Raw genomic sequence first — 288,358 nt, forward strand, 5'->3', positions numbered from 1 at the left:
CTGTAAGCGGGTAGTTCAGAGTCTGAGTGACAGGCAACACGGCTGTGGAAGGGTGTGGAAGACAAGAGATGTTAAAGTAGATCCCCTTCTTCATCATCAGAGCCCTAATTTTCTTCAGTTCAGTTTTCTAAAGAAGCCAATACATCCTTCCAGAGCCCTACAGCAACTAAAGACAAAATTATTTAGAGTTCATCAAAAAGTGTTATTTCTGTCTCTTTTCCTCACAGAAAACATAATTACTCCTAAAGTTTTGTCCGCCTAATTTACAGTAAAAATATAATCTTCCGAATTTAGTCCTCCTGGATGCTTTTGTGTTACTTGCGCTAAGGACATCACCAGCATCAGACAGAGCTTCTGATTAGGAGTCATCATCCATAAAATACATGCTAAGTTAGAATAGGAATTCACAGTTATTTTAAAAGTGTTTATATATTTCCATGCTCCTTGGCTTTCCTCTGCTCCAATGATAACCTATGGATTTTACATCGGTGAAGGAGCAGAGAGATGTGTTTGATGTTGCTGTACACCTGGAGCAGTGAGAAAGCTGAGGGCAAAGTCTTGCCTCCAGATGAGCACTGATGGCCAAAAAAACCTGAAGCTGATCATATAGGCCTCACGTATAAACAGTGAGCAAAGCGTCACTGGAGACCACACTTTACCGCAAGGCAAATAACAATTTGTTCACCTGTGTGCCAATCTCCTGTCCTAACATCAAGATCCTCCTCCCAATTCTTCCCATCTTCTGTTACATTCTCCACTGACATTCCAATAGTGAGAGCAAATAGGGCAGCAGTCCTGAAAATAGTCTCACATATAGCACAAAAGTGCAAAAAGTGCCTTTTCCCAAAGAAAAAAAATATTTTGCCTTTGTGGAAGTATTTTCTTCCTCCTAAATGAAAAGACCCCAAGCTACTCATAAAAATCTCTTCTGAGATCCGGACCATGTGCAGTGCATAGGCTATTATCAGGGGAGTATGGTTTGAATTTCTTCAAAATAAGGGTGCTTTGGACTTAGTATGAAAACAATGTTGATAACACACAGATGTTTTGGTTGTTGCTGGGTAGTGCTTGTACTAGTCAAGGACTTTTCCAGCTTCCCATGCTCTGCTGGGTGCACAAGAAGCCAGGAGGGGAGGGGGCACAGCTAAGAAAGCGGGTTCAAACTGGCCAAAGGGATATTCCATATCATGTAACGTCATGCCCAGTATGTAACTGGGAGGAGCTGGACGGGGGAGGGAAGCAGCAATTGCGGCTCAGGGATGGGCAGCGTCAGTCAGCAGGTGGTGAGCAGTTGTATCGTTTCTGTTTCTGTTTTTTTTTTCCCTTTTTCCCCTTTTCCTTTTTATTATAATATTGCTATTGTTATTACTATAATAATAATTATTATCATTATTATATTATTTTAATTATTAAACTGCTCTTATCTCAACCCACAAGGTTTTTTTTTTGCTTTTGCTCTTCCGATTCTCTCCCCCATCCCAGAGGGGTGGGGGGAGTGAGAGAGCGGCTGCGTGGCGTTTAGTTGCCGACTGAGGCTGAACCATGACAGCTGGGTTTTGAGAGAACTATTAGAGCGTGGTTTTGTTTTTTCTCTCTCTGCTGTCTCCAAACTTCACTTTCACATCAGCTTTTTAGCTACAGCCAGAATGTCAGGCTCCCAGCACAATGCTGTGTGCAGTGGACACTGCCTGGGATGAGAACGCCCACGGCCAGTCGCCTTGGATGGCTGCCAGAGTGCTGCTGCCAACATAAGCCATAGGAAAAAAACATATTTTTCTCCCAGTTTCTGCTTCTGTCAGACCCAAACAGAATTTCATGGGACACAGAAAAGCATACAACTTTGCCCTCTAGGACTTTTTCCCTGCTAAATTTGAAAGATCTGTTGCAAACAATCTATGAATTGGATTTCTGCAGGCAAAAGATTTACAAGAAGCTTTCTCAATGGTAACTTGGCCAGTCCGAATCAGGAAGTCGATACTGACTCCTTCCTTTGCAGGTGGTTTTGCTCTCCAAGGATAAAAGAGCCTCAAAGTTTGGGTGTGAATAATCATGCAGTGTCAGCATAACACTTCAGAAAGGGAAAGTGTAAGGAAGAGGGAGGAGGAAGTGGGAAGTAACTCAGTGGCCAGGCAGAGTGGTGTTTACTTTCTTCTGTGAAGTTAAACCCTGTCTGAAAAAAAATGAGGCTGAGAAAACCAGGAGGAAATGAAAAAAAGCTGGGTGACAAGGAGGAAGACAGAATACTTGGCAAATAATTATTGACAGAATTAGTATTCTCTTTGAAAGTTATAAAACATGGTAAGCTTGGCTTACCCTAAGGCTATAGGATAAGTGGTAAAGCCATAGCTGCATCTTAGAAGTCTTTGACTATTACCCTTGTCAGCTTTTCAGTTGTATTACTGCACATTAATAGCAGAAGTGATCTGGGAAATGCAGTAAGAAAAAAATAGGTATCTTAAACCTCATAAATAGAGTTTGGAAAATAAATTGTTGGCAGAATGAGGACAAAATAAAGGACAAAGTTGGGAATGAAAAATTAAACATAGGATGAAACTAGAAGGCTGAGAACATAAGAAATGCCCTAATGGATCCTACTTACCCGACAGGGGATAGACCGAGATCAATAACGTGCCTTTCTTGGTAAGGTTATTCTTTGCATTCCAGGTATGCTGACTTTTGTGATTTCCCCGAATGCGGAGAAGCTGATGGCATAATTTGCAGTGAAAGACTGGATTTACACCTTTAAAAATGAAAATGGAGCAGTGGAAGTAGGAGATAGTTTAGAAAGTGCATGAAAGCCTAGCCACTATCTGCAGTCAGTTCCCCTTCCTCTTCCCCAGCATCTACATTTGTTGTACTAGGATGCTCCATGGCACACCCCTGCCTATTCCTTCCAGCGTCTGTTTATAGTCAAGTGTAATTCCTCAAATGGCTGAATTCCTTTTTGAACCTGCTGATACTATTGGTGTCAGCAGCCTCCTGTGGCAGCAAGTTCTCAATGTTCACTATCCTCTGTGTGTGTATATTTTTTTAAAAAATCACTTTCATGTATCTGTCTTGAACTACCTTCCTACTTGTTTTACTGAGCACCCCTTAGGTTTAGTATTGCAGGATTAGGTGAACAGCAGTTCTGCTTTCACCTTATCTACCACCTTCATGGTTTTGTAAACCTCGACTATATCCTACCTCAGTTGTCTCCTCTGCAAATTGACAAGTCCCAGCCTTTTGCCCTCTCCTGGCAAGGCAGATGGCTCATCCTTGGTTTCTTTTCGTTGCTGTTATCTCTCTCTTCCTTTGCAAACTCCGTTGTGTTCTTTGGGAGATGGGGAGTCCTGAAATGTCCCAGCCCTCCAGCTGTGGGTGCATCAGAGCTTTGTATGGAGGCAAAATGACACATTTTGCCCTGTTTTCATGCCTGTCCTAATATGGCCAATATTTTATTGGCCTTTTTTGACTGTCACTGCACCCTGCAGCAATGGTTTCAGTGAAATGCCAGGGTGAGTCTGAAGGCACTTGCAAGAGCTGCAGCTGCCAGTTCTGAGTTCAGCATTACACAGGGGTGGTGCAGAAGAGGATTTCCTCTAGGTGCAGTATTCCTTGCCATTTGTCTACACCAAATCTCCTCTGGGCACTTGCTCTGCTTTGCAAGGCCCTTCTGGAGTTCCTAACTATTAGGGTGGCACCTGTCTACTCAAAAGAGCTTAATATATTTCCATAAAAGATAGTAGGAGGGCAAGAAATGCAAGAAGAAAAGAAAGATATGAAATGAAAATATAAGGGGGTTTTGGTGTATTTTTTTTTATTTCAGTGCTAGTACGTGGCATTTCAATATGATCCTTATGATGTGATTTTTAATTATTTTTTCTGTATATAGCTGCATGTCCGTAGCATATGGTTACAAATTTGTGTTTGGGATAATGATGAAAAGATAACCAGAATTTTGAGTTGTTTTTATTACCCCATTTCATACCCTGCACATCTTGTAAGACCTTTTTAATTTAAAAAAGTTTCAATAAAAGCATCATGGAGAGATTTCCTCCATAATTCTTATTATTTAATCCATAACCCTCAGTGAGGAAAGGCTGCAACTGGGGAGAAAAGAAATAAGCACATCCAGTCAGGGTTGTTCACAGGTACACAGTACACGAGGAAGGGAAAAATAACCACAATGGCAAGGAATAGCTGAAAAAGAAACTCCATTAAGTAGGGGTTTGCATAATTTTTAAATGTTCCCGTCTCTTTTGATGTTGCCAGCTGTTCCTACCTGGGACTGTTTCACTTCTGGAAATCAATTTTGAAGGGTGACTGTGAGCTGCTTTGGCAGATTCAGATAGGCTCAGCTTTGGTTTAGCTTACTACCTATCTCCAGTAGTATTCCTGTAATTTATGTTTAATTATGACTACAGGCTAATTACAGGTGAGGAACGTGACATTTTCCCTTACCATTCCTTGACCAAGACCTGGCTGATTACTTGAGCTGGCACTCTCTCCCAGCTGGGTGGCTGGGTCAGTATGAGCCGAGTGTCTGGCAAAGGTGTGTGGTCACCATGTCTGAAGGGCAGTGAAAAAGAATTTCTCATTCAAAAGAGGCAGGTCTTCACCAGTTGCCTGAGGAAATGACCTTTATGCTTTGCCATGTTCACGTATACATACAAGCCTGCATCTTTCCCAGGAACTTTTGAACCTGGGGGTCAATTTCAACAGAATTAGGTGGGGGCAATACACAGATCCCAGAGATAAGCTCCAACTTCCCTCTGAAGATAGGGGTCTGCAGAAAAGAGACCTGGTAGTGTCTTCGGTGAGGAAGGGTGGCAGTGAAAGTCCACTTCTCATTGAACAATGGAGAATCGACACCATGAAGGAACTCACAAAAAAAGAACTCCACTAGGGAGAAAAATGCAGTTGGAGATTTATCTTCCTAGACAAACATCATTCACCTGTTAAGACATGCATTCGTGGGAAACCCGGCCTCCTTAATTACGGTGTGGCACGATATGTGCACTGTGCTACACCTGAGCTCTGCAGCTGCAGACTGCCCTGCCACACAGTAGATTTCCAAGTTGATTTAATTATATACTTTTGTAATAAGTTATCCAGGCTTCTTCAGGGCTGATGACTTTTTTGAGTTCTTTTGACTGACATTTTTTTAACAAAGATTGAAAATGTCTGTGCCTGTCGTGATCAAAACATTGTCTCTTTTCATTGCAACCAAAATACATTTCTAGTGCCCAAAATATGAACTATTTTCAGTTCATAGAATTCATACTCCTAAACAATACAGCAGTTTGTCAAAATCTGGTAGGCCTACAATATTCTCTCTTATGAAGTAGTAACAGTTCATACTCATCTTCAGCGTCAGTATCATCCTCAAGCTTTGCAAGAGGGAGTGAATCAATACCTGGGTTACAGAAGCAAGTACCTGGGGCCCTGTTATACTTGGAACCTGAGGCACAGAATTTAGTGCTTCCTACATCTTTTGGACTACAGACCACTGTCAAACCCTTAAAATTTCTTATTTGTCATCACGTACCTTATATCACATTTTTAAATGAAAACAATATAAAGGCTGTTTGGAGGTAACCGATAATTATGGTTCCATAAACTACCTTTGAACAACTTACCTGCCCTGTGGCTCACCAACAGCGTGCAGAGCATGTGTCCACACCCTGCGAAGAACACAGCCAAATAAAACTTGAGAACCCCGTAAAATTTTAAGAAATGGCTTTTCTAGTGCCCAAGCACACACTCAGCTATTTCTTAGGCCTTTAAAATAATATTTTGAATAAAACATCAACAGTGGCATGCCTAAAAATACACCAACTTAACCCGGCAGTTATGAACCTGACAGACAGGCAGCTCAAACACATGCTGCAGTGGTTTGGGGAAGGCTACTAGGGATTGTAAAGCATTTCTTTCCTGTGCATAGTCGGTGTCCTTTTCTTGCTATTTCCTCATGAAGAAGTCCCTCTCCCAGCCCCGAAAGGACTGATGCCCTGAACTGTGTTCAGACCAACCATTACCCTTGCCAGTAAATCATTCCAGGTCTCAGGTGTGAAGTTTCGTCTGCTTGTAAGTCAAACATTATTGTTACCTACTTTTTAATAAGATGTTAGATGTGCGCATTTCAGAATTTAACCTTAAACTTTTAAATTAAACCCAGAATCTATAAGGAGATGTATTGGATACATGGGTGAAAATCAAGAATGCCTGCCTGTGAAAGGGAATTACTACTTTCAAACTTGTGGCTGAAGTTAATGATCACAAACATATCTGTATATGCATTGCTTGGATGGTCATGCTATTGGGTATTGGCTGCTGGAAAACTTGGCCAACTAACACTCCTATTTTCTTCAGCCCATTCAATCTGAAACGGAGTTACAGCACAGTTCTCATTTGTTCTGTAATTGCTGATGTAGTGGTATCCTTGTTGCTTTTGCTGGTTCAGTATGCAACATTTTATGACACAGATCTGCACACAAATCCTAGTTCATACAGATTCTTCTCACGCAACTGAAATGGTAGGTAGCTCCTGTTTTCACTCTCCCCCTGCACTGGATGTGGACAGCTGACAGGTTTGTAGGCTTTGATGGATTTGCCTTGCTTCTTGCCAGCCTAAGCAATGAATGCTACAGCTGCTCTAATAAGCATGTCTTCTTTGCTCCTGAATGGAAAACAAAAATAAATAAATAAATAAATAAAATAGGAAGCTCAGCTCTTCACATGAAAAAAGAAGCCGCTACCCTCCTTACTGGAAGGTAGTAAGACCCTTCAAGTAGGCTAGATGCCAGGGAATGAACCACCTCTCTTAGGGAAAGCCCATTTTGTTCAGTGTCTCCCATGAAACTACCTTCCCACAACAACTCTAACTCGCTAGCCTCTGCTGAGACCCCGTCCGTTAGCAGAAGAAGCATGTTTTATGTGCTGTGTCACATCAAAATGGAGCCAACTGTCCTCCAAAGCTCTTAAAGGGTTTCTTCTATTACAACAGTTTGGCCCAAAGCCTCCCATGTATTACATTTCATATTCCTTGTTTTCAGTTTTATCTGTCACACCTGGGTGATGTGGCCTGGTGTGACTCTTAGCGCCTGACATCCAGAAAATGAGGCCTCTGTGAAGTGACACTGCTGGAGCAGTAGAAGCACTTGCCTCGGCTTGGGAAGGGATGTGTTATGAACATTTTCTTTCCATGCGTGTTTTTTTTTTCTTGTTATCTTCTAATAATGGCTCTGCATATAGTCAGATGACAATTTCTGCTCAAAATATAAGTGAGAGCTCACCCATATTCTAAAGCTTATGACTGTCAGGACTATGTGGTACAAAAGGTACAACAGTTGTCCACATGTTCAGCTGTGTGAAATTTAGGGAACAATCTAAATATATTGGCTTCTTGTCTGCATTCCAAATAACAGATAGTATTTAAATATTTTTTTAAAGGTTTGTATGGCATAGAGCACAGCCTCATGGGAACATCTCTCACCTTATTTGCTACCATCGTGGAGAAGATAGATGTCATTATTTTCACGGCTTTTTCCAAATTATTTTTCCCTTTTGAATTTGTCTGGAGACAGGTTCAAGGTGTTCTTGGTGAAGTATCATCAGCTCTGCATTTTAAAGCTAACCTTTAAACCATTTCATAAGATAATTCTGCTTTGACAGGTTTTTTCTGGGGAACAACTGTATAATTTACCTTTGTTAATGAGTTTTTAAGGAGTTGCATATGTGCTGAAGTACTTTGGCAAAAATAAATACTCTGTAAAATGCATCAGCTCCTGACTAATCCCTTCAAAAGAGCTTTGATTTCTCCTACAAACCACCCAATTCAAGACTTGGAAAAGCACACACCTGCAGCTTACACAGAAAACTATTTACAAAAGATAGGTGTAACGTGTTAAAAATCATGGAACACAATGTATCAGGTAAGTACTTAGTGCTTTAAAATTCGCCGGATGCCTCAGACTTGGCTTTTAAGTAGCTTTTAAGAGAAACGACCGCCGCCAGTTACTTGCCCAACTGGAAGAGTGTATCTAAGAACACTCCTAAAACGTTCCTTTCATCCACCGCTTTCGGGGGCTAATAAGATGACGACTGTTTTCCGAATAACAAAGAGGGTCCAAATTATGCTCCGGAACGTATATATATCTCCTCTTCGGGAAGAAAGTAAAACAAAAAAGGCGCACTTTAACGGCCCCCGGACAAAGCTCTCCAAGCCCAGTTTTGCACAGAGGTTCTTTATTAAGCCGAGCTCGTGAGTACAAGGGCCGCCCGTCACGACAGACCACGCGTGCGTGCGCGCGCGGCCGAAGCGCCGTACCCTTTACCGAAGCAGCGGCCATCGGGACCCGCCAAGCGAGCGGCGAAGCTCCAGTCGCCCCTTCCCGCCCACGCCCCGCCGCCGGCTCTCCGGCCCCAGGGCCGCGCTACCCCCCGCCGCACCCCCCGGGGCGGCGGCGAGCCGGCGGGGAGAGAAGGAAAGCCGGTGCCCGCCTCCCGCTCGCCACCTCTCCCGCCCCCAGCCCAGCCGAGGCGGGGCGCGCCCCCTGCCAGCACCGCCGGCCGCCCCGCCGAGCCCCCTCCCTGCGCCATGACGTCATCCCAGCCTGCGCCTGCGCAGCCCGCCCGGGACCGACCCGCCCCCCACCCCCCGCAACGGGTGGTGGGCGTGGTCCCGCGCACGATTCTGGTGGGGCGGGAGGGGTGGGGGTGGGGAGAATGGGAGCGGAAGCGAACGCAGCCCCCCGCCCCCCTCCCGCCTGCCGCGCCTGCTCGGCCTGCCGGCGCGCGCGCCACCCCCCCCTACCGGCTCCCGCCTCCGCGCGCGCGCGCCGTGACGATTTTGCGTGACGGCGGCTGGGCGCGCGCCCGCCCGCCCTCCAGTACAGCGAGCGCCTATCGCGGCCGCTACCGCCGTTGCTGTTGCTTCTGCTGCTTCTCCTCCTCGCGCCTGGGAGCGTAATCAACGGCCGCGCCCGCAGCTCCCCGCCCCTCTCCCTCCCACTATTATCCTCCCTCCCGGCGCGCGCCCTCCCCCCCTACCCCTCCGCCCGGGAGCGCGCGGCCGCCCGCCCGCTCGGCGAGGGAGCGAGACGGCGCTGCCGCCTGCTGCCGGCCCCGCTCCCCGTCGCGCCGATCCCCTCCATGGACCCCGCGCCGCCCCGCTAGCCGGAGCCGCCCGCCCGGTGCCGCTGCCGCCGCCGCCGGGGAGTAGCCGGCTGAGAAGAGGAGGGGAGGGGGCGGGAGGGGGGTGGGGGGCGGAGGAAGGTGGGGTCGCGGAGTGTGTGACACGCGCGGGGAGCGGCGGCCGGCTGCGGCCCGCGGGAGGAGGAGGAGGAGGAGGAGCGGGGAGTCCCGACGCGGCCGCGGGAGCCCCCGGGCGGGCGGGCGGCGGCGGCGCCCCCGGAAGGTGGCGGCGGCGGCGGCGGGAGCTGCGGTAGCGGTTGGGATTTACCGCGGTGGTGGCGGTTGGCGCTGACCGGCAGGGGAGCGCGCCGCGCGGCGGGGACCGTGCCCGCGGCGCCCCCTCCCCCTCCCTCCCCGGGGCCGCCGCCTCTCGGGTTGATCCCCCCCCTTGCCCCCCCCCGCCCGGACCATGGCCGACGACGACGTGCTGTTCGAGGACGTGTACGAGCTCTGCGAGGTGATCGGCAAGTGAGTCCCGCGGGGAGCGAGCGGGCGGCGGGCAGGGCCGGGCACGGTGTGCGCCACCGGGCAGGGCGGGGGGGTGGGAGGCGGCGGTGCCCCCCTTCCCGCCGGGCGCGGGGGGAGAGGGGGATGCTCTGCTCGGCACCCACCTGAGTCGCCGCGGCCAGCGGGTCCCCGTGCGAGCGGTGCGGGGTCCGCGTCCCCCCGTGGCTGGTGGCGGTGACAGGGCGGGCGTCTCCGCCGCGCTGCCCACCGTCCTCATTGCAGGGGAGGCGGAAGGGGGGAGAAGTGACCCGATGTTTCCTCAGCCACCATGATTAACCGCCTAACCATCACTCAGGCTGGCTGCAGCAAGCGGCAACCACTTCCCACCCCTTTTCTTCTCCTCCCCCCTATATCCCATTCCTGGCACACCCATCAAGGATTACCTATTGGGGAAGGGAAAGGGAAGATATCTCTCTCTAGATCCACCTATTCACTGGGTGCCTGCATATTTGTGCGCCAGGTGTTGGTTTTTCCTCCTCTTTGCTGCATAATAACCAGCTTGGTAGTGGCGGTAGTAGTGACGCTCGGGTAGTGCTCGGTTTTCGTCCAGATCTTTCCCTCCACTCTCCTTCGCGTGGAAATAGAGATGGGTAAGGCGGTAGGAGTGCTTGGCCTTTTGAATCTTATTATGCAACTGCTATTAAACCTGTGTTCGAGGCTTGTATCAAACCTAGGAGTTGAGGTAGTTGCTAGCGTTCCCCAGCTGCCTGTTTCGGGTAACCACTGTTGCAGGGTGGATGAAGACGACAGTTCAAGTCTCAGTCTGTGTAATCGCACCAAGTAAATGCACAGAATCCCCCAGATCAGATGCTGTTAAAGAATAAAGGCTGACCTCTGTTTCCCGCCTCCTACACTCCCCCTCCCCCCCAATATTTTTGTGACTGCCCTGTTTCGAAATCCAGTTTTTATTTATTTGTCGTCTTTCACATATTTTCTGTACTTGTGTCTGTGTTGCAAAACGGACCTGAAAGATGTAGCAATATTGTGACTAACTAAATTTTCTGTATGTTTCTGATTCGGAAGCTGAGATTGCTGTTAGTAGTGACGCGGTTCAGTGTGCTCGCAGCTTTTTTTTTTTTCCCCTGACAGTGAATTTTACAAAAATAATTGTTCACCGTGTTTTGATTATAAACTAATAATTTTTTCTGCATGTGTTGTCTTGTCCGATCTCCACCAGGATGCTTTCCAGTTTCTATCAAGTGCTGTCTACTTTCAGAGCTGGGGCTAAAAATACTCTAGAATTAATCTTTCCTTGGGATTATACTAAAATGCTAGTCTCGGACTTAGCAGGTGACTTAGTTGTCAGCAGAAGTTTCAGCACTCATTTCTGTCATTTCACAAGTTATTAGTACCTTTCTTTTAACACAAGCAACTTTTAAAAATATTAAGCATAAAGGGCCTTATTTATTGTCATAAATGGTAAACGATCGCATTACCTTAATGCTGATTGTTGGTGAGGAGCTTCTGTAGCTGAGAAACAGAATTCTGTTATTAAACATATTTTGAAGACAATTTTTGGCACACTCCTTTCACAAGTGGTTTTATGCTAACCACTGCAGTTCACACACTATTTTATTTGTACCTGATTACCGTTAGAAAGAAGGCGTAGTGATTATGCATGACCACACACCCTTTTAGAGAATCGATGATTCACGGGGGTCCAGATGTTCACACATCTTGAATGACTTTTTGTTTTGTGGTCTGTGAATTTTGGTGAGAGAGCTCAAAAACTGTGGATTAGGTATTAGCTACAGAAGTTTCGCATGAGATTCAGGTAGTATAGATAGTGTTATGATGTAACTAGATCTAGCTGATAAATATTGAATCACAGTAGCATAATGATGCCAAGAGCGCTGTAGCAAAAACAGGGTGGATCACTGAAAATAGCAGCAGTGATGGTGTGAAGGGTTGGTAGCTGGTTGTGATTGCTCAGGCTTTTCCACACAGATGTCATGCTAGTCCTCTAAGAAACATTTCAAATAAATACACAGTTTCATGTATAGTTGTATAAGCAGTATTCCTGTTTCTTTGCAATACTATGCAGGTGACTTCCAGGGAACCAGGGATGCAGCATCTTTTTTAGCTTACAGATTTTGGGTACCACCTCGCTTGTCTTTAAGCAACTTGAGGGAAGCTGCTGTAAATCTGCTTTGAATTGATACATATGCATCTTGCTAAACATCTTTCAGTGAAACATCCACTAATGTCTGCACGTTCCAATGATTTATTATTGATTGATACAGTAATTTAGTTCTTGTAAATAGCACATCTGGCCCTGATTTGCGTTTCAGACACATGAAATATTAAAACATGTAATTTATCTTTCCTAAATAGGTAGTTACCACTGTCATTTAAGGTAGTAAAATGTATTTTCACAAAGGGTGTGGGAAAGAGATCTTTGCCTGTAAAATGTCTCAATATTTAGTCTAAGAGAAGTCCCAAAGTTCCCATGCAATTTACTAGAGAAATAAGGAGACTGCTTCTTAGCTGACAGTATGCTGTCCAATTTGTTGAGGTGTATTCTGATCTTTAGGATAAACTTTAAACACTTTTAAACGCAATAAACTGATCGTACTTACTTTGTGTAAACACAGGGATAATAACTTTTGGTGTGCTGGAGTGTGGAACAATTACAATGCAGTAGTGTAGGAATTAATTGATTGGAATGACAGTGACAAACTGTGTATTGTGTGGCATTTAATATGTTTAAGTTCTGCAAGCATGCATGTTTCATTTTGAATGGGTGCAGGAGAAAAGAAAGGCCAGGACGGATAGAGAAAAATTCTAGTTCTTGTTTCCTTTAGAAAAAAATTAAGGGAAATCTTAATTTGCATATCTTTCCGGTATACCTTTCCATTGCTGAAAGCTGTATAGAGATAAAAGTTGGAATAATAATCCAAATTTCTTGTTGAACTTTTTTAAGTGGCATTTATGACACTAACGTTAGTCGTGTGGTTTTACTTTGCCAGATGTGTGATGTTCTAGGTTACCGTCCTGTCTTCAGACTTGGCTGAGACAAACATACTTCAAGCAGGGAATAAATTGGGGATTTCTGTATTAGCCTTCAAAAATGTATTAGCGTTATCTCGGGATAACTGGCAGTGATGAAATCCCCAGCTGTGCCATTTTTTTCCAAATTTGCTTCTAGGTAACTTTGAAGAGATTCTCCCCGTACATTGTATTTCACTGACAGTTCGCAGATAATAGTGCTAAGTGTACTTCTTTATTTTCTATTAAAATTTTCATTCAGAATGCATTGAGTAGTTTATAAAAAGTAGGAGGCATAGAGTTGAAACATCTTGGGTATTTACCTGAGGTGAAAACTGTTCTGAGTTTGTCATAGGGAGTTCCACAAACATGTATGTAGCAGTAGTTTTCTTTATGTCAAAGAGAGAATACCTGTCTTTAGCTAGTATTGAATCTAGAAGACCGAAGCATGACTTTTATGATCGACAGAATCCTTGTTCTGCAGTGACTCTATTTTACATTATCTGCATTTGACTTTCCGTACCTCTTAAGATTCATGTCAGTTTATGTTAGCATTAGAGGAGTACCATAAAGATTGTCTGATCTTTCTAACAATAGGATTGCAGATTGCTTAAAAATTTCTCCGGATTTTTAATTTGCAAATACTATGTAGTAAAGTTGATAAAAGTTTATTTGTGTTAAAAAGGTTACAATTGAAATCATTAGTCTTCATATCAATAGTGACTTAAACTGTACATTTTTGTAATTTTTTCTTCCATTTGTGGACCATATATGTGTACAATTGTTGTGCATAGTAGTAGTACAGTCATTGGTATTTTGAGTACCAAAGTATAATGTGATGGTTGGTGCTAATGCTATTGTAGCTTTCAGGATGTTCTCTGCAATATGACTGGGTTTGGTCTGGTCCTTTTCTACACTGCACGCTGAGGGTTTTAGTTTGTTTTCATCCCTCCTTCCCCTGTGATGGGACAATTCTCTCTGCTTGGGCTCTTCCATCTAGTAAAGAGGAGTTAAGGTGCCTAGAGCCTGCAGGGCTGCTTCTCTTCTGCAGCCTACCAGCATTGCTGGAACACTGTAGGAGATGCAAGGGGAAGATGCAAGGTCTTGGGGTGGGAGATGGGACAGGGCAGTTTTTTGCATTCAGGTATGAACGCTTTTATCCCATTGAAGTCAGACAAGAAGATCATGGCTGCATTTTCCATCGCTCCACTTGAGATGGAGATGCTGCTTTAGATTTATGCCGCAGTCTGTGAGTGTTAAGGAAAGGGATGAGAGAGCCCACGGATTTCTTGTCCAAGAAATATTTCAATAATTTTAAGTATGGTGATAACAAAACTATCTAGAAATATTTTGATGGTTTCAGTGATACTGTTTTTCATTATTGCCTCCATTTTCTCTGCACAGGAGTGAGAATACTGTTGAGTCTCAATTGTACTTTTTCTCTAGTATACAAGTGAAATTTTGTACCTCCAGTAAAGCCAGTGCAAATAACTGATGGGTATAATTTTGACAAACCAAATGAAAATGTGAAAAATCTGTATTATGTACTCACTGTTTGGAAAGGAGGGAGAGGGAAGGGAACTTCTCTGGGATATGGAAAGAGTTTTGTCTACTTTAGCTTTTGAGTTTCTTAGTACTGTTTGAAACACTAGTGTACAAATAAAACATTCTCAGCTGTTTTCTGTGTTAGTGTTTCAGGTGAACAGATTACAATGAATATTTGATATAAGCATGAGGTCATAATGTGAATTGCTTCAGGAAAATAACAGTAGATAATTTGAAGTGTATAGTTGCTAGAGTATCTCCGTAGCCAAGTTATCCTGCTGTGGATTTTAGCTGTAACAGTGACCCGTTTCTACTCAAGAGGCTCTATCTACTTAAGAGGTTCAACTGTAGCTGAACACAGAGTAGAATTAATACACCTAGTTGAAGAGTACAACATTTTAATCAGTACTCTCCATTTGTGTGGCTTTCTCTAGTGTTGGTTTGGTAAGCAGTTGCATTCTTGCATGCATCCTTATGATGTGAACAAGATGTCTGTAGTAATTGGGAAATAGAGGCTTGCTTAAGAGGGAAGTTTGAAGGAACTTCATCTAGGAAAATGCAAACTGAGAAAGATTGTGTAAGGGCTTTGCAAATATGTTTTTGTGCTTAAACACCCAAGAGAAGGAAGCCCTTGAAGGTAAGAGCAGATGAGCAAATGTATGCAGACCGGTCCCAAGTAATTTGAGGCTGAAAATAGAAGATTTTAGACCAATTTAATACTGAGATTCTGTAGCAGCTGTATGTAAGAAGTTGTGGGACAACAAAAACTACCTTGTCTTGAAGATTTGCTAAGTTAAGAGCTTGATGTTTTTATTAAAATAGTATGAAAGTTTGTTGCCTTCGAGAATGAGGGCTAAGCTTTAGGACCCAAGTGATCCCTGATAATCGTTTCAGTTCAAGCACAATGCTTGACATAAAATGCTCCAGGATAAAGAAATACTGTATTTTATATCAGTGCCCACTCACCTACTTAACCCTCTGTATGATACACTGGCCTTCTTATCTTTTATACAGATGTCATGACAATGCAAGGTAATTGATCAGTATTAACCCTAATATGATGTTTCCAAAGATCACTTTTCAGAAACCTGTCATCATACTAAATGTACCATCTAAAAAATGGTGACTTCAGAATTGACAGTGGTTATTCTTAAAAGTAGGGGGTTTTACGACAAATTATGGAGTTAATAATAAAAAAACCCAAACCTGTTCCGAATTTTCCTTTTTTCCAGGAGTGAGTACTTTTTTTAATATACAGTGGGAAAATGTGTATACACAATATATTATATGAATATCCAGAATTATCATCCCTCGTTGTTTAAAAGTTAGATATCTTAAGACAGTGTACTAATCAGCTAATATGCTCACTGAAAGAACCCCAAGAAACCCTTTTCTTTTTCTTTGCATATATCAGATAAGCATGTAAGAGGATACCTAGGTAAGGCACCCGAAGCATGGGAAGAGAGAGCCTTCACTTCAACATAGCTGTAAACTGAACTGTATTTGAACTGTATTTTAGAGTGTCAGGTTAGTAACTTCTTTTAAAAAACTTCTGCTGTAGTCAGAGTGAGTTAACAATGTTTCGTGGGACATGTCTATTGGTAAAAGCAATGCCTCCTGTGTCAGAAACAGAAGTGGACAGCAAGCTTTGGTGTTTCAGTTACAATAGGGTTGTTAGTGTTCAAGCCCCATTCTTACCAGAATCTTTGTTTTTCTGAAAAGAAAACAGCTAAATAAGGTTTGGAATAATTTTTGGAGCTTGACCATAAAAGACCTTTGCATTATAATAAGGGTTTAATTTTTCACTTCAGTTCGTAGGAGAAGCAAAGTTTCTTTTCAGAGCAACAACTAGAAAACTGTTACAGGATACATTTAGGACTAAAAGGACCAAGGGCTATTTCCTAATGTATTCTCAAATGACAGAAGTGACCCTCCATTGGTTAACAAGTGTCTTGCTCTTGTACTTTCATAGCTTTTTGCTGTATTAGGGTAAGAAGGGGTATCCAGAAAGTTACAACATACCTTCTGCCTTTTATTTCAATATTCAATGTACAGTGGGGCTGTACTTTCCTTTCAGGCTTAGGATTTGTCAGAATTTTTATATCGTCTATATTTTGTCAATTGCTATATTGACAGGTTTTTCAGAAACCAATAGGTAAAACGTCTTCACCATGTGAACACACCTGTAATTGATGCATAGTTTTACACACTTACAAAGTTAATTGTGTGCCCCTTAAGTTCTGTATATTTTCCTTCCTCCAGAGGTTTCTAAATACCATTTGGTTAAAGAGATCTTCACTTGGCTCCTTCACCTGTTTCTTTGGCTACCCAATGCCCTGTGTAACTGCTTGCAGGCACTCCAATTTCATTTTTGACTAACAAACATCCCCATTTTCTTTTCTGGATATTGTGGATATGAGCAGTTACTCCTAGCATTTAATATTAAGCAAACTTCCTAGGATAGGTGAATTAAGAAAGCTGTAAAGAACTTGTCTCTGAACAAAATTTTTCGAAGTAAGAGCTGGGTTATAAGTCCTATGGCGGAATTTAAACTGGTATAAAATGTGTTCTGTTTCAGTTGTTTAGGAAGCACTTTCAGCTAAGTTGAAAAACTAGTTTTATCTCATCAAAGTGTCAGTTCTGCTGTAGTTGAGACTTGAGAAACCCTTACAGTTTTAAAGTGTGCGTTTTCTAGGGAACACATGATTCTTGGGTAACTCATGACTTCATTTAAACTCACTGTTACCAGGGTTTGGAAGGTAGTCCACATTTGGAAATTTTTGATCCAAAGAGGTCTAGGGGTAAAGGAAAAAAGTCTTAGCTGTAGTGAGGCTGAGGCTTCTCAGGTACGGTGGCCTCTAAGGCACTTAGAACTTTATGAAGTCTGTCTCTAGATGTTGTCTTGTGTGGATGCATAAAGTATCCATTTTTCTTTTGTGACTTCAGGATTCATTATGGACTTTGCCAGTATCAGAGCTGTTGTCTTGGGGAGGGGGAATAAATAATAACAACAAAAAATACAAACAAACAAAACCCCCAAAACCAAACCCACACTCACTCAACACCACCCCCACCCCCCCCAACCACAATGGAAAAACACAAACAAAATGAAAAAAGTTCTTACTGTTTCTCCTACAGGGAAGTTTAACTTGTCCTAACAAGATCTTCAGACATGTTCCTCTGTTGTCTTTATTCTCCCAATTTTGTTTTGAGGAGAGGGTCTACGAGTAAAACCTTTGGCTGCATTCCTGGTGTTCTAGCTCAGAGAAGTCAGCCGAGAATCTCCTATTACTTTACTCCCACCCTGCTCCTGGGAAATCCTGCAGCTGTTGCTGCAAATAGAGTTGTTAGCTGCCCACTTTTCTCCTTTTTTTTTGGCTCCAGGTGTTGTTCACAATACTTGAACAGAGGGGAACAGTTTTGAACAGTGGGAAAGCACTAATTTACACTGTATTTGAGGGATCTATACACCTGTAAATGGAAGGGACAGAGAAGAAGCAAGTAAGGCAGTCTTATCTCCCTTTGCCAAACCACCCCCTTACCTACCTCTTACCAGTTAGCAAAAGATAATGTAGAAGGTGGGGGTGAGGGTAGTCTGGGAAGATTACAAAAAAAACCTGGGGAATGGTGTATTTCAGTGATAGGATCTTTCCTGCATCAACAGTGATCTGACCTAGTAACTTTTCCTGGAACAGAGCAGATCTTTGTGGAGCTCTTTAGGTTTGCCAGGGTTGAACTTGAATCCAGCAGGACTGGATACACTGGGTTCAGATGGGTTTAGAGAAAACATATGTCTGGTCAGCGCTGGTCTAGCTATACAGAGCAGCTAATCAGGGTGGGAACTGAGGTGAAATCCTGCATCTCTGTAATACTGCAGCCTTTTAAAGTGTATCATGATTCCTGAAGGAGAGCTGTATCAAGTTGTAGCTAGTCTGTAGATTCTGTAAACAAGGTGGTAGTAGCCTTTTTCCTCTCTTTGTCCCTGTGTGAGGCACTGTAGGAGTATATGAGTACAACTTTGCGATGAGCTGAATTAAATTTGCTGCTGCTGGAAGAGGGAGGTCTTGCTCTCTTTATGTGCTTCCATGCCCTGCGTGATCCACCCTTCCTCTGCCAGCTTTAGCATTCATCTGGTCTGTATCAGCCAGGTGCGCTACAAAAATACTCACTTGTTGGATGGGTTATTCTGCTGTTTTCACTGGCTTGACTAGACCTGCAGTGCAGTCAGGGCTAGCACAAGTTAGAAGACTTCAGGATAGAGAGAGATAAGGTGTGCAGGACCCGTCCCTTCTCCCCACCTTTGACAACAATGAACTATTAAGTTAGGCCATATCATAAAATGCATTGTTGTCTTTTAAAGCATGTTTGGCTTTTTTGCAAAATAAGGAGGAAGATAGCCTCCAAACTCTTCCCTGCAACGGTAAGGAAAGGGGTGGAAAAAAGGGATTTTTTTTTTTAAAGGAAAAAGTAAGTTGCAAATTAAGAAACAATTACTAACACACACAAAAAATCACTTAGCTTTATGTTCTTAATTTGCTTCTTCCTTCTTTCTGTACATGTAGACGTTCCCCATAATTAAAACCAAGCACTAACTTAGTCAGGACCTCGCCTCATTCAGGATTTAAATTGGATACACGATAGAGTCAAATTAAAGTTAAGGAGGCAACTGTAAATCTGGGATTTTAATATTTTGAATATTTGAATTAAGTCTTTGAAGCATGTTAGCTTACAACATAGTTAGATGCTTTTCAAGTGTGCATGTATTTTGTTAGGTCCTTCAGGACTTAAATATCAGCAGTTGGATGTACTCTGAACTGCAAGCATGCTTAATGTTTGTGAAAGCTTCTATTATAGAAACCAAATCTAAGTCTGTTGCTTCTGGTTCTGATGTGATTATGTGCAAAAGTACTGATAGCATATTTAGGAAAATTCAAGAAATCAAAACCAAAGTTTGCCTGAGCTGCCTTTTTTTTCAGATTTTGTTTTGTTCTAGACCTAAATGTAAAATGTATTGCATTGACCGAGAATGTTTCAATAAAAAAAAAAATATAAAAAAGGCAAATATTTTAACAGTTAGTTCTGTGTTAGTTTAGATTGAAAAGTGCCAACTTCTGCTTCCAGAGAACCCTGTTTTCCTTTCTACAGCCCCCAAACTAGAGGTAATCTCTTCGTTAGTGTGTTCCTGCAAGCGTCTTAACTCCAGAGCTTCAGCACTAAAGACATGAAAGCAAAAAAAGGGGCTTTCAAAACTGAAGGGCACACAGAACTGTTTTGCTCAGTTACAGGTATTAGATTAAGATTTGATTTGTTTTTACTTTTTCCTCTGTGGTAAAAATGGTTACCTGTTGGCTGGGTTTCTCGGATATTCAGCCCTTAAGGTTCAATTATCTTTAAAAGCATAAAGTAAACAGGCTGCTTAAAATATCAGGAGCTCTTTCTCTAATCTTAGATCTCAAGTGTGTCAAATTTTTTTATCAGCTGCAGGCACTTCCAATTGGAAAGTATTCAATACTTCATAGCTGCCATTGAGACCGGATACTTTCTGAACTCCTGCAGATATATCGTCTTTCTTGGACTCTTAGCTTCTTAGCTGTTTGAAGTTTTCAAAAGTTAGAATTGTCTGTTTGGTCTGCTGGTTAGGGATGTTTTCGAATAGATTGCTGGCTGTAGAGCTGGTTCCCTTGTGTTGTGTGTATCAAATACTTACAACTCTTTCAGAACAGAGCTGGGAATCGGAATTTTTTTCTTTTTTGCTTAGTGAGTATGATCATCATGGATGCTTCTTTTCCCTTCTTTGTGATCTGGTGAATATTAAATGATGCCATCAAACATCAGCTGGGAGTGCTGAGAATACCTTTGCTTCCCATTTCGTCTAGCCGGGTGAATGTTTTTTTCATGTACCATGTGCTAGGGGAGGACATGAATATGTGCCTCTCAATTTCAAAGTGAATGTTCCAAGCACTGATGAGGTGAGTAGCGGCTGCTGCTCCACTGGGCATGGACCAGCAAGCTGGGTTTGAGAATGTGTCCCAGTTAGTAGTTAGGCAAAATACGTGCCAGAGCTGTTGGTTCGGGTGTTCTGCTTAGTTGTGAGATACTGAGCTATTCATTGCTGTTGGGCAACGCCTTTCAATATGCTAGGATCCTTTAATTTTAGAATTCCACAGCAAACTCAGAAGTGTAGAATGTTAGAGTATTCTCAGGGGTGCAGTTTAGCAGAAAGTTGAGATCACTTTGTGAAACTTTTGTGGTTTTTTCCCTGAATATTTGTAATTTTTCAGAATAGGGCTTAGTTTCCTATATAGCTAATGTATGTTTTAAACATGTAAAGTGTTGCAGAAAACTAAGAGTTGAAAATTCTCTTCCTGAAACTGAGCCTATAACCAATTTTCAGTATTTGTTACAGTTGCCAAGCCAAGGAAAAGCATGACAGTAAGACCTTCCTGAAATGTGGTTTCAGATACGTGGCTGAAACCGTCCAAAACCAGCGGTGACTGCTTAGAATATTGATACATGGTAGATGTAAACATGCATATTTTGTTGAAAGCTATTTTAAAATGCTTTTTCTGATATGTGCTAAAAACTGGTCTGTGAAGTCATTGCATTTCAAAATAAAACCTTACTGTACTTTATACCTGCTCTTTCTACCGGGTTTCTAATTTTTTGTCACGGTTTAAAAATGGGAAAAAAAGAAAAAAAACTTGAGATGTTTACTGTTTGAACAAAGCTGTAAGAATTATTCAGAACTTTCCTTTTCATTTAACTTTTTCTCTTACTCTCATCTGATAGCTTGAGACTTTGCTGCCATCTCTAGTTTCTTGATGAAATTTATCTTGAGCTGCTATTTGGTCCTACATTTTCATCTGTACTCTTAAAAAGACAAATTTTGGCCAGATTTCATGACTGACAGCTGCTATGAGAGTTTGTTTGGTAAAGCCTGTATCAGTGAAGAAGATAGCTCTGTCCTGTCTTTATTTCCTTTAGAAAACATTGGGGAGTTTCTCTAAAGAGAAATATCTTATATGCTGTCTTGCCTCATCTTCAGATACAGCTGTAGTTAATAAGCAAACTTTTAGCACTTTTTGCTCTCATTTTGACTGTTAAACAGACTGTTAACAAAATAACACTCCTGTTACTGTTCTTACTGATACAAAACCATAAGTTTCTAATCTTAGTTTATTTCCTGTAATTTTAAGAGATATTTCAGAAAACCATACTTTGGTTTTAGAGACTAATATACTCTCTTACATGACTTTTATGCATATTTATATCTTTCGTATAGTTTTTTCTCATCTTCCTCCTTCCTACACTTTTGAGTGCTTTCAGAATATCTTGAAGAAAAGATTATATGGGCTTTGACTCTGCTTCCTCTGTTGGTTGGTGAATGAATATGGAACAATTTTATTTTTTGCTGGTCTCTTCAGTACCAACATTTTACTTCCAATTTGAGTGTCAGTATATCTTAATGGTTTTTTTTTTTAAGAGTTCCTCTGCCGGTTTTCATTCTTTCAGCGTTTCTTTTATAATATAAAGCTCCTTGGTAGCTCTGCCAAATCTTCTTTCTGGCCTTTTTTCCCCACTTTGCCTTCCATTTCTTTTTCATATCTATACTTCCATACATTGTTTCACACTCTATGTGCTGGCATACACTGAGATCTTGTTTAGTTTTCTTCAGAATCACTGGCATCCCAGCAGACTGTAGGATGTCTGTCAGTCAGAATTTTGCTCCCATGGAAACTGTCTTGCTGCAGAATTGAACTACGTTTTCAGTTTCTGAAATCAAAACTAACAAGAAGTTTCTCTAGACTTTTGAAAAAACGTCATTATTATAGTTTTATCTTTGAATCTGCAGGCAACTGCAGACCATACTGTTGCAACCTGGATTATTTTCCTTAGAGGGAGTGGTACACAGTAACCTGTTCTGTTATTGTCTCCTGAAAGTCCTGATGACAATTCAGGTATTTAATATGTGATGGTTTGGGGTTTTTTTTCCCCTTCTTTTTCTTTTTTCCTCCCCCGTAATATTTGTAAAAGCTGTAGGGGAAAGAGCTTTTCTTTTAGCAGGTTGACTTTGCCTCTGCAGTATGAAAAAAAGTAGTTTTGTGGCTTCACTGTGTCTGCCTAGAATTCAAGGAAGAGAGGTAGTTCTCTGCGCTCTGCATCCTTGTGAGCATGTGCAGAAGAAGGAAGTTTACCTAATCTTTCTCATTGGGATAGTAAGGTCTCGGCCTTCTTGTTTGAGCAACCGTGCTTCCCTACCCTATCAGTTTGGGGGTTAAGAAGGGTTTTTCAGCACACAAGCATGTTTTATACCTAATTAGTACAAACCTGTTCTAATCTTTCCTGTATACTGTAACTAGCAGAAAATATTTTTTATATTTTTCACATTTTTCTTTTATCTAATCCCTGTGGCTTTGTGGGCATTAGGGGATCATCCTCAAAGAATGCTTAAAAAATGCTTTTTTTCTCCCTGCTACTTTTGTTAAGCTGCTGCTGTTTTATGGGGTAACTCTTGAAACCTCAGGAAATTGAAAGTTTTATGCCTACTGCCCATGTTTGAGGTCCTGTTACTTCCAGAAATATAAGCCTCCAAGGGAAAGGAGAAAGTCACATCTCCCAAGCCTGAAACTGTCATGTCTTCTGCAGGAGCGTATGTGTTCTGTGGAAAATGTTACTCCAGTAAGCTCCTTTGAAGGGGTGTGATCCTGCCCTGTTAGTAAATGAGAGATATCATCAGTGCTGTACTACTACTATTTTTTTTTTTTTAACTTTACAACTTTACCCACGTGTAAATGGGCTGGTGGTAAAGGTTTTTGGTGTGTCTCATCCCCTCCCCCCACACCCCTTCTTCACTTCCAGTAAACATAAATATGATCTTCCATCCTATCAGCTTAAATGCTATTTGGAAATTTGTTGCTTATAAACCTTCAGAAAGTATGCTGTTCATTAATGACATGCAAAAAATCTTTTAATCAGCATTCTTTGGAGCGGCTCAAGTGCACAGAGGTGTGCTAAGTCCAAATTCACATTTGACAAAGTGCTAATCAAGTGCTTTTTTTTGTTTGGGGTTAAGACCCTGTGAAACATACAAGAGCCCTGTATTCTTGTCTGCTTTACTGGATATGAGCTGAGTTGTTATGGTCTGTATCTTGCTAAGGAGCAAATTTTTGACCCTGGCATACTTAATGCATACAGTAGGAATGAGAAAGTGGATGGTATTAATCTAATGTGAAATATCCTTTATTTTTTGGTGTTTTTCTTAGGGGGGGGGGGGGGTGATGGGTGGAGTGTTACTTGTTTCAGATGTTCTCTATATGCTTCCTAGCCTTGTTCTCAGTAAAGCATGTGTAATCTGTTACCTCCTCCTTGCTAACAGGTAGGCTGGGAAAGGCTACTGCTCAGTATTAGCAAGCTGGTAGTCAGCAATGTTAATATGCTGATATGGCTCGGAATGATCCAATATTCAAAACTGTCAGTGTATTTATGAATGTTTGGTGCCATTCAGAGTGGACCAAAAAAATCACGTTCAGTCTCTCAGTATTATGTTGGGGGTGACTTGCTAAGTAAAAATGGCTAACATATGCTCTTTCATCAGTTAAAATGGTTTCTCAATTTACATTCTTGAGAAAATCTGTCTACTAGTAGAAGATGCTAACTGTAGTCAGCCAGTTGTCATAAAAATAGTTTATTTAAATTATAGTCCATGTTGGTCTATGTAAACAGTTTGTAACGTTTATGTAGTACATGAAAATCTTAGATTTACATAGATGATTTTGTAAAATAGGAATTATTTCCTAGTGAGGATATTGGGAGCAAATAGTAGAAAATGTTCACAATATTAATATTACAGATCAAATTCATCTTCATCTTATACAGAAAAGAGTTTCTGTGCAAACGGTCACTTAAGAAGATTTTTATGTTTCATAGCAAAATGTATATAATGAAGTTCTAAAAAATATTTGTCAAGCAGTGTTACTTCAGATTTGTTACCCCCCTCCTTGTCATTCCTGTTCATGTTCTTACTGTTTTGGGGCCTAAAGTAGACAGAAAAAAATAATCAGGATTAAAGAGAGTGTCTCTCTCCCCCTGCCCCTTTTATAAGTTTCCCACTGAGTCATTCTCTTCAGAGATTTTGGCCAGTTTTGCAACTACAGACCAGTTACTCTTAAAACCTTCCATTTTTACCTGGATAGGAATCAGGGAACACTGGAAAAAAAAATTGCTGTATGAACAGCCGTGTGTCTTCACGAAAACAGTTAAGGCAGGGAACTAGTTTATTGGAAAGAAGATTACATGTCTTTGTTTTTAGAAGGAAAGGACAAATGATAGTTTGTTGGTTTTTCTTTTACCTCTCAGGCAAGTATTTTCTGCTTCTCAGTGGATTATGTGTGATTGTCATGGGACATGCTTTGGAGCTGGAAAACATTAGTAAGGAAAGGGGCTTTTAGTGTTGGTTCCCTTTCAGCGGTGCTGCCTTCGTGATGAGTCAAATGTGTGATATTTGGAATCTAGTTTGTCACAGAGGAAGTTCATACAGTAAACAGATTTGTCTGTCCCATGACTGTCCCATGTGTAGAAATTATTTTTTTAAGAAGCAGGCCTGCACCTTCCTTGAATGTTCAAAAAAAGCCCAGGAAGAGGAAGAGAAGCTAAAACACCAGGTCATTAGCAGTTTTGAATATAGATATTTTTAAAAAACTTGTTTTAGTTTGTCATAATCTTCTCCAGCTTGTATTTGAAGCCATATTCAGACTAGATACTCAATAATAAAGTAATGGTTTTAAGCTTTGTTTGGGGCAGATTCTTACAGAAAGGACAAGACTGTAAACGTGGAGTTTTCTAGCCTTTTGAAGGGAGTCCTTTCTCCTGAAGGTAAGGAAATAAGTAGTCAACTGGAAATAATAAATTTTGAAAGTGTGTATCAACCACTAAAAAAAAATATGCTGCTACCCTAGACAACTGGTTGAACTATGACATCCGTGACCAATGTAAAATGATTTCTAGATATCTTAGAGCACTCTTTTCATGGCTTATTTATTCTGGTTTTGGCCATAGTAGGATCTGGTTTTGGCTGTGTGGTTGGTGTTGAGTAAGATTCCCATAACAAATGGAGGGATACCTTCTTCGTATTCAGCAGGAAAATAGCCTAGGTATAGAGGAGACCATGTTTATTCTGCGTTCAGAGTCTGCACAGAGAGGGAAGAAAAGAAGCAAGATTTGAATATCAAGAGGTGAGCAGGGAGTTGCTTTATTTTTTTCAGTTGCGCTTTAACCTAAAAATGAGGAAGGGGCCTTTGATTCAATTTGTAGTATGTTTGCTTTGAGAATCAGGAAATGGGCTCTCCATTAGTTTTGTTTGTAGGGGCTAGTGAAGGTGGCAGTTCTAGACCTGTTCAGCTGCTTCTCAATTGAATGTGGAGAGAAAAAGCAGATAATAGCAGTGACCATTGTTCTGCCTAGTTCCTACTAACATATCAGTGGGTCTTCAGGTAGAAGTAAATGAGACTTGGTTTTTGCAAGGTAGGATAGATTTGAAATGTATGCTTGGGCAAACCGATTAAAGAGAACTTTACCTAGCTGCTGCAAGTCCTTATTTTAATTAGTACATTAACTTCTGAAATATGGCCTAAACTTACCCAAGAGAGTTTTAGAATAAGCTGATAGTCTGTGGGGGGGGAAAAAGGGTGTGTTAATTTGTTTATTTTTAAGGCATATGCATGGCATAATTTTTGGCATGTTGGGGGAAAAAAAAAAAGTTTTGTACAACCTGCTTGGCAGTAAATCCTTCCTTTCAGCATTCGACCTTATTCCAGCTGTGAAGGTTCACGCAGTACAGCCTTGGAAGTTTTTTTCTACTTGTTGCAGCTGTACTCTCTGTCAGATTTATCATCTGCTACAATGTCTACAGCAGGCTTTCACCACCAGTCAGGATACATGCTTCACTTCTCTTTTGGCAGCCACTCATTGCCAAGACTTGTCCGCACCCAAACTTGAGGCAGGTAGATGCACTTACTGTAGTATCTGCAAACCTTTCCACCCCTTGCTAAAATGTAACTGGAGAGAGAAAACTACCTGCTGGAAAACTTTCATGCTGTTCCATCCAGTCAAAGGATGTAATTTTTGCTATTTTGTATCTATCACTCATGCTGAGCTGCTGAGTTTTCTCTTATTTAGTATTTTGCCATTGCTGCTTTAAGGTGACTGAAATGATTATGTTTTTCCAAATATCCTCAGTGCAGATGTTTTTGAAATATATTCGCATCTCTTATGGGTTATAAGGTATAAAAGCAAATTAAAAGTTTGAGCCTTTATATTATGACAAACTCTGAAGGGTTTATTATCTGTGGTTGAATGACATCGAGTTCATCATTGGGCTTTTTGACCTGATACAGTAACTGTACATTTTCTAGGGATGAAGTTCTACATTTGAAAAAAAATACTGCTTAGTATTTCTAAAGCATCATTTAATTTTTTCCCCACAGAATCGGCTTTAGTCATATAATGTACTTTCTAAAACTATTGGTCAGTTCCAGTCATTGCTTGAATAGACCTGTCCAGGAAAAATATACATGGAATTGATTCATGGCTACATTTATATCACGGATTTTCCCCAAATTCTGCTTTCAGAGCCTCAGTTGTAGGCTGTGTTTCACTTTTACTTTTTTGTTATTTATTTATTTAAAGCTTCATATGTACCTTAATTTCACATGGTGTTGAAAATAATTAGTACTTTCTTTTGGAGCAATAAATTAGTGATGTGCTTCAGCAAAGTCTGGAAACTCATGCTCAGGTCTCCTGATCTGCCCAGATGGTTGCTTAGGGTTGGTTTGAGCTCTGTTGTGTTGCAGCAGTGAAGGGAACAGTGCAAAACTTCTCCTCAACCCTTGAATGTTTTTACACAAGCTTTCTCAGGTCATGCCTGGCTGTTTTAGAGTACCTTGAATTCAGTGCAGAGCTCATCAAGCATGGTTACTTTTGATGAAAACTAGGGGGAGGGGGGACAGGGAGGGGGAATTGAAAGCAACTTCCTTCTATCCAGTGCATGGTTAGTGCATCAGCCCTGGCTGTTAGAGACCTGAATTTGACTGGGTGCCCCAAGTACTATGTCAGAAGTCAGACTTAGCTGTGGAGCTCTACAATCCTGCTGTTCTAGCTGGATGACTCTGCACCCAAAAATACACTATTACAGGAGTACAGGTAGTGGGGAGTTTAGATTGTGTTCTTGCCTGTGAAGGCAACTGCATTGTACAGGTTGGAGCTTCTAATGCTGTTTATGCATCTTATTCAGTGCTGCTGTAATGAAGAGAACATAAGTCTTTGGAGCAGAAGTGTTACAGCCATCTAGGATTTCAGTATATCCATAAAAGTATGATCTGTTCCTTCTGGCTGTTTGTCTACAGTTCAGCTCATGAATGCTGTTTTTTGGTTGTTGGATTTTTGTTTGGGGTTTTGTGGTGTGGTTATGTTGTTTTGTTTTTTTTTTTTTTTGGTGGGATTGTTTTTTCTCCCCTTCAGAGACTCAGGTTGGTTTAATCAGTTTTTCAGGTGAACTGTCTTATATGCAATAGTATAAAACACTACTTCTAGCTCTTATAAAAAGACACAAGGTATACCATAATGAAAGTAGTAAAGGTAAAAATTGAAGAATTTCATTAATTGTCTTAAAGCTTTAGCAACTTCAGAAGAAATCTTAGGAAAAGGAAGATACAGAATAGATGTTGATATTTAAATGACATGAACTTCTTAAGTTCTTCGAATACTGTGAAATTGGTTGTAGTTGCATTCTAGATTTAACATACAAAATTTCTGTAAGGAAGATAAATATGAAGAAATGAAGACAGTAGAAAAGAACAAGCAAATATGTTCTAGAGAGCAAATATGTTCTAGAGAATACAAGGTAATTTAAAATGTAAAAAACCCCTCATTTTCTCATTAAGAATTAGTGTTATAACATTTTATGGGAAAAGTATGGTATTGGTACATATAAGGTTAATACATCAGAAAAATAAGAATTCTAAGAGTTCTAGCAACTTTTAAGTACAAGACTGATTTGTTATTTTTGTGTTTGATAAGCAAAAAACTTCAAATAGGCTGTGAAAATGTATATGTTTTGTTTAAAAACTAAATCCTAGTTTAAAATTATTTAAAAATATTGAAAACCCGGCTGAATGGATTTTGGAAGCTCAGTTGTTAGGTGGAGCATGTTCCAGCCCAGCTCTGCTCAGGAGTGTTTACAGTTGCTGCAGGATGAGAAAGGGGGGGAACAGAAGTTGGAATTGCAAGCTGCTGAGGGAGAGATTTCTACCAGGTTGAATGTGGGAGGAAGAGGGAGGGAAAAGGATGAGCAGAGTAGGTTGATAGGAAGGAAGAAATAAGGAACTGTGTTTGAAAAATAAAATTGAATAACCAACCGGAGGAGGAGGAAGATTGGTGATTGCCAGCCCGTAAGGATGGAGAAAATGGGTTGAGGGAGGGACAAGGAGCAGCAGGTAGAAATTAATTTACAGGTTAATAACAGAGGTTATTAGTATGTTAAAGTAAGCTGTGCACAAAAATGTTGACTTCAGAAACTGTACTGAGCTGAATCACAGGGGATAATCATGGGTGGTAACAGTTGACTTCTGTCAGCCATCTAACTGATTAAATTACTCCTTCTGAATCTTCATTCTTGCTCTACCTTCCCCCTTGTCCCCAGTGCTTACGGCATAGCTACTTTCATTCAAAGTGAATTGGGTTAATTTAAATGTTTGAAATATCATATCTTGCTAACCTAGTCCATTCAGGCTAAAGCAGATTAGGGAACAATTGCATGGACAGCCAAGGTGAGGGATGAAATCATGCTTCAACTCTGACAGAGGAAGCAACAGTTGGTTATAGCTAGGTTTGACTGCTCTGTTCCAGCTTGCATTCTGTGATCCTGTATGCATGCACCTTGCTGCAGCTATTTGTAAATATATATACACATTCATAATTTAGTAAAAGTTTTAAAGTTTTTTTTTTAAAATACAAACGCCGTAATGTTATGCTAAGGTTATGCAGTTTTTTAATATCTTTAAAATATTGTTAATATATTTATCTGTTGGTACAACCTAGATTGAAGAGGTTTTCTGGTCAAAATTTGGTGATTCACTCCCTGTTGACAGAACTAGTCTTTTCAGACAGCACAGAAAATAGAAGACTTTTTACCTTTTGATAGTCAGACTTTTTTAAATCTTGAGGTCACAGCAGACACTTTGGTTTTTGTTTGTCTGTTTTGGTTTTATGGTGTTTTGTTTTCGGGTTTTTTGTGTTGCTTTTTTTAGTCTTCTAAAGCTGAGTGCTCAATACATTCTGTGTTAACATTATGATTCTGAGTCCTGTGGATTCCTTTTAGCTACTTACGGGTACTTCTGTTGGTTTTCTTCTGAAAGAATTAAGTTTTTCCACTTGAGATTCTCTGTATTTTTTTCTTTGTTAACATTTCCAGCTGATGTGTGTAAGTCATTGGTTTAAGGAAAAAACAAAATAGAACAAAACAAACCCAAACATCCTGTTAGTATTGCAAACTTAAAATTAGTCAGGCCGAATTAGTGTGAGTCTTAAAATTAGCAAGTGTGACTCTTTCCACCTTTCCTGTGATGTACAGTGTGAATACTATGACCAGAACAGATTTTTAAATTTACCATCTAGACTTGAATGAGTTGCGTAGAACTCAGCATATGATTGTTAAACTGTCAATGATTTCCTATATCATATCCTCACAGTCTCCTTGAGTTAAGGTAAGATTGTATAGGGTTACCACAGATAGAATTCAGCTTCCAGCACTGCTGTTGTGGATGGCACATTACAAAGAAAGAACACTTGATTAAACATTATTGGAAGGATGTTGCCATATAGAAATACTCATTTTGCAAATATAAATCTGGAAATTACCTACTACTTAAGCGCTGCTTTTCTGTAAAAGATCCTTCTGTATAGATATAATAAAAAATTTAGCCATTACTCCTATAGTATTTTTGTATACTGGCTTAGCAGAAATCAAGCATTGTGATTTTTACATTTCCTTCTTAAGAATGTGCAAGATACTGTGATTCCACTCAGCTTTCCATGTCTCTCTAGAATTTTGTGATGGTCTTAATTGTCACTGAAAAAGAAGATTCCAGTGTACAGATGTAGTCAGAGGATGGTTTTTTTTGTGTCAATCCAACAGTTGTTTATATGCAGTCACCAACAGGAAATGGTGCTTTGTTCCTCCTCCCCATGGGTTTTTTTCCTGTCTTTTATGCTGCTGGAAAGAAGCAGGTGGTTGTCAACTCTCTGCCTCAGACTAATGAGACTGGAGATGCTTCATGTATTATATAGTATGAATGCAATATAAACTCTCTTGCTGCTGGCCTGTTCGAATGACTGAAAATTTATAGGTGAGAAAATGAAGAATATCCCTTTAAGCCTTTGTTGTGGACATTTCTTTCCTGTATGGTGACCCATCAGTCCAGGGACAGCTGGATGGATAAATAAGATCTGTATTGCATTTTATCTTCGGCAAAACAAACAAAAACCCCTGAAGACTCAGATAAGTGAATGAGATTTTGGCAATGAATGAGTTATGCTGTGTATGCTTACTACATGTATGCTGTTAGGCCACTAGAAACATAAGGTAAAATTGATTTCATGGATTCTTTCAGATTAAAGGGCCCTTGAGAGGTCTTCAGTCTGATCTGCTTGAAGCAGATGCTCAAGGCTTTGTCCAGTTGGGTCTAGAAAAGGATGGAGAGCCATAATTTCTCTGGCTGGCCCATTACAGCATTTAATTATTTCCCTAGGCAAAAATGTATCCAGATGGATCCATATCCATCTAATATCCAGAGGGAACCTTCACTGTTTCTCTTTGACTGTTGTGGTACATTCTTCCACTGTATACCTGAGCAAAGACCATGGTTCTATCTTCTTGATAACCTCTTAGGTGTTGAAAGACTAGTCCTAAGTTCCCATGGTAAGGTTTCTCTTCCCTAGGCTATAAAAGCTCACTTTCCTCAGCTTATCCTCATAGGCCAAATCTTCAAAATGTACTCAGATGCTGGATTTGTCAGGTTTTTTTCAAGGATCTTTGGTCCCTACCAAAGATCTCCATTTTTTTCTTGTTGTGTTCCCCCCCGCCAAAAAAAAAAAAAAAAAAACCAAACAGAGAGAGAAAGAAAACATGGTAGATCAAGGGACAGCAAGGGATATTGTCTACCTAGACTTCAGGAAGGCCTTTGACGCTCTCTCCTTAAAGGTCCTCATAGAGAAGCTGAAGGAGTACAGGCTGGTTGAGTGGACAGTGAGGTGGACTGAAAACTGGCTGAATGGCCAGGCCCAGAGGGTGGTGATCAGTGGCACAAAGTCTAGCTGGAGGCCAGTTTACCCCAGGGGTCCAATGCTGGGTCCAGTCATCTTCCACATCTTCACTAATGATCTGGGCGATGGGGCAGAGTGTACCCTCAGCAAAGTTGCAGATGACACCAGCTTGGGAGGAGTGGCTGATACACCAAGGGGTCATGCTGCCATCCAGACACTCCCCAACAGGCTGGAGAAATGGTTTGACAGGAACCTCATGAAGTTCAACAAGGGGAAGCGTAGAAAGTCCTGCGCATGGGGAGAAACAATCCCAGGCACCAGTACATACTGGGGGCTGAGCAGTTGGAAAGCATCTTTGCAGGAAGGGCCTTATGGTCATTCTGGTGGACACCAAGTTGAACATGAGCCAGCAGCGTGCCCCTGCGGCAAAGAAAGGGTTAAAGGTATCCTGGGCTGCATTAGGAGGAGAGTTGCAATTGCAGAGACATGGTGGGATAGCTTGCATGACTGGAATGGTGTCATGGATGGCTATATACCTTTTAGGAAAGACAGGCCAGCAAGGTGAGGTGGGGGAGTTGCTCTTTATGTGGGGGAGCAACTGGAGTGTATTAAGCTCTGACTAGGGGTGGAGGAGGAACGAGTCAAGAGCTTTTGCATAAAAATTAAGGGGTAGACAAATATGTGTTACGCTGTTGTGTGTGTTTGCTACAGGACACCTGATCAGGAGGAGGAAGTTGGTGAGGCCTTCTACAGACAGCTGGAAGTAGCCTCACAATCACAGGCCCTGGTTCTTATGGGGGACACAAACCACCCTGACATTTGCTGAAAAAGTAACGCAGTGAGGCATGCACAATCCAGGAGGTTCCTGCAGATCATCAAGGATAACTTTTTGACACAGGTTGTGGAGGAGCCAATGAGGCAAGATGTGATGCTGCACCTTATCCTAACAAACAACAAAGGTCTGGTTGAGCATGTGAAGGTTGGGCACAGTCTTGGCTGCAGTGACCATGAGATGGTGGAGTTCAGGATCCTATGTGGTAGAAGCAGGGCAACAAGTAGTATTACAACCCTGGAATTCAAGAGAGTCAACTTTGGCCTCTTCAAAGACCTGCTTGGAGGAATCCTGTGGGCTAGGGCTCTAGAAGGTAGGGGTGTCCAGAAGAGCTAGTCAATATTCAAAGTCCACTGCCTCCAAGCTCAAGATAGATGCCACATGCATGAGCAAAGAGCTTCTAGAGAAACTCACATGGAAGGAGGTTTTACAGTATGTGGAAAAAGGGACTGGCCACTTGGGAGGAATATAGGAACGATGTCTGGCTATGCACAGATGCAATGAGGAAGGCCAAGGCCCACTTGGAACAAAATCTGGTGATGGATGTCAAAGATAAGAAGGATTTCTTTAAATGCATCAGCAGTAAAAGGAAGACTGGGGAAACTGTGGGCCCACTGCTGAACAAGGAAGGGTCACTGGTGACGCAGGATGCAGAGAAGGCAGAGTTATTGAATGTCTTCTTTGCTTCAGTCTTTACTGCTAAGGCTGGGCCTCAGGGATCTCAGCCCCCAGAGGAGAAAGAAAGAATCTGGAAAAAGGAGGACTTTCCCTTGGTTGAGGAGGATTGGGTTAGAGATCTTTTATGCAAACTGGATCCTCACAAATCCATGGGCCCTGATGGGATACAACCATGAATGCTGAAGGAGCTGGCGGTTGTTCTTGCTGAGCCACTCTCCATCATCTTTGAAAGGTCGTGGAGGACAGGAGAGGGGCCCTAGGACTGGAGGGTAGCCAGTGTCATTCCAAGTCTTCTGAAAGGGCAAGGAGGACCTGGGAAACTATAGGCCTGTCAGCCTCACCTCCATCCCTGGAAAGGTGATGGAGCAGTTCATTCTGGAGGTCATCTCCAGGCATGCAGAGGAAGGGAAGGTTATCAGAACAGTCAATATGGATTCACCAAGGGGAGATCATGCTTGACCAACCTGATAGACTTCTATGATGGTGTGACTGGCTGGGTAGATGAAGGGAGAGCAGTGGATGTTGTTTACCTCACCTTCAGCAAGGCATTCGACACTGTCACGCATAATATCCTCACAGGCAAGCTTAGGAAGTGTGGGTTAGATGAGTGGACGGCGAGGTGGATTAAGAACTGGCTCAACGACAGAACTCAGAGGGTCGTGATCAATGGCACAGAGTCTGGATGGAGGCCTGTAACTGGCAGTGTTCCCCAGGAGTCTCTGCTGGTTCCAGTCCTGTTCAACATATTCATCAATGACCTGGACGAAGGGACAGAGTGTAACCTCAGCAAGTTCGCTGGTGATACCAAGCTGGGAGGAGTGGCTGATACACCAGAAGGCTGTGCTGCCATCCAGCCAAGACCTGGACAGGCTGGAGAGATGGGCCGAGGGGAACCTCATGAAGTTCAACCAAAGCAAGTATAAGATCCTGCACCTGGGGAGGAACAACCCCATGCACCAGTACAGGTTGGGGCTGACCTGCTGGAAAGCAGCTCTGTTGAGAAGGGCCTGGGAGTGCTGGTGGACAGCAAGCTGACCCTGAGCCAGCACTGTGCCCTTGTGGCCAAGAAGGCCAACGGTATCCTGGGCTGCATTAAAAGGAATGTGGCCAGCAGGTTGAGGGAGGTTATCCCGCCCCCTCTACACTGCCCTAGTGAGACCACATCTGGAGTACTGTGTCCAGTTTTGGGCCCCCCAGTTTAATAAGGACGTGGAACTGCTTGAGCAAGTCCAGCGGAGAGCTACCAAGATGATCAGGGGACTGGGGCATCTCCCTTATGAGGAAGGGCTGAGAGACCTGGCTTTGACCAGCCTGGAGAAGAGAAGACTGAGGGGGGATTTCATCAATACCTATAAATATCTAAAGGGTGGGTGTCAAGAAGATGGGACTGGACTCTTTTCAATAGCGCCCAATGACAGGACAAGGGGCAATGGGCACAAGTTGAAACACAGGAAGTTCCACCTGAATCTCAGGAAAAACTTCTTTCCTTTGAGGGTGGCAGAGCAGTGGCACAGGCTGCCCAGGGAGGTTGTGGAGTCTCCTTCCCTGGAGACATTCAAAACCCGCCCAGATGCAGTCCTGTGCCCCCTGCTCTGGGTGTGCCTGCTCAATCAAGCAGGAGGGTTGGACGAGATGATCTCCAGAGGTCCCTTCCAACCCTTACCATTCTGTGATTCTGAGTGTTGCCAGGAGGTTGCCAGAGGTGAGAGAGTCAGTGGGTACAGACTGAAACACAGGAGGCTCTTTCTGAATGATAGGAAACAGTTTTTTTTACTGTGCGATGACTGAGCATTGGCACAGCTTACTCAGGTGGCAGAGTCTATATCCTTGGAGATATTTAAAAGCTGATGGTCCTCACTTTAGCTGGTCCTGCTTGAGCAGGAGGGGTGGACCAGAGGACTTCCAAAGATCCTTTCCAATCTCAACCATTCTCCGATTGTGTGTACATGATTTAGAAAAATAGATGGTATATCTCATGTTTGTTATAAGCTCTGTAGCCAGTTTTCTCAGCACTAGGCTGAAGGCTTGAGTTTTTAATTGGACCCAACCCAGGTCTGCATGTGGCAGCTGCTTTTGATGTTTGAGAGTGGAATGGCGTTTGAATCTATATTCAATATCTTGCAGTATAGAAATAGTGGGAATGGTATGCACAGGTCTATGTGCTCAGGTTTACCCTCATCAGAAATACGTTGAAAATCTGGCTGTAATATACCTTTAAGTTTGTCATCTTAAGTTGGTTGGATCTTTCATTTAGTACTGGAAGTTATCAGACAGCATTCCAGATCTGGTATCCTACCAAACCTGGGGGGCACAGGCAACTTCCAGAACATTTGGAAACTTTTCTTATGATGCCTCAGTGCATAATCACTGCCTCATTCACTAAGTATGTTTTACGATGCTTTCTCCCACAGCGTGGTGCTATTGTGTTTAGTTCTGTAAAGCTAGTAACAGAACGGAAATAAATCATTCTTTAAACAGTTATGAGGCAACAGTGCTACAGCTAAGAAGGATCCTAATACTTTTCCACCTTCTGAACAGCATACTCCAGTTAGGTTTGTTACAATAGAAGCTGTGATCATGTGCAAAGTTTGCATGGGGTTAGGTGCTAGTAAACCTAGTCGTTGTTAAAATTGTTGTGGCTTCACAGCCTCTTATCATTTTGCATTGTAAACAGAAGCAAGAAGTGGAATGTTTTTCAATGGCAGTCTTTCACTGCATCTGTCACAGAAACATGAATGAACATGCATGCTCTTCATAGGTTTTCCATGTGGACTTACGTAGAGAAGGGAGATAATAGCAGTAGGTGAAACACATGGATACAAGGGAGGTCTTTTTTCCACTTCAGTCTCTGCTAAATTAACGTAACGTTGGACTAGGTCATTGGACCACCTTTTCTAAAGCAGAAGTGAATATCCTTTTGCACAGGAGTGGAAAAAACTGAGCTTAACCTAAACTCATTATTTAATTTTGTTTAATTATGAATTTGATTTCCCCTTCAAATGATAGTGGAATTTAAATAGAAATGCTAAATCAGTGGGATGTTATATTAAGATACACCTCACACTGAAAGAGAGACATAGTAAACTCAGGTAATCATTAATTGTTTTGTTTCCTGTAATAAAACATGCCCAGCTGCTTGCAGTTCATAAATAGTTGTTAGTTTTGCTTGTTCTTTTTTTCCCCACTTTTCTTAATTATGAATCAAGAACTTGTATTTCTGAAGGCTTTGATTTACACTAATGTGGCCATGAGTGACTCTAATAGAGCTTTCTTTGGATTTTTTGGCATGCTATTCAAGCATATTCCTTTTCACCCCATTGCGTACACTGAGTTCAGATTCTTTTTTATTTTAAGTCTTTTCATCACATTCTTCTCTTCTTTTTCAGAGTTGCATCTTTCTGCCTGCAATGACATCTGTGCAGCAATGTTTACTCTTCTCTGTTTTAGCCATGTGGGTCTGTGATTTTAAGCCTCTCTCCTGTTACTGAGACCCAGAGCCAAAATACCAAAATTAGCTTACTTAAATCCAGTTACAAAAAGGTTCCTCAATTTGTCTTGCTGATTTAGTATGCATATACAGGCTTTTACTTGAAGGTAATGTATTGAATGGCTTGTTTGCTGTGATTGTTCAGTTTGTTTGAATTCATGACATCCTTTAATGTAATATACTCTGTAGTTATTAAAGGTGTGAAGGGCTTCAAGATTAGTGTTGGCAACAGACTTAATAGGGTGTTGCTTAAGCTTTAAAATGTTTTGAAGAAACTGAGGGTCATGCAGTCATTTTTAAGCTATTGCATCTTAAATAAACAAATCTTCAAATAACTGTTAAATAGGCTAATAAGGCTTATCTGGCCTTCACCATGTTTATGCTATAAATAGATCTAAAGCCAGTCCTTGGCAGCAGGCCGCTTAACAGGCTTCTGTGTGGCTTTACAGCTAGAGCTGTGCATGTCTGGGAGACCCACCTGGTGAGTAATCTCACTTCTTAAACAGACCTTTTTTCAATGGTGAAAGTAAATAAGAAAAGAAGTAAAATTTACAGACATGAGAAAAGAGGGAGGGGGCTGGATCCATCTAGTGATTTTAGCTCTTCTAAAATCTTCAAGACTTAACAGCATGCCTGTGCTACCTCAGGAATGAGATGAATAAGTTCATCACCAAATATCCAAGAAGTATTCTGCTCTAAGTATACCACACTTAAAACATCACAATTTATATAATTTGTAATTTCAAAAAGACATAAGTAAAAACTTGGTATATAAAGAGGATCACCTGCTCCAAGCTTGTTACTCAGGGAGAGTAAACATAAAATAGCCTTCCCATAATTAAATTATACTTGAGCATGCGTCCCAATTTAGGGCACAAATAAGATAATTGGAAAGGATGTCCTCAAAATCTGCTACACTAGAATGGGAGACCAGATTTCACCTGGGCAGTTTTAGATACATACTGTAATATTGAGGTTATGGGGAGTCAGACTGAAATAATTTTCTTACTGAGATACTGAATTTAAAAATCTTTTTCAGGAGAGCATGATGCTATTTCTCTCATTTAAATGATCTTGTAGACATTTGATGAATAATTAGGTCTTTAAAGAACGTAGGCTTAGATTAGTTTTTGAATCTGCTTAAAATTAGTATACATACATATATAGAAGTGGCTGAAGTGCATCAAAATTGTTCTCTATTATGCATGATCTATAAAAAACCCAAAAAACCCAAGATATGTATTTGAGATTATATACTGTATACTGTAATTGTTATATGCAAAGCAGCATGTCTTGTTTTCTGCACACCATAGTGACAAAGCTGCTTCTTGATTAACAGTGCTTAGATTTCTGTTTAACTGCCAGTAGTATTGAAACGTGTCAGTTATATGCTGTCTGTAAGCTGGTTTTGCTTTTATACCTAACACTGGCCTTAGTTTTAGTAGCCACTTGCTTAGAAGTATTGATGTCACAGGACATTAAGCAAGTTTGATTTCCAACCCAGACACGCAGAACTTTATTTTTAAAACAAAATTACTGAAACTAACAGCTGGGAAACTAATACTGTCTTGTTTGTGAGCTGAAAAATGATGAGTATGGCACAAATAACAATTTGGGAGAAGCTCGGGGTTTTTAATCTGTGTACCATTGTGCAGAGTGTGTTATTAATGCATAAATGCATTTCCTCTGAACATAATTTTTGGGGGTTTAAGGGGATGGCTATAGCCTTAATGTCAGCCATGATCTAGAAAATTCTATTCTATAACAAAATTGTTTTGTAACATAATTGTGGCAAAGACTTTTAGTACTGGTACATAAAGACAATTGATTTCATGAGCATGTTCCTCCCCCCAATCCTGAAAAGTACTGCTTTTGCAAATACAGAGTGAAATCAAGAAATTAGTTTCACTAATAACAGGAGAGTGTATTATTTGGGCATTTTACATAGAACTTTAATTTTCTTTTAGTGTTAGATAAGAGAGAAATTAAAAAGGTAAAAATTTCTCAGGCTTGGCCCTACATTGATATCACCATGCACAGTATTCTAGAGTTGTGTTCTGTAGTATGTAGTCTGTATGCATGTAAATATAACTTACAGGGTACCTAATAGTGTCTCTTTGTCAAATACAAATTTGTTGGAAGGTTCATCTTGGAGCATTATGGAGGAAGATTAGCTTTTGTCATTGCTTTCTTGCATTGTCTTGGGAACTCCATGTACTTAAAGTTGAACCATATCAGATATTTCATGAGGCTTGAACTTTTCCAACAAAGAACTGATGTATTTTACCATGTACACAGATGATATTGATGATATAAAGTATAAAATATACATGAAAGAGATATTAATGACAGGAGCATCACTAGCACAGGCAAACGAGTATTATAATTAATCAGGTTCTATTGTTTTGGAAATGGTGTAACTTATTAATATGGGCAATGTTTAAGTGAATGTATCCTGCATGCAGTATTGCTTTATAGCACAGTGCTTAAACAGTAATTTTAGTGGTTTCATTTCTTTTGTTTAAGGTTCTGTAAACCCAAGGTTGTGGTCTGAGCAGATGCTATTTATGAATGACCAGACCATTTTCAGTTAAGTAAAACCAGAAATGAAATAGTTTCCAATTCAGCTACCAGTGAGCAGTGATTCTTTAATCTAAAACAAGAGTGCTAATGTTTTTGATTGCAAGCACAACAGTGTAAGTTAGACACAACGACAACGTTCTTGATAGCTTTCTTAACTCTGAGTTTTTCTTCTTCATAACTTTACTTGTAACTGCTTTACTTATTCCTTATGGATCTGTTAATCTTGCTGTTCAAAACCAAAGAATAATTTGAGGTATTGCATAAAAGTTGATGCAAATATGTACCAAACAGCTAACAATCATTAAAGTGCCCGTGGAATTCCTGTGCATTTTCCAGGTAACTTTCGTTATTGCATGCTGTAAAAAATTGCAGTACTACTATTGTAAATGATAATAAACTGATCTCCATACATCTTTTCCAACAGCTAAAATACATCTCTAAGTAATACTAAAATGCTTTTCTGAAAGCACGATTAGAAGTGGTTTTTCTAATATTCCTGTGCATGAACCGTGACCTAAATTTTAGTCTGTTTAAAAACAATTAAACAAAACTAACAAAAAAATCCACAACAAAGTAAAACAAAAAAACTCCCACCCCCCTCCTGACAAAACCAAACCAAACAAACCCCACAACAAAACAAAATCCCACAAACACACAGAGCGTACAGGTCATCCCCCCCATCCCCCCATTTAATACGCATTTTGTTTTGAAGAACCACCAGCCATGGAAGTTCTACAGTGGTTCAAGTAATGAAGTAACATTAAATGGATATGATGACTATAAGGAAAGGAATATATGCAAACTTAGTTCTATGTATTTAGTTTCAAATGTGTCTCAAGTTAAACTGCTTTGCTCTGCAAGGGGCTTTATTTTGTTGTGGTTGTTAAGGGTAGCATCTTATTTTCTGTGTTAGATATGCAGACTAAACTCCTCTTTTGTAACTGTGTGTAGGTTTTCTAGCATGTCCATGTCACTGGCAGGTGGTTAAAACTGGACCAGAGGAGAGAGTGCCCCACTTTGTGTCATTTCATGTAATCATTCCTGTCTATGAAATTTTGGGAGTTAATGAGAGCTACTTAATTCTGTTTCTGAGACAAAACTATTGACTACCTAGAATATTTACTAGTTACAAGAAATGTTTTGGCCTTATACTTTGTGTGTTTTGGGAATTTAGTATTGTTAGAATAACTGCTTGTTCATGCTAAAATATTCGAACAAAATTGGAATGCAATCAGTAAAATGGATGTTGTTATGGGATTAGAGTTACATTAAACTCTACTGTTCAAACTCATTAGAGGAAGTATTGTCTTGTCTGAATGCTTGTTTAAAACCTGTATGAGTAGGACTTGTGTAACTTCTTCCTGCAAACACTATTCTTTCATTGCTGTTATGGTCTAAACATAATATACTAGAAGTATTTGCTTAATTTCTTTAATATTGGTAACAGTAAGGCTATCATTCAGATATAGAGCATTTAGTAGATTTCACCATCTCTGGATTATGGTGTACTTTACTCCTGCAGTTAAAATACTTTGGGTAAATTGTGTTGCCCCTTGTTCAAACAGAATTCTGTATTGTATTTTCTAAATACACAGAAGTAAATATAATGTATCTCAGGGTTATTTGGAGATAACTTAGGGTTGATATTTTCGCTATAAAAATTCTTTCAATGAGTTGCATTGTTTTTATTAAAAACTGTGCCCTGCTGGTACTTGTGCTTATGGGTAAGTTGAGAAATGTTATATCTAGTGAATTTGGCTTATTGCTTTTACTAACAAAACAAGACTCTTAAATTTCCATCATTCTAATATTACTGTGTTACTAGTCTTATCTGTACATATCTATTCAGTTTAAAGCTGATCAAGCATTCAATACAATACTTTGGTTCTGTTCTGAGCACAGGTAACAGTGGCTTGCTGTTTGCTTTGGAGTGTGACCTTTCAAATTGAAGAACAGAATGAGTTGTATGCTGATTTCATTGGTTTTGCGGAATGTATTTAAGTTGCATCCTGGCATCTACTCTGCTGGTAGTAGATTCTTAAAAATCCTGATGTGGACTGGAGAAAAAACAAAAGCAGATTAGTATGTAACTTGAGCAGCAATGTCTGGGACCAAAACTTCTACAAAAATTGTAGTGTACAGTTAAACAAATTTCACTAACCTTTTAAAGTGTCATTTTTTTGGAAACAACTTCTGTATTGGTTGCCAGCATAGTAACATTACTAAGTAACAGTGAGAATGTGAGCCAGTAAAAGAAATGGTCTTAATATATCTACTTTTTTAACACTGATACAGTGAATGCGGATAGATTCCATACAGCCTGCATGCATCTTGCCCTCTAGATGGTCCAACTGTATATATTATGCTTTAGGGCATATACCTGTGATCTTAAAAAATAGCCACTAAATCAGGTCAAATATAAAATCCAAATATTTAAATTGTACAGTTGGTAGCTCTCTCTGTGGCTTAGTTTTGATTGTTCTCACCGCCTCTCAAAAAACCTCCAACTTCTGTGGAGCTGGCCAGTTGTAAACGATGTACATATGAGCCAGGTGGTGTTGCTTGACCTAGAGTCCAGGAATGGGTCTTTAGTTGTCTCTTATTTGGCTGTTCAACAGTTCAGAGGTCAATCTCTAACTTCTTACATCTGAATATACAAAGTTATTAGCTGAAATAAACACTTTAATTATTGCTTGCAATTACAAGTGTAGTGTTCCCAACTGTATAGCAGATTATCTGTATCAAGTACAGTATGGGGAAGTATTTTAAATATTGTTTTTCCAAATAATCTAAACTGTGGGTTGGTGTGCTTACAGAGGAAGAAGGTGGAGAGCCCGTCAAAATTAATTTTGTTTTTTTTAAAAAAGCAGCATAAATTACCAAAAATTAACTACATGTACAAAAGTCAGAGTACAGAAAACCAGATTTGATCTCTTAAGGTCTAAAAACAGTGGAGATGTGAAAGAGTGTAACAGTATTTCTGCCCATAGATTACATGGTGCATCTGTTGATAGAGTATCTTTGGAAGATTGCTGCAAAAGCACTTAAACATTAAAGTTAATTTAGTGTTCCCCTTGTGAATTCTGTAGGAAAAAAAGGAAAACCAAGAGACGAATTAGGCAATGTAAATAAATGTGAGATGGAGCATACTGAACTCTCCAGTCACTTCCTATATTAATTTTTCAAAGGGAAACAATTGAATTTTAATTATTTTCTTAAAATTTTTAATTTGTCTGATATTTTTTTTTTCCATTTTTTTCCCACATGTCTGCCTCACAGTAGTATGACTTAGTGTTTCCAAGTCACGTCAATATATATCATATTATAACTTTTAATGGTGTTTGAGAGAAGAGGATGGCTCTTAAAATGGGGCTTTATCAGAAATGTGTAAGCCATACTACTTCTCTGGACTATGTCAACACATTTTTAAAAAATGCTTCAGAATTTACCAGTCTAGTGCATGAAGACTAGCATACACTTTCCCCAAGAACAAACGTGCAAGGAAGATACAATACTGTAAATCCCTTTCTGCTTGCACTGTAGGTTGTTTTTAAGTATGTGATGTATTTTTTCGTACTTGCACTGCGAGTTTTAGTTTTCTTTGTAACAGAAAAATATTTTTTTTAAATCATCAGACCTGCAATATGGGTGTGTCTCTATTGGTATTTTATTTCAGGTTATGAATGCTCTTTTGAATTTAGTCTCTTGATCATCCAACCATAAAGTCCTTTGCTGTCTTTCATACGGTAGAGTGACCTCAGAGTGTGTGAACTGAATTCTTTTTGAATTAAACTAAACTGAATAATGTGCTCTGAAGGTGAACGTAATGCTCTCCAGCTACTAATGGGTATTTAGTCCGTGGGACCAGGCTAGAGCTAGTTCAGAACAAAACTTCTGAAAACTATTTCAGTGTGAACGTTTGGATTCTCAATATTCTTTCACTCTACCAATCCATTCCTATTCCACTGCACCTTTTGATAATGTAGACTTGTGCTCCAGTACATAATTTGAAATGATTTTTTGACAGGGGAGGTGTTGCAGAATATTAATCTTTAGCTGTTCTGGTGAATTTGACAAATGGTTTTATCTCTTAGGTTGTCTCTCTTTTTGGATATATATGGTACCAAAGTTTTGATACAAATTGATTTACTGGAACATTTTAGAGTGTGTGACTGCAGCGGTAATAAAGTATGAGGGATGTCAGGCTGGGTAGTGGCTGTATTGCTTTAGGTATCTGACTACTACCATTTAAAGATGGGGAGCTATTGCTACTCTGAAGTGGGTGGGAAAGGGCAGGGATAACCACCTTCTTCCAGTATTACCTTCACCGTAGCTCTGCTTTCCAAAGACTCAAAGCACAGGGGGTTGACCAGGTTAGCTTGGACTAATTTAAACCTCATCACATGTTGGTCATATCTCAAATCAAAAGGACAAAGGTGAAAGTTTCATTATTAATGCTCTATTCATATAGAGCTTGCCCTTCACTTAGATAAACCTGTGCATTGTCTTGCATTACCAGACTGGTTTCTTATTGAAGTGAGACTGCTGCGTGAGGTGTGTTTTTGCTTTGGGGAGGCCTTCAGCATATAGCAGGCTTGGACAAAGGCAGTACACTTACGCTCGGGGTCCTCTGTGCGGCAGTGGGCAGGATGAAGGCCTGTGCTCCTCTGTTGGTTAGCTGCTTCTAGCTTCTGAAATGTACTGTGGAGGAAAGTGAGGCAGTGACTGACCGCTTTTAAGCCAAAGTAAACTGGGATAGCCAGTTGGTGTGCAGAAGGCCAGATCCTATGGCTAAGACAGCTTTATTTGGCCCTGGGAAACACTGACGAAGTTCAACTCAAAGTCAGGGATGTTGCCTGTGGTTCGCAGGTGGGTCTAGTGGTAGTTATTGGCTCAGCTGCAGTGTCTTGTACCTTTGGTTTATTAGTTGCAACCTGGGATGGGTTTCTCACACCCAACTGGGAATGCAAGTGACACCTGAGAATGCAGGAATTTGTCACTTATTATGTAAACACATTTGAAATTACTCTTGTCTGCTTTTATAGTTTTAAGGAAGAACTTTCAAACTGACCCTCTCCTTTTCCTGCTATTTTGGGTTTCATGTAGCTCAGTGTACCCTCTACCCTAGCTGCTGTATAGGCAGCTCTATTTGTTTTCATAGCTTCCAACATAACTTTTGCAAGCAGTAGAAGAGTAGATTGCTCTGAGAAGAGGACCATTGTCCATTTGTATCTTCTCTTTATTGGTAGATTTGTGATATCCGTATTTCTCAGTGTACATGAAAGGGCAGGGGCTAGCTTTTTCTCTGTTGGTATCACAGGACTGCTTAAATTCTGAATGAAAAACTCCATAAACTGCTGTTTTCTTCCCCCAAAGTAGTCTTACTTGCTCTCTGTAGACTGATTAGAAACTTAATTTGGGCAGGTTATGATGTAGCTTTTAACGTTTGGGGGCTTAAGAGAAATTTCAAAGAAATATGGGAATTCTCCTGCAAAATATTGGTAGATGGCAAACTTCTATAGCTACATTTCACTTATGCCTCCTGAAGAATTGACAGGTGAAGGAGCAACACCCCCTGTGATTTTCTTCTGTAACTGATATCAAGGGTTTACCTGGGGAGAGGGAACATGAATACCAGATATTGCATAATTACAGTGTGCTCTTGTGAATATGTATGCATATCAACATAGAAACAGAACTAATTTTCAAAGCCTTTAGCATTCCTTTTCTGTGAGAACACCAGAAATGACACTTCTGCGGTACTCAGATAATTTTTTTTTAAACTTGTCTATGGATTTAAATAACTATCAGCTGTTGAAAATAGTCTGTATCCTAAATGTATTCTGCTGTTTCATTTCTGCTGTCTGTAGAGGAATTTTTTTTAAACTTAAATTCAGTGCCTGGTGTTCCTAGATAAAGACCTGATGCACAACATAAAAATATTGATTAAAATATTTGCGTAGGATTGTCTTTTGTAAGATTGTGATCTGAAGCTAAGCCTTTTTCAATAGATGGAAAAGACAGATAGGGAGACAGAGGAGATGGGATGTAACTGCATTCTAACCAAAAATCCAAACCTGCGCTTGACGAATATACAATAATGAAAGTGTTTATTATAAACCATGAATACAGGCTTTGCAAAACTGGAATGGGCTCCTTGTGTTGCTGTTTAGCTTGCAATTTGTAGAAGTGGAGTTTTCTGTGCGCTAAAGACAGTTATTCTTGAGAATTACAGAGCAGTAATTGCCAAGAGGACTGGTAAATTTCAGTAATGTTCTAGGTTTACAGTTCTGTTGGGACTTAATTTTTTTAACTTTCCTGAAGAAACAGGAAAATGTCTAGCCTTGTTTTTCTATTTGTACTAATGCACAGATTTTATCTAATGGGTAAAAAGAGTAATGAACATAGGAGAGCTAGTGAAAGAGGTTCTGTCAGTTGACAGGAGATATCAAGGTCAGTCCTGCTGAACTGTGTTTTGCTGTTCTGCGAAGCTAAATCATGAGGTGCTTCATAGACATGAGCACTTTTCTGTCTTTTAGCAAACTAAGATCTGTGGCTGAAGAATTTTGCTCAGCTATAACTTTTACAGGATGGATTAAATTGTTGTCTGATCAGAACGACATTGTTGATAAATGCTACTGAATGCCATAAAATTTAATATCAGGTCTTAAATTATTGGGGTTTTGCTTCATTGTCAGTCCATTAAACAGGATCTTTTTGTGCCAGTGTGCTACAATAATAAGAATATGTAACTTTAAGGTAGTGAAAATTTATACCTCAGACATCTGCATTTTATGCAAGAGTGGATGGAACTGAAAGCTTAGAACTTATAATGATGCTTTTATTGGGCTTTTTTTTTTTTTAGAATGAAATACCTTTATCTGGTAACTTTCTGCAAGTTAGCTTGCATATTTGTACTTTACAGAACTCCAGTAGAATTAAATTTAGAAGAACAATCTGAGCTATTTAATGATGGCTCAGTAATTCAGCTCAAATTAAGTATTTTCAGAGAAAAAAACTAAATTTCAAAAGTGTTTTCAAAAGATTTGATTTGAACTTACATTGAAATTTCTTTGGCATACCACATTTTAACTCTGTGTGTGTGTGTACACATATGGGGGTGGGGAAGGTTTGTGTGTGTATACCTGCATCATGTATATCTATGCCAATTTCTATTATTAATAATGTACACATTCAACTACCTCAGCTGAAACTCCATGGAAAGGCTAGATGCAGCTTGGATATCCCCTTGAAGTTGCTGTTGTTTTGAGTGAGTGCTTTGAATATTATAGCAGTTTTGCCAGGGAATTGGGTATAGGAATTCCTCATGGTATGCAAGATTCACTGCTCTAAATATGTTGCCACATGTTCATTTTAATGTGAAATTTAGTTTAGTACTATCAGCCAATAAAGTTTCCAACTGCAAGGGCATTGCTGAGCTTCTAATGAAGCCATAATTCATTATAAGACTTTATCTGGGGATGCCACAGACACTAAAGTAGGTTGAAAACTACAGTATACAGCTGAGTTAGGAGCAAAACTCTTATCCTGACAGTTACCTGAACAAGCAGATTTTGTATCTAAATGACTAAATACAAAACAGCCTGATTAAAATGCTCTTTTAATTCTGGGATTGCAAGATGTCAAAGCTACTTTCTGACATCAGGGGATTTTTTGTTGCTCTTTATTTTCCATCATTCTTTGATTTACTTTTTTTAATGCCTAGCCAGGTGTGCTAGTAAGCTACTAAAGTATCTCCTGCGTTCATTTCTGTGCTAAAGTCTAGGGTTGCGATACTGCATTTTGCCTTGCTCTTTCCTCTTGGGATTCTAAACTCCACCAACTCATTGTCCTGCAGCAAAGCCTGCCCTGGGTCTTTATAAGTACTTTCTTGTTTGTAAGTGTGAGGTTTCAACAGGCCATTGGTTCCTCAATCATTTGTGTCGGGAAGTTACCATCAATATACTCCAGAAACCCCCTGGACTGCGTGCACCCTGCTGCTTTATCCCTCTAGCATTTATCACGATGTTTAAAGTCCACCATGAGGACCAGGGCCTCTGAACATGAGGCTTCTTCCAGTCCTCTGATAAAAGACCTCATCTGCTACATTAAATAGAACCTCTTGGAAGATATGTCACAGAATCACAGAATGGTAAGGGTTGGAAGGGACCTCTGGAGATCATCTCGTCCAACCCTCCTGCTTGAGCAGGCACACCCAGAGCAGGGGGCACAGGACTGCATCTGGGCGGGTTTTGAATGTCTCCAGGGAAGGAGACTCCACAGCCTCCCTGGGCAGCCTGTGCCACTGCTCTGCCACCCTCACAGGAAAGAAGTTTTTCCTGAGATTCAGGTGGAACTTCCTATGTTCCAACTTGTGCCCATTGCCCCTTGTCCTGTCATTGGGCGCTATTGAAAAGAGTCCAGTCCCATCTTCTTGACACCCACCCTTTAGATATTTATAGGTATTGATGAAATCCCCCCTCAGTCTTCTCTTCTCCAGGCTGGTCAAAGCCAGGTCTCTCAGCCCTTCCTCATAAGGGAGATGCCCCAGTCCCCTGATCATCTTGGTAGCTCTCCGCTGGACTTGCTCAAGCAGTTCCACGTCCTTATTAAACTGAGGGGCCCAGAACTGGACACAGTACTCCAGATGTGGTCTCACTAGGGCAGTGTAGAGGGGGCGGGATAACCTCCCTCAACCTGCTGGCCACATTCCTTTTAATGCAGCCCAGGATACCGTTGGCCTTCTTGGCCACAAGGGCACAGTGCTGGCTCAGGGTCAGCTTGCTGTCCACCAGCACTCCCAGGCCCTTCTCAACAGAGCTGCTTTCCAGCAGGTCAGCCCCCAACCTGTACTGGTGCATGGGGTTGTTCCTCCCCAGGTGCAGGATCTTATACTTGCTTTGGTTGAACTTCATGAGGTTCCCCTCGGCCCATCTCTCCAGCCTGTCCAGGTCTCGGCTGGATGGCAGCACAGCCTTCTGGTGTATCAGCCACTCCTCCCAGCTTGGTATCACCAGCGAACTTGCTGAGGTTACACTCTGTCCCTTCGTCCAGGTCATTGATGAATATGTTGAACAGGACTGGAACCAGCAGAGACTCCTGGGGAACACTGCCAGTTACAGGCCTCCATCCAGACTCTGTGCCATTGATCACTATCCCCTTTGGGGGGATATGCCCGTGGCAAGGGGCTTGGACTAGATGACCTTTAAATGCCCCTTCCAACCCAAACCATTCTGTGATTCTGCATTTTCCTGATCAGGCAGTCTGTAGCAGATACCCACTACAGTGTCTTCCATGTTGGTTGTATGCGAATCCTGACCCACAGTCTGTCACCTGGCTCCTCATCAGTCCCAAGGAAGAGCTCCATACATAAAGCTGTTCTCTTACATAAAGAGCCACTCCCCCTCCTTACTGTTCCAGCCTGTCCTTTCTAAAGCCTTGTACCCACCCCTTGCAGCAATCAGTTGTGTGAGCCAGCCCACCATGTTTTTTGTAAAACAGATGAGACTGTAGCCCTGCACCTGCATGCAGACCTCTGACTCTACATGTTAATTCCCCATGTGGTGTGAGTTACTGTACGGGCACTTCAGAAAGGCATCTAGTTGCGGTAATTTCCAAGAAGAGATATGAGGACTGTCCCTCTGCTGTCCTGTAGCTGCTTCCTTACTTACTAAGCTTGAAATTGGTCATTACAGGGTCTCTGCTGTTCATATCACCCTGGTGTTTATTTCCCTCCCCTGTCATTCCTAGTGTAAAACTCTCCTTTACCAGGACGACCACCCTATTGGCAAAAATGCTTTTTGCCCTACTTGGGTGGAAACTGTCACTTCCTAGAAGTTCGTGATCCTCAAAGTGGATCCCATCTTCCTAAAAGCTAGATAAATTCTTGTTGCCAACTTCAGCTGCACAATCAGTTGCCCAGTTAGTATGACATAAAAACTGCTGGACAGGTGTTTGAATGGAATAAATACCATCATAAGCTTTCATTGAAGTTTAGGGGGTTGTTTTGGGTTGGGTTTTGGTTTTCACTTGGACATGTTTGACCCAAAGTATTGAGTGTCAGGTATTTATGTTTTTATATCTTTACAAATAGTGTTGTACCATTATTTTAAACCTTGTTGCTTTCTGTGGTTGAGCAATACTCTACGTATTCTTCGTGACCTATAGCACTTATCTTTCTCTTTTTCTCTCTTTAAATTATTTTGACTAGAGAAGCATAATTAAGAAAAATAGTAGCATAATTTGACTACTTCTTTCCATTTTCGTCTCCCCCATCCTCAACTGCCAGCACCTTTCTCCTAATTCACTTTTTCATAGATGTTGCCTCTCTCAGCTGTTTACTTCTGGTTCTGCTTTGTATAGCCGTAATTCATCTAAAAATATGGTTAGACTTAAATTTACAATGACATTTCTAGTATAAAGCAGGAGGGTGTTATGGTAGGGTTCTGTAACACATGTTCATATGTTTAATCCAAAACCAATTGGCAGCTTTAAATCATAGTTTTGTTCAAATTTGTAACCTCACTGTTTGAATACTCGGGGATTCTTCATAGCTCAGAGAATGTGCCATCATTCAAACCACAGTACTAGCTAAATTACATTTTTCTGCTTTCTTTTAAAAAGACAGGGAAGTACGTGTGGATATGTGCTTACTCTTCATGTATATATAGCCTAGAACAAAGTTGGAAGCTGCATTTCTACTGCTGGGCTCCTTTCTGGTGACTGCAGTAGCAGCTGCCACCAGCTACTTGTGGCAGCCAAGCAAGGTAAGCTTGTGAATGCCTCAAATAGGCAGCAGGAAGTTTCTTCCTAAACAGCTTCCTAATTCTCTTTTTAGGACTCCTACCAATGTCACTAGATTGGTTATTTATTTAAGAACCTTGGTACACACAGGTGATTTGGTGCTTTGAGACAGTAATTTAGGGAGTGACTTTGATTCTGTGTTCCAAATCAGGGACCACAGCATTTATTGCTGCAGTTGAAATCACTTTTAGTTTGATTTGAATTTAGAGTGATATAACTTGAAAGAGTACTTTGACATTTTGCTTGTTGGTGTGAGAATCTGTAAGGAAACAAGCTGAAATCTGCTCTTCGACCCAAGGTGTTGTTCGTCTGCCTCATTTCACTATTCAGTCCTTGAATAAAATAAAGGGCAGCTAAAAAGTGGTAAAATGTCAGATGCTGTTCCTGTCCTGGACCATGAATCCAACTTCCTATTTTTGTCAATGTCCCAAAGGTTAAATAATCACTTGCAGGAGTTGGGGATCTTTCAGTGTCTGCACCATACACAGTCATGCAGAGATGTAGTCAATGCTCTGATTCCTCCTGATTTCAAAGTTCAAAAAATAATTTGTTGTTTGGTCTTTTTAAAACAAGCAGTACTAAAAATCTTGTCCTCTCCTGGCAGGCTGCTAGCGTCCCTGTGCTATCTTCATATTAGTACTGGCACAAACTTCAGTACAACTGTGTCTCAGACCTGAATGGGAAATAGATCCAGGCAGTTTTTCCTTTTTCAGAATCAGAATCATTTAGGTTGGAAAAAGACCTCTAAGATCATCAGGTCCAACTGCTAACTTAGTACTGTCAAGTCTACTACTAAACCATGTCCCTAAGCACCACATGTATATGTCTTTCAAATACCTCCAGGGACGGTGGCTCAACCACTTCCCTGGGCAGCCTGTTCCAGTCCCTGACAACCTTTTCAGTGAAGTCATATTTCCTAATATCCAGTCTAAACCTCCCCTGCTGCAGCCTGAGGCCATTTCCTCTCATCCTAACTCTCCTTACTTGGGAGAAGAACTGACCCCCACCTCACTACAATCTCCTTTCAGGTAGCTGAGGAGAGTAATGAGGTCTCCCCTCAGCCTCCTCTTCTCCAGACTAAACAATCCCAGCTCCCTCAGCTGCTCCTCATAAGACTTGTTCTCCAGACCCTTCAGCAGCTTTGTTGCTCTTCTCTGGACACTCTTGTGTCTCAAGCAACTCAATGTCTTGTACTGATGGACCCAAAACTGAACACAGTATTCGATGTGCAGCCTCACCAGTGCCAAGTACAGGGGCACGATCACCTCCCTACTCCTGCTGGCTACACTATTCCTGATACAAGCCAGGATGCCATTGACCTTCTTGGCCACCTGGGCACGCTGCTGGCTCATGTTCAGGAGGCTGTCAGTCAGCAGCCCCAGCCCCTTTTATGCCTGGCATCTTTCCAGCCACTCTTCCCCAAGCCTGTAGTGTTGCATGGGGTTGTTGTGACCCAAGTGCAGGACCAGGCACTGAGCCATGTTTGAACCGCACACAGTTGGCCTCAGCCCATCAATCCAGCCTATCCAGATACCTCTGCAGAGCCTTCCTACCTCCAGCAGATCAACACTCCCGCCCAACTTGGTGTCATCTGCAAACTTACTGAGGGTGCACTTGATCCCCTTGTTCAGATCATTGATAAAGATATTAAACAAGACTGACCCCAGTACTGAGCCCAGGGAAACACTGCTTGTGACCAGCTGCCAACTTGAGTTTTGTAACAACAACAAAAAAAACCCAAAAACAACAACAAAAAAAAGGAAAAATAGCAAATGTGGCTTTTATGTAAAGGCTTTACATTTAGTTTCAGGTTTTTAACAGTTGTATTAAATGTTTTGCAATTAGAAAAATAATGTGGGTTTTTCAATAAAGAAATTGTGAAATAATATAATAGATTATGCTGTATGTGTATTAATAATTGTCTTGTAGATTATTATAGTTCATATAGGAATAACTGTCCTGTACTTAATATGAGGTATTTTGTACGGTAGAGTCTTTTTAATTACTAAGGAGAGACCTTTAAATTAGCATGTCAAGAGAAGAGTTGAAATCATTAACGTTTCTTTTACAGGAAGCTGGTATCTCATGTTTAAATATCTAGGGTATTTGTTACTTCTGCATACAACAGTGGGTAAGTTTCCTGCTATATTTATATAACAATACACCTTCCAAATATTTAGTGAAGTGAATAGCTCTATTTAGTTTTAAAGGTTTTTCTTGTAGCTGTGCTAGCTCTTTCCAAGACATCTTTCATTTTTGAAGTTAGTGAGAGAGATTACTTTTCTAAATAAACTACTAAAAAGTAACTTGTTTAATGTTTAGAAAAAGGCTGAACTAGTACAAATGGTATAGACTATGGTTTTTTTTAAAGAAAGATATCTAGGCTGTTGAAATGCAATCTGTACTTAAAAAATAACAATGAAAAAAAAAACCAACCCTGACTTTGAACAGTAGTTTATATGCATTAAATTTATAAAAATACAAGGAACTACTGTTCAGAAACCGAACAGATCCAGGTGGAAGAGAGAAACTAAATTTTCTTGTCTTCTCTGCGTCAGATTTTTCATTCCAGTACATTGTTGAAAGCTTCAGAATTCAAGAGGTCAGAATTCATTCATTTCTCCCCTGGAGAGAGAATTCAACAACCTTCTATAAATATCATAACCAGGAATTCTTTTCCCAATATTCAGCTTACTGTTCTTAATAAATCCCATAATCCTTCCATAATTTAAAATGTTATGAATGATCCTAAAGGCTGATGATTTGAGTAATACATTCAATATCTGAAATTTCAGAAGTCTTCCAACATCTTTTAAAGAAAAACTCAAGTATTTATATTTTCCTTCACTTCATATATGATCTTGATGACAACTTATGAAATTTAATACTAATCTGCATAGTTTTGAGACACACAAGACACTTTCTTTTCAGGATCCTTTTCTTTTTGTTCTCCTAACACATGAAGGTGTTTGGCAGTTCAGAGGTCAAACTGCTATAAGAATTACAGGAAGCTGCCTGTCTGGATCAAGATTCTTTGGATAATTTATCTTTAACTGAACAGTGCCCTACCAGAGAACTTTCTCACTTAGAAACTTGGTCTCTTTTGCTGACCGCAGTAATTTCTATTTATTGGTTCCGAAGGGTCTTGTGAATTCCGGTGCACACAGAAATAACCTTGAGGCTATGATTCTAAATGACAGTTAAACTGAACTCAGATTTTTTTTTTTTTAAATGCAATATTTAAATATTGAGCTATACAGGAAGCAATTTTCATTGACCTGATTACCATAATAAATACTGTTTAGATTCAGGTATTGCTTTTGTGGGAGATACTGATTTCTAGTATATGTATGTGTTTTAAAAACATTGTTTTGTTTGACCATTGCTGTCTTTCAAATTTTAGACTTTACTGTTGTGTAGTGGTAACAGATTAAATGGGAGTTTTGTTGTTAGTCAGATATAGGAAAGAGAGAGGCCCTCAAAGAATTTCTGAACCTTTTGCACATACTATGATACAAAGGTGACACATGTTTAATTTTGAGGAACTTTCATATGTTAACACAGACATAACAACAGTATTTAAAGGAGGTTGTTTCCAACAAAAATGTTAAGTTTCTTCTCTACTACTGTAGTGGCCCATACAAGTTAGCTGTACCCTTCTCCATTCTCATGTACACATGGAAAATTTCTGATTTTTGTACTGCAGCAGTGTTGAGGCAGCTGAATTGTGGTGGTGTATTCCAAGCAATGAGATAACCCCTTCTATCTAGTGTCGCTTCCCTCTTGTAGTTCGGGATGCCGGTTTCTTTAAAACAAAAAGTTTACAATATGATAAACGTGAAGTATTCCATAATGGACTAAAGAAAAAATGAAAACAGGGCATTAAAAGAGGAAATAGTGAAAAAAGTGAAGTTTGCTTACTGGTCAGTTTTGGATTCTGTCAGGTTATTCTAAAAGAAAAAAAACACTAATTTGAACTGTACTGATTAAACCATGCTTTTTTTGCTGCAACATCTGAGGATAATTGCTACAAAGGAGGATCTGGACATTATGCAGAAAGGAAAAAACCCGAAGATTATAGTAGTGGAAATTATGAACCCCTAAATACAGGATCCACTTGAGAATGGAAAAACTAATAACAGGCTTTGGGGTAGGCTAAGGCTGGTTGGTTGGAAACAGCTGAGGAGAAGAAAGCAGCTATACTAGGTGGCCATGTGATGTAGGTGTGGAGAAGGTGAGTACGGGATTGTACCAGGCACAGTATTTCTAGCAGAGAAGAAAGCATCATTAACGTTGTGCAAACTTTTGCAAAGACCTCACCTGGAGTACTGCTCACGGTTCTGGTTGCTTTTGTTAAAAAAAGTTAAAGCTGGAACAGATGCAGGGAAGAGATTCTGAAATGAGAGAGCCTGTCATTAAAAAGTGCATTTTGTTAGGCTTGGCAAAATCTGTGAGAGAAAGAGAGGAGGTGGTAGTAAGCGAGCTCAGTTTTGTTAGCAGGACTAATAGATATAAAGTGGCCATTAATAGTCTTAAAGTGGAAATTTAATGTAGAACCACAATGCAGGAGGGAGAGATGGTAAGTCTTTTTCCTTTTGGGTGTAGGGAGCAATTCATGTGTGTAAATTCACTTGAGGGTGTAATCTTATCAAGGAATTTTTGGCAACAGTGGTGGCTGACATATTCCCATCCTTCTTTCTCATCTTGTTCTGTGTGCTATGTGTTGTCAAAAGCACTTGTAGTTGCAAAACAAAATATGCACAGTGGAGCCAGCTATATGTGGATTTACCTACGGCTTCCTTGGTTACATGAATTCCTTTGCGTCATTGCATGTATATTGGTGCAGGTCCTACAGGTGGCTGTAGGACAGTACGAAAAATCATTGTGGTCTGAGACTTGATTCACTTTCAGCAGCAGCACTGCTTAAGCACCCCCTGCATCCTAGCCATTTGTTCCTGGTTTTGACTGTCTTGACACAGCTCATTGTGCAGCCATGCTTTAAGTTAAATCATGCAACTGCTCTGGATGAAAAGTAATGCAGTAAAAAAGAAAAGAAAAAAAAAAAAGATAAGTGGTTTGTGTAGGATATTTGGGTGGTTTTTGTTTCTTTTTGATTTGGTTCAGCGTAAGCATGCCAAAACTGTTTCAGGATGACAGAGTAGCTAGAAGTGTTGCCGGATTGGCCAGTACTGCTGCAGAAGAAATGCTGGTGAAGCCACAGCCTGAGGTGGAACAAGGCTGTGTTAATACATGAATGGGATAAAAAGGTTCTCTGAATGGGAAAAGAGAGAAGTAATGATCATTGTCTCTAGCTGATGAGTCTGAAGTTACTCCACAATCTTTCTCTATTCTTTTGGAGGTAAAGCTATTATTTTTAATATATTCCCTTTTGTTCCTGGGATGGAAGTGCTCTTTTTAACATATTTCTTCATTCTTGCTGCTTTTCTTCTCACTGTTGAATGATTTCATATCTGATGTAGTTTTATAATTTTTTTTCCAGATTTCCTTCACTGCCTCCTGATCTTGTGCACTAGGTCTTTCCTCACAAAGAAGAGAAAGGGGCAAAAGATTTGGTCAGATATTAAAGGAGTCTCTTAGGAGAACAGCATCAGTTTTTCTGAACACTTTTGAACTGATGCTCTTGATTGAGCTGCTGGTGTGTTGTATTTTTCTGTGAAGTGTTACAGAATGTTAAGGCATAAAATAAAATTTTGGGGATTTTGATTCCATGCTTTTATTGCAGTATTTCCAGTGGGAATTTATCAGTGAGCAAACCTCTCCTTATTTCTCCCCTCTCCTGTTGAAGTAGATTTTGTGCTTTAATTACCACTCTCCACCTGCCCTAAATAATTTCTTGCATGAGATGTAGATTTCTACCTACCCTAAGGTGAATGAGAGAGAAAAGTCATATTTGTCATCAGTTTCTCAAGTTCATTACTGCTGAGGGGACAGGATGTTTCATCTCAGTTCAACAAACCGATTTTCATTCTTCTTTCTCACCAACAGTTAAAAAACAGCACCATTTTCTGAGACCCTTATTTATATCTCAGTAAAGAGAGTGTATCATAATTTATCTGTGTATGCTTAGTACCTACATGCCTTTGAAAGAAGGAACAAAACCTTATTTCTTCCATCTGGAAACAGGACACATAATCAGCTACTTTCTTGAAGTCTGAGGCTGCTAGCATAGCATTTTAGACCTATGTACTGATTTAAGAAAGTGAAAATAGTGTCCAATGTCTAATCTTGCAGCAAAAGCAAACTAGTAGTGAATCACTGGAACAGATTATCAAAGAAGAAATGAGCTAAAAATGGAATCCACAGAGCCAAGAGCCTAAATTCTTTAAGGAGGCTATTTAGGAGTTACTTGAATTTGAGGTCTTGACCCTTCTCTTGCAAATGACTGTTAATGAGTTGAAAAATAGGACATAAAATGAGGTCTGAGGATAGTCTCTTGAAAGAGCTGTTCTATGTCAATAGCTATTGCGTCTGTTTAAAACAGTCATCATACTTAAGTATCATCTGAACATGAACTTGAAATGGTATGCAGTAATCTTGCTCTAAAAACCTTTCAATCTTCTGTATGTATCATGTGGCCCTTCATGTGGAAGCATGCCCCTCAGAAAGCCTCCCAGCAGCTAATGTCTGATCTTGGTCCAAAAATCTTATATGTCTTAACAAAGTGCACTTACTGTTCCTGCTACAGCTGCATCTTTCAGACCACCTCTTTTATGACCATACACCTATTACTACAATAATTATCGAAAGCCAAATCTGCTTCTCTGTATGATGAGGTTAATAATTATTTGTAAATGGTTGTTTTCAGGGTGTGAGGTAGTTTCTGCTGTTTTCTTTTTTTTTTTTTTTTTAAAAAGTAACATAGTAGTATTGTTTTTGGTAGCAACAAGTAGATGTTCTGACAAAATTTATTAAGCATGTCCCTTCAGAGGTACCCTGCAGTGTAAATTCTTCTGTGGAGTTGCTTCTGATGGTAGAAAAACTTCAGTGATAAGGTCATTCTGAGTGTCTAGTTAGCTCTTATAGTGCACTGCATTGATATGACTATTCTTTTTTTAGCATGTTTCCCCACCCTCACCTCCGCATCAGGTATTTCTACGTCAAGTAACCAAAGTTTAAGTTACTCCAGCTTTTTTTTTTTTATACACAAGTGTTTCCCCTGAAGTTTTTGTTCCTATGTATAAAAGCTTCCTTAAGCCTTTAAAATAGGCAGTAGTTGAATATTTTTAAGCTGTAACAATAATTTCTTGTAACTCATGTTTTATCACTTAGCTAATATTTTTAAAATTTTTTTCAAATGCTATTATTTAAAGAAATGCCTGCTGTTTCCAAATCTTTTCTTGACTTCAGTTTCACTGTTTTTAAATTACCTGTTTCAAACCCTACCACTTTACTCAGTAGCCATTCTCCACCTATTTAATTATTTACAAAAACATTAAAAAATAAAATCTACATTGTACTCAAATATTATGTAAGCACTATGATTGAGTAATTTCAAAGGTGTTTCACAGAATCACAGGTTGGAAGGGACCTCAGGGATCGTCTAGTCCAAACTTTTTAGGAAGAGCACAGTCTAGACAAGATGGCCCAGCACCCTGTCCGGATGACTAATGAAGGTGTCCAACGTGGCCGAGTTTAAGTGATAATGTCTCGCAAAAATTTTCATGAAGGCAAAGGAAGACTTGTGAGTTGTGTTTTTTGGTTTTGAGTTTTGTGGGTTTTTTTCCCTACCATCGCTTTGGTGGTCTGTATATTCTTCTTTCTGTTGGATTAATATTAGAAAGTATGTATTGATATTGGGCTGAGATCCAACGAACTGCTGTCTTTTACTTTGTTCTTTGTATGTTTTATCCTAGAGTTGAGTTAAAACACAGACTTGGTTTTGAGGATGTGAACTGTTGAAGCATACCTGTGATAGAAATGTTGCTGCTTGTGAACTCAGTTTTGTGACTTGTACTGGGATATCTAATTTTCTAAAGAAGTATCAGATCTTCAACCGATATTGAACCCAAATGTTCTTCTGTGCCACAGTCATAATAATGCAGTATTTTAAATTTTCCTTTGAGAATGAAACAAAGAATGTCTACCCAACATTGCCAGTAATGGTTTTTTAAATATGGATGTCCTCTAATGTGCTAATTGACACAGAGGTTCAATCACTATTTTAAGCTGCAGTTCTGTGTGCAAATGAGCTGATATAGTGACTAACTGCAGATTTAGTTAATATTGGAAATACTTAATTTTCAAAAGAGGTTCACTTCAATCAAAAGGAAAATTAAAGAACAAGTATATATTTCTTAATAGTTAAGCCCTGTTAAATCAGGAAAAGGAATCCAAGGCCTTTTACTTCTAAATGGAAGCTGATTTTTAAAGGAGTGCTCTGTTCATTTGAAGAGATGTCATTCACTATTTTTTGTTTTACTGACAAAATGTTCAACTTGTGTTTCTTACCTTTTTTTTTAACTTAATGAAACTGAATTTGAGAGTCAAAATGTATTGTTTTATGTTAGGTTCCTCAAAAACTTGTGACTCACTTGGGAGAGATGTTGAGCCCATTCCTGGTGATCTGATATGTAAATGACTTAAAATCTCAAGTTTTGGGGTACTGAAGCATAGGTGTTCAGAAAGTGTCTTTATAGCATCCATCAGTAGGAACTCCATTCCCTCAAGTCAGCTCAGTTCATTCAGGGCATGGAAAGGGAACAGGCTGTAGTTACTGGTTGCAAGTATTTGTGCTTGTTAGGAGGCAACAAGGTGTATTTTAATCACAACCAGTTCTCATTCTTGCACACCAGCATGGATTGGAGGGAAGGGGAGAGGAAGCAGAACAGACAGATAAAACAACAAGACTCGAGTATAAAAAAATAAAGTTTGCAAAATAGTGGTTTAAGATCTTTTTCCTTGAAGTCGTAGTGACATACGCTAAGTAAAATACTTTAAAGATTATAAAAAAGGCTTTGATGGTGTGAAATTTTTAGGATTTTATTCTAATTCAGGTGCTGTACTCCTGAAGGAGAGAGTAATTAAAAAATTATTTTCTTCACGTTTCTGTCTAGCTGTTATAAAATTAACTGTTCTGTGCTAGCCAGTAAAGCTATTCAGGAGAAATTAGTTTCACTAGGGTTAAGGTTACATCAGGACCTGCCCTGCTTACTCAAAATTTTGGAAGCATGAAAGGAACTGGTTATAAGGCACCTCACCAGCATTCCTATCCACTTTTTTATGGCCTACATGTAATCATCAACCTCCTTAATAATATATTGTAATACATCGATTTCCATCTTCAGTAGACAGCAAAAATCAGCCTGCATTCCAACTTCAGTTTAAGAAAATACATTTTGCTTTTTGGTGTATATTGGAGGTGGGACTCCAAGTGTTGAAATGTGTTGCTGCCAATGCTGACAAAATATCAGTGAAAAATAGAATCTGTCCTTACTACTTGTGTATTTTAATGACTTTCACACTTCGAGCTAGTGTAGTCTGTTGTGTGCATGCTAACTGCAGTAAAAGATTTTGAAAGCTTGGGGGGAGGCGGGAGGGTGGGTCTGAAACCATAGATTTGCATATCTCAGCAGGCATATCTGTTCACGATAGCCAGAGAGAAATGAAATGTAAGACATGTTACCTGATAATTTTAGTTTGCATGACTGTTAAAAGATTAAGTCTGTAACTTCATCTTTAATTTAGTAATTACTTTAATTAAGTAATGCAACTTAACTCAGTTCCTCTGTTTTAATAAATAAAAAGATAAGGAGTCTGATCTATTTATAACAGTTTTGATGATTCCTTCTCCTATCTGCATCACCTGTGTATTTTAAATCTGTATAATCTGAGCTGCGGGGTTAGTAAAATGAGCTACAGAAATTGTCATTTAGTGAGGATGTGATATATGTTTCCCCAGTGGCAGATACAACTGTTGAATAGCAGCTTGTCTCATTTGAAAGATGAAATATTATACTCCTTATTCTGTCTGAGAAGAGTGTGATTTTTCATGATGAGACAGGATGGCCAGAAAGACTTTTCACAGAATCACAGAACGGTAGGGGTTGGAAGGGATCTCTGCAGATCGTCACGCTTGAGCAGGCACACCCAGAGCAGGGGGCACAGGACTGCATCTGGGCGGGTTTTGAATGTCTCCAGGGAAGGAGACTCCACAACCTCCCTGGGCAGCCTGTGCCACTGCTCTGGCACCCTCAAAGGAAAGAAGTTTTTCCTGAGATTCAGGTGGAACTTCCTGTGTTTCAACTTGTGCCCATTGCCCCTTGTCCTGTCATTGGGCGCTATTGAAAAGAGTCCAGTCCCATCTTCTTGACACCCACCCTTTAGATATTTATAGGTATTGATGAAATCCCCCCTCAGTCTTCTCTTCTCCAGGCTGGTCAAAGCCAGGTCTCTCAGCCCTTCCTCATAAGGGAGATGCCCCAGTCCCCTGATCATCTTTAATTTATGATTCCTCCAACTATCTCTCCTTGTCTGCTCAAAGTTAAGTACACACATTCAGGTGGCTGGGCAAGCTCTCCAGCCCAGACTTGAGGAAACGAGGAAATCTAAAAGTAACTTGGTCAACAGCAAGGGATATTTTTATTCATAGAGTTTATGTGAATGAACAGAAGTCAGGAGTCTATGTATAAGTAAGGATATAGTCTTGTCAGGCATCTATACCCTCTAGTGATTTACCATTCTGATCAGATTATGTTAAGAACATTATTTAATGTCATCAGAAAGGCTTTGTACGGGGAAAAAACCAATGAGAATGAAAAGAAAAAGGATCATTTTAATGAAATACATTTAGTTTCTAGTAATTTTTGGCAATTATGAATGAAAACAAGAGTTGCCAATGTTATTCTAAAGCTGTGGTTTAGGGTTTGAAATGTTTTTAAATTGCTATAGTTTAAATGTGTTTATACTATTTTTACTTTGACAGATGCTAAACGAGTAAGCAGAGACTTGAGATGAGAAATTGGTACTGATCTTTATAAAATGGGACTTTTAATAAAAGATTACTTTTTGAAATGTGGATGGAGGATTCCAAGTCAATAGTTGTAGTCCTTCCAATGCCAAATGAAGTCAGTTGAGCCTTTTGTGTTTACAGATGTAAGTGGGTTTCTATGTATTAGAGTCTTAATTGAACATCTTTTTAAAAATACCTGTGGAAACTATTGGTAAAAGACCAGATAATAGTGGGGTGTGGATTCAGAGGAGAAAATAGGTATCAGTAGGGGGGATTTCATTGTATGTTAGGAGCAAGGAAAGAGTTAAAAACCCATGTGTTTTCTTGTATAGTTAGTTCTGTTTGAGCACATCAGCATAATTCACATGTATATAGTTGTGCTTATATTTTTTTTCTTTGCTTGTGAACATTAGATTGTGATTCATTGACTGTTCTGGTATTCATGTTCTGGGTCAGAAATGATCCTATTTCAAGAAAATATTTGCAAGTGTGTTTAAAGAATACAAAACCAGTATTTTAGCTATGGGAGTACAAACTAGGTAGTCTGATGAATCACATACTTTGAATCATCTGGTATGCAAAGCAATACCAAAAGCCAGTTATCAAGGTCTGTAAGTGCCCTCAGAGGGACATGTCTCCCTTTTCAGGGAACCTTTTATTTTGACAATTGTGTTGCTTTGCTCTGTGATTGCTCAGAAACCTGTAAACTAACTTGCAGTTCGCTACTTTAATGGAAGAATTTGTCTTTTAAGCTATATTTAAGCATTTCTTTCACTCAGCAGGTGAATGTTCACTCAATAGATGAACTTCTGAACAAAGGCTCTTTCCAACCTCAAATTTTCCCTTACATCTTTTTGAGAAGACTTTAGAATGGATTTCTTTAGAACTATCATGTCAGTCATTAAATAAGTAGCAGTAAAAAAGAAATTATTTGCCACAACTCTTGCGGTCTTGAAACAATCCTACTCTGTTTCATAACCTATTAATTTTTTATGTTTGAAAGCTTGACCTACTGTAATTATCTGATTGTATTGTTTGTTGTTAACAATGGATGGAAGATTCTATATTTAAGTCAAGGAACCAAGAACATAAATCATCTAATAAAAGAAACTTCAAAAACTGTGTATTGGTGGTGATGGTTTTTAAAAGGTTGCCTTTGTTCTAACTTGTGTTTTGGCAAATGTAACTTCAATTTTGAAAAAATAACTAGCTTTTTATTAGTTGAGTGCAATACTAACATCTGTTTGTACTGATTTTATTAAATCTTTTTGTCTGTAACTTTTGTGGGGGTCTCTAAAGTGCCATAGATGAGAGGAAAGTATAAGCTTTTGCAGAATTTTGAGGTATTGTAATGGGAGGCTGTCTATATCTAGTGATGTCAAATAATCTCAAAATAAACCTAGTTTGTGTAAAACAATCAGACAAATAAAACCAAACAGCATGACTTAACAATTCTGTTACTCTTACCATTGTTTTGAAGGAATAAACTTTCAGTTGCTTCACATAATAATTTCTAAACTCTAGCCTAGGACTGAAAGCAAGAATGTGTTTGTCACCTCTGTTTCCCCCCCTCCCCCCTTATTTGGATTATGCATCCAAATAAAGTCCACTTAAAATCTAATAACAACGTCAGTATGTTACACAAGGTTTCTAGAGTATAGCCTTTCTAAAGGGACAGGGTAAGAGAATATGTCTTTAATATAGGAAAATACTCGTTTGGTGTTCTTTACACTAGTCTGTAGTTAAAATTATTAATTTTACATTTAATTGGCAGCAAGGATGAGAGGTATAAGCTTCTGTGTAAATACTACACTTGAATTTTGGAATCAAAACTTTATTTAGAAATAATAGAATTGTAGCTCAACACATAGAAGAGAATGGTTTATTCATTGCTGTTTCGTGTGTGTGTGTTTCAGGGGTCCATTCAGCGTTGTGCGGCGATGTATCAACAGGGAAACAGGACAACAGTTTGCTGTAAAGATTGTCGATGTAGCAAAATTTACTTCAAGTCCTGGATTAAGCACAGAAGGTAAGAATGAACAATTAATAGAATTCTAAGCAGACAGGTTTTCTTTAATCGGTCAACCTTTTCTGTGTTTGTTAGCTTTTTAAGATCCTTTCTGGTTAATATTTTGTAGTTTTAAAGCAAGGTCTTATATCTCACATTTAACCTGATTTAACTTAGTGCATACATTTCTAATCTTTAGTAGTTCCTACAGCTATCCAGTTGTGATAATACATACAAGAAAAAATAGTAGGTCTATACTAACTCTAAGCCATTGCTATTTCTGTTTGGATTATTTTAAAAGTGAATTTCTTAAAAATTAATTAAGAATCAAAAAAACATACAAAGAAAGTAAAGTAAGAACACATGAGTTTTGCTTTTCCTAGTCTATATTTAGCAAGTAATTTGCTATAAAATGGGTGAAAACTTGAGATAAGTGTGTGAAATTATATAACTGCGTACATTTTTCATATAATCAGGATTTTAAAACAATGCTGCAGAACTTCGACAGTGTAAATAAAAGGCTGTAACTCTTATTATTTTACCCTAAATAGGAAATGTTATATCTTTTCTAAGTTGATTTTGCAACTTGTGTGTAAAGTGCTGCTTTTATGCTATAAGAAAATGAGCATAGTAACTGAATGACAATCACTGTGTATTCCATGTCCAGTGTATTTTTGCTGGAGATTATGTTCTTTTATATGGTAATGTTTGGAGATTCCACTTGTGCCATCTAAGTCCTTATGAACCCAAGTTCAGCAGCAAAAAGGTTCAATGGCTTTTTTTAGTAATTATAGCAAACGGTGTTAAGCCTTAATGGGTAGTTTGATTGGGGAAAAATCTCAGATCTTGCTTCAGACTTTACTAAAGATTTTCATTTAAATCTGGTAATTGCTTACTTAAATTGCTAGTTTCTTTTTCCTAGCCCTCCAACAAAAGACATGCTTTTCACAATATTCAGCTTGTAGATAGCCACATGATGGTTTCAGTAGGTTATACCTAAAGCATCATATTTTGAGCTAGTGTATTTTTAGCAAAATTATTTGGTATCTGCTAAAGAAGTTCTGTCTGTATTCTAGTCTTTTTCTGAGCCTCATCTTAACTACTGATGCTAGGACACATTTCCACCTTTAGTGGAGTGCTGCTTTCCTCACTCCATGACAGTAAAATTCAACCTTTTGGGGCCACGAAGGAATAATTGCTGAAAGGGAGAAATAGTAGGCAAAGGAGTAGGACTCATCAGGAGGGAAAGAGAAGCCAACAGAAATTATATGTTCACTTGGAAAAAAAATGGAGGATAGCTGTTGACGGTTTGCATTTGCTACCTGGGAATAATGAAAAGACTTGGGAGTATACTAAGAATTTTCGGGTTTCTGATTCCACTTGTGTTATATTGATATATCTAGAATTCAAGCTGGCAGATTATTGAGTTAACAGATCATAAACACTTTCTGGGTTTAGTGGGTTTTTTGGTTTTGTTTTGTGGATTTGGTTGTGGGGTGGGGGGTTGTTCTTTGTTGGTATTGGGGTTTTTTTAAAGGTTTTGTACTTCTGTGCATTAGATTTGTAATATTAAGACACATAAGCCGTACAAGTGAATGTGCAGCAAGTCTGTCATTCTACATAAGAATCTGAGCCTGTTTTTCACAAACTCTTTCCAAATTGTTTACGCTTTATTTTGTTCTGCGTTGGTTTTTATTTTTTTTTCCTTTGGTTGGGTGTTTGTTGTTTTTTATTTTTTTCCTGACCTCTCCTCTATCCAGATTTTAGCTTTTTTTTTTTCCCCTCCCCCTAAAGTTTTTATTTTTGGCTTGTTTCTGATACAGCATTCATTACACACATTAGTGGGGAGCCATGATGGTGGGACTCGCATAAGATAAATATTAGATAACTTACCTGGGAGGAAGCTGTATTTGTAAATTGTGTTTCAGTGTAAGCTGGAATGAAATGCAAGATTTATCCTTAGGAACATTCTTTACCTCAAATTTTTGCCCTCTTCAGGACTGTTTTGGTCCTGAAAGTTATCTTTGTACAACAGCCTTTCCCTGAGGCACAGGAGAGGGAGAGCAGGACATTCTGTAAATGAGGGAGCTGACGACAGTTTCGTCCATTAATTTCACATACATGTAGAGTGCTGAGAGGGAAAGGGCCCAATATGCCTCCACGCTTATGATTTTGTTCTTGAATGCTTTTGCATAAGTACCCATGTGGGATGAAATGTGTTTACAGGTAAGAACTTCGTCTTTACATTTGTCAGCAGTGTATTCTTGTGGCAAAGGCAGCCAACTGCATAGTAGACTGTTGCAAAAGTGTAGCCAGCAGTGATTATTCTCTCTATTCATCCCTAGTGAGACCACATCTGCAGTTTTGGTTTCCCCAGTACAAGAAAAATAATGATGTACTGGCATGAGCCCAACAGAGATGGACTGAGAGAACTGGGTTTATCTAGCCTTAGGAAGAGAAGCAAAGGTGAGATTTTAGTGCTGTCTTCAAGTACTTCAAGTAATAGAAGGGTACAGAGCAGATGGAGCCACACTCTGCATATAGGCACACAGTGAAAAGACAAGAGGCCATGCAGAAAAGTTGGAACATAGAAAATTCCAAATAGAGACAAACAGACAAAAAAAATCACCCTGTGAGTCATAAAACTCTGCTACAGGTTGCACAGACAGATTATGGAGAGCATCCTCAGAGATGCTCAGAACTGGGCTACACAAGGCCCAGTTGCCTGATCTACTTTGACCTGCTCTGAGCAAGAGTTTGGACAAGGTGACCTCCAGAGGCTCTTCCCCACCTACATGATTCTGTGATTCTGTTGTATTAGCATCAACAGCCTACCTGTAATCTGTGGGGCAATATAGCTTTAATACTCTTTAGGGACAAAATTTAGACTTAATAGCACTGTGCTTAAAAGAGTTAATTTAAACCTGATTTTGAAGCAGCATTTCAATTTAAAAAGAATATCTCAAGTGATTTTTGTCTGTGTGCATCTCTGCAGTGGTTTGGTAATAGGAGAAAAAATTAATGCTATGTAACGATGCCTGACAGCTAACAAATCTAATTTAGGCTACATTCTATTGGATTTAAGTATTAGTATTCATGGTCCTGCATACTGTGTGTCATCAGTCTCTGTAGTGTTGTAATTCAACCATCTTAATGAAGTATATTGACACCTTGTCACTGTTCAAGTGGCCGCATGATCTACTGGATTAATGCTGGCTATTTTACATGATGACAAATTCTACTACAGTTCACTATGTTTTCATATCGCAGAGATAAAAAAAATTCAAAAGATACATAAGAAAATGTGAAGCTTGATTATGTTTAGGTATAAAAGAGACTATTTTGTACAGTTCAACTAGGGGATTCATGTGGAAGAGTCCTTGATGCTCTCAGAAGCTAGTTTACTCATTAAGGTCTAATAAAAAATCAGTATAAATAGACTTATTTTCAAATACAGTTCTTAGTTGCTGAACTTAGAACTTTTGGTATAGAGAAGTGTTAAAAGCATTTTCCTTATTTTAATTTGTTACAGCTCACACCATAGTTACTTCTTAGGTTTCTTCTGCTGCTCTCTTCACATCCCATGCATTTTCTTTTCCTTTTATTTTCCTCTGCATGGCTTTCAGTTAGCTGATCTAACACCAAATATCTATAAGTGCAAACACTATTTCTCAGGAAGAGAATGGTGACTGGCTCCTTACTACGTAGTAAAAACCAATATATGTTATTTGTCTGCCTTTTCTTAATGTCAGATTGCTCCCTTGTAAAATGCTGAGTTTTTTAACGCAATTTAAAGGGCAGTGCCCCATGCTTACAGTGCACATCTTTTGAAGTTGCTTTTCAAGATTAAATTAATTGTATTTTAGATTCAGTTATCTGTAATTCATTTTGAAAGAAATGCCCTCAAAAAGAAAGTGATTACCATTACTTCCACAACCTTCTAAATAGGCTAGGCCTATTTGTTAGGCTGATATATGGATCTGCACAGGTTTGTATGCATGCAAGCCACTGTGAAGCTGAATAGATGAGATGTTCAGGAAAGATTCAGGTTTCCTTTAGATCCCCAACTGGTTCTACTGTGTCATGATTTAGCACCAGTCAGCAGCTAAACACCACACAGCTGCTTGCTCACTCCCCCCGCTCCTGTGGGATGGGGGAGAGAATCGGAAGGGCCAAAGTAAGAAAACTTGTGGGCTGAGGTAAGAACAGTTTAATAATTAAAATAAAACAATAATAATGATGAAAAGGAAAATAATGAGAGAAAGAAAGAGGTGAAACCTTAGGAGGGGAAAAAAACCCAAGAATTGATGCAACAGCTCACCACCCGCTGACTGACAATGCTGGTCCCTGAGCCGCTATGGCTGCTTCCCCCAGCCAACTCCCCCCAGATAATATACTGGGCATGACGTCATATGATATGGAATATCCCTTTGGTCAGTTTGGATCAGCTATCTTGGCTGTGCCCCCTCCCCTCCTGGCTTCTTGTGTACCCGGCAGAGCATGGGAACCTAGAAAAGTCCTTGACTAGTACAAGCACTGCCCAGCAACAACTAAAACATCAGTGTGTTATCAGTATTATTCTCATACTAAGTCCAAAACACAGCCCCATACCAGCTACAGTGAAGAAAATTAACACTACCCCAGCTAAAACCATGACATACTGGAAGCAGGCTGTGCAGGCAGTCTCTGCAAAATGTTTTGGTTGTGACAAAGGACAAAATTGTAGCCAAGAAAGAATTGTTTTGAATATAATTCCTGGACTACTAGTACTGAAAAGGGCAAGATAATGGAATCAAAACTGGTATTGCTATGGATCATTCAAGAATTTCAACATTATTTCATTGGGGGAGAAAAATGTGAAAGTTGGCATCAGTTTTGTTCTTTCCACAAAGGGCCTACAGATCTTTTCTGTGACATATTTTCAGGTTGTGAGTGATTTTCTTACAGTTGAGACCTTACCCCTGTCGGTTCTTTTAATTCTTTTTTTTAGACTTGCATTTTTTAAAGTTACTTTGTTAATGCAGTTCATTTGAAAGGCTTTTTAAAATTCTGAGTAAAGATGCACAACAGACTATCTTAACCTTTTGATATTGGAAGGCTGTGGTGAATCATGAGTTATTTTTTGCAAAAGTGTGTGTGTAAGGTTCTGTTCTTCCCTCCCTCTTTTTTCAAGGGTTTAAGCAAAAATGCAGTGTTAGTGTTGAGCTCAAGTTTTTTAGTACAAAATACTACAAATCTGTATGTCATTGAATTTTATGATACTATATCATACGTAGGCTTGATTTGAAGAAAGAGCAAGTGACTCTGCTTTTGATTTGGAAACACCAACTTATTTGGTATTTCTGGTAGTTGTCAGTTCTGTGTTGTACATTATTTCATAGATCACAGGAGTTACTTCCTTCTGTGTGGCATTATTGGGCCCACACCTGAGCTGCTGTGTCCAGTTTGGGCCTTCACAATTTGTGGGATGCTAAAGAACTGAAAAGGTCCCAGCAAAGGACTATCAAGATAGTCAGGACCCTACAGCACATAATGGATAAAGAGAGGTTGAGGGAACTGGGTTTGTTTAGTGTGGTGAAGAGGAGGCTAAGAGGGTGATGTAATAGTAGTCTACAATTACTTGAAGAGTTAAAAAAATGGTAGAGCCAAGCTTTTTTTTAACAGCGACAGCTATTAAAACAAAGAGTAATGGCCAGACATTGCTCCTTGGAAGGTTCAGGTTGAACATGAGGAAAAACTTGTCCACTGGGAGGGTGGTGCAGCAGATACAGGTAGCCCAGAGAGATTATAGGACCTCTGTCCCTGGAGGTTTTCAATACTCTACTAGATGAAGGCACAGCTGTCCTGATCTAATGTTAGCACTAACCTTACTTTGAGTTGAGGTCAGATGGGATGACCATCAGAGGTAATTTCCCACCAGCGTTTGTGTGATTTAGTGAAAATATGAGGAAAGCACCATTATAGGTTTCCTTTCTTGAAGGTAGAAAATATGAGGGTATTTCAGAGAACGAAAATCTGCATCAACTTGACTTTGATTTCTCTTTTATTACTGTCTTAACCCTATGAGAAATCTTAAAGTATTTAGTGATAGTAGTGTTGCAGATATACAGGAGCTTTCTTGAACATTCATTGAGTTCGTATGTCTCTGTACTTGAAGAGGTTGAGGCATCTGTTTATAGAATGTATAAATCACATGGTATTAGTGACACCTCTGTTAAGAATATGCACAAATATGGAATTTTGAAGTGAAGGTGTTTAAAATGTTGGTAGCTGCCTGTCATGGAGTTTATGTTGCTGGTCTTTTAAATACTACTCTAGTTTCTGTGTATGCTGTACTACTAATACAGCAGGTTGGTGTAAAAAGGTGGGAAGGATTTGAGTTTACTGTTTAGCTATGGTAATACAAAATCAAGTATAAAAAGAATGCTTTTCTTCTTCTACTTCTTTCATACATGGGTAGAACTGTTCCTGTTTTGGTACAGGAAATGTTACTTAAGCCTTTCTGAGGGGTTTGCTTGTTTTAAGTTAATGAAGGATTTGAGTTTTCTTCTTTTCTTCTTTTCTTCTTCTGGAGAAGCTGATTTGGTTATAAATTCGACTAATTTGTATGTATAAATTTCATATATGTCTAATTGTTTTATAATTCTGCTGTAACTTTCACAAACAAAGTGCCATTAGAATTAAATACTTCTGTGCAGAAATACAACATCAGAGATGGAACCAAACATTTTTTCCCAGAAGAGATTTCTGTCAGTGTTGAAGCATGTTAACTGTATAATAGATACAATGAATCACATAAATGCATGAAAACATAACAAGGATTTCCTTTTCAGAACTCCTTTTTTTCTTGCTACTGGAAGTCAGTTCACTGCAGAAATGGTGCACATGTTTTTTTGGTTAGAAACATAGGATTCAGTCTTGGGCAACACTTCATTTTTTTTTTTTAAGTGTAAAATACAGCCTTATGAATTAGGAGCCTTTTTTGGTGCTGTTTCTAGCATGTGCCTAGACACAGGCTTCCAGGAGTGGGAGTCCAGGTGTCACTGGTCAAATAAATCATCGTTTTGACCTCTTTTGGAGTCCCATGTACAAATCTGATTGGTCCAGGGACGCAAATATGAAGTTCTAGAAGGAAATATGGCCTTTCATCCAGATCATAAGCAGAGTAGCAAAAAGATGACTGCCAGGTATTTGGGACATCCTGTGGTGTCTTGAATACCTTACAAAAGTTTTGGAAATACCTGTTCTAGATTTGTTTTGTGTTTTTTTTGCTGGTGATAGGCCTGTCATTGAAACGTCCATCCCAGTCAGCTACAGTTGCATCCTCAGTCAGTCACTCTGAACCTGATACTGCTTTCCAAACCATATCTCCCAAACTGTAATGAGAAAGATTGTAGTTGAGCAGAGTTCTAAAAGACCTTCTATACCCCCAGAAAGCCAAAGAAAATAAAATATCACAGACACACTTTGCTGTTATTCAAAAATAGTCTTTAAAATCTCATACTATTTCAATCTCGCCTGTCCCTTTAATAAATATTTAGTTGCATATGGTAGTTTAAGAGTATGATGACATATGTGATTATGTTTGGTAGCTAAATATGTGAAGTATTTGGTAAAGGAGATGCCTAAGAACTCCCTGCTTTGTGTCAATCAGAAACAGGCCTGAAGAACCTAAGAGGATAACATATTGTTGAAGTTTCATTGCCTCTAAGTGCATTTACACAGATGTGGGCCCATTCCGTCAGGGCCCAAAGGTGCTGAAGGAGCTGAGAGGTATCATTGTGAGGCCACTCAGGATAATCTTTGAATGATCTCGGTGACTGGGAGAGGTGCCTAAGGACTGGAGGAGAGCAAATGTCACTCTGATCTTCAAAAAGGGCAAGAAGGGGGACCCAGGAAACTACACGTCTGTCAGCTTCACTTCCATCCCTGGGAAGGTGATAGAACAACAACAACAATCCTGGAAACCATTTCCAGGCACATGTAGGACAAGGAAGTCAGCATAGATTTGCCAAGGGGAAGGCATGGTTGACCAACTTGAGAACCTTCCAAGACGAAATGACTGGCCTGGTAGATGAAGGAGAGCAAGGGATTTTGTCTGCCTAGACTTCAGGAGGGCCTTTGACACTGTCTCCTTAAAGATCCTCATTGAGAAGCTGAAGAAGTACAGGCTGGTTGAGTGGACAGTGAGGTGGATTGAAAACTGGCTGAATGGCCAGGCCCAGAGGGTGGTGATCAGTGGCACAAAGTCTAGCTGGAGGCCAGTAACTACCAGCGTACCCCAGGGGTCCAATGCTGGGTCCAGTCATCTTCCACATCTTCACATCTTCACTAATGATCTGGGCGATGGGGCAGAGTGTACCCTCAGCAAGTTTACAGATGACACCAAACTGGGAAAAGTGGCTGATATACCAGAGGGCCATGCTGCCATCCAGAAGGACCTCAGCTGGCTGGAAAAATGGATTGACAGGAACCTCATGAGTTCAACAAGGGGAAGTGTACAAAGTCCTGTGCATGTGGAGAAACAACCCCAGGCTCCAGTACATACTGGGGGATAACGAGTAGGAAAGCATCTTTGCAGGAAGGGCCTTATGGTGGTTCTGGTGGACACCAAGTTGAACATGAGCCAGCAGCGTGCCCCTGCGGCAAAGAAAGGGTTAAAGGTATCCTGGGCTGCATTAGGAGGAGTGTTACCAGCAGGTGGAGGGAGGTGATCCTTCCCATCTACTCAGCCCTGTAGTGTCCTGGAGTGCTGTGTCCAGTTCTGGGCTCCCCAGTACAAAAGAGACATGGACATACTGAAGAGAGTCCAGCAGGGGGCCATGACTAAGATGATGAAGGCACTGGAGCACCTCTCATCTGAGGAAAGGCTGAGAGAGCTGGGACTGTTTAGCTTGGAGAAGGGAAGGATCAGGGGGCATGTGTACAAATACCTGAAGGGAAGGTGCAAAGAAAATGGAGCCAGGCTCTTTTCAGTGGTGCCCAGTGACAGGACCAGAGGTGGGGCACAAATGGGAACACAGAAGGCTCTGCCTGAACATAAGAAAATATTATTTTGTGTGTGTGTGTGTGTTTACCCTTTTACCCTGAGCATGCATTAGTCATCAGGACATGTTCCTGGGCAACTAGCCTTAGGTGGCCCTGCTTGAGCAGGGGTGTTGGACCAGATGACCTCCAGAGGTCCCTTCCAATCTCAAACTAATCTGTGATTCTACAAGTGCAGCTTCATAACTTCTTTGATGGGTGGATGGCTGTCTTATGATGGGCCTGGGAACAACGGCGCAGGGTATTAATTTGGCTCTCCCCTGTCCCACACACCATAGTCTCTCTGTGCTCCTTTGTTGGGTGAGCAGATGAGGTTTTATGACATAACCTAACAATGTTCCTTTTCTAAAACCCCAGTTGAATTATAGCTGCCTTCTTGCTTAAGAAAACAAACTGTTTGAGAAGGAGTTTGAGACAAGTAAGTTTGTTTGAAAAAGAAATCTAGGTTGGAGGAGGAAGCAAGGATGTTCCTGAAGTAGTAAGCAATGCCTGGAGATTTTATCAGTGCAGTAAGCCAAATGACAAAGGTGCGTTTCTTAGCTCTCTTTGTAAAGCGAAGTCATAATTAAATTTATGCAAAGAAATCTGGAAATACGCTTTTAAAAATATTTATTTTGAGGACGCTCTCAAGCCTTCATTCTTAAACCTTCTTGTCTTTAATTTCTCTACAAATTGCATGAGGTATATCCAACTTCTGTTCTGAAGAATGAAAACGCTTTCCAAAACACTTCTGTCTTTGTACACAGTCTGCACTCGTCTAACAAATCCTGATTCTTGCCAATAGTCCAGAAATAGGCTTCTAACTGTGCTTGCCATAATTCAGGCTAGTTACAAACATAGGGAAGATAATAAGCGTCAGCTGTATTTTCAAATATTTTCTGTTTGTATGTGAGCATGTATTCTGTTCTGGTTTGTGCAATCAACAAAACTCAAGATTAATTGCAGCTGAGCTGCAATTTCTGTTAATTTGTTGATCCAAAGAGAACTTCCTTTGACTCTTAAATGTTGGGTTTTGGTTTTCTGTGAATCTAAAAATATATGTCACTGTGATATAATAAATAATGATCTTTATGCAATATCAGTCTTCTAGAACTGCTTTCATGTTAGAATGACAAACCTGATCTTCATGAAAACTTTCATTCTAACATCTGCATCAGCAAATATTTGACTAATACATGTAGTATATAGAAGTTGAGAAATCTCCATAGTATGTCATTGTGTGGGAGAATGGAAAAACTCTGAGAAGAAAGTTCAAAATGTATGGGGTTCAGGAAGTTGTCACTATGTCATTTGCTTGTGAGAATTAGATACTGTAGGTCACATTAGCAGATACTAACTTGTACAAATGCAAAGGTATCCACCTTTCTTGGGTGCAAGTCAATGGGTTTAGTCCAGTTGTAAACAATGCCAAATGATGGCTGTGTCTTCCAGGGTAAGAGTTGCCTCAGTAAGGGGAAAAAAAAAATCTTGTAATCTTTTTAAGTAAAGAAAATGTTTGGATTAAAAAAAAAGGTTAAAAAACCCAATTAAGTCTACCTGATATGAAGGCAGACAGAAATATTTGTTGCTTGGAAGCTATATTGTAAAACAGTTTAAAGAAAAAATCTTGGCTAACATATAGAGCAGAATATTGGACATTTGTAGCTTCCCAGCAAATAGAAGCATTTTGATTTAAATATATCAAAGACCTGGAGGTCTTGAGGAGACCTATGAACTTAATTCTGTTTCTTAAAATCTTTCTACATTTTATCTGCTATGCTAGTTCTACCACATAAAATATTATCGTGTCTGTTGTGTTCCAGTATATTAATTATTTTAATAGAATGAAAGAAGTTAGGTACAAACAGTAAGTGGTTGTCTATACAGTTAAATTTAAGATAAAAATCCACTTTAAAAAAACTTGAATGAACATGTTATATGAATTCAGTTTTATCTTTAATACTGCATTTTCTATGTTTTTAAACTATTACATGTATAACCAGTAACTTCAAGAATTGGAGACAACTGTCATTTTTCTTGCTGTAGAGTATTAGAAATTGAAGACGTATGGTTTTAAAACACTTCAATCATGTAACTACCTGAAGACAGAAGGATGAGAATATTATATCTAACTAAGCACTGCAAGATACTTGCATTTTCTTAGGGTTATAGCCTAGCAATGTTGGGTTTTTTAAGTGCCAAAGGCTTGAAGGGAGAGACCTGTTTAGCTCTGTGTATTACTGCAGTCTGAGCACTCTGAAACAGCACTTACAGGCATGGCATTTTCCAACTACAAGTCATGTATTTTAGTGAAGGCACTTGCCATGGACACCTGGATAACCTACTCACGCTGAATGTATTGTATGTATTTGATTTCCTGGTATGAATCCAACCAACAAATATACACAGTGTAAGTAAGTAAATTGTCAGTGTAAATAAAAATACTGTGATCTATAGTTTGTTTACTTAAAATCTATGACAGAGATTTTTCTTGGGGGTTGTTTTTTAAGATCAACTCATACACAAGTAAGACTTACGGTGAGTTTCTTTGCTGGGGCAGGGGACTGATCTATGTATGTATTTTGCCTAAAATATTCAGTGGTCAAATTCTTTCTTTTTTGGAAGTTGCTGTAGAAGAAAAAGCCTGATTGCAAATGAGACTGGTGCTAAGAAGTAATGCTTTATTCTCTCAGAATGCCTTAGCATTTGTTAAGGCTCTTAAATGAGGATTTATTTTTAATACTTTACAGAACTGAGAAATTACTTTAAAGATACATTCCAAGTTCCACAGAAGGTTATTAGCAGAGTCAGCAATATAAAATCCAAGCTTCTTGATTTCCTCTTGTTTCCCAGAAAACTAACTAAAGTTAGGTTAAAAAATATATTGTTTGATCTACTGTGACAGAACCAACTATTGTAGGTTTCTTAATATCTGTCATTTTTAACGTTGCCTGTGCTATAGTGACAATTAACAATTGCAGGTCCTCGTAAAAATATTGCCTTAGTTTATAGCATCATAAATAGAAGTACTGTTTTGCCTGAGTAAGGTAGATTTTTTTCCTTAGCCAAATCAACTAAGTATTTGAATCCAGGATGCCACCACATAAATGGTTATTACAGTGTGTGTGTGTTACACATCAGTGTTTTCAGGTCTGTACAGGTTACCATCGCTGTATTCTCTTTTGTCCTCGTAGTTTCTTTTGAAAAGCAGTGCAAAACTGGAGCCTGTGTTTCCAGGACAGGGCTGGATGAATGGGATTGATATGTTTGGAAAGAAGCTTTTCAGCTCTAATGTTGTAGTTTTACAAGAACCTCTGTTCTGCTGCTGCTGCAGAGTGATAGGGCACCTGTCATCTCTGTCTCTCAAAACCTTATCTGTTTGAGGGGAAAACCAGTAAAGAAACTAGTATGCCCTGCAAATGTAAGATGCTAACCTCTGGGATTATTAGATGCCACATACCATCCCTGCAGTGTGTGAGTGAGTCTCACTGTTTTGCATCTCCTCCCCTTCCCCCTCAATAAGATGGGCTGAACTGATTTAACATTTCCTGTCTGCTGAAGGGGGAGGGAAAGCCCTGTTTCTTCAACCCAGGTTCCTTACTATGCAGTCCTGTTGCTTCATTTGCATTGGCTTTGGTGCTTTATTGACCTTTGGACTGACTGATTTATTTTAACTCAAGCTGGGGGAAAAAGTGAACCGACGACTTGCACCCTAAGTCTCCTAGTCTTTACTTTCTTGTTGATTGGCTTGCTTCCTTTTTTAAAATGTGCCTTATTTAGAAACCTGTTAGGGTCAAAGAAGAATTACCTTGTTAAGGGGAAAGAAAAAGTGAACGCAGTTTGAATTTATTCAGCTGGGTATTTTGATATTCTCTTTAGAGAAAAATGTTTCTGTATATGTGTCTTAGTCTAGAATCTGAGATAATAAACCAGTGTGGGATGCTTTGAAAACAGAAGAGAGGTTCACTACTTTTAAGGGCTTCCAGTGACTCTCTTTAACACGAGTGCGAGCTGGGATTGGAGTAGGAACTGTAGGAGCATGTCCTGTAAATAAGTGTGGTTGCTACCTCCATTCCTTCCTAAATAGCTGGTAAGCATTGTTTGTTTTTTCTTTTTGCCTTAAATGACAAGCAAAGAGGCTAGCTGGAGAAAGTGCATACACAAGGTAACATTAACAAGGGGGGTGAGAGGAAAAAGCCTCACATTTTATCAAGCTGCTATCCTTATCTGTGCTACTGTCTATCTGGTAGGACTGGTCAGCAACTAAATATCAATTAAAGAACTGAAGATACATATTCTGTTCTAGAAATTTCCTGGACTACCAGTCTTCTCCCCCCAGTCTCCTATTTGTGTCATGTCCTGTTCTGTTTGTGAGTGTGGAGCTGTCTGTGTGATTGGCCCTTCTTCAAGGGAACTGCCTGGTTTACTGAAGGCACGCGTTCAGTTGGGATTTACTGCTTTTGTCTCATCATCCCCTCCCTCCCCCATCACATATCCAAAAGAAGAGTTTACTAATTTGGGGGAATTTCAATAAATTCAATTTATTGTCAATTAACAAACTTTTGATTACTGAGTCTGGTATTGAAGCACACACACACACACTTAGGCACAACATCCCTTGCTTCCCTGTTCCTGGCCTCCATTCCCCTGGCCACACGTAGTCTTCAGTCGATTTGGAGAGGCAGCAGGCAGGTGGGAGATGGGGTCAGCGCATGCTGGTTCCTGCAGCGGTGGCAGCCTCTCTGGCGCCATACCTCTTGGCCCTGCTCAGGTTGTTGCTCTGCTCCAACCCCTGCTCTTCTCCCCTGCTCCAGCCTGCTCCTGTTCTCTTCTGGCTCCTCACTCCTCCCACTCTGGCCTTGCTGTTCCTTATTTTGTTTGGTTTTGTTTTTTTTTTCTCTCTCTTGGTTTTTTTTGGCGTTTACTGCCCTGTCTTAAACATGTTTTCACAGAGACTCTATGAAGTCCTCTGGATCAGAAGCGCCACACGTGGCTGATAGGATTTAGCTGTGCCCTGTGGTGGGTCCATTGCAGAGCCAGCTGTGTCCAGCATGGGGCACCCCTGCAGCCTCTCCTCTCATCTTTTTGCCCTGAGGGCACCCCTGCAGCCCCCTGCTACCAACACCTCACCAGTTATGCCAAAAACACACCCCACACCACCAGTCTTTTATTAATTTGTATGAATTTGCTCTTCTTTTTCTCTTTCTGCTCTTTGCCAGTCTTGCTTTTTCACTGCCCTATTTGAAGATATTTGCTGTTGTCAAGTAATGTTGGGGTAAATTGATTAGAGGGGAAACACAGCTGGAGTTCAGTGCAGGCTACTGTTTTGTTCCTTCCTTATGCCTTCGCATGTTACAACACCAGAGAAATTTCTGCCTTGGTTCTGTTGTATTTAATAACTTCACTCTGTAGAGTGTAGTTTGTCACAAGTTTTGAGGAATTATGGGATGTACCCAACTAACAGTCACAGCTATTTACAGCTTCAGGGCATGGTAATCTGAGTTGCAAATGCTGGTCTGTGGACTGAGGGCACAATCATGTGCCAAGGAATGCAGCAGTCTCCAGAAGAAAAAAAAATCTTTTACTATCTATTCTGGATTTTTATAAAGATAATTTACATCTTGAAAACTTTTTCTTTTTAGGTCTTCCATGTAGTACCAACTACTGCAAAAAAAATTGGTTTCTTCAGCGAGATAAAAACTGATGGAGAGAGATAGTTTCTTTATAAAATTTGTATCTTTTGGGTTAGTATTTAGAAGTGTGGACTAGATTCTGGTTTAGTATTCCTACAGATTGAATTTTCCACTGCAGTTGTCTGCGGCTGTGAGAGTTTAAGGAATCTTGTTTCTTTCATAGTTGGATGGAGTCTGTCTGGCAGCAGCTCTTGTCATGTGTTAATAGGAAGTTGACTGGTGTTCACTTGGACGTTTGCATATAGAAAAGTTGAACCTATTGAAGAAGGACCCAGTTCCCAACAGAGTTTAGAGGTTTGGAGGACTGCAGTGGGGCAACACTTGAATTTTTTTGCAATGTGATATGTGTTATTACTTGTTTGTGTAAGTGGTGGTCTGGGTAGCTGTCTGAAGTGGTACAGGGAAGACAAACTTCCCTACAGTTAATTCTCCTCATGCTGTTCTTTAAAGGTACAGTGCTTCCTCAAGTATTCTTCCAAAGATTAATTCCCCCTAAAACAAGATGTTAGCTTTTGCCACAGAAGTACAGTGTTTTGGGAGTGCAAAGAGTAGTTATGTTTTACATCACAGACCTGCAGAGGAATCTTTTGAATAATAAGACGACCAGATTCTTAGGGCAGGCCCAGTGCTCTTTGCACTGATGTATATATATAGGAATATTCATTCCTGTGTACTGACTTAAGAGGAATAATGGCTGCAATAAAGGTCTACTGTAACACTGTCAAGGTGGACCACTTTTCAATTGTAAGAAAACACTCTAAGTGCAGAAATATGTTGACTAACATCTGCAGCCTTAGTATTTGCTAAACAGCCAGCTGGAGCTCCATTCACATTTTAAACAAGTGATATACTGTGGTATATTTCTTTCAGCAGTGAAGGCTACATGTACATTCACTTCTGCTCTCTTCACCCTCCAACTGCTCTGAAATTCCTTCAGCATCTGGTTGGGCTCAAAAGGGGACAAAAAGAACTGTCTTTGCAATGTTTCTTTTGCTGTAACTGTAGGGCACGCATTCTGGTAGCGCTGACTGGCAGAGAGTTAAAGCTGGGCAACTGTCCCTTCACATTTACTAGCACAATCTAGATAGGCATGCTTTCCCTGTTTGCTCTTTGGACTTGTGGCCATTGGGTAATTTACATGTTGCATTTTGATGTGATGCCATAAGATGGCAGCCATTGTAACAGTGTGCTAAAACAGGAAAAGGAACAGTTTTGTTTGTGTAGAGTAACTTATGTTGTTCCTCTAGTTTTGAGATGTAAATTATAATTTTCATTTGGTATACAGGCTTTTGCACAAAGGCTAACCCAGAAGAGTGTTCTTGAGGTCAGGTGGTTTGCTTTGGTTGTTACAGCAATGGAGTTTAGTCTATCCACCTGAAGTTTCCGAAAAGGATGGCTTGTTTCACGTATTGAGACTTCAAGAAAGAGCTTTTAAGAACAAGCAAGCTCTGTTCTAGGCATGTCCGACTCCATTCTTCAACAGATTTTAACCACTCAGAGTGGCCAAAGTCCAACTCAAATATCAGTATTAGGTGCTTATACTGAAAATGTGTTATAGCAATGAGGGATATGTGTATACAAGAAGCAGAAGACAATTTTTGAACTTTTAAAATTAGAAAATGGAAGTTTTAGTACATTTTCGTACAAACTTTTTGTGCTTACAGATTACATTATGTGTAAACGATAGATGTATATACTGAAATTCCTTTCCAAAATAGAGATGATAAATCAGATTTCATTGCTATTAGCAGGCAACTGGTTTTACATAATTTTTATCATGTGAATTTTGTCAGTATTTTGGGAACTTGAAGATAAATTTGCAGTTAAAAGGCAGGAAAACAAAGAAAATTGTAAGAGAAATGGTTCTTACTTTTGTGCAGTATTTACATTTATACTTACATACAGGAAGTTAAGGTTCTGTCAATGTTTTCATTAAAATCCATGGGCCATTGTAACAGTCCTCAAAGTTCAATTTGGCATATAACTTCATAGATACTTGGTACATGTATTTTTGCAAAAACTCTTAAAAATGGGTTATGACAGATACATTGTTTTCTGCTTTCTCCGTTCTTTGATTCCAGTATTCATTGCTGGCAACACATTGTACTTTTGTGTCTGTTATTGTTCTAAAGTCAACACTAACATCACTTGAATAATATTGCTTGTGGTAACAAAAGGTTAAAATGGATTCCAGTTTCATGTCTTTGTGGCATTTGGAAAACAAAAGATGAAAGATGATTTAATTTAATAAAGCACATCTCAAGAATGATGAGAAGTTCAAAGCTTTAGGCTCAGGTCCAATGCTAAAGGTTCAAAGGTTTAAAAAACTGTGTTGAGAGCTTTAATTTTTTTTTCAGCTTAAGAATGTTATGATAGAATTTATTGTGTTTTAAAATCTACTTACCTAGAAATTACAAATAGGCTTTCCAAACTGACTGTAGTATGGGGAAAACATAGGACATATTTATGAACTGTATGAATTTTTCTGTGCTCCGAGGCCATTTTGTTTCCCTAATTAGTTGTTCATGGATGAAGATTTATGCAACAGGATGTTTTAAGCCACCAAATCTTACTTCTCTATGGTAAATGGAGACTGAAGTACTGTAGCTATTAAGAAAAAAGTAGTGCAATAATACAGGTACAGTGTGATGTGCTAGAAGGCGCATGGATGTACAAAACATTTACAGTGTGCTTGTGTCTGTGAAGATGTGTGAGGTCTAGCTCAGCACCAGTCCAGAACTGACCATTTGGAGGGTATCAGCCCCATTTTCTTGGCACTCCATTTCTGGGAGTGTTTGTTAGCATATCCACAGTTTGTGTGTAGCTGAGCTAATAAATCATCAAGAATCAAGGTCACTGTGACTTTCAAGTGACCTTACGTGGAGCTAGCTCAAGCCCATCATGGTGTATTAATTCAGGTATTGACTAGGAGACACTATACTGTATCATCATGCCCTGAAGCAGCATAGCTGTTTTGCATATACTGCATTTTAAGCTAATAAACTCTGCTAGACCTGAGCTGGCTTTTAATGTTGTTGCAGATGCATATACAATCTGCACGAACAGCTCACGGATTTGCAAATTTGACTTTTTATGTCGAAGTTGCAGATGCATAACTCATCTCCTTCCTATACTGGTGGATACACCCCTCCCTGCCTCAGTTTCTTGTCGTCTTCTGCCTACTGCAGTACTCTGGAAAAATGAGAACCTGGTTGTGCAGCATGAAACACACTGAACAGGTTGTTTCACCAGAAGAGGTCTGTGAGGGAAGGGAGGTCAGGCTTGAACTAGTATTTGCTTCCTCCTTCAAGGAAGGGGTGGGGAGCACATCTTGTGCAACTAGCCGTGCATCACATTATTTTCAGGATCTGGACAATGCTGTATTCAACCTGAGAGTCATGTTGTCATGTTAAGACATGGTTTTGGTTTAGTTGTGCCGACAGGAAAGGTGGTCTAAAGAATCTGTGGAATGGGTCAGGGCTCTAAATTCAGCTGACCTGTGAGTGTTGTGTTTTACATTTCCAAATACCCCATCATGTCAATGAAAGTCTTTATCATTGTGGTATTTAATGTAGACAGATACTTAATCTTTTTTTTTTTTAACTTGTGAGGAAAGGAAATTTGATTCTTTTGAACAAAAGAATCCTGTTAACTGTTTCTTCCAGTGCTCTTATAAAGCTGTTTTGCAGAGGATACAGATGATTATCAGTTATTCTAGTTCTGTGGACTTCTAAGATACAATAGCAGACACATGAATTGACCTTTTAATATATATGCAAGCTTATTGTTGCCTCGCACTTTAGTGCAAGAAAAATAGACAGAATTTATAAGGTTCTGTTCTTACTCTAATTGGTCATCATTTAATATTTGGATACCAAAGAAAGAAAATGGATCTCATGCTGAGTGTGCAGGTGTGACATAATACAGGTTAGTTGCTGGAACAGATCTGAGTCAAGCCTTTTAACACCTGAAGAAGGTTTATTCAGTTCTGAGGGTGTTTTATATGCAAGTACTGAGTGTAAGTACTTAAATAATCTTTGCTCTGTCAAGCAGGAGGAGCAATCCATTATCCCCAGCTGGTTACTGCAAGGCTTTATAGATCGATGCCAGTCCCTAGGAATGCATTGTAACAGCGAAGGAAATTTTTGTATATTACTATGCAGTTCTTGCCGTTGGCATCACCTGGAATTTCAGAGGCAGTGGGAAACTCAGAAATTATTTAAAAAGCCCTGCAGTGTACTGTTTTCAAGTCTGTATCTCCTGCTTTCTGATATAATTTCTAAGTTCACAGATTGGATTAGGTGACCAAACCATTTCTAACTCAGTTTTTGCTAAGTATGAATTTTAGGTATTTTTTTTGTTCCTCACTCATCACCAGAAAATAGAGGGGAAATGAAATGCTGTTTTCTTAATGCTTGGGTGAGATTAAAGAAGTAAACTCTTCATGTCTGTACTGGTGAAGAGGAATTGTCCTTTAAATATCATGACAAGTGTGTGAATATTATGAAAGAAAATATTTCTCAGATAACCTTTAATTGCAAAAGGTTTCAAATCAGTTCATAGGCAAAACTGGCATTGGATAGGTTCTTTGTGGAGATATGTTACTTCTGCCAGTTTTGGCAAGTTTACAGAGAAAAGCATAAGTGACTACTTGTAAAATGTTGCAGTATTTTTTGGCCTGTTGTACAATCCAAGACAAGTTAAGCAAGTTAAAACCTTATTCCTAGAGCTGTGACTTGAATGTTGCTAGAAACAAGTTTGAGATGAGTTGCACTGGTTTCATCACTAACATTTGATTTCTGTGGAATGAAAGGGGGGATATATTCTAAAGGCATTGGTTTCAGAGGCTTGGAGGAGTATTGCAACTGCAGAAGCAGAAAAGGGAAAATGTGCTCTTTAAAACGCTGCAACCTTAATAGTATTTTATGAATATGTGGAAGTAACTAGAAGGCTAATTAAAACTTTTTGGTTCTTAGCATGAAATCCTGAAAGTGCTGGTAAAGAATGCATTCTGTAATGGGTTTTTTGTTACTGAAGAAAGACATGCACACCTGTTTTACAAAACTTGCTTTATAATGTGTCAGTTAACAAAGAAAAGAAAGAAAAATCTATGGCTTTTGGTAATAATTGCAAAGAGAAGCATGTGCAGAAGGGGAGCAAACCAAAACTAACTTTTTTCTTATCCTCATGTACTACTGCTTGGAAAGAGTTTTCTGGTTCCTGGCATTGTTCTGTCACTCAATCAAAAACAAGTTTTGATATGGTAATTGTTTTCCAGCATGCAGACATCACTCTGCTACAGGATTTCCTAGTTAGACAGAATTGGTATAATCCTTAAAAGTTGCCAGATAGTTATCTATTTATTACTCAGCATGCATCTCCACAGTACACTGTAGATGCTGTTCTACAGTGCAGTGTGCTGTGGGCAGCTTTTGGTACTCAGGCTGTCTCAGGACAGCAGTGTATAAAGCAACTTGCACTCTTTTACCTAACTGAGGAAAAGCTGTAAAGTAACCTGTGCTGCATGCCGCAGGTACCACAACTAAAATGGTGTCACTCACTGAGCTATGTGACATTGTAGAATTAATTTCATCAGAGTAGACTGATATTTTAGATGCTGGGTTTGTCTGGGTTGTCTAGACTTGATATAGGCAAAATAGACTATTTCCTTTCTGGCATTAGTGAGCAACTGGTTTCATATTGGGTATGCAGAGCCCAGCAGTTCAAGGCCAAAGAAACTTTGATCAAAGCAAACAAACAAGTAAATTTTTTCTGTATGAGAAGCATCTTAATCAGTCAATGCCTTCTCCCGAGTGCCTTTGGGCACTCTGTTTCCGCCTGTTAGTGTTCGACAGCAGCAGTGTAATGGTTTATTTAACCCTTCTAGAACAGGAGTTAGGGACGTTTTGTCTAGACTAGCTGAATCTGGTGAGAATAGATTTCCTCTGTGGCTTTCAAATTCCAGACTTCTTCCTGTAAAATTGAGATTCTTTGTTAATATCAGAAAGTAAATTCCCCTGCCATTATGTTCAGAAAAAGGCTAGGCCACAGAAGAAAAGACATTTCAAACCAAAAGAAAACTGCAAATATTATAATGATAAGGAGCAGAAATAACTTTTAATTTTTAAGGATCAAGTAACATTCTTTCCCTGAAAATGTTCTGTTGCCTTCAAAGGTACCTACCTGATGTAATGTCATTACACTTTAGTACATGAGTACTAAAAAGGACTGTAAAGGCTAACCTCTGGTTAACATGAATTTTGGCCAAAATATTAAAGAGATGTCAAAGTTTGGTTTTAAAATTTTTCTGGCAATTGGAATTTAACTTGGATAGTGATGCTTTTAGCTCATTCTGAGATATACATTACCCGCATTGCCTTGCCTGAAGGCTTAAGAGAAAACCTAAACACACGCATACATGCACACACACACCACCCCTGCAGCAAAAATAAAACCCAAAACCAAACCAAAGAAAACAAAACAAAAACCTCACCCACTGTGATTTACCTTTAAAAAAAAAAGATAAATTCCAGTTATTTAAACTGAATTATTTGCAAGTTCTAGCTTTCTAAAGCTTTTTGCTGGACTTCAGAGCAATAAACACACTGCTCTGTTATAGCTTTGTGGATTAAACAAGGAACTTCTGGCTCACAGTAGCAAACTGTGCTTAAATGTGTTCTAGTTGTGTAATACAAGTATCGATGTGTGCAGCATAGTAGATCACTGGTGTAGTCATCAGCTCTGGGTGGCTTGTGAGGCGTAGTGGAGAGAATGGTCTTCCACAGAATCTGGATACTTTTTTTGTTGTTGTTCTTAGGTCTGAACTGTAATCATCCTTAATCAGATCAATGGTATGAAACTGGACGAAGCTCTCTGCAGCTAAGTAAATGCAGCTACCTTTCGTATTCAGTTGCTGACTACGTTCCAGTTCAAAGTAGGAGCTGTGTTGCCACCTAGTGAGAAATCTGTAGGTACGCATGTTGACTTGGAGTTGCATAAACATAGGAACTTACAGAGAGGAAAGAGAAATAGGACCTGACTTATGAGTTCATTTTTCAACTTTAATTTGAGTTTCAGTTAAATAAATGAAAGTATAAAGATACTGCAAGTTAGCATTTCCTGATAATACTGTGAAATCTAGTGTTCTTAGCTTTCTGACTTATTTTGTCTTTGGGAGGAGGACAGCAATGTTACAGACGGGTGTGATTTGACGTACTGTCAAAGATTTTAAGCCAGTGCTGCTGTTGAGATGAGTAATGCTGCTGTAATCTGGCCATTTGTTTCTATTGCTGTGCTATTAACACTATTGTGTTCGTGTTTGCACAGATAGACAGAACTAGTCTGGTTGAAAGATAGCTCTGAGGGGAGGGGAAAAAAATTGTTTGCAGTTGGACCGATTCCTTGGTCCTGTCTATTATGCAGTTGCACAAGCAGTTGCACTAGCATGAAGGGGAGAGGTGGTACAGGAGGGGAGAACGAGTTAACAGAAGAGGGAACAATTGTTGCTTTTAATGAGGGTGCTAGTTTTAAGTGTTTATCCATTACTTTTCACTACAAGAAAAAACAATCTGTGTAACTTAATGAAATTATGACCTTCCAGTCATTTCAATAGAGACCACTGTGACCTTACAGCGGAGCATTTTGCCAGTTCAGCGCTCCAGCCAGTGTGTAGCATTCTCTTGCCAAAAACAAATTGCATCAAATAGGTTTTCTATTTTTTTGTTTTATTTTTAAAAGAAGTTTCACAGCATACTCTGACAGATCAGCTTCTGCGCATACCCTTCCACTTCCCTCTGTTAAAGAATTCATTGTATCACAAAATGCTTAAAATTGTGGTTTGTAGTGTAACGACATGTGGTCTATGGTAATTGGGAAGGTGTTGGGTTTCAGACTATGATGCAGTGCTGCATAACAGGTGGGAACATGGGATTTAATATAATACGGTTATCAGTAGTGAACCCACTTTCATAATTTGATTGATCATGGCTTGAGAGTCAGTGACCATTTTCGATTTCCTTTCATTACTTATTGAAAGCAGAGCAATGTTGGGAGATAGGGAACATGTTTCAGATTTTACAGCAGAGGTTCCAAAATATCTTCAGCAGGAACTCCGTTTCTGTTTGGAAGTCCAAACTTGTGACAGAGAGAACCCTCCTTATTCCTTTTTTAAATCAGTTTATGGAGTCTATAAAAATACTTCTGATTAATGTGTCCCCTTGAGTTTGTGAAACACTTTTGAAACTGCTACTTTGCATCAGGGAGAACTACTAACAGTGTTTTGAAGTACAGATTGTGCATCTAAAGGAAAAAAAAATCTAGGAAGTGTCCGTTTCACTTTGCTGTGTTTCCCCTCTTCTTCCTCTGTTCCCCTACCTCACTAAACCTGCTGTTGAGCATAAACCAAGAGGAGGTAGAATGCAGAAAATCATAGAGGAGAGATATGGGCTTATCCAATCTTTGTTCCCGCCTGAGAAAGATTAGATTAGATTTTTTTTTTTCATTGTGGTTGGTGCTTTGTAAAAAGTTGCTAAGAATTATCATTTAATTAAATAAAATTAAATTATTTGCTTTTCATTATCTGTAATAGGCAGCTAGTAATATTCTTTCAGACATTCTTAAACACTTTTATTAGTTCAGAGTTGATTCATTACCCAAAATACACCATCTTATTTATGAACCATTGCTTATTTGTATGCCAATAAAAATGAGGAAATGAGTAAAAGGAAGGAGGGTTTGCTTTCATGCACACAACCATGCAAACCAATTTACCATATCTGTCAGATATGTGTTTCTGGACAAGTCTGGTGGATGTATCAGAAGTTGTGAAAGGAAAGTGTTTTTTTACACCCACTTTCATGTTCTTCATAGCTAATGGAGTATGAACTGAGGAAGGAAAATTGCCTTTTAAGTGTCCCAAGACACCCAGCTCCAGCTAAAAAACGATTAACATGTTTATATTTATGTCTAAAAACTGAGAAAGAATAGAGTAGAAAATGGAAGTTATTCAGAATTTGCTGAGTGTCTATGAAGTCTGATTCTACAAAATTGAGATTTCCATAGGTTTCTGCATGGGGGGTGGGGCTCAGAAATGGATTCTGATTATTGAGCATTAGCTGTAACTGCATTTTGTTTGTCTTTCTTCATGTCATCAGTTTGATTCCAAATGCTACAGTAGCATTAAAATAAAAGATACTGACTGGAGATGGATTAACTCACATTGTCATTGTAAGTGTTCATTACCATGGTGTTTTTATCAAGGGCCATTCACAAGCTATATGCATTTGTTTCTGTTTGGTATATGTATTAGGTATGTTTGTTAAGGTACAGATTGATTATACAATAAAATGCTTGGTGACAATGGAGACACTTTGCCAGGAAAGGTGTATGCTTGTAGTTGTACTTGTGTTTTGCAACATCCAAAGCAGCTCCAAGTGCTGGCTTTCCTAGTCTTATTTGCTTTCTCCTTCCATATTCCTTTCTTGTCTTTCAAGCCAGCTTCTATACTTGATATTGCTCACCAAGCCATTTCACACACTAAGACTGCGTGACATCGAGCCAGTGGGGAAAAAAATGAATTGTTTTTTTACTGAGTTACTACTGAAATGGTTTGGTGTATGGTGTGACAAGCTCCAGGCTGCTGCACAGTGGAGCAGAGGGCAAGATATGTGTGGGATGAAGGGAGAAACAGCCAGCAGTTAAATCAGCTTGGCTACTGCGGAGCTTTAGCCACCCCAAAGTGTGTGGGAGGGCAGGCAGGAAAGCTTTTACTGCTTATTGAGACAAGGAGCCAATAAGTGGTCAGATGTATCTGTGTGATGAGGAGTTGGTCACATACACCAGGAAGGTAGAAAGTGCGGTTTCAATTAAGAGAAAGAGGAATACTCTCTTGTGAAAGAAAAAAAAAAACCCCAAACCCCTTTGGGGCAGAAACATCACCATGGTTCTGTAGTATAGGAGTTTCATTGCCAATGTCCGTATAGGATGTGCCAACCTCCAGCTGTTCATTCCTGTTGCAGTATGTTGGCTGTGCTGAGAGCTTTTATGACTTCCTTGCTATATTATTAGAATATCAAAGCCTAAAAGTAATTTTCACAGAAGAGCAAGAGAGTGAGCAGAGAGGGGATAGGGAAACTTTTTAAGCTAGTATTGCCCTGAAAGCTTACCTGGTTTTGGAAGTGTGACCTCAGGTACAGTATGATTGATTAAACTAGAGTTTGCTGTTGTGCAGGGTGTTGTGTGCTTGTTACATGCTGTCTTGAGACAGAGGTGTAATGTGGTGTGCTCATCTTGGGGGTAGTCAACTCTTCTGGAACCCCTTGAAGCGCGGTGTCTAGTGCAGTCTTGGCTACTAGGAAATGGAGCAGACCTGTATTAAATGTAAGTGGCAAGTTTTTGGTAATGGGAGGCTGCAGGGTTGGCTTCCATGGGAAGAAGCTCAGGGCTGCCCTGCACTGGTCACGGCTGGTTCCATACAGCTCCAGCAGACCAAAGCTGGAAACCATCAGCCATGAGTGTGGTGCTTCTGTGAAAATATATTTAAGGAAGGGTAGGAAACACTGGAGCAAGGCCTGGGGAGCATGGAACAAAAATAGGGAATGCCAAGGTCAGGGAAGGAGGAGGTTCACCATGGCAGAGCAGATATCCCCTGTAGCCGGTGGAGGACCCATGCTGGAGCAGCAGAAAGGTGTGAAAAGGAAAGTGCATCAGAGAGGAGCCACTGTGTACTGAGCATGACCCCCACCCCGCTGCACCACTCAGAGTTGGGGGGTAGAGGAGTCTGGAGTGAAGTTGAGGTTGGTAAAGGGGGGAAGACATTTGTTGGTTTAACGTTTATCTTTTTTATTCCCTCCACCTTGATCAATGTCTTTTGATTGGCAGTAAATTAACTTTGTCAAGTAAAACTATTTTGCTCACAATAGTAACTTTTAAACAAGAAACCTCCCTGTCTTTATCTCAACCCATGAGCTCTTTTGTTCCTGTTCTTTGTATTTTCTACTCCCTGCCCTGCTGAGAGCAGAGAGCCTGGGTGGGAGTTCAGCAGCTAGCCAAGGCTAATCCACAAGACAAAACACCAGTGCATTTGTAGACTGAAACAGTTGGTGCTGAGGTCTCAGTGTCAGCCTTATATGTGCTTCAGGGTGTTACTTTAAACTAGAACTAGTCTGGCCTTGTGGCCTGTTCAAGACTGGAGTGCATCAGGCACATTTCTGAAGCACATCATTCAGTTTAGTTATATCTGGAAGAATTCCCGTTGGAGTCATCAGCAGCTTCTCCATGATGCGCACCCAGGGATGGTAGGTGAGAATGACAGAACGAAATGAAAAAAGCATATTGATTTCCTTTTAAAACTTAGTACGACCACATCTATTTGAATTACATATAATCATATTCTCACTGTACAAAATATATAGGAGCATTTTAAGCAAGTAGTTTACTACTGATGTAGATACTTTCTTTCAAAATACTGTCATACCGAAGCTGTGGCTGGAAAACTAATCTTTTAAAGGACTGAGCCTGGAAAATCAGAATGCTGTACGTTTAAAAATGGAGTATGTCTTCCATCCTGCTAAGAAACTTGATGCTGTCCTTCACCAAAAAACATGTGGCTGCTACAGTCTGCTTGTCACTTTTAAGATGTTAAAATGGTGCTATAATCTAGGCTGCTAGTGAGCATCTAATTTTTCCATGCTACAGGATACCACGAGCATATTTTCAAAATACGTTCCGTATGCATTAGATGTTTTAAAACCTTGGGTGTCAGATTTTGAAAGGAAAGTAGGTGTTTGCCAGAATTGTCAGAGATGCGTAGGATATTAGGGTAGCTAACATCCATGGAAATTTTAAGTGATGCTCATGTTCTGTATTTCCTATCAAAGACTGACATAGCTTTCTTTAAGGTTATTTAGAGCAGTTATTTGTTTAGTGCTTCCAGTAATTAATTTTCAGTGTTGTTATCCAAAAACAAGGCTGCATTTTCTCTCTGTGGTGGTTGTAACTGGGAATTCCCTTTTCCATCTTAGAAGCCTGAACTTTCATGCCATTTTAACATTTCAGTGTCTCTCCCTAAATAATTAGCCATTTATAAAATGGAGACTTCAACACATCTTCAGTTGCTTAAAAAACCCTCAAAGTTTTGTAAACAGAGTGTGAAATTCTGGAACGTTTACTGGTAACAGTAGTTTAATGCTTTTAAATGCTTTTCAAATTATGATGTAAAGTATCAGACTGTGTGCTAAACAAGTTAGATGAAACATCGCTTCTTTCTCCCTATTGTGGAACAACAACTTTCATGCAGTTGGCAGACAAACTTTTAACACTTGCGCTTTTAAACCTTGCTCTTCTATTTATTATCTCTGTTGTCATTAATGTTTAATTTTGAAAGAAGTGCTGACAGAGAAGGCTTAAACAACAGAACAGAAAGTCATTTCTTCAGCCATACCAAGAAAAGAATAGATAAAAATGTTCAAAAAGGCTTCAAATATAAAGTAAAATAGTCCAGCAATTAAAAGATGACAATTTGTTTTAGATTCTAAGACCTTGTCTTGCCTTAAGGTATGTTCTTTTAGCTAAGTGTGGTTTACCAGATAAGGAGACTGTTCTAAATATGAGATGCATAACTATTAGTAAACGGTACATGTCACCTCTTGCTGCTTAAAGCCAACTTAGTCCGTTGGCAGATTCTAGAGTTGTTGTGAAGCTCTTTTAGGTGTTTAGAATATGAAAGGCTTATTTTGATATGGGATGTGTGGGACCTTTATTACTATGTGACATGGCTAAAATAGCAAGAGGTTTAGAAAACTTCACAGGAGGTAGTAAATAGTTCCTATGATGTTATATTCAGAGTGATAAGTTACAGATAATACAGTGGCTCACAAGATAATGGGATTTTTCTTGGGAAATCTTCAGTTACCTGCTCGCAGCCAAACATCTGCTTGGTTTTATGTTCATAACTGGAACAGTATATGTAGGCACTTGGGATTTTAATTACCTCTTGAGGAACATGCGGAGATGAAATTTAATCCAGTCTGGTAAAAGCATTTGATAAGGGATTGAGTAGGCAATGATGTAATTTTTTTAAGTGAAAACAATGAAATATATGTGCCATCTCTGCCTTTTCTCCTCCCTCTCCTTTCCTTTTTAATGGTCTTAAACATGGCATATTTTGACAGTTGGATCACAGTCCAAATAGCCTGCAGAGTCTCTCACCTCTTTTCTGCCCTGTAGCTTTGCTGAATCAATGTAGTATGTACTTGTCTGTCTCTATATACCTAGTTTTCTTCTTCGTCCTTAATAGGTCTACTGTTGAATAAGTCCCTGCTGGGGACTTTGTAGTAGGACTGCTGTAGGGCTTTTTTTTGCTTTTAGCTCCAAAACCCCTTAGTCACACAAAGCCTTGTTCTGTGACTTCTGTTCATTTGTTTTCCTGTTTAGAAATTTTATTTTCCACTTTCTCCTTCCTCTGCTGCCTCAGTCTGTGAGCAATTGTTTCACTCATGCAATATTACGGAAAGGAACAAGGTAAATGGCAGCATGTATTTTCTTCCTCACAGTTCTACTTCTCTTCAAAATATAAATAAAGCCTACAAGAAACTAATAAAGTAAACAGCCAAAATAAACTATTTTGAACACATTTTTTTACCTGTAAATAAAGCAGAACTTTTCTGTAGTTTCCTGTTGGATTTTCACTTTGCTTTCCGTCTAAAATAGGTATCAGATACCATGGTGAATTGTGGTAGCATTAAAGTCATTGTGAGACAAAATAGAAGTGCCATACTTTCTGGAGATCATAGTCATCCACAGAATCACATAGTTTTTCTATTCTTTTATGCTATCTGCTGATATGCTTACCTGTGATCTTATTTCCGAAAGACAGGATGTGTACTTCAGTGAAACACAAGGAGAGCCTCAGTGTCTAGAAAAGAGGTGGTAATCACTTAGTGTCAAATCAATGCCTAAGCATGATGGAAGGGAATGTTACAATATGGTTTTAGTAGTTCCTCTGCATGAAGGTGATGTAAAGGCTGATATGCAAGTATTTTCAACAATGAAAGACATACTGCTGTTTTCTTACTTGATAGAAACTCTGTATAAAGGACAAATTTTACATTAGTTTCTTTATCTGAATTTCTTCTGTATCAGTGAGAGAAAGCTATTTGCTTCTTTTTGCTGCTCTCTTTGAACTTCCTAAGATGACATTACATAATGGTTTCTAAGGGGTTGCTCTGCTCATTTTGCTTTTAGATTATATTTGCAAGAAGGGAGGAAGCACATGATGCAAGTGTAATATGTAAGTTCTAGGAAGAAAATTTTTACTCTGTGAATATGAACAGTTTTCCTGGGTTAAAATTCAGTCATTTCCAAATTCTGAGCATTTTTCTGAATTTATAGATTACTAAAAGATTGAAAGTCTAGCATAAATCTGAGTAACCTGTTAAATGCTTCACCTGAAAGAATGTTAATCTCGTTGCTTGTATTTTTGAATATTATTGATTCATTTTAGAAGTGCAAGAAGGCACATATGAAAATGGTGCATTTTAAATTTCTTTCTACTACTGTAGCACAACAATATGGTAAACATTCTCAAACCCAAAAAACGTATTTATATTTTCCCATAAATACATACGTAGGACATTCTTGAACAATGAACAATTGTATGGAAAGAGAATAGAAAAGTAAAACTTCTACTTCAGAATACGAAGTAGTATTTTCCTCTCTTCTCAAATTACCATCAAGGTTATTCTTTCAGGATCTTGATATTTTTCTGGAATACTAGTCATAAGTTAAAAAAAGTTTCAGGATGATTAAGTAACAAAAATACTGAATTGTTTCAACAAAGCAGCAAAAAAACTCCGCACTAAATTAATTTTCTTTCATTTTTTTACTAGCAGAAGGATTGACTTGTGATCAGAAAAAGTAAAACTGTTTGATTAAAAACAAAATCTCTCAAGCTTTGAGAGATGCCACAGTGGTTTCTGCTCTTTCTTTATTCACTTTTTCTTCTTTTTTCTCTCTTCTCTAGAACAGAGATGTGAGCTAATATATGCTGGTTAATTTATGCAGGTGTCATTTCATATATTGTGATTTAAAAAAAATATCCATATATAAGAAGTAAACGGCAAGAATTTTGAACATAAGAAAAAAACTTCTTTACTTACGAGGGTGATCAGATATAAGTTTCCTAGACAGGTTGTAGAGTCTTCGTTCTTGAAGATGTTCAAAACCCAGCTGGGATGTGGTCCTGGGCAGCCTGCTTTAGTTGACCTTGCTTTGAGCAGAGGGATCAGACTAGAGACCTCCAGGTTTTAATAGTTACGTAGTGTGGTAAAAGAGCCTGTTTTCTATATTTGGAGATAATTTCGCAGTGCTACTGGATATTTAGGATTAAAATCTTGGTATAGTCTGCATATGTATGGAGACCTCTAGGTCAAACCAAGAAAGCCTATTAAGTTTTATGTGTTTATATTTTCAGATCTATGTGAGTTTTTTAATTTAATTTCGCACTTAAGTTATGAAGGAGAATAATCAAATATCATCTCATCAGTGTTCTTTATAAAGGTGAAAGAATTTAATAGAAATTTCAGATGTGTACGTGTTTCCAAATGTTGTGTTCTAATCGTTTTCAATGCTTTTTTTAATTTAATAGCTTGGTTATGTAGCTAATACACTACCTTATTATCTTCCACAGATCTGAAGAGGGAAGCCAGTATTTGTCACATGCTGAAGCATCCTCATATTGTTGAACTACTGGAGACATACAGCTCAGATGGAATGCTTTATATGGTCTTTGAGTTGTAAGTTTCTCTCTTCCATTTTACCTCTCTCTTGCATTTGCTAAATAAAATCCTAAAAGTATGTCTGCTTCCACCTGCTTGTTTTGTAGCTCAGAAGTCTTGAGTGCTATGGAAATATTTTTTTCTGGCAAGTACATATTGTCCCAAGTGAAAAAAATTGTCACACTGGCTAAGTGGCTAACATCAGGCTGATTCGTTATAGCATGCTTCCTAAGGGCAGACATACTGTTTCATTGATGGCTGCCATGTCCCTAATAGAATACATGAGAATGAGTTAAAAATCTGCTCATAGTCATCATCTTTGGGAAATTGATGATATTCTAGTCCAGGTGTGAAGTTTTGTTTGTTTGTTTTTTTTTTTCCAGACTATTGTTTCTTTAACACTGCTTTTCCTTTACTTGACAAGAAAGTAAAGCTTGTTGGAGTATTTAAGTATTCCTGTAAATCGCTATACCTGTTCACATCACTTGAAAAGAGGCATTTGTCTAAAAGCTTTGTTTTGGAAGTTCAAATCTAAGAGTTCGGTTACCATTGGCATATGGAAGGTGAACAAAACATGACTTTTCAGCAGTGTAAAGTGGGTATTTTTAATCAACAATGAGAAACAAGAAGGGGGGCAGCCCCTAAATTGGCACATTCCTTCTTTGGGGGAAAATTATTAGCCCTTCCTGAGTTTGTTTTTGTCCTACCCGGTTAGCTAAAACCTGACATGCAGAATGCTAACTGCGTCTTCTGTATTCAATCTTCCTTCTCTTCTCTGTACCTACCAGCTCTTCTTTTTATGTTCCCCACACATGCATTCCTAGTGTGTCTGGGCATATACCTCTTTAATTTCTCTGATCTTCCTGCATTTTGTTTTCTGATGCATTTAGCCTGCTTACATTGGAGCAAGACACATCATGCCGGTGTGTTAGGTCAAATTGGTATGCCCCCTAAAGCCAAATATTTGATGCAAGATATGCACTTAAAAAATAATTCTCACATATTAGCTTTACGATTGAGGTAGAGAAAAAGTTAGGTTGCAAGAGCAAAACAAATTGTTGAAAGCTGAAAGTTGTTGCTTGAAAGTCTTCTGCTTTTTTTTTATTTTAGGTGAGTTTATAAACCTATGATTGGGTGAAATAATTGTTTTATGCTTTCCTTGCTGTAATTTATCATTCAATACTGACTTGGTTTTTTATTTCGTATATCCCAAAGCGTGGACCCAGGGACTTTAATTACCCTATTATGAAATAATTAGGTACACCTCGGGGAGACATACTATGATAATTAACAAGATTTTGAAATGGCAAAAAGGTTTTACTTCTATTTTTACCATGCCAGTAGCTCAGAAATATGATACAAAAGCAGTAAGTATTTTTTAATAATAAGCCTAGTATAATTTATGTTTGTATACATAGAAAGTAGTAAGATTACTATGTAAATACTCTACCTGACTCCGGGCCACATGAAAGAGGGAAATATGAGGCTAAATTATTTGAAGGATAATAATTCTTGACCATCTCATATGTCCTTGTCTCCCTTGAACAATATAACACATCACTCTCTTGTAACAAACAGCGATAGAAAATGAGACACTTGGAATACCTGTGCTCAAAATGTAGCAGGGAATGGAACAGTTGTGGGCACAATGAGTTATGCTTTAGGGGGTGCTTTGGTAAAGTGATTCAACAGAAGACTGATGTTTGCTGTGAAGTAAGACTGCATTGTCTGAGCTTGATTGGTTTAGTAGCATACTATATAATTGTGCCCATAAGAAGAAACTTCTGGTTAGTACAAAAGCATCTATGTATTTGTAGGTAACTTATTTTCCCTCATACTGCTTTCTATTCAATATGCTATTATTATAACAAACTTAACTGCTTTGCAACTAAGTTCTGTCTAGAGTGATAAAATATATTTTATTAGGGTCTAGTTAATCTGAAATGACAGAAAAGGGAAATGTGACACAGATCTTAAGAGGAGATATAAGCCCAGCTGCTGATGGGCTATTTGTGGACTGGCAGGTGCCTTGCATGAAAATTAATTCACGGCCAGCACATGAAATGCACACAATAACCAAATCAAAAACTTTGTACCATCAGTTGTGCCTAAATGAGACATAGGTCGACTACTGTTTCATAACAAGTGAGCTACATGGAGCAGCTGCTTAAATGACCCTGAGTATCTTGCCAAAGCTATTGTAACAAAAATGTACAAGTTAAATAAGTAAACGCAGCATGTATCTGTTAAAAAGAGATTGTACAACTCAGGAATAAATACAATCTGTGCCCAATTTTGACAACTTTTGTTACAATAAACATTAAAAAAATCAAGTCACAATTTGTAGAAGCACTGATGAACATGAACAGTAGCGATGATGTTTAACACCAAAAAATTAGCTATGTTTTTAACCATTATTTATACACAAATTCAAGCACTCTTTAGAATGGGGTGACCATGTCAAGTTACCCGTAGGTTGCCATTAGCCATGAGGTACTGCTGTAATAAACTGCACAGAAGCAGTTGGCCGTAATAGATTAAGTGCGTGCATAGAGTACAAAGCAGGTCGTGTCCCAGACAGTCTTAGTCTTAATGTAAAATTGTTATTTTAAAAGAATTTAGATATTATTATATCATAAATAAAGTATGTGCCCGTGCCAAGTGATTTTCCACACATACCCCCGAGCTGCTCCCCAGAAGGGTGAGGGACTCTTTCTACTGATGGAAGAGATCCACTGCAGCCTCTAGAGAGACCTTGCAGCTGAGACAGGGTCAGTGATAGCCTTTATCATACAGGCACAGTTTTCTTTCCCATTCTGTGGTGTTATTTGCTAACAGCTTTATATCAAATGGATTTATCATTAGTCCTGAGTTGACTATGACCTTTTACCTAATCCAAGCATGTAGTCAATAAGAGCACATCAAATAGACACATTTTACAGTGTCAAACTGGATGAGAGCAATCTTTTTATTTTTTTAAGGCTGTGCCTTGCAAAGAACAAAATAATATATGAAACTTTCCTGCTATTTTAAAAAATTACATTTGGGGGGGGGGCAATCTTGTTTATTTCTTTATTTGTTCAATATTGTGCTATTCTAGACAGTGCTGACCCTGTCACATGATGTTTGCTTGGTAGTTCCATGCATGTGGTGGGGAGGAACACTATTTTTACATAGAATGCTGTTTTCTGTGTTGTATATAACTATCGCTTTTGCTTTTATATTCTATTGCTTATTACTTTTTTTTTTCCTAATGACTGTTGGTCTTTATCAATAAGAACACTTTGAGAAGGGTCAGCTACCTGCAATTTTTCTAAAACAAAGTAAATTCCATTTGAAGTATCTGAAAGCCATGTTTTAGACTTAAAGTATGTTATATGCTGTTTATCCTCAGTATACTCAAAGTACGTGGACTGAGAATACTTACCTTTCATGCTGAAGAGCTCGGATATATAAGTAGTGGGTGAATTGCAAATATCTTAATATCTGGTCATTTGCAGAATATTGTCTCGCCACTATATGTAGGTCGTTTTGCTTTACTTAGAGCATTCTAAGAGAGATTTTTCACATGGGATATTAGAAGTACTGATCTTACTTATATTTACCAGTTATATGTATATAACTATACAGCCTAACTTTGCCATTTAACCTAGCTAGCATGTAAAAATGCTTTAGTCTTAAAGTCTCAGATTCATAAAAGCAGTACTTTAAAATGATTGCAGTTACTTAGGTTTACATTAAGCACAAGCTGGTGAGCATTTAAATGACGGTACATTAAATCCTGCTGCTTTGTTGAAGTGCTTAGAGGAAAAAAATGGAGAAAATGAATGCTATCTCTTTATTCTGCTTTGTTACAATACTGCAAAATAGCACAGCTTCTTAATTTATGGAGTGAAAACTTTTTTCATTATTTTACTTAATCATGTCAGGATTTTAGTTATGGTTTTATTTTTAAATGCAGTCTCACCTGTATTCCTTCACCTTTTATATGGCTTTACTGTACTTCTTTCATACTTGCATAATGCAGTATCTAGGATAAAAATAAGTCTTAATTGTTAACTTCTAAAAGTAAAATCAAAAGAAACTAAAATCTGTATTTTTCACACCGAAACAGGTTGCTGTGATTACTGAAAGAAGACAGTTTCAGATGCTTCTAGGTTTAATGTTTGGGCCAGATTTTCAAAATATCCAACAAAAGGAAAAACTTTCAAATTCATTTTTAAAAGTTACAATACACTTAGAGAAGTCATTAAATTAGAGCTTCTGTCTGTCTTAACTTCAGATGTTTAAAAATTCCTCTGAGCCATCTCTGTATGTGCTGTTTTTTCCCGTGTACTGAAAGGGAACCTAAAGTGACTAATTCTAATTTTAAATGCTTTAAGAAAACCAAATTCCACCAAGTATTAAATATTCTGACGTCAAACTCTGACATAAAGACAGATTTTTTTTACTTGATAAAACTCATGTTTACACTGTGTTTGTATTGGGGATTTTTTTGTTGTTCTTTTAACATGTTACGCATATTCAGTACATTGTAGCCTCAATACTTGTGGAGACAAAGTGTAGGCAATTATCTGGTCTGGGTATGGTGTTTCTCTTTTTTCCCTGATAGCCTGTAAACTATTGCCTGATTAGAGTCAAATGAAGCAATAGAGAATTTAAAGCTAACTTACGTTTCAGGAGAGAGAGATCAGGTTTTCATCTTACGTTTGCTTAGTATTTATTGATTTCATTAATTTGATGGACAGGAATTAATGGGAAAACAGACTTCATTAGTTTTAATGCTTAACAAGCAGTCTTTGGGGGTTTCCTGTTGACAAGGCCAGACATAGAAATCAAGATTTTTATCTTGGATGAGATTTTGGCTCTTTTAAAATAAGTGGCAAAATTTGGCAGAGCAACTGAGAATTCAGAGCATTGAGACATTCATGCACTGAAATCTTGGCATTATTATAACTTTAATTATCACAGGCTATTAAGTTGTGTTATTTTAGTAAAGCTTCGGAAGACCCACTTTTACGCAAAATTAATTGGTAGAAGTCAATATAAAATACCTATGCATACTTGTATTTTCAAGAGTTTGTATAAATATGAACTAATTCACACAGCATTACTGTAAAGTGAGTATTTTTGTATGGCCTCATGATACTTGCTGACATATGGAGGTTTTAACATTAAATTGGAGTATGGAGTAAAGATTTCAGGTTAGGTACAGTCCTACTGTTACTGCCAAAACCAGTGCTTTTTAAGTATGCATATGTTCTTTCTTTCATGCTATTTAGTAGGTTTGACTATCGCTATGAAAATGCTAGTAAAATATTGTTTCCAAGCATACCTATTTAGAATTACTTACGTCTCCTAAGATCATCTTCTACACTGTGATTTAGGAATTAAGTATTACTCGGTAAAGTTTGTCCATTGTTTGTAACTAAATGGAATGAGTAAGTTTATGAGAAGTACTGAAACTCATCTCTTGGCTGTCATCAAAATGGTAAAAATACCTCAATCTAAAGTACTGAAAAAGCCTCTAAACAGATGCTGAGAAGGTAAACTCAAGAAGATCATTTAATTATCTGGAACGAGCTAAACCCTGGATGCATGGACAATATATAGGAAATAAGAGTTTCTGTACTTTTTGGTCTTAATTTTCAGAGGTTGCTACAGAAGGCTTCAAGAAAACGTTAATACTATATTTTTAACGTTAATTTATGGCAGTTTATTTGTATTCAGTGAAGATGGCAAGTATATAAAAACTGTCCAACTGAAGGAATAAATGCCATTGTGCACAGACCTTTAACATACATGGTACAAAACTCAGCACACTCAGAAGCAATATGCCAAGTCTTTTTTTTTTTTTTCTTCCTTAAAGTAATAATTCAATTTCCTAAAGCAGTGTTTCTCAAACTTTCTGATTCTTCATCAATATATTAAGTTGTAGGCCACATCTTATTAGGCCGTCTGCAATTTCAAAGTTATCATACCCCAGTATTAAAATGTGGATCTCTTCTGGAGTATACTCTCTATTCTTCAGAGTGACCCTTAGCCTCAGAATGTATTTCTGCATTAAATATGACTGAGGACTAAACTTTCTGGGCAGGTTGCAACTTATCACCAGCTTTGTGCAGAACAGTAGAAAGATTTTCAAGGTACAGAGTAGCACTGATCAGAGCTACGGAAAGAAACATTTTTCCAAAGGGCTGAGATCCAGGCACAGTTCTGCTAAAAATATGAAAAAATCAATAGTAGAATATGGGAAATTGGGGGATATAGTTTGGATAGATACCCAAACAATTCAGACGTAGTGGTAACTCCCTGTTCAGAGTTTCTTTAGCTGGCACTTTTCAGTGTAAATACCATAAACTGTCCCAGTCAGTTTATGTAGCTTCCGTGAGTGCCCTCCACTGGTATCAGACGTTTCCCTCTCAGATTATGAGTGAGGTGTAATTTTACCAACCTCTTTGCATCATGCACCTGTGTCTTCAGCATGTGTATGTCTCTGTGTGTTTATCTGAGTGGATTTAAACTAACTTATTTGTTTTATTTTTATGGTTTTCACATGTCTAATGCCGATACTCCTTACAAAACCTTGAGACTTCCTTAACTTCCATTTCATTGGTATCTCAAAACTTACTGCTCTTGCATCACATAAGCCTTTCAGTTTCTGCAAAGTCATCTTTTCATTGTGATATTTCTGAGATTTTAGTCTGTTAGTGCACTGAATTTTCTGGGGTTCCTTATAACTGAGTCTGACTCTTGCTTTTGCAGCCTCAGATAGATAAAAGTCTCAAATTCAAACTGCCACTTACTGTTACAAAATTTAAATGAAAAATGCTGGTACGTATAAGTGGGAGGTGGAAAAACATGTTAAAGACTATTCTGATTAGAAACACCTTGTTTAATAGAAAAGTTAGTGTAAAGGAATGACATTTGGCTCAGTGTCTCAGCAACTACTGACACTGCCAAAAATCTTGAGCGCCTCTAGATCTTTATTTTTCTGTAGTTTCTAACAAGTCAGAGTGTAATTAGTCTTCTAAAGGGTTCTGCTGCTTCATGGGAATGACATCTCCTAATTCTTGGTAGTTAATCATATATTTTTTGTGTTCTGCAGTGCTTGGTGATGCTCGGGTTTCAGGTTTTGTTTCCCATCTAACTGAAATAAATTGTTGGGAGGAAGCATTGAAAGGAAGATTGACATGAGGGCTTTTTTCCAGCAAGCTAGCTAAATCCAGATTTATGCTGTTCTCATTGAACGTGACCCTGTTGCCACTATACAGTACTATGTATAGTGCAGCACAGTATATTCTCGCTCTGAGTGATATTTAGCTCTGTAACAGACTAGCTGTATGAAACTGAGCAAGACAGAAAAATTACTAGGAAAACCCCCAGAGCAATATATTGATGCAGTGATAAGCAGTCATGGTTTGGCAATATGGATTTCCAATTTGAGGGGCTTGTTAAATCGGTACCAGGTGCCAAAATAACTGGCCAGGAAATTTTTTATCCACCTACTTAGATGAATGCACATTTCTTTTGGTCACCAGTCTTTCTTATAGTTGTCAGTGCTCTATCCACATGATAGTGTACTTTGCATGGGGATACCTTTTGGATTTGTTTGGGAATTAAAGCTTCTGCATGTTGCTTGTGACTCTTAAGCAGAAGTTTTGCATTGCAGCTCTGTAACAAAGCAAAAGTGATTGCACGCTGACATTCTGGGTAGCTTACCAAAATGGCTCTGATAATGTTGGCTTTCTAGACACCTTGCAAAATTTTTTTTTCCTTCCCCTTGAGTCTGGTGGAGAGGAAAAAGAAAAGGTGTGAAGGCTGAAAATGACATTAAAATCGATATTTCTGTAAGTGCCATGTTAAGCATGTATTATAATATATGATTTTTATTGTTCCTGTTAACTCTTGTTACTCGCTCCTTCTCCATCAAGCAGTGAACATTTTTAGATATAAATCTGTCTTGGATTACTTTCAGGAGGATGAAAAGGAGGGCAGTTATGCCACGCCAGGTTGCTTTGGTTTTAGAGAAATGGTAGTCTAATTTTAGCCTAAGGACTATTAATATGCATACATCTAAAGGTGTTATACTACTCATTGTGGGAAGGTAGGTTATTGGAAAGACTACTGACAATTAGGAGGGAAAAGAAGAAAGTATCAAATATCAGAGCTAGTGATACGGTATGTGCGCTGTCGCTGTTTTCTGGTGCCTTCAGTGAAGCTGTGAGGTGTGAAATATCGTCTTGGCTCCTTAATTATGCCTTTGAGACTGCTAACTGGAAAGACTATACTACATTTCTAGAGCATTTTTTAAATTCTTCATTTAAAATTCAGTTTAAGTAATATTTTTGTATAACTACAGTCTTTATTACAGAGTTGCACTTGTAATGCCTTTAAGAACACACTTAACATTATATTGTGCATTAACTGTTAACTTGCAGAGCCTTCTTACACAGGGCATTGACTTTCTGCTGTCTTGCTCGTGTTGCTCAATGAGCGGTTTAAGCAATAAAAGAAATGTTGGGTTTTGCTGATGTTTCGAGAACTGTTATATGACCTGAGAGCATGAAACAGTTAACCTGTGGCAAGACACTTCTATTAGATTACCTATTAAATGCTGGTTTAGTTAGTGATGCATTGTACATGTATCCAGAGTATTTTACGTAAGTGAAATAAGCAGATTTTTTGGAACATTTTTATGTAATTGATTGTAGTTATCAGTCTTAAGCATTTTTCCCTTTTTTTACCTGCAGTATGGATGGAGCAGATCTGTGTTTTGAAATTGTGAAAAGAGCAGATGCTGGATTTGTGTACAGCGAGGCTGTAGCCAGGTATGGATTATAATTTTAATTAATCCCACAGCATAAATGGAAAATAATGGAATATACTGTTGTACAATCTGGTAGCTAAAAGTTGAAATACTATAAATATTCCTGTTTCCACATTCTGAATGTTTATTACAATAATTAGCATAATAAAAGTAGAATTTTGAAGCATTTTGTCCTTGACTATTTGTGTATTTGGATGGAGTTATTGAATAAAATACGATTTCAAATCCAATACTTAATTCTCTGTCTTTGCCTTTTATGGTTCTCTCATATGATGGCATTCAGTGACTTGCCTGGCAGGTGTGAGTGTTTTGGTCTTGATAGATGGAGTAGTCCTTTTTTATATATAGATAGATATAGATATATAATAGTAACGCTCTACCTGATGCAGCACAGGATGCTGTTAGCTTTCTTGGCGTTGTAGTATGGTCAGTAATCTGTTAGGGGATCCTTTGGACACGGGGGAGAAAGAAGTTAGTTGTCAATCTGCATCAAGCAAACCAAGATCTTGGTTCAGTCCCTTTCTAGCTAAATCAGGCACTGATACTCACTTTTTTCCTTTCTGTGTTTTGTTATAAAAAAGTGAAGGCTCCTGACTTCCTCCTTATATGAAGTAGAATTATTGAACATTTGAAACATTTACAAAATGGAAAATGCAGATTTTCCTTTTCTCATTTTCCTTGGCTTCAATCAGAATAATCCTCAAACTTTAGATTTTATTATTTATTATTATAAACACAAACTCCATTCCACTGAACTCTGTATATTTAAGGTAAAGTTGGTTGATTAGTTTTATACAGTTTGACTTTTAAAACTTATTGCTATTCACCTATAATAAACTATCTCCTGCAGGTTTGTCATGTACGATGTCTTTGTTTTTCAGTCATTACATGAGACAGATATTGGAAGCTCTACGTTACTGTCATGATAATAATATAATTCACAGGGATGTAAAGGTAAGGGGTTTTAATTCTTTTTTTTTTCTTCACCACAGTAATACAAAGTACTGAATTTTGATTTCTGTAATTTAGAGGAACGGGGAAGCTGTAGAAGAGGAAGCTATATTTGTTGAGTGTATGTTTACTCTTACTGTGCCATGGAAAATTAGTGTCCATCTCTAATTGCATCAATATAGAAGTTTTAGGAGGTCTTTATTCACAGAAGTCATATGCATTTGATTGGAACTTACTTTGAAAATCAGTTTAATTTCTAGTTTTTGAATGTTCATATGAAATCTGCTTGCATTTTCTTCTTGTTAGGAAAACGTGTATATAAATCAATCGTATAAATTAAACTGGAACCGATAGATTAATGGCATCGTTTTGACAGCATAATGATGGTCTTCATCCAAACTAAGATTTCAGAAAGATGTGCATGCTTAAATGCTACAGTATTGGTAGTGTATCTGCTTTTTGCAAGCAGTCGTAAGCATTATTATGAAGACTCCTCTAATACAAACAAGTTTTGGAGGAGAAATAGAATGTTTAAGAACAGTGTATGTACATACTTATTTTGATCTGGTGAATTTTGTACTATTTCTATGGATATTTATGGAACTAGTTTATCCCAAAGTACTGTAATGTAAATATTAGGGAGTTTTAACCTAAGTGGATTTGACTCTCTTCAATTTGAACATGCATATTTTTTGTTAATGTAATTTTCTAAGAGAGTTATTCCCACTTGTCTTCTCTAAGAGTTTGCTTTTATCCAAGGTGAGTCAAGCACTATAGGAATTAATGACAATTCTAATGAGATCTGATGCTGCAGTTTGAGAAGTGAATCTTGGGCTTTAGTGAACAGAGAAGATTAAGAGAGGGTAAGCTGTGCTTCAGATTCCTACAGATGATCTGTGAGGGAAGAGGGTATGGACTGATGATTTTCATTTAAGGAGTCATTTGGTCTTGCATACACAGGCATTGCAGACCTTTCCCAATCTCTTTTTCCTTTCCTTCTAAAATCAAGAAAGTTATCCCATGTAATAGGCTTTTTTAAGTTTGGTATTTTACATTTGCTTACAGCAAATTCTAAAGGTGGCCTCTTAATTGCTGGTAAAATGTATCATCTTGTTCTGTCTTGAGGGTTCTAGATTCTTTTACTTGTTCGTTTTTGGTACCACATGACAATTTCAGAACTAACATAATCTTTGTGTTGCTGTGCATTCCTGAAAGCTACATCTGTTTTTGTTGGGTCATTTTCTTGAACAAAAACAGATTTCAGTTTCAAGGGCCTCTGAGGGAGGCCCATTTTACTAAGTGTAAAATGGGAATTTACTTTGCAGCTTATCCAGACTCTGAAAGCTTTAAAATCACTGCTTTTATTAAATAACATCCTTAGAAGTAAACCTGTTCAATTACATGAGTGAGAAAGAATTTTTAATGTATCAGTCTAAAGTAGTGTGGACCAACAGAAAGTGTTTCAACTTGGCAAAAGAAATGCAGAAGTATAAATATAGGGTTTGGGTGTAGACCATATTAAGCTAACTGCAATATCCCAACTCTAGATGTCACTGTAGACATTGTTTTGAAAGGAAGTAGACTAAAGGACCAATTTCCAAATTTTCTGCATGGAAGAAAGCAAATTAATAAAAATCTATAAGGTTGATATGGTCATACTACGTTTTTTCCCCTCTTACGCTTTCTGTGGATGTTATATTGAACTGCAAAATGTTTGATCATTATCTGATGCGCAGGAAAATTTGCACTGTATAGGCCCTGTAAGAATTAGGTGTCTTTTAGCCACTTTTGTTCTCTCAACTGATTAGGAAGAGTTACAAGAGGTACTCCAGTTTGCTGTAGTCTGGTGCCAGACTTCGTCTGACTTGTCTAAGTGGCAATATCTACCAAAGCTTCTGGAGCACTACAACCACAGCCTACAATAAAATCCTGTGTGTTCCCAAGTCACCTCTGGTGACAGAATCAAAACATGAAAACTTTCACAAGATATCCTGTAGTTGTCGTAATTTCCTTCATTGCTCTGTGAGACGAGATGTTTCTTGAGCCTCTGTATATTATTTGACCCCCCTTCAACATTGCTCAAAGGCTTTATAATCCATGACAATTGCACCTTTGCTTCACCTTCTGTTAATGCGATCCCTCATTCATTCACTGCTTGGAAGTTGGATTATATGATAAGGAAAGTAGAAAATGATAATGCAGGAAGGTGGAAAACTCAAGACAGCTATGCATCAGAAATGTGAATGTCAATAATTTTTTCCCTTACCACAACATTTATTCCTATTCTGCCAACCCAGTAATGTAGAACTCAGCAATTCCTTTTATTCTTTCAGAACCTTGCTGTGTCAGAAATAGCCAGAAGATCACTACCGAAAGTAGCAACATTGAAATAGGGTCTTTTCCAACATAGAATGTTATTACACAGTAGTTCATATACAGGATTATCTTTATGTAAGAGAACAAAAAAAGGGAAATGGGGGTAATATGGGTCTGAAATGAGATGCGTGTCTTTTTCCATAAAAACCTTGCTGGAGCTTGAGTACCATTTGTCACTGAAGTCAGCCGCTTTCTCTTGAGCTGTCAGTATTAGACAATAATGAAAGTATTTTGTTAAAACAGTCATTAAAAAGTGATGAGTGGGAGAGGACCTTTAAAACAGGACAAAGAAACAGAAGAAAAACAGCTTATCTCTTTCTTCCAAATCTCCACTTCACTATAATCTGTCCTGCAAAACAGTGTTTTCTCTTACTTCACCTTCAGGAATAAGAAAGTAACAAACTGGGTTAGCTCTGCATTAAAGCTTTTTTTTCTATTAGTGTAAATATAACTGAGGATAATTCTCTTGTATACAACAACACATTTATTACAGGTAATAATGCATATTTGGAGATTTAATGGAACTAAAACCAAGTAACCAAAATGTGTTCTATAGCTGTAATCTTTCTTCAAGACAGAGAAAAATTTATCATATGCCTCTGCAACTCTTAACTGCGAAGGACATCAGTGATCATTGAACTTTGTTAAGTTCTGCAGTATAGAATTATTTTAATAATTACAATTTTAAAAGCTGCAAGTGGTGGTTTTGTTATAAATAGGTGACCTTGAATATTACCAATCCCTATGGCAGTTAACGTGGTGTGGAGCACCAAAAGCAGCATTGTGCATTTAGTGCAGTCACATTTAGTCAGCATTCAGTATTCTGAGTTGTTATATTCTCAGTGTTTGGGAAAAGTTGCTTTATCCTGTCTTGACAGGTTCACTGGGTTACCTGTTAGTAAGAGGACAGACTAACATTGATGTTGCTAGAAGTGTAAGTGTATAAGTTATGAAGCAAGACAGTGTTCTCTAAAAAGTGCATTTTTTTCAATGTTCAATGCAGATTTTTTCACCTGTTCATTTTTGCAAAAACTGCAATGGAATGTTTGGGGGGTTTTGGTTTTGTTTGGTTTTGGGGGTTTTTTTGGTTCGTTGGTTTGGGGTTTTTTTATCAGTAAAACATTAAGAGGTTTTAAAGTCTTCCATTGGCCTATATTGTGATGCTTATGTAGTATTTTATATAGTTGCCAAAATCTTTTTATAAAAATACCTTTTAATATAGCTGAAACGATTAGTTTAATCACATCCAGAGCTTTAGTTGCTGGGGTTTTATCCTTATTTCACTCCACATACTCCAACTTTGTTCTATGATTTCCATATAGTTTGAGTGCTTGTATACATTTTTGTGATCACTAAAATGATTGGTGTGTAGCTGAAGTCAGGGCAAGCTTGTTGGCTAAATGTAGACATAAAAAATTTTTATTATAGGTTTTTCTTCATAGTTATGAATGCTTGTTTACACCATGTGATCATCTAAATAGATAAAACTGCTAAAGCAAAAATACACATATTCTGCCACCTCTGCTGTTAAGATCCATTTCAATATTTCTGCGACTGGAAGTAAAAACACTTTTTCCAGAGAGTGGGACTAAGCATTACACACTGTTTTCCTGGTTTCAGCTGGGATAGAGTTAATTTTCTTCCTAGCTGCTGGTATAGTTATATATATCTATTTATATTTTTATATCATATATATATATAATTATATATATGTATAAAAATAATATGTATTATTTTATAGTGGTTTGAATATATTATGAGAATAATGTTGATAACACACTGATGTTTTAGTTGTTGCTAAGTACTTTTTATACTAGTCAAGGAGTTTTCAGCTTCCCATGTTCTACCAGGTGCACAAGAAGCTGGGAGGGTGCACAGCCAGACAGCTGACCCCAACCGGCCAAAGGGATATTCCATACCATATGATGTCATGCTCAGTATATAAACTGGGAGGAGTTGGCCAGGGCGCAGTAGTCGCTGCTCAGGAACTGGCTGGGCATCGGTCAGTGGGTGGTGAGCATTTCAACTGTGTGTCACACAAATGTGGTGCACAGTTTTGTATATTCTTCTATTATTAATAGTAGTAGTATTATTAGAATTATTATATTTATTTTCTCTTCCATTGCTGTCCTATTAAACTGTCTTAATCTCAGCCCATGGGTTTTAGTTTTTTCTGATTCTTTCCCCATCCCACTGGGGGGCAGGAGGGTGCTGCTTGGTTGCCAACTTGGGTTAAACCATGACAACTGTGTTGTGTGTCATATACTAATCTCAGTTGGTCCATGTGACTTGAGTCTTGATCTGTGAATAGATTTGCATGTTGATTTATGCGCTATACAGAACTTAATTAACCATATGAATTCTGAAAGCACGCTCAGTTACCGCTTCTGTCTTTCATTGCCTAAACTACTTGTAGTTAGGCACTTCAGTGTTTGCTAGTAGAATTCAAGATTCTTATTACTCTGCTTTTTGGTATATCTAGAAAATTAGTAAGGCTTGTAGGTATGTGTTTGTATATGTTTATGTAAGTGTATATCAAACTGTGTACAAAATAAGTAGAATAGAAGCTGTTCTTTAAGACCATCTTCTCTATCTAATCTTCGAATATCCAAAATGAGAAATCTGTTGCATGTTACTTTTCTTCTATTCTTTTCACTTTGGCATGGAACCTGTTTTGTACTTTCTGGGGACAGTCAGGAATAACTGGTGCTTTTTATCTATTTTCTAGAAGTTATTAGACACTTGTGATCTAGTAGCAACTGCTTTGTGAGGATTTTGTTACATATTAAATTGTTATAAGGTTACTAAGGCTGGAAAATCAATGGCAGAAGTAGAATTAAGGTGACCTGTCTGTCCATGTTTTTCTGAGGAGCACTTCCTCATTCAGTGCAGAGGTTAAGAAGCTCCAAGAATAAAGCTTTCAGTATTTTTTCCTCAATGTTTCTTCAGCTGGTACTTTTTCCCCCCTTTTTATGTCCACTCCTATACATAGGCTTCCTATCTCAGAGTCCCCATTTCTTGTTTTGTCCTGCCCTTTTCCTAACGTACTGTTAGCTGTCTGCTGCGTGTTCAGAAGCAGTTTTGCTGAGAAGTATATATATGCTGCTTGGCCTAACATCTACATGCTTTCTGATCAGGAAGTTTATATATTCCAGCCGTTTGGCCAGCTAGTCAGAAAACGTGTGTCTTCTGATCGATGAGTTGGCCACCCATGCAGCACATTTAAATGGGTTAACCAGAAAGCAGACAGACACTTGCAGTCCTTTAAACTGCTTTGCAAACCACGTGCTGTGCATATTTGCCTTAGGATTTTGTGGTCCCTGCTATGGAAATAAATTATTTTATTTTTTACTATACAATTCACAAGTCACCTGCTAACTTCTGAGTTGGCACCAGGATGTCTAAGCAGCGCAAGAAGTTCAGCACATGAGGTGTGTTTTGCTGAAGTATTTCTCTGTCCCTCATGCCTTTCTGTTTTGGGCGATTTTTCCTCCATGAACTTTTCGATCGAATGCCAGGCCAACGTATTACTCAATTTGTAGTTTCTCAGATTACGTGTACTACTGCACAAAAGCTTTTCCACTATTTAAAACAAGGAAAACTGATGCAATTCAAAAATTTACAGGAGACATCATCTTGAACAGACTACATAGAAAAAAGTAAAGTATATATAATTTTTTTGGTACTATGTAGAAATGGTGAAATGGGATGTTGCTAAGAGTCTATCACAAAGTTATATATTAGTAGTAGTTCCCAAAGTTTCATCCATTTTCTTGCCTTTTTGATAAATGCAGCACTCGGGAACAAGTAGTTGTGACTATAAAAGTGGAGGAAGCATGACTTAAGCTTATGCTGTCATCTGTATTAAGAAAAAATCCACAGGCAGGCACCCTGCTGAAGTATCCTAACTGCATTCTGTATAAGGAATTTATTTAAGGAGGGGCAGAAGTAGTGGGTTCTCGGTTTGGGCCTGTGCAGATTATAAGAACACCTTGGTAGTAAACAGCTTTGTTCAACCCAGACTTAGAGCTACTGATCTAAAACCAGCCATCTAAGCAGCACTGTGCTGTCTGGAGGACTTAAACTGCTCAAATCAATACTGCTGTTGTAGGTATTTGGCCATTGCTTGTGTTGCATGGTCGAACATCCACCCACACAAACTGGCTTCCCATGCTCAAGGACTGTGTTTGCAGAGCAACTTTCCTACCGTGCTTTGTGGAATTAGACCCTGAATCTGCCCACTTAAGGTTCTTCCATAAGTCATATGCTAAACATCACATGGGAATCCTGTGAAAGAAGCAATCGCTAAATTCCACTGTCGGGTAACATTGTATGTTACCTATGACTTTCTGTCTTTTTCACTTGCATCTTTAGTTAACTTCTGCAGAACATGAAGCAGCTGTCAGATGATAAGAATTCTTGAGGTCTTTCCTAGAAAAGACCTAATATTTTATGTCTACTGGCACTTGGGTCAGTTTAGTGTACCTGTCATGGAACTCAGTGGTAGGGTTGGAAAGACAGAATTGCTTACTACATTTTATTGTGACATTTTGGGTGAGTGATAGGATTTCTCAGAATATGTAGTATTTTATAGCACTTTTGCACTCTGTAAACTCCTCTTGATCTCAGTTGCAGAGAAGATATACCAGGAAAAAAGACCATTATGTAATCTTATGTGTCTTCTATGGAAAGGATACAAAATAATTGAAGTCTCTACTTAAGTCATCATGATACTTTAAGGTCTACAGTTAAAAAGAAAACAACACCCCAACAACAAAAACTTCTGTCTTGCACTGCTCTCATACTGTTAAATGATCATTATGTGTTTATCATTGAATATATTTTATATACCAGTAAATAATAAGCATTTATGCCTTCCTAATTAAACTATAGAATTTACTATACAAGATTAGACTAGGAGTATGGAAATTCCAGTGGTTTATTTTGCTGTTTGTTATTTTTTAAACCCTAAGTAGTACCAGAGGTTAGAAATAACTGCATGTATGCATTTCATCCTTTTTTTCTTCACTTAATATTATTGTACATTCAAATATGTTGCAATTTTGTAGCAATTTTGTGCTTTATGCACTCTTCTATAGATGGTCTGGATTTAAACATTGCTGTGAAGGAGGTGTCTTCTGGAGCAGCATGTGTTAATCCACCTTTGAAGTGGAATTAGTATGTAGCACTTTTGTGTCAGTACGCTATCCTGAGTACACAAAGGCTGCATACCAATAAGGAAGCCACTGCCCCAGCTGTTGGAACATGACTGCCATGGGTAAGCCTGCAAGAAAAATAGTTCACGACCAAGTTACAGAGCACGTATAAACCCATTCTTCTCAAACACTAAGTAAAATCCTAGGCCACTAGAGTTTCTCTTCATCTGTGGATACTTCACCCCTGCAGGTGAAGTCATCACCTTCAAAACTTTCTCTTCAGAGTCACCATGTTGCAGATGTAATTTCAGGAATACTGTGGCCATGACAAGAAATGTCAGAGCAGGGTGATAAATTAGTTAACTCTTAAATCTGAGATTTCTGCTGGCTTAGTACAAAGCTGTAATAAAGCTTTTTCTGTGAAGGCTATAATTTTAAAAGTGCATAATTTCTTAAGTTTTTTACTCCTAAAAAAAATACTATAGCAAAATCTTAATATGATGGACATAGCTAAAGTAAATAATGGCATTATTTACTAACTTTGGAATAAGATGTCATCAAGAATTTTTCTTTATGCACTAAAGCATTCTGGTATCTCACGATGCATTCTCCATTAAAAAACAGGAATCAACCTTCTACCCAAATATTCCTGAACAAAAAATACGTGTTAACATTGAGTGTATTTTATAGCTCTGCCTGCTTCCTTAAGCCTTTGATACATGGTTCAGCCATGCCAGAAAAAAGCATCAGTGCTTTGTTCAGCCTTTTTTATAAAGGAAACCTGTGTCTAAAACATGGGACTCATTTACTGATGATGGAAGAGAACTGAGTCCTCAACTTCAGCCTAGTTTCTGCCTTCTTCCTTGATTATTTAGGTAGAAGACATTGTCTATAGGTCAAACACAAAATGCCTTTTGCATTGCATGGATAAAGGGGTATTACACAGTTTAATGTATTAATCACTCCGATTCATTTGGATATAAGCATCAGATTTATTATGGCTAATGTTGAAGTAGCAAGCAAGAGCATTTGAAAGAAAAAAGAAAAGTAACAGGTTATAATTTTATTTAAATATTTACATTTTGTGCAAAGTCTGGTTATAGGTAGTTAAAATGAGTTTATAGTTCCTTATGTTCTACTAATCTTTCTATATTCCTTCACATTTCAGTTGTCTTTTCAATGAAAATATCAGCTTTACATTTGTCATGTTCTGGTGTGGATTTTGTAAACAGGCCATACAGACTTTTCTTAAATGTTGTATCTAGCAGAAAGATTATAACTGGATCTAAACTACTCTTGGCAGCAGCAGTACAAATAAGGAAATTTTTAATTTCCACCAGATAGTTTAGCCTTAGGCAGTCACCATTAAGCAGTGCATAAAACAGTGGCTTAAAAATATGGTATGGAAGAAAGGAGGCAATTAATATCATCTGGATGACAAGAATGTTTCTTTTTACTGTTTTGTAAATTAGATGTTTTTCTGCAATACAGGTATTTTTTTGTATTTTACTCAGCTGTCTGGTAAGAGAGTAGTATGACCACAAAACTATTGTAAAAGATACAAAAAAGCATGCAGTGGCAAGAAAACCTGACATCATTGCAGCAGAGTCACCAACTTCTACACTGACGCTGTAGCATTTCTTCGATTCTTCCATAGTCTTTGCGTGGACTTTATATGCTATAGCTATTACTGTTATGCAGAGCACAGCAAGCCATATAGTAATGCACAAATATTTAGCAAATTTTGGCTGACAAAACTTTTCAAGTACACATCTGCGAAAGTTTTTATTAACTGCTTGACAGTATTGTGCGCCACAGTGTTTGTTCAGTGTTCCATACTGACTTAGAGCAGTTAAACATAAAATCATAATAGTAACATACATGCTGACATGTACAATGAGAGTCACAAAATGATTTGCTATCCTACAAGGTAGAGAGTTATAGGTCCATTGGTACCCTATGGCAAAATACACAGCCAGAAAAGGCATAGTGCTACATACGAGTAAATTTGCAGTGACAAGGTTTACCAGGTAAATGTATTGTGCTCTTTTTGTGAATGCTTGCCTTGAAAATATCCAAGCAGCGAGAATATTTCCCAAAATTCCAGCAGGAAATAGGAGAGAGTAGATGACTGGTAGAGCTACAGTAGTAGCTGACGATGGCTGAAGACATTCTGGAGTTGTCATTGATGCCGTTATTTCTTGAATGAATGGTCAGACCTGAAACACAATTAAAAGACTTATTCTTCTGTAATGTGCATCTAACATCTTTATTTTTTGCTGTTGTTTTAACTGTTCCTTTTTCTCCCCTACTTTTCAGTGTTACTAACTGCTCTTTGTCCTCTGGGCTTATCATTTTGAGTTTGCATGAGGTTACTCTTTGGGTGTTCTCTTCCACTAAGATTCTGTGAAGAAAAGTTGGCTGATGTTAAACCCCAAAGATTGTATGTGCATAGAATCTAATAAAATAAATGAGGAAACAGAAGGTTCAAGCTAGGGTCTAACGATAACTTGTGTGGTCTTGGTTTGTTTCTCAATCTTCTGGAACATCTGTGACCTACTTTGGAAACCAATTCTAGACTATTTTAACTTAAATAAGCCAAATAAGTGCAAAGTATTACTTTAATTGCAGAAATGCAGAGGAGTATCCAGTACCTCCATTTAAATACAAATTAAACTGCACAATGCAGGAATATGGCTAGATGCATTTATTCTGTGCTGATGTCTCTATCTAATGTTACTTTGTTCAGAGCTCTAATCTTAGATGTACGTTTTGCATAAACAATTCAGTCTGTATTTATAAACATATGAAATGCTTGTGGAAAACTGCAATATGTTTATTTTTACCAAGTTCAGTTTTCAATCTCTTCTCCATTTCCAGACTGCAAATAAGAAGTCAAAGGTCTATACAATGGCTGCATATAAAAACTGACATTTCCGCTTCCTAATCTATAGTGAACAGAGATTTTCTTGCACGGATACTATTTTAGTGAAGTGTATCCTAGTTAGCTTTTGTTCCATTTAAAAGGGTATGGAGAACATTAACAGATTTCAGACTTACAGACTGATAAATTTTTTTTTTTAAACAGCTGTAAGCAAGTTAACTCAGATACCAAAGAGGATTCTGTGTAGCTGTGGTAAAAAGCCCACACACTAAGTCGACTAGATAACAAAAACCTGTAAAAGTAATTTTCAAAAATTAAGCTGTAGACCATATTTGATAACTTGCAAATTAAACCAACTTTTATATCTGTTGCATTTTAGTGTACACTATGTCCCGTATGGATTGTTGTACCAAAATGTATTAAATTATTTTATTACAATGAGTTAAATTCACAAAGTAATCATTGAATCCAGTCATTTAGAAGTCTAATGATCATTTTTGTGTCAATGCCCAAATTTTGTGTCAAGTGAAACAACAAAGTAGTAGTTTTAAGCTTACCTATGCAAGCTGCAGGCACCTTCCTTTGCGGAGAGGAAGTTTTTCTGTCTGATGTCTGTTTTATCTCCACTGCTGCAATGAAAAGGATTATATCTGAATCTGGAAAGTATAGTTAAGAACAGTATCTCTCTGACATAAGTAGGTTTTCAGAATGAGCACTTCTCTTTTACAGTGTCAAAAAACAGTTAGGCATTTAAAGTTCAGCCAAGATGATGCTGTCTATGCAAAAAAGACTTTGAAATTAGGTCAGGATGCAGCTCCATTAGACAAATAAAAAGAATGAGATCGTGTAGAAGAACGATTGTAACAGTACTTTAGTCATGTAGGTATGGCACAGAAGCACCTTACAATGCTTTATATACTGCTTTCCTCTTTTTGGGGGTAGGAGGGATTTTTACTGTCATTCTCTTTAGGACTGCCCCTTTCCAGATTTTTTTTTTTAAAAAAAGTTGCTATTTTATGCATGAAAACTTGTATTTTCAATGACATTTAACTGTTCTTCAGTTCCAAGAGCTATCACAAAGCTGACCGTCTAGTCCCGAAACCCACATGCAATAATACTGTATCCATGTCTGTCCTCATATGAGTGACCAAATAAACACATCTCCTATGTCTAGTCAGGTGATGAATGGTGTAGAAGCAATTTGCAGCTGACGTGTTCTATGCATCAGTTGGGGAAAACCAACTCTGTGTCCAAAAAATACAGTATTTTACACAAATAATCCAGAATTGTGCACAGGACAGTTCTCTTCACCCACAGGAGAAGTTTGGTCACGGATCAGTCAAGCTCTTTTTAGCTCTGCTGAGCTTGTGACCTTTCAATTTTCTTGTGATACATCTGTCGTTGTCAGATATGGCTTTTCAACAGCTGTAAGTTCCATTATGAGAACAGAGGAGATACCATATAAAAACTTCTGCAATTTTGGTAAGGTTCTTGTTTTGATGGTTTTGCTTTATGCTTAAACATACACTGTGAGAACCCACCTCAGTGATCTAGTATCAATTTTGTTGTTCAGCCTCATTTATAATTTTATATTCTCTCTACTAAAATGTTGGACATGTACACTGGTTGTCTATTTAGACAACATAGTTGATATCATTTAAGATTAAATTTAAGTGAGGGGAACTTGCTGTGGAGTATTAGTAATTAGTTTGTAATGCTCTAATTAGTTTGCATGTACTTTAATTCTTGATCCTGTTAGATTTAGTTATAGTTCGTTTTTACTTTTTCCACTCTTGAATGTATGATTATATTAACATTTGTTCCAACAGAGAGTCTTGTATTAATTAAATATTTAATAGTCTTTTCGGTAGTCTTAGAAGTCCTTACAAGTACTGTGGTGTTCCATTCAGGTTTAGACACAAGAACGCATATCTTGAAAATATGCGAAGAGGAGACATGCCAAAAAATGGTGTGAGCAATTCCAGTAGCAGGGTGGTTATTATTATTATTATTATTATTATTATTATTCTGTTGGTTATTAACTGTAGCCTGTAGTGTTTATAATTTGATGACCATAACTCTTGCTGCAGGAAGAGGTAATGCCACATTTTTTTCTGAATTATTGTATGGTAATGATTATTATGGTGAATTACAGTTTATCAGACTTCATTTTGGAACTGATTAGTGAGATAAGTAACAAAGGAATGGGATACTATAAGTTTAAAAAAAAACCCCACCACCCAGAAATACAGTTGCAGTTGGTTCTAACCTGTAGTAACCACCTTCATTCTTATAGTGGACTGTTTCCATTCATCTTACTTATAAAAGACATATTTTATCTAAAATATATTTGATGATACTCAAATGGTAGAAGTGCATCTTTTATGTGATTCACTCTTAAGTCCTTCAGAATTTTTGTGGAAGGGACAGATAGTATCTTTTTCTTTTTAAAGCACATTTATATCTGTGGTTTGAGAGTTCTATGAAGAAGTTGGCCTTGCTTTGTGATAAGTGCAAAGATGTACTACCCCTCTCTGTATGCAAACTTAAAGGAACCAGGACTCACAAGCAAGATAACTTTTGAAAGTAGCATGTGCCAGAATATATGATTCTGGTATATTTTAAATAATTGGTTCAGCTTGTTAAAACATGGGCTTATAAGTAAAGCCTGGCTTTTTTTTCTCCTCATTTTGCTTATCATTTTGCAGTACTACAATACACCATTAGCCATTTCTCTGCCATTCATGTTCTTACTTATACACTTCCCACTCTAACAGCGCAGTTTGAATGTTAAGGCTTTTTCCAGCTTCATCCCTTCCCCCCTGTTATTCTCACTCTCATGTTGTCTCTGAACAACTTCTGTGCAAGGATTTTTCCTACCTATTCACTCTACAAGCAGTGAACAGTGACAGTGTTGTAGCACTTTCTCCACTCTCTTGGATTCCACAGAGCCCTCAGTAGTTGGGATTTTATGTAAAGTATGGAAAAAGTCTGGCAGAAGGCTCCCAGTGCTACATAGAATATGTTGCAAATATATCTTTGATTGGTGGAACATTATCCATGGGTTCTTTTCTCTGTACACTTTATTTGTACTGTGCAACACAGCTCCCTCCTCTCCACCTTGATTCTGTATGTGCTTTCAGAGAAAACATTAAACTAAAGGGTCCATATGTGAATTTTCCAGTTCCAGGAATCATGTGACTCTCACTTGTTTATCAGTGATGTAAGCTGCACTCCTCTTTTACGGTTTCATTCACGTTGTGAGGGAAGTTGTTCAATTAAATTTTTTCCATGTTGTGTTAACAAAACAATCTATACTTGTCTGCCCCCATGAAAAATACCAATTTGCCAGTTAGAACCATAATTACAGTTAACTTCAGAGCAAAAATGAAAGTTAATGGAGTTTAACTATGGTAGGCAGGTAAGCCCCATACAGCCACTCACTCGCTCCCCCTTAGTGGGATGGGGAAGAGAATCAGAAGGGTAAAAGTATAAAAACTTGTTTATGATTTCTGTCTCTTCCCCCTCCTGTTCTTGTGGCTGCTCTGCTGCAGAAAAGGCTGCTTCTGATGCTTCCTCCTGTTCCCTCTAACACGCTCTGGTCAAATGTGTTGTTATATTGAACCCTTTGAGTCCCACATTTAGTGCCAAAAAGGGTTGTTGTGGTAAGAGTGTTGTGGTCCCAGTAAGTTGCTAAGCCCCACACAGCCGTTCACTTGCTCCCCCTCCAATGGGCTGGGGGGGAGAATTAGAAAGGTAAACATGAGAAGACTCACAGTTTTAAATAAGGAGAGTTTAAGAAGTTTAAAGAAAAGGAGAAAAAAATTAAAAAACACAACAGAAACAAGTGATGCAAAAAACCCCAAGTGCTCATCACCAGCTAGCCAATGCCCAGCCAGTTCCTGAGAAGTGGCAGCCCTGGCAAACTTCCTCCCTGGCTTTTATTTCTGAGCACAAGGTCATATGGTATGGCCTATACCTTTGGCCATTTGGGGTCAGCTGTCCTGCTGTTGTGGTTTAATGCCAGCTGGCAACTAAGCACCACACAGCCTGTTGGTGACTCCCCCTGGGGTGAGATGGGGGAGAGAATCAGAATGGTGAAAGTGAGAAAACTCATGGGCTGAGATAAAGACAGTTTAATAGGTAAAGTAAAAGCCACGTCCACAAGCAAAGGAATTCATTCATTCCTTCCCATCAACAGGCAGGTGTTCAGCCATCTCCAGGAAAGCAGGGCTCTACCATACATAACAGTTACTTGGGAAGACAAATGCCATTGCTCCAAACATCCCACCCTTCCTTTTTCTCCCCCCAGCTTTATATGTTGAGCATGACATCATACGGTATGGAAGATGCCTTTGGTCAGTTGGTGTCAGCTGTCACGGCTGTGTCCCCTCCCAGCTTCTTGTGTGCTCCCAGCCTGCTCGCTGGTGGGGTGGGGTGAGAAGCAGAAATGGCCCTGACTCTGTGTAAGTGCTTGTCATGTCCCAGCCTGAGAGGAGGAGGGAGAGCAACCAAGGTTCTAATGATCCCCTCAGACTAAATTAAGGTGAAATGACACCAGTTGATCAATTAAACATTTTATTTCAGTGCAGAAGTAACTTGAACTTGAAAAGGCCACTCAAACTTGAAAACATGGAAGAGTGTTGCCAGTGGGGTTTTTGTTAAGAATATTTGTAAAAGAAGAAGAGGAAAAGAGGGGGGGAGGGGAGGATAGGGAGATATTACCACCGTGGATCCGGCACCAATGATGACAGATGTGATGATCTGTTGGTGGTGGGGTGCATCAGTCTCTTTGTTGTAGTGTCTTTTATAGTCTAATCCTCGCCTTCAGTTACGCCTTCTGTGAGCTTATGTGGTTCTTGTTCCAGAAGTTTCATGATCTTCTGCACAGGTGCCATTGTGGGGGGTGGTCGCAAGGGGTCTTTCGAACAGTCATAAGCCCCTTCCTCAAATAAACTTTGTATGACCTCTTCAAGTTGCTGTGTGAGGCACAACAGAACATTGGACTGTGTATCCTCTAATGTGCCCCCTCTGCTCACCAATTTCCCAGCCTCAGTTCACTACATCCTGCTTTACAACAGCGTTTGAGACATTAACTCTTTCAGTCCCTCACAGCACTGCTCAGCAGTAACTAAAACATCCCTGTATTATCAACACAGTTTTCAGCACAAATCCAAAACATACCCAATACTAGCTGCTATGAAGAAAATTAACTTTATTCCAGCCACAACCACCACATTCTCCATCCTTTATTCCATACCATTTACATCATCCTCAGGTACCACACTATCCAATACAACCTCATTAACCACCACTCCCCTTCCCATCCTTTGATATAATACACAGATATCACTCCCTTAGTCTGTGGACCACCCCGGTAAATAGTCCATAAAATGTCCACCAAGTTCATTTAGTCCATGGCTTTGGGCTCCATCTGTTATGGTGGTCATGCAGGACAGGAGAGGTGGTGTGTTGCATGGAGTTATTGGGCACCAAAGCCAGCTCAGGTTGGGTCACTGCTGCACTTGCGCTGCTTCTTGCAAGGCTTGTCCTCCATTGGTTCAGGTGTTTCCTGCTATAGTAAATCCTATAATGTGCAACTCAAATGCTGGGTTGCAACAATTTAAAGGTATTTCCATTACAATCTCCACCCCTGGTCCCTTTGGACCAGTCTATAGGGTTTAACATTGCAATGAGCTCCCCTTGCCCCTGCTCTGGCTTGGACTTATCCACAGACTGCAGTCCCTTAGGGGCGTACCTGCTTCAAGTGGAGCCTTATCTATGAGCCATAGTCTCTCCAGGGGTACATCTGCTGTGGCATAGACTTATCCACAGCCACAGTCACTTTGAGGTGCACCTGTTCCAACATGGCCTTACCCACAGCCACAGTCCCTTCAAAAGTAAAGCTGCTCCAACGTGGCTTTAGCCATGGCTGCAGTCCCTCAAGGGGTGTACCTGCTCTGTCATGGGCTTATTGATGGCCACACACTTTGAGGTCCTCCAGCATGACCTCATGCACAACCACAGATGCTTCAAGGTATATCTTCTTCAGCATGGACTTATCCTTGGGACACAATCCCTTCAGAAGTATACCTGCTGCGGCACAGACATAACCACAGCCACAGACGCTTTGAGGTGTACCTGCTTTGGCATGGGCTTATCTACAGACACTTTGGGGTACCCTGCTCCTTCATGGACTCATCCACAGGTCACAGTCCTTTTGACTCAGATTCACACTGGAGTTCCAGCCTGTCCAGTACAGCAGCACAGAAACAGCAACAGTGCCCTGGCCATCTGCCAGCCCAGGCGCCTGGCCATTGCTGTTATCGGAATGTTCCCAGGCACAGCAGAGTGAGGTGATAAGCAGGACAGCAAGCAGCGAAAGCCGCTAATGAGCACTGGACTCTAGTATGCAGTAAGGCAGGCAAGCCCCATGACAAGCACAGGAGCCTGCAAGTTAATGGCTAAACAGCAATAACAACTATAAATTCAATCTAGCACGCTCCAGTCAAACCTGTCGTTATGTCAAACCCTTTGAGACCCACATTGGGCACCAAAAAGGACTATCGTGGTTTAATGCCAGCTGGCAGCTAAGCACCACACAGCTGCTCACTCACTCCCCACCTGGTGGGATGGGGAGAGAATCAGAAGGGTAAAAGTGAGAAAACTCATGAACTGAGATAAAGACAGTTTAATAGATAAAGCCAAAGCCGTGCGCTCAAGCAAAGCAAAACAAGGAATTAATTCACTCCTTCCCATGGACAGGCAGGTGTTCAGCCATCTCCAGGAAAGTAGGGCTCCATCATGCGTAACTGTGACTTGGGAAAACATAGGCCATCATTCCGAGGGTCCCCCCCTTCCTTCTTCTTCCCCCAGCTTTATATGCTGAGCATGACGTCATATGGTGTGGAATATCCCTTTAGTGAGTTGGGGTCAGCTGTTGTCGTGGTTTAGCCCCAGCCAGAACTAAGCACCGCGCAGCCGCTCGCTCGTTCCCTCGACCCCAGTGGGATGGGGGAGAGAATCAGAAGAGCAGAAGTAAGAAAACTCATGCATTGAGATAAAAACAGTTTAATAATCAAAATAAAATAGTAATAGTAACAATGGTGGTGATGATGATGGGGATAATATAAAGAAAAGGTAAATAACGAGAGAGAGAAATGAAACCCGGGGAGGGGAATAAGTGATGCAACCGCTCACCACCCGCCGACTGATGCCACCAGTCCCCGAGCCACAATCACTGCTTCCCCCAGCCAACTCCCCCCAGTTAATATACTAAGCATGACATCATATGGTATGGAATATCTCTTTGGCCAGTTTAGATCACTGTCTTGGCTGTGCACCCTCCCCTCCTGAATTCTTGTGCATCTGGCAGAGAACGGGAAGCTGAAAAAGTCCTTGACTAGTGTACACGCTACTTAGCAACAACTAAAACATCTCCACATTACCCACAGTTTTTAGCACAAACCTAAAATGTAGCCCGTACTAGCTACTATAAAGAAAATTAACTCTATCCTAGCCAAAACCACAATCCCAGCTGTGCCCCTCCCAACTTCTCGTGCCCCCGAGCCTACTCACCGGTAGGGTGGGGTGAGAAACAGAAGAGGCCTTGACTCTGTGTAAGCACAGCTCAGCTGTAACTAAAAGGTTCCGGTATTATCAACACTGTTTTCAGCACAAATCCAAAATATAGCTCTATGCTCCATCACATGTAACAGTTACTTGGGAAGACAAACACCATCACTCCAAAGGTCCCCCTCTTCCTTCTTCTTCCCCCATCTCTATATACTGAGCATGATGTCATATGGTGTGGGATATCCCTTTGGTCAGTTGGGGTCAGCTGTCCCGCCTGTGCCCCCTCCCAGCTTCTTGTGCACCCGGCAGAGCATGGGGAGCTGAAAAAGTCCTCAACTGGTGTAAGCGCTACTTAGCAACAACTAAAACAACTCCACATCATCAACGCTGTTTTTAGCACAAATCCAAAACACAGCCCCATACCAGCTACTATGACGAAAATTAACTGTATCCCAGATGAAACCAGGACAGGTCATTTGACATGTCACAGTGTAACTTTCAGCAGACCTCCCAAGATGCTTCAGGACTGTTTGCTCTTCAGTAGTATTGGTTTGCAGAGCCTGGCATTTTATCCTCAAATTTGGGAAAACTGATTGCAGGAAAAAATACATAAGCATTAAATATTTTTTAAAAATAGTAAAGATACCTGCTTTTGGTTTTTGGTCAGTAGTAATTGTTTCCTACAAGACAACACTCAAATCCTTTTCTGAGCCAGTTGATACATCCGGCCTTTAGCATCCTGAAGCACTGATTTATACAGTTGTGGAAATCCATAAGTATTTTCACTTGTCTGGTTGCTTTTTGGGTTTGTTTTGTTTTTTGTTTTTTGTTTTGTTGTTGTTGTTCTAACTGCTACTCCTTTAATGTCACCCTCTGTCATACCTGTTCCCCTCTTCTGCGCCATACCTGCCATTATAGACTTGTGCTCCCTTTCAGATTTTAATTTCTGAATTGAAGAGTTAATTTATTTAATGTAGTCTGTATAGAATTTGTATCATATAATTATACAATAGCACAATGGTGACTTCTCAGTTTTTTCCCTCCTAATTTTAACAGTCTGTTTGCTATTTACTGCTGTTGAGCAGAGTTATATTTTTAATTTTTTTTAGGTTTGACTACCCCGAATATTTGTCATCTCCTTACTCTCATTCCAGATTGTAGTGTTAAACATGTTCATAAATGTATCTATTTGCAGATTCTTGGGGAATATCATGAAGAAAAAAGGCTATGTGTTTTTAAGTTTTCTTTCTGATTTGTAACCAGTTCTAAAAGAAGAATTAACATCTAACATTCTTGGGTTTCTTAGAGCTTTTAGTAAGTGACCTTGCTGAAGTCCAAGTACAGCATATCACCTTTGTCCCAGTGCTTCTCAGCTCTTCCAGAGAGCTCCTCTCTTATTGATTTTCTGGTACATAGCTTCCCCCAAACAAATCTATTCACTTTTCCCTCAGGTACCTTATATACACTCAAGCTTGCCTAGTTTTATTTGTCTTTATAGGTGCTATGGATTTGCCTAATACAAGCATTAGACTGTAGCTCCCAAAATCTCTTTAAAAGATCTGGGTCATGTTTGATGCTTGTGTACAGAGGCTGGTTCAAGTAACAGATTATCCTGTACTGAAATGCTTTTGAAACATTTTAATGTGTAGCATGTACTCCTGGGAAAGTGTTACTCTTCGATATTTCTTCTAAAATGTTGGGGGTTTTTTTGAAACCTTGTCTGCTGATATTGTGCATGGCTTCCTTGGTGCTCCTTCTTTACAATCTGTAAAGAATGGCTGTTATGCAGAACACATCTGATCAATGGAAATAGGTATGAGTGTTTAAGGCTTTCCTCTTAAGAAAATACTGACTAGATTTCACTGTTAAAATATTAAAAACAAAAAAGCCCATGTAATACTATTCACATGATGGACCAGAATCTTGAAAGTTGTACTGCAAGACTATTTTCCTGTTTCCTTTTATGTATTTAGTTGCTTACAAAATGATGTTACAGTAACCAAGTAAATGCTACATAATTCACAAAAGCATGCCCAGCATACTGCAGTGGTTTAGTTTTTGTCCTGTGGAACGCATTTCTATTTGCCTTTGACTTTAAAATTCAACTTCACTTGTAGCATTGAAGCCCTGTACTATTACTTGGATCTTCAGAAGAGATCTGAGCTTATTTTTGCAGTCATACAGTATCCATGAACTGCAACCCTTGTACATGAAAATTCTGTTTTAAACAGAACACTTTCTTCAAAATAATTTTAGAATTCAAATTTTGTTCAAGCCTCACTGTGTCATTAGTGTCCATCCTTTCCCATGTTCCCCATCCCACCCTTCCCAGCCTGGTGCCACAGAATCATAGAATGGTTGGGTTGGAAGCGACCTTTAGAGGTCATCTAGTCCAACCACCCTGCAGTGAGCAGGGACATCTTCATCTAGATCTGGTTGCTCAGAGCCCCATCCAACCTGACCTTGAATGTTTCCAGGGATGGGGCATCCACAACCTCGCTGGGCAACCTGTGTCAGTGTTTCACCACCCTCATTGTAAAAAATGTTTTGCTTATATGCAGTCTAAATCTACCCTCCTTTAGTTTAAAACTATTGCCCCTTGTCCTGTCACAACAGGCCTTGCTAAAGAGATTGCCCCCATCCTTCCTATAGTTCCCCTTTAACTACTGAAAGGCTGCAATAAGGTCTCCACGGAGCCCTCTCTTCTCCAGGCTAAACAACCCCAACTCTGTCAGCCTGTCCTCATAGGAGAGGTGCTCCAGCCCTTGGTTAATTTTTGTGGCCTTCCTCCTCATGGCCTGCTCCAACAGTTCCATGTCCTTTCTGTGCTGAGGGCTCCAGACCAGAGCTGGATGCAGCACTCCAGGTTGGGTCTCACCAGAGCAGAGTAGAGGAGCAGAATCACCTCCCTCAACCTGCTGGCCACACTTCTTTTGATGCAGCCCAGGATACAGTTGCTTTTTGGGCTGTGAGTGCACATTGTTGGCTCATGTCCAGCTTTTCATCCCCCAGCACCCCTGAGTCCTTCTCTGCAGGGCTTCTCTCAATCCCTTCATCCCGCAGCCTGTATTGATATTGGACGTTACCCTGACCCAGGTGCAGGACCTTGCACTTGGCCTTATTGAACCTCATGACGTTCTCACAGACCCACTTCTCCAGCTTGTCTATGTCTCTTTGGAGAACATCCCATCCTTCCAGCATGTCAACTGCACCGCTCAGCTTGGTGTCGTCTGCAGACTTGCAGAGGATGAACTCGATCCCACTGTCTATGTCATTGATGAAGATATTAAACAGTACTGGTCCCAGTATGGGCCCCTGAGGGACACCACTCATCACCAGTCTCCATCTGGACATTGAGCCATTGACCTCTACCCTTTGGATGTGGCCATCCAGCCAATTCCTTATCAAGCAAACAGTCCACCCATCAAATCCATATCTCCCCAGTTTAGAGAAAAGGATGCTGTGGGTGACCAAGTCAAAAGCCTTACAGAATTCCAGACAGATGACATCTGTAGCTCTTCCCTTGTCCACTGATGTAGTCTCTCCATCATAGAAGGCCACTAGGTTGGCCAGGCAGGACTTGCCTTTTGTGAAGCCATGCTGGCTGCCTCAAATCACCTCCCTGTCCTCTGTGTGCCTTAGCATAGATTCTAGGAGGATCTGTTCCATGATCTTCCCAGGCACAGAGGTGCAGGGCCCTCCTTTCTACCCTTTTTAAAGATGGGCATAATGTTTCCCTTCTTCCAGTCCCCAGGGTCTTCACCTGACTGCCATGACTTTTCAGATATCATGGAGGGTGGCTTGGTAACTGCATCAGCCGAGTCCCCTCAGGACTCTGGGATGCATCTCATCAGGTCCCATAGACTTGTGTATATGCAAGTTCCTCAGATAGTCGTGAACCTGATCTTCCTTTATAGTGGGAGGGGTTTATCCCCCTGGTCTCCATCCTGTGGTCCAAGTGTTATCAATCAACTATTCACAGTAAATGGCACATGATTGATGACACATGATCAGTGTCATCAATCAACTATTCAGAGTACAAGAAATATAGGCAGAGAAAGAAAGATGAGATAACATATATATCTTGTGAAATGATGGTTTATAAACTCCACTAGATTTACCAGAGTTGATGTAACTATGTGGAACTACTATACTGCATAGGAGAATTGCAGAGGACAAGCAACATGCTATTCCTTGCACTATACAAATACAGAGCAAAGACAATTATTGCTTCAGTGTACATATAATAGGATGACAAGATGATGGATAAAAGATGGTGAAAAAATATTACACAATTTTTGTGAGAATCAGTTAGAAATTATTGTACAAATATCTTAATAGTATGCTGAAATTTTTAAGAAAAAATGCGGTTACCATCATACTTTTATGAAAATTACATGTTTGTAGGAATCTCTCGCTTGAAGATTAAGAAACACTACCCTTTTTTGTAAATAAAATAAGATATAATACACTGGCTAATCACTGTAATTTAACATGTTTATACCCAGTTTCACCAAAGCTGAATGGAGTAAAATCACATAAAAATTAAACCAAGTTTATATCTAGCAGAGGTGAAGTGTTACCTTTACTTTGTTCAATAGGAGTTTTATGAGTAGCATCTGTAAAACCACAATATTGTACAGAATTAATAAAAATCCACAAGTTCTGACACAGATTTGGTATAAAAAGTCACATGATACATCAGAGAAGTTATTGGTTGTATTAAAACCAACTTCTTTACGCCAGCTTACTTGAGCAATATTGTTTGTATGTGTTCAGGATAATAAATCCTTATTTTATGGAGCTTAACATCTAGTGTCTAATTAGTTCACTTTTCTGGCTTGTCATGGCAGACATTTAAGTTGGTTTTTGTATAACAGCCTCTTTACTCATCTTTGGGTCTAACAACCCCCACCTTCAGCCCCTTGTTTTTTAAACAATGTTGCAGTTTGAAATTTTTATTTGTGCCTAAATACATAAACTTGTTTGGTTTTAATCTGAGAATACAGTTGTATCTATGGGACATTGCTGTTACATTGCTATTTACGTAGGATCAGCAATTATCTGGATTATTTTAATCACGGGAGAAGGGAAGGTCTGTGCCGGGGAGGAATTATGCAGCTGAAATGCATGGCTTTGGATATCTGTAAGTAGACCAGTGACTGAGCCTGAGCAAAGATCAGAGCTTATGTGTCAGGTATTCAGAAGAACTATTTTTCCTATTCTGTTCTTTATGCTCAGTTCTGTGAGTTTATTATGCTTGTTGAACTACTTTGTGTAGCTGCAGTCACCAAATTTGTCAGACTTTGAAGGAAATATAAGGTAACTGAAAATACCCATATGTCATCTCTCCTCCTTTAATTCTTAATTTTCTGAAAGCATTGCTTACTTTTTCTCAGGTGTTCAACCTTGACATTCATTAAAATGTTGAAAACATAATAAGGGGCCTAGGAGGCTTGAATATTTTAATTTTTCTGTTTAATAGAACAAAGTATATCTATTGTAATTATAACTGAATTAATGGCAGTCGTATTCTTCATTTTTAAGCCGCATATGTTGCTAAATTCTCAAATGTTTTCTTGGGAAAAATACTTCTGTAAATGTAGTTAAAATGCTGATCTCTTTGAAACCTATTAAAACAGAAAATTACATAAAATCTGTGATGGTTTATATAGCTCTTTAAAATAGGACACAATTTACTTTTTGCAAAATTCATCTATTAATCACATACACAAGTTGGTACTGTTAATGTCTATATACAAGATTCCTTATACAGGTTCAAACCACTTTGTGGAAATCTCCTTAAAGGGTTAGTGTTCTAGTTTAGTCCAACAGAAGATGTCAGAGAACTTCCTATTTTGTTTTCCTGGATAAACAAGAGTGAAATACTTCTGAAAAGTAACTTCTCATTTCCACAAACAGAAGTAAGACTTCTCATTTCTTAACAGGAAGAAAGAGTCAGGGTTAGTAGCTGTATAGTATTGCCATTGATACATCTTAAATTGATGTCCTGAAGTGACAGAGAGAAAGTAGTATCCAGTCATTTAAACAATCAAATCAGAGACTTCTTCTTTAAAAAACTTGAGTTTTTTAAAGTGGTAGTAGATAATCGCTCTTGTGTATATTGTCCAAGTTTTATTTCTGAAGTGCTTTCCAGGGTAAAGCTTGAATCTCCATGAAGTCTTCTACAAATAAGTTGGAATACAGTCTTACGGACACTTCTAGACATTAGGAAATACATAACTGGGTCTAAGCAGCTGTTAAAAGATGAAAATATGAGCATCACCTCATTGCATTTGTGAATTATTTCCTTCCAATAACAAGATGGATTTTGTAACTGTGATGTAATGTAGACAAAACGGAACGTGTGGTACGGAACAAAACAGATGGTGAAAATAATGAGTACAATGAAGGAATTCCTTGCTGTCTGGGTGTATTTTCCTGCATTGGGAAAATCTGCTCTTTTCTTTGAAAATTTCAGAAGGTTCTTGGCAATTTTAACATACGAAAGTATCAAAAGAAAAAAAACTATCCAAAAAATTACTACAATAATATAATTTAAAATTGCTTCTGTCATTGCATCCTGTTTATTTCGGTAATGAAAGCACTGAGTAGAATTGCTGTCCTCACTCTTAAAGAAAGATGGTGCAACCACCATTATAAATCCTGCTAGTGCAAATGCCCACACGGTGCAACAAATATGTATACTTCGTGTAGTACTTAACATTTTAGGGTGCTTCACAGACTTATTTATTTTTACATAACGATCTAGACTAATTAGTCCCAACAGTACTATGCTAATATACATGTTCATATAAAATAGAGTTCCTACAATCTTGCATAAAATCAGTCCAAACATCCAGGTGTTTTTGGAAACATGATAGAGTATTCGGAAGGGAAGACAGAAGATCAGCAAAAGGTCTGCAATGGCTACATTTACCAAGTAAACTTGGATAGAATTCCTTTTCTGATGAATGCACAGGAAAGCAAACAAGGCTACAACATTTCCAACCAAACCAATGACAAAAATAATAGAGTAAAAAACTGTCAAAGCAAGTGACAGTGAGTTGTCATCCATGGGACAACTGTCATTGTTTTGAATTTCTGAGACATTTATGGCTACGTTAGTTTGGTTACTCCAGAAGACTTCTTTGTATGGCAGAGTGGTCAGTAAATCAGCTGAAGCTGCAGCCATCATTTGTGAGGACTTTTTTAGCTGTTCTGTAGGGATGCAAAGAGAAATTTTCAGAATTAGATTGCCATGGGACCATTTTCAGGTTTGCTTGCTTTATTGCATACAGTCATGTGGTATGAACATAAAAGGCAATAACTAAAAAAAGTAAATGCACCAAAGTATCACTGTAGCTGAGTAGAAGGAGGGCTTTTAGCCAGATATCATGCCTAGAATAATCGGCTCCGTTTTTCTTCACATGAAGTAGGCAAGAAAAGACAGTACAGAGCGCTCACACAGATAACTATTTTTGTAATTGCATCTTTATTACTGCCTTGTATTGTTTTAAAAATCAACTGTTCTGTTTTGCTGAAAATTTTAGAATATTTTTTCCTTTATCTATAAGTACAAATATTTTTTTTAAGTTCTGATGTTAGGATTAGTCTTTCTGACACGGTAAACTTTAATTAAGATGCAAAATAGGGTAAGCATGGCTACGTGAAGTATCCTCAGTGTTGATACAAATTACCTAGAAATATATCAAAACAATTTAAAACTCATTTTTAAAAGTACCCAGGGTCTCTTGCATGCAAATCACTAGTTTTCAATTAGAAAAGCAATTGTCAATTAATATTTATTTGTCTATGTAATCTGTTATAAGTAACACTGTGGGTCAGTACTCTTAGAGTGGCTTGTTTTTAATAATTTATATCTTTATGTAAATTGAAGTATTTTTTCCTTTCCTTGACTGTTAAAAAATCAATATTACACAAAGAAACTAATATTGGCTGGAAACCACATTAATGCAGTAACAGGTTGTTTTCACATCTTCCCTTTTTTTCATTGTTTTCCTTGCTTTCATTTAAAAGTTTTTAATTTCACTAAGCTTATTTTTGACCAGGAAGGTATAATCTGGAAGATAAAGGTCAGCTTTGATCAAAGAAGGAAAACCAAAAAAATGTGTGTTTACAAGAGTAGAATCACAGTCTGTGTAGAATCAGTTTAGAGAGGTGGGTAAGACTAATTAGTAATGATACAATATTGTCCTCAATTTGTATGAAGTAGTAATAAAAGATTTCATAAATAAGTTTATTTAGATTTTTTTTAAAAGGGGCAAGGTTTTTTCCACTGATCTCACAAAAACTTCAGAATTGATTTTGGTATTCTGAACTTCATTGTCTAACAACAGTAACAAGAGAAAACAACAAAATTTGCATGCTATGTCTTAAAAATGCAAATGTGTGATATAGCTACAGCAGTGAAAATGGTAGTATTTCAGGTAAAATTCTTAGTAAGGCCTAAGATACATACAGAACCTGAATTACTGGGAGGACAGTCTAAAATATTTCAACATCCTACATTGGCTGATCTTACAATTGCATTTAATTTGCATGATATGTTAGCAGTGTTTAAAATATTTCCTTTTTCATATTTGGTATTTCATATTGTCAGGGCAAGAAGTAATTTTGAAAGTTTATTAAAAACATGATGCTTTCAGATACATCTTGAAACCTATCTACTACTATAATTTCTTGTTTATGTTTCTTTTCTATAAAAATGCTTAACATCATGACTTGCATAAGTAGCAGCAAGTTTTAGGTCAACAAGAGAGAGAAAAGTTAATTACACTGCAAATGCATTAGAAACAACTTTTAGCTATCGTAAGTTTTGTCATCTGTAAGCAAGCAGGCATGCTTAAACGTAGGTATATTTAAGAAAGGGTTTGAAGGTCAGTAGTACCTTTGCAGTTAAGAAAAATTTTAATAGAAGTTTAGTTTACTATAGCTTGAATATAAAAAAAGCCACTTACCATTTGTATATTGAGAACTACTGCTGATTTTCAAAACTGCTGGTGAAGGCAGGGAGGAGTAGCATGCAAGTCCTCTTATTAGAAAGCTAAAGTATCAGCTTCTCTATGAAAGTGATAAGAATCAGCTGACATAGTGCAATCAGCAACATGGGGAAGTTCAGCTAGCACTGCAACTCTTTTTTTAAAAGATATTTTTATCTAGCAAAACTCAGTCTATTGAAAAGATCAATTTTGCTGTTAATTTGGGCTTTCCTGGGAGAAGTTCTATAATAAAGTTTTATCTGATTTTTACTCTGAATTGGAGATTTGGATTTTTTCCTCAGAAACGTTTTTTTCTGGTGAGCAGCATCAGCGGCTTCCTTTTTGGACGATAATCCAAATGTTGGTACAACCTGTCTTCTTTTTAATACTGTCATGGAAATACTATCACTTTTTCAAATGTAGGGTAAAGAGAAGTGAACACCACAGTGAAATGGTACATTTTGCTTATGTTGGTGTAGTTCTCCCATCTACCTTCCTCCTTGCCTAGGGTTAGAAATTTGAGGTTGATTTTTTTCACTCGAAATGACAGCAATGAGAATGTGAAAGTGCTCAGTGTGCAGGTTAGCAATTTCAATAAAGTAGACATGAAATACAATATTCAGAGTTAATACCACCTGGTAATACCATTTAAAATAGGATGTAAGGGATTGAAAATTACATTCATAAATTGCAAATTTAGAAATGGATTCTAGAAGTCCTGATAGAAAGTAGCCTAAATGTAATTATCATCTCAAGAACATTGTCTTGACTTAGTATTCTCCTTAGCATTTGAAATGAAAATTTCCATGTTAACTTTCTTAATATATCATCTGTTTAGGAATCAAGCTTTTATGGGATTCTGCAGATTTCAGTTAGAATTGTAAAAAGGCTATGCATATCTTGCCTGAAGGTGCTTGTTCTCATACAGTTGGAACTTTTTAAAAGAAAACATGGGTTGTTACAGATGATGACTTTACAGGTAGTCAGACTGAGCTTGTTGGAGCTCCTTTCCACTATTTTGAGTTTCTAGTTTTGTAATTTAAGCAGTAATATATTCTCAAGAAGCGATATACAAATTTGACAGTCTTCCTTTTAAATAATATGGTTGACTGCAAAGGGAGGCTTTGAGTAAATGGAAGAAGTTGCTCTATATTAAATGCAGTAGTTTGGCGATGTGTGTTAAATACTAAATTGTGTTTTAATAGGTTTTGTCTGTATGTTGCTTCCTCCTACACCATCCAAACTGTTGTATAATACTATTCAATTTTCATACATTACACCTCACTCTTGTTAGGTGAAAGACTGTGTCTGGAATCCAGTTCAGAAAAACCGAGCTATTTTCCCCCTCACTGGAATATTTATTAGAAACATCACAGGGATGTTCCTTTTCTTTTCTGCAGTTGGAAAGTGATCCGTGAATTCTGTGATTAAGGCTCAAAATAGTTTTATGTTCTCTGTGTGAAGGATAAGATCCCACAAAGTGTATCATAGGCAGGATGTTTCTGCTGGAGAATTGAAACAGTGTAAGGCTTAAGGGTGAAAGGTTAAAAAAAGAAAAAAGCAATACCAGGTAAGAAATTATTGGTGTTTATCTCCATTTTATTGTGATTTCACTTTGTGTTCCATGCGACTTCTGTTAAGTCCTGAAAGGATTTTACTGTGCCTGGGAATTTGAAAGGGAAGTCAATGAGGAAGGAGAAGTCCATGCCAGAAAAAAAAATATCTGAACTTAAGAAATTCTTTCAAAAAGACCCAAAGATTCTAGCTTCTGTTTGCAAATTTATGAAAATAAATTCTAAAATGCAAATTGTATTTCTCAAACAATCTGATAATTTCTCTGTGTTTTTGTCTTTTCAGCCACACTGTGTACTGCTTGCTTCAAAAGAGAATTCAGCCCCAGTAAAGCTTGGTGGCTTTGGGGTAGCAATTCAGTTAGGAGAGTCTGGGCTAGTTGCTGGAGGTAAGAAATGTTCCTTTGAAGTTATATGATGTATGCATGTGGTACAGCAGAGTTCTTCCGACACAGAGTGGCCTACAAAACAAGAGCTGAAAAATAATCTTTCACTAAAGACTTCCTTAACATTATAAATGCATACAGTTAATCTAGTAGATGTAACATTCTTGTGCATACATATACTGAGTATTAAATCCCTCTAAATGTTACTCAACAGGAGCTGACACTGATTTGATCAAAATAAAATTGGAAAAAAGCAAAGAATTTTTTATTTTAATACAACCTTTGGCATAATTCTCCCATGCCTGGCAAAGCAAATCGTATAAAAATGCTGTCAGGATTGAAATGTATGTCAAAGCAATTGAGTAAGGACTTACTACAGCATCCTCAATGCTCCCTTATGTTTCTTAGGCAATTTTTATCAGAATGCTACACTGTTTAATAGCAAAATCTTACTAGTTTTCACATATGACTCTTCTGTGTTTTAATATTTAATTGTAATTATTGCATAAGGCATCAATATCTTGATACGTATGTATATTTTTTGACTGTGTTTTGTTTTCTGTGGATTTTATTTCCTCTAGCTGCCTTCCATATTGTTCCAGACAATAGGGTTATGCTTTAATCAGCCTGCACAGATGAAGACCCAATCAATTTTCTGATGCTTTCATTGCCAGAGTAGGAGACCACAACAAAAGATGATGTTCATTTTACTTTTTTTTTCTTCGAAACGAGTAACTTTCTCTCAATACCATGCTTCTTCAAAAACTCAGATTTCCTAATCTAATTACTTAAAGATCTGTGTCCATTTGGCTTTTGTATGCTCTTTAAAATTAAAAGCAAATCCAATATAAGTATACCAACAGTTTCCATTCTCTTCCAGATATCACTAGTACCCTGCAAATATCCAGGTATCTTATTACCTAGAGACCTAGATACATCTTTTCAAAGAAAATACCCATTCAGTTAGGCTGCTCTTTCCTTAATAAAAAGGTCACTCCTTTCTTTACTTTTCCTGTGTTCCTCAAATCTTTTGTACCTCAGCCACTGCTTTTTTTAGCGATAGTTCCTACACTTTTCTTTATGATTCCCTCATTTTTCTTCTTTGTATTCTCACTGAGCAACTTGATCCATTTCTTCTGTTTCAGCTACTCTTCTGGAGGTAGTCAGATACAGTGTCCTTTCTTTCAGACTACTAGCTGTCTTGCAAGAAACCTCAAGTTCAACTTGGAAAAAAAATCCTGCATTTTTCCCCAAATTTGTCATGTCCTTCCTTTCCTGTTACCATTCACTGTTCTGCAATCCCACTCATCGTTCATGTGCTCAACCTCCATGCAGTTATCAGTACTGGTCTGATCTTTCTTATTCTTTGTAAAAATGTTTTCATTCCTTTCTGATTCTGTTTGCAGTATGTAGAGAAGCTTTTCTTAAGCATCATCAGTGTAATAGTTCTTTATATCTGTATCTTTTGTTTCATCCATCTCAACTCCTGCCATACCAGTCTGCCTCCATTTTTTCCCCTCTCTCTCAACTGTCATTTCCAATTTACATTTCATTAGCACTTGTTACTTTCAGCTTCAAATTTCTCTAGCTTTCAGGGATACCCAGAGTAATTCCACTTCAGTTATATACAAGGGAAGGTCTCAGTTCTACTACTTGTTTCAAGCTTTCTCCTTAACAGACTCCTTATCTCTTTCTTCTCCTCTTACATTCCAGTCTTTATACCACAAACTGCATCTGTTGTCTGGCAGGTCTTTTCCCTTCCAGGGTCCTACCTGAAGGTATATTACTAGACAGTCCCCTACACAGCACTTGCAAGTTTTTGTTTCTTCAGTCTTACAACATCACCCCATACGTGTTATAGAAAAGTTAACAATACTGTCTGTTTGTTTGCACTGGGCTGCATATTTCTTTTAAAAATTGTTTATCTATGTATAGGTTTAAGTAAGTTGTCTATATGCCCTATGGATACGTTTTGTTCTGTAATAAGAATAATAGTAGTAATCAATTACAGGTGCTACTTATTTCTCAACTGTCTCCTAAATGAAGTAGGAACTCCCCTTATAGAGAAGTTTGACCAGTATAATAACCAACCTGTTCACTTTCACATTCTTTTTCTAATTTTTAGTGAAAAACATTGATTCAGCTTAACATAATCAATTATTTCCCTTTCAGCATGGCAATTCCTGTATTTGGTGGTTAACACATCAAAAAAGCAATACTCTGTTAAATAAGGGCTATTATGGCATTAAGGTTCTCTTACTGATTCTAAACCCCCCGTGCTTCTAACCCATTTCAGTTCTCAGTACACCTTAAAATTTTCACAATACTGAAAACACACTGCCTTATATTTACAGGAAGTGCAATACTTATTAATCTTTCTGTATCTAGGTAATGTGTATTACCACAATACCCCAGCAAAATATACCCATTACTAGCATAAACCCCCCTGTAGATGACCCTGGTATTCAAGAACAGAAGTCTTTCCTCTTTATTTTATGTTGCTGGGAGTAGTTTTTAAACCAGAAAAGTCAGCTTTCCTTTAGAAAAAGCATGTCAACACTGAAAGTAATGTAACTGTAGTAAAGTTGAACTGATGGGACTCTTCCCTTATTCTTGCATAAAAACCCAGCCGTTATGCAAAAACTCTTCAATATCTACGATGATCACCCTCTTTTGTGGTAGTGTTTTTCTCCTGAAATAGGAGTTGCTACATCTAAAACATTCATGTGTTACCAATGTTCTAAAAATATTTTTCTTTTTGCTTTCATGCATTTGCCTTTGTGCCATTTTGCTTACCTTTTTACATTGAAACACCTGTGCCAGACAAGACCAGACTGTGTGTAGCCCAGGAGAACACTAATAGAAGGGAATTTTCTCCCTCAATGTCTTCAAAGCCTCCCTTCTAGGGTACAGCTTTTGCTTTGTTTGGGATGACAGAATTTTTTTACAAAAAAAAACCAAAAAAACCCCACAAAGTTTTGTTAAGTTTTTACAAAAAAAACTTAACAAAAGACATATTTTTTTCCACTGTGCGTAAATAGTTTGGGGGAGGAAGGGATTTTTGTAATAAAGTTCAACTAAGTCCCAGGCATTGAAAGTAGACCAATCTTTTGATTTAAGTCCAAAGATAGATTTGTGTTGTTTAGAAGGATTATAACTAGTGTTCTCTTGAGCAGATAGAGGGCTATTTAACAGAATTATAAGGGAGCTCATGATAACAAGCTATGACATCACACTAGATGTCATTAATGAAAATGTCTGTGGAATAGATTTTAGGAACATCACTGTGTTTTAACAGCTAACAACCCAATGGAGTTTCTTTTTAAGGGAGTTTAATTATTGTTATGTAAGTGTCGAAAAAAGGACATAGCCATAACTCATTTTTCACAAGACCAGAGGGAAATGTAAGGAAATACTTCTTGTTCCACTGTGTTTGCCCATAAGATGCAACACAATGAATAAGAAGCATGTGTCATCTTCTGAGTCATAAGCAATTTTCTCATGAGCTACCAGTCTCTGAAGGTCTCTTCATGCAGTTCTTGTGATCAGAAGTGGAAAATTTTGCTAAGTGTATTCATTTGAAGCATTGAAGTAGGTACTTTGAGATGGAATTCTGGCAGTATACACAGTAGTTACAGATCATCGTAATTTATAAGTGAACTCTTTTATGGAACAGAATGTAGACAGGAAACAGTCCATGTCTGCATGGTTATGATGCAGCTGGAGTAGTGGAACCACTGGGAAGTCAGTGATTTAATGGAGCAGTCTCACATTATGGTCTCTGTCTTCTTCCTTGAACAATTTTTCTTTTAGAATGTGGTATGAATTGTCACAATATATTCTTAAATAAATGTGACATCAGATTTATCAACAAACATCTTGGATGCTAAATCCTGGGATTTTTAGCTAGTATATGGTACAAGTCTGACAGAACAAAAGCCATTGAGTCCGTAAGAGCTATTTCCTCCGTTTAATCTACTTATTTTCTCCTGGTTTCAACTAGTGCAAAATATGTATAGGCCTAAGCGGTATGAGGTTCTATTCAAGTCTTATTTATGGATAGTTAGCTGCTTTTCACCTTTTACCTTTGGAAGCTAAATGTCACAGCAAAATGTCATCGGTACCATGATGCTAATCTGGTCCAGTATTGATTTTTATATATTATTAGTTACCTCCCCAGAGTTGCTTCACAATCCTATAGTATCTTCAGGTATCCTAACATAACCATCGTCTTCTTACTGGAAAACATCTTATATGTTCTTAATAGAAGTACAGTATATAAACATCAAATGTTCTTGTTTCTTCATCAGCGAGCCTTTTAGACGTAATACAAAGATAGCAAAGGAAGCCATTATCATAAATTTCCCTGCAAATAAGACTATGGAATTTGGGGTGGAGGGTGGGGTGGATCTTTTAAGTTCCTTATTTTTGTTTTCTTTCCATCAATGTAAAAATAATCATAGAATCATAGAACAGTGTGAGTTGGAATGGACCTTTAAAGACCATTGAGTCCAACCCCCCTGCAATGAGCAGGGACATCTTCAACTAGATCAGGCTGCTCAGAGCCCCGTCCAACCTGACATGTTTCCAGGAATGGGCAACCTACCACCTTTCTGGGCAGCCTGTTCCAGTGTTTCACCAAATTGGATCTTCTTGGTGGTTTTATAAACCCTGGTTTAAAAATCATATTTTTGAAAGGATTTTTTACACTGCATAGACTTTTTTCCTTTTTATCATCAGTGTCTGAATGATACAGTGAATCTTTCTTTTGTTTTCCAAGGAGAGGTAAATGTTTGAGCTCCTACACAAGTATTCTTCTTTCACTTAAATGGTAGTGTTTCATTCCTCTGCAAAGCAAAAGCACTATTTCTTTTTTTTTCTGAAAAATAAAAAAAATGTGAGCGTTTTCAAAACTTTGCCTCTGATAGACTTTGTTTTATTTAAAAGGTACAACTGTGGTTTACTGTCTCTCTGAAATTCCACTTCACATCTGGGTCGATTTGAGAGTGCCTACAGGAGGCTAATGTGTTTAAAAGTCCATTTAGGTTTACTTCCTCCATCATAGTTTTATGGCTGAAAAGGCCATTTAATCAGTTATTATAATTTGTCTGGTTAACATGTGATCTTTGCTTTGTTCGTTTTCTGGACACTAATACCCAGTAGTCCAATTGTCTGTTGATGCATCTTTTAAAATACATTTTCTTCAGACAGTCTTCTGTGCTGAAGCTGAATTGCCTTTTTTTTTTTTCCCCTTTTTTTTTTTTTCTTTTGAAATCTATTCATCTTCTCTGTACACCTGCTTTAAGCATCTCTATTGTCTGGAGTAATGTGGAAAGGAATTAAAAGTAGCAAAGTATTGACTGATCTGATCTGTTGTGTGTGATTCTTCGATTCCTTCCACATTATTCTGGACATCTCACTCTTTTAGAAACTCCTTAATTTATGAACATATTTCTTATTACACTATTGTGAGAGGTCAGATGGTGATGTTTATTAGTACCTCACATTTTTTTTCCTAAAAATTATTTGTTCCAGTTGTTTCCTTATACATCGTTCAGATACTACTGCTGTTGAAAGACTCTCCTTCTGGTATCTTGGTCATCAATCCCCTGCCTTAGGGATGACAAAATCTGATTGGGTCTCTGTATATACTCTTCTTCTTGTGGAAAGCATAGCACTATTGTCTGGAACAATATGGAAAGAGTCATAGAAACTAAATTGTCAAAGGTAAGTCAAAATTTATCTTTAGTGCTTGTGAATGATATCAGATTGACAACACCTGAAGACTGAAGCTCTCTATTTATACACAGGGAAAATCCGAAAAATTAGCAATTTTATATATTTCCAGACTACCAACATGCCTCAACACTTGCTGATAAGGAAGCTTACCTCTAGAAGTAAGATGTCTAATGTCTACCAGTTCAGGCATTGAGTGCTTCCTAAGTCAGCAAACACTTTGATGTAGTCATTTATTTACAATTAATTGGATGGAGGCAAGCATCACATTGAATACATACCACTGCCAAGGCTTCATATAGTGGTGATTTTCAGTTATTGCTACTCTAGAACAGATAAGAAGCACATAGACAGAAAGTGGATTCAAGTCTTCCGTGTAATTTCTTCTCACATACAGCTACAACTAAAAATCGTGTGTGTGCATGCATGCAATATTTATTTAAATAAAACAATGTTGATATTTTTTCATGGGCAGTCATTCAAATATATCCATGAGTGTTCTTATATCCTCAAGAATGAAACAGCTGTAGAAGGCAGAAGTTATTTATCAAAGAGAGAAAAATGCCTTTGCTTACTATTCTTTCCCACACTGCCTCCAAAAAGATGCAAAGCTTCTCCCAAAACACTAAAGAAAATTCAAAAGCTTCTGAAATATTTTAAACAATTGAACTGTTGAGAACAATTTTAAAATTTTACACTGGACATGTTTAGAAGGCAAATCTTCTACTAGATAATTTTCAGCAGAAGTGATACTTGGTCTAAAGAGCAGTAAGTATCCATGATTTTAAAAAACTTTGCTGTCTATATATTTTGTTTATCCTGTTACTGATATTCACCTTACAGTTCTTGTAGTCGCAGCATAGGAAAAATCCCTATCTATGTAAGTTTATTGATGTGCTCCATTCATTTTGCTGAGCTGAGTGCAGCTCAGAAGCGAGCTCAGCAGTCCTTGCTCAGGTCAGTTTTTTAGAATAACATCAAAATCATCATTTACTCCTTTGATGTACCCAGTGAAGTAGTTAGTTGTCACAAGGATGACAGCTGCCCCAGAAATTACTTTAGCCTTTTTAAGTTTCTAATGCATACGTACATACGTATATGCATTTTTTGGCTCTGTTTGACTGGACAGTTCAGTCTCAACCAATTAGGTTTCTGTTTGTTCTGGGTTTGCTTTTTCATGGAGATGAAATGGTGATTTCCACCACCGTCGCTGTCTAAAGTGTCAGGATCTTGTAATCTGCACTAAAATGGTTAAGAAACCAAATAATTCTGTAATTATTTTCAATAATTAGCAGTGGTAAATGGCAGGATTTTATGATGTTAGCCTAGCCTTCTTTCTCATTTCATTTGTGTTTATGGAGTTCTCATTTTAAATTTAAAAGTGAATATTAAGGTTTAGTAGTACTGATTTTTTAGCATGCTATTAAGTAGCATCCGTTTTTCATCCAGTTTATAGCAGCAGTCTGTTGGGGTCTTAAACAGCCATGTAGAATGTTACCTATTACTGAACTAGTCTAGTCCTGCTTACAGCATCAAACATTACATTAAAGTGGATTTTTATGGTATACTGGTTTTGAACCAGGGCAACAAAGATCCAGTTTTTCCACCTGTGATCTAAGTTCTTTAACTTCCAGGAGAGGAGAAAGAAAATTTGGGATGATCAGAGAGGGAGAGTGTTTTTTAATCATAACTTTTAAGTGTCAGTTTGTCTGTAAAAGCTCTTGAGTACTAAGCAAATATGCAGCCTTGCATTCTAATGTGATGTCATCAGATAAAACAAAACAGGAACCTTGAAGTATCAAGAGGCTATAATTTGTCTATTGTCACGTAGAAAGTAGGGAATAAACCTCAAGAAACTTGTTCCATTAGAAAAAATAAAAAAGCTCATGGGTCGAGGTAAGTACATGCAAACTGCTTACCAGTTACCATCACATGTAAAACAGACTTGACTTGGGGAAAACCAGTTTATTTTATTGCCAATTCAAATAGATTTGGGTAGTGGGAAACAAAGACAAAAATGAATACACCACCTCCCCTTCCCAGGCTCAACTTCACTCCTTCACTCCTCACTCCCTTACCCCCCAACCCCAAGCGGTGCAGGGGGATGGGGAATTGGGGGCTGTGGAAAGTCTATAGCAGCCTCTGCTGTACCTTCCTCCTCACACTTTTCTCCTCCAGAGTGGGTCCTCCCATGGGCTGTAGTCCTTCAGGACAAGCCTGCTCCTGAGTGCGTCCTCCACAGGCTGCAGTTCCTTCAAGGAATATCCACCTGCTCCAGCATGGGGTCCTCCACGGGCTGCAGGGGAATCTCTGCTGGAGCACCTCTTCTGCTTCCTCCTGCTCTATCTTTGGTGCTCATGGACTGTTTCACACATATTTTCCCACACTCCCCAGTGCTGGGCAATGTTCTTCCCATTCTTACACACACTTTCCCTGAGGCACCACCATCTTGGCTGTGGGGCTCAGCTGTACCCTGCAGTGGGTCCATTTGAACCGGCTGTGTCCCCAGCCTCTCCTCACAGAGACCACCCTCAGCCCCTTGGCTGCCAGCACCTTGTCACCCAAACACCTACACAAAATAATGCTGTTGTATTGCTTATGTAGTAGGTGTTGCTGCTAAGTATGCTATTTTACACCATAACAGAAAATGTACGATGGGTAGCTGTTGTCAAGGATGTATTTTCCTCAGAACAAGATGTTCTATAGGTCAGCCTTCACTGTACTGCAAATGCCCAGCAGACTTAAATTGGCAAAAAAACCCCAAAATGCAAACCTTTAGGTCTACTTCTCGCAGCACATAGTCATTTTTTAACCATGTTCATCTCTGCAATTGTTTACGTAAAATACAAAGAAGGTCCCGAGCTGAGAGGAGCAGCACGTAATATTGGAAACACACATTAAATCAACTTAGATATAATTTGATACATAAGATTCTTAGTTTCATTAGCTACTCAATCCAGACAACTCTGTATCTCCCTTTTTTAAATAGCTATGTCTTTGTGATATCTTGTCTTCTAGTGATTTCTGCTGTTTGTCTTCTGAATAATCACTTTTCTCTAAACTTCCCAGATTTCATAACAGCATTTAGAAAGCCTGGTAGGAAGGCAGAATCTTCACAGTATATATGATTTTCCATTCATATTGATAAAAAAGATTTGAATGAGCTTTATTACCGCAAATGTTTTTTTCAATATGTTAGCGAGGTTACACCTGCTCCAGAATTGCAAATGCGTTCCTCTGCACCCAAATGCCAGGAAGTTTACCACTGAGATAAACAAGACTTGGGTAAGCCAAGCTGTTCTGTGGTCTTGCATGATGTCTTCTGTACTAAAGATTTCCAGGCTGTGGTATGTATACCACTAATGTTGCATGAGCAGTCTAAGCGGTGTACAAATACTGTTTGAACAGGCAGGTGTTGCTGCTTATGTGCATGCATAGCCTGATACAGAGCTGGAAATAATGATGCTTTTGCTGTCACAAATGATGGCATCTTAGGGGAAAAAAGTTAGGAAACCCTTATAGCTAGAGATTTGTAGGCACATAAAAAAAAAAAAACCAAACCACCCCAGAGTTCTCAGCAACTTGTGCATACTGGATATATATACTTTCAATTGGCCTTCCCTGTCACCAGGCATCTAAAAGAGAAAGGCTTTGGGTCACTTAAAGAGATAATTCTCCCCCTTGAATTTGTGAGCTTGAAGATTTGGCTTTGAGGTTTATCACTTAGGCTGAAAGATACATCATAAGCCTATAAATTGTGTATAACCAACAAGAAGAATTAGTGGTCTTTCCCCCGTCCACCTCTGTCCTTCTCTGTCCAGGGTAAATATCCTTTCTCTTCCCCCAGTGATATGAGGGATGAGATGAACATGCAGCGTCTTGCTGTTTCACTCTTAATTTTAGCCTGAGAAGGAACTGCCCCTTTGCTATCACATCAGCCTAGACTGCATAGACTTTTTAAGGTGCTGACCTAGCTTAGTGGTAATGTTCCTTTGTCACAGGCAGATTCCTAATGTTTGTCTGGCAGAGGGATTGCCGAATGAACTGGGAATGAAAAGGTTTAATACAAAGCCAGGTGAAGTTGTCTGACAATGGTGGTGTTTCTCCTTAAAAATAGTATGGTGGAAAAGCTACTGTCTTTCTGTCCATTTTTTAATCCTTGTTGATGCAAGAAGGAGTGAGTGGGGACTAGTTAACAGAGCATGGTTAGATCATATTCCTGCGTTAGGTGGTATAAATGAAGGATGGTCTTTACTAAGTAAGCTACTGCCAGGTAGTCTCCTCTGTGTTTGTTACCAGTGCTGTGACTTAGCTAACTCACGTTCAAAGGGTGTGCAGGATAGGCTGGCCTAGCGAGAGTCTGTTTACAGGATGAGACTGACTTAAACACATGCCATGAAAACACCTTGGATTCTCTAGGCTACATTGTAAAGTCTCCCAGCCAGCACAGAGTTGCTGCAAGCCTCGAATGGAGCCTCCAAAGTCCACTGTAGTATCAGTGAGCAACAATAATTTATGAAGGTGGTACAAGTGGTAACAGTCTGCCACAGTTGTGGGGGTTTTTTTTCTTCTGTTGGTACTTGGTGGAACCAGGATAGTCCAAAGACTACAGTATTTGTAAGAGTCAGTGATGCCCTGAGCATTCAAAGCTCAATTCTTGCAAATCCTCTGCAGTGGAAACAATGGGAGACATTTATAGGGAGAGGTAAAATGTTTGTGGCTTTTATCTGACTTAATGTGTTACACAGAAATTGAATAAAGTCATTCTAATCAGTTTACCCACTCAAAATATTAGTTGGTACTAAATATATTTTGTTTCTGTGGGTGTACATTCATTACCAATCCAAAATCAGTACTGTCCCAGAACCATCCCTATGTGGCACTCATTGAAAGCACTCTGTGAAACAAATTAGCATTATCTTTTTATCTGCAGTAAGATATTGCCTACTTCAAATAAATGAACAACACATTTGCTAGCATTTTGCAGTCTTGCTGGCGGTTTCAGTAGACTGGCTCAGGTTTGGGCAGAGCATCAGACCAAACTATGCTCTTGCCAATCAGAGGCAGCTTTTTCAAGTAAACAGTGTAGACTAGATCTCTACAATATCCTGTTTCAAGGGTTGTTCAAACTGATATTTTTACTTTTATATGGCATGTTTCACTGAAGAATCTTACTGCTTTTATATAAGTCTTGTTTCACAGTTTGCAGGTTAGGAAATTTCTCAATTTATAAAAGTATAAATCAAGCAAAAGGGAAACTACTTATTTGTCTCACTGGATATATTTAATGAATGCTCAACTCTAAGAAAAAAAGAATTGTGTTAAAAGTTTAACCCATGAACAAAACTTATTAAAACTGTTTTAGTTTAATGCAGTGATATTCCTTATTTCCATGTTTGAAACACATCACTTTGACTCAATTCTGTTTTTATTTCCATTTAGGACGTGTAGGAACACCTCATTTTATGGCCCCAGAAGTGGTAAAAAGGGAACCTTATGGGAAGCCTGTAGATGTTTGGGGTTGTGGAGTGATCCTTTTTATCCTGCTAAGTGGTTGTTTGCCTTTTTACGGAACCAAGGAAAGATTATTTGAAGGCATTATTAAAGGAAAATACAAGGTAAATGACACTATACCTGAGTCCTTTTCCAGTGAGATGAGCTCTGCTGGTAAAATCTCACTGGAAGTTGATTTCTGTATTTAGCCTGGTTTAAATTTGAAGCTTATAGAAATCTGTGTTACAGGAAGAGAGGTGGCTTTTTTCTCTCCAGTCTATCTTGTTCCTGCTGTGTTTTGTATCAATCTGAGGAATTAGAATACAGAAATATTTACTCAGATGAAATAGTAAACAGGTGCAACAACTAGCCGTTAATTGTACATTGAGCTTGATAGGATTACATAAGATTTAGCTGTGAAGTATAACATACTATATGTTACCTTATGTTTATAGATCAATTACATTTTTTTAATCAACTAAAAGAACTATCATAAAGGCTGGTCATCATATTGCCTTGATTTAAAACAAAATGCATGTTATTGTAGAAATGTAGTTATGCGTTTTTCTTTTTAGTACAGTATGTAGTAAAGTGCAGCTGATGATTCAAAAGGAGACACTTGCAACAGAAAGCAAATCAATGTGTGCGCAGGATAAGTGTGTTTCACAACATAAGCACCGTAGAGCCATTACAGAGGCAAATTGAAGCTTCGACTTCACTATTTTTGCAGTTTTGTTCAAGATTGGTTTTGCTCTACTTTGCAACTCAGGTCATATATGAGCTGTGTATTAGGAAATTAAGAGTGGAAACTCCTAAAACTGTCTGATAGTCTGTAATATGGTTTAGGAAGTATTTTGTTATATGAACTTAACAGTATTCTGCTAAAATATAAGTGACAGCAGTGGTACTGTGCTTGGTAAGGAGCACATTTTTCATTCTCTAGATATTGCGTTCCTAGAAACAGCAGAATTTCTTCATGGCACTAGTTTGGGGATTGCATAGACTGCTATGTTCCAGTTTCACTTTATGGAAGATTTCTTTATGGAATCTCTTCAGCAGCTAAAACCTTCTGGAAGTGTAAAAGTTAACTTTTCTTTGTTTAAAAAAAAGTCATGACCAGCACATTGTGCCTTCTCAGTTCCTTTTCTGCTCCTGTTTCCACAATAATATGTCTATTCAGTGAAAATTGTATAAGGGTTTCAAAACAGTCTTGCTGCAAATTTGCAATTACCTTCATTTTGTTAGACCTGAAAAAGAAATGACAAATCACAACTGTAAATGTGCATGTCATAGCCAGATGATGTTCCCGAGTACTCCAATTTAAAGCAAGTATTTTTCGTAAAGACCGATTTTAAGTAAAATTAACCTCTTTAAATGAACAGATTATAACATTGAAAAGATACTGGTTATAATTTTGATTCTTCATTTAGTACCTTGTAAAATTAGCAGTGTACCATCTAAATAAAACGTAAGTTCTTCATAAATTAAAGAAATACTAGAAATAGCTTAAGAATCCTTTAACACAGAAAGAATTTTCTTAGTATGGTTTTATCGGGTTTCCATCATCTTGACTAGTTGGACACAAACCTGCATATGCACAAGATGAAAATGTATTCTAAATCATCCTTCACATTGTTGTCTCCTAAAGATACAGTTCTGCTCTAAAAAGCGTTGCAATTGCTTATATTGCTGATCACATGTCAGTATGCTTTCCTACCTGCGTGGCTGAGGATGCTTAACTGTTTTAAAGTTGAAAGGAATTTATTGGGAAGAGCCATTGTCGATGATACCTGTGGGACAGGACTGGAGTAGTTCACAACACCCGTTAGCTGACACCCTTCTTACTCAGCATCACTGGCATGAAGTTGTGGGTTGATATAGATAGACTGTCATGCTATTCCTTATATTGATTTCAGAAGTAGATTTAATTTTGACCCTTATCATATGCATAGTTAACTGTCAAACAAGGCTAATTATTTTTTCTTTTTCTAGTGAAGGGTCACTTTTATCTGAACAAAATGTAGCATAGGTAAAAAATTATGCTGTGATTATAACATAATACCAAGGATACATCAGTTTTTATGTGATGCGGTGGTTACTGTTTTCAATTTTTTGTGCCATTTCAATAGCAACTAATGTACAATTCTGTAAGTTATTAAAAGCTTAGAAACTTCCTTTTACATTTATTATGATAAAATGCTTACAAGTACCCGCCACTGTTAAATCTCTGCAATTACTTTACATAAAAAGTAAGTTCTTTTCTGTATTCTTATTACTAATTTAATGTCTTTTTTCTTGCTTGTGATCAGATGAATCCTAGGCAATGGAGCCATATTTCTGAAAGTGCCAAAGATCTGGTACGCCGTATGCTTATGCTGGATCCAGCAGAAAGGATAACAGTATATGAAGCACTGAACCATCCCTGGTTAAAGGTAGTAAAAGCAGTTGTTTACATACCAGTTTCCTCTTCAAGGGAAAAATATTTATTTCTTTTTTTCTTTGAACTTTTCAAAGTAGAAATGGCATTGTACAAAATGTGTGATAATATGCTCTAAATGCCTTGTAATATTAGAGTCTGAGATTTTGATAATTGCCAGGCTTGAACTCTTGCTTAACAGCAAGAGCAAACTCACTTAGGCATCTTCAGCAGCATCAGAGTATAGGGCGTAGGGCTGTGTAGAATAAAGCTTGTAGAAGGTATTCAGGTGTCTTCCTGTGGCTCTCAAACTGCAGAGGAGAAATTTCTGATCTCATCTTTGCTCATTTATATCTAGACTTCTTTTCTATTATGCATGTAGGCATGCAGTTTATTGCAGTACACTATGCTACTTAACTGTGCTGCTTTCTTACATTAGATTCCTGAAATATACCACGAGAGTGAAAGAAGTATGGAGTGGTGTGTTGATCAAAGTCCGCTGTAACTACATAAAATTACATGGCAACTGGTAATCAAATTATTTTTCAGTGGTGGCAGAATTTACAACACAGTTTGAGTCAGTGAAAGAGTAGTTGCTGGACGCTGAAGATTAACAGCAGGAGCAGGAGAATATACACCTAACTTCTCAGCAGTCCCATTAATAGGCAGTGCTAAACATTGGAGTTGGAGAATGATGGATGTGTTGCAGATTTAAAAGGTGGCAAGTACTGGTTCAGAGCGTTGTATTTTGTTTGGCAGAAACTGATTAATTAACTAGGTTTCTTTGTTATCCTCTATTTCATATTTTCTACAGTGTGGGCCCAGGTAGAGAGAGTCATAATATCATTAACTTAAACAGGGCACTTATTTGGAATGGGTGCTATTCTGGTGTTCGCTCCTGGACTGTTTGTGTGTTCTACATCACACAAAAATTGCAGGAAAAAAGCCACAAAAAAAGAACCTGGGAAGCACAGGCTCGTATGTTCTTCTTCTCCCGCTAAGGAAATGGTCTAACTGCTACCAGATGGAGTCTTTCTTCCACTTCTCTGCTCTCTTTCTGGCTCTGACTCTTCTATTCCAAGCTGCAGAATGGTCTAGCTTATAAAAGGAGGGCAGGACAGGAGTGTGCACCCCTCAGGAGTAACAGTGGTTAAGGCGCTCTTATGAATATTGGGAAACTGCAGGTTCAAACCTTTCCACTCAAAAACAGCCAAAGTTCTGTCTGTTCATCTGGGGCATGCACAGTGCATCAAATATTTCAGAGAGAATGGACACCATGTTTGGGAATCCCAAATGATCATACTCCAGTGATTGAGTCTGTGGTAGACACAGGTGATCTGGTTTTACCTGCTTATAATTTGACTTTTTCCTCACTTTGTGAGCTTACCCACATTTAGATGCCAAAGCAAGGGTTTTGTTGAGGGTTATTTTGGCAGAAAATTTGACCATTTTTATTGTTTGAGCAGCTAGGCTGATCAGGCTATTTAAAAAGATAATTCTGTAATGTGAACATGCAGGTTCTGCCTATATAGCATAGCACTTTAATGCCTGTGGTCTCTTTCTGATCTTATTTGTTGAAAGACAAGGAAGGAGAGAGGAGATTTAGTTGTGAGACAACTATTTCCAAGCTTAGCCCAGCGTTCTGGCAGTCAGTCCTCTCTTATTTTTGCCTACAGTTAGCTGCCTTCTCTGCTGGCTCAGAATTTTCTTCTCAACCACTTATTGATGGCAGCCAAATCCAGCATGAGACAGAGAGATCTTTAATGCCATAGAAAGACTGAATTACTTCTGCCAGTGATTTCACTCTGATTCAGGAGATGCACGTGATAAACATTTACATTAAATTAATAAGTATGTAGCTTCTGTAATGATTTGGGGCAGGGGAAGAAAGTAGTCAGCTGCTGCAAGTTCTGCCCCCACTGCCTGCTGTTCATTGGCAAGTTTTTCATCTGCATCTAAAGTAGAGAATTTTTCCTGTAAGCTAGCACCTGGTGTCACCAGCCATCGAGCTGGCACTTCCTGCTCTGTTGGACACGTAACCCGTCTCCCAAGCTTACCTGAATTATCAAGCACCTCTTAAAAAAAGTGCTTGAACACATTGCTTCACTGGGATTTGTGAATCCCAAGAAGCAGAACTACTTAGTGCTTACCAGCTTCAAAGTTCAATGCTAGCCACAGACTGACTAATAACACAACAATAAAACAAAAGGCTAGGGTCTTACTACAAAGTGGGAAGCAAAATTACAAAAAGAAAATATCCCTGGCCCAAGTTAAGAATTCTTTCAAAATATTTTAATGCCTCTGAGTTTCTTGAAGTTTTCCATAAGTTGCAACAAATTCTCATTCTCCTTAGGATACTTATTAGCTGGTACATCTCTTGCTAGTTTCGTAATGTTGAGAGAATATTAACAGCTTGTATTTAATGTTTCTTTGGTTTTGTTCTTCGTGGGTTTTTTTAAGGAGAGAGATCGCTATGCATACAAGATTCATCTTCCAGAAACAGTAGAACAACTGAGAAAATTCAATGCAAGACGAAAACTAAAGGTAAAATCAATGTAGTTTAAAACAGTATAATTACTTGAATTTTGTGTGAAACTTTCTTCATTTAAAAGTGCTAAGAGAAATCTATGCTCTGAAGTCAGCAGAAGTAAAACAAAAACTTGAAACAGGACTTCAGAGTTGTCCATTGCAATGATGTCTTGTTAAGGGTGTGTGTACTGTCTTTCATAGTGCATAGTTTTCAAACTGAATTTCAGCGCAAATTGTCTGGTATCAACCGAGGTATGTATGACATCTTCACCAAATTAATTCAGTAATTCTGCGTAATATGAATTATTGGAGAGAATAGTACAATGGCTTCTATTATTATTGTGTTACGTTTGTAATAAAAGGAACATAGTGAAGTTTTAATGTCTTTTTTCAAGAAGAGCAAAGATGTATTCTTCAGTTTATCCCCCTTATGTTTCACAGTACACAGGATTATTTCTCAGCTGTGTTGAAAAGAATGTGAACAGTTTAGCCCAAAACAACGTGGTTTCCCTTCAGTTCCTATCTTGGAAAGTTTAACAGAAACATTTTTAAATTCACTGAAAGGTTGAGAAATTGTTAACAGAAACATGCAGCATTACAATTATTGAGGGTTTTTATAATTTGTAATAAAACACAGAATCAGGTATCCATGCTGAGTTGCTGCTTTGCGAAAGTTTAATGTAGCTGCAAACACAACGGATGATTAGGATGCAACAGTTGCAGTAGTTCATGATAAACAACACTTTCTCGTAGGTGGTTTGTATGTCCAGGCAATGCTTTCATTAAAATGTTAGCTAGCACATTTTAGAATATGACCTGTTTTGCTGCTCTAGGTGCAGTTACAGGTGTTTCCCAGATTTCTTCCTGGGGAGGCCACTATATTTAGTCTCCTGAGAGATTTTATACCTGTTCTATTTGTTTTCCTTTCATTCACAGCACTGTTCTACAAAACATTTCCTGAAATTATATGTTGTCCATTTTGCCTACTGCCACAACTGTAAGATATTAAAACCTCAGTGGCTAAACTGTAATTTACTTGAAGAAGTAAATATATGTCAGAGCAGATAACAGTTTATCTGGATTTGTAACTTTGTAACACTAATTCTGGGAGATTATTACATTTTCATATAGCTATATTATAGATGTGAAATACCCTAGTGCTGTCAGTGTCAGATTCTGACAGTTTCTCAAATAACAACATATGTCATTGTTTTGAAGAGTGAATTTTTATACTAGCTAAGCCACAAAGTCTAGGTAAGAGGGAAAGAGAAATTAGTTATTTTGTTTACATTATACTATGGGAATTTATGCCTTACACTTATTATTTTTAAATGCTTTCCCATAAAGAATTGTTCTCATTAATCCCCTCACAAGCATATATTTACTGTTTGTTAGATTAGTGTATGACCACCTCTCCTGTTAGATATGGTTACTTGTAACAGTGAAGCAGAGTTGAAGACTATAAAATTTATTCAGTGAGAAGGTCAACACACAAGAGACCTCGGGTGATTGAGCTGATCCAAGGTGTCTGGAAATGTTTCATTATCCTTCTTTGCGTCGTTTAGACTTTGTTGGTGTTTTTATTCAGGGGGCAGTACTAGCAGCTGTGTCAAGCCACAAATTCAACTCCTTCTATGGTGACCCCCCTGAAGAGCTGCCAGACTTCTCTGAAGACCCCACCTCCTCAGGTATTTTAACAGGAAGTGTATTTACTGCAGTCAACCTGTTTTACTTCTGTACTGACTAGAGTACCAAGTCTTTACTAACTTCCCATGATTTCATAAAGTTTCATATTAAGTTAACTTTTAAATGCGAAACAAGAAATAGTTTTCAGTTATAGTGGTGTTAGTGACTGGAGAAAGTGAAGAGAAAATCTCTGCACAGTTGTAAGTTTATACAGAAATTCTGTCTGATTTTTTAATCTGTTGTATGCACATTTAATAACAAGTAGTGCTATAACCTCGTATATCTCTTTATATTACTTGAGTGTAAAAGCTTATTGAAATTTTGTTGTGAATTCTTAGGCAGGAGCAAAGTTATTTATAAAAAGATACCATTGTGTACCAGAGTTTATTGGCTTCCTGTTTTGGAGAACAGTATGATTAAGGTGTCTCCTCTTTAAAGCACGCTGGACAGTATTTCTGATATTATAACCCAGACCCCCAAATCTTCAGAAAGAGACAATACATGTACTTCAAGGACCTCCCAACATACTTCGAAGGAGAAGATAATACTTCTGCTGTGCTGTGAGCACGAGGCTAGGCCTTGGGAGGGCAGTGATATTACTCCAAGCAGCCCTTTCATGTTTGGCTCATATTCAGGAATTTAAATAACCTGGCAGTCCCTATACGAACACAGCCCTGTCATAGTTATGTATCTTATTTTTGACATAACATTACTCACAGCATTTGCAGTGCAAAAGTCTGGGTTGGTCTATCTGACGTACAGTTAGGATTTAGGATCAAGTTAAATTAATTTTTAAGAAAGATCTAAGGCCAATAGGACCCTCTCTTTTATTTTTCTAAACATCTAAATAGTACCGGCAGAATATTTTAGTTATACACTGACTTCACTGTAAGATGGTTCAGGAACTTAAAGTGCTGAACTGCTGTGTGATAATTCTCTTTCTCAATGTTTTTATAGGTGAAAAAAAATTACTTATTGATTGAATATGTTATGTTCCTTTTCTGCTCATTCATATAAGCAAGTAATTTTTATAAGTAATTTCAATGTCATTAATATAGGAATTGGGGACAATTTTTATTGTTGAAATTGTTAAATTTCACTTCTTGGAATGCAAGTTTGAGTACTTAAAAGATTGCTTCGTCCTTAAAGATGCACACTGCTCATAATTTCCATAGAAGTGAATGGGAATCTCGGATCATTTATTGCAAATGGGCAATCACAGCCTCATGGCTTAACTTCAAGCAGCCAGCTTCTGAATACTTGATGTACTTGTAAGTCAGAATTCATATGTTCTTTTAAAGAAGGAATAAGTTGGGTTTACTTCGCCCAGAAATACTTGCAGTGCTTTAATTTTTGTCTCCAGCTACTTCCCCCATTTCAATAGAAAGACTAGTTCAGCAACATGATTGGCGGTGGCAGCTTTCCTAATCTAAAAACTGCAGTTCCTCTTTCCAGTTTCAGTCTCACATCAACAGGGCATGTGTCTTCCTCATAGGATGATGTAATTGCAGATATTAATACACGACAAAGGTACAAGTTCTATTTCTTCTGCTCACAGAATATATGAATACAGTACACATGTAAATTCTACAGAATATCTGTGCTCGATCCACTGTTATCTGGTGTTCTTCTCTGAAATAATTGAAATAATAGTGTAGGAAAGCGTAGTTACTCTCTAAAATAACATTGTTGATCTCACTGATGGGAGATGACAGTGATCAGGAAACCATACTAAGTGGAGAGTTTTCATGATGTTTACCTGACTGACTACACTAGCTGATCAAAATATTTAGTATCTCCGGTAGATACGGAAACCTATTTTGTTTCCTCTTCAGAAGTACACTAATAAAGATTTCAAATATTTCTAGCTTGTTACGATAGGCTCTTGTGATGTTCCTAAACTGAACTAGTGTATAGAAATTAGACATACAACTCTTGAATTGTAGTAGAAACTTGACTATCTTAAGGTTATTTAAGTTTCCTTCCTAACATCTCATAACGTTATTCCAGATCATAAACTCTAATGAAGGGTGTTTAATATTTTAAAAGTTGCTGCCTATTTAATCCTCCCATCAAATTTCATGAAGCTTACCATTAAAATTAAATGTTTTCTTAGAAATGAGATAAAGATGCAGAAATATAAATGTGTTTTAGGTTATGCAAATTGTATATCCTGTCCTCCTCCAGATTTTCTAAACACAGAAAAGGAAAGTTTCACTTCTGTTGTTTTCCAGATTAATCTAGAGGTGTTATTCCTCAGAATTCAGTGAACATGGGATTGCTGGACTCTTTCAGCATCTTCCTATACTACCAGAGTAGTAGCCTGGGATTATGAAGGTGCTATAGGTAGCAAGTGAGATGACTTTCTTAGATGCAGAATCACATAGGATATTCTTGTTAGAGAGCTTTCCAGTGAGGGTCAGCAAATTGTGTAACTAAATTAGATGGGAATGAACACAGGTAAATTTCATTTAAAGTCAACTAGTTATTTTTCTGTACACATCTTCCTTTCATTCGTACAGAGTGTGTTAATGATTCTTGGTTCCCACACCTTGTTCTGGGTCATCTATTTCCTCTTTCATCAGCAGCTGTCCGCTGGAGGACGGAACTGTTTTGACTTGAGAAGCTGAATTCAGGAAGACCATTTAGTTTACTTTGGAGTTTTAAGTAGATTTAAGATGTTTAGGTTTTTAGGCCAACAGTTAGAAAAGCCAATAAATTGAAAAGGTTTTTTATAACTTTTTATTTCCAAAAGCCTTTTTGTAGCCTCATTTTCAGAACTACTGAGTCAGTGTTAGAGTTAAGCCAGTGGATAGTCCAGTCTTTAGAAAACTGCATAACTGATTTTTAGACTAAAACAAATCCTACCTTTTGGTTAAGGGACTTTCCCCTATAATGCCTGCTTGAATTGCTTGGTTTATAGTGCTCATATTCTGAATGTGACTAACAAGTTTCAGAGGAGCTTTTTGCTGCAAACAATTCTAAATTCCTGTAAGGCATCTTATAATGCTGTGTTTCAGTTTAACCACAGAGAAAGTACTGCAGCGTATTTTATAAAAGAGTGACTGACCAAATGTACTTATTTAGCCTAGGCTAACAATTAGCACTGTTTGCAGTACTTCCTGAACATCTATGCACTTTCTGAGCTCTGTGGTAACAGTGTGAGGTGATGAACTTAGAAGCAACACTTCTGCATTGCACAGAAAGCAGCATGTTAAGTCTACATCAGTGTTTCTAGTTTGTTTTCTCAAATTGCAAGCCACAAATTTCATGTGGCATTTTCGTAAATGCATTTTGATATTTTGTCTCGGGATTATTGTATGTAAATTGAAATTTTCATTCATTTTTATCTTGTTAGAATCTATATTGTCATATCAAATAAGAAAATGTTAACAGTATGAGATGTTGGGTTTCAAACTTGAAAGTAATAATAATGGGAAAAAGCTAAATCTGATAGTCTTTCAGAGTGGGATCAAACAGGAAATGCATGTCCAAGTTGTAAGATGCCTGTTTCCGACATACATGGAACTAGCTTAACTCACAAGTTAGTGAGTGGTGAGTAGTTTAATGGGATTTAGATTCCATGAAATACAGGCAATATAAGACCATATTTTAAAAATTATCAGTCTCATCAACATGAGGAAGAAAAAAGAATACTGTTGTTATGCAAAAATTACCACTGATTTTGTAAATATTTGCCAAGGGTCTTGTGTAACATTTTCAAGTATGAGTGCTTGGAAAAAAATTGCATTCACCTTTTAATTTGCTGTTATTAACTCCTTATCTAGTATTACAGGTAAAACTGACTATCAGTTTTGAGATTATGAGTTTGAGTGTTTCCAATATTTCATCATTACCTTTATGATTTTTTAGCCGTTTAATCTTTGTTCTGGTATGTTTAAATACAAAAACTTTAAATGTATAAAGTCACTATTAATTAAAGTCAAGAATGAAGTGGTTGTATTTCTAAATGGTTCTCATAATGGTTCTCACAGAAGCCTTTGGAAAAAAATCTATTCCAATATAAATTGCGGACTTCTAGTTAGTAAATATATCCATTAATAAGATGTTACACTTCGTCTGCAGTATATTGAAATAGTTTGTCAGTTCATCTCTTGCGATATTCTTACTGGAAATCATTTTTTGTCCATGAGTTTTTTCAAATAGTTTAACCAATGTTGGCAAGTGTCTGGTATTATAGATATCTAACGTTGCATACATGTGCTATCGTCCCAATGCCAAGTTTGTTTTCCTCCCAGCCCAGTCCGCAAGTCCCATTTGCTTCACATGTAGAAAGCATATTTTAAAAAGGGGGGGAGGGGAGGGTCTCTCTTCAGTTTGTTCACACTATTTTGTGGCTAAACTAGTGTGCTAGGTTGCAGCTTTATAAATCGCTTTTTCTGAAATCTTCATACTGTTTGTTGTTTGTCCAAATGCTGCCTTCCTACTAGGACTTCTAGCAGCAGAAAGTAGGTATCCCTTTGTTTTCCTTTAAGGCGTATCATTCAGCTATGGTGTGTGTCTTTGCATGTTTAAAAATCAGCTTTCTTCTCTTCTCTTTGCTATTTCCAGTTTTAATACTGCCTGTTCAAGAAAAATAGCCTGTATGTTTTTGACTAAATGTGTCTATAGCTTTGAAAGTATAATTATCCAGAAGTAATATGACTTCCAGGGAATTCTGAAGATTCTAGTTTAGAGGCAGTATTAAAATTACCTGGGTTTTTGTTTTCAATATTTGCAACACAACTGAAACAAAATTTAGTTTTCATTAAATTAATAAAGGATAAAATGGTTTGGTTTTGTGTTTTAGTTCCAAAAGTAATATTTTCATGGACTAATGGGCTTTTTTCTCCTAACACTAAACATACACTGTAGTATTAGTTGTATATTATTTTCTTGCTGTGCCCTTGCATGAATTTTCTTGATCATTCTGTGTTGATGTGGTACATGATATATGCATATGCACTGTGTATATGCATACACCTGATTTAAATAACTCTCCAATATGTGTCTCCTTAATGAAGGAATATTATTGACATGTAGGGAGGAGGTTCTGCTGCAAGTTAGCTGCACGCTTCATGAGGGAATGAAGGCACAAGCACTTCTAAAAGCTGCAGACTGTACTAGACAGAGAAGGTGTGAAATTCTAGACACTTTGATACAAACCGCAACCATTTCACAACCAACAAAGTCAGCATCTCAAAATACAGGCTATAAAAAGTGGGGGGGTTCCTGCAGCATTTTAAGATTTGTAGGCTAACAGTTCTTCTTCTGTCCTAAGTCACGGCAGCAAGACATATGTCCACGTCTCCATTTCTGTCAGTCATAGACTTTTGTTGTTGTTGTTGCTGTGGTTTGGTTCATTCTTTTCATCTTATAGGTTGTTGGGTATGTTGTTCCTTGTCCTCCTATTTCCCCATCTCAGAATGCTATCCAGTAATGTAAGAGCGAGAACTCGGTGGATTTTTATATAAAAGTTTTGCAACAGTATTATTTTTATACAGTTGTAGGGAAAAAAGAAACCTCATACAGAGCCTCTGCCGCTGACTTTTGTTTTCTGATTGTACGTAGACACTTTCTTCAGTAAATTTACTGACTGGTAGGATGTGCTGCCCTCATACCGGTCAGAAGAGGGTTTCCATGTATTTTTGCAATGAGGAAGAAAGTGTTAAGGAAGTAATAGTGAAGGGCATTCCTTTATTAAAATAGCTTAGTTGCATGTGAGCGTGTTACTTGTAAGGTCCAGATCTGGTCTGAAAAACAATACCATCTCACTACTATTTCTTTACCACCACACTAGACTACCTTCTGTCGTATTTGTGGCTAGATTTACAGTGAGAGGTAACTGGGAAAAGGAATTGGCGAACTATGTGTAAAGGTCCCAAGTATGGAGACAGGAGGCAGCTGGAGACATGCATACACACAGTTAGTTCCCCTGTGCGTGCGGAATGAAAAGACAACCATCTTCAAAATCAGGCATCTCCCCTCCCACCTCCCTCTCTCTCTCCTCCTCACCCCCTCCTTTTTTGTGTTTCCATATATAGTACTCGCCTCTGCGTTCTTGCTTGTGTTTGGGAACTCTTTATATCGTTTTCTCTTCTTTGTTTTTTTTTCCCTCTGTTCTTTTTTCTTTGTTTGATCTTTTCCTCTTTCTCCCTGTTTTCCTGTCCTGAACCTATTGCCTTTGGTTTTCTGCTCTTTTACACACCCTTCTTTCCCTTCTTGTATTCAATAGGTGTTCTTACCTTCTTTAATTTAGTTGTAAATCCCAATACCCTTCCATCATACCAACTGTCTTCTTTCTGCAGTTTCACTGTAGTCTCCATTCTAGTTCTCTCCCTAGGCTCTTCCTGATTGTTTTAGATTCATACATATAAAATATATAGTGTGTATATATATTATTACTGTCTTCATTGCTTCCCAGTAACATTCACAGAACTGCGTGCATGTAGGAGCTTATTTGTAAATTTTGAGAGTATCCAAACTTGGCTCTTTGGTTTCTGTACAAGAAAGAAGAAGTAATTAAACACTATATAGCTCAAATTTGAGCAGGATAAAGTCCTTACTTGCCTTTCATTTTAATTACACTGTTGTGTATATATGTGAAACATGTATCTCCCACCTTATTTTAAGCTATTATAGGCATATACATACACATGCTTTGGCTGTTGTCTGTCCTTACAGAGATAGTTGCTCTGGAATATAGTGAACAGCAAAGAGCAACAAATTACTGTGTGAGGTTAGAGGCATCTCAATTCCAGTGATTATTGCAGATGTAGTTTAAAGTGATGAAGAGCATCTGGTCCTCAGTTAGTTTTCTCTTAATCTAAGAAGTTACATCAGCACAAGTAGTGGAAAAGTCCCATCTCTGTAAAAAGGTTCTTTTCTCACCTTTAATTGAAACAGCATATGTTTAGTATTTTCTTTACAGTTTTTTTTACTTTTTTCCTGTTAGTACAGTTTCATGTATGTTTTTAACTGCTGTTCGCTGCTACTAAGCCAAACCTGGCCTTGTATATAAAGTGGGCATAATTATGCTGATATTGAGCCTAGATTTTAATGTTTGGCTTAAGTAAACTGTTTCAAATGAATATGTCAATTTGATTTGAAAACCTCAGCTGAGACACACCTTCATTTCCAAAGCACTTTGATATAGTGCTTAATTGCCTAAAGTGTTAAACATTTATGACTTCTGGGTATCGTAATCAGATGCCAGCAAAACAAAACTACTGGAGGCACTGATTTATACAGTTATCACTAAATAGGTCATTTAAAGGTATAAGTGTCACTGGAGTTTTAAAGCAGAAGCAAAAAAATCTTTATTTGTTGTATGTGAAAACTGAAAATAAAATCCATGAAACTTGAATCTCACATTACAGAGTTGGTAAAAATTATGTCATTTTCACTTCACCAGGAGCATTCTATTCTAATCTTACAGTATTTATAGATACTACTTTCTGAAAATAACTGCACTTTATAATAATACCCATGCTTTCTTTTTATGAGATTGTATCCAGTGACTTCACTTAGTGATTCTAATATTTGATCTCTCTAAAATCTAACAATTTCTGATGGTTTTTCTTCTGTCCTTGCTGTATGTGCTAGCCTCAGACCTCTTCATAAACAAAATGAAATGTAAATCCTACCTTCTGAAATGCCCGTACTTGAGAACCAGGACTGATTTTTAATTTCATTTCCAGCAGCTGCACGCATGAAGGCAGCCAAGAGATGAAGTTGGGAGAAATCGGCTTGCGTTGATTGTAGATTGACTGGCTTAAGGACTGAATTGTGATACATAGAGAAACTGCCAATAGCAGCTAAGCTTTGGTTGGTCATGTAAAAACCACTGTAAAATCTTCAAGGTGTAGTTACTTATCTATTTATACAACATGTAGAATATTTGAAAAGCTGATCCAAATTAAGGTAGTTTATAAAAATGAGCAGGATTAAAATGAGTGGTTGGTGTCAGGAATTGAATTTTATACATTTCTACAGATCTAAGATGTTTAGGTTTTGTCAGTGTCTCTTTAATAAAAATATGCTATGATAATAATGGTTTTTATATGGTCTTCTACGGAATCATATCCTGGAATACTAATTGCAGGAGACTTGTGAAAAGGTCATGGGTTTATAGTTTTCTATTTAAGCAAGGTCAGGCTTCCTCTAACAAGTTTTCATTGCTCAGAAGAAGGGTTATGACTGACCAAGGCTTATATGGGCATTTGTAATCTTCAATATGAAAAAAATAAAACAAAGAATTATTTTAGCCTCTCTTGGAATGTGTTTGTAGTCAGAATGTATTCTTTGTGTTTTGCAGCAAGATCTGAGTCTTCTTACCTGAAGACTTTTAGTCATACACTCTCACAGATCACCAGTGCACGAAAAGAATGTAGTAATTCTCTGTACTGCCTGCTGCATAAGAAGTCAGTTTCACCTGCCTTGTTTGCTGAGCCTCAGAAAAGCAAACTTTTGGGGTGTTTTGTGGTGGTGACGTATTACTATTGGAGAATATATAGACAATTTTTGGAGTAGTATTTTAAAGTTTTCTTTCCTTTTTTTCTCTTTTGTTCTCTTCTTTCCTCTTCTGGGGAGAAGTAAGCAACTCCGACCTACCTGTAAAGTTCACTTTCTCTAGCCAAACCATCTGTTCCAGATTAGAATAGCTAGGTGCCAGGATGTAATAACAGCACTCATATTTTACCAAAGCTTTGTCTGCTTGCAACTTGATGAACCAGTGTCCATACCTACTTCAGGTGTTATTAAGGGCACTGTATGAGAACTACAAAGACTCTAGAGAGAGAATTCGGCTTTAAGAGAGAACTATTTCTGAATGGCCATCTCTGTAAATGAAGTAAGAGAATCTGCAGGAAACACCTATGATAACTCTGACTCCACACTGGGTGAAGAAATAATCCCAAGGTTTTGCCTTATAAAGCAAATATATCTAACTCACAGATAATAGATCTGCCTCAGTAGGCAGAAAGCTACTCAGTTCTTCTCCATATTCTTAAAAGCAATTTTGGTCTTCCTCAAGAAGTCATTCCACTAGGTATAAAAGCACTTCATGTACTAGTATTGACTGCAGAAGACTGTCATAAGCATTCTTTTTTTTTTTAAATATAGTGAGAGCCCATAGTTTTCAACTTTTCAGAGTTGTCAGCCCCAAGGGAAATGCGAGTAGTTGCAGCCATCCTTTCTTAGCTAGTCTTACGGGAATACAAGAAAGACAAGGTTGTGTGTATGGCCTGGAATATCACTGCTCATTTGCACACTGAGAACATATGTGCAGTTGCAGTAGGATCCACAGTTACCACAGTCTTCTCACAGAACCATGTTTGGTGCGGATTTTGTTACTGTTACTGTGGAGAAGAGTCTTCTACTTTTATCAGTGGAATTACAACCTTTCCTGAACAATCGTATGTGTATATATTTTTATAGTAACTTAAGGTGCAGGGTGAGATTCATCTCACCTAAGTGATTTGGGCTACTTCAAAGTTCTGTGGCAGTAAGCAGAATTTTCTAACAAAGTTTACTTTAGGGAGTCTTAAAACAAACAAACAAAGCCAGTCAAATTAGTGAAGTTGGTTTTTTTTCCTGGCTTCCTAATATTTATGCATCATTCTAATTTTTATATTTATAGATTCTGTCTGTAACTGCTACAGACCATGCGAAATCTGAGCTTTTAGATTGTATAAGTGTATAATAGATCACTCAAGTCTTTATCATCTACGCCGCGGCTAAAAAGGGTGCATTTGCAATGATGATAGATTTAAATCCTATTTCTAGAGGATACAAACTTTAATTATAGATAGTGAGTGCTTTTACACTTTCCCCAAAGGTTAGAAATTTAGCTTAAAAATGATCACTTTTTAATGCAATAGCATGCTGCAGTATGTGGCTACTATGGTATTTTCTCATGCAGGTGCACGTTATTTGTAAATGCATGAAAGACATGGCAGTAGGTACTGCATAAGGTTGTAGGTAAAAAAAAAACATAAGGTAGAACTGTGATTTTGAGGCATTAGCAAAGTCACTGCCAGGAATTCTCATTAAATTCGTTGATGGTATTCTTGGAAACTTTCTCTTACAGCCATCTATTCAATGCAACCAATGGACAGGAGAAAAAAGACCTAATGAATAAAGCTTAATGTTTTGGAATACCCAGATACTCAAAACGTTGTTGATATGCAAATATTTAATTTAAAAAAAAAAAAAAAAAGAAAACACACCAACAACCCCAAACTTTTCTTTCTCTTTGAAAGACCTCAAAGTATTCCACCAAATAAAATTCCCAAAGTAAGTAATACTGTCAAATAAATAATGTGGTGGTCCAGAGCATTCAGTGTTTCACAGTAATGCAGCACTGCAGACAACTTTGAACATACTTCTGTTGGTTCTGGTTTTGGCTCAAGTTTTAGTGGTTATGAGCAACATTGAGCAGTATTAGAGACTCTTAAGATATCCAAGCCTCTGAAGTGAATCTTCTCTTGAGTTTTCCTTAAACACTCCGCATACACAGAAAGAGCTTTGAACCCAGAAAGCAAAGTTTTGCTAGAAAAGAAAATAATTCATTTAAACTCTGAGCATGACAAGAATAGAAATAAAAGAATTCTAACAAATTTCCTTCTGCCGAATTGCTTTCTGGAAAGTCAAGCACTTTCCTTCAGGCTTGAAGATCTCTTAAGTTCATCAACCTTTAACTGACATACTGAAAATGTTAAACTCAGTGCAGTCCCTTTTGGGTCCCTAGGTAATGTTTTTCTTCCTTGCCTTTGAGGCTTAGCTGTGATCTCTCCATGCTCTTACTAGCAGATTCCCACTCCCTGTATTTTCTCAGATTTCCTGCTGTGTCTCCCAGTGTGGAATCTGTGGTGCACGTAGAGGAACATGGACAGTTCCCTTCATCTGAGCATGCTTATTCATTATCAAAGACAGAACAGCTTTTTTCTCTTCTTCAGTGCACCTGACCCCATGCACAGCAACTATGACAAGGCAAACCATTAGTTTTATTTGCTGAATAGCCACCACTTTTTTAAAGGAACCTAATTTAAATTAATACATCAGTTGGAAATAAGTAGTCAGACACATTTGATAGGAGAGGACAGAGAATTCTTACTGCTCCTGAGCCATGAGTTGTGAGTGAGGGGAATACTGTGATTCCTACCCTTGGTGTACAAGAAAGTGTGAAGAGAATCTTGGATTGAGATTTGTACTAAATGTGATGCAAGTGTTTCTAGACTTGTAACTTACTTGTCCTTCTAAGCCATGAGATCACAGGTAGGTTTTGTGTATTTTTATGTTTATTCCAGTTTTTCAAGGTTTTTCAGAGAAATAAGTGAATTTAACTTGTATCCTTGTGTCGTTAAGAGGGGGTTGGGCTTTTTGTTTCTGTTACATTCTGAAAATGCATTAGACTACAAAAGGGCTGGAGTGAAGGAAGGCTGGTGAGAATTGTTCATACAGTGGAGGGCGGAATTTCAAGAAATACAGCAATTTTTTAGATATCTATCTTGACAAAAGGACACTGGCAAATGAATAAGTAAACAACAAATATATTAAGGATAAATTAGTGAAATACAGAATGTGTAGAATTCTCTATTCAGAATTAAGAATTTATTTATGAAAAAGCACTCAGCAGTTCACTGTCAGACACCAGCATTTTGTCAGACTAACACTGGATTTGCTACCATCTTTCCAGATGCTTATACCACTGGAGAAAAACTGAAGACATGGGCTGTGAGTGTTTAGATAAGGTGAAGTTAGCATTCTAGTAATGTACACAAGGGACAGCCAGCACTGATACCTGATTTTTAAAACAAGTTGTTCCACAAGGAACCAATAGGGGCTGATTTACTATGGATTTGTGTTGTGTTTCTGTATCCTCCCCTGCTGTGTGTTCAACTCACCTCATGAACTTCCAGCTTCCACAATGCCTCCTGTTTCTCCTTTTCGTACCCATATCCCTAACTTCACTTTTCACCTTTACACCATATAAAATCATCCCCATCTTCCTATGACCCCAAACAATCCACTGGTCAAAAGACAGCAAGTGCTATAAGTGGGTCTGAGACAGCCAGGCAAGCAGAACAAACAGAACAAAAGCCAGAGCTCATGTTACAGCTCTTTTTTCTCCTCCAGAGGACACAGCAGTCAGGTCTTTCACTCCTCTATCCAGATGCTGATTTTAAAAGAATTTGTGAGAGCATAGGTTCACTCCAATTTTTCCTGATTTGCAATATGTATTTGCAATTGGCCAGCAGTTCAAAAAATGAAAAAAAGAGAAGGTTGGGGTGAGAATGGTGAGGTCAGGCAGTGGGGCAGATAATACAAGTAACTTTGTAAGACGTCATTGGAAACCAGGCTAGCATAGAACACTGCTAAGCTTAATAAAAACAGGTTTTAACCTCTCTTCAGTTAAACCATTTCTTATGTATAATCATACTCTATATGGGCACTGTAGATTTATGTAAAGTTTATTCAGTAAGTTTTCCTGTAAATACTCCAGCTTTTTAAAGTTCCTGTTGCAGTTGTACCAGATTAAGTGAAAGTTTCCGTTTCCAAAGTTCAGTTTACCATGAACCTTTGCTTTATTGATTTTTATCCTTTCTTCCTCCCCCCCCCCCCCCCCCCCCCGTTTATTGCCCCATAGGAGCAGTCTCACAGGTGCTGGACAGCCTGGAAGAAATCCATGCACTTACAGACTGCAGTGAGAAAGACTTAGATTTTCTTCACAGTGTTTTCCAGGATCAGCATCTTCACACGCTACTAGATGTAAGTTTTCCGTGATAAACAATTTGAATGCATTTCTGTATCTGTTGTTCGTTGGATAATATTTTGTTTTATCTTGAATATATTCTCTTTTTTGCTTCATACCAAGATGAATTTATTCAGGTGTGGAATTTAACAATCAATTAGCACTTTACACAAAAATACATTTTAGGACTATACATGGAGAATATGTTAGAATATATAAGTGATTAATGATTTGTTTTGAATCAGAATAGGATGTTTTCTTTTGATAAGGGCTGGATTTTATTTTTTATTTTAAATGTGAACTGTAAATTTATAACTGTACAGATTCATTCCTTTTTCATTATTTTTAAGTAATGTAATAATCTTTGACCAGTTCTATGGATATTCTTACAAGTATGACACTTTTTGTGTGAAACACCTAGGTATTCTTGTTTCTGTCCTATTCTTGAAAACAGTATGTGATAGGCTCAGTCATTTAAGCCTGTATTATTCTGTGGTTCATGAGCATTATTACTCCATAAGACAGCAGTGGATGTTCCACAAGAAAGTGTGCAAAAATTACAAAGCTGGAAGAAACAGGTTAGTGCTTCCTGAAAGGCATAATCAGGATCTGGTTCCCATTTCTTCACTGTCTTATCTGTAAGCATAGTTCACTGTCTGGCTACATGTACAAATCAACTGTGATATCAGAATTTTTTTTTCTTCCAGAAAACTAAAGTGCTCGATTTTGCAAAAGTAATTTTGTAAAGCAAGTAGTCTGGTGTTTGAGAGAAAAATGCTTGCACACTACTTATCTTTCTGTGCCTTAAGGCTCCCTGTTTTCAAAGTTTCTTGTTATCTTGTCACATGCAGAAATGCTGTTTATATTTCCCAATAGTTTTTTAACCAAGAAGGCCTAAAATCAAATACATTATACTTTATCCCAAATTGTGTGGATTTGGGAAAGCATACTTACAGTTTTGAGGTAGAAGTATTTGCTGAACTTCAACTCTCTGCAAAAACAGGGACCTTCAGCAAGACTGCTGGCTTATACTCCATCCCTCACACTGAGTGCCAAGACCCTCATTGAAGCACAAATTCAAAAGCATATCATGCTGTCATTGATTTCTGTGTCTACACGGTATTGGGGTCTAAAATAAAGGTCAAAAAGAAGCAGAAAAAACTTTCCGTGATTTTTCTGGGATATGTGGATACTTCACGTTGAAGACAGAGGACTTGTTTTCAGGCAAGACAAACTTTTTCTAGGGCAACCTACACATTCCACTGACAAAAAACTCACAGTGGAACCAAATTCACAGAGGTATAGGCTATGTCCCCATTAACAAGTACTGCAACATAACAATAGCAGATCTGTAGAGCAAAGCAGTTCACCCTGAGGACCCAGGGTCGACAATTCTGTGTATTTTGAGGGCTTCTACTTTATAGTAGCTATACTGCGGTCCTATGGACTGAATAACCACCAGTCGGTGAACAGCATCTTCTATTTTAGTGTCATTTGAGAGTAAATATGGTCTGGTAACACTGTACAATGAAAACCAAATGGTAGGTGGGCATAATCAAAACGTTCATTTTAAATATGCACTCTTGAATCAAACCAAAAGGCTCATGTGACCATATAGATGATGACCATTTTATTACTATTTAACAGCTTGGATACGTTAGTGAATATCACAAATCTAATAAGATGTCTATGCTTTTTACCCAATGAAAGACACACAGGAATAGGAGTCACTCCAGCTATCTGTTATGCAGGCAGATGATTGTGGTTATAGAAGCTTTAAAGAGTTTCTGAAAAATTGTTGAATACTTTAGTTCCTATATGCAGCTTTGCGGGGTATGATCTGAAATTAAATGATGCCATAGTTCCTTTGGTGTCCAAACTCTTTACAATGTAGTAGAAGATTTGTACACTTCTTAGAATTTCTTTAGTGGTTGGTGAATAGCTGGCTACCTGGATTCTCTGCATCCTTCAACTTTAAAGGATTCAAATCTACACATAGTTCCTTCCAGAAGAGGACCCAGCTTCAGGGTTCTGGACTGGCCTGTATTGCAACCTAAGCCTTCTGGTAAAGCTTTCCCACAATGTAGCTGCCCATATGACTCAAGGAACCAGAGGTAGTTAGCTGTTAAGTGATGAGGGCATTGCTTTGGCAAAGTGTTCTACAGTTCTAATCCTTGTTCTTGATAACGGTTTATGCATTTTACATTAAATGGTCCTTGGGTAAAATTATACAAAGAAGGGATTAGGAGCTCATGACTTCCGTCTCCAACTCCTCTTACAATTTGCATTAAAATAGGAATCTTTTTCCCAAGTGTAAGTTCATTTAGCTTGTGTTCCAGATGCTTAAATTGCTCTGTCTTTATATATTGCATGCTACAGTATAGAAAGGTGATCAGATAATATGAATGAGAAATAAAAATCTGAACAGGAAGAGAATAACATGAGTGTAATAAGAACTGAAACACTTATGTCACTCATGTGGGAAGGTTTTAGATATTTATTAACCATTATTATGTTGTCATGTAACTTCTGGACTTTGGTAAACCAGATGTCCTTAGTTTAAGTATTTTGCTGCATGACGGGTCTACCAGATGTTAACTCACACTTCTGTAATGCTTTTGCTTTACAATACCAGACTGGTTAATAGTACTGCACTAATGATCTAGTATTTCTGTAATGGTCCACTGTAGCCTTTTCAACAAGAAAAAACTGCAATAACTTCATACCGTTTTGCCATTCCTTTCTTTAAAAGTCACGGTCATTCTCTTAGACAGAAAGGGATATATTTGAATGCCCACTATAATAACATATTTGTGAGAACAAAATGCTATCAAAAAGCATTTTTGTTTTATTATGCTATGTGGAAGGGGGGTGATAGAATCTTCCCAATGATACTTTGATTAGAATAATGCAAAATAAAATACTAAAAGATTGCAATGTCATGAAATACATATTTGAAAGACTGAAGCAAGTTAAAGACAGCATTATTTGAAAGGGTAGCTTTTCATTTCAGTAACTTGAATGTGGGAGACTGATCTCTGTTTGTACTATTCCAGTTTCTCTCAGAACTCTGAAAAAATCATCAGTTCTACTTGGATGAAGTTCCATCAGGGAAACTGTTTATTACTCAGAGTATTTGGGGTTAATGAGGCCACCAGAACAAGTCACCTGTAAAGCATTATATTCCACTAAGTACAGATTTTATGATCTGTTGTGAAGTTGTGGCGGTCACTTTGCATTAAAACTACTGTTCCTCTTCCTTGGCCTTTTTCCACAGTTAAATTTGTTCTCATGTTCCTACTCTTTCTCAAGAGTTATCCTTATTTTTAGATTAGGCACATGATGGTGGTTTGCTTCTGCTGCTGAAGTGCCTTCTTTTGCTTCTGAACTAAGGCTTTTTCTGAAGAAAAAAGAAAAAAGAACAGTCTTTGTAATAAAGAGTACAAGTTATCCTCATGTTGGTTTTTTCAGGTGATATAGATCACAAAATAGTCTTCCTTCTCAGTAATTTATTAACTTAGGTGTTATGAGGACTGGCACCTCTGAAGGCCGTATAAAGAAGGGTACCAGTCATCCCATTGATTGTTTCTAATTGATTCATTTATGTATGTCTGTTTAGATAGCTATCTTAAGACTTTTTCACTTCACTTGGGTGCCAAAGCTGTTCAAAACAAGGGGGAGAAAGGTGCCAACTACTGACAAAGTAGTTTATATTCACTCTGGGTCAAATCCTGCAATACACCAGCATATCCTGATGTGGGCTTATTGAATAGTTTCATTGTGTGATTTTTTCATAATTTCACAGAATCCCTCTATTTTGTTGAGTGGGTTTTCTTCTGTACAAAAGTTGCACAATTCATTATTAAAAACCTAATTTTGTGTATGGGGGAGAGTATAGAAGAGGGCCTTCTAGAACCAACCATTTAGAAATATTCACTGCCTAAAAAAATGTATTGCTTAATAATTGATCTTTCTTGTAAAGTAAAAGAGCAACTTTGGGTTGGACAGATTTTTTTTTTCCCTCACTTCTGTTAGAAATGTAATAATCAAAATTTTGGTGAATGCTGTAGGACGTTCCTGTGTGTGACTTAGAACTGTCTGGGTTTATGCCTCTATATCAGTTTTATAGATTGTTTCATTCTGGTATTTCATTTAGATAACGAAGAATGTAATGAAGTTAAGTAGATGATATAAATAACTTTATGGAAAACAGTACTAAATTTAAGTAGTGAAGCAGCTTTTTATTACCACTGACAGATTTTTAGAAGCCTTATCAAATGCTTTGATTAAGATTTTTTAATTGACTTTCATGAAAGATATCCTGGAAGGCTTTGCTGTCTTTTGTCAGCAGTACTGGTAAAGACGTTGGAAATAAATGTGAAGAGGTTGCTAATTTTGGAGACATTGGCATTTGGCTATTTTCTGTATCATGACAAAAGATTTTACTTTAATGATTATTTGTTTTGAAAAGCATACTGGCCTTTAAGGCTGTGCCTAATAGGGAAGATCTTCGCACATTATGTTTCATCTCTATCAGTGCATCAAAAGAAGCAAGTTTTATTAAAAAGTAAAACCAGAAGCTGCTCTTTTATGCAGCTGCCTACATTGGAGGAGGCAAGAGAAATCTTTCTTCTGTTAAATCGAGTAGTTTGGTCACCTCTCCAGGGACACTTTATGTGGGTGATTTTGAATGCAGATGTCATTCGATTTACAAGTGGGATTTTCACTCAGCAAGAGAACAATATCAGCTTTTGTGTGGCTGGGGCCTCTCCATGCTACTGGCTTTGTCTGCATCTGTCTGTCCCGAGTCTCAGTTCTCTAGGCTGATATCTTTTGGCTGTTAATTTAAGAAGTTTGTTACATTATTTTCATAGATGGAATCATTAAGGTAAGTGTTGTTATTTCTGCGAGTATATCTGTGATAGAAGCATTATGAACTTTGAGGAAAGTTTATTTTACATTTTGCTGGCGTAACACATTACACATATTTGGGTTTAACTAAATGAGATTAAATAAATTTTGGAGTAGCTATATGTATCATGTCTATACGCGTAGCCACTTCTTCCCTTTAGAATTTAATTTATATTCATAGTGCATATATTTAAGGCATACTGATTTTTCAAGAGAATCTCACTTTTATGTCTGTTATCCTTTGCTGCTAATGGTAATGTTTCAAAGGAATATGCATTTGTGTGCGCTTCAGACTTCCCTTAGTATTTCTTTTGAACTCAGTCATCCAACCCGATTTGGTCCTGAAGTCCAGACTTTTAAGGAAACATATTTTCTCTTTTGCTGGAAAGAATGCTGTTGGGACCTCAATTTAGCTTCTTACATGGTTGGCTAAATCCTTCTACTGGATTTGTTTCGGTTTGTTCTGTTTACCCTCTCAATGTTGGACGTTGGCATGGTAAATTTGAATGTCTTTTGTAAAAGTACTAGTTACTCAGCAGTGTCCAGCAATGGCTGATACTATAGTTCTCTATCTGAAAATGTTTTGAACTCTTCATACATTTATCCCTGATTTGCCCTTTTCCAAGCAAAGTGTATTAGTTTAACACTTCTGTTATATCCTTTGGAAAAAAAACAAAGCAAGAGACATTTTGATTTCTATTTGCAGGATGCTTGCATTTCCTTCTTCCTTTCTTTTCTTTTAAATCATGAATAGACTGGTGGAATATCTATCATATGATATAGAAAAGAAAATAAAACCAGAAGCTGTGTATAAAAAGCTTAACTATTCTCATGAATCATTTAATTTTTCTGTGTTCTGATTTGAATAAGAATGGCTTTCTATGTGAATCACATAGTGTGGTTCAAGTTTTTTGGATCAACATTGGTCCTTACTGTCTTGAGTACTGATTATGTTAAAACTAGTAAATGAAACATGAATGTGTTTCTTCTGCAGAAACAGATCAGAAAGTGTATGTGTGCTAGATGTTGTGCACAGACAGAATGTGTTATGCTTATGTGGAATAATTCTTCCTCATTTTTAAAACACCTTGTTTTCCTATTTTCAATTATCCTTTAATTGATATGTTTGCAAGACAAAAGCAAATGGAAAATATTTGTTAAAAAAAAGAAAAAGAAACTATGTTGGCAGGAAGACACCTTGCTATTTGGGGAACCAAATCTGGCTTTTATCCCAGTCCAGCAGAGGCAGCATGCTCAGCCCCAGGGAGTGGGAGGGACTGTCTCTCACACTGCAATGGAAACTCTTTTCCCAAGTAGCGTAGAAGAATATTGACCAAGCCTTAGGGAGGACTGTTTGAAGAATTCCTTCAGCAGGTGGGCTGGATCATCATCATCAGTGCAGTATGCTTTTTCTCTAAAAGGTAACTTCTCTGGAAGGCCATATCTGAAAGAACACTAAAAGCAAAGGCTATTCTAGAATTTCTTCTGCATTATTTCGTAATCATTCCCTAAAATACCTTCCATTTTCAACTTCCTTCATCCCTTTGCATTTCATTTGCTGTGTTTCTGGAACATGTAGATCACTCTGCTAGTCAGCATCATCTCACTGTTTTCTTGTTCTTCCTGTTTCTCTGTCTTACAAATTTAAATAGAATATTTATTTATATTTATTCTTCTGAGCAGAAACAATTTTTGTTCCATGTTTTTATAATATCTTACACAGCGCTGATATATGACTGGACCTCTTAAACACAAGACTAATACAAATACAAGCTAACAGTAACTTTTATATTGATTAAGATTCATTTCTGAGAAATGTATTTATCCACCACTTTCCAACAATGCAAAATTCTGGGTCACATTGCATGACACTGTGGTAGTTGCCTTGTTGCACTTAACCTGATTTCTTTCTAACTAATGTTCTGTCATTTCTGAGTATTTATAAGCATAGTACTGATGTGGTGATTCATCAAGCGAAATTCAGTTTACTAAAGTGTGCACTTTAAATGAGAATTGCACTATTTAGCCCATTCCTTTTGGCCTAATGTCGTCTTCCCTGTGTCAATGGTGTGTCATTGTGAGTGTCTGTGTAAGTGTGTGTCTGTGTGCATCAACATATCTTATTCCAAAAGCATAAATCTGCAGACTTTTTTTTTAATTGAGTAGAATTAAAAATTCCCTTGATTACAGTGTATTTTTATGTTATTGGGCTCTGATCTCTCAAAGAACACTAGACTTGTATTCCTGGCACCTGTAGAACATTTAACTAACTAAACTGATACTGTTTTGATGTAAAGAGGATAATTTTCATGTTTGACTTTCTACATTTTTTTCACTTCTTCTTATGTTGAGTGTACTTCAGGTTAGGTTCAGTTCCTTTTTAACCATAAGGGCTACCTGTTGGGTTTTTTTTCCTTGTAAAACTTCAGATTCTCAAATGTATTATTTTCCAGGAGCTTGGGACTTACTCTGAGAAATGGCAAAAATTAAGAAATGCTACAGCACCTGGGATACAGCCCACAGATCTTGAATAACACTTCTGCTTTGTTGGTGCTGGGAGCTTTCTTCAGAGTATTTCGGTCTACACTCAGTTGACATTAAAATACCCAAAGGCAATATAGTAACAGCCCAGTAAGCTATGCTTCTATCTTTGAAGTCAGTCAGGCCTCACTGCCTTCTACTCCCAGTTATTCAAGTAGTTGGCCGGTACATGTTGACTGTTCTTTGTACTAATGAGCTCATTGCAGTATATTTTTATTTTCAGTATGTCATTACAAAAAATTTACATGGATAGGGAGGAACAAAAATGGTTGTAACTGCAACATTAGCACTTCCTGGTGCAAGATATGCTCAATGTCACAAAGCAGGTGAGAAGCTGTGTTCTTTGCCAACCCTCTGTAATCATTATGGATTTAAGTAGTTTTATATGGATTCTATATCCCCCTGGAATGAGGTTCGCGGTCATCAGCACCCTTTTCTTCAAGATGATGATCTAACTGTGAAGAGTTAGATCCAACTGACAGAATTGGGAATGAAGCCTGTTTAGGCTTAACCTGAGGCTGTAGTACCTGCTATAGGTCATTAGTCCATGTTGGAAGGGGTGGGGCAAAACGGCAGCAAAGGTTGTTCTGTGGGGTGTATCAAGGTGCAGTCCATGTAATGTAATTCTCTTTATAGCTCTTCCTGTGTTGAGGGATTAGTTTTCCCTGGTGCTTATAGAATCGTAGAATCATTTAGATTGGAAAAGACCTTTAAGATCATCAGGTCCAACCGCTAACCTAGCGCTGCCAAGTCCACCACTAAACCATGTCCCAAAGTCCCACATCTACAAGTCTCTTAAATATCTCCAGGGATGGAGACTCAACCACTTCCCTGGGCAGCCTGTTCCAATGCCTGACAACCTTTTCAGTGAAGAAATTTTTCCTAATACCCAGCCTAAACCTCCTCTGGTGCAACCTGAGGCCATTTCCTCTTGTCCTATCACTTGTTACTTGAGAGAAGAGACCAACACCCACCTCACTACAACCTCATTTCAGGTAGCTGAGGAGAGCAATAAGGTCTGCCCTCAGCCTCCTCTTCTCCAGGCTAAACAACCCCAGTTCCCTCAGCCGCTCCTCATAAAACTTGTGCTCTAGACCCTTCACCAGCTTCGTTGCTCTTCTTCTGACATGATCCACCAACTCAGTGTCTTTTAAGCTCACTTTTATCTGATCGGGTGCTTGATGTCATCTTTCAAAGGAGGTTTGCTTTGTTTTCATTAAGGTCAGCTTCAATTAGATATCTGATGCAGCCAAAAAAAAAAATATCACGTGATCGTGTTATTGAAATAACAGGACCTGTGTGTCCTTGAAATTACAAATACGCTAAAGTACCTTGTGAGGTAATGATCTACAGCCATGTTTTTCACAACAGTAGTGCTGGTACATTCCAGAATGAGAGTGGGGTTTTTTTTATTGGGACCATTGCATTTCATTGTGCTGATTTTCTGACTGCTATGCTTGTTGTCTTGGTTCTGCTGTGTGCAAAGCAGTATCTTTATCTCATCCTAGTTTTACTTCCTTCCTTTCCAAAAGAAGTTAAAGCATTTGCAATGTGAATGGAGAAAAATCTGGTTTATGATACAAGAATGGAGTTGAGACACCGCCACCCCCACCCCACCCCCCAAAAAAATAAAGGAATGGCTGGAGGGACTAGTGGCAGAAAGTTCCTGAAATAGAAAAAGATTAGATGGCATACTGAAGATGTCTTGTAATCTATAGTGGAGGACTGAAGGGTACCCTGGAAATCTGCAGTCAGCTCATGGCAGCAGAAATTGAAATGTTCCCTTCTCCTTTGAGGAGGCAGGAGAACATCTTAGTCAGTCTACTTAATTCTAAATAAGTTTTCTTTTGTCACTATGGTTTTAAAGTGTAGCATGTATTTATTTAAGATTATTCAATCCCAGGCTTTGCTTACCACACTTCAAATTTGAGAGAACATATGTTTACCTATGTGTATTGCATGTGATGTAGAATTTTGCTAAATTGCAACCTCTTCCTCCTTGGCAAGTTATGTACATGTACTGCCTGGCATATCTTTTTAACATCTGTTATTGCTTGTTGAGAACTGCAGATTCTACAGCCAACAGAATTTTTATGATGAGTATTAATATGGGTTTTCCTTAAAATATGGGACAAATTATTAGGTTAAAGTCAAAATTTATAGTGGAGTATAATGCTGTCAGATACTGGAATCTGGATTCATTATACATGAATGAGGCATTTAGAGGCACCTGAAATTACATAGAAGGAAATAATGTATTGTGATTTTGAGGAGGAGCATAACTGTTTATTATCAGTACTTCTGTGACACAATTAAAAAACAAAACAAACAAATAATAAAGAAAAAAATGGCTTCTTGGTATATATAAAGCAAATCAAGAGGTCCAATTTAAAAGGATGGCCATGGAAAAAAACCGCACACCCCCTGCAGTTTAATTTTTTTTTCTGTAATAATATAGTCCTTTCCTTAGCTCTTTTGCCTCTGAAGTGTAAAGGCTTTGAATTTGCTGAGTAAGTGCATAGCACATGGTAGTTTCTGCTAAAAAGGAATATGCTCTACAATAGAGTTAAAATTTGTTCGTAGCTCATGTATGCTGGAGGTAAAAGGTTAGCCCCTTGCAAAGAAATAAAACATACAAGTCGGATACTAATGAACATCTTGACACTTGACCATGTGGTCTGAACCAGTACAAGCACAAGTGTGTCTTTGTATCTGCTTTTAACTATATCAGTTTAAAAAATAAAATTAGGTCAAATATTGATTTAGAACAAACTGTGAAAATATTTGATGTTCCATGAAGACTGTAAAAAGTGATGTGCCATGTAATTAACAAAAGTAGAAATATTTCCTTTATCAATTTAAAAACTAAAATTGCTGCTTGTCCAAACCAGTAGTATAAGAACTACAGCTGAAAAATGGTTACACCCACATATCTAAGCACAGTGGATTTAGTGTATGGAGCTGCACAGAGTTGTATAGTCTTATTTTCATATTGAACCTTGTGTGGTTTCCCCACAGTTCATGAGTGCTTGTAGTTTCGCTACAGAACTGTAACCTAGTGAAAGAATTTAAACATGGATACATTTTCACTTTTTTAAGTCTTGATCAAAAGATAGATACAACAGATACTCCAACATTTAGATATCCCTACATAACAGAATGGAAAACCATTCCAGTGCTCTGAAACCTTAACCTTCTAGTTCCCCTGCTGTTTCTATGCATACAAAATATATTAATGCAAGATTTAGATGATAAAAGATTGAGTGGTAATGCAGGTAACGCCACTTGGCATCCCTGCCTATTGCCAACACTGGCAAAGGGCTATACGCTTTCCTTCCAACTGTCATGTAACCAGATTGCTACCAATAGACAGACCCTGTGAAGGCAATGCATACACAGTCCTTTGGCTGTGTGCTTCTTAGGGGTTGGGGGGGATGTGTTTTCCCTCTGAACGGAAGTCTACAATCATCTCAAGGTTCCACCTTAATAAAACAGATACCATATCTGTCACCTTCTGTCCCTTAATTTATATTCACCCTCAGTAGAATGAACCTTGATCGTTTGTGCTTTTCTAAGATGCTGTTCTGGCCATTGAGTAGGACCACATCTGACAGGCAGTGTTTGCTGCCATGTATAGCAGACACTGAAAGGTCAAGGAATTTTATTCTAGCAGATCTTGAAGTAGATCAGTTAATATATTTCTTCCTTCTCCAGTAGTAGGGCATTAGCCACTAAGAAACATGTAGTATCCTCTGCATGCATCAGAAATGTGGTCATTAACAACCTGCTAACATTTATTAAAACATTTTCCAGTTGGCATTTAGCTTCATTGGTATGTCAGTTTTGCATGGTCAGAATTTCAGGTTTTGTGTATGCAATACAATGAAATTTGTCATTCTTACTTTCTAAAAGGCAATTGTTTGCCAACTGAGTGCAGTGGGAATTGAACTAATGCACAGAGAAAATGTTTTGCCCAGTTTGGTTGGGTATCCTCTCCTCTCTTCTTCTCCCCAAAAGTTAAGCTCTTGATTGAAAATGAAACAAGTGAAGGCGGCCAAACGTGGAACAGCCCCAGAAAAAGGAAGCAGCTTGGAGTGAAGGTTGAAAATCCATAGGGTTGATTGAGTTTACCTGGCACCATTTTTTCTTACCTGTTGTTGTAGGTACAGGCATTAGAAAATCTGGTTTTATGTTCATTTCTGACACAGGTAACAGCAAGGTAACTCTGTTCTACTAGTAACTCATTATGAATATGTGAGAATACAGATGACTTCTAAAAACAAATTACAGTGGGCCTGCATTTTGCAGACAAAGGTTCCTCTAAAAAGAAGAATAACTATATTTCAGTTCTACCACATAAATAATCAAAATTACAGTGAAATTCAGGGTTCTACTTGCTATTATAAGAATTTTTTTACCTAAAAGGTAATTTATGTATTCCCTGAATGTGAACATGTAGAAAGAAATTGAGTATTTCAAATTAACATAACCTCTGTCAGGGTTACTAAAAGTCTGAGTGCCTGAAGTAACAAGTTGCAATGACAGCAGTTCTGTGGGATGACAGAAGCAAACGCTTGTCTGTTCAGACAGAATTAATGTATGGCTTCAGACTGTCTTGTTTGCTGAATACTGTGTCGGAGAATCTTCATTTTAGCGGATAAACTACTCCCTGACATCTTCTGTTGGAGTAGTTTTGTTCACTGTTTAATTGCACAGCATGTCACTGTGTAAGGAACGTGAAGGCAAAGGTTGATCGTACTCCTGTTCTACAATAAGTGTATCACACAGAAAAAAGTTTGAAGTTGTGAAGGGCTGTAACCTGTTATGCTCTAGAGGTCACAAAGTAGAGGCTTAAATATGCTTTGGGCTTTCATATGGGATGGGACTGTAACATGTGCTGTAGAATTATGCTGGGAAATGAGTGTTAGGTCACTGATGCTAAAATGGTAACAGTGAGCTTCAGGCATAGTCCTTAATATTGAAAAACAGTGGGTTTAAAAGAAGTTGAAGATAAAGCCCCTGATGACTGTGACCTTGTTATTCAGTGTGTTTTCCAGTAGGATTTGTTATCTTCAGGGATGTTTCCTTGAGGGCGGAGAATCCCAAGAAAAGAGGCACCCGTGGGAAGGTTATAACATTTTGCATGGAAAGGGAGATATGAAACAGCACTGGCAGAAGAAAGAGTGAAGTGGTCCCTCAGTTATCTGATTGACTCTTTAATTTTAGCACTTCTTTGATATTACTGCTTGTGAATATTATTTCATTCACTAGGTCATGGATTTCTTTCAGACATGCAGCACATGAAACCTCTGGAGTACCACAATAGGGAGCTGTGAAAGGTAACAGAGCAGCAAGCCTGTTTGTTCATAAATGTTGCTGTGCAAGGGGCAGCACCTCCACCCAAGAATTTTTTTATAGTATAAAAACCTAAAAGTGATGAAAAAGAGTCCTCTAATATAATTTTGTTGCATATGGTTATATTGTTCAGAAAGCAAACATCAAATTTAAAAGGATATGTTTTAATTATTGTTTCTAGATGTTTCAATGCAGGGTTTTAATATTTGAGGATGGCAACCCAGTATCTGTCTGCTGAATTGTAACTGAATCCTCACAAAATGTATATTTGTGTTGAAAGATCATGGGGGTTTATGCTCTAGCAGTTCAGTAGCCCTTGTTTTAACTGAAGTTTCTTTTGCATCACAGAAACTTACAGATTTTGGATACATAAAATACGTACTGATTTCACTGTGTGACCTAGCTTTGATTACATTCAAGATTAGACCAGGCAGGGAGGCTAGATTTCTGCTAATTGTCATGTATCTAATTTTTTCATTGTAACAGAGAATGGGGTTGCGTTCGGACAGTGTTCTGACTCCTCTTACAGGAAATGGTTAAAAAGGAATTTCTGCACATCTGAAAAACAAGTCAAAAGAGAAGAGTTCATTGTTTTGTCTTGCCTGCCTGATTGTGGATTAGGCTAAGGGCTGCCTGTTTTTAAATATCAGAAGAAACAAGTTCTCTTTACACAGGCAGAAGACAAAACGTCTTGACTCCTATGAAGAAAGCTGGTCAACTGGTAGTGACACTACTTGACATGTTGGGGGTACTATCTTCATAGCATTTGTGTTCTAGAATGCTAAATTTAAAGTAAAACTTGTATTTCTAAGAAGCAGTAGTATTCTGTTAATTAGCTAGAACGTCAGTTTAGGTTTGTTATATCAAGTTTCGTTAATATATCAGCTGTACTTGTTAAGCTTTTCTAGAGCAAGCTCTTAAATTTTCTGCACAGCAAATGCAGAACTGGTGCTGAGGAGTGCGACTGAGATGCAAAGTATTCAAAAGCCTGGAAATTCCGAAGGATACAATTGCTGTGGCTTTTTACAACAATTTTAAAAAAAATTTTTATTTATTTTTTGGTTGTTATGTTTATGCTTATTGCTGGCTGAAATTGGAGGCTGGGCTGCTGGGGGGAAGGGGCAGAGTTGTTTGCTGTCACTTCAAAACAGAGCATCTCAGCAAAAAGAAAACCCATCATTAGGGCACATACAGGTTTTGTCCTGCTGAAAGTCTGTTTATATTACATAGAAAAGCATTCTACTGAGGACAGTGGAGAATGAACCAGTTAATTCTGTTCCACAAGAAACCACCTTTGAATGGTTCCTGAAGGACTTTGGGTTGAAGGGCTGCTGAAAGGCAACAGCATTGTAAACAGGCTGGTTTTCTGTAATTAAAATTGTGTAGCTAACTGCACATAGTAATGTGTTCTATACCACAGGAGTATATAAAGCCTGGCTGTAATTGCCATTGATGTTTACTTTAATCTGTGATGTGTGCAAACAGGTTTTATTGACAGTTTTCCAAAACATTTTTTAAAACGTTCATGTAAAGGTGTGTTGGATTCTTATGTCCAAGGCTACAAAAATTCTTATTAATGTGTATAAATGAAACTTCTAAATCCACATGCTTTCAGAGACAAATTACGGAGCTATAAATTCCTTCTTCTAAATTGCTTCTGCTATAGCTATTGTTTAAGTGCAAAACTGTTTGAAAAGTATTGCAAAATAGCCTTTTTTCAAAGTTTGCAGAGAAGGTAGGGCTGCTTCACCAGTTCTGGTGCATTAATGCATAGTATAAGCTTTGCTCCTCTTACCAGGTTCTGCTGTGTTCTGGCAGAAAGCTTCTAATCATTTTCTGTAACCAGTAAAGACTAATTATTGTCAGAGTTAATGCGGTTTTTGACATAGGCTTAATAACACAATGCTAAAAAACCCTGTCCAGGCCGAACACACAGTTACAAAAATTGGAAATGAGAGATACAAAATTAATATCCTGGATTCGCCCTTCTGTTTATATGAGTACATACCAAAAAGAGACATTTTAGAATCAGACTTTTTTTTTAATGGCCTAAAATTTCTGTGAAAGCATTGATGAAATGGTATATTTGAAAAATTGAAACATAAAACAAGTACTGAGAGGTACTCATACTTACTTTGTTTCTGGGTTTATTTATCATTACTTGATATGTTTTTAAAGATGCATATCTTAGTTGCATGTTCTAAATTTTGCTTTGACTACATAAAGAGTTAATATAGAAGTAGTACCTCTGATACAATCTTGTACATAATATTATTTCAATTTTTCCTAAGGATACATTAGAAATACATAATGACATGTGAACCTGAACAAGGTAAATGTTCATGGGGTTCATGGGGTATTGCTGTATATGTATTTATAGATTTGAAAACAGTCTTGTTGGTTTACGGTCTTTGATGTGTAATAATTGCATTTGTCTTGTGTATTGTAACTTGTGCCACTGCTTTCCAAAATAATTCAGTGTTATAATACATTATGCCAGAGAGAGATTGCATGGCCTGAAAAAAGGTTGTTTCCAGGTGAGATTAAGTGCAAACACTGCAGACACTGCAACAGTTTGGTAAAAATACTGATAGGAAATTTTTCTGTTCCTAACATGAAATGTCAGTGGTGAGTACAGCTGTTTTGTTGACAAAAAAGGATTAAAAACAGTTTTAGGTCAAGGCAGTGCTCACCATCATTTCAAGAACCATAGTTAAAATCCAAGAATTTGTGGCCCATCTATAAAAAGACAAAGGAATCTTGACATGATGAAAGCCACAGTCAGCTCCTGTTCTAAAAGTAATTCAGAGTACAGAGATAGTAACAACTAGCTGAGTATCTAAAGTGTGTTTAAAAGAATATTGTACAGGAATTGACAAACTACATTTTTCTTTGTCATTCATTTGGATTTTCTCATGTGGAAATCTTCTTTGACCTCACATACAAAAATAAGTCGTTCACTACTGTCTTTCACTGTTGGCTCCCTTTAGGATAAATCATAAAACACCAGTTTTATTGATATAGATATCATTTTCCAACAAATTACAAAATAAATATTTACACTGAAATTTTAAACCTTAATCTGTTGTTTATACAATATGTGGCTAGGAATAGCAATTGTAATTATGTAGCCTGGTCCCCTTGTAAGCTAAAAAGTCCATGAACTAACTCGAATTAGAGTATACCGTTTCAAAAATGTCTGTTTCTGATTTCTAAAAATCCCCAAGAGAGTAAATCAATTACACCCTTAATTACCTGCAGTGTTGATATTTGTGCTTTAATTCTACTATGAATTTGTCATGACTACTTCCTTTTACTTATATCATGTGATAGTTTTGTCATTTAAACTGAATTCCATTATATTATCAAACTTCTGTGTTATTTAAGCATTTTATAATATACCAGGGGGAGATGACCGATCTTTTTGGAAAGCTTTTTTGAACCCATCTCTGCCTTTTGACATCCTTCCTGTATTTTCAATGTAGAACTGAACACTGATCTATTGTGGTAATGCCACAAACACATATAAAGATCTTATTTCTTAATTGACATTTTCGTTATGGTATGGCGTTTGGCTGTAGTCTTCCCTGGGAGAAACTCATACATAGCTGACTTCATGCTTTCTGGCTGCCTGAGATTCCCCCTTCCCCCAGCCAAGATAGGTCCTCCTCCTCTTTTAAGTATTACTTGTATTGTTTGTTCTTAGATGTATGATCTTTTATTTGGGCAGAAAATATGCTTTTCTTTTACCTTGCATGCAGAGATTAAAGTGATGATAACCCAGTTAAACAAATGAAAAACTGTATTTCTTTTTTTTTCTTAAATCACCATACCTTCATGAAATGTCCCTGGTTTTAGATAGGAATTTACCATTTAAAAATCCATTTCAAGCTGGAGAGGTTCAAGTTTCTTTTCAGATTTATTGTGGGTTTTGTTTGCATCTTAGAGTTAAAGTTGAACAGAATTTTAGAGAAAAACACATTATACTCCTGGTAAAAAGGTAATGTAGCGTAGGCTCTTCACATAGTGTGTCCATTAGACATTGGAATGAGTGCCTTCCACTGTAACGAGCTTTGGAGGTAGAGTACCCAAGAAGATTCTCCTGCTCACGCTAGTGAGCTAGTCTTCTACTCCTGGAAACAATGAATAGATCCTGTGGCTTGGGTAATATATAGGCTTTAAGCCATAATGCAAATATGAAGATTTTTCTTTTAAGTCATGTCAGAGTCCCTTCTAATGGTTCCTTGGAAGCAAATCTCAGTAACACTCCTGGAAGATGAAATTTAGGTGCTATGCCTCCTTGTGAAGGTGCTGTGGAAAAATAAATGCACCTTTGTTTAGTCTGAACTTTGCCTTGATGTTTTTCTAAACATTCTTAGAGGCACTTTCTTCCTACTTTCCTTTTTGCCTCCTTCCTAGTCTTAGAAGGTAACTTATCTTCTCCCACAGTAGTGAGAAAAAATTGGTTCTGTAAACTCTCGGTTGTTTTGGATCACAATAACATAGACTTGAGTGAAATCAGCAACTTCAGTGACTTAGCTTTTAAACAATTGTTAGAAATAACTAATAAACATAATTTCATGCTAACTTTTCTGTAATTTCATTAATCTGAAATAGGATGTGTGTGTGACCCAGAAAAATACATTCAATAATATTTATGTTGGGTATCATGCATTTTCAACAGCCCCTACTATGCTTTACTCGGTACACAGTGCTTGATGGAGTTTCTTAACGGGTGTATAAATGTGATACGTAATAATTTGGGGTTGCTGGAGTTTGGTTAGGTTTTGTTTACTTATTTGAGAAAAGGTAAAAGAAAATATTTGTGTCTACAGGTGAAGTATCTCCTGAACTATAAGCTAGCAGAAAGCTCTCATGTTATAAACTTCAACAGTGGTCAATGTTGCTTAAACTGTTGAGTATTGCAGTGTTTGGGCAGCACAAGGTGAAGTCATTGGATGTAGAAAAAAACTGATTTAGCTTGACTCTTCTACTTTTCCTTCCCTGAGACAGAGGTAGAACTGTCCTGCAAGCAATGTTTTTTTGGAACTGACATTGTTTCCTCTTTTTGTATTTATTTCTGATGGGCTTGAAATGTTCATCATGTGCATTAGATTGTTGAGGAGCACAAAGACAATTATGATATCGGATTGCATTTATTGCAATTTACATCTCTTCTAAAACTGAATAGTATTTCATGTGAGAAAGAGAAGAGGACACTTCTGTAGCTTGACAAGATTCCCTTTTTCAAACATTCAGGGCCGTCCTCAACCAAACAATGGAGCTGCAAGCTTCTCCGAGGAAGCTCCTGAGAACTCCTTGCTGAGCAGCTTAAATGGGGGTTCTTATCAGTTCATCCTTTACAGTTGGGATTTGCTGATTGTGTTAGAGTCCCTTGTGTATTTAGAATGTTTGTTTACATAGACTATTTTGAATTTCAGTTGAATTTTGGATTTTTCCAAAGTTGATGTCCTAAAAATAGCTGTTTGCATCTTTTTTCCTGTCTCTATTTCAGAGAAGTAGCCTAACACAAATAGGAATTAATTACAGGCATGACCATATATATATTGTTTGAAATGCAAGCCAAAAGTTTTTAATTTGAAAATAGTACCTATGACAATGCCTTTTTATTCTCAAGTATACGTTTATTTCTTTGAAACATGCACAGTCTTTTAGGTTTGCATGAAAGAGAGCCTGTAAGATCTATCTATAATTTGAAGTTGAAGGTAGATCTCTCTCCTGTTGTTTTTTGCATAGTTAAGGGGGTTTTAAAAGATTTTTTTAAAAAAATAAGCCACCTGGAAGGTTTACGATTTCTGATTTAAATACATTGGCATTCTTCTCTCCAGTAGAAAACCCTAGTAAAATAAGGGGACTCTTTTTTGGTGAGCCCTCTTCCTTGGAAAGATTTGGTTTCCTCTCCTCCAAAGACTTAGGCTTTTGTATCTTTCTATCTTCAAGAGCATTTTCCCATATTCTGAGATTTATGTAAATTAGTCTTTGGAACGTCTGATGATTGATTTATTGATAAAAGTGTGATATGCGGATCAATTTGATTTTATAGCAGAATATATCATTTAAAGCATTTATTCAAGTATCATAGGATCGCTTCTAGTAGAAGATTATAGTTTCTGTAAATCTGTGGAAAAAGCATGGGAGGTTTGCAGAATCCCTTAACCTCTTGAACTTTCCCATGTCATCTTATGAACTCTGAATCTATGGTACTGTTCAAATCAGGAAATGTTTAAAAATGAAAAGCCAAAACCCTAAGCTGCTAGATTTTGTATACAAAACATCTGTGGGATTTGCAGTTTCACAATCGTCTTAATCACGGTAAGATAAGCAGGCTATTGTTAGCCATCGTCATTACTTTATGTAAAGTAGCATATGATTTCAGTAGTTTGTTTTCTTGTTATTTCAGCTTTACGACAAAATAAACACAAAATCTTCACCACAGATCAGGAATCCTCCAAGTGATGCTGTACAGAGAGCCAAAGAGGTAATGGCTTTAAAATATACTTTTTACTTTGAAAGCTTGTATTTGAAGCGGAACATTTTTTTCTTCATTAAGATATTGATATGTGTTTTGGCTCATAATCTCAATTATTTCTGGATTTCTACTGTTGCTTACTTAAGTTACCTAACGTTGCATAAACTTGCAGAAGTCCATTATGTCTGTAAGGATTATATATATTACTCAGTTTTATCATTTAACCTTTGCTGCAACAATAGTGATCTTAAAAGGAATACTCTTGTTGCGTAAACACAGTATCTTTAGTGTTGAGTTTATATACTACTTAGTCGCAAAAAAAAAGATATGTTTCTAGGTATCAGCTTTTTAAATTGAAAAACTAGTTTATCATAGATAGTTCAAAGAAGGGCGGACCTAGAAATGCAGTGAAGGTGGCCCGTTAAGATGAAAGATAAATAGACACAGATTTCTTAATTCTTACACCTGGCAAATAGTATTTTGTTTATTTATTGCAAGTAGTAAAAAAAAGGGGTTTTGTATTATATATTATCAGTAAAAGTAAGTACAGTTGTTGGGGGTAATGTCATAGGAAAGCATTTTTTATAGTACTATTAAAACAGAATGAACAGGAAGACTAAAACACTGTAATAACTGCAGTCACATTGATAGACACCCGAAGTCCGATTCTGCAAAATTTCCTGGCAGTTAATCCTGGGGGATGCTTCCAGAAGCAAAATACTGTGCTTTCATTGTCCAAGGAGTTGCATGTGGAAAATAAAGGTGAAAGTATGAGGTTGCAGGCAGATGCTCCTGCATCCTCCCTCCCCCAATGATAAGCTGAAGTATGGCTCAGATTTTATAAAATCTGGAGTTTGGAGGTGGGGTAGCAGATGGATCACCTGCACTTGATGTCTTTAACAATTTAATTTGTGTAGAGAAGGTTTTATGAGTATTCTTAATTCTGCTTTTAAACTGATTGTTTTAATAAGTTGAGACCACGTGTGAAAGTAGCATTGGTGGTGGTGATGTGTGTCACCTATAAGTTAGCACTTCATTTCTATCTCCATATATTTAGCTGTTGGAGGAATACTGTCAGTTGTAAAAAGAGCAACTGTTTGCTTCAAATTTCTGCTTTAATGACTCCCAGAAAGAAAATTGAAATGAGGTACTTTATTCTCTTGGCGGGGAGATCACATTCTCCCAAGCCCTTTCCATGTCAAAAACATTTGGAGGTATTCTGACTGACCAGTGAGGGTTTTAATTTCTTCAATTAATAACTTTATTTAAAAGAAAGTTATTACAGGCATTTCTCCTACTTGTCTTGCAGGTATTGGAAGAAATTTCATGTTACCCAGAGAACAATGATGCAAAGGAACTAAAGCGTATTTTAACACAACCTCATTTCATGGTAAGCAAATGCTACTCTTGTTGGGGTTTTTTTGTTGTTTGTTTGGGTTTTTTTATATTCTGTATATTAGAAAACTTTAGTAAGTTCTCCTTTAAATCCACAGGTGATGAAACTGCGCACAATACAATAAACCTATTAATAAATATTTCTAATCTGCTGGTCTGGCAAAATAGTTTCTATTACTACTACTGTTGGTCCCCACCACTGTGCTGAAAACTGTCAGCAGTTTGGAGCAATTTAATTATGGAGCAGTTTCACTGTCTTTTTGGAGGGAGCTGCGTTGCACATAGAAAGAGTTAATTCTTTTGGATGTTCATAAGCAGAGCTGGGGTCCTCCTTTTTCTTTTTCCCAAAGTCTTCTTAGGATAAAGGTCTTTGAAGTCATTGCAAAATAAGTGTTTATTTAACATTATTTACAATAAATCAATAGCTTGTACAGTCTAGTGAATTTATGTTACATATAAACTCCTACTGTGTCTGTTTCACAAACCTGATTTCTGAGCAGTAATTGTCCTAATTTCAGGGACATGACTGGTTAATAACCTGGTTCCAGTTACTGAAGTCGTGTCTTCTGAAACCACTTAAAGGACTTCTTTTGTTCATGCTGTGGATGGAGTCCACAAGTTCAGAAATTAAAGCACTTGCTTAAATCTGCTATACATTATTGTCAGTTTAAAATCATGAATTTGACTTCCCCCAACACAAGGATTTTAGGCCAGCAGCTTTGTGGAATTTGCTCACCTGAAAGCTGAATTACTGTAAGTCTGAAGGATAAACCTAATTTCCAGGAAAGAGTGAGCTGAAACCAACCTTATATTCAGGAGTAAGATGAAATCTGGATAGCTGCATGTCCCAGTGTGTTCTTTTGATGGCCACTGTAGCTTTGGGTACATTTATTTTAGTACTTTAAATCAGATCAGGGGTGTGGTTTTGAAGTGAATCTCCTGATTGTCCCCTTACAATGGTTTGGCTCGTATCACATAAGAGTCTCAAAGCATGCAAACTAGACTCCTTTCAGTTAAGTTAAACTCAAAGATGTACACCAGAAGCTCAGCCAGTGTAATCCAGCAGCTGATGGGCATTCAGTCCACATGGCAAGATGGAAGCTGCTCAGAAGTAAAAACTCCTGCAGTGCATTCAGTGTGTGCATCGGGTCCTCACTAAAGCAATTGTTTTATTTGTCAATCCATTCCTATTTTATTGCACTAATTGCTAATGCAGACGTTGGCTTTTTACGTTGTCCTCAGCAACACACTGATATGTCATTGCCTGGAGACGATACCTATCCAGAAGTCTGTAACAAATCTGGTTCAACATTTAACAGGAATACTTGCTTGAAATAGAACATAAAACATGGCGGAATGGTACTCAGCCATAGTGTAAGAACAATTTAAAAAAAAAAAAACACCAAGGAAAGAAACCCAAGAACAATACTCTCTCATAGTCAACTTCTTTATCGGGAATCTGACAGGTTCATTTGTTTTACGTTTTTTTTTTTTGCATAATTACCACACAGTATTGCAGAAACATTAGGCACTGTGGAGAAAGAGCAATTTTTAAGCATAAATTCTTTTCAGCCTAGGTATCAATAAAAATGATTGTGGCATATAAAAATTTAATGTATCAAATCAAGCAACAGGAGAAGTGAGTTGGAAATCATATTTTATAGGTATCTATTCCAACCTGATATTCTCATAAATTTAAAACCATCTGTCAGAATTCTTTTGCTGCAATTCTATAAAAAGTGGGTTTTTTTAAGAAATAAGCCACAATTCCATAAGAAGTATTTTTCACGAGGAGTAATTTCAGTAAGTTAATCTATGGCACCCCAAGCTAAATTGCTAGCTGATGGAGTCCCATCCCTTCTTCCATGTTTCAACCCCTCCCTTGCAGCCGTTCTGATACTCATCTGACACTGCACTTTCATAGTGCACTGTGCTAAACTAGCAGAAAACTGCTACAACAAAACAATGATCAGTTTAGCAAAAAGAATTAGGGACAACTGGGATACCACTACAGCAAAAATGAGCAAGGGGACAGAAACACACAGCCCGGGATAAGGAGGAAAGGCACAAACATGTAAAGCAGCAGTTAAATCAGCATATGTTGGCAGCGGAACCATACCTTTAGGGTGCAGATACCAGAAAGTCTCCATATGTCAGAGGCAATCCCTCCTCTCCCATCATTCCCACCCCTGCTCCCAGGCACCCCTTTTATAAGATAGCAGACCTTACAAAATTATTCTTATGTGTGTGGCATTCTGCCAAACTTTCCTTCAGAGCCAAAGCCTTTAAAATAGATACCCTTAGGAAAGGAAATAATTGTATAAAACAATATTGTCAGCCTATACTCCATGTGTTTACCAAGCATTGTACAGAGCAGTACCCTGGTTAGGAAGTTGCTGAGCTCTGATGCACAGAGGCTGGAACAATGATGTGTAATAAGTAAGATCATGTGCATTAACAGCTGTATGATAAGAGTATTTTACTATTATGTATGTTATTATCTAATCAGAAGACAATGGTGTATAGTCTGTCTTGTTTACTTAAAGAGAGTGTTAGTGGTTTAGACTATGTATGGACCTTTACAGAACCAAAGGCAATGAAGTATGCATTTGTAAGTACTCTCACTGGGACTGAGATCTTTGAGCTCAAAGTTTTTTTGTTGCTTTATTTCTGTTTTACCCTTGTGTGCCTTATGGGTACCGGAATAAATTATTAATTTAGTCTGTATATGCTTAACATTTTAATTTAAAGAAATGTATGTAAATTCTGCATAAAGGTCTTCCAGTAGATAATTAATTTAAGAATTCTTTAAAAGATTATCAAGCATTTTATTTGTTGTATACAAATTTCAAGGAGCTTTTATTCCATTACACAGCTTTGAGTAGTTTTTCAAATTCTCTGGTTTTATCTGTAAAGGGCTCTATCATATATGTTTAGTATGTGGCAGCAATTGAAATGTTTGCTGTACTAGGAGACTTCTGTACTACATATTGAAGTTTTATCCATCATCATGTGCCTTCCTACACTGTTTTTTTGCAGACAATGATCCTGTGATATAGTAGAAAGCAGTTGTTCTCACTAAACTTATTTTTATCAGGATTATCATGTTCTGCAAAGGAAAAAGAGACAGGAAAAAAAATTATCAAAATTAACAGAAATGCATGAAACCAAGTGTTTAATAAAGTCCAATAGCAGTCTTTGTATTACATATTTTCAATGTTTAAAGTGAGCTTGCCATACTTTAATATCTGGTGGTTCTGAAGTTGTGTTAATTTTTGTTAATATATTCAGAAGTCATCTAGTATAATTATGAACCTTTAAAAATGTTCAAATTATCACATTTTAATCTCCTACAAGGTGTGTATTATTGCTAAAAATATAGTATAAAGCAAGGCAAGTATTTGATGTGAAACAAATGTAAGGCCCTGAAATGCTTAAGAAATGTAAAATTAAAGCATAGAGAGTATAACAGATACAGGCAGGTGCATGAAGCTGAGTAAGTAGCTTTGAGCTGCTTGAGCTGAAGAAAGCACAGAAGATCGCCCTACTCTGCTAAAGAGTGCAAAGCCAGGACCACGCACACTCCTACAATGGGTGTTTTTCATAACACCCAGAGCTGAGGAGTGATTGCACATGGATGGTCTAGTCTTATTTGGGACAACTGGAAACAGTTTTCAGATACTAGAATGAGAATTAAGCTAAATCCCTAAACCTATATAGGAGGATTCACACCGAAGTTTACACCCAATTAAATAACTCAAATTAAGAACTGATTTAGATAAAGTAGTTAAACTTACATAGATGGGCCAGATATCTAAATAGAAAATGTTGCTTCAGCAGTACAGACTAATACAGAGGAATTTTGGCATGTTTGAGCTTAGTGGTTGACAAAATAAGATGGAAAAACAGAAAATGCAGATACAGTTTAGTATTTAACTAAAAATAGTATTTGTGTAGGTGGGCTCAAAATAATGGAAAAACAGGAGGGAATGTGGGCAGAGCATTGCTAGTTTAGGGAATTCCATTCCATCATGCTGAATTCCCAGCTACAATTTGAAACTGATTAGAGGAAAGGGAACTTAACTGTTTATGAAGGTGTTGTTTATCACATGGTGCACTTTAGAGGTGCTAGCTTGGGAGCAAATTTAGGATTTTGCAGGGGCCATAAAAATCCCATTTCTGCCCTGGTTCCACTTCCGAAATGCATCTTGTAGGGATGGGTTTTTTATCACTTTTTTTCAGTTTAATCTTTCATCTTTAATTGAAGATTTTAATTGAAGACTAAGACGTTGCAGAGTCAGATTTCTCTGCCAGAACAAATTCTAGATGGTCAATCTCAAGCCTTGCAAGATTAATGGGTTTTGAAAGTTAAGAACTATGAGCATTGAAATGAAAATTAACAAGATGTTGATATAATATTCATTGAGATAACTGTGGTGGTGGCTGATATCTCTACTATTGTAGAGAAATTGTAAAAACTACACTTGATTTATCAATCCTTATCTGAGGAGCCCGCCCATTTGGGTGTAGAGGCAGGATTTATCTCAGGTCCTTGATGAGTTATAATAAGAGTAGAAGTAGCATGTTCACATATAAATTTAGGTTTTGGACAGAAGCAAGCTAGCTATAATATACTCATTATTAAGAGTTGTATGCAGATGTGAAATGGATGTGATACAGGGCTTTTAAAGATATCCTGGGGAACAGTGGAATGTCATACCATGAAAAAGCCTGGAACTATTGAATACTGCTTTGCAAATGTATACACCTTGTCCAACTTTCATCTTGTAGATAGCATGTTGCACTTTTAACCGGTATGCAGGCTTCATATCTTTGCCTTAGCTTAGAGTTCTTACACAGGTGTTCTGCTTCTCAAAATTATTTAAATACATTTAATCAATTACGTGTTGTACCAGTCTTTGCATGAAGAAACAGAGTAAAACTAATGAAGTAGCATTTAAGCAGTTTATTGGTTTAGATTGTAATTTTTATCAGGTATTTTGAACTCAGTGTGGTTGTGCTGGGTCTGTGCTCTAGGGGAAGGGGAAAATAAGAAATTGATTATGCTAGTAAACAACAAAAAACAGTACTTCATTCTTTCAGTCAGTACCGATCCACAGTGTTGCCTTTATTAGAATGAAATACCACGGGATCTGAATACCTTTTCATTTTACTAGGGTAATTATTATAGAATAGTTTGCTCAGAAAAGTAACTTCCTAATTCTGTGTCTAGGCACATAAATAAAGATTTATTAATTCTGACACCTTGAAGGTGTTGAGAAGATGGGGGAGAGGGAAGCAGCATCATTCTACTTGGGGTATCTACAGTAGAAAATAAGGTTTACTCATGCAGATTTTAAAGGCTAGGTATGTGTGTATACCTTTGCAGTCTGCTGAAATTTATCTTAGACTCCCTTAAGGGAAAAGTTCCGATATAGAAAGTGGGGCACAAATATCTTGAATTTCTTTTAATTTCTGGAAAACTTAAAAAAAGCAAGGAATGAGCGGGGGCATCAGAGATGATGGACGTCTGATATTTTGTTGCTGTAATCTCCTCTAGGCCTTACTTCAAACTCATGATGTAGTGGCACATGAAGTTTACAGTGATGAAGCACTGAGAGTTACACCTCCTCCCACATCTCCATACTTAAACGGAGATTCTCCAGAAAGCGCCAACGGCGACATGGATATGGAGAATGTAACACGAGTTCGACTGGTGCAGTTCCAGAAGAACACAGATGAGCCAATGGTACGGAGAGAACCTCAGTATTTTTCTTGACTCTGTACTGGTAAAGACCAGTATTATAATGATGTTAATGACAGTTTCTGCACTTTGAAGTAGGGTTGCCAGTATAATTGGAATAGTTCAGCAGCCATTTTAGATACTTATACTCCTGTGTATATCCTTAACTTACAATGCTATGTGTGCATTCATACTACTGCTGTACCACTAGAGCTGTTTTTGTTTGTTTTTATTTTGTTTTGTTTGTACTACCTTGTAGTAGTTATAGCAGATTAGGCTTTAAACCAAACTGGACCCTTTGCACTTCAATACAAAATTACGTTTTTAACAAACCAGAATCTTATATGCTCATAGATTAAATTATTGCATCTTCACTTATAAATAGCATCTGTTTTCATTGCTCATATTTAAGCAATTGGCAGAGTTTTTATTTTATCCTTAAAATTTATATCCTGCCTTCAAGCTTTTAGGAAAAATTACTGTTCTTAACCACTCAAGAATCACACTGCTTAATGTTTATTTTAAGAGTACAAACATTTCTTTTTGTAGGGAATCACTTTAAAAATGAATGAGCTGAACCACTGCATTGTGGCAAGAATTATGCACGGAGGAATGATTCACCGGCAAGGTAATCATGTGTCATAAATAGTTCTGTCTTCGAACACAATTACTTAGATCATTTTGTACAAACCGTGTCATGGTACCTGCTCCTCATTTTGATTGCGACTATTCCATAGTAGTGTACCTCTGTATCTGGATGGAGTCCTGTTACCTGCCTTTTTTACCTTCCAGTTGCAGATGTCTCTGAGAGTTTTGAGATAAGGGCCCACTATGTTTCATGTAGGCCTTAATTAGGATAATGGGAGTATAGCTCAGTAAGAGATTGAAATGCTAATAATTTCTGGAGCTGTGCTTGTTTAATCCTCTGTTTATAAAAAGAAAAAAATCCTTAGACTAGTTACAATAGTTTTTCTTGCAAAAATGGAAGAGCTTTGTTCAACAAAAAATTTCTCCATATTTTTTCACACAATTCTTGAGGAACTTTGTACTTCTGATTTTAAGGCTCATAAAAATGATTTGTGAAATAAAAATGTTTCTTGTGCCTAAAACTTGAATCTTTATTTTCACTTCTTACTACTATAGTAAACCATGTCGATATACATCTTTTCTCATCTCCAGTCTACTCCTTTTTTCCATTTTGTGTGTCTGGATCAGATGTCAAAAAATATCTGCACTTTGTCGTACTTTAAACAGATAAAATTCCCTGCTAGGATGTTAGCTGCAAATTTGTATTGCACTCTGAAAAGGGTTACTTCAGTTTTTCCAGTTTGCCATCTTTTTCTTTTGATGAACATAAAAATATTCATCAGTTGTCAGACCAAAGTTCCTTGTAGTCTACTGTTGTATTTCAAAGCAAGCTAGGAACAGGTAATTAGAAAGACAAAATATGGAACAGGGAAAGGGTACAGCAATCCTTTCTCTGATATATTCACTTAGTCTCCTTGACATGATCAAACCTGTCAAGAAGCAGGAAAGATAAAGCTTTTCATATAAGCAAAGATGTAATTCATATAAACTTCTGTAATTCTTTAGAGGACCCTCTGAACTGAAATTTATTTGGCTTCTAAAAGTGAATTTTAAAAGGAGATTGCTCTAAGATTCACAGGAATAAGGCTTTTATCCAAATGTACTTAGGTAGTGGTAATCCTCTGCAGAACATTGTTTCACATGACTGTGTGCCGTAATGGGGGTCATAAAAATTTTAAAACCTGTTAAAACTGGGTAAAAAATACCCCAAGTGTGCCCATTAGAACTCTGCTCTTTTTAATTATACAGTGTCTTTTATTTCTAAAAATTTGGGAAATTTAACCCATTTTATATGTGCTTCATCTAACTAAGGTAGCCCTTTCTGCACATAGGTTTAGTTTGAAAATGAACTATACTTCAGTGTTTCTGTAGTATTGTAATATCTTTTTTTAATGTTTCTAATTTTGTTAGTGCTCTAAATGCCTCTCAGCTTCAATGTTCAAACTACATATATTTAGGATATTTTTACATAATAGAACAATGCAAATGTAGGTGGACAGTGATCTCAAGCACCACATGTCTTTGCATCCTATTGACAGGGTCTGTGGCTTTTATTTGTTTCAGGGTTTTTTTATGTTGTTGATTCTGCTGTCTCCTCTTACTGGATGGAAAACTGCCAGGCAATAGCAGCAATAGCTAGATAACAGATCCACAGGGAGGGTTACAGGAACTGTATAATTTCATTCTAGCAATACTAAGTACAAACTGTGCAATTCCCAATCACAAAATAGTAGCTGCTGGGAAGTCTGCCTCCAATCTCTGTGCCAACTGAATCTAGTCCTGCTGATTACAGTTGTCCTTATTCAAAAGGTAGAGAAGTGGAAGTAGGGAGATAGGCTTGTAAAGGTGCTATCTGCTTGCACCCTCCAGAGGATTGAGCTTAATGAAAAGGAAAAGGAAACACCAGTTTCAATCATTAAAAACCATCTTTGCTTCCTTGTGTGCTTTTTTTAGGATAAGTAAATTAATTGTATCTTAGATCTCAGGCTTTTAATTATGTCTTAGCTTTCACCTTTGTATCTGTGCCTTAACTTAGCTCAGTTGTTCATTCGCTTTTTTTTACCTGTGGATTCTGTTTAGACTGCTCATACTGTAAATATCAGTTCAGAGGATCTGCATATAGCCCGAGCAGCTCTCAGTATCTTAACCATATGTTTTTTGCTGACAACTGGTTTTGGTCTGTATGTGCTTAAATGTGAATTCATTCTTAAAATGCATTTAAGAAGGGGTCCTAATATGGCATTTTAAAAGATTTCCAAAGAAGAGAGAGGACTTACTGGTTGCCCATTTAACCTCACCAGGAAAACAGCAGTTGCACATTGTCTATGCTACATTCTCAGAGCAACTTGATGTAAAACTCACACCGATTTTTAGAACACTGATACCCCGATAAAGATTATTCAGTTCAAACAAAATGTAAGTATTTACTTGGTGGAAATATGATTATACATTCACAGCCTTTCACATTCCAAGCTACAGAATTTGCTTTTGGCTACAGAACATGTTTCTGAATTGGGACGCCAAGAATTTGTTCTGCCTTCTTCCTAATAGGGAAGGATTTCCAATACTTCTGTGCAGAGCACGAGCACACATTTCCTAAAACTGTCTTCACTCTGACTTGCAAAGACAAAGAAAGAAATAATTTACTCCAGAAATACATCCATTCTTTGTTTTTACAGATGTGTTGTACACGAGTAAGCCATGAATAGCTTTAGTTCTAAATAAACATTGCACTGCCAATAGAACAGGAAACAAAAGCAACCAAAATTATATGGTTAAGCATAGGTATCGTGAGAGCTACAAATGGTATGGAAGACTCATTATTCAAAGATGTCAAGAACACTCTTTCCAACAAGAATATTTATAAAAAGTAAAAAGTTTCTGTAAATAGTAAAAGCCTCTTCCCTCAGATTGAAAATATCTGCCTATGGTTTATGAATGCATCCACCCCCCAAAACAGAATGACCATCTACTGCAAAAAGTCCATGCTTTATTCACAGCTCTTATGTATACTGCTGCATTCCAGGCATGAACAGAACAGTATTCACTCTGTCAGAGTAACAGAAATGGGAAATGCTCCAGAAGAAGGGATTTTATTTAAGCACAGTATTTAAATTATTAGATACAGGGATATTACTGAGTCTGATTCTCTTTTTAATATTTAATTCCATCAGATGTATATTTTGAATAATCCCAAAGAATCTTTATACTATTCCAGGGTATATGCTCTTTCTGATTCAGTATTATTGTTTAATAACAATTACACTAACTTCAAACAATTTAACTTTGGTATGATCCAGTCAACACAGAGCTTCATGGTTTTTTATAATATTTCTTTAAGAATTGGGTATTGAATGCCTTCCTGAGAAAGTGAGAAAGTCTGCCAAAACTGAACTTTCAAAGTGTTTCACTAGAGATTTTGTCATTCATATCCTAGATGTGAACTAGTTTAATTTGAAATTCAGATGAAGGATTGTTGCACTCACATTCAGTAAGCTACTAAGTGTGATAATTTTTCCACTGATGAGTGGAAAAAGAATTGTGATGAGTCCTTTTTTATAATTTCACTATCAGCAGTTCAGGTCCTGCAGAATTATTTGGAGCATTTAATGTGGCTGAAGGACTTACTCTTGAGAGTACTGAAAGTTTCTGTAAACTTTGGGCTCTCTCCTGTACCACTGCCAGGTGAGCTTCTGTTACACAGAAGAGAGGCCAAAGGGAATCATAGCAACAAAGCTTTTCAGGATGCTTCTCCTTGGTTCAGGCTTGTTTGTGTGACCTTTTTTCAGGTAGTTTTCCATAAATATATTTTAGTTTAGGAAATGTTTGCCATTTGCTAGTTTTCCAAGTAAGACGAATTGTATTAGGTACAGTATTTAGAGAAGGATACTTGCACAAATTATTTAAATCATAGAGCAGAAAGAAATAAATGAAGTAAATGGTCTTGTCATATTTTATTATATATGAAAAACATCTGAGTAATAATAAACCATGGAAATTATTTTTTTTTTTGAGAACTGCTAGAGAGTTGGGTTGGCTTGAGCTACTCAAGTCAGAAATTATCATCCAAAAAGAGCCTTCTAGGCTGCTTCTAATCCTGAAGATAATTAATTCGTTCACTGCCTCCTCCCTATTGAGCTTTTGTAGTGTCTTAGAGCCATGTTGTAGCATGCCATTCCCATCCCAGGTTCAGCAGGTCAGTTTATGACTTGCCTGAGCTCAGTAGTTATACGTTTTATGATCTGACATTGTAGGTAGTCACACCAACTATTTCATTCAAGCTAAAGTCAAGGTTGCGTACAGAAAATGCATATTGTAACTATGGCAAATCAGAGAAATGAAAAAATACAGCAGTCTGACAGATAAAATTAAGACTATATCCAGAAGCCAAACTGTATTAGGCAATCATCAAATAAAATACTGCTTGGATATCTCTGTTGAACGTTTCCAGCTGGCTAGTTGCAGGTGACTTTCTTTTCAATGGGTGGGTTTTTGCAGTGTCCTTGTAAGGGACTGATATTTTCCCCATGTACTTTATAGGGTGCCTGGACATCTCATGCTGGTGCATTGACTGTACTCTGAAAGACAGATTCGTAATTTTGGCAGCTAGTACATAGCTACCAAAGTCCTTTTCTGAATCTAGCAAAAAAACTTATGTTAATGTTGTTTCATATGTCTGCCTTCATATGAATATTAGTACTGTCTTACAATTATCTCAATTCGTAAAAACATGTTTGAGGTGACTGTGTGTTTGGTTAACTCCATAGGTACGCTACATGTAGGGGATGAAATCCGAGAAATAAACGGAATCAGTGTGGCAAATCAAACTGTAGAACAACTACAAAAAATGCTTGTAAGTGCCTGAAATCTTTCTCGTGTTCTTTATAAAAGTGCCTGTCTTAATTTGACAAAACTTCCATGTAATTACAACGTGACTTCCTATTTTTCTTCTATTCTTGATAGCCTACATGTACATGTAACACAAAGTCTTCCTGTTTTCAGCTGTTCAAGCCTTCTACAGGCTCTTCCCTGGTTTTTAGTAGTAGCTTTTTTGCACACTACACCCAGGAATGGTGGAAGGCACCTCCAGGTGTCATTTTATTTATTCCATTTAGTTGCACAGAAGAGATCATTGACACTCAACCAAACCTGACAGATGTATGTCTGACCAGCTCTTAAAAACACTTGAGTAATGGAGGTTCCCTGAACTCTCTGGACAGTTGACATTAGTGTATCTCTCTTCTATATTTTAGAAAGTTTTTTCTAATGTCTGAGTTTCCATTGTTGAAATGCAGGAGTTTCTTCTCCTCTGGTAGGCATATCAGAAAAAATACCTCTTTCCTCCTATTACTCATCCCAGGTTAGACTATTTTAAATCTTCAATCTACACTAAGTGTAGTCACTGAGTATACTATGAGATAAAAGAAACTTTTCTTGCCTTTTGGTATAATTGCTACACAAATACAAAGACAATAAATCATAGAACCATTCAGGTTGGAATTAACCTCCAATCTCCTGTACAAAGGAAGGTCAACCTTGAGTTCAGCCCAGGTTGCTTAGGGCTTTGCCTAGCTAAGCAAATATCCAAGGACAGAGATTTGACCAGACAGGTGCCTCTTTGGGCAGCTGGTTCCAACACTTAATTATGATCATAGGGAAACATGTGTTCCTTATATGTAGCTGGAATATTCCATCTTCAATTTATAACTATTGTAGTTCATGGTTATTGATGTTACAAAGGAAAAAAAATTATTTTGAGCTCAGACAGTCTGGCTTTTTGCAGGAAAACTCCATCTTGGGCCTAGCTAGTAGAGTCAGTTTGATATTCTATAACACTTGCAAATTTTTCTGCATGCAACCCTGATCTTGGGATCCTGGATGATACCACTAATTCTTTTCTTCTGTCCAGAACTATATATCTTAAGTGAGTCCAGGCAAATAGCTTTTATTTTTTGGCTGACAATAAGCCAGCCAAAGAGATAAAAACTCCAAGATCACTTGAAGTGATCTGCTTACCTTTCTGCCCAGATCGAGTCCCACAGTTGTCAGCCTTGTGGTGGCACTTACATTCAAACGGTCATTTAAGAAAATACAGTGGAGCAAATACGTTGCCACTATCTGCTGCTATTCTGCAGTTACTACTTGTAGTAAATGCAAACTAGCAGATCCCATGTTCTGTTCTGATGATAGACTATTTCTTACATTTCTACCTTTGGTAGAGTAACGTGCAGCTTTCCAGAAACTGTGAATATGCTTTTGCTACTTAACATGTATGAAAAGGAAGAAAATACCATGTTAGTAGCAAAGACCATGTGGATCACAAGAATATAGCTACAAAGAAAAGATTGATATGTAAGGAACCTACACATCTGTAAATTCCTCACCTTAAAATACAGCTGTAGGTTCTAGCATTCAAAAGCTGGTCAGGCGAACAAACTAGTAATGTATGTTTATCTTTTAGATTGATGAGAGACGATCTAAATATTTGTTTCTAAGTGAAATGACAAATAAGCCATAGTATTTTAGCTTTTCTGAATGTTTACTTTAGGAAAACATACTGCTGCTCTCAAACTATGGTGCTTTCCTTTCAAGCGCTACTGATTTGGCGATTTTATTTTCAGCGTCTTAGTCTTCAAACAAGTGCTTCTCTTTTTGCAGAGAGAAATGCGTGGAAGTATCACCTTTAAGATTGTGCCAAGTTATCGCACGCAATCTTCATCCTGTGAGGTAATGAATTTAATGAACCATCCCATTTCTTCCTTAGTCCTGTAACTAACTGCCTGCTGATGGCTGAATGTTACTGCTTTCTGGGAAATTGTTTCTGCCTGTCCTGTTAGATCACGCACACCAATTTTACAACAAAGATAACGGAACACGAGTAGGTCCCACCTACCTACCTACTCAGCCCTGCCTTCATATTCATCTCATCAGCACCTTAACTAACTCTTTACAGCCTATTGACAAAAAAATAGGAAAGGGGATCCTCAGCTCATGCATTTAGGAAGCCCCTTTAAAAACAAATTACAATTTAAACTCATTCTCCAGGAAGTCTATTAAAGTTCCTAAGCTGAGGAGCAATCCTCCTTTTTGTAGGCATTAAACTTTATTTTACTGCTTTGGGCTGTTAAGGGTTAATTGAAGAATCTGTTTCTGTATAACCCTGTTGAGGTAAATTTGTGATGGATGTCTGTAACAGTTACATGTGGCTTAATATTATGTTTCCATGAAAAAAACGGTATTTGTCATTACAGAAGAAAAACAGATTTGGAGTTAGTTCTTTTTGAACTGGAAATTTGGTATTATGGCTTTTGCACAGTAACATGTAATTCCCTTATGCTCACAAAGTTATGTTCCAGATTGCAACGGAAGGGAATTAAACTCTAGAAAATGGCTACTTGAGAGATACTGTTCCAATTTAAGCATACAGCTGGCATATGCACTATGTAGATGATGCCAGTCTTTCTGTGCCACATGCTTAACTGCGCAAACAGTTCCCAAATTAGAATTCCAAGAGTGAAATCACAATCCCTGTTGAAGTCAAGTGCCTTATCTTAATTAGAACTGTGATTTCACCCTAATTGTTTTTGTGTCTCAGCAGATGCTAGAACACACAGGAACTGCTATTGTGATTGTCAGAACAATCTGTTTGAAAGAAAAAAATTACTGCTTTTTGGTTGCCGTCCATACTTTTAACAAAAGTCAACAAGAACTAAAAGGTTTTAGAGCTAGAAGGTTTGACAAGTTTTTACCTATGAGGCCAATTTTCTTAAAAGGTATAAATATGAAAGCAAAAGCTTTTCATGAAATGCAAAGGCTTTAAAAAAAAAAACCTCAAATAGAAATTCTAGTGTGTGCTGACAAATTTATGTATTGCCTTCTGTCCTGTAAATAGCAGTAATAATAAAAGATATCTCACTTCCCAGTATTAAAATACAGAAATTGTTGAAACTGTATACCTGCTGGGAAGATTATTATTTGGAGAAAATAATTCAGCGTGCATCTTTAAATTAATACCATTAGGTATCATTTTAGTAGTAGCAGGTCATCTCTTCCTTAGCTTTGTGTCCTTAGATTCTTCATGAAGGTTCTTACTTCATGGAAGAGAGGAAAATGGACTCGTAACTTCCTTTAGAAAAAACAGCAAAACTAGAAATGTGTGATCAAAGACAGAGGGGAAAAAAAAGGCATATCTATTTATCACACTTTGTGGCATTTAGCATTCATTTAATCAGAGGTGGCTGAGTTTGTTCCACGTGCTCAGCCACACTGTGACTTTGGCTAGATTTTCAACTGTTACAAAAAGCCAACATTGTTAAATCAGCCTATTAAAGCATCAGTAGTCCTTTGTAGAGAGATAATTTTTCTTCACAGATTTTTTAAGGGTTCTGATTCAGATAATGAATCAAACCCTTAACCATTGATAAAGGCTAAAAATCACTGTTGAATGATTTTACTAAGACACAAAAAGCTTGCTTTTAGCGCTCTCCAGCAGGATAAATTCAGAGATATTGGGTCTTCAGTAGTATAATGTTACTAGTTAAGGTTATCTTTTGGTCCGTCCCCGCCCCCCTTCAGTCATGGACTGGTGCTCAGCTAGTATAGTATTACCAGAAAAGGAATATAAAACAGAATCAATAATTGGGTTTTTTTGAGACTCCTACCATGATCACATCATTGGATTACAAAATATCTTGTTAATCTTGAATAAGGAAAACTAAATATTAGTAGAATCAGAGGTGATCTGACTTAGAATCTGTCTATATGCCTTTATATACAAAGGTGAGGGGCGTGCAGTATGTTATTTTTTTAAATAACTGAGATTTGCATTTCACTTGCCACATTTTTCTTCTTTTGTAGGCATTTAAGAGAAGTGTTGTAGTGGTGTTTTCTAAATATTAAGCCACTTCTGCATATTTAGGGAAGTCTCGTCCCTATAGTATATAATGGTACTTCAGTGTCTCTGGGCAGTTTCCAAAATCTCAGCTGAATAATTTCATGTTTCTTAGAGATTTGTGGCTTTTCCTGCACCCATGCCTTCCATTCAGTTACCAGGCCTTCTATTTCATGGATTAGACTTGAAAACAGGATACTTACGAATTCCCGTGCATAAAAGTTTGATCAGCTGATCTACTCTGAGATGATGACCTGTTTAGTCATTGGTGTGGCAAATGGCCTAGTTACTCAGCTATCTAGATAACACAGTGGCCAGGATGTTGTGTTTTCTGCTTCAGATAACCAGGAAATTACAGACATACGCAAATATGAACTTAAGTAATTATTGCAACACACTCTTCTTATGGCTGATGACTGTGTATGCTGTTTATATGTTTCAGCTTTATCGAACTGAGCAAGCATTTTGCTCTAGCTACATATGCATTCTTACTTTGTACTGCCAAAACACCCCCCAGTAACTTTTTATAGTGTCAGATATGTGAGAATGGTAAGGGAAGTACTTTTTTTAAAAACAAAAAAACTCTCCTTGTAAACATCCATTATGTTTCAGATTGTCTTCGTGAAACACTTAAGTTGTTTCACTAGGAAGAAAAGCCTTTATGTGTGTGTGTGTGTGTGTATATATATTTTAGAAATCTGGTGGTAATCACCATGGATTTTCTCCTTTAGTCTGGCCATGTTTCCGTTAGTGGTCAGACTATAAGACTTTTTATAGTCTTAAACCTTTTTTACAACTGTATTTAAAATATTGCCAGAAAGGTTCCTTGAGCAAGGCTGAAATTGAAATGTATTTTCAGGTTTTTGGAAAGTCTCTTTCTTTTTTTTTTTTTTGTGGATCTGGCAACAGTTTCATTACTCTAGCTGTTCTTGGCAGTATCTGATTTGATCAGGCCATATCTAATAGACATAATTGACTTCTGCTGTAGGTTTGCATCACAAAGGGAGTTATTTATCATTAATAATCCACACCTAAGAACAAGGAATCAACAGGAAACTAGTTTTGCCATCATTTGGAAATAATTGTGATTGTTTCCTCTTAAGGATTCAGCTGCAGTGCTTGAACTGAAGAGCAAAGGTCCAAAAATTGCCGTTTTCTTATCTGGCTTGGGGCTAGACAAGATTGGTAGGTCTAGATAGTCAAGTTAAACTGAAATATTATGATAACACTTCTACACTGCTCAGAATCATTGGATCCTCCAAGTATTTTTCTGCTCTTATCCCAAGGAGAACTAGGGCTTTTTCTGATTTACTGGAGAAACAAACTCACAACCAAAACTGAAGTTTTCCAGTCCAGTTCTAAGCAGCCCTAGCATTCTACAGGAATCTCTCTACTCATTGATTTGTCTCATTAGACTGTGCACAATACGGTTTTTCTCTTAACTTTCGAGTCTGACATTTTTGGAAAGGAAGACCAGATCCCTAGGAAATTAAGCACCTAAATGCCTTTGAAATTGTGGCTGAACTGCCTAATTCTTTAAAAATTGTACATATGCCTCTTGATTAGTTTGATAGATTAATTTCTTACAGTCAGTACTGAAATCACCAATAGCACTGAAAATGTGTATTTTCCTCTGTATGTTATGTTGAACTTCTGCTTTGAGTAATACGCTCTCTTCAGTTCAGAGTTGGTGGAGGAATACAAATCAAAACATTCTCAAACCAAGAAAATTTCCTTCAAAGGGAGAAGTCTTCAAGACAGTCTGGAAATAGTGGCATTCTCCAAGTTACTCTAAACTTGTTTATCTCCAAATGGCTCAGGTGCTTGCATCACTTTCCAAAGCTTCCCCTTGCGAAAACATCACTGACTACCAGATATAATAAACTAGGTTTACCAAAAAAAAAAAAAAAAAAGAGAGAAAAAACGGTAAAATTAGTTATTTACGTCTTCTTGAAAGTGAGAAATTGGCAGAAACAGAATTGCAGAGAAAGCAGAAAATCTCTTTATAAAAGAAGGAAGTCACTGCTTTTTTGGAGAACAGTATCTCCTAGCTGCTATCTGATAAAGGTGATGCTGACAATTCCATACACACAAAAAAAGGAATAACAGTTCCTTTAGGCTTTTCTTTTTTCTATTTTTTTTTCAGTAATGAATAGTTTATTTGCTCTCATTTGAACATTTTAAACTTGTTATGCTGGAGTGATTTTGTAAATAGAATTAGAGCTGATTTCCCCCAGTCCATTACACGTTGCAAACAGCTGTGGGAGCTAAATGAGCCTTTTGTTCTTATGTATGTAGCAGAAGTATACAGACATGCATACTTTGAACCTCAATGACTTTACAGCCATAATATTGTCAGATCTGTCGTCAACTGTGTTAAAACGAAAGCAAGCCTCTAGACAGCTACGCATGGAACTTTCTGTGAAATCATATCTAATGAGTCCACAAAAAGTGCAGAAGTTCTAGTTGAGTTTGTTACACATTGAGTGTACAGGCAGCAAAGAGCGATAAAGTATCGCCCATCATTTTAACTTTTCTTGATACTTTTAAATAGCTATGAGTGCTATCACATAATTGGTATAAGTTCAAGAGTATTCGTAGAGGACCTTTACCTGATTGATATTGTTGCATGAGCAGTTTAGCTCCAATTTTGGATTTTAATCTGTTCACAAAGGGCACTTGTATTGCTAAGATGTGACAGGGATAAAATTGTTTTCTTTGAAAAGTATTTTAGCCATTTTTTCCTGCTATCCTTGACGTTATGCAAAATTACCAGACATTCCTAAATTGACCTTTGACATGGAGTAATATACTCCAAATGGGGGTAAAGCGGATTGGTTTTTTTCACAATGTATGATTGAATTATTTTATTTCCTGAAGAGATGCCTCAATTATCTGATCCTAAGGAATTAAGTACTATAGAATCAAAATGGTATATGAAGAAGATTGTTCTAAAAGTGACTTTCTTGCCTCTGCAAAACCCAGTCAGAAATTCCTATTATAATTCCTGTAGAATTTCCCAGTATGCACCCTGCATCTGCTGTCTCCCTGCTGAAGTGTAGGGCCACACTGGTAGTCTGAGTTAAGCGAGGTGGCATTTTTAAAGTGATATATTCTGGCAAAGTTTAACGTTTTTAAGCCTATAAGAATGTTGGAGGGGGAAAAAAACGCAGTATGCTGTAAAATGGATAAGGAGGGAGGAGAGAGCATCCAGCTTTTTTCTCATGTTTTAGCCTCAGTGTCTTTGAGACACTGCAGAGAGATGCACCTTACAGAGTAGAAACTGATCGACACTGACCTCCACCACACGGCTGAAAAAAAGATTTAGAAGTGTTTATAAAATGGAATATATGCCTCATTCTATTCCAAGTATTATTCAGCATATTACTTTCAGGTAATTGCCTTTAACAAAGACACCAGTATGACTAATGGCCTTTAGCATTGTCAGCCACATGAGATCTAAGAGGTCCCAGATACTCAGTAATGGAAAAGCTGTTTGATTGCTAGGCAATATAAGAATAGTTATTATCTAGGATACATGAAAGTGTCAAACCTGAATCTTAAGCTATGAAAAAAGTTTTCAGGTTTATGGAGTTTGTAGTGTGGAAGCTTTCACAGACAAAGCAGCTAAGCAAATGGTTATAAGGCTGTGGATGTAACTGTTCTTTTAAATATATCTGTGTTCCTGTGACGGTGTTGTGTTGTTAATGAACCTTGTGTCTTATTTCAGAGAGATTCCCCCTCTACATCCAGACAGTCCCCAGCTAATGGCCATAGCAGCACTAACAATTCTGTTTCGGTAAGACTTCCAGTTCCACACAGAGAAAGTGTGAAAGTTTTGTTGGTGCTCATCTGCCATTACTGTTATACTTATCGTGTGGTCAGTGGAAAATTTTGTCCTGCTGGTAGAACCAAGGTTGTTACATATGTAACTTCCCATTTTCTGTTTTTAAGGGTTTTTTTCCAACGTATTATTCTCATTAAAAGCCATATAGTGAATTAAATGTTAATAACTGTAATGTGACACTTCAGTCATCCTTAAATCATTGTTAGTAGTTTCCTCAAAACTAAGCAAGGTTTAAAGTGGAAGTTTTGTTTCCATCCTGAACTTTGGAAGCAGTGTTTGAAGAAAGAATAACTCTGCAGTTGGTATTTCAAGACATTTTAGACTCTTTTAAGTTTTGTGTTTTGAGAGACCTCTGGAACACGTGCTGGTTTCCGCTATCTGAGTTAATGAATTGGTGTGCCCTCTGCTGTTGTGGTACGTGCACATACTTTGTGAAATATGAGCCTTGCCTGGATATGAAAAGCAAAAGGAAGTGGCTTTAAACTGCACTACAAACCAAGCTATTATCATCACATCTTTAACACAAAGTACTTCTCTTTCATATGTATTCAGGTGCTGTTGATCTTCTGTTTTTCTAAAGTATATTAATGTTAAAATTTGTGTTGTTCATCATTTGTCATTGTTTGGACCAATGTAGTAACCATACATGCAAGCTCCTTCAGTAAGAGTGCTGTCAATATCATGAGTTCATGGGACTAGCTAAAAAAAAAACAAAACTGAGCAACTACTCCTTTAACTATTAAAAAAATTACAACTTAGAAATTATTTGCCACAAGGTAAAGTGCTTATTAATTAATACAATGAAAAATAATTGTGGATTAAAAATTTAAAACATATTTGTGAATTAAATTGAATCTGTTACAGGATTAGTAGTTATCTTATTCCTCAGCACAGTTAACCACATTATACATCTTTAATAATACAATTTTTCATATTTATAATAGTCATTCTCTTTTAAAAACAAGACTAAGTGTTAAGTGGAAAAGGCATTCACATAAAGAGCCTCTTTCACTTGACGGTGCTTTTGTGTTGAAGATGCTGAATTATTTATTAAAAAGCACATTCTCTATCTGCTTAAACTTTTTACCTGCTTTCTTCAGCTTGCTGCTAAACAGCCTGGGTTTGATTTTTCTTTAAGAAAAAGATATTTCTAAACATGGGTCAATGCCTTATTCTTTTGTCTGACTTACCATTTTACTGTAATGTAGTATGAATCACTAACAAATGGTGTTGTATACCCTTAAAAAGTAAAATGAAAATTTCTTCTCCTGGGTTGACTTTATTCTGCAGGACTTGCCATCGACAACACAACCAAAAGGACGACAGGTGAATAGTTATCCTCCATGGGAATTTTTGTAAACTTAGCTGCTAGTGAACATCCTGCTTATCTTTTCCCCCTCATATTCTGTATGTGCTGGACTAAAACATTTAAGCTTGGAAAATTCATTCCATTCTTTTCATTTTTTCCTTTAACTCATTTGTTTGTGGCTAATTCAAAATAGCATTTTTTTTCATGTGTCTGTGTGTGAGAGTTACAAAGGCATTGTATATTTAACTGCAGATGTTGTTTTAGTTCAGAATGCATTAATAGACTTACTGTTGTGCAGTGACCTGTGCAGTTTTTCAATTTAAGGGAAAGCTCAAATTTATATTTTAGCTGAAATTGAGACTAGTATGGCAAGTGTCCAATACTCTACTCCAAAACATTGTACTGACAAAGTTCAAAGCTTGAGTTGGTCTATAACTAATTATTAACATGAAGAAAGCTCTTCAAAGAAAAACACTGAGGACAGTTTCTATTAAAAGTTGACAAGTCTGAAGATAACCTCTTAGATGTTCAGTCCTAAGGCCTAGATTGAGTAACCTCCCTTAACTTCATTACCTTGACATTAGTACCTGTCATCATGGCCCAAAGAGAGATCTTACCTCTCCAGAGAATTCCAAGAAAGCCTTTAAGGGCTCTGCAGAGGATTCCCTGTGATTCCCTTTGCAGTTTTAAGGAATTAATTTTTTTTTACTGCAGCCCCCAAATCAACCCGTACCGTCAAGTGATTTGTGATTCATCTTCAGTAATTGCTCCATTTATATATAGCTCTTCCAGAATCTTCCTCTGAATCTTAACCATGGACTCAACCTCTTACTGTACGAAGGGTTTTAATAATAACTCTTGCAATTCCATTCAAAAGAGTCAATGGACTCCATCATCTTTTTATACTACTGTCTGATTAAGTTGGCTGGAGTATCTATTACAAGGCTGGATTGTCCTGACTTCATTTCCCATTTTTAAAGCTTACAGCTATATGGTTCTTTCAACTTTCTGTTGTCTTCAGAAGTTTCCAGCTGCCAGAATGTAGTCCTGAAAAGACTCCATGAAAGACCTTGCAAGCTGTTATGTTAGGTTTTGGTTTTCCTCTCATGAGGTATTTTTCTCAGGAGAAGAGAGTTTGTTCGAGGCAATATCAGAACAACGGTTTTCCTCGTACTCACACCAGCTGGTTTTTTTGAGTCTTTCCCATTGAACCAGCATATTTTTCTGGTAGCTTGTCATCCTTGAAGACAGTAAGGGCTTGGATAACAGATACATTGCTCTCTGTAAGGAAGTCTGTGACATTGCATGAACAGCCAATACATGGTGGATAATGGCTCAAACTGAAGCAGGAACTTGAAAAGCAAGGAAGTTTCTAGGTGGTAAAATTGCTGCTCATTTTTCTAGATTTATTTTAGATAAGGTTATGGGGAAATAAGGGGTTGATTCAATACTGATTACTTTGTAGAAAGCCAATTTCTAAATAAACGTAGTTAGTTTCAAAATATCCTATTTTCAGGTGATTTAAAGAAGTTGAGTTGCTTGTCTAAACTCACACACCCAGTGCACAGCAGAACAAGGGTCAGATTTAGTGTATTAAAAGTTGAGTTCTATATTTGTATTATCATCTGATGCTCTCACTGTAAACAGATAAAAATGCATCAGGTACAAGATAGTAGTGAATAGCCATTTTAAGTTCATTTATTCATAGGTTGGGTTGCAGACTGGTTTACTAAGAAATGAACTTTTTTAAGTGCCATGAATACTGCTAACACTGAATAGTTACAGCTATTTTTGGTGCAGAATTTGAGCAAAGTTGAAAAGTGTTACAATTTAAATGAAGGGTATTACTTTCCAATGTAGTTTTTTTTTAAATCTATTTGTAAGAAAATCAGCAATAGAGTATACATGCCTGTCTGAGATGCAGAGAATTGCCAGATTCCTCCCAAGTAACTCTATGCGATAGGTGTAACACAAGACTTCCTGTTTAATCTAAAAAAAAAAAGGTACTAAATTTTCAGTCTAAATGCTAAAGATCAGTAATGTAGCCTAGAATTCCTTTACACTGTCCAATAAAATTTCCTGTCATAAAAATTTTTAAAACATATCATGGGACTTCAGTTGGGAAGCATAATACAGTTCAAATTGTAAGCTGCTGGCTTTTAGTCTGCAATGATTCATGATAGTTAATATTGATTTGAGGGACTCTATCAGTTTATTACATGTGTTCATTTTTACTGTTCGGGTTTTACAGTATATAGAAGACATGAGCTTTCAAAACAACATTATATGTCTCCATTGTTTGCTTGGAGGTTTTATTTCTGTTTCATTTTCAACTATCACTTATGCTTTTGCCATTTTGTTTCATCCTTTGCCTGTTGTAAACAGCATGTGTAGCTACATGCACAGGTCGAATTTTCACCTGTTACTCTTAATACTGTACCAGTAATAATATCGCAGTGTCTTTTATAAACTCTTTTTTTATAGATATATGTAAGAGCACAATTTGAATATGATCCAGCAAAGGATGACCTCATTCCTTGCAAAGAAGCTGGCATCAGATTCCGAGTTGGTGATATTATCCAAATCATTAGCAAAGATGATCACAACTGGTGGCAGGGTAAACTTGAGAACTCCAAAAATGGTACTGCAGGTCTTATTCCTTCTCCTGAACTTCAAGAATGGTATGACTTAAGTTTTCTACAAAAATGAATTTAGCTTTGGTTTTTTGTCTGTCTTTCATGCTTTTGCTTGTTATACAGCTAGTTTTTTGTATAGTTTTTTTCTTTTTCAACAAAAAAGTCTGTATATTGCCTCAGTTTGTGTGGCTTTGATTTTTTTCTCATATATGCGTAGCAGTAAGGGTTGTATGCAATATCGTACGTGTGGTTACATTAGAAAAATAAACTCCTGTGTTAGTAAACATTGTGCTTTCTGATATACCGTAGGAAAGTAGGATTGAGGGCTACATATAAATTGTTTGTGTAAGAGGGTCAAATTAATTTCTCATTTAGGTTCTATCATTATTACTGCTTACATGCAAGTGCTGCAGGAATAAGGTGTTAGCAAGATGTCAAGCAGAAAGGTTATTGTGGGAGTTTTGGGGGTTTGTCTCCTTTTCATTTCTCATGTGAAAGCCAAAAAATAGAAAGAAATCAAAGTGCAAAGATTCCTGAATGACAGATTCAATGAACAGCAATGGCACCAAGGACCACAAAAGCAATGCAGAGCCTTTAAACAACCTCTTGCAGAAGCTGTTTAGTAAATATTTTGAATGTATCAGCACAAACTCTGGCAAGCAAGTCCTGGGCCATGAAAGTTGTGGCCATAACTCAAGAAAGTTGATCAATATGGATAATCTAGCCCAAAATGTTTCATACGAGATTTGTTACACAAATGGATTAGAGTGCTGTAAAGGGTTAACAGCATCTGTGCCACCTGGACTGACTAAGGGACGTTTTGCTAGAAGAGAAACAGGTAGATGAGACATTTCATTCCATCTCAAGAGCTCCCTTGCAAGCCCTGATATAAGGGAGGCACGGGTATGCATTGCAACAGGAACACTTGCAGTACTTCATCCTAAAGATTGACCTCAAAACAGTGCCACAACACAGCACAACCTCCTGTGAAGTAATTTAGACCATAGGTCTTTTCAGACCTCATGCTCTTCCCAGTCTAATCTGCTGCAAAGTGGTCTACAACCATTTTAGTAGCTACGCTTCTTCCCATGCTCACTTGATCTGTGAACTTTAATGACCTACCACTGAGAAGATATTCTTTATATCAAAATGCCTCTGTATATAAGTGTTTAAGTCATCAAAAAAAAAAGGTCTTGAAAAGTTTCACTGTACTCTTACACTATTCAAATGTCGTGTTTTTTCTAATTTATTCTGTGTGGCTTTTTAGAAATACATTGATTGCAACAAAAAAAATTTTTTGTCCTCCATACGCCAGGCGAGTTGCTTGTATTGCCATGGAGAAGACCAAACAGGAGCAACAGGCCAGCTGTACTTGGTTTGGAAAGAAAAAAAAGCAGTACAAAGACAAATATTTGGCAAAGCACAATGCAGGTATGAAAAAAGAAATGCAAGTATTTTTAAGAGGTTAAATTTTTTACAGTCTAAACCTTGCCATTAATTGTTCAGCTGTCACCATTATATAAACCTGATGAGCTACTTAGGAAAATATAATTAAATTCTAATTATGCTAACATTACTCTGTGTGTTCTTTACTATTTAAACATACAGCTTAATCAGTGAGAGGCAAGCTGCAACAAAATAAATGCATCATAATATATCCTAATAGAGGCTTCTGTTGGTTTGGGTTTTATATTTAATGGAGCACTAGAAACTCAACAGGACATGAATTTCGCACTCTGTATAACTGACCGTGCTCTGCAGAAGACTTTTCAGTAGCATCCTTGTTAATATGGGTGTATAGTTATAGATTATGTATGTGAAAACATCTTGAAAGTGCATTTTTCTTGAAGCATTGCAGCTGGAAGTGGAACAAGAGCCAATGTGTAGTCAGTGTGTTATTTACAATTGCCAAATAGAACAAACTGTGGAATTTTTTTGTTTGCAGTGATTTCTGCCTGAATCCTAAGTTTTGGTTTTCTATTTAGACTGCTGAAAAATTTATTTGTTTTAGAAAATTTTGAAAATAGACGTGTAGAGTAAGAGATCCTTGCTGAGCAAAATTCATTCATTTTAATAGTAAAGAAGGAAAACCCCTTTGTTCATGAGTGGAATTTATTTCTTTTTAATATGAAATACTCAATGTGTTGAAAGTGCTTCTATTGCTTTTGCATCGATATCCCATACTGTGATGATAAATATGTTGTTGTGGTCTCTTGGGAGACTTGTGGAGATTTTTATTAGAATTAAAAGATATACCTGTACAAACAGTGTAATGAAAGTATTTTTTATATTGCATTAATTTCTGGGGTTTGTTCAGTTGCATTCTTGAATGCACCAATTAAACAATATAAACCTGTATTTTCACATTTCTCCTTACCTGTGCAATCTGTGTGCAGTATCAGAGCTAATAATTTATCAGTACTACAGAATTTATGTTTTCTTAAAAGTCACTTAAAAGTAAAATCTAAGAAAGTCAAAGAACAGTAATTGTATTTTTTTATGTTTTAACTTTTCCACTTAATTGCAGTAGCACTAAACCGTGTTTTACTAATTCTAACCTTAACAAAAACTGTTGAGAATAAACTGGATTTTTATGACCTGAAGTCTTTGACAATACTGGGTTTAAAGTATTATCATTTGCTCCCAGCATGCATTCCCACAGCGTTGCTACTTCCTTCAGTTGTGCCCTTATAACTTTGCATGGCCATGCTGTTAACTGGATTAACTGGATTACAACTCAACAAAAAACATTGATTCTTTTTCTTTAGGACAGTTACATGTCTTAATACAGTTCATAGTGCAGCTACATAGTTAGTAATGTCATTGTGACTAAGCACAGCATGCTACAAAGGAATAAGCAAAGGAAAGAGGATGGCCAGGGAAGAAGGAGCAAAACGAGCTCAAAGACTTGTATCAATTAAATCCCTGAAAGGAAGGTAATCCTGACTTTCCGATCTTTATGTAGGGTGGACATTTTGAAGAAGGTTGACAGCACTTCAAGTAGCACAATTTGCCTGCCTTGGTGCTTGTCACCGTCAGTGCTGTTAGTCAATTCACATCAGAGTACAGTGTTTGCCAAAAATTAGAAAAATGAACGTCAAAAATTATCAAAATTACCATAAAAGAAAGTGTTCTTTTCAGAGTACCGTCTGACACTTCCCCTTCCCCCTAAGAAGTCACAAAGTTAATGAAAACGCAGGTTGGAATCAAGATTTCTCTTAGAAATCTTTATTGATCTTAGTGTCCTTGAGGTATTAAAGGCGATGCCAGTAATATTCCGGGGAATGACGCCAACTGTAGGATATAGATTCACTGAAATGCTGTGGTTCTCACGTGAGTTTTTTAAGTTTAACTAAGGTGGTACTGACTTTACCTTCTCTGAACTACTCTCTCACGTCGGGTATTGTTAGTCTGAAATATGACAACACTGGCTTTTGCAAGCTTTCAGTGCAACTGAAAGTCTCAGATTAAAAACCAGATATTTTGTTGGATCCAAAATAAGTATAATTAACTTGAAACTGAGAAGTCTAATCCAGATGCCAAAATATTGCTCTTACAAGAAAGTAGAATTTATTTCTCTTATATCTTAGTACAAAATTCAATAAATCATTTAGCAGTGTGTAATCTATTTGGACTTCCCTGTTATTTTTGACGACTTAGAGATAAGACTGAACTGGCATGCTGAGAAATGACCTAGTAAAAGACTTCATAGTCAACTAAGATTTGTGTGGATAGCCAATGATTTGAGAGCTAAGATTTTGGTGTGATGTATTGGGATATTACTGGAGCTAGAAATGAAATTACTCTGCAAATCAGATATAGTTTATGAAGTAAAGAGGAGAATATTCCAGTTGCTTTTTATAATTAAAAGCAAATATATCCTCCTTTACAATAAAAATATCATCCCATTCTTTTTTCCTCCATACCTGATGTTAGAGTATTGTGTCCTTCAAAAGACTATTTCATGATCATACATCTTATCGTTGTAAAGTCAGTTTTAGACCGAAGCCCACAGAAAAAAATAAATATCCTTCATTATTAGGTTCACTGATGTTTTTATAAATACTCTAGAGATATACTGCAGTGATATCTAGATATATTTTTTATTTATTTTACTGAAACATTATTGCAGGACTTCATAAAAGAACACACTCTAGAATATACTCGAACTATGCTTCATATTATGCATAATGTAGAAAATTGCCAAGCTTTTATAAGATACGTTTATCATTTCTTAATGTTATTTATTTGCCTTGTGTTTAGACTATTGCATGGTAAAGTTTATTTTGTGCATATACTTTTTATTTTACTAATATATTACGAGCCATATCTCAATGACCCCTGTACATTTTTCATGCTGTCTTACTCCCAATGGCCTCTGTGCATGTAAGTAACCTGTCAAGTGACAATGCCTCTTTATTTGCTTCTTACTGTTTCCTTTCAAGAATTTCTTTTCTTTATTAGCTAGTAACACAGAAGCATTAAAGTTCAGTCTTTAAATGTGCCCTGTATTCCTCATATCTTGTGTATATTAAAAAATTAATCCTTTTTCTTTTGCATTTGAAAACCCTACAATCATTAGTTAACTCCATGTAGACTGAGACATATCTCCATGCTGCTAGTTTGTGATGGAGGCATTAATATGTACCATTTCTGTTGTTTGTTCCTGTTGTTTGTGTCTAACATAATGTGGGGTTTTTTCAAGAAGAAAATAAAGGATTGATTTTTTTATTATTATTTAATGGGAAAAGATACTCACAGGCCTAGACAGTTGGAATGGTAAAACTGTTTGACATGTTGTTGATCTTTAGCCCTTTCTAATATAAATTAATTACTAATTAGTTTATGTAGTGTGAAAGTGCAAAAAGGACAGTAGTAAGAATTCCATGTTTGTAGGTTCGCGGAATGAAAGAAAAATATTACTAAATTCTTGCTTGTAATATTTGGGGAAAGGTTGAAAGAGATTCTTCTTTAGGATGAAATTAAAAATGCTTCAAATGGACTAGGAAGTTTTCATATCTGTATCTTTTCAAGGTCTTAAATAGTTGAGTATGTCAATTGACTAATCTGTAGCTTGACCAAATTGAAGTAGTTGTACTTTTTCTCTGAGGTAAAAAGACTGCCATTGAATTGAAAGATCTGCCCTATAAAAAGACATCTATTAAGTTAAATCCTTTGCTGCTTTAACTGGGACTTTAGTACAAAGAGCATGTGCTTTCTGGTAGGCTCCACACTCTTAAATGCTGATGTTGGTGGGGACTTCTGGAGCAAGCAAACTAAAGCTCCCATCACTACCTACTTTCCTAAGGGCTTTTGGATAGGGGGAGGGGGGAAAGGGATAAATCCAGACTCATCCTAAAAGGTGGATGGGATATAGTTGAGGTGAATACACAAGCTTAGGTCTTGGAAACACTCAAAGAATCCCATGCCTTAGATGCAGTCTCTCCTCCCTTCTTTTCATAGCACACATAAATACAGAACTGAAAACTCTTGTTCGTTATCCTGCTCACAATTGCTGATTTGGGTTATCTTTATAAATAAAGTTAACTCCCTCCTGGCTTTGTTTTTCATTAGAATTCTGCAAGAATTACCACAGATGATGTGTTACTGGGCACAGGAGGAATAAGTTGTTTTTAATGAACAAAACTTGATTTGTCAATCATTACATACCTTGGCAATTGACAATAGATTGATAGGCATGATGGAATTAGTCCAATTTCAACTGCAATTGAAATTATTTCTGAAATCATACTTTTACAATTTTTCCCTAAATATGATAGAGGCTCTTTTATGTAATGCCATCACTTTTCGTTAGAATTCTTCATTCTGTCACAAGTTTTAAAAGCATGACAATTTAACTAGCATGTGTGTTTAAAGAGAACTCTAATTACAGATAACCTGGTGGTAGTTTTGAAGACTGAATACCACAGAGTATTAAGACTCTTCTCAATACATTTCTCATAGATCTTGTTAAAACATGATTATGAAAGTATCCCTGTTTTTAGTGTAAATAGATGTTCTCATATTGTATTCATGTTGGTCACTGTCTACAGATTTTGCTTTAGTATTGCAGTTTCTTAGGAATGCAGATGTGAATGGCATGCCATTTTAGCTAATTTTTGTGGTCGCTGAATACTGCATGAAAGGACATGCAAACTTTCCTGAGCATTTCAGTAGCTTCGTTACTGCTTTTTAACAGTTTTTTTAAATTAACACTTCTGTTAAAATTGCATAATGAAATGGTTTTCTTTTCCATAACATATTACTTTGTATTTTAAATCTAAAACTTGCTAAAATCATGATTTGTAGTACAATTAATTATCACCCTTCATATGCCTTTTTTTCTTATCCCTCTGGGGGTTTCTTTTGTGTTTTAGTGTTTGATCAATTAGATCTCGTCACATATGAAGAAGTGGTAAAACTGCCAGCATTCAAAAGGAAAACACTAGTCTTACTAGGTAATTTTGAGTTATTATTCTGGACATAACAGCATCGTTTTGAATCCTTTCTGGTGGGAAATTTATAATTCATTTTTGTGTTGCGGATTAGGTGCACATGGTGTTGGAAGAAGACACATAAAAAACACACTCATCACAAAACACCCAGACAGATTTGCTTACCCCATTCCTCGTAAGTAGCAATGTTCAATGTAGTACGAAATTGTTTGTAGCATCTTTGACAATATACCCGTTGTAGGACTACATGTGTTCAGTTCTGCTGAGGTGAATCCTATCTTAAAGGTGGGAACTGTGATAGGACTGAGTATATTTCTTCTTTTGTTTTTTTTTCAGAGGGAGGGGTAGTAAGTAACACCACTTTTACATCAAACTTTCCCTAGTATTCACAAAACTTCTTGTTAAGCACACTTCTCTAACCCAAATGTTTGTTAATTTCAAAAGAAGGCTAAAACATTTTTCATTTTTCTCTGCTAATCTTACCTTTACTGTTCAGGTAAGACTGGAACAGCCATGACATTGAAAACCCTACATAATTCCCATGAGAAGAAACATAAATGGGATTTAGAGCAAACCTTTAATGTGTACCTTATCTGACTATTTTAAATTACTTTTCACAGCCTAGCCTTGACGACTGGTATAAAATAACTTCAAGTTTCCAGAGATGGCAATAAGAAAAAGAAACCACAGTTAACTTCACTACTTAGAAGTGGGTTGTTACAAGGAGCACAGGGGTGTTTTCCCTTCATGACAATCTCTGCCAATAACAATAGCAGGAATTGCATGTCCTACTACATGATCTCCTGGAGCTATGCATTCTGAAACAAGAGCATCCAGCAGCTGAATCTGTCCACTCTATTTCAGGCTGTCTTCAGAGCCACCATACATGGCTAGGAAGCGGCATTGATGGCCGTTATGCATTAATTTCATTTTCTTTATACCTTGTTAGTGCTTTACTTTAAAATTACACTTAGGTGCTATTCTACTTGTAAGGATTTTGTTGCTAAAAAGTATTATTTTTAACAACTTATCTGTAATCCTATTTGGAAGGGGAAAGGATTACTTTGCTGCTGATTTAAGTTCCCCAGGCTTACCCGCTAAGGAGTTACACAAAGACCTGTGCCAGCAGAAGGAAAACAGGAAGACCTGGCCCTTCTGAAAGCATGAACCATTAGACCACCCCAGCAGCACGGTGAAACTGCAGTTTGTCACACCAGTGTTTGTATCTAGACAGAAAACTCCTGGATTACACACTTTAAAAGTGCAGTGCCAGGAGTATGGGATGTACATTGTAACTATGTTATTCAATACAGGCAGGACTCTATGGGGGGAAGGGAGTAGTAACCCAGCAAATATGTTCTCCATTACAAAGAACCAAACCAAAGAGTAATCAATGTTTTACAGTATGCTTTTCACCCAGTCTCTCTCAAGTACTAACTGTATTGCTGTGGGGAGGTAGAATCTGAACTAGTTATTTTATCTTCAAATACCTGTTCAAATGGACTCACCCTTACCATGACGACCGCGTTTTAGATTGCCTGCATTAGATTCCTGCTCTGTGGGAGCACTGAAATTGCTTCACTGATTATATAAGGAGACTAAAAAGACTAGACTTCAAATGAGGGTGAAATTCAGGTGCTTAAGCATCAGTATGGTGTTCCGACGCCTGTTTTAGACATCACCTGACCTCCAGCCCTGCTCCAGAAAAGCAGTGGTCTCCTTTAACTCCTCTGGTATATCTAATAGTCGTATCTGGATGTTGCAGATTTAAGGCATTTAGGGCATTTAAAATAGCACTTTATGCTGGTGTTTAGAGACCCAAATTACTTCCTTATATTAGTGATATAAATAGATCATATAAAATATATCACATACACTTCAAGTATTATGGGAACCTGATCTGTCTTTCAGCTGACTCTAGGTAACTGAATTTATTCCAGCTCTCACGGATGGATTTTACTGCATTTTCTTTATTCTTTTACAAAACTGTGGTAGGAGTAGGTAGCTTTTGAGAGAGGCCTTAAGTTGAGTATGGAGTTTTGGGGAATGCTTTATGAAGAAATTATCAACCTACTTGAAAACCTGATCATAAAGGTCATGTCACACACAATGGTAGTTAATTAAAAGAATTAGTAGACCATACATCCATTACCACATAGGTCTGCAGAAGAAATATATTCGAAAAGTACATTATTGCTAAGTAGCTTTTATCTCTGTTGATCACAAGTAATCAGGCCCTCACCTGCTTTTTAGACTTACACTTTCTCACCCAGAAGAAGAAAATCTCATGAGAATTCAAGTTAAAAAATGAAAATACAGAAATGTTTTTACAGAAGAAGAGGATTTTGGGGAATGTAAGAGCATATAAGTTCAGTAGATCTAGGGCAGCAGTGAGTAGTATAGTGATATTGTATGGTTTATATAATCTGTTGTTCTTTAATTCCTTAAAATAATGACTATGATCTATAATATTTTTATAGAACTTTTCATCTTTGAAATATGCTAATTAATCCTCAGAACATTGTTAATTAATCCTCAGAACACTAATAGGTATAACTAAAAATAGAAGTTTAGTTCAATTTTTTGATACCTTGTTTGAAATTATGATAGAGTTGCTGGAAGATACAGGGTTAGATTGCAAAGAGATGTGGTGTTTCACATATGTCACCAACATAAAAGTGACAGTGGAAAAATATGAAAGGAAATCAGTGTGTGAGGGCATATTAGAAGAAAGATAAGCAAGTGGACATCAGCATGCCTCTGGGGAAAAGAGGAGCAGATGACCTACAAAATCACAGGATGGTTGAGATCCTTACCTCTCAAAGTCATCTGGTCTGATCCCCCTGCTCAAGCAGGGCTGCCTGAAGCCAGTTGCCCAAGACCGTGTCCAGGTGGCTTTTGAATATCTCCAAGAATGAAGACTCCACCGCCTCTCTGGGCAACCTGTGCCAGTGCTCGGTCACCCTCACAGTGAAAAACTTTCTTACACTCAGACAGAAGCTTCTGAGTTTCAGTGTGTGCCGGTTACCTCTTGTCCTGTCATTGAGCACCACAGAAAAGAGCCTGGCTCTATCTTCTTTACACCTTCACTTTAGATATTTGTACTCATTGATGAGTTCCCCCCTGAGCCTTCTCTTCCCCATGCTGAACAGTCCCAGCTGCCTCAGTCTTTTCTCATTAGAGAGATGCACCAGTCCCTTACTGGACTTTCTCCAGTATGTCCATGTCTCTCTTGTACTGGGGATCCCAGAACTTGACCCAGCACTCCAGGTGTGACCTCACCAGTACTGAGCAGAGGGGAACAATTACCTTCCTCTACCTGCTGCCACTACTTTGTCTAATGGAGCCCAGGGTACCTTTAGCCCTTCTCTGCCATAGGGGCACACTGCTGGCTCATGTTCAACTGTCTACCAGGATCCCCCACAGGGCCTTTTCTGCAGAAGTGCTTTCCAACTGGTCAAATCCCAGTATGTACTGATGCCTGGGGTTGTTCCTCCCCAGGTGCAGGACTTGGCACTTCCCCTTGTAGAACTTCACAAGGTACCTGTTATCCTGTTTCTCCAGCTTGTCGGGATCCCTCTGGATGGCAGCACGTCCCTGTGGTGCACTCCTCCCCACTTTGTATCAATGGCATCCTTGCTGAGGGTACACTCTGCCCCATCATCCAGATCATTAATGAAAATATTGAACTGGATTCGGCATAGTACTGGCCCCTGGGGTAAAATGGAGATGTTAACTGAATTGTTTAGAAACTATAAAAACTGAGATCTGGCCTTTGTTTGCTGTTGAAAGCAGCTGATAGGGTCTTAAGTCTTGACCAGGTAAAGGTTATTTATGACCTTCTGTTCTTCCTTGTTACCTTTTGATTTTTACCTTTTCCACATCCCTTCATGTCCTGTTTTTCCCAACCCACATCCCCCAGACTCCTGCTTGTCCCAGCCCCTGTCATTCTGCCTACCCCAAGCTCATGCTTGATTGTTCTACATGTGATTTGACAGGTCATCATTTAATGAATAAGTATTGGCAAACCAAACAAAAAACCATATGTAAGCTTAATATTGCTTTTGTACTAAAAATATTTTTTATTTTCAGACACAACCCGACCTCCAAAGAAAGATGAAGAAAACGGGAAAAATTACTACTTTGTATCGCATGACCAAATGATGCAGGATATATCAAACAATGAATATTTGGAATATGGCAGCCATGAGGATGCAATGTATGGGACAAAACTGGAAACAATACGAAAGATCCACGAGCAGGGACTAATTGCAATACTTGATGTAGAACCTCAGGTAACTAATTCAATATGTATGAAAACGGGACTCACCACAATCCTTCAACCTTATTTTATTAAGATATAGTTATTTTTAGTGATTGCACACTAGATAAGTAATGCGTACAGTAATGTGGAACAAAAGTCCCTGGAACACCACAGTATCAATCTGTGAAATAGAATTCTGGTAATCATCTGGTTAGAAGAACTGCAGAAACAAATTCATAGTTTAGCTTGGTATGCAAACACTATAGCTTGAAAATCTTACCATGTAACTTTTTAATGTATTAGTCTCATGTCCAGTGAAATGTATCAAAACAAGTGATTGTCATTGCCTGCCAGGAAAAATGTTTCTGTATTTTCAAAAATTTCTCTTTAATGCTGTATTAGAGGGTAATCTTGTTCCTGGCTGACTCTTGGCTCCATATCACTATTAAGCATGGTCAGAAACATTTGTGGTCAGTCGCCAATACTGATCCTGTTTGCAAAATGACCAGATCACTTTTGTTACTTTATAAACTCTTTTATGTGTTGCGATATCATACTTTCTGGAAGAAGGTAGGAAGGAAAAACAGGCTCTCAAGAAACACTAATAGTTTGTTCATTCATATGTAAAATCTTCAGTGGAAAATTCTGATACGTTTCCTTTGAAACATCCATGTAGTCATGACTTCAAATTCACAGGGATGTTTATATGTTTTGTTATGTGGAACAACATGAACGTGGACAAGCATGATGTTTATATTATTCTAGCAGATTGAAGGAAATGGGAAGAAAGACAAATTAAAATAGTGGCCATTATTATCTATTTAAAATGCTGCCTTCCTTCTTCGTGAACTGATTCAAGAAGTTAAAATTTTTAAAGAATTTCATAAAAGAAATAAGAAACCTGACTAAATTATTTAGGACAGTTCAGGTAGTATGTTGGTGTGGGGTGTGGTGCTATTCTGAAAAATAAAACACCACATTTAACAATGTCCAAGGAGAGCAGCATTTACAGTTAGTTCAAATGGAGCAGCTGTTACAGCAACTTTCGTGATAAACCTTTCAACTTGCATTATTCAGAAGCGTTACAATTCTCAGAAGCCATTTTAATCTTTGCAAGAATACACTTACATTTGATAACAGTTGCTTTCGCTACACTTCTTCCAGCACGTGTCTAGCAAGCTTCTTTCTTAGCCAGCCTTCTCATGCAACCACCTCAGCTCATTAAGCCAGCCTGGCTGTGGAATTATTCCTTACACCGCTTGCCTGTTTTCCTTTGGGTACTCTTTAATCTTTTAACTCTTAGTTGTATGAGTTTTCTTGACTTTCACATATGGGGTTTATCTCTTGTTTAGAGATAAACCTCCAGCATAGATGATATAGGTGGGTTTCAAGCAGCAGGGATCAAAACCTTTTAGCTTGGGAAAAGGATGGATTGGGGGTTTTTGTTTGGTTGTTGTTTTGTTTTGTTTTTTTAAACTGGAGAAGACAGGAAGTGGAAGGAGAAAAAAAATACTGACCTTTAGTAGTCTTACTTCATCTTGTCCATCCATTTGAGTTCAGCTGAGGTACGTTTACTTGTTCTCCTGCACTGAAGCCTAGCTTGGATCTGTACCAAAGTTTCACTTCTGGCAGCTCTTTGTGTCACTCAGTAAATTATGACTAAGTCAACTTTTTAATGAGAACTCTTTTCTTTTGCATAGATTTGTTTCAGGGGATTGGTGCTGCATTTACTGCATTAGTGCTTACCTCACTTTTTAAAAACTTCACTATGCTTACTTTTTTAAAACTTTGAACCTCACATCAGATTTTCGTTTGTTTCAGAAAATAATAATAAAAAGTCCTGATAGATGGAAAAAGTCAGACAAAAAAATTATATTCTAATCAGTATTTATTCTAAAATACAGTTGGCTTTTTTCCTTTCTTATGGCATGACTGAATTTTTTTACCTGGTGTTAATCATTCAGCTTAAATGCAAACAGAATTCTGCATTCTCTGAGACTGTATGGAAAGAGCCTCTCTGAAAATGATAAAGCTTTCATTGTCTTGAAAACTCATTTTAATTAAGGATAAATATCCAGTTTGACTACGAAAAAAATGTAAAATCATGCAAAAAGTTAAGTGTCTCTATTACTAAGGTCTTGACTGCAGATCAGTTAAAAACAAATGACAGCAGAGTAAATCACGATTTTGTATCTTGCCATTGTGAATAAACTTATTTCACATTGATTGTTGGGGGATTCTTCTAAAGTATCTAATTTTTTTTCACCTAGGCATTGAAGGTCCTGAGAACTGCAGAGTTTGCTCCTTTTGTTGTTTTTATTGCTGCACCTACGATTACCCCAGGCATTAATGAGGTATGGCATGTTGTAGTCTAATGTCCTATCAGAGACAGAATTAAGGATGAGATTCAAATATGCAGATAAGACTCTCTAATTGTTTCGGTGTCTGTAAATGGAGAGGCAGAAAGACAGTTGAATGGCAGCGTTATTAGTTGATTGAGATGTATTGTTTATAATCTGATTTTTCTAATCTAAAATATGAACTTCAAGCTGAAGGATCCACATGGCGTATTCTAAAAATACATATTCTTCTATTTCATTCCGTGCCCTAGCTCAAAGACCTATTTCCAAATCCTTGACAAATCATTAGCACAAATTACTCAATTCTGAGTTGCAGTGCTAGCACTAGATTACAGCTGGCCTGAGCTGAAGAAATGGGTGCGTGTGACTGTGCTGTCATCCCACCTTTATCTTTTAGTATTTTTTCAATATAGCAAATATATGTCAGAAATAAGCTTATTAATTTTGAAGACTGTTCTCTAAGAATTGGAAGCTTTGACCAAAGGGGTAATGGCTTGTGGAATAATGTTAAGTATTTATGGAGGCCCACATGCTGAATTTCCTACTTAGTTTTTATAGAGTATCTGCTCTGCAGATTGCTACTGATTACAAAGGTGATATCAAGCAATTCTGGATTTGGCTTACAACAGGGGAAATGGTATTTATACAAACACTTTATCTGCTCAGCCTTTTTTAAACCATGATATTAAGGTATTTCATCAATTGGATTTGACCACGTATCTGTTCCAAATCTCCTAGATGTCTCCTTCATCATGCAAAAAATAAAGTCAGAAGCCATGTCTCTACAGCCTGTTTCTGTAGAAATGTAATTACAGTATCATAAGTATGAAACTATGACATCACTGCAGAGGCTTGCAGGAAAATAAGGAGCAAGACAATCATATTTAAATGCAAATACCCCGAATGACAGTTAAAATAACAAGTGGAGAGTGAAAAATATTGGCCTTGAGCAGCAATTTTGCTGTCAACTGAGACATTCTACTAGTTCGCTGTTGCTGAAGGGACTGATTCACTCTAACTTGCTCTGGGACATATACTGCCAGTCTGTGCTGGCCATGGCACTTACCAGATCCTTTAGTGAGCTACTTTAGCTCTAAATTGGATTTTTCTGAGTTTTCAAGCAGCTCACAAAGGCTCTGACAAACACCAGAGCCAGAACAAGCAGTGAAAGCACATAACCAGGAAGAGAGATGGGAGGGGGAAGAAGGATCTTTTAACTTTCACAGCAGTAAGTTATGTCATTTCACTGTGTCTTACGGATCCATACCCTGACTAGAAAATGTCACGAGCGTACAGATGAAGATCTCTCAGAACATCAGAATTTGCAGTGTTAGTGAAGTGACAGTTTTGTCTAAGTGCTGGTGTTGGCATGTGCTGTAAATCAGTACATTGCATTTTGTGCAAGCAAATGGCATGGCATCTCTTAAAAAATAGCTAGAATCTTTCTTAGGATGTGTCAGGCAAGCATTGTGCTTACAGCCACACTCAGGCAACCAGGTACCCTCTGGAATTACGTAATTGCCTGGTTTGTTGCCTCCATACCTGTGTCTCAGCTCCCAGATAGTCTTCCTTGGCCTCACTCATCTGCCGGTGGTACTTAACTTCTAGTCGCAGCTGTAGGATATAATACCGAGGCATTTGGGACAGTTCATACAGGGTAAAAAATGTTTTCCATGGTACACTGGTAAAAGGACAGAAATGTACCTTTTATAGTAGTGGTGGGAAAATATTTGTTCATGCCAAAGAAATATTAGTAGAAGTATTATGTTCTAAACGTTTGCATCCATGCTGTAAGACTGTGTCTTTATTTTAAGCTCTTGTGACTAAAGTCTGTGTGCATGCAGGGTTTCACTCAGGCACATGAATTGCTGAACTGAGGCCACACTTAAAAAGCATGCTAATTTATGGATCAATTAAACTTAAGGAAAGGGAGGGGCAGGGTATGGTAATAGCAACAGACCTTACCCAAATACAGGATCCTATTTTCCAGGGTTTACTGGGCTGCATGAAGGGAGGTATGCAAATTGTGTCTGTGTGTTAGCAGCCTGCAAGGCAGCGAACAAGGGTGGAGAGTGTGTGCTTCATATTTCCCATTCATGCTTCCTTTTTGAAAGATTCATTTGCATAATGAGTATCCTTTCTGTTTATCCTCTTATCCTGCTTTGTTTATTTTACTTATGCTTTTTGAGAACACTTCTGTAAATGACTGTCCTTTTTTCCCCCCTTATGTTTTCTTAAATTTCATCTTTGCTTTTCTTTTCATTTTCCTGCACTCGTCCTAATTGTACATAGCTGCCAAAATGGTGCAGAAAATTGCCTGTAAGTACCAGCTAGGGGCTAACAAGGTTGTCCTGGTTATTTCAGTAGTTTTAGAATGTAGATATGCTCGTTCCCATTCAACATTGCTTTCACCACTGGAGTAAAAATTTAATGTAGTAATGACTTCAGATATCTGCGCTAAAATTATCTGCTAGTAAAAAGAAACTAGAGAATAAACTTTCTACTCTTACAGCTGTACATCTGAACTTTGCTGTAAAATCAGTGCAGAGGCCTGATCTTAAAAATATCCCTCTTGAGACACTTAGCCTATTTTGTGGGATCACACAAAATATCTCAATAATCAAGGACCACACAGCAAGAGTTAGGAGACAAAATATTATGTTTTCCAACTGAATATGGCTGTGCACTATGAGCAATTCTGCAAAGCGCAAAACCAATTTAAATCATATGCGAAATCTCCCAGAGTGTACCCATCTGTCTAATCACAAAGAAGAATTAAATCAGATTATTGCTGTGCCAAAACAGAGAGAGGAGAGAGCATATTAGGGACCATTGGAGTAGTTCCTCTTTCCTCCAGCTATTTTCTACCTCCCACTTCCCGGACAGCAGCAAAAAGGAGTTGACAGGCTCCACTTTTGTGATCTAAATCTTTACTGAGCCATCTGTAAATCTTCACTGAGCCAAATTCTTCTGAACTTTAGCTATGCTTCCTCCCTTCCTACAGCCAAAGTATAAAAGGAATTTTTCTTAATAAGTTTGCAGTCCACCAGCTGTTTAAATTGAGGAGCATTTCTTTCTGTTGGAGCAAAATTGTTGGAACGAAGGCCTGATGGTGTGTTTATACATTGTTCACAGCCTTAGAAGGGGATATTAGGAATTTATTAGGCTGTGCTTTGACTGTCACAAGCAGCAGCTATTGTCCTATGTACTTTAAGGCCATAAAAACCCAGCCTTCAGAGACTGACGATATTGCTGGTGGCCATTATGCATGTGGAAGAGATTTCTTTGATAAAAGCCATGTTTCACTCCTTTCTGTCCCAGCTATGGTGGAGAAGGTGGAGAAGTTTAGGAAAGTGAACTGAATTCTAGTGATAGGAAAGAAAAGCCTGTTCCAATAATGGACACACTGCAACTAGACCCACATAAAATGCCTATTGCATGAGAGCTGAGAAAAGACAGATGTTCTGCTCCCAAATGTGAAATTATGGAAGTTGTGGCCGTCCATTTGTCTGTCTGCAGCTAGTTGAACATTTTGATAAGTAGCTTCTTTCTTGACGCTATTGAGAGCACAACTGCTGGAGAATATTCTTGGAGGATAGCCCAGGATGTCCACTATTCAAAATTTAATTAAGAAATTTTAGAGAAATTGAGAGGAACTTACTACAGCAAAAATTTTGAGGAAGTGTTGGCTTTGAAGATGAATTTTTGCATTTAAGACTTACAGGCACAGAAGAAACACTTGGCCAAGCCTGACATGGTTTTGAATGTACATACAGATACTCAATCACAAACACAGGTGAAATTTGGTTCTGGAATAAAATAAAAATAAGAACTGTAATGTCTTTTCTTTTTGCAGACCTTGAAAAAGTTTGAACTTATTTGAAAACTGCTGCAATGGCCTATCCCAAACTTATTACTGCCCCTAAAAGTATATGAAGAAAGTAATGTTTCACATTTCCAACAGGATAGGAAATTTAGATATTCCAAACTACAACCCACTTTGATCCCAGTAAAGTTGGATCTAGGAGAAGCTAAGTCAGAAAAATATTAAAATGTAATGAATTTTTGAAACTCTTAGTTTTGTGACATCTATGTGTGCAAGGTAAATATTAGTATTCATTCTTGTCTACTTACCAGTTGTTTTTTTTTAAGATGAGATAGCCATAAGTTTTTCAGATTTTTATTGTCGATCACAGTAAGATAGATACTTTAGTGAGAGAAGTTCATTCTCATACTTGTAGGTAAAGATGACACCGATGGGAAATCTGAACAGCAATTAAAAAGCTACATATGACTTAACAGTTCTAAGGCTTCATGGGGTTTTTCAGGTACTGTTAGCCTTGTGCCATGAGGTTAAAACTCTTAAAGGTGCAATATGATTTTGCTAAGACTGGCTTTAAATATAAAATTAATCTTAGCTAGTTATGTTTAAAGCACTGAAAATATTCTGCTTGACAAGTATGATTTTTTTTTCCTTTGTAGGTTAATTTAAGCAGAAAAGTTTAGATCCTTTGCCGATATAAATTGATGTCTCTTTTGGAATCTGTAAGAAGCTGGCAGTTTACCTAACTAGGTTTTTGGCTTAAAGACGCTGGGCCATATGAAATGTTCCACACAAATATTTAATATTCATAATGATCCATATTGCCCAATTTGTTAATAGCATAAATTAAATTTGCATGCACTGCTATGGAAGTTCCAGGCATCAGTGATGATGCATAATGGTCTGTACAAAGAGCATCCCTTGTACAGAAGCACATGTGAGGAGTATCTGTCTGACTTTGAATGAAATTTGTAGTGATTATCAAGTGAAGGTGACATCCCTCATTTGAGGCTGCAGCTTCAGGAAAGAAGCAGAACTGTAACTTTGGTACAGAACTTCTCCTCCAGAAGTGGCTGGTTTCATAGCTACAGGGAAGGAGAACTGTCTTAGAGCAGGTTATTCCCTTCGGAGGACCTGAAAGCTGCTGTTCCACAACTACTTGTCACTGTAATTACAAATACTTGGGAAGTTTAAACAGAAAAAAAAGGGAGGCAGGGGGAGTCTCTTATTAGCTGGATAAAATTCTGTTCCCAGAGTAATTTCTTGTGAAAACAGCTATAGGCACTGTGTACTTCCTGCAGCCTAACACTCTAATAACACGTATCCCAGTTGATTGATCGAGTAGGGTGACCCTGTAGATACTACAGAGCAGCAGGAGTCTATACTGTTCATATGTAATTTTGCCCCATATTCACCCAAACCTGTGGGGCGGGAAGGACTTGATTAGTTTTCTGTGGCTATTTCAAGGTTCCTGAAAGCAGCAAATAATTTTTTTAAAATTTCTAATGGAATTTGCAGGAAGAGAATTCAAACATATAATTGCTGCAGACCCCTAGAAAGAAGCCTTTTGCAGTCCTGCTCCCTCAGAAAGGCAGGCCTCACTAACAAAGCCCATCGCTGTAGCGTTGCTGGCTGCAGAGTCCAGCAGCACATCCGCAACGTAGGATGCACTTGTTTCTGTAAGGACATTGACACAAAGCCCTGGAGAGCACCAGTCTGCTGTCGCTGGCCCTTCCTGAGCGCAGGCTGCATGGTTCATCTTCAGGATCTCACAGTCAGAGATGCTGGAAATGGCATCCTCTGAAACAGGAACCGCAGAGTAATGCGGAGTGAGAACTTCCTTATCAGTAAATGATTATTAAAGGAAGTAGACCCAGAAGACTAATGTTGAACAGAAAACATGACCAAAACCGGGAACAGCTGATACCTGACAATATACCCTCTCCTGTTTCTCATGTTCTTACCTGGACATAGGCCCAATAGCTCGTATTTGTGCGCTTTGTATGTTTTATTCATACATGGTCTCCGTTGCTTGTGTCTGTGCTGCTTTTCTAAGCTTCCATCCTCTGCCTTGCTTTTTTAATGCTAGACTTGTGTTTTGTCTCAAGTAATGACAGTAACCGAGTGCTGTTTGAATGTCAGCTTCAAGAGAGAAATTGTGCCATTTCTCCTGTGTGATTTCCATAGATTTAGGTGGGGGATCTAAACCACCTAGGCCTCCCTAAGGCTTTTTTGCCCGTTTCCTTCTGTGTAAGCAACAGTCGGAGTGCTGTTGTAGGAGAGTATGAAAGGATCCAACTTTTCTCTCTCCCATTTTCTTTTCTGACCGCCGAACAGGATGAATCTCTTCAGCGCCTGCAGAAGGAATCTGAAATCTTACAGAGAACATATGCACACTACTTTGACCTAACAATTATCAACAATGAAATTGATGAAACTATCAGGCACCTGGAGGAAGCCATCGAGCTTGTGTGTACAGCCTCACAGTGGGTCCCAGTCTCCTGGGTCTACTAGACCAGTCACGAGAATTGAAAAAAAAAATAATCTGTCATTACTGGGAACCACCTCATACATGGAAAACCTCTTCGTTATTGACCTTGTGTCAACAGGTCTTGGCCCCTAGAGACTACCTAGATGTAGTGTGACCTAAAATATAATTATTGTCATGTCCGAATAGATAGGAGGAGGGGGAAAAAAAATTAAACACTAATTTAAAGAGACAGTATCTTTTTTTTAATCATTTCTCCTAAACTTTAATAAAATGTATCTTTAAATATATGTATTATTCAGTCCTTTGGAATGTTATATTTTTGGAAATCATAGCTTTTTATTTCAAGGGCCCCTAAAAACTGCACAAAATAGATGCTGCTTTCTATAATCTATTTTAATAGTAATAATAATATGATTCTGTTACCTTAACTTGGGGGTGGAACACTACATTCTTTTTAGAGTCTGATTTTATGGATTGGAATACTTTGCTTTCCTTTATTTATTTGAAGTAATTAGTCTAGTGGTTACGAAACAAATTCATAAATTTTAAAGGCCTTTTTTCGCGCTTTTTTTTTCCTAGGATAGTATTTTTAAGTACTTTTGTGTAACATCCAGATAATGTGATACTGTCTCTTTGAAGAACTCTGTAAAACTTTTAGAAATTTGAAATTGGGTCTTGACTCTTAATGCATGTGGACAGTCGCAAGCGTTCATGCCGTTGGTGTATCTGTGTTGATAAAACCTGTAATCTACAGCAAAGTACATTCCGTTCATGGGAACACGTACCCAAGGGAATAAAGTAAAATATTATTCTGACTAAGTTGTAAACCTATGCACATCCCTTGCATTTTGGGCAACTTTATAAAAAAAAAACCTGATTTTTATTAATAATAATCATGTAGTGAAATGTGTTTGTAATTTTGTCTCAATTTAATTTGTTGTAAGGTGGGAGGGGGCAATTACTGGTTTCACCATTTCAGATCTGTGTTGTCTGAGAGTATTAACGTTTTAATTAAGTTTAAGCAAAGAAATGCTGATTTTTAATATGTATGTAATTGTTTAAAAATGCACACATTTTAAAAGAAAATACTGTGCAATGAAGAAACCAGTTTAGGCATTGCGATAAACTGACTATTCCAAAAGACTCATCTACAACAGCCCTGTAAATTCCTTTAAAATGGTAATTGACTCTACAGTCTGACCAATTTTTTTTATTTTAAATATACTTCCTTTTATGTGTTCAACAATTAAATGCTTTTGGGTCCTTCATTTCTTCACAGGGAATTTCATGAACAAATCAGTGACTCGTGCAGTCCAAAAAGGTTTCTTAAAGTCTGTTAAGGGAAGGCCCTTGGAGGGGCACGGCCTGTAGTCTCTTCCAGGGCCTCTGCTCCGCCTGTACGAGCACAAGTTCAACTAATCTAGAATTAGAGCAGAACCAAGTAAGAAAATGTAACCATGTGCTGACCTGGTGTTTTGCTTCCCTTCTTCACGCTCTCACTGGCCCGGATGGTTTGCATTTTTTTCTGAAAATGGTTAACAGAAGGAAGCGTTGACACCTCTTTTTAGGTGTCAGAAATACGGCGTTCCTTAAAACGATTTATCTTCAAAGCTTGGTTGGCTGTGCTGTTTTATAGCATGAAGTTTAGTGTTTATATTAAAATGATACAGCGTTCTCAAAGGATTTATCCTCAAAGTTGAACTATCAGCTGTAATTGATCTGTGGGCTCTTCCAGTTGTTGGGACCACCGCACCATCAGAAAAGGTTCTCACCTTTAGCATAGGGGTAATTATCATAAAGCGCACAGGTTGCTAATTTTCTCCTGCACACTCCTGCTGCTGGCCGGGTGGTCAAATCTCTATTCTTGTAAAATCCTTAGGCGAAATCTAGGTTCAGCTAGGCATCCCATCCAGCCAGGTCAGGCAAGGCGTTTATTTTGTGCAGCATTCACAGCACAGCTTGCAGCCTGCAGTGCGGGAGGGAACTTGATCCGTCTCTTTACCTCACCTGCTGAACCCACTTATGCTAGAGCTGGAATCATAGTTCTGTGACTGCGTCCCAAAACAAGTACTGTAACCGAGTCCCTTGAGTTTGGGGTTTGTGGAGTACTGGAAACTAACTGATGAGAAACTCTCTGTGTGGGCCTCGCAGGAGCAAGCCAGCGAGTAAGAGGGAACCTATCAGAGTGATAGTAGCTGCTCATCTATTCTGAATTTAGCCCTGTAAAAGGGGATAGGTGCAAACCGTGAATTACTTAGTAAGAGGTAATTTTTCAAGCAGTCGTGCCGTGTCATTTTAGTCCTGGATGAACCTTAGCGGGTGTTCCCATAGATCAGCTGTTGCAGTGGTAGCATTGCACACCAGCTGAGCTCGTCGAAGGGACAGGTTCATTCACTCTCGAAACTACCTCTTTTCCCAGTAAGCACAATGATGGGAAGACCTACTGAAAATCAAGCAGTGGAGTGTTTCTGATGTTAGAAATACAAACTTCTCTGGTAAGCGTTGATGTCTGACTTCAGTGACACATTCTTCATCTCAAATGTTTATGACATTCACCGGGTAAAGTAATTTTGATAATTTGGGTATGGTCCACCATAAATGTTTTGACTACACACTTTTGACTCTGTTAATGTGAATTTCTTGGAGTTCCTTTGTATCCAGCCTGTAAGGAAAGTACTCGTAAGCCCCATGAGGGTGCGTCTGCCTTATATAGATGACAATAAGTAGTGATTTAATGTAACTAATACGCTTTTCTTAAGTGGAGCTACCATTCAGTTCATATCACACAGTATAAAGGCTAACTTGGAGAGCTTTGTTGCTTTTATTCTCACTGTATAGTCTTTTATCAAGAGACAAAAACTGTAAAGCACATCAGTTAGCATACTGTCCTGCCCCCTCTTTACCACAGACTGTTTTCCTTGTAGGAACCTTCAGTAGCAAAAGATTAACTTGGAAAAAACCCTCCCCCGGGCTTTAAGTACAGCTGAACCACGCAGCCCAGTGAGCTCCGTGAACTGGTTTCAGCACAATCCCAGGAAGGACAGAGCAAGTCCAGGACTCGTCAGTCTGCCCGATCCACGCCTCCCCTGCCTCCTGCCCTGCCCAAACCCTTCTGATGTGTCTCTGTTATTCATGTGGTATGTAGAGGGCAAAAGGCTGCCATAAATTCAGCTGGAAGCTTCGCTTGCATAGGGAAGACTCATGCAGGTGCAGAGCTAATGTTACGATTTTTTAATTTTTTTCAGTCTTCAACTGGAGAAGGGTCCTCGTAGTAGTGTAAATATCACTGCATAGTTTAGAGCACCTCTTGGACTTCTCTAAACTTATGCTGAATGTGACCTCAGAAGCAGCCCTGGGATTGGGAAGAAACAAGTATTTCTCTTTGCCCCTTTTATACTTCATTTTAGTACAGGGGCTCATAGATTTGTAAAGAAAACTTGATCTTATCAGTATGCTGCCTCTCAGTCTGACTGATGCCTGTGATTTCAAGGTGTTAAGTTGGTCCAATAAATGTTCATTAACCTCTGCTTCCATTTACTTAATAAAAGTACATTAGGTTATTCAGCGTCTCAGAGTGGTAAGATTATTGCACGGAAATGGTAACCTAGTTTAGACAATCCTGGCCACTGACACGCAACCCACAGCATGCAACCGTTTAAAATCAGAGGGACATTTTAGTCTCATCACCAAAACTGAATTCTTCCATATGGTTTAGCACTGGTTTTATTTTATTTGGGTCAAGAAGGATGCTGTGTCAATAGCCTATAAATGAAAATACCGCTACCTACTTCAGAAACGTCATTATCTGGTGATTTTGAAAGGCCAACATAGAAGGTGAGACATTACAGCCTGAGCAGCACTGAACTGGAGTGTGTTCTTCAAGAACTGGATACTAGAGCCATTAGGAAAAGTTATTGCACAGACTAACCAGTGTTTGTTCCATTTTTATTCTTTTCTCTAAGGAAATTTTTTTAGAGTGCAATTATTTAAACAAACACCTGGAAATGCTGCCAAACCTCACATTGTTTTTTGCAAATCTAGATTGAAATATTAAATGCAAACAGTTCTGGTCCCGTTCTCTTCCACTGCAATTAGTTCTCGCTCAATTTCAGGCCTTAAAATACTTGGTAGAAGAGGATTTGTGAGAACTACAGGAAAAGTACACTTCTCGACTGACTTGACTGAGAGTCGTGTGTTTTTATAAGCTAAATTGGCAGAGTATGAGCTAAAGCAGACACCACAAAAAGTCTTCTTTCTTTATGTAGAGCATATTCAGTTTCTTACTCAGCCTGTCTCTCAGACTAGTTTCTTCACTACTTTTAATGAGCTAAGAGGTACCCGTGACTCTTACCAAGGAGGCTGCTGCACGTTATGTCAAATAGCAGCATATAAATCAAAATATCTGCACAACAAGAAATACATCACAGACAAGCAGAGCAGAAGTAACTTCCGCCGAATGAGCGTGCCTTGCGTGTGTACCTTGAGGACAAGTGCACAAGCTTAAGCTAGAGGACTGTGGGGTTTTTTTCTAATGCAAAGCCAGTTCCAACATTTAAATGCTTACCATGGGTTTTCTTCACTTGCTGATACACACAGTTAGCGCACCTAGAGCAGTTTTTATTTTCTTCCCCTTAAGTGATTTTTAGCATCTTCTGCTCCAATCCTGTGAAAGCTGGACTGAAGCAAGTACAGAAGCTTTTTGGCTTCTTATGATTTAGCCTCAGAGTTAAAGGCTTTTAAAACCTCTTTCCCAGATGTATCCACTACACAAATAATTAATTCTTACCTTCTTACCTTACCTTACCTACGTTTCCCATAGCGGTAATCTCAGTTAAGATTTTAGAGGGAAAGTTGATCGCTTTTCATGTAGTCTTAAGGTTTCTAAGAAAAAATGAAAGGGGGGCGTATATGCATGCCCATGCATTCTGCTGTATCTCTTCTTAGCAACTTCCATGGGAAGATTGGTAACAAGCAACTTAAATCTGGCCACATCTCTACCATACGCTCTTATGACTGATATATAACCTGAGCCTAGTTTTGTGTTGTGAGAGAGAAGTGAACTAGTAGCACATTCACGCTGTATCCTTGAAAGAGTTCATGTTAAGTATTAGCAAAGTAATTGCAAATTTTTCCTTATCAGTAGCCATAGCTTATTTTTCTATCTGCATGAAGGAAATGGCCACAGGGAAGGGAGGAATTTGCTTCTTTTTAAGTGCAGCTCATCTTGAAGCTGAAACATGAGTCTGGTTTTCTCCACTGCCGGCCATCCAGGTGGAGTCTTCGCCTTCACCGTTTTTCAAGAAATGCTCCTGGTAGTGGGGCAAGGCCTGACAATAGCAGGGGTAACATGCAGACTGTGATGAACGTCACAGTTAACAAACCAGGGAATATATCAAAAGCATTGCCAGGCTTTTAAGAGAGAGATGCAGCAGAGTAGGGAGAGCTCCACTGCATCAGCCCATGCCCAGATCTGCTGTTCTGTCTAGCTCAGATTGTTTGCTGTGTCAGTGGCTACTAGCCCGCTCCAACAGCATCTGTTTTTCAAAGCCCAACCTAGGAAGTCCACATCCCCTTTTCTAAGCATCACCTTCAACTTGCCCACGCTGTTGCATCACCACTAACATAACAACATAACATAACAATTTTCTGTTATAGTTTTTATCATAAAATATATTTTATATTAAGTTTATGGTTGTAAAATAATTTATCATTTTATAATAGAATTTTATTAGAATTATACTGTTATAATATCACATGGGCTGGTATGTTGCTTTCCTGCATTTAGTCAGGAGCCAATAAGTAGGAGACAACTGAGGGAAAGGAGTGTTTTAGAAGGAGAAGGTGAGGTGCCTGGGTGAATCGAGATCAAAGTAAATGATCAAAAGACCTACCTGCACTAAATAAAATAAGATGAGAATGAAATTAGAGTGCCTGGAAACCCACAAAGGTAGGTTTCATTTAAAAAAAAAAAACCACGCAGATCATTTTCCTGTGAATTGGTTGTGTAAGGTGAAATTCATTCCTGTGCCAGCAGCCAGCACAAGGTCTGTGCAGCAGGCATGGCATGCAAAGCTTCAGCAGGTGTGAAGAGAGCCTGGATTGAGGCTAACCATCCATACAAGAGGGAATTTGGGGGCCAGTGGGGAACAAAATTTCAGCCAGAGCTGCTGATGGCTGCCAATCTTCTGCTGAATTCCTCCTGAGATGGGATTTTCAAACCGTTATGACAGCAGCGAAGTAGGAAGTTGTCCCTGCTCTTTTGGCACCTTTCCCACCCAAAAGGCACTCCTACAAAGGTCCAGTTTCTTTGAATGGAGCTGCAAAGTTAGTTTATTTCTGTTTGAAGTCTGTATTCCTGACACCATTTCAGCTGTCGCACTGATGGATGGGCAAACTTGTTCGTTCCAGTGTATCAAGCGAAGACATTTCATATGTTGTTACCTGACTAAAACCAGTTGGCTGTCTGTTATACTTGTTTACTTTCTCAGGAAGGATTGAACAATATTAGCCAATTAAACTAGACTTTGATACATCAATAGGATTAGATCGGCAAATATAACAGTCCTGCTGGACAAGGAGTTGACACAGGTCCTTGGGAGTGGGATCGCCTTCTGTGCTCTGCTAACCTCGGGCCAGATGTGTCCAGAGCTGGACCTCGGGTGTCACAGCATCCACAGCTGAGACTCAGTTGTAATGGTTGTCAGCAGTTGCTGGAGTACCCAGTACAGACAGGGTCTGAGCCAAGAACGGGGAAACCGAGCTCCACTCCTAAAAGTGACAGCTAGGAGGAAGAAAGTGGGAAAGCCCCATGAATCAGAGCGAACCTCCACATCCCCAGGGGATCCTCTGGTGAAGGTCATTGGGCACAGAGCGGAGAGATCTCACTCGTCTCTAGAGTTTGTGGTCATTTGTGTCCCATGCTGTCTGTGATCTGTGCGGCACTGGTTACCTGGCTGGTCCACAAACACTTTCAAAGCAGAAAAAGGGAGCTTCATAACTCCCACAAGACTTACTACTTTCTAGGTCTCTCCTAAACAAACCCAGTCTTTTCAGTCCTGACTAATGAGAAATCTTAGTTCCATGACTCGTCTCCTGTCACCAAACTTGATTTCTGCTATCTCTTTTCTGAGGTAGCAAGATATAAGCTGGAAATATTCCAGATCAGGATGTATTTACTAGCCAATTGCATTATCATTTGCTATTTTTCCTGTCCCAGTCTTTGTTGTTTACAGCATTTTGTTTGGTTTACCTCTGTTGATCTACCAGCCCTTCACAGCAAGCCTCAGGTCTTTCCCCAAAAGCCCAGCCATTCCTGTGAACAGTTCAGGTTGTGTCTTCTGGTATGTATTACATATGTCAACATCTGTTTTAACTATCACATTGCTCCTAATTACCTGGCTTTCAAGTAATTTGGAATTCATCAAAACCTACTTTAAGCTTTGCTGGCCTAAAAGAATTCTGCATCTGCAAATTTCAGCGCTACTTTTTGCCCATTAAAAATAATCAGTCACCTCTTTCAGCACAGATATTTACGACAAGCTTTGTCTGATTGCAAGTTTATCATTTATTTCTACACTTTGTCTTCTGAATCTTTGCCAGATTCATACATCAAGAAACTGCCTGTCCACATGGTGTCTGATAAACATGTTATTGTCGCAGCATATTGAGACATCATCATTCAGCATGGTGAGGAATTGCTACTGCCAACCCCATCCCAATGTATATGCACACAGCTAGTTGTCCTTTGTTACTGATTTATCACATTTGACCATTTGCCTACTCCTGGCACTGTGCACTCAGCTTTGTTTTCATCATCAAAAGCCCAGAAGTAAAACCCCACCGAGCTACGCGTATTTTTACACCTGCCTACAGGATGCAGTTTGCTGTGAGTCCAGCAGATCCTTACCCACCAGGCACTCGCTGTCTCCTTGCTTGCAGCAAGAAAGCCTTGCTTCTCCCCTTGTCTGCACTTGCAAAGCCCAAGCATCCCTAGGCCCCGCCTCCCTACTCCCCAATATCGCTGCGCCAGTGAGTCAGCCCTCCGTCGAAGCAAAACAGAAATAAAAAAATAAAACCATTATTCAAAAATTAATGCCCACAGTCCATGTCCTCTCACCTACAGGGATGTCCTACAGATTTCCCAGCATAATCCCATCTCACCCATCCAGAGCTGGAGCAAACAGCTGCCAGATCCAGACCTTGCTGCCTGTCCTCTGCTGCTCTGTCTCCCGCCCAGCTCCTGCCCCGGGCAGACACGAGGGATGTACGCATCCAGGAAGGTTGTGAGGAGCAGAGGTTACAGGGGAGGCAAGGCAGGTCTCCAGGCAAGGTGCAGGAGCCAGTCTGGAGAGCACTGCTATTGACGGGAACAGCCCCTTCCCTGCGTTCTCATTCTTCAAGAGCCAGTTCAGGAAACCAGTTTTGTGCAAAACTGACCCAGGGCGGCCGTTCCTAACCCAGCTGTCACACAGCTGTGAAAATGCTAGCGCTAGCCCAGGAGAGAGGGAGAACAGGACCACTACCTGAGACCTCCACCTCATTTGGGCTACAATGCAAGTCAGGGCTGTGGTGGATTGAAGCTCCCACGCAGCCGCAGCTCTGTGTTGTGTGATCCCACACGGCACGCTCTGTACAGGTGTGCAGAATTGTGCTGCTCCTTTCTTATTAGACCAAGGCACAGCTTGACTCTGTTCCAGCTGAAGCCAGATAACTCCCAGCAATCGTTATCATAGTACACAGTCAGATCTGATCAGTTGTTAGATGTTTACTTGTTGCTCATCATTTTAATTAAAGAACATAAGTAACCGACTCAGAGGCTGCTTGTGTCTTGTTTCAGAGGAGATGCAGGAGGAGATGGAAAAGCTGCAAAGATGTCAGCTTCAAAAAAAGCTGTTTTCACTAAGTAGGGCTAATGACAAGAGTTAAGGACAAAAGTCCTAGAATAAAAGCATTTTTACCGTGTGTCTTAAACTGTAGTGCAGGGCCTAGTTTGCCCTATCTGGGTCCTGAAAAAAGAGAACACCTCCCTCTGTACCTTCACATCAGGTCTGTGAGTAAATGATATGGTGCAAACAAGCAACTGAGTAGGATCTTTCCAATTTAGCTTGTCCCCCTTTCAGATACAGCAATTACATTTTCCTCTTATTACCCCAGTTTAAGCCACTTATGCCCAACCTGACTCATAAAACTTTAGGGGAAATAGTTGGTGTCCTAACCACCAGAGAAGAGGGAGGGGGCAGCTGTTGTTTTTAACTGGGACATTTCAGTGAGCCAGTTTCAAGCACAGCAGCCTTGCTGCAGCAGCACAAGGAGGGCAAGGGTCAGTTTTGGCTTGGAACAGGAACAAGCAGTTGCAACCAGTGAAAAAAGGGTGAGGGAAACAAGGCGAGGGCAGAAGAAGGACCCCTTAAGCTTGTCTCGTTGCAAGCCCATAGCCTCATCAAGTCACTCCTCTCACAGGTCAAAAACCCTGTCTTAGATGCTGAACAAGCTCAAAGTGAAATTAGCTGTTAAGCCAGAAGGCAAATAAATGGGATAGGCACATAAAATAAGCCATGGGATGGTTGAGGATAGTAAAGCTAATGGAAATTTTAGGTCTTTTTAAAATGCCTTGGGATTCTTCACAGAGAATGTAAGATTTATGCTGTACAAGTTAAGAATCATAGAATCATAGAATGGTTTTGGTTGGAAGGGACCTTTAGAGGTTATCTAGTCCAACACCCATTAACTCTAAATCAGTCCTTAAAAGAGAGAGATGAAGAGGGAAGTACATTAAAAGTCAAAGGATGTGATGAAGGTCAAAGGTGAGAAAAACTGCAGAAGTAACCAACTTTTTGCATTCAATGCTAAAACTAACCACAGAGTACAAGACCAGACTGGTTCAACTAACCACAGGGTCAACAAAATCAGGCTTTGGGCAAGATCTAGTCTGTCCAGAAAGATCTGTTTGTATTCATCTTTATATTAGAGCTTAAAAGACCAGCTTTCCCCCAAGACAGAGACCTTCCGGTGCTGATCTGGTGCATGTTTATGTTTTGACCTATAGGTGCTTCTTCATAATCTAAAATCCAAAGCTTGTCCAACAGTTGGCCACTTGGTAGTGTCCCTTGACACAGTTGCTTCCTAGACCTCATGCATTTTCAATATTAAGATTATTTTGTTATGCTTAAAAAAAATTAACTACCTGTTTTTCTTTAAATTAATACTCTTCTTTTTAATTATTATTTGTGGTCATTATCCCATGGCTAGCATTTTCCATAAAGCTCTTTTAAAACTGTTTTGGAGGTCACTGCAGCGGATTCTTCAAACTCCATGGGTCTCTGTCAGATTGGGGTGGAGGGAAAGGAAGGACCAATACTATCAGTGCTTGTGCAACAAACACATACCTTGACTCCCCAAAAGCAGACATTTAAAAAGGTATGCTTGATGTAGAAAGTACTTTTTTCTTACCCAAATTAAGCCTATCTTCTGAAGCTCACACTGGGGCAGCAGTGATAATTAAAGGCTATTTTCTTGCAAGGCTCCCCGTACTCCAAAGGAGGAACAGCAGTTTTCTGGAATAAGAAACTTTAACTCAGTTGGTTTGGTTCCTCTTGAATTTATGACCACAAAAATTGTCAGGGGAAAACTCAAATTTTTTTTAAGAATTAGCTAAAATACACAACGACCCACTTCAAAATTGGCAATGAAGTTCCCGAGTCTCAGCTGGACAGCATCTGCTGCCTTTCTAGCAAAAGTTATCTTTATTTACAGTGATTCTTCCTTCCCTGAACTTCATGTTTCATTCTGAACCAGAAAAACAATATGTAGGACTCCGCAAGATAAACAAAATAATTAATAGCTACATTTCACAGGAGGTTACTGGCAGTAGCTGTATATTTAATGTGAAGAAAAAAGGGACAAAAGGTCAATGTTCTTGTTCATGACTGAGTATGACCCCTAGGAATGCAACGAGGGGGCAGAATTCTGAGACCAAGAGATGATATCCAAAATCGGGTCTCTTTCTTTTTTTTCTGTTTACTTTCAACACTTCTCTTTTCTAATTTAATAGCAATGGTCGCAGAGCACAGAATACAGCTGCACCAGTGAAGAGCACTGCGTTAACAGGTACCGTACATTAAAGCAAATTGCCTTCCCCCAGGACCTCAGAGGCTTCAGTCAGGAGGTATATCCTAACCCCAGGCAATTTGTGAACGTCCTTCCCCACTGCTTCAAGTAAATGCCAGACACCTCACACTGAGGGCAGGACTGAAGAGTGCCCACATCGCCCTTCCAGATGGGGCTTTGCTGAAAATGTTTGTAGTTAGTCCAGATACTGTTTTGGCAGATGTTTTCAGCCATTTTCCATGCCTTCCAGATTACAGGCAGTCAATGCAATGAAAGTCGACCGGTCAGTCAAAAAAAAAAAAAAATTGTTTGAAGGTTTCCTTCCAGCTCCTACCCCAGCTTCTGCCTGACCTGGGGCAGGGGTGCAGAGTCTGTGCAGGGCAATGATTTTGTAACCTGGGACCCTACTGAAAGTATATCATGGGTGAGAGCTAGAACGATGTCCTCCCCAGTGCACGGGATCACATCACTTCAACTGAAGGACATCCAGATGAATACCGATGAAATGCTCGCCCCGTCGCTGTCAGGCCATTAGGGGTTTGCCCTCACCAGTGCATGGCGAGCAGGGCACTGGAGGATGTGAGTGCAACTGCATGGTTGTGCTTCTATGGCTGTGTGTGCCTGTGGGAGTAGCAGCAGAGCGCATGGAGGACGATGTTGCCCTGAGCACTGATGAAGTACTCCTTGTACTCGTGATTTCTCCCTTCTGCTGCCCTCTTGCCCCAGGAGAGTCTCAGGCCCCACAGCACTGTACCCTCCTAGAGCAGAACCTGCTTTATGAGTACCTCAGCCCATGGCACAGTGACATGGCCATCCCAAAGCCAGCATAAATTGAGACGGGCATCTCAGCTGGGCTTGACCTGCAGTGCTGTGACATCTTTGGAGGTGTCTCAGTCAAAAAATAGTGTTGATTCGTGAAGTGGCTCTGATCCATGAACATTTAACAAACCGCAGCAGATTTACCAGTTGAAGCACAGTTTTGCAGCAGGAGTCAAGCCCAAGAAAATAAAAAAAGTCAAACTACTCATGCAAAAGGCAGATCCCTAATTTAACTTGTTTTCTAACCAAGATAATCAAAACAAAGAATAAAAAAACAGTTATGGGTTGGCATCATCCACATAATCAGTGAACTTTGCTAAGACCTCAGAAACAAGGATCATGAAAGAATAAACCAGGCAATTCAAGTCTAATCCAAGCTTTCACAGCGCTGGAAGTCCTGACGGGGCTTTTGAGCAGCCATACTTCACTGTCCTTCCCAGAAGGCTGCTGCTTTCCCGGGGAAGCACACACAGAAGACAACGCCCAAGCTGAGCAGCGAGAGTTACAAGGAAGGAGCAACACAGAGACGATGGGAACAAAGCAAGAGCAATGCACAGACTCACAGGCTTTTCCTGATCAACTTGGAGCACACACATGCCAGGTGCTCTGTACTGCTGGAAATGCACATTGCTGATCTCTCAGCTCAGAAGGAAGAGAAGGCTTTTGGAGAGGAGAGCAAGAAGTCTGTTCCTGTCACTGTGGGGAAGGTGAAAGCCCATTGTTTTCAGCACGATGTCAGCCACGCACTTCCTAGGCAGCCACAGCTGTAGTACAGCAGCACAGGGAAAGCTTTCTCGGGTGAGAATTTAGGTTATTTGACTATAGGAGACATTGAAATCGGTGATGCCCAAGTTCACTGGCCCCATTGTCACACAGTGAAGTATGGATAGTGTCTCCTTGTCTGTCATCTGACAGCGCAATCTTTGCTAAAACCTACATTTTAAGATGCTTCACGTTCAGGTCTGCCATTCTTGCAGATAAAACAGAAGCATCTTTGAAGCACTACTTAACTTGAAAGCCATACTCAACAATTGCACAGCAGGATGATATTCAGCTTTAATGTATTTCAATGCAGAAAATGAAAGTGTGGGTTATAAAAACAATTCACTCATGGTGCATCCGTGCTTACAGGAAGTGAAATACAACCATTTCTGCCCAATGTCCTATCATCTGTGCCAAGCCTATTGATAAACCTTCCCTGACAGAATGAAATACTCCTCCTGCAAAGGCATCCTTAACATAATACATCTCTACAGCATTGGGCTGGACTAGGTTTGAAAAACAGCCTTTTATAATACACAGATGAATTTAGCACTTAAGAAGATTAATGGATTCATAAATAGCCTGGAAATCCAAACACATTGAATTTAGTTCATGGAACAGGTCAAACAGGCATTTATCAACCATCTGGCATCTTTCCTCCCTGGGGAAAAAACTGTGGTCAAGCTATGGGTAGCTGCGGAGCCATCGCAACAGGGAGGGTTTGGTTTCCCCTGTACTCAGCCTTCCTCTAGAAATCGCTGGTGCTGATTAGAAAGCAGGAGATCCTTTTGGAGACAGCGCTGCAGACCAAAGCAGGCTGCCCCAAAGTATGTGTCAAAGGAGGTGCCACCTTTTTGCTGGCAAAACGTGCAGGCAAGAAAGCAGCTTCCCTGTTGCACACAGCAGCTGCTCCAGTAGATGAGGAGCGCGCAGCCATTTTGCACAGGTGCTGATGTCGGCTTTTGCCAGAGCTGTTTGCCTTACGGGCTGTGGGACCGTCCGTGGGGTTGTTCGCAGGCGTGCTGGGCTGCCAGTGCTGCCTGAGGCTGAGGGCATTACCTCTCGCCCACGGCTGGCCTGGTCCGGTCCGGCCAGTGAGACCAGACCCGACCCAAGGCGCCTTTGCTGAAGTGTTGAGACCTTTTTGAAAAAGTGCATTTCCCCAGTTCTCCCAGACAGTCACAGATGTAAGAGGGCACAGGAGCTGCTATGAAAAGACCTTTGTGCATTAATTTGTACGTTACCCACCATTTTTCAGCTGTTCTGTGCCCAAAGTCCATCTTCAGCTGGCCTGCCCTTTGCGCCCATTTTTGGGTACTCACCGGCGTGTGACTGGGGAAAGGGTCAGAGGTAAGGACACCTACTCTCAGCTGTTTTTAGTCAACGTGTTGGCCATACTGAACCACCACCTTAGCAAAGAATAAGCCATGAAAAGTCAGGAGGTGGGGGCGGGGGGGAGGTTTAGAAAAATGTTTGAAAGGTTTTTGTAATTAATTTCTATTTTTATTCCTATTTCATGACATTTCAGCAGTAATAAAGGATTCTGTATGTTGTATCGTTTCATATGAACATGTACATCATAGTGTGATAAGCCATGTATAAAGTATACAGTTAAAATATCACAGAACTGTATTTCTATATAGTAATTTATTTTTTAAAGCATTGCTACTTAACACAAATGTAAGCACAGTCATGTTCTAAGTTAAAATATTTATTCTTTACGCCACACTAAATAGCTTGCCATTTGCTCTAGTCCATCAAAAGGACATTCATGTGCAGCCTTTTGAGTAGCCTACGAAAAAGCCATCAGACTAATTCAAGGATCTAAAAAAAACCACCCAACAGGTTTTGAGCAATTAGTTTATTTTTGTGAGCAAAATATCGAATTATTTTATTAATGTGCTCTGATATATAAAATGGGATAATTCTTTCTGGCCATACTAGCAGCTTTCTTTGAAGATTTCAAAGATAAAACATGTAAGATGCTATAAGAAAGAAAATGATGGCATAGTTGGTTAGTACAGCATAATATGACACGCTATGTGGTACATATTAGTGGTGGAAATACAAAATATTTAGTAGAGCCTGGTTGCATTTGTCATCACCATTTTCTGCCCCTGCTGTCATGCCATGAAATAATCTACAAATAAAAACAATATATTCCTTAAAACAATATATTCCTTGAAAAATAAAAGCACATTGAAACGATGTTAATAAGTAAACAGTTAAGCTTAAATAGTTTTGCCTCAGAAGAGAATTTTTGAGAAACATGGGTCCGTCTGGTTCTCCTGCACCAGTGCCAGGATAGCAGGGGGAAAAGGATCGAAATGCTGTCTGTAGACATGGACAAAACACTCTGCTCATCCCACACCCGCCTGGGGCACGCACCCTCCCCAGATGCTGGTCTCCTGTTCATGAGGACTAGTGCTGCACCCCTGGATGCTGCCCAGGACAGCCCTGCTCCCCAAGCACGCACTGGTGGAAATCAGGAACACCTCGTCAGCCTCTAGCAGCACCCGCCATGGGTGCGGGTGTCTGTCAGGATATGAAGAGAGGGTCCGTTTTTGCTGCCTCATCGTGCTTTCATAAAGTCAATGGTTGGGTCAGCTGAGCTGGCCCAACTGAATAAACAGCGCCGCACCACCATCCGTACAGACCACTCTTCCCTTCGCTCCCAGGAGGGGACACTGGACATCTCTAAGCAAAACTCAACCTTACTGCTCTTCTTTCATTGCTCATCTTCCCCACAGCTCTGCGAGTGTCCGGGAGGCTCTGAGACCCCACAGGGCAGGTTTCTCACCTGGAGTGGGAGCTGACCTTGAACCAGATCCCACCAACTCCCAGGGGTATCTGGAGCCAGATCCAACCAACCTGCCCAGGAGAGTTTGGAGCCAGATATGTATCTGAGGCCCACAATACAAATTTTTCCCTAATGACTAGGTAGGTACGGGGACTAAACACTTAAGTAGGACCCATGCTCCAGGCAGCCCTTGGACTATTTGATCGGCAAAACAACCACTGTAAAAAGTGTTGGGAGGTAAAAATAGGTGCCAGCTTCAATACTGTCTTCCCCCACCCCAGAAGAAACCCCATCTGTCAGTCCATCCAGCTGTGTGGTGTTACTGAAGACTTCAGTTGTGTTTGCCACCTCTTCAGGAAGGCCCATCTGGAGCAGGAGTTTAGAGATAAGGCTGTTGAACTTGCTCTCTGTGGTAGACCAAGGCGCTCCACTTGGGGTGGGGCCTTCAGACGTGACATTTAACTCCACTGGGTCAAGACAGTAACCTTCTGGTGATCTTTCATAGAGAACGTCCATCAGGTCAATCCCAGCTACTGAGGAGGGGGAGGCACAGGGAATATCCCTGACGAGCCTGTAATTCTCCATCCACTCCTTCAGCCACTCGATGCGGCAGTCGCACTCCCAGGGGTTGCGGAAGAGGTACAGCCGCCCCAGGAAGTACACCGGCTGGAAGACAGAAAAGGGCAGGGTTGTCAGGTTGTTGCTGTTCAAGTGCAAGGCGACCAGGCTGGTGAGGTTTTCAAAAGCCCCTTCCTCAATGTAGTTGATCCTGTTGCGGTCCAGGTAGAGGACCTCCAGCTCCCCCAGATCCCTGAACCAGGTGTTGGAAACATTCCTGAGGAAATTCCCCCCCAGGTTGAGCATTTTCAGGCACCTCAGGCCGTCGAAGGAGTTTTCTGGAAGCTCACTGATCAAATTGTCGTTGAGGTACAGATACTCCATCTTCTGGCAACCCTGAAAAGCTCCCTCGTGAACGACATTTATCCTGTTGTCCTGCAGATTCAGGTATTTCAGCTTGGTCAGGCCCTGCAGAGAGTTATAGGCTACTGCTTCAATCCTGTTTCTCTCCAGGTAAATGTGGGTCAGGTTTTCCATGCCCCTAATGGCACCTGGGATCCTCCGAAAGTTGTTCTGGAAGCAGAAGAGCTCCTGCAGAGCAGGCAGCTCAATGAAGATCCTGTCTGGTATGTTGAAAAGGTTGCAGTCTGCCAGGTCCAATTTGACCAGCCGTTTGAGGGCAGTGAAAGTCCGCGTGTGGAGGTAGCGAATGTACTCATTGTGGGCCATTTTCAGCTCCGTCAAGCTGGGCAGCCCCTTGAAAGCACCCGGGGTGATGAAGGAGATATTGTTGTGGTTAAGTGACAGAGATTTGAGGGAAGGCAAGGTTCCAAAGGCCCTCTCGGAGAGGAACTTGATGCTGTTCTTGTCCAGGTTGATAGAGGAGGCTTCACAAGGGAACTCGCTAGGGATCTGCCCCAGACCGGCACGATCGCAGAGGACGGAGCAGCTCCGCTCCTGGGTGCACACGCAGTTGGCAGGGCAGGACCGCACGCAGGCCCACACCGCATGGACGTGGGGGACCCAAAGGAGCACTGTCGGAGAGGAACACGCCATCCCCACAGAGTTGTGGGAGGAAAGAATCAGGATGCATCATTAGCAAATATATTAGTCATGACAGGAAAAAGAAATTACACTGTCTTTGCCTCCCTTTTAGCCAGGCTAATTGCCACGACTTGTACACCAGCACTGACCAAGAAGCTCTCGTGAAAGAGTCCTAAAAATCTTCTGCTAGGGTTTCTAAATCCTAGCAGAAGGTGCATGTAGATAGGTAGATAGGTAGATAGGTAGATAGGTAGATAGGTAGATAGATAGATAGATAGATAGATAGATAGATAGATAGATAGATAGATAGATAGATAGATAGATAGATAGATAGATAGATAGATAGATAGATAGATAGATAGATAGATAGATAGATAGATAGATAGATAGATAGATAGATAGATAGATAATGTCATTTAGAAAGTCATCTCTGATTAATTTCTCTCTCTAAGGGGGGGACTCACCTAGATTTAAGTATTTCTCAGTGTCTCTGTGACTTGTCTGTCAGCAAACTGATGGGGACATGGTTTGGCAGGGGGGGACAGGCAGAGATGGTTTGAAGGGCAGCAGCTGTGGATGAGTTGCAGTGGTTTTGGGTGGGGAAGAGCGGGGACCAGTGTCCGCTAGTCTGGCAGTGGGCTGGGGAGATCAGTTAGTTGCCTGGGGCACATGATATTCATGCTTTTTGCTTCTTTCTTTTCTTTGTTCATTCAACCTAACATTTCTCCACCAGAGCCATGAGCTGGTGCAGCACTGCAAGGGCAACTATCAGCTGCTAAGTTTACGGAAGTGTTTAAAAATACATTCCCATTGAATGCATGAGGAAAAACAAATTAAGGGATAGTGTTCAACTGCTTTCTTCATGATCTCATCATAGATGAGATACTCTGCACCTCCAGCACAGTTTTTACTGTTTTGCCAATTCTCAAGACAGTCACCATAGTGCCTTATGCTTGGTGGGAGCAGCCGCTTTGTCCTTTTATCAGCCAGACATGGAATGTGTGTGGCTATTCTGGTTTCTTTTCAAGTTAGTCCCATGCAGAGGGATGTACGACAAGGAAAAAAAGGAGAATGCTCTCAGTGAGAAATCAGAGAAGAATGAAAGGAATAGGAGACATTGGCCTCCATGGACAGGCATTTTTATGGGGGAAAAAACATCTAGTCAACAAGACAACTGCAAAATAAACTCATCAGAGAGGAAGAACTAAAGGCAGAGCTCATTTTGTAATTGTCCTCACAGGCACATCCTACCTGCCACTCAACAAAATGAGCAGCCACACCAGTGAACTCTCCGTGTAGTCACTGGCAGGAAATGGTGGTATTGCTACTGGCTGGTTTTCCCGCTGCTGTTTATTGGCTCCCACACAAGCATAATCCTTTTATATTTTTTTCAATGAGACATGAGATACCAACAGCCACTTTGATCACAGCACTGCTGGGATCACGTTGCTGCTGCTGTGTGCATGTCTGGCCCCAAGGGCCAACGGACGGGGAACAGGCTTCCCCCATGCTCCTGCTGACTCTGGAGAGGGAAGCCTCCAGCAGCCAGGCTGCCTCTCCGTGCTGGTTTGCAGCACGGCGATTGCCCACTACAGCTGTATTCCCAATGGACATTTTTATTAAGACAGACTTGTGAGGCGATATGCCAGGAAGCATCAGCTTCAGCAAGCATCAAGCTTTTATTTTTGCAGCCTCTAAGGCTTTAATGTACAGACCAACCTACAGTTCGAACTGCAATTGCTCTGCCTTTTTCCATCTTTTTTTAAGGCAGCATGCATGCTACTACAGCTTTAAGTTTATGCTGCCTGTGGCTTCTGCAAGCAGGAGTTTTGCAAAACCAGTTGCTGGGCAGGTCCCCATTGACAAGACATCAACCCAGGAGCCACCCAGCCTAGTTCTGTTTGAACCCACCTGGTCATTGTATGTAGAAGAGGGATTTAGATATGTGGAGGGAGCATCCCAGAAGGACTTCAGCTGGGGCCTCTTTCTGGAAATTCAGGTCCCATCAAGCCTGACCACACTATTGTGACCAGAGAATTAGCAAAACCGCATCACTTCAAGGATAAATGATAGTGAAGGACTCTTGAGAGGTAGAAAGGATTTTAGACAGTGTGTCATTTTGTTTGCTTGTTTGTAAGCTCTTCTTTTTCCTGAGCCCTTATCTAACAGCTGCGGCTAAAGGAAAGTCCCCTTCAGCCAAGGCCCCGGGTACACAACATGTGAGGAGCCTAAGGACAAGTGGGGGATAACTCACCAGCCTCAGATTGCTGTTTCTTCGTGCAGGCTGCCCAGGGGCTGCCTTGTTTGCTACCCTTTGCACCAGTCCATGCTGTTGCTTGCAAACAGGGGCATATGTTGTTTTTGTTAGGCAGTTAGATAAACTGAGGGCCAGACAGATTAAGGATTTGCCTGTTCCCAAATGTCTGATTGCAGGTGGCTGTCTGGAAACGGTGGATGCAAGCGTTGCTGCTGAAACGAGAGCCTTGCCTGGGCTCAGGGTGACATCCAGAGGGGCGTATGTGCATAGGCTGTTCTGTATGTGAGACTGTCCCAAGCCAGTTCAATGTTTAGCTACAGCTACCAGCTCCGTCACGTCTCTGGCCTTCAGAGCAGACCTCCCCCAGCAGCTGTGTACACTGTGTGCAGCTTAGGAATGTGCATGCTGATAATGCCTTTCCCTCCCTGCTTGTGTCTGTATCCAAGCCATATCTAGCTTGTTTTCCTTACACACAAGGTTTTTTAGTGCCAAATCTGGGTCTTCTGCTAGTGGCATTTCATAGCACGCATCTAAGATCTCTGTTTACAAGTGTACCTCTCTGCATTGTGCAGTACGTGGAAAGCAAACACTTGCAGACCATCCAACTAAAAAACCATCCCCTGGCAATAGGAGCTCAGAGGATTCCCTCAGCACCGCAGTCTTTGTGGCAATTCTCCCTCTTTCTCTTGCAATGGAAGTTGGAAAAAAAATCCTCCATGTGAACCCCACCAAACCCTCGGGAAAGCTGCTGCTCAGAGCCAGGCGGTCACAGCTCCCCTGTTGGTCAGATGTCCTCTGACCAACTTAGCATGAAACATTTCCACTTCTCCTTCCTTATCCTGTCCCTTCCCCAAAAGGGGTGTTATTTGCTTTTGACACTGTGGCAGCACCTGGAGGATGCCTCCAACTTAGTAACACAGAGGGAGCTCAAATGAGACATATGTATAAAAAAAAAGGGTGAAATACAGCAGCAAGGTCAAAAATATTCGTGACATTAAGGAACAAACAAAATGCCACATAGGGATGATGTCTTAAATACTACGGTAATTCAGTACTTGAAAGGAAAAGTGAGAGACCGAAAAAATGTTTGCAGAGTTTTTAGAAGGGTAAAGAGAAAATTATTGCAGTAATTGAGTATTCAACCTACACCTTTCTGAACAATCTGTCTAATGCACTACTGGTTAATGCAGAATAAGAGTGTACTCACCATTTAAAATGATGGCAAACATTACCTTGATTATTCACTAGTGGCATTTCAGGTCTGGCAAGCGAACCTGAGGGATCTAAAAGCACACAGGAAGAGCAGAGACAGGTTTCATCCTCTGTCATTTCCCTGCATCATTTTCCCACAATAAGCTCTATGTTTAGAAAGGAAGGTAATGGAAAAAGCTCTTCTCCCACAGGCTTTCAGACTGACAAAGTCCCCAGCACCTTCCTGGTAAGTATCCTTCTTCCACCACTGACCTTCTCAGGGAATCCTGCAGCTTTGTGCTACACCTTTTCACGAGCTCATCTGCATCCTTCCCGCCAGCTGTGCCAAGGGCAGGTTCCTACCATCTGAGGTGGGAAAAGGCCAGCAACAGTAAGAGACGGGCCAGCTCCCCAGGCAGAAGGTGCTGGTACAGAGGAGCGTAACCAGCTTAGCATTAAGCAGTCAAAACTAAAATTACCAACAAAAATAATCTAGATACGTTGCTTACCTAGCTGAGCAGTGGCTGGGTCCTCCCTCCTGCTCGTGAGGCTGCCATTAGCCATACGAGTCAGTCTCTGAAAAGTTGGCATTTTTTTTCTCGCAAGCTATCATTTAATGGCAGGAAAATCCTCTGTATCAGAGGAGGATTAGCAGAGATGGAAGAATATGTCTGTCCTCTAAAGCTCCCCAAGCGAAACAGCAATTGCAGACAAACCAAACTGACGCTTTCTCCCCTCTGCCAATGTACTCTCCCCCCACCATTAAAAAAAAAAGATACAGGCCAGAATTGGACCGCTGCCATTCAAACAGCATTGCTGAAAGTCATTACTCCACTCTCCATTATATAATGGCAGAGAAGGTGGGAGTGGCGGGTGCAGCCTAAATGGGATTATCTTTGGGGGCAAGCGCAGGCTTATGGTTTCCCTTTGCTGAGCTCTCCACACAGACACAGCCCGGGACTCTCTTCCCCCATGCACACTTTGCCAGCCCCAGCGTGCCTCACACACTGGTAACAGGATGGTGGTGTGCTTTGCTTTGCTGGGAATTGCTCCTGCAGAACACGGAGACACCAACAGCACTGGGAGAAAGGTCAGCAAACACAGGAGCTTGCATGGTGTGTAAGGCCTTGCTGATGATGAACTCTGCCCTGCCTGTGAGTGTTTTGTTTGTGATGCGCCAGCTGGTGTGTGGAAATCATAAGGACAGGTTCTGTATGTGATGGTGTTTTAGCATTCAGGTTGTGAATTGGTTTTTAAAGCCTTTTCTGACAGAATGATGGTGGTTTCTTTGGAGAATGGGGGCTGAATAAGTGAGTTATCTCAGCCTCCCGTGCCTTAGGTAATTGTGTTCACCATGTCAGAGGGAAAAATAGCTCTACTCTTTATTTCTAAGTGAATTATTCTGCTTTGTTTTTTTCAGGAAATAGAATACCTGATGAATTTATGTTTGATACAGCAGGAAAGATTCAGCTGGGAACCAGCCTGCTGCTGCTTGGCTCTGCCTGCAAATTAAAGCACCCAGCTACATCGGGTTTATTTTGGTTTGGCTTTCCCTCAGTCTTAAGGCACCTGGCTGGCACCTCAGGAAATGTATGTCTGTCTGAACAGCATGTAAGCAGGTTGGTGCTGGGGGGCAGGCTGGAGGGAAGAGGGTGACCCATATAGCACTGATTTTATCTGAAGGATACCTTTCCCCACCACATTGTTGTACCAACCCCCCAGCACTTCTGTGCTTTGCACCACAGTGCTTTGCACAGAGGAGGAAAGATGTTTGCAAGGCCACACACAGGTGCGTTGCAGCCTCCACCACGGAGCTGAAGCTGCTGAAGACCATGTGGGGACAGAAATGGCACCGGCTGGGCGCTGGTGTTCTCCCAGAAGGTCCTCGTTCCCATGGGAATAGCAGGAAACCACAACCTGTCTGATCGCAGAAGGCAGATCACTGGCCTTTTGGTCATGGAGGAAACTGCAGCAGGAGGAGGAGGATGCGCTATTCCCAGCTCCTTTTTCCTCAGCATTTACCAGTGCCTTAAAGGCGGTACCAGAAATCCCATGTCTCCCCAGATGCACACATGCTGTAGCAAGGGGTGGCGGCAGTGGGCAAGGAGGGTGCTTGGGACTCGGGGACAATTTGGCGTGTGGTCCTTCCCAGGGACTAGGCCTGCTGCTTGGTTTGCACAGCAATACCACATCTGGTCAGTTGAGCAGTGTCAGAAATGCGGAAGGGCTGATCTGCACCAAGGCACCAGGTTGCTGCTGAGATTCTGGGGCTCTCTTGTGTCTCGCGACTCTTCTTCCACGTGCATAGGGACCAGTGGGGGTGGGACATGAAGGACCACTGAGCCCTGGAAAGTGTTTTTGTGGCCTGCAGAGCCACCTCCCCCAGAGAGGCAGCTTGCAGGACATGGCAAAACACATCCCCTAAGGAGAGCGCTGGGAGCTCCCACTATGTACAAGTGGGTGGGGGCTAGTAGGTTGGGGATTTAGGGGCTTGTTAAACTGGGACCTGTATGCACCTCAGCAGTCACTTTTGGGTGTGGGAGGGTGGTGGCAGTTGGTGCCTATTGCAAACTCAGCAGCTGTGATGTCATTAGCAATGCTGCTGAAGCAGGCTCCAGCAGAAGCTGGAGGAAGTCTGGCAGGGAGCACTGAGGCTAGGGGTAGGAACAGCTGAAACAGCCCATGTCCTGCCCTGTCATGAGCTTTCCCACCCACAGCCTCTCCAGCCACCTCTGCTGGCTCACCTGGAGCTCCTGCCTGGCCAGCAGCAGCAGCTTCAAGGCTTACAGCAGTATATTTCTGTGCATCATTGATGGGCAGGAGCCTCATCCACCTCCAGACCACAGCACAGAGAATATATGAACACCTCAGCATATGAGCGGGAGGAGGCTGGGGGGTCTGGGCTTGGGAGACACGTTGGGGTCATCAAGGTTTCTAGGAAAGCCTCCCAGTGCAGGTAGCCAGCTGGTCAGGGAGCATCACCCTGTGAGTGGCTTCAGCAGAGCGCTGCAGGAGCACCAAGCTCATCACCCAGCACCTCCCGTGAACTTCTGCCAGCTCTTGCAAATCTGGATGCATTTCCTGATAAGCCTTGGTCCTGAAAGGGCATGACAATGTGAGAAAGAGGCCTGGTAAGGAGAAGTTTCTAGTCATCTTAGAAAACCTTAACTACCAGAGGGTACATAAAGGAGCCTTGCATTTATTCTTAAAAGAAATAAATTTGGGGTTTAAACCACACCTCAACATTTTTCAGAGCATGACTCATGGCTGGTTAATGCTGTGGGTTGAGCACACTGCAGATGCTCAGTGCTGGGAAGCTGCTGTGGCTGCCAGGCTGCCAGCTCAGAAGCTACAGACCTTGCTACTGTGGCTCTGCGCTGTTAGGTTTTTTTGCCACCAAGGGCTCTTCCTCATGACATGTCCTGCCCTTTTTAATATCTGGGAACTCAGAGAAGCCAGAGGTTGACATAGTGGTGGAGCCAAGCCCAGAAAGCAGCAGAGCTTTGCTGCCACTGAAAAAAAAAAAGATTTTTGTATCTGATCTTCCACCCCAAGAATTGGAGAATTCAGCCCTGACCGGAGGAGCCCCCTCTGCTCCAGTGGCGTGTGCTGGGGATGTAAGCCTTGGCACCACTTCAGGAGCTGGCAGTGAGGACAAGCCCACCTTGCAGGGCAAGCCTGCGCAGACTCAATGCAAGACTATTGCTAACAACCCACTTTTTCATGGCCAGGGGCATTTTATACGGGAGTGGGTTAAGGATCTGAGTGTAGCTCCTATCTCTGATACACATTGATATGATTTAAAATGATCACTGGGGACCACTTCATGCAGTGGTTCAGCTGCAGGTTAAAATATTCCCTTCATTTTCAAAGGCTGGCTAAAAACAGCTGGTGGGACTCGTCTCACCTAACTGAAGGTAGGAGCGGTCTCATCTCACCCACTTTAGGTGCTTACTGTGGGCACCATCACAGGCCCATTTTCACAGACAGAGGATGACAAGACAGCTGAGGGCAGGTAGCTTTGGGGACACCTCCATGCTGTTAAGACACCAGCACTAGGTTAGCTGGATCCCAAGCATCGCATGTCCCCGGATGCTTCCACCATGGAATGCTGCCCTCAGAGCGGCGAAGAGGCAGAGCTGCTTGCCTGACACCGGTGGCCGAACATCTTCGCGCCCCTTTTTTTTATTTCTATGAGCTGCTTGCATTCATGGGACTAGTGCAGGGGGGTGAGGTTCTGGCACCGCAGAGCACCCGAGCCCCTCCGCCTGCCCCAGCCTTTGGTTTCCTGAGTTTCTGTAATAACAGCCACAACTCGATGCATACTTCCCCTCTTCTCACAGCAGCAGCTGTGTTGTACATCTGAGTCTTTCCTGAACACATAATCACTGGGGTGACCTTTGAAGTAGCTGCCTCAGCATTTCTCGCCAGGGCTCCTGTTGTCAGCTCTGCCTTGTGGGACCCAGGCTGCGTGTAGGGTGGTCACCCGGTTAGCCGCGCAGCTGTGCACAGCTCCGGATGGCGTAGGTTTGGGGCTGGGAGGAGAAGTCCTCTGCGGTGGGGACTGCTGTGCTGCAAGAAGACAGGACAGACAAGTGTGGCTATGTTGGGTTTGCAACTTCAGCACAGCCAGCACCACCACCAGCCAGTGCTCGGTGCAGCCGTGATGTTGCTATTTTCAGGAGATGCAGAAGCAGCTGAAGAGCCAACCAAGACTTCAAGAACAAGGAGTTAAGAGCCTTTCTCCCACTCAGAAGAGGGTCAGCTTTTCTTCTGTAGGTGGGGGCTTCATTTTTGCCTGGATTTTGCTCAGGCATTAAGCTCCAGGGCCCTGAGGGCACAATAGGCATCTTAGGGAGGGGTCTCCCCTGGGACCACACCCCACCACTGCCCAAGGGCCCGGGAGTCCCATTTCATCCCAACCCAGGCCCAGGGCATGTTGTCGCTGGCCCTCTGCCCTGTGTTGCAGCCCCCTCGCAGCCTGCCCACCCCCGTCATGGCATAGCCATGCCCTGTGCCATGCCTTTGTCGGGCTGCCTTTGGCTGGAGAAGACCCACACCGCCTCAGGAAACCCCTGGGAAGGGACAGTTGCTGTGGTGCCCCCCACGATGTCCTCCCCATGTGTCCTCAGCAAGGAGGGCTGCCACCAGTGACAGCACCTCTGGGCTCTTGAAATGGCTCCTGTCCTTCAGAAATAAACCCATATCACCCCAAAGACCTATTTTGGCCCCTAATTCCCTTCAGCAGCCTCTGCTAAGTGTCTGGGTTTGTTCTCTTGGACGTACATAAAAACATCCAAGCTTTGACCAGCCTCCCTGACAAGACACGACAGACTCAAGAACGGCTCATCGCCCGGTTTTATGTTCGCCACGCTGGCCTGGGTTTGTGTGTGGAACGCTGCAGCCCCCCAGCCGCTCCACACCAGCAGCAGTTGCCCTGCTTTCCCTCCCACCCCGAGCCGTGTCCCCATGGTGGTGCAGGAGCATTCACATGCCGCCCAGCAGCGGGCTGCCATTGCAGGGTTGGCCTGAATGGGGACAGTTTCCTGACAGACACCTGCCCATGGACTGAGAGCACAGACAGCTCTGGGCACGTCGCATTGCCCAAACCCAGCCCGAGGGCAAAGCAACCCAGCAGCCGCCCCGTGGCAGAGCTTGGCTGGCTGCAGGCTACCTGCAGGAGTAGCTCTTGGGGACTCTTCACTGCCTGGTCATGGCAGGAGGAAGCAGGAACAAGACAAGGCAGCCAGCAGCAGTGGTTGGCAAGAAATAGCCACCAAAAAGGTGCTTACCCGTGGGGAGGGTAAGGAAGCGAAGCCAATGAAGAAGCAGAAAGAGGAAAGAATCCAAGTGGGCACCAGATCTGAAACCCCAGACCAGCCACTGGACAATGGCCAAGCCCTGCAGCAGGAGCAGAGGCCCAGGAGCCCGAAGTTGCAGCAGGAGCATCTTCTGAAAGGGGACAGCACACTCTAGGGTAGGGAGACTGAAGCAGATGCAATGCACAGCAAACCACAGGCTATTGTGTTTGTCTGTCAGCCCAAACCTCTGCCGACGGACCAGTTAGGCATCACAGAGACCCCATGCAAAGGGGACAAGGAGCTATGGGGATGGCGTGTAGCACCATCAAGGTCAAATCCTCCCACTGCCTGGCAAGGGCAGGACAGAGACCCTGTCCAAGACTGTCCAGGCCACTGGCTTTTACACCAGCTCACGAGGTCTCTCCCAGCCCATCCTGCGGATGTGGTTTCACATCTCGCTCATGCTAACAAAACAGCAACAGTTCCAGCAAGAAAGGAGCAGCATGGGCGGCCCTGCAGTGAGGGGCCGGGTACGCACCTGGGAAGCAAATTCCTGCATCCCATTGCAATACATGTGTACGGATGCAGTGCTGGAAGACAACATATTTGGGGTTACTACCTGACTCCTCACAATACCCAGAGCAGCCTTGGGGAGGCAGAGGGAAGCTAGGCTCAGAACTGTATAAACTAAAGCTGAAGAGGAACTTGAACCTACATCCCCCACATCTGCGGTGTCACTCTTATCCTCAGTTAAAGCTGTCTGGCCATGTTCAGACGTCTCATTTCAGAGATGAACAACTGCTGATGAAGCCTGTCTTTCTCTGTGGGGTCCAGGGAGCCCTGCCCTCATTTCTGCCTTTGAGCAGCCCTCGGCTTCATGCGCTGCACTGCGTCACCGCTTGTGCCTGGCACACGGCTGAGCGGGCAGCCACTGCTCGCGTGTCCCACTAGCAGACAGGCAAAGTCAAGGCTGGCAGCACCCCTACCAGCCAACCTGCCCTCCCTGCTGAAGCTGGTCCAAGGGTGCCAGCGGTGTGGGCATGCACAGGCAGGGAGTCCCAGGAGGGTTCGGGCTCATTCCGATTTTACTAGCAGCTGGGGAGCTGCTCTTCCCCAGCCCTTTTGCGTCTGAGGGGTCATTTCTATCCTGTGTAATAAACAGAGAGTTGCTTGTCTCCTGCTTAAGTCCTCACACCGTGCTTTCCGCAGACTGCCGCCCAAGGCCGCAACTACTTGCAGTTCCTTGTTATCTAATGGGAAGGCTGTGCAGTACACACACAAAAGCAAGGACACATCACACTGAGCTCTGCTTAATTCACCCTTAGTGGCTAGTGAGGCCAATAATCTCAATAAAGCTGCCTCCACAGCTGTGTATGGGCAATGCACAGTGAACTTCAACACAGCACTGCAAACACCTTTTAACACCTTTTGAAACATCCTTTCTGCACTAAACACACAACAGGCAATACGTTACCCAAGCCAACAGCCCTCCCAGGTCTCACCACACAGTGCATTTACCTCCTGGTGACTCACCTCTCCCACTTCTGTGACAGGATCAGTACTACCTTCTTCCCACTGTATAGCATCAACATTTGGGGAAAGTTCATCACTTACCTGTCTCGACTTAATTCAGGCACTTCTGTCTGAAGCCTACTCTGGAGCCAGGTCAGATACTCAAGCCAGAAGCCCATGGACTCCTGGATTGAGGGATCTTGGGGGGCTATAACGGTGCTGCAATGTGATTTTTTGCTCTATCTGTTGTGGCACTTTCCCCTGCCTGCCTAACACTTCTGAACGCCAAGTAACAAGGAGCACTCCATCATGCCAAGCAGCCGTAATTACTGGTAATAGATCTAAAAGGATAATTCTGTTTTCTGTCAAAGATGTTGGCAGATAGGAAAGGAGCCAATCGTCAAGTCAGAAATAAACTTCAATAACATAATAACCAGCACACTAAGCAGAAGTTTAGAGTAGTATACACTTACAGATGATCTGGAAGATTTGTTAAATGAACTTACTGTGCCTTCCTGAGCATGTAATGGCAATGCATTCACTGCATAATCAAGCCCAGAGCAGTTAAAGCACGGCTGAAAACACAGCAAGAGAACTTACTAAAAACTGTTCGTTATGGCCAAGTCCTCCTTCCAGCTTATGTTACAGTACAAATAGCCACACACACACCTTTCACCCTCCTAGCAAAGGAAAGGGGCATAAGAAAGTCTCCAGTGCTCCTCCCTGCAGCTGCATGAGTAAAAGCTTCCCCACATGGTACAGCACACCTGAACGGCATGTGTTGGACCGCTAAGAAAAGATGTGTCATGGGTAAGGGACAAAGAAACTCAGGGATCCCAAACATGGGGCACACAAAACTCTGGTAGGAAACCAAGCATCACTCCAAGGTGCACTGGGTGGGAGCGAGAGCAGCCACTGGGGCTGGGAGCTGCCCTGAGAGCAGACAGCACAGCCGACGGCAGCTGTCTGCCATGTTGCTTTCTCCAAGCCCCAACTGAGTTCATCTGCAAGGGGGTTAGATTCTCCAGCTACAATGATTCAGCTACTCAAACAGCCACCACCTGATGTATGCAGAGTTTTTGCATGGGTCTAAGATGATTAAAGCCAGCAGAGCTTGGGGAGGGAGGGGAACGGGCACCGCGGTAGATAAGCACGCGTTTACGCCTGCATACTCTGCTTCCCACTTATTCCCTGGCTGTGATTTTATGGGCTGCTGACACCTCCTCCATGCCAACCCTGGCCGTCACCAAGAAAGCCCCTGTGGCTATGTTACAGGCAAACACCGCAAATCCCTCACATGGGAGCGTATTTATGGATCACAGAAATACAGCACTTCTGCTCATGCAAAACACTTTGTTTCCTGCCAGCTGCAGAAGACCATGGTACCTGGGGGAGAAGGGGCGCAACAGCTTTTTCCGAGACATTGAATCGACAGTGATGGAGGAAATAGCTCCTCTGCAGCAGGGTGAATAGTATTCTCTCGGATAGGATCAACGCTGAGTCCCAAGCCTAGCAACTGGCAATGTGAAGAGAAAGCTCTACTGCTGCTGCTAGCTCGGTGCTGCAGCCTGCAAATCTAGGGATGCCGTGCAGGTTGTGTTGGGTTCACAGGAGCCTGCAGAAGTGTGTGTGTGGGAAACCCTCTTTGCACTTGTTAGAAAAGTTGTGCTACAGCAGCTGCGCTTTAGCAACAAGTGTGTTTTAACAAGTTGTTTGAGCTACTGAGCCCTATTTGAGTTACAACAGAGAGTCGGGAACATCTGCTCTGCGTGTATGGTAGGAAACAGAAAATAAACGAGGAGGTAAACACCACGACTACGAGGCAGGGGGAGGGAGTTCCTGCAGAATCATATTGATGAAGCTGAGCTGCAGGAAATGTGAAGGAGGGCTAGACATTGAGCAATAAAAATACATCACATCAGGGCTCTGCAAGATACCGCAGCCCACAAAATAACCCTATGTTCTACCCAGAATTTCTCACTATGGTTATTATTTCCCTTTGATTTAGGCAGAGCTTTTACACTTGTTCTCTGAGACTTACCATCATTTTGGGTACACACATTTGGCATGTAAGGGTGTGGGACAGGGGAGCCGGCAGAGTGCCTGGCTGTGCAGGGCTGCACCTCCCTTCACCCTGGTGCCCGACAGCACCTCTGGAGCATCCAAAACACATCCTCTCCCTCCTTGGTGCTCGATGAGTGTTCACAGCAGCTGCTCAGGCACACCTGGTGACAGCCTGTCCACGATCACTGTCTCCTACCAGAGCAATGGGCTCTCTGGTGTAGCAGAAATGCTTGCCTTGCCCTTAACTGAGATATGACTTTGCTGCTTGGGGCTGCTGCTATGATTTTTAGCAGTGCAATTTAAAAATTGCGGAACAAAAAGCAGACTGTGGAAGTGATGAATTAAAGCACCAAGCCAGGACACCCTCAGTCCATGATTTTGAGTAGATGCTTGGTAGGTGCCTTAGAGCATCCCATTGGGTCTGAGGGACCCTATCAGTGCTACAGGTTGGCTGTGTGTTGCCCACGTGTCTCCAGCAGAGAGACTACAGGGCTACAGCATCAGGCCTCTCCACAGGGTATGGAAAAGAGCACACATAGGTCCACCCTGATTTGAGGGGCAATAACATCCACGGGGGAACAGGACAGGCAGCTAGGGCAGTAACACAGCACAGCAAGGTTGGCTTCTGCCAGCAAGGCCCAGATCTGAACACACCTTGTCTGAGACCCCGCGCCTGCAGCTTTAGGGCTGTGCTGGGCAGTACCACCTGTGTTTAGGTGGCTCTGTTCACACTTGAGAGACTTAAAAAGGTTTGGGCAATAGTCAGGGGATGTCAGCAGTACAGACGCTGAAATACCTTTGAGGCTCCAGGCCCGAATATTTGATCCATCTCGGAACAGAAGTGCTTTGGGAGTCTTGAGGGTTAGGCAGCAACTGAGAGAGCTCTAAACATCGTATTTATTTAGGCATCAAACATGACTACCTTTCCGTAAGACAGTCAGCTGGGTGTTTGCCTTTCCTCCATCATGCCTGTGCATGACCAGCCAGCCTCGTCCAAATATACTCCATCAGATGTCGCTGGGGCACTGCTTACAGACCTTGCACTACTCCACCTTATTTCTCGTAGGGAGCCCAGCCCTGCAGCCGCTCACGAGGAGGGCTGTCTCTCCAGCAAGCACTCCGACCTCTGTCCGAGGTGAAGCTAAGACAGCGTTTGCTACCATTCACTGGGAGCAGGCAGGGACAAACTGGGCTTTGTGGCACACAGCGATAGTTAACACAAGAAACATCGCCCAAGGGTTGTACAACCAGCAGGTTGGGTTTTTTTGAGCGCTCACCTGACAAATGGCAGGTCTGAGCTCTCTGCTCTCCGTCATACGGAGAGAGCCAAATCTGCAGCACCCTCTCCCCTGAAGAAGTGCCCTACCAACAGAAGCAACGGGCCAGCTTGGATCAGAAGGGGACTATCCCCCCCTCCTGTCGAAACCATGACACTGTGCAGCAAAATTAATAAATAATGTCAGCAGGCTTCTGTCTGGCAGAAACATACTGAAAGAAGAGACCAGGATTTGCAAACACATCCGGGGGGGCGGTGGAGGGGAAGCGTTGCCTTCTGTTTCCTGGACAGCTTCTGTATTTTGCATCAAACCAATGTGTAGGTAAAATGCAGAAGCAGCCTCAGGAGCAGAGACCAGACCCCAAGAAAATACCCCCATCCACCACGAAAGCCCTCACAGGCAGCCCTCGCTGCTTCAACCCCTCTCAAGGACGCTATGCCCCTGGTCCTGTGCCTGATGAACATGCAGGCAGATAAAAAAATACAGGGCCCAGAGACTTTGGGCACCAGCAGACTAGAAGCTTCAAAGGTCAAAGTTTTGTGCTGTAATTAATTTTTCAGTGGGTTGTTATTTTTGTCTTTTGTCTCTCCCAGGCACGTGGGAAGTCCACAGCAGACATGGGGAGGGAACCACCTCTCCGGGAGGCCCCTTCAGCATTATCAGACCCCTGCATAAGTACAAGGCAGCCTGTCTTCCCATACATAAAATGGGAAATGGCAAGATTACCAAGAACCCAAATCAAAGGACCTAAGCGTCTGTTTTTGAACAAATCAGACGTAAAGCAAGAAAGCTTAACCAAGGCCTAGAAGAGCACTAATTATCAAATGGAAAATTAGCAGGTAATTCGTCTCTAATGTGAGCTAATAATTTCTAGGGGAGGAATTAATTAAATGGGGGAATTAAATCACCAAGAATTTGTGGAGTGACCAGTTCTGTTGGGATTCAATTAATGAGCTACATGATAATCATGTTAGCTTCATTTTCTTCTCCTCTGGACACAAGAGGAGAGACAGAGAGCAGGAGATGAGTGCAATGCCTCCCCCTCCTGGGCTGCAGCCTGAGATGACCGCACATTACTCAGCCTCAGCCTTTTTTTCTTGACAAAACTTGAGCCAATGAAACGCAAAAGCCAAAAGCAGACCACTGGCAAAATGCAGTTCTTAAAAAAAAAATGTAAAAAAAATAGTAGGTGAGAGAGAGGGAAGTTTCCTTCACATAAATGGCTCACAGGGTCACGACGCACCCTCCTGGCCTGAGCTCAGTGCCAAACAAGCAACACAGAGAACACGAATCCAATTCTGGTGCCAGTGCTCTCCAGCAAAGATGGGGGGTAAACCATGAGTGTCCCTCCCTCAGACACATGCGAGGCACTTGGAACAAGAAAAAAGCTCATTTTGCTCGGAATTACAGTTATGTCCAAGCTGTTACACGGTCCCAAGCAATGGATGAGAGGTTGAGGCTCTTCCACGGCTGTTCATAAAAACCCAACCCGCACGGTGCCAGTGATACGCTCCAGGCTGGGTGTGGGCACGCAACCTCATTTCTGTCTAATTAGCCAGAGAGGTGTTTATGTCGGCATCATACTTTTACAACAGCTCTGTGCCAGCTGCAGGAAGAGAAATGATCTCCAGCCCTGTAGAAAAGCAGAGCCACATGGGCAGACACCACCTGATCTCTCATAAAGCCTGCCAGCACAAAAATAACTTCTCAGAAACACTTGAACACGTCTGAACAAGCAGAGTGAGAGAACAAGCTGATCCAATACTGGATCAGCACTTTGCATCACAGAGCTGCAGCATCTGCGATCCAGCTTTTAAAGCCCTAAATTTGGATCTGCTGCATCTTCAAACCAATGCCTGAGCTCACCTACTTTCAGTTCTGTCATCTTACGGCGTTATGTGCCAAATCCTCTAACAACCCTCCTGGATGGAAAAACACGAGCATTCAGGGCAGTGACTCATTTGCGGCACCTATAATGGGTAAGGCTCTGCATGTGAAATAATACAGTCAGATCCAGGTCGAACTGAGGGGTGCAGTTACATTAGCCAATTCATACGCAGGCTGTGTTTTTCGACATGTGAACAGAGGCCAAAGGAGGCAGACTAAAAGCTTATGGCTCGCTCAGGAAATGAAATTCACTGTTGCTGATTTGTAAAATGATTCTCCAATGTTAGAGTTTTCCCTGATACTGCATGTACTTGCTGTGGTAACACAACCTGATAGCTCTGAGACATTTTGCAGTTTACGCCTGAATGAAAGTAATAATAATAAAAAGCAAAACATGAAAGCTGTCTGTGTCTATTAGTGAGTTCACATTACTGAACAAAATATACTTTGCTGGAACATGCTGGCTCTTATGCAGATTCAACTTTTCTGGGTGACGCAAATGCTGTAAAAACAACTCTGAGTCATAGAATAAAATCACATAAATCCCTGAAGCCAAATAAGGACAGAACTCAGCCCACACAGCTCTGACTTGCCACTTTCTTGATAGTAACAATTTTGTTTATCTTCCCTTCTAAATGATACCATTTCCCTTGCTTTCACTGCAAATCTTGAGTTTCCTATCACCCAAGCCCATATTTGGTGTGAATACTGGTATTGTAAAAAACAAAGTCCTGTCCCAGCATCTGCAAGGTCTAGCGTGAAGCCTGTTACACGCTTTCTGGGATGAGCTTTGTTAATTGGTATGAAGTCTTCTTGGGGAACCTAGAAGGCATTCTCCCAGGCTGTCTGTAGTTTTGTTTTGATATATTTTTCACCAAGAGTGCATTTACAGCCCATTAGAGCTGGGCTTGGATATTTTATGAATGTGATACAGCAGCATGCAAAGAGCACTTAATGCCTTAAGTCTTTAGAATGCTTTTTAATTTCATAACGCAACTAAATTGTTTCACCGCCAGATTTCCCATGCACCAAATTGGGCAAAGCCTTCTGCGAGCAGTCTTGCAGCAAGTAAATAAAGCCTTCAGACTTGATCTGTAGGTGGTGTAAATCATCATCGCTCTACTGCTGTCATTTTGCATCAGCAACTGCTGAGCTTTCCACTTTGAAACCTTAAGGACATTTTATTAATAGAGTGGGAGGAGTTGCAGAAGAGCTGTACATAACAAACGAGGCAATGTATTTGCAGTGCATGTAAGTGTATTGTTTACAGACATTTTTCAGAGTATATTAATTACAGATTTGGCCACGATATTTATCTTCTTGATCAAGGAAACTTCTGGATGTAAGTGATGGAAGATCTTAGTGCATCTTCATACTAATAAGCAAAGAGAATTATATTCTGCCTTGCTGTGACTTATTTTGCTGTGTGAGATTACTTTTGTAATGGTGAAATCTGTAGCTAATTAGGTCCAACCATCTCTCCAGCCAGAGTGGAGTGACAGGCTAGAAACTGCCTCCATGAGCAAGAATGTCTGTCCCAATACTCAGGACGTCAAGTAGACTTGGCAGGATAAGACCTTTGTTAAACAGGGAACTCATTACTAAACTTCAGTGCAAAAATGCAGCAAAGATGGACTCCAAAGGAGGAATTTAGAAACATTGCCTGGTTGTGTGGGAATGGTGTCCGGACAGTCAAAGCTCAGCTGGAGTTAAGGCTTGCTAGGGACACTGAGGGCAACAAGAAGAGCTTCTGTCACTACAATAGTAATAAAAGGCTGAACAAGGCAAATGTGGGACTGTTGCTGAATGGGGCAGGTGAAAGTGGGCACAAAGCTGAACTACTTTGGGATGAGAGGAATAGGCCCCAAGTTAGGATGAGGGGAAACAGCCTGAAGTGTGCCAGGGGACATTTAGACAGGGTGTTACGGAAAATTTATTCACCAAATGGATTATCAAGCACTGGAACCGGCTGCCCAGGGAAGTGGTTGAGTCACCATCCCTGGAGGTATTTAAAAGACACGTAGATGTGGTGCTTAGGGACATGGTTTAGTGATAGACTTGGCAGTGCTAGGTTTACAGTTGGACTCGATGATCTTAGGTCTTTTCCAACTTGAATGTCTCCATGGTTCTATGACTTATGGTCAGCATTGTTGATTTTCCTTCTCTCTGGCTTGATGGCGTCTATGCATGAATGCTGACTGTGCTGGAAATACATGTTGTAATGTTCTCATGGTAATGCACAATAACCTTGATCTAACTGTAAGGCAAGTAAGAGCTATTTCTGTCTTTACTAGTTACTAACAAATGCATCTCTTTAGGGTCCACTTTGGAAGCTGCAATGACATACTCCTGGCTTTATGTTTTGCAAAGCAAAAACCTCTTCAAGCATGTGAGAATGTAGCAACATGTTTGCATACTGTTGCTGCCTGATGATTGGCATATACAATATACCAGTGCCTGATTAAGATACACACACACTCCTGGATACTGAGGCCATTAACGTAGCACAGCAAAGACATACTTGAAGCATCGAATTCCTAAATCAAAAAGAACAAACTGCTGTGACCTACCAGAGCTTTACTCACCCCTCGGCTGCTGCACCGCAGCTTCAGCCAGCTAACGCGTGCTTGCACGGCTGCGCCCCCTTGTCAGCCTTCTGTTTAGCTACCCCTCCCTCTCTCCCCTGCACTTAAGTGTCTTCCAAGTTACCACTAGTAACTGAATATATTTACTGAATATAACCAAGGTCTCCAAGAATAGACCTCATGCACATTTGACATTTTTGTGTTTAACAGAAACATTTATGTATTTGACGCATGTTTTTCCACTGCCACACTGCCATTTTTTAAACACAGTAAATTCAGTCTGGTTTTAATGCTGTTTTTTCCTGAAATGTCTACCAGATCTCTGTTGAAGGCTAGATCACCAGTGTGTCACTTGATGAACAGCAGATTTATTCATCCCCTTTAAAACTCCTGTATCATTAAATCCAACATTGTGTAAATGTTTGAGAACTGTTGAGAAGAACATATGTCTCTATTAAAGCTCCAAGGCTCTTGTCTTTTTGATTAAGGAAACACAATTTCATACTTCTGAGACCTCCCACGCTGTATTCTTAAGAGAGGAAAGGAAGGAAACGGTCTATCTGACATTCCTCATTTGGGGAGAAGAACACACACTTCAGAGATCCTTTATATGATAGAATCATAGAATAGTTTGGGTTGGAAGGGACCTTTAGAGGTCACCTAGCCCAACCCCCCCTGCAGTGAGCAGGGACATCTTCAAACAGATCAGGTTGCTCAGAGCCCCGTCCAGCCTGACCTTCAATGGTTCCAGGGATGGGGCATCTACCACCTCTCTGGGCAACCTGTGCCAGTGTTTCACCACCCTCAGAGCAAAAAAGTTTCTTCCTTATGTCTAGTCTAAATCTACTCTCTTTTAGTTTAAAACCACTACCCCTTGTCCTATTGCAACAGGCCCTGCTAAAATGTCTGTCCCCATCTTATAGGCCCCCTTTAAGCACTGAAAGGCCGCAATAAGGTCTCCCCACAGCTTTCTCTTCTCCAGGCTGACCAGCCCCAACTCTCTCAGCCTGTCCTTGTACGACAGGTGCTCCAGCCCTTGGATCATTTTTGTGGCCCTCTAGACCCGCTCCAACAGGTGCATGCCTTTCATGTGCTGAGGGCTCCAGAGCTGGACACAGCACTCCAGGTGGGGTCTCACCAGAGCAGAGGGGCACAATCGCCTCCCTTGACCTGCTGGCCACACTTCTTTTGATGCAGCCCAGGATATTGTTGGCCTACAGTTGGACATGAGCCGCACATTGTTGGCTCATGTCCAGCTTTTCACCCCCCAGTACCCCCAAGCCCTTCTGTGCAGGGCTGGTCTCAATCCCTTCATCCCCAGGCTGTATTGATACTGGGGGTTGCCCCGACCCAGGTGCAGGACCTTGCACTTGGCCTTATTGAACCTCATGCAGTTCTCACAGGCCCACTTCTCAATCCTGTCCAGGTCCCTCTAGAAGGCATTCCATCCCTCAAGCGTGTCCACCACACTGCGCAGCTTGGTGTCATCTGCAAACTTGCTGAGGGCGCACTCGATCCCCTTATGTCATTGATGAAGATATTAAACATTGCCTGTCCCAGTCCCTGAGGGACACCACTCATCACCAGTCTCCATCTGGATATTGAGCCATTGACCACTATCTTCTGGATGTGGCCATCCAGCCAACTCCTCAACCACCAAACAGTCCACCCATCAAATCCATATCTCCCCAGTTTAGAGAGAAAGATGCTGTGGGGGACCATGTCAAAAGCCTTACAGAATTCCAGACAGATGACATCTGTAGCCCTTCCCTTGTCCACTGATGTAGTCACTCCATCATAGAAGGCCACTAGGTTGGTCAGGCAGGACTTGCCCTTGGTGAAGCCATGCTGGCTGCCTCAAATCACCTCCCCGTCCTCCGTGTGCCTTAGCATAGATTCTAGGAGGATCTGTTCCATGATCTTCCCAGGCACAGAGGTGAGGCTGACAGGTTGGTAGTTCCTAGGGTCCTCCTTTCTGCCCTTTTTAAAAATGGGTGCAATGTTTCCCTTTTTGGAGTTGCCAGGGACTTCACCTGACCGCTGTGACTTTTCAAATATCATGGTGAGTGGCTTGGCAACTGCATCAGCCAATTCCCTCAGGACTCTGGGATGCATCTTGTGGGGTCCCATAGACTTATGTACATTCAGGTTGCTCAGGTGGTCACAAGCCTGATCTTCTCTTACAGTCAGAGGGAGTTTGTTCCCCCAGCCCCCATCTTGCAGTCCATCCATGGAGGGGTGTGGGAAGAGAGGTTGCCAGTGAAGACCGAGGTAAAAAAGTTGAGTACCTTGGCCTTCTCCTCATTTGTTGTTACCGGTTTGTCAGTCTTGCTCATTGCAGGGGTACACTTTCTTTGACCTTCCTTTTCTGGCTGACGTACCTGTAGAAGCCCTTCTTATTCTTTGCATCCCTTGCCAAGTTCCACTCCATCTGCACCTTGGCCTTCCTGACCCCATCCCTACACAACTGGGCAGCGTCACTATACTGAGTTTTCAGCTTTCTTGCCAACTTTAATCCACCAATAAGCCTGGAAAACTCAATGCTTTCACCTGGGACTTACACGTCCACATGAAAAGATAAGTGAAAGTTGCAGGTAAGCATCTCTAAAGAAGAAAAGGGCATTGTTAGTACCCAACCGTCTTAGCATAATATCTGTAGTGCTGTATATGAGCTTAAACTGGAGGCAGAGCAGTGACTTCCCCTTGGACAAATGATACGTGTAATTCTACAGTGCAGTACGGTCTACAGTAACCACCAAGAAGCTTCCAGAAGTTTCCTCCAAATACTGTTGTTCATCTAACTTGTACTGTCATAAATGCATTATCTGGGGCTTCTTGTAAGTTCTGGAATTTCTTTTCCATCAAAATGAATGTCTTATATTGAGATTATACAGATGGGCTGCACGGCAAATTGGTAACAAACCTATGCAGCCCAAATATTTGGTTCTTTACCTGTAAAGACAACATGATCAAATCTAATGTTTACAGCCTAGGAAGGTCACTGGAGCACTCTGCCCCTGAAAAGCTACATGTAGGTGTATCCTATTTTAGCCTTGTACATAGAAGACTGCAATGCAAACACAATGTATTCCCAGGCTGCCGATGGATTTTATGACCTTTATTTTTCATCTTGCATCTCCCACTTTTCTAACTCATGGCAAAAGCTGCACCTCCCTCTCTCAGCTATGAAAGAGGAGGGGTTCACAAACCAGCGAGGCTGGAGCTGTCAGAACTGACGCCAGTGTTGACTGTGTCATTTTGCAGAGAGCTCTTGTTACTCCTCCGGACAGTCACCAGACCATGGTGTGCACAGCTTCACAGCTGTCATGCTGAATATTTTAAACGAGTGGTTTTTTGCCAAGTCAGAACACATTCAGAAACTGAGAGATCATCTCAGGACAAAGCCTGTCCAGGAAAAAGCCTGTTTCTATTTTGGTACTGCAGCTTGGAGCAAGAGGGTACAGATCCCAGGACTGTCACAGCTGGAATTTGTTTATGGAGGAGGTTTAAAACACTGACTTGGCTAACCTCTCAACTTCCTAAAGCAAAACATACAACACTGCTTGTTTATTCCCCCCAGACAGGAATTTCATCAGATGATGTGTGTAACATCTGATCACAGTTTGCCAACCACGCTCTCAAAGCCCACAGGTGATACTTCAGGGAGATCAGAAGAAAAGCAGACCTAAGAGACTGCTATGAAGAGTCCTCCCTAAGAAGCTCTCGTTAGCATCAATCTGAATCATGGAGCTAATCCTCCCTGCTCCCCTGAGTAATCCTACCTATTTGCACAGCAATTCAGATAAGATGTTACTCCGCTAAATGCTATACAAACATGGAACAAAATGCTGCAGGACATCACAGACAAGATCTGTGTTCTGGCACAGGTTTCCTGTTATCCAATGAGTCCATTGCTAGAGGTGGCTTGCATATGCACTGCCACACTGCAAAACCCTCGGGAGGGATGATCCATCTAGGTAAGGGAAATAAATAGGGGAAAGGAGACATAGCCCACAACTGACAAGGTGAGACGAGGTATAAAAAGATGGTCCAGAAAGAGTTTATGCAGGAGTCCTGTGGTGTTAAATTCAAAGTACCTGGGAAAAAGATAAGTGAGAGACAGTGGAAGAAATCTGGAGCCTGGGACCTGTGCAGTCCTCTGCCTTACACCCCTGTGCACTCACAGGCCTCAGATTTCCTCTGAACTTGCTTCAGACCATCAAAATACACAGGAACACATGAGCAGCTATGACACTGACACATGATACACAACTGTACACCAAAACATGAAAGCTGGAACGGGAGAGTGAAGGGCTGTATTTGAATGTGGAAAATACTTGTCCAAGGCAAACTGAAATATCACCAGTTAAAAAGGACGGACTCCTACACTGTTTAAGTGCCCAGTTCCAAAACTAATAGCGTATGCACTCTCCCATCGGCAAATCGTCAAGATCAAACGGGCTTAGCTGTCCAAGCAGTGCCCTGAACAGAAATACCTGAGGGCTGTCTGCAGCTCCAGCTGCAGCAGGGGGCTCTGCAGAGGAGCTTTCCTGTGATGGGCAGCAGATGCTGCCCACGGGACAGACTGCATGCAGGAGCCAAGCGCCTAAAAGAGAGGGTAGGTAAATGCTTCCCAATCCTCCTGCACACATGCCCTGCCTTTAAAAGGAAGAAGGGCTACTCACAGCAAATATCTTTACTAGCAGGGCGTGTTGCAAATGCAGAACATTAAATGTAGAATGTAGGTGAGGAATACTGTAGATGTGGAATGTCAGAGGGCAGGGTGGGGCAGGGCGGGGTTACAGCTCTTGAAGAACAGCATCTTTGATCAAAACAGCAGAGTCAGGAGATACTGAGCTCTCTGAGGTACATGAAGAGGCATTGAGCTAAATCAAACATTAATGTTAGAACTTGAAGCATAAATTAATCTCACTATTGGCTACACTGGGTTAGAGATTGAATTAATTTCTCATCACATGAGAGGGGCTTGAGCACTATCTGGGATTTTTAGTGTTTCCCACTAAAGGACAGTAGTTTTACATTATTTAAGCCAGCTAGGACAAGCCTGGCTCCTCTCTAGCCTGGTTTACTGGCACTTCACAATGCAAACGTACATCCTGTACCAGTTGGGCTATAGACACTTGAACCAACACGAGATGGAAATATTCTGACACTAATGTACTCTGCCTTTAATGGCTCTTGCCAATCAGCAATCACCCTGCTAAGCCTGACAGCATTCTCTACTGCACTGAAATAATTATTTCCTTACTCCCTATCTGCTTCCTTTCCAATTTTATCTGGAAAAACCTGGACATTTTCCTTCCTGCCTCCTCCTTTATTAATACTGTAATACTCCTCTACAGGCAAACTGCCCTGCATACTTGGAAATGTGCTCTGAAAGTCACTGGTGACACAAAGTACAAGAAGAAAAGAAATCAAAGCCATCAACACTTTCATTTAGCTGCTGCTTTTCTTGCCCTCCTGTGCCCAGCACTATTCCAAGCCAGCACTCCAAGGACCTGTCATTAATCCCAGAGAAAGGGTGACATGGCGGGAACCTTCCGCTGGGAGAAAGGGAAAAGCACAATCTGCCTCAGACCTATTTCTGAGGGCAGCACCAACAGTTAAATCAAGCTCAGTGGGACATGTCACCCCACAGCCACAAGCCTTCCTTTGCCTCCCAAGACAAGGGAACACAAACCTGACATTCAGGAGGAACAACTGGAATGAAGGGTAACACCAGCAACCCACAAGTTAAATGGCGAAATAACCCCCATACTGGGAGGGAAACCGAGACGTTTCTGTAGCAAGAAAGGATCAATTCAGTGATATATAAAGATGTTCAAAGGAAAAAATGTGGTATGTAGATTATGAGCAGGGGGTACTCTGGGAAGCTCTGCATGGAAAGCCTGGGAAATACTTGCATCCATTCCTTCAGTCTCACAGTATTTTTCTCACTTCAGCTCTTGCCAGCATTAACTAATCCAGGACATTTTCTCTACCCGCAAAGCTGATCAAGCACATCCTCCTGCCAGCCCGCGAGCGTCAGCAACCAGCTTGCACCAGTGCCAGTGCACGCAGCTGCCATCTCTCCCACCTCCCCCCACAATGCAGCATCTCCGCCGTTCCCAGCCTAGCCCCCCACAGCACACAGCCCCACAGATCGGGACGCAGACTGTAGTCTGTTACACTCTTCCCACGTCTTTAAAGCAGGAAGATCGAAAGCTCTGATCCCATTCCCACTTTGCTATTGACATCGGAGGGCAAAGCCTGCACCACAGCTTACTGCAGCAAGACTGAGTTGCCCCGTTTTTCAGCCAGTAAAATATGTGTCCCCCCACTGGTGGTAGACTCACTAAAAGCCTCATTTACAGTAGCAAGTAAAAATACCACTACTAACCACACGCTGCCTTCAAGGCTTAAAAAAGACCTGTCCTTCAACTGAGCCCCATGAAGCAGCAGGGGAAGGACTGTCCTCAGCTGCCCAATGGGAACACCAGGTCAGAAGATGTGAGAGCTGCTGAACTAACTTTCTTCCCACTTAGCATCAGCAGGAAACTTTCTTTTCACGAAAGCAGCAGTGAAGGTACGCCAAGAGCCAGGATGCTTTGGAAATACTGCCTCGACTGTCTCCTCTGAGCTTGGAAAAGAGCTTTGCAAGAGCATTAATCGAGATGATGTAACTCTAGTGTAGGCCTCAGCAGAATCAGCCCTGTATATTACACAAAAGGAGACAAATGAACCTGGAGTTTAAAGGACCACTTTTGTTCTCCAAAATCCAATAGACATTCCCTCTACCACACTTCTGAGCACTGAATGGGGCTACAAATCAGGTATACTCTACAATCCATATACTGAACACGTAGGCTGCTGAGGCTGTGCTTTCATAAATTGGTGCCAACTTCATAAAATGAACATAGGAAATAATACAGCAAACCCAGGTGCCCCTGCTGCTCACTGGAGTGAAGCAGCTCGCTCCCATGTTTTTGCTGTCAGATGGCACCCACGCGTGAACCCTGACCCTAGAGCATCGAAGGCTGGATTGGCGACACACAGTAAAATTTTGAGTCACGCTGACAAAGAAAATGGTGTCACACACTGATATGAAGTGACGATAGAGCTGGTCAGAAACTCTTCAACAAAACTGTTTTGTGGCTGTCAGAAAATGGTGATACTTCAAAAAACATTTGTAAGGTGGGGCCATTGTGAAAAGTGGTTCAGAACTGTTATAATGTCAATCTTGGGCAATTCTTTTAAAAAAGTGTATTCTGAGAATTAGATTTAGAAACTAAAGCCATTTTAATGTAATTTTTAATAAAGGGAGCAGTAAATAGCCTGAAGTAATCAAACAACCCAGAGTTAATGTTACATCAAAGACACTGCTATTTTGATCCTATGCTCTGTGTTGGTAGGGAAGGAAAAAATTTGAAGTTGAAAGATTCCATGGAAAAGGAAAAATTATCCCATCCAGGTCTAATTTTAATAATATAGCTTGCTCAGGTAAACAAATGAAATATAACATGCAAATATAAACTAGCTTCTTCCTCATTTTGGAGGTTAGTCACTCACTGGATCCAGGTTTTTTTATACTACTGAAAAAATAATAGCTTAAAAAAACCCTTCTCAACATAAAGCTGTATCTTCTGAACTGATGAGAATTCAGACGAGGAGTAGTACATAACACAATTTTTGAGGACAGAATGCAAATTTGAGAGCCATATCCATTTACAGTTCTGCCAGCTACTGCTCTGGGTTAAAAGAACTCAACGACCTGGAGGAGCTACGTTTAAATAACCTACAGTAATAATTTGCCAAGAAAAACCTTGATCAGCCATCTTCCTGCAGCTCAGTTGGGACCAATTACTTATGAGGTCCTGCCTGAGCAGCCCTGCAAACTCTTCATCTGGAAGCATGGATTTACCACCCTGAATGGCACTGCAGCTGTAGTCGCACCTGCCCCTAAAGAGAGACAGTCACGCTACAATGAGTCTGTCCAAGGCAAAACGTTGCACAGTACAAACAGGCCTCTGGGGACAGGAACATCAAGGGAAATAAGAGTAGGAAGGTTCTGACTTTTGAGAAAGCAGGTGGATTTCTGGAAGTACCCAGACCAAGTAGTGGTTGCAGATGGTGGTTGAAGAGCTTGGGGAAAAAAGGAAGGGTTACCCGGTTCAGAAGAATGAGGGCAGATCTTTGGGACTCCGAGGAAGGTGTACGTTTCTGGACTTAACAGAGTCAGAGAAGACAGAAGGAAAGCAAAATGGTTTTAACCAGTGGGACAAGTGACACAAAAACGTGGCAATAAATGGCTGCTCATCCATGACTTTAAGGCTGGCGATTTAACACCCCACCTAAACACTGATGGAGGCAAAACCTACCACAGAAGTAATCCCTCATCACAGAGCATCTGGTGATTGCAGAAGGAAAACCACTCAACAGCCAGGGTAACTAGGAAACCATGCACCACAAAAAAAAGTTTGGTTTTCCAATTGAACCATCCATGGGGAAACTCATTCCTTGTCCCTAAAAGCATGATCTGTGATATTAATGTAATTCTTGACATGTCTTCACCTAACCTGCTCTTAAAGGTTTCCATTGCTGCAAGTTCCACCTCTGATCCAATGCCTTCAGCTGAAGAACTGAGCCTGAGGTAGAGGTGAACCACTATGTGGTGTCTACAGCCTGTCCATGTGAGCTGGAATTGAAAAAGATGATCAGATTTCTAAACCAAAGTTACGCCCTTAATGTTAGAAGAAGTGGTCAAAGCAGTATGATCCTTTCTTTACATGATAGGGAGATTCTGGTATCGGAGCTAAAAAGTGTGAAGGAATTTGACCTCCGAGTGCATCCTAGGGAGAGTCTCCGCTGAGTTAGCAAAAGCCCCAGAAAAGTGACTGGTGGTACGGTTATCAGGCACACATTCTTTGCGTGTGCTTGCTCAAGCAGACATCAACAAGGACCCAGAGGTGTCCTGATGCTTCTATCTTGTTAAGACATTCATAATCCTATTGCATAGCCCATGTCAGAAATTCAGCAGTGCGCTGCAGGGTTCAACTCTTCATTTGCTACGAGTTACGGGAATGCTGTCTTGTACTGCAGCATACACTGAAACCTGCCTCCATTTCATGAGTCGTTCCTGTCCAGTGTATTTCAAGGTCACAATTAACTCCTTTACCTCAGAATTTTATAGCAAGGGAAGCAAGGGTACATCAACTCTGGTGCTAGACTGACGACCAGACCAGCAGTAGCAGAAAACACCTCCTAAAACCCCGATGACTGCCATAAGACTTATCTTGCATGGAGAACTTTGATTCCCAGGGAGCTACTACTAAGAGACTAATGACTCCTACGGCAAGTGCAGCGTTTGAGGTCTGAGTGTTAGTCCCCATGCTAAGACAGTGCCTCACACTGCTCCCAGCTCCCCAGGTTATCATGAAAGGAAGTTGATGTTTGCACAACAAGAGCAACATGGGGACACCCTCTTAGAGAAGAGCTGGGCTTCTGGATTCTAACTCAGCCACTGGCCTCTTGCTTGACTGCATTGTGTCTCAGTTTCCCGGCAAGGCTGACCTCCTCCTTAAAGCATGCTGAGAGTTACTCGTGAGGAGTACTGCAGAAGCACTAGGGGTGGCGGCGAGCCTATCATTTTAATTTATCCACATAAAATAGGCAAGTACTTGAGTCCCCGTGGGAATTAACCCATTTTGTCCATAAAGTACATGGTGACTAGACAATGGTTTAATTATTAGGTTCCTCAGGGGTTAAAGGAGTGAAGAGAGGATGCACCCTTCTTCAGGCCAGCTGACAGAGTTAGAAAACTCAGGCAAGCTTTCAAGTACATGACCCCAAGAATACCCAGTGGGTATTCTTAGACCCACACAATTTAAATAACATAATTGAGTAGAGAGTCTTTTCACCCAGAGAGTCCCTATCTTCCATATCCATATCTTCTCCATACACAGACGAAGAGGAGAGCTGGGAAATATCAACAATAAGGAACTCTGTTTCCATAAGCCAGCCCTCAGCTTTCAAGTGTTTTTACATTTCTTCAGAGAACACTTCCCATAACCTGAATCTGATCTCTGACTAGGCTCTGCACACAAGTGGTATTTAACAGACAGCTTCAATTATGACTCCTCACCCACCTAATTTCTGGCTTCTTTGTAAGTAGCACTGTCTGTTTGCCTTGCTTCACAAGAAATGCTTTCAATCACACGAACCTCTGAGATCTCAAACACCATGAGAAGCAATGCTTGTTTCGACTGCAAGAAACAAGTGTTTACCAAAAAAACCCATAGAAAACAAAGTAAACCATGGAAGTTGGATTAGAAAGAACCACAGACATAATTATTTGAGAAATGCTGTCAGAAATCTCATTTACCTGTCTTGTTATAGTAGAATAATCAAGGAATACGCTACGGTCTCCCAGGCTCTTATTGGGCAGAGATTTCTTTTAAGCTGAATCTACCTGCAAATTATTGAAGTAGGAACTACAAGTCCGAGGTGAGATGGCAGATAAAATAGGGTGCTACAGTCTTCGCTTGAAAGAGTTGACATCTTACACTGACAGAATGAACAAGAGACAAGGAGAACAGCTGCAGCACAATGATGTGACTGGCCCCAGGTAACTCAGAGCAGCAGCACAGCTGGGAACAGACGCCTTGTGTCTTTGCCTAACCCTTTATTCTTTATTATTTCCTCTTCAAATTTATCGCTACTGCTTCTTTCCCACTGAGTCATCAACAGAAGGAGATTAGATAAACTCCTTAGCCACTGAAAAAACCCTGGTACCAAAGTCCCTCCTTGAAGCAACACGGTTGTATTTTCTGCACTGAACATGTAAGTACATAATACCAACAGATTTCTACCAATTTACTCCAGATCATCCTTCAGCCTTCCCTTCAAAGCTTATCATCCTAGCCTTCCAGAGTATGCGCCTTGTTGATAAAACACTTCACCTGAGAAATCTAGTTTGTATAAAACATCAGTGGGAACAAAGTTTTCATCACACCAAATATGTATTTTGACACTGTCACTGTACTGAAACCTGTACAGATCACTGTTCAGATTCAGCACGGTGTAATCTGTGCTCTGAACATACTGAACATCTATTGGAACAATGTAAATCCTTTAGCAGCAATATTTTTTGCTAATGAATCAGGCGATACGCATGGTAAATCTCCCCTGAAGTGGCAGGACTAAGAGTGAACCCATTCTTGATAAAATGCCGTTTAGAGCAGGATTTCAATTGCTAACAAAATCTCTCCGCAGAGATGCAGTGCCCCTAATGATTAAATATACAACGGAGTTTCCTTCCACCCTTACCCAAAATGGACAACCAAGACTTAAAGAGATCTGTAGTACTGGCAGCCTTTCCAGACCTCGCCTAAACAATGCCAAGAAAGAACTACATGTAGCAGTAGTTCTGCCACATTATGGTAGATCGATGAGTGGACACAGGCCCTGCCACCACTTACGCTTTTCCCAGTCTTGGCTCTGGTCCAGGCCTGCTTGGTTAACCATCATAGCAAGTGCTTCAGCTCGACAAGTAACATTTCTGTGAACAGGGGTAATTATACAGACCGCTGTCTGGGGACTCCTTACTCCCGGGCTACGTATGAGCAATGCTACGTACGAGGCAAATGATTCAATGAAGCAACCAACCAACTAGAAAGCCAGCAGAACCACAGACAGAATCTGTACAGGGATGTCTTCTGACACAAAGTGGTAACCAAGACAGTTTCATGCAATATTTTATGTAATTTCAATAGCCTTGGCAATCTTCTTTCCCTCAAAAATAATGTAGTTATGACTGTGCTGTGAGGTTGGTCTCTGTGCCAGCCCAACACATCTAGCCACGTTCACTGAAGTGGAAGAGCAGACAACAAAGTAGGAGTGAAACCAGTATTCTCCTTTACTCCCCCCCTCCAAAAAATGAGAGCTAATGACACTTAAAATTTGTAATTCACTGAAGACTATAATAACTAACTGCAGGTTATTTTCATGGACACATTGATCAGTATGAGCGACAGTTAACACTGCACTTGATGAGGATTCACAAACTCTGAAGGCTACAGACACACAGTTTTAACGAGGTATACAGTGCAACTTTGGTTTAATTGCTATGGTGAAAGCCTCAGCAGTATCCCACTTGCACAAGTCGTCCCTCCTGTACTCAAGTCATTGCCTAGATTCCATGCTTGCACCTAACAAAACAGTAACCAAATCCCTCTCGTGACCCCACTGCTCTCAACCTTTATGAAAATCTGCAATAGGACATCAGCCTAAACCCCTCCCACCCCTCATCACCGTAGCCAAATGATGTTGTTTCAAGACCCCTACTTATCTGCACAGATCACAGTAGCCTCACTGGCAGAAACAAGAGTATGTTTTACTACAGCCTTTTTACTATAACCTCTGCCACTATTGCCATACGCAGCCATTTATTGGGTAAGGACGGACTTTACTGCATATTTTGAAGGCCTGCTGCAACACAGCTTCACAAAGACACATCAGTAATCATTTTCACTGTAAGCCCAAAACCTTATGATTTAGGATTCGTTTTCTCCACTCATTCTCAAGTCTCTTCCCATTTATCATGGGAAAAATTATGCTGCCCGATATGCTAAGAACTACTAAAGTAAAATCCCACCTCTGTGGGAACTTGCTCTGTGCTTGTCTTGCTCCAGTGCCTTAAGTGTCCTGCTGCTCCCCATACCTGCCATCTCCCCAGCAGCCTCGCACCACCAAAGTGCCTCCTCCAGCCTCGACGGAAGAGAATCTTCCTAAGCATTTCCACTGCACTTAAGTACCAGACTTCCTCCTCCACGTTCTGCTCACTCCGTATTCAGGCCCCCCCTTCCTTTACTAACTATTCCACTAACTTTACAATCCCTAGTGGAGCATGCTGCTCACGGGTCTGGCCTAGAGCTGCTCCACTGTGCTCCTGTGGTTTCAGCTGCCTGGCGACTCCTGCCACACCTGCACTTTCTCCTACAGCCTTTGTCAGGAACAAACCTCATGCTCAAGCACTGAGGGCAAACCTTTACACTCGAGGCTTGACTTCCAGATCCCATGGGCCACCTGCACAGTGCACAACGCTTCACTCTCTCCTGCGGCTCTGTACTTCTATAGCTTTAGCTACATAACATACGGGGAAAAAACAACCTGTCAGGTTAGAGCTTTTGGAAGATAGTAAGTGCATGTTGCACATCCAGGGACATAGCACGACAACACAAAGCCCTGCATGATGAGGTTAGCAATTAGTACAAGTCTAAAGCAGGTAAATTTAGCGTGGTCCACAGTCAGTGTGCTCAAAGCATATCCTCCAGCAAGCTATACTGGCAAGCATGCCCATTTCCTCCTTTCCACAGCTTTTCAGGGCCCACACGCATCACCGCCTGGCAGTGTACCAAATCAGTTAGATTCCTTTGCATTACATATGGTACTAGTACTATATGGACCCAGCACTGCAATGCCACATCACACCTTTACCAGGTCCTCAACCCATACCACGTGCCTGCACCACACTTGTGGATCAGAGGTCCCAGGCATTGCTTTCTCCCCTCTCCCTTACTGCGAAGTCACCAGTTGCTAGTCATTTTAGCACAGGACTTCAAACCCAGGTTCTTTCTAAATCTCATTCTTCAAACAAGGCAAGACTTTTGCCTAGCTTCAAAGATAAACACCTGAACCTATTCCTTCCACTGTATCCCCTGGATCATTCCAGTCCTTAACCTCACTCCAACCTAATTACAGCTCAATCCCATACCTTTGTTTTAGTACACCAGCTCAGAATTGCACATGCTTGCTTTCAGTGAGGCTGCCTAGCAAGAAATCAAGCAGCAAGATGTCAAAATGGAGGCTGCCTACTACAAGGCACCTTTGCTGAGTTCAGAAGCACAGCTGGGAGGTAAAGTCCTTTGCATTCAATGGCTGAGGAATCAAGTCCAAGTGCAAGTTCTGTGAATCTTAATTATGTTTTTACAGCCCAACTTGGCACCCACCCCTAGGGAAAAAAAAACAAAACAAGAAGGTTGTCTCATCTGTCCCACATCTGCTTTGTTAGCTTCTCTAGAAAACTCACACAAGTATCCAAGGCTGCCGGGCACAGGTTATTTTAAGGTTGCTACCACTGGAGCCCTGAGCATAGCTGCCATTTGTAACCACGCTGATGTGTGCCACGCTAGATTCACCTGCTTCCAGAGTTGCACGTGAATGGGACTACTTGGGCTACAGATCTTATAAACCAGAGGAGTGACGCTTCACAAATGAGTAGACTGTGCAGTTCAACTTTTTTATTTTAATAAAATCAAGAATATGCACAGCACATGCAGTGCTAGCATCTAAACTAATACAATAAGCAATTCTAAACCTACAGTGACTTGAAATTCAAATTTTCACATTCAGCAAGTTTAAATCCATTCTTGCATATTGTTTTAAATCCTTGTATCTGAACTGAAAATATTGCTGGCCGATAAAACTTGCTAAAATGCACAAGTCACTGATTATGCCAATACAACAAAGATAACCACATGTTTGAGGATTGCAATGTGCCAGACATTCACTGAAAAAAAACCACACAACTAAACAAAACTCACGCAACAAACATCTGAGAATCTGGACACTTCACATCAGTGTTTAGAAGTGTTTCATTAATATCTTAAGACAAGTGTATCAAAACCTTGGCATGTTTAATTTTAAGTTGCCAATTTTTGTTTTACTATCAGAAAGTTATGGCTACACTGCCAATGCCGGGTCTGCTTAATTTGACTTAAGAGTTTAATATGACTTAAACATTAAAAGCTCACACTACCCCGAAATATATAATTTCACGCATACGGTGACATTCAACATTCAAGTGCCAGTGTTTTTGTACTGTCTTTTGGTCAAGTTTCTTTAAACTTTCAAAGAATCACTTTTAGGCTTACAAAAATAAATATTTGTCAAAAATGTTCAATAAATATTACACAAAACTAGCAGCAAAAAGTATCTAGAAATCTGTCGTGTGCAAATAGTTTTCTTCCCAGCTATCATTCCCATGGTCCCAAATAAGTTTTAGAATCTATTTCCTTCTCCTTAAACAAGCTGCGTTCAATCTCCAAGAGACAAAATAAGATTGGAAGTTAAGGACACGCACACAAGACATATATAAAATTCTCTGAATGTGCAATAAAAGAAGTATTTTGTAAAAAGTTATGGGCAAAATGTACAAGGGCCTAAACCTAGACTTGAAATAGCACCATAACAAATGACCTCAATACTGTCAAGTGCACCTACTTAATAAAAGTTTTAGAACAAGGCACAATACACTTGAAAAAATCTATTGCACTTTAGGAGATTTTTGCCATTTTCCTATGCCACTGTAGATTAGTTGTCAACTGCTCTGGCCACAAAGTCAGCACAGAAATTCCAAGTGGCAGAGGCATTTTTCTGGTGGACAATACTTATCTTTGGCCAGATTTAGCATAAACAGACTATAAATACAATGGAAACCTATGCAACTAAAACTGACTAAAACTGCACTGTAATAGCAGAATTGAAACCTTGTGCAGTTTATGTACATTTCCAACCTCTGTGATCTCAGGTTTGTTTGTTACTCTTCTGGAGCCATTTTACAAAGTCTACAGTAAGCCAGTTTAACATCTCCACGCAGCTTGAACAGAGTAATGTGAATCTGCATTAAAATAAAGCCTGCTGCATAATTCTTCCTGTTCATACCCTCTTGACCAAAAAACATCAACACTAGCATGCGTTATTAGACCAAAAATTCAGTCAGGCCCTTGAGGAGGACCAATCACTGCCATGGTCAGCCATTCTACCATTTCAATTTCATATGGCAGGCATTTTAAAAAGTCTAAATAGATGAATTCTCCTAAAAACTATTTCAAGTTATCAGACCTTTAAACATTCCCTGTAATGTTCTGCCCACGTTTGGCTAGCTCACATTAATGATCTGCCTAAATATTGAAAAAGGAATTGCTGTATTTACTTGCATTAACTTCAAAAACAGTGCTTTTAATGTATGCATGTATCCATACATCATCTCATCATGACTGGAATGGCTTATTAAAGGCTATCAGGTTCTAAGTACCTATCCAGGATAGAGTGAGCAAATCAGAACTTTAACTTAGTACAGTTTTGCCACATTAGAAACTAATTGCATCGATATGCTTCAAGATGTTTTATTTTTCAAATCTGCAAATACCAAAAGCCCTAATGCAGGCTACCGCATAAGTTTTTCTTTGTAATATTATGGATGAATCAGTGATTCCTGTTTAAGTTGTATCACACCTGTGTGCCAAGGTTTGATTTTAGCCCAAGTTCAGTAATTTTTATTTTGTCAAAACAATTGATATCTTGAGCATTACTGAGCCAACAGGACATCAAAATAAAAGTTGTCTAAAGTTAAAGGCACAGTACATTAACAAACAAATGATCCTCAGTCACAAATTATAAATGCAGTTTCTGGGTGGGGATGGGTGGGGGGGGAGTTAATCCTGACTACAGCAATAGTGTCTTCAAAACCACCTTCGAGATAGGGCTACTTGTTCCTTTGTTTCCGTCTTGTGACCTTGAGCTCCCTTAAAAAAAATTTCAGTGGAGAATCACAGCTGGTAATGTACTGCGAGTTCTTGAAGCTACACAAGGTATAGTCTGGCTAAGTTACATGTGGTTTCCATATTAGCTTGTTTGGTAGGGTATCTGCCACAAGCAGATTCAGTTGCCCCACCAGTCAACCCCCTGGGAGTTATAGTTTCCTCCATATCCATCACTGTTGTAGAAGCCTCCATAACCACCTAGGAAAGGCAAGAGAAAGTGATGCTTAATTAATCAACCCGCTAAAGACTTGTGCCTTCATAACAAGAAAACAGCCCAGGACACAGACAAGATGTCTACCATCTCTTAAAGGAAACCCACCCAAAAGGACTGTCAGATGCACACGCTGAACTAAAGTGCTGGAAAGATACGTAGCATCAAACCAGCCAGAGACAGGTAACTTGCACTAGCCTAGAGCCAAGAAGGGTGCTGAGACTTGGCAGAACAAGCCCCAGCTGACCTCATATTTAAACATTACCTCCATAAGTTTTACCATAGCAGGCATTTCACATCTGGTTTCAGATTTGCCGGCACTGCCTGCCCAGTTTTTCTTACCTCCAAATCCTCTACTGCCACTTCCTCCACTGCGGCTGCTGGTTGATCGACTGCTACTAAAGCTACTGCTGCCAGAACCGCTACTTGTTCGATAGTCTCTGGCACCAAATCCTCCACTGAACCTACTGCTGTATAAAGGAAGAAAAACAAACACTTAAGTGTGTCAAGCACTACAGACACTGAGATTCAAGTACCACATTTCTTCAGCTGTGGTTACCAACTACAGCCAGCCAACTAGTTTAAGTGTTGAGTTCAGCATGCTTTATAAGCATACCAGTGCTATCTGAAAAGGGCATTCGAGACAGCAAAGGGAAGTTTACTATACAAACAGGGTCATGTTGAACTTGCCATGTTACACTAAGAATTACTTTCTCAGGTCCCACTAAGATTTGATTAAGTGCAATCTTTGCTCCACAGAATTTCCAAATCTGTCTTAGTGTTAAGTGAGGCATTTATGACCACCTCCTACATTGTAGAAAAGGACGGCCATTTTATAAGCATACTTCTGAAGGAACAAAACAAAACTGGAATTCATGTAGTCGTATCATGGTAACTACTTTAAAAAGAAGGGTGGTTTCTCCTCCCACCTCTTTAGGCCATTAAACATAGCTTTGTACTACCAGCTTATAAAGCATTTTAGGTTTTCACCGCAGAACTATTTTACAAGCAGCCTTACCCCTGCAGCTTAACTCTCATACCTTTCCTGTTTATGTCAGGAGGCATCCATTACCTTCTACACATCAAAACAGCTGCTTATGGTACATCTCTGGCTCATGCAAGTATGCATTCCCAGTGTTTTCACGGAGGTCTAAAAGCCATTTTTGCTAATGTCATTCAACCTCACCCATACCCAGTTGTCTGCTTAAGAGGAGAAGAGTCTTATGATAAGGCAATTAACCCATAAGACATTAAGCTGTGACCTCCTGATACACCTAACTCAGTTAATACTGCACTGGTTTATCTTCCACTGGCTATTTGTAGCCTGAGAACAAGTCACAGAACTGCCTCTCACAATGGATTAAGTATACCTTTAGCCAAAGTTGTGACCATTACCTCTTGGATCGCCCACGGCTGCCACCTCCTTTGTGATGCTGTTCATAAGCCATGTTTTCCAGCCAAGATGGCACTTCTTGCTTCGCCTCAACAAGAAGATCAAGCAAGTCCTTGGTGATGTTTATGTTCCTCTCATTGAAGAATGAGGTGGCAAGACCTGATGTAAAAATTCTATTTTAGCCCCACATAAAGCAAACACTTAAACCCAATCTGCCTGCAGCTCTCACAAGTACAGTATCAGATTCTTTACAGCCAAGCTTGAGAACACTAGAATTACCAGAAGCAAGAGTTGTTTTGCAACTAGCTATTGTTGAATAACGGTCTTGAAGCCCTGGCTGCTTACTGACAGACGCAGAAGATTCCAAGCTTACATGTGGCATCAGAGATTTAATAGCAACAAAAGCACTAGCTAAAGGAATTGGTTACTTTCCACACTGGCTAGACAGCAGTTATCAACTTCCAGTCAGAAGGCAGCACGTGGTCTTCTCTCACTTAATTCGTTGCAATTTGCTGATTAGTCAACAGTTACTACACCTATCAACACAGGTATGAAGTGCTGTCTGAAAATTCAAGATCATACTTACCAAGGTTTCCTACTCGACCCGTACGACCAATACGATGTACATACTCCTCAATGTCACTTGGCAAGTCAAAGTTTATGACATGCTTTACATTTGAGATATCCAGTCCTCTTGCTGCTACCTAGTGGTTAAAGGATTAAATCAAATCTTAGTAAAATTCCACAGGCCAAGTAATAAGCTTACCAGCTGAAACTGCACAGATTTCACTTACTGCTGTGGCAACAAGAATTGGGCTCTTGCCCGAACGGAACTGGTGCAGCGCTTCCTCTCTGTCTCTTTGAGAGCGATCTCCATGTATACTTGTACAGGCATATCCTTCATGGTACAAGAAGTCCTCAAGAGCATCTGCACCTTTTTTAGTTTCCACAAACACCAGGGTCAAGGAATCCTTGCCTAACAATAATTAAAGCACAGGTTAGCACACGGAAAGCTGCACAGACATTTGTCTTTTGTGATATTTGGTGCCACGATGCTTGGCTCCACCACCTGGTGAAAGGCAGTTTCAGTTCTATGCTCTTTATTCTAAACTGAAGACACCAGAGACCTCCCTCCCCATTTTAAGTAAGATCTTCTGGTACTACATCAACTTAAAACTGACATTTGGTCAGTGGAATACATTCACTGCATGTTAGTGAAACATCCTTCCATTCACCTACTCAGTTGAAGTTCTTATTACCTGAGCCATTATATTTTTCTTGCCTGAATTTTGCCTTATTTTTTTATCTGAAAGTGGTCTTTACCTGTGGCATTTAGCAGGTCAAGCAGAAATGATCGTTTGTCTGACTCTTCCACCCATACCACTTTCTGTGTGATATTCTCAGATGTAGAACCTACTCTGCCAACAGCCAGAAAGATATATTCATCAAGAAAGTCACGAGCAAGCATCTAAAAGGGAAAGAAAAAAAAAAACATTAAACCAGTGGGGTTTTTTGCCCCTTCCAGAGATGGATTTTGGGCCTATGAACTATTAAAATATTTGAAAAGTACCTGGATTTCCTTGGGGAAAGTAGCACTGAACATCATGGTATGACGAACACCCTTTGGTGGCATAGTATCTTGCTCAACAATTCGACGAATTTGAGGTTCAAATCCCATATCAAGCATTCTGTCAGCTTCATCAAGCACCAGGTACCTAAAGAGTAATAGGTTACTCTTCAGAGCTTTTTTCCTTTAAGCTGTAAGCCAGCACAGACACTAGGCTACAAGTCCTCAACTAGATGGTTACAGTTTGAAAGCTAGAACTGAAGTGTCATTAACTCTAGATCTCACTTTAAAAAAGTACAGCTTCTAATTGTCCAGTCTTAGCATATGGCTAAGAACATTTCACTTACTTGCAAAAATCCAGTCCAATCTTTCCCCTCTCCATCATATCAACCAGTCGTCCTGGAGTTGCTACGAGCAAGTGACATCCACGTTCCAAGTCACGTATCTGCTGACCAATGTCTGCACCACCATATACAACACAGGGCCGAACTCTGGAACGGTATGCAAACTATAAAACAAAGTAAATTAGCTCTAAGAAAAACTACACCCAAGCTATTTCATAATGATGAATGCCTAGATATACCTTTCTGGCTTCCTCATAGATCTGCACAGCTAGTTCTCTCGTGGGAGCCAAGACCAGTGAGATTGGGTATTGCTTACGGCGCCCATACCTTCCATTCTCCTGGAAAAAATAAGGAGACCAAAATGAGTACCCCAAATAAGAGGGGAATTAAAACAGCTACTACGGGCAGTGTTAAAGACAAGTCACCAAGTTTGTCTTAACAAGAAAGAAAAAGCATGTCTGAGAGCCAACTTGTTTTAAGCACTGCATCTGAAGACTCTGCCCTACTACAGTACCCAATATTCAGCTGTTGGTTAATATGTTTAACAGCAACAAAGCTGCAAAACTTGCTCTCTATAGCCTGTACTGTGATCCATAACTTAAGCAGAGATATAATAGCCATAGAACCTGTTACTTCCTATCCCAAAGCCACTATAATATACATGTGTGACCGAGTAGCTTTTTTTGTAGCAAGAGAGGCATCTTCAAAGCTTATGCAGCAAAAAACACAATCTTTTTTTCTGGATGGTTACACATATCAACTCTTTAGGTAGGGTAAAATATTTCACAGCCTGTGTTTTTCAAGGGAAACAGCTGAAGTCTTCTGGAAGTTGAGAAGCTTGCCTATCACACCCAAAATAATGATAACATCTACGCCCAACTATTGTGTTCAGTAGCAGACATTAGCATATGGGGCAAAAATACACATTGGTCATTGCTTTTCCAGGACTGGGCATTTCAATACTTGCCTTCATGGCTCTCAATGCATCACCAGGGCCATCTGCATAAATCTGGCTCAATATTGGTAGAAGAAATGCAGCTGTCTTCCCAGACCCTATTAGGACACAATTCATTAGTATTAACAGTTATTTGCAAAGCTACTGTACTGTCAACTGCAGCACTAATCCTGTGTCAGTAGCATATTCCCAGTAACATCTGCACCAGTATATGGATACCACCTATGCCATTAGAGTGCACTCCTTAGCCAGTAAAGGTTGCCTACAAAAGACTTGCCACTCAGCATTCATGTGATTTAAGCCATGAATATCTCTCTCAGGACAAACACAGTACATCCAGTCAAGCCACATCTAAAGCAGCTGCAAGACTCTAAATCCAATTAATTTCCAACACACAGTATACTCTGAACACAAAGATGTACTACCTTACTGACCTCTTACTTGCAGCTTGAGAAATACCAGACCCTACTCTTACATTCAGAGCAACTGAACAGTAAAGAGTTATTTACTTACCTGTCTGAGCACAGGCCATCAAGTCTCTCTTTTCTTTAATAATAGGTATTGCATGTTTCTGGACTGGAGTAGGACGGGTGTAGCGTGTGAGCTCAATGTTCCCCATAATAATTTCTCCCATGTCAACATCACTGAACTGTAAGATATTTAAAACAAGATGGGGATCCTTCCCTTCAGCCACCATGGAACATATCACTCAGTCCTAGAAGTCTTTTGTTTCATCTCTTTCTATAGAGCTTGCCTATTACAAGTTTACAGATACTCAGGAGCTGGTTACCAAGAATCTGATATCTACTTAGTCTAGTCACATAAGCAGTTCTTAAAAAGTCAGCCAAGCCTCAAGTGTGGACTACACTAGCATACTGTGCTCAACATGTCACAATGCCTATGCTTAAGCAGTTGTTCCAGCAAACCAGCACCTCCAAGCACTTCTACTTCTTTACATGTTAACTATGTATCTTGTTTTTAAACAGTAAAGTGAGCCGTAAGTTAACTGACCAAGCTTACACACAACTTCTATGTCTTCATTCATCATACGCAACCCTCCTCTGCAGAACTGCTTAACTGCAGGAAGGCAAGACCAAGTTGCACGTGCAAAACAGTGAATTAGATACAGCAGCAAAACAAATGTAAAAAAAACTTACACTTTCAATATGTGGAGGACAGTTACTGCCTGTTGCTTCAACAGGAATGTCATCATATTTCTCAAAGTTAATGCCAGTATTGCTCCCTGAAAAGAGCTCTCTAAAAACAGAAGAGAAAGTATTTTAGTTGCTGGACCTATCAACTGACCCTGTCATATGCTTTTACACTACTCCATTACTTACTGTTCCAGGCGTTCACTTGGGGGAAGAGGCTTTGACCAGTCATCTTCATCTGATTTGTCACACCAGCGGCTATTCCCACCACGGTCAAATCTACCAAAGCCGCTCCTATCATAGTCGCTACCTCTTCCACGCTCATCATACCTAAATACAGCAAAAATATCAGGCCACCATTCCTGGTCAACAGGATTTCTTGACATACAAAATTAAAGCTCTAATAACGTCACAGCATATGCTGTGTATTACATATACAGCTGTAGAGCAATTTGAAGTCATCAGATTATCCGTACTTGCTTCTTGACCTACGAACTGAGATGAGTTTAGTCCCAGCCATTAGACTATGTCATGTCATTCTGTGTCTCGGGAGAATTTGCTGTGATTTCACAGCTCAGTTTAGCTTAACACACTGAACCTTGTATCAAAATTTTTAGTTTATTAAGTGTAAAGAATCAGAGCCACAATTCAAGTTGCTCAGTCTTTGCAGTTTTTTGTAGAGAGCTCTGCTTAAACCTCATAAGAGACATTGTTTGGTACTGCCCTTTCTCTGTGCCTTATTTTACACAGGTTTCCCACATCCACGCAAAATCCTCAAGTGCTGTAATTTATTCCTTTATTCCCCCACCACATACGTGACCAAACTAAATACCTCAATTACATGTCACATTATTATTTTATTAAAAGGGAGCTCACCTGTATTACTGACTTGGAAAGAAGGTGGAAGAAGTCCTTACCTCAACTGTTTAGCTTTTGGTCTGGTAAATCATGTTTGAGAAAAGTCTGGATACAGGACTAGCGTCAGCTTTACTAGTCGATAAAAGTCACTCTCACCACACTTGTGCATACAACGCATGATGTATTTAAGACTGATCAAGTAAGGTAGAGAACCTGCAAGAGTCTCACCCAGTTTTATTAACTGCACTTTTTAAACAAGCAGAAAAAATATCGAAATTTAAAAAATCCATTTTGATGCATTTTATGCACTCCCAACAGCTCTTCATGACTTTTCTGGAAGTAGCCACCCATCCAGCACTTTTTTTTTGCAAAATGGTTAAGTCAGCAAGTCATTATAGCTGCAGTGAGTGGCTGGTGGTAGACTACAGGGCATGTTTTTCAACACATGCAGGCTTCCAATCCTTTCACCCACATAGCTTTAAAGGTTCTCTCTCTCTCCTCCCCTCCCAGGTTCCTCCTACGTTATCCTGTTGTTCACACCTAGAACTCTAGCTTTAACACCAAGATTACAGGTGCACTACTAGAACTGAGACAGACTTCGTATGTACCACCTAGACAAGTACTTGCCTTCCTCCTCTTGATCCATTTCCACGGTCAAAGAAGCTTGGTTTTGATCCGCGGTCAGACCGTGCACCAAAGCTGCTGTACGCATCCTTGTCTCTGCTAGAACTCCAGCCACCACTATCAAAACCTGGTGGAGAAAGATATTTTAACCATACATTACATCATCTAGGCTTTTACAAGAAAAAAAAAAACAACATTAAGTTCTGTCCAATAAGTCCTCACTGAAAGGTCTACAGGACTGAAAGTCAGGCAGCCCTTCAAGAATGAAGATGTACAGATGTTAAGACTTATTCAAACAGGAACTAAGCATTTCTCATTGCCTGTCAGAACTCCACTCAGGTACAAGCATGTCATTTATTAAAAACACTGCACTTAGTGCTAATATTTAAGCTGCCTCCTCTGGGAAGATGGGTATCAGAAGAAACATTAAGACACTAAGTCTTGTCAAGCCTTCATTATCTCTCCAACTTCAACACAAATCCCTGCATTTAGTTTTTGCGAGGGTAACAAGGCCTCTGATGGAGATCGATAATGGTATTAGCCCTTGCATCTCAAATCTGTACTAAGTTACAATGTTTTGTTATACTGCACGTACACAGAGCAATCTCGTCTACACAGACTAAGACAAATTAACAGTATCATGCAAAAATACAGAATATGGAGTTCTTCGCAATGAATTACCACAGCGAGCTTTTCCACAGCACTTTTACCATACCTAAGTAGGCACCTACTATAGGTAGGTATAACTCTTTTCTACTTGGTCCTTTTCTTTGAAAATACATCAGCTTGCCAACACCACAAAGTAAAAAGCCTTGCTTTTATTCAGCTGCCTAGGGTCAGGAGTCAGGCAGAAACACAGAGCATTAAACAGTGCTTTGGTACTAGACTAAGAACTTACAAGTTCTGATCTGTATTTCCACCTTCACAAGTTTGAAAACATGACCTAAACAGTGTCTCAACTATGGGATTCTGGTAGACAGTAAGTGCAATTATGAAACAGATAAAGACCTACAAACCAGACAATAAAGCCAACCACAAGACAGAATTACTATGAAGAAAGGGGTTGTTCTAGGCCCTCTCTCTCTGAAAAACCTTTGCTACAACCATTATCCTATCTTGTTAGATGTTCTCTGGAGATTGTCATTCACCCCTTCTCTTTTTTAAAAGGAATTTAAACAAATTCTGCTCCTCAGAATCCAGACATGTGCTAGTCACAAGGGAACTTTAAAAACTAGTGTGATCACTGTTACTTATTTGGTCTGCCTAACTGAAGCCGACAGCAAAAATTATCCATGCATTAAGTTTATCAGCACACAAGATCACAGAATGCTTCAAGATCTCCAAAGTGCTTTAAAAATTAACTTTAGTCCTTAAGGATAAGTTAACTTCACAGGGAGAGACTGCTGCCAGAAGATCAGGAATACCATAATCATTTCATTAACACATGAGAAAGTTATTTGTAGCTTGTTTAGAAGACATCTGAAGTCAGATTTTAGCATCAGTAACTCTCAAACCACGCTAGAAATATGGGGGTATGTCATCCTGCCAGGAGATCTAATAGCAGTGGTACTGACAGAGCAATCTTCAGGACAATATAGATATAGTTTCTCATTAGTCTACATTTAGACCTTCTACCAAGTCTGCAAAGTTCCAGAAAGTAATCAAAATTCTATATTTCAAATAACATACAAAGTAAGCTTACCCCTAGCTCATTACTACACTAGTTTCTGAAGCTGGTACCTTGCCATATTTTTTCTTTAAGGTAGCACAGCAACTTCTAGACCAAGTCTTGAACAACTACATATCTATACACACTCTACTTGACAATTAGGGCCATTAATTCCACTTTCAGTTTGGTATTCCTAGTTTCATGTTACTTGTGGATCAGCATACAAGAACAGATGTCCAGGCCATATGAGTAAATTCTAAGTAACCAGCTAGCAGAAGACATCATCATTATTTAGAACACATGGCAAAATAAAATCAAAAGCAAATGCACTCAAGACAACCCACAACAGACCACAGGTTTACTTCTCTACAGTGAAGAGAATGATCACAAGACCATGCAAGAATTGTCATGAAAATTCCTTAAAACAGCAAGGCTTTAAGTAAAAACCTCTTTCAATTCCATCCAGTATGTATTTCTCAGCGGGTTAAGTTTGGAGTTCAGTAAGTTAACGAACTTCCAGAGCAATTCTGTAGTTCTTGCACCACAAAGAGTGGTAGAATTGTCAATGCTCCTCTTCAACCAACGCTTTAATTTGCATTTTATAATGCTGTAACACCAATCATTGTCAGTTTACTTGAAAGGCTTCTACATGCAGCAACAATCATCAGCTTTTTTGAAGATGGGAGAAACAGAATTATAGAATCATTTAGGTGATAAAAGACCCTCAAGGTAAGTCCTAACATCTACGTCTTGATCTAATAGCCAAGGGCAGCTTCCATTTTAACAAGGACATGACAACAAGCTTTAGTGTTATCAAATCAAGCTCATGGTAGTAAGACACTTTAGAGCAGGCAGCCCTGCACACTGAGCTCCATATACTGTAGCTTTAAGAGCTGAAAATATGTCCTTAATGGCAGTTCAGATTTTTATGCCTACTCTTATTTCCTGCAGCTCTGTACTGTCTCGTTCCCATGCACAAAGCTAACAGATTAGTATTAAAATAGGAGCAGATCCGAAGGATGCATGGAAAGAGTAAGCTGAAGAAAGCACTGTAGGAGTTTTATATAATACATACTCTGGATCCCTTAGTGTGCTTCCTGTCAATAGCTATTCAAGTTATGAAGATGCTCAGCTCTTTGTCAACATGAAGAACAGTTATTTTTGAAGTATTAAGTCCACTGCCTTAAGCAATTTCTTACTTAGCTACAAACAAGCCCATTATGCAACTTTAATAATGCCTATGAACTAGTATACTGTCATCAGCTACAGGAAAGTGAGAACCGGAAGCTAGAGAGTAAACACTTTGTTTCTAGAGCATGTATAAGAGAACACCACACCGGAGAAACAAGTAATTCTTTTTCTTTAACTTCTTGAATGCAGTAATAGTTAAGGATTTCTGTGAAAGTGTTAAGGCCATAGTATGTGAGCAAGACAATTCTAATGGATTACTGAAACACAGTTCTACCAAGCAGTTTAACTGGTTTTTACATGAATAA

The 288,358-nt window shown here is 39.4% G+C and overlaps 5 protein-coding genes across 11 annotated transcripts in view; 1 reads left to right on the forward strand and 4 right to left on the reverse strand.

The window, feature by feature from the left end:
- The first annotated feature begins 9,246 nt into the window (after positions 1 to 9,246).
- On the forward strand, positions 9,247 to 227,077 carry CASK (calcium/calmodulin dependent serine protein kinase). 4 transcript variants are annotated; one of them, XM_064473093.1, is made up of 26 exons: positions 9,247 to 9,645; positions 62,802 to 62,914; positions 93,296 to 93,401; positions 102,137 to 102,214; positions 103,095 to 103,167; positions 132,015 to 132,117; positions 143,293 to 143,468; positions 145,653 to 145,775; positions 148,220 to 148,303; positions 149,877 to 149,976; positions 162,624 to 162,745; positions 181,957 to 182,034; positions 183,335 to 183,415; positions 188,981 to 189,169; positions 189,713 to 189,791; positions 194,518 to 194,603; positions 196,409 to 196,477; positions 202,372 to 202,440; positions 203,779 to 203,814; positions 206,282 to 206,478; positions 207,749 to 207,864; positions 212,811 to 212,891; positions 212,983 to 213,063; positions 216,981 to 217,183; positions 219,423 to 219,506; positions 225,673 to 227,077. In XM_064473093.1, the coding sequence occupies exons 1-26, from the start codon at positions 9,587 to 9,589 to the stop codon at positions 225,847 to 225,849; spliced, it is 2,763 nt and encodes a 920-aa protein (XP_064329163.1). In that variant the 5' UTR covers positions 9,247 to 9,586; the 3' UTR covers positions 225,850 to 227,077. The 4 variants fall into 4 exon arrangements, with proteins under 4 accessions (XP_064329163.1, XP_064329170.1, XP_064329181.1 ...); XM_064473100.1 differs by lacking the exon at positions 203,779 to 203,814 and having other exon boundaries at positions 9,248 to 9,645; XM_064473111.1 differs by lacking the exon at positions 202,372 to 202,440 and having other exon boundaries at positions 9,248 to 9,645.
- GPR82 (G protein-coupled receptor 82) lies at positions 111,854 to 112,906 on the reverse strand. The gene has a single exon (XM_009513469.2). It carries the CDS (start codon positions 112,880 to 112,882, stop codon positions 111,854 to 111,856), a length of 1,029 nt encoding a protein of 342 aa, XP_009511764.1. The 5' UTR covers positions 112,883 to 112,906.
- On the reverse strand, positions 125,247 to 130,380 carry GPR34 (G protein-coupled receptor 34). Its single transcript, XM_064473083.1, has 2 exons — positions 130,137 to 130,380; positions 125,247 to 128,376 (listed from the first exon to the last, which is right to left on the reverse strand). The coding sequence occupies exon 2, from the start codon at positions 128,351 to 128,353 to the stop codon at positions 127,208 to 127,210; it is 1,146 nt and encodes a 381-aa protein (XP_064329153.1). The 5' UTR covers positions 128,354 to 128,376; positions 130,137 to 130,380; the 3' UTR covers positions 125,247 to 127,207.
- A 12,942-nt stretch (positions 227,078 to 240,019) lies between the features above and the next one.
- Positions 240,020 to 248,931, reverse strand: NYX (nyctalopin). 3 transcript variants are annotated; one of them, XM_064473131.1, is made up of 4 exons: positions 246,873 to 248,927; positions 246,637 to 246,729; positions 246,380 to 246,455; positions 240,020 to 242,905 (listed from the first exon to the last, which is right to left on the reverse strand). In XM_064473131.1, the coding sequence occupies exons 3-4, from the start codon at positions 246,399 to 246,401 to the stop codon at positions 241,509 to 241,511; spliced, it is 1,419 nt and encodes a 472-aa protein (XP_064329201.1). In that variant the 5' UTR covers positions 246,402 to 246,455; positions 246,637 to 246,729; positions 246,873 to 248,927; the 3' UTR covers positions 240,020 to 241,508. The 3 variants fall into 3 exon arrangements, with proteins under 3 accessions (XP_064329201.1, XP_064329214.1, XP_009506994.1); XM_064473144.1 differs by having other exon boundaries at positions 246,405 to 246,729; positions 246,873 to 248,931; XM_009508699.2 differs by lacking the exons at positions 246,637 to 246,729; positions 246,873 to 248,927 and having other exon boundaries at positions 246,380 to 246,487.
- A 26,840-nt stretch (positions 248,932 to 275,771) lies between these two features.
- The window catches only part of DDX3X (DEAD-box helicase 3 X-linked), an 18,714-nt gene continuing 6,127 nt past the window's right edge, over positions 275,772 to 288,358 (reverse strand). Inside the window, exons 4-17 of one of the 2 annotated variants that reach the window (XM_064473162.1) lie at positions 285,197 to 285,320; positions 283,901 to 284,041; positions 283,718 to 283,817; positions 283,074 to 283,209; positions 282,573 to 282,658; positions 281,845 to 281,943; positions 281,609 to 281,769; positions 281,265 to 281,409; positions 281,018 to 281,162; positions 280,489 to 280,670; positions 280,281 to 280,398; positions 279,697 to 279,853; positions 278,644 to 278,768; positions 275,772 to 278,288 (exon numbers count right to left, since the gene is read on the reverse strand). In XM_064473162.1, the coding sequence (XP_064329232.1) occupies positions 278,209 to 278,288; positions 278,644 to 278,768; positions 279,697 to 279,853; positions 280,281 to 280,398; positions 280,489 to 280,670; positions 281,018 to 281,162; positions 281,265 to 281,409; positions 281,609 to 281,769; positions 281,845 to 281,943; positions 282,573 to 282,658; positions 283,074 to 283,209; positions 283,718 to 283,817; positions 283,901 to 284,041; positions 285,197 to 285,320 (1,799 nt within the window). In that variant the 3' untranslated portion in view covers positions 275,772 to 278,208. Of the gene's footprint in view, positions 278,289 to 278,643; positions 278,772 to 279,696; positions 279,854 to 280,280; positions 280,399 to 280,488; positions 280,671 to 281,017; positions 281,163 to 281,264; positions 281,410 to 281,608; positions 281,770 to 281,844; positions 281,944 to 282,572; positions 282,659 to 283,073; positions 283,210 to 283,717; positions 283,818 to 283,900; positions 284,042 to 285,196; positions 285,321 to 288,358 lie in introns of both variants that reach the window. The other variant, XM_064473153.1, reaches the window with a different exon arrangement.

Source organism: Phalacrocorax carbo, chromosome 1 (genome assembly GCF_963921805.1).
Source record: "Phalacrocorax carbo chromosome 1, bPhaCar2.1, whole genome shotgun sequence".
Classification (NCBI taxonomy): Eukaryota; Metazoa; Chordata; class Aves; order Suliformes; family Phalacrocoracidae; genus Phalacrocorax; species Phalacrocorax carbo.

Coding starts and splice junctions, on each gene's coding strand:
- GPR34 (XM_064473083.1), bottom strand. CDS start 128,353: ATGATGGCTGCAGCTTCAGCTGATTTACTGACCACTCTGCCATACAAA.
- GPR82 (XM_009513469.2), bottom strand. CDS start 112,882: ATGACAACTCCAGAATGTCTTCAGCCATCGTCAGCTACTACTGTAGCT.
- NYX (XM_064473144.1), bottom strand. CDS start 246,501: ATGACAGAGGATGAAACCTGTCTCTGCTCTTCCTGTGTGCTTTTAGAT. Junction 242,906..246,404: donor GCCACTAGTGAATAATCAAG/GTAATGTTTGCC, acceptor CCTCTCCGACAG/TGCTCCTTTGGGTCCCCCAC.
- CASK (XM_064473093.1), top strand. CDS start 9,587: ATGGCCGACGACGACGTGCTGTTCGAGGACGTGTACGAGCTCTGCGAG. Junction 9,646..62,801: donor CTCTGCGAGGTGATCGGCAA/GTGAGTCCCGCG, acceptor TGTGTGTTTCAG/GGGTCCATTCAGCGTTGTGC. Junction 202,441..203,778: donor GCACTAACAATTCTGTTTCG/GTAAGACTTCCA, acceptor TTTATTCTGCAG/GACTTGCCATCGACAACACA.